This window comes from Haemaphysalis longicornis, unplaced genomic scaffold (genome assembly GCF_048455015.1).
Source record: "Haemaphysalis longicornis isolate Haplotype H1 unplaced genomic scaffold, Haemaphysalis longicornis Haplotype H1 scaffold_1, whole genome shotgun sequence".
Classification (NCBI taxonomy): domain Eukaryota; kingdom Metazoa; phylum Arthropoda; class Arachnida; order Ixodida; family Ixodidae; genus Haemaphysalis; species Haemaphysalis longicornis.
This window is the reverse complement of record NW_027526203.1, coordinates 142,036,528-142,321,340: the sequence shown is the minus strand read 5'-3', so window position 1 is coordinate 142,321,340 and position 284,813 is coordinate 142,036,528. Positions and strand designations below refer to the sequence as shown.

At 47.5% G+C, this 284,813-nt stretch overlaps 1 protein-coding gene across 1 annotated transcript; it reads left to right on the top strand.

Annotated features, from left to right (window-relative positions):
* Positions 1-91,880: 91,880 nt before the first annotated feature.
* Positions 91,881-213,612, top strand: LOC144137241 (nose resistant to fluoxetine protein 6-like). The gene is made up of 15 exons (XM_077669456.1): positions 91,881-93,498; positions 164,228-164,403; positions 169,684-169,792; positions 171,906-172,002; positions 178,390-178,553; positions 183,161-183,337; positions 184,815-184,908; positions 192,270-192,362; positions 193,894-194,062; positions 196,905-196,984; positions 199,263-199,379; positions 200,039-200,171; positions 202,725-202,914; positions 207,723-207,865; positions 210,645-213,612. Exons 1-15 carry the CDS (start codon positions 93,291-93,293, stop codon positions 210,756-210,758), a joined length of 2,064 nt encoding a protein of 687 aa, XP_077525582.1. The 5' UTR covers positions 91,881-93,290; the 3' UTR covers positions 210,759-213,612.
* The last annotated feature ends 71,201 nt before the right edge of the window (positions 213,613-284,813 follow it).

The following is a 284,813-nucleotide window of genomic DNA, read 5'->3' as shown; positions in this document are numbered from 1 at the left end:
CGCAGCCAGCTGCCCGATGAGCTTACGAAATCACGGCGCTTCCGCCGCCAACGATCGGGTCGTTCGTTCTCGAGAGCAGAAGCTCCGCCCTCCGGCCCTCCGATTGGAGCGGCGAGCCGGGCAAGCCGGCGAAAAACGCCGGCAGTGCGGAAGCGGCAACCACAAACTCGTGACGTGTTTGGATGTTGTTTATTTACACAATATCCTCGGGATGTCGATTGCGCGTGGTCCTCTGGTGGTTGCTCGGTTGCGTTTGGCACACTTTAAAATCGATTTTAAATATGTTCTAGGCTGTATTCGCCGCTGATATTTTGCAGATGATGTATATGTGTTCCCACCAATCTATCTCCGAAGTTATCTCGCCTTCAAAATTTTGTGTCAGTGCCCCTTTAAAGCCAAGGGCTTCCGGAAGTTGGATGGCTCCATCACTGAGGACTGGACGGATACTTTCGCACTCCGTTACAATATGTCGCATGGTTTCTGGCTCATTTCCGCAGCCTGCGCATAGTTCTTCCTGTACCGGCTCGCGCATAAGTGTTTTTGTCCGCAAGCAACCCGCCCTGGCTTCAAAAAGCAATGCACTCCCTTTGGTATTATCGAATAATTTTTCCTTTGTGATCTCCTGCTTCCCGATCCTGTAGATATCTACGGACTTCTTCGCATCCATCCTCTTTTTCAAGGTCGTTGTCTCTGTTTCTTTCACTTCATTTTTTATAGCCTTGGTCGTTTCCCCTGCACTTCCAGGTTTCATATACTTTGTCCTAAGCCTTCTGGTTCTTTTCCTCCACTCTGTGTCCACGCTTTTCATGTAAAGATACCGTAACACTTTGGCCGCCCACTCTGAATATCCATATTTCCAAGTCGTTCTTCAAAACATATTTTGCTCTGTGCTTCTCTCACTTCGAAGGATGCCCATCCCATGTCTCCCTGCACTGCCTCATTTGTTGTTTTACTGTGTGCTCCTAATGCCAATCGACCTACGGCCCTCTGATTTGCTTCTAGCCCTGATTGAATCTCTGTATTGACACACACTACTGCGTTTGAAAAGGTGAGTGCTGGTGCTGGTACCACTCCCTTCCAGATTCCTCTCACTACTTCATATCTGTTATATCCCCACAGTGCTTTGTGCTTCATGATAGAGACGTTTCTTCTGCCTTTCGTTCTTAAATGCTCCTCATGAGTTTTTACAAACGCCTGACCTTCGTTTGACCATATGCCCAGATATTTGTATTCCGTTACCCACGGTATTGCTGCTTTTTGAACGAATACCGCCGAAGCGCCATCTGGCACTGGCCCTTGGAAACACGCAACTTTGCTTCCCAGAGCCACTGGCAGGTGGCGACACCATGTCCACCGCGGAGGGCTTTTCTTTCCTCCATGGTTTCGCATCCCTACAGTGGCTAAATTTCATTTGCCATCGCAGCCCCAGAAATGCTAGCCTCTTTAAAACGAAGCAGCGATGTATTTTTAAATAATAAACACTCCAAATATCACTTATGGATTGATGATATGCGTAATGTTTTGTTTGTGCTCAACAATGTTCACAAGTACGAATACAGTCACCAGATCTAGATGTCGGGCAATGCCAAGGCTTGGGCTATAGACCTTTTTTTTTTTTTGTTAACAGGGGTGCAGCTATTTTGCTTATTCGTACCAGTCGCCGCGCTCTCTATGAAGCGAACGCCTCGACCGCAATGCTGGGCTGTGAAGTGTCGCGTTCTTTCCGTGCCTTCGTTTGGTCTCCGTCGTTCTCTAACTAGTCGTTTTCTTACGGTCGCATTGGATGCTTGTGATATTGTGAGCCGGTGAGTGGGAGGATTACAAGCGCTTGGGAAATAAAGGCACCATTTTGCATGCAATCGTTATGCCTTCTCCTCTGTTTGCAGCGGCGCGTTCGCGCTAAACGCATGACGGAGCGTTTTGCGTCATGGCTTGCTAACCGCAGTTCTGGTGCGTGGTAGGTAATGTTTTGGTCATATTAGCGCATTTTAAGCGCGCTCAACCGCAGTATCCTACCTATTTGTACTTCCTCCATCCTCAAACCGATCAGCTCGCTACGCCTTTCTCGCATAACAAGCCTTGCTCGGGTAGCGCCGCCAGGGGAGGAACGCTCCCCCATTAGCTCACGAAAGGGGGAAATCTTCCTCCACTCCTAGTGGGAGAAACGCGCTCCTTCCTCTTAAAGGGACACTGAAGTGATTTGTAAACATTGCGGGATAACTAGCGCAAATTGTAGTCCGCAGTCCATAGGTCATGTTTCGACCACTCTTAGTGCGTTTACGCGATTTTGTTTAGTAGAAAAATCAGTTCCAAAAGGCTGTCCTCCTCTCTGCATCCTCGCCCATTTTCTGTGGCATTTTCGTGTGACCTCAGTAGAAGATGACCTGGCTTGATTGCGCTACTGCACGACTCACCGACCTTTAAACAGAGTCAGTCGACCCAGCGTTTAGTCCGCTGCCCGCCAACGAGTCGTTGCAATTCGTTCACTCAGTTGAAACTGAGCCACGACACGTTTGTGGATGGAAGAATGTGCCTTTCTTTACTATGTTAGTTTGTGCACTGTATCAAGCTCCAAGTCCAGGTCGCTCCACACAAGCGCTGCACAAGCGCACATGCGACGCTTCGCTGACTGGTACGCTTGTAGAAAATCTAAGGCCACTTGAAGGCAGGAGAAGAGTCAGTGAAGTCAATATAGGTACTAAGGAAATAAAATCAACTGAAACTTTTACCGTACAGCGTAAAACTAGGGAGCAGGAAGCACTTTTTTGCGCTGGGTGAACAAGCACAGCGATTAGCAGCACGACCACACATCTGCGAACGCTTTTCCGTCTAAGAAATGCAATTGCTAGACGTGAGATATTGTGGATATTTTGGGGAGGCTTACTGCACGAGCGCTATACAACAAATATTCACCTAAGCTGCTTGAAATGCTAAAACTAAATAAAAGTGTAAACTGGTTATACATTGTATACCTTATATTTTAAATTCTGGCAGCCCTGGCCTGTGGCTGAGTCGTCTCGAGCGCTAGGTATGTTATTTTGCAAGTCACAAGTTCGAATTCCCGAGGGTACATTGTTGTTTTTTTGTTGTTGTTGTATTTTAAAGTTGACTTGTTCTTTTTCTGCCGATGTTTTCTATACTGAGTTCACCATTTTTGGGCCGTAACGATCACTGCTCCACGAACCAGTTTACAGAACGCGCACAGGCTGACACTGACGCACTGGCGAGTTCTCGTTGGCGTGCTCTTGCCATAAGCACCGACTGCTTGCGGGCAGTGGGCACAGGCCAGAATCAACAGACCCTTGGTCTGGTGCGAACATGCTTTTTACGATACAGGCATGACTGAGGCAAGCTCCAAATATGGGGGAAAAGCGCATGTCATTTGAGCGTCTGCGGGCACGCGGAGGGCGTTCATCCACTGCGTAGGTGATTTCTACGATTTCAAGCCGTCCTGGGAGGCTTATCTTAGGCATTTTACAGCCAACAACATGGGAGAAGCGCGGTACGACGATTTCTGAGATATCGAGAATGCCCATCTAATGATGCCATCGGGTGTCAAGCATGTTGTTTTACAGAACCGAAACCGAAACTTCTTTAAATGCTAATGCTGGACATCGTCCAATCACGGTGCATCTCCTCGTGTCGTCGCAGCTTTTAGTTGGTGCGGCCGCCGCAGACCGCGCATGGTAGTTTTTCTTCTTTCGGGCTTTATAAAATAATTACCGACTTATCAACCGGATAAAAGATGAAAAGTGTGTTAATTTGAGCCAGTCTACAGAGTGCAAGCAAAAACTGGAGCTTGACAAGTTCACTTCAGTGTCCCTTTAAAGGGAGAATCTTTGTACCTCTTAGGGGGAAATATATGATACATTCCTGTTTCACCCTTAAACGTTCATCCAAAAGATTGCCTCTTCAGAATCATACTGACACCTCTTTTAACGTAAACTTCGCTCAAATAAGCTACATACAGTCGGACACGGATATATCGAACACGGATATATCGAATTAATGTCTATATCGAACAGTCTGAACATCCCCTTGGAAATCCCATGCAAAAGTGTAGCGCTCTTGTACACGTGTATCGAACTCTCGATCACGGGCATATTCGATATATCGAACGCTGCGCCCCAAGTGCTCCTGCAAGTGCGCTTCTACTGATGAGGTGGATGTGATAATGATGGCGACTTCTCCTGCAGCGCTCGGTTTCTTGCATTTTTTCTGCGTGCTTGAGCGGTTTTCAGTGGTGGATCAGCCAGGGGGACCTACGTGGCGTGTTACGTGTTTTTTTCGTCCACGGCCCACGTTTCGGAGCCATGGTCACGGAAAAATGAGACTTTGGATTTAGAACAGCCTTATCAACATAAGACGTAGAAGAAGAAGCAAGCGAATCTTACATTTTTTCTTATGTAAAGGTGCAGTGATCGTAGCGGTGTGGCTCGAATTTACCGTGCTGTGAGGAACAAATCGGTAAGCTACCGTTTGTAGCGCTTTGAAAAGCTCTCAGTGTTGTGCGGAGTTTTCAGATACGCTTCAGATAGGCATATTTTATATTTCGAATCATCGATATATCGAACTATTTAGTGATCCCCTTGGAGTTCGATATATCCGTGTTCGACTGTAATTAAGAAAAGCGGGAATGGCCATGCGACCCACTAGCTCACTAGCTCATTTCCCGCAACAGAACCTATGTCATACCAGACAGCTCTGCGATTGCCGAAGGGCGGCAAAAGCAAACGCTAACTAGGCAGAGTTTATAAGCTTGCCGAACGAGCTATTTGCGCTTAAATTTACTGCACATTCTTTTTGAAGCCCTAATAATGGTGGGACAAATAGTGTTAGTTACGCTATCACACGTAAACATAGAAATACCGATGCGTATATTGCTGTTGGTACTGTGCGCACTAGCTTGGTTTAGCTGCACAGGACTGCGGGGCTTTGGGGTTGTTTCAGACGGCATTGTCCGATTGACACAAGCGACGATGTCTTACGTGACCTTATTTGTCGAGAGAGCACCATGTTTCACGAAACGATTGTCTCCATGAACAAAACAAGCCAGGTACAAATACGTTCACAAACAAGCCAAAGGCAGAAAACGGCTTGCCGCGGTATTGTGGCGCTACTAGGTTCACTAACGGTAAACAAGGCCCTGTGATGTCATTGAAGATCACGAAAACGCACGATTTAGCGGGAAAATCAAAATTTTAACTCCAATCAATTAATTTACCTCATTCGGCGCATCCGCGGTTCCACCTGCGGCCTCAAACTATCCGACACCTGCAAACTCGTTCAAGCCCTCCTCATCATTCGCCTTACATACAGCTGCCCTTTCGTCAACCTCAAGACAAGGAAGCTAACAAGCTGGACGCTCCGATCAGCAAGACCTACAAAGCAGCGTTAAACCTCCTACGCCTCCAACACACGCCTCCTCCAGCTTGGCCTCCACAACAACCTCACAGAAATCTTTGAAGCCCAACGCACTTCCCACCTGCACCCACTCTCCCTCACACCGGCTGGTCGACGGGTACTTCAGTCATCGGACGCATGGCCCCTGCCACCCCACACGCGCCCCAACGTATTCCTCTCTCCATTCTTCAACGCATCCACGTCCCTCCCGTCCCCAAGAATATGCACGTCTTCTACAACCAAGGCCGCCGCAACGCCCGCGTCCGATTCCTCGAAAAACGCTACGGCACGGAGCCCAACACCCGCTATACCGACATAGCCCAGTCCTCCACCCGCCACAGCACCACCATCGCAGTCCTCATCAACGAGGGCCGCCTCCCCACCGCGGCCTCCTACCGCCACATCCCCACGCTCACCGCCGAGTCCCTCGCCATCGCCCACTCTGCCCTGACCCACTGCCACCAACCCTACCTGACCATAATAACCGACTCGCAGCAAGCATGCCGCCTCTACCAAGCCGGCCTCGCCCCGCCAGCAGCCATTCACCTCCTTCAACTACTCCCTGAAGGCATTGACCTCTCCATTGTCTGGACCCGGGCCACTCCGGCCTGGCAGGGAATGAGGCGGCCCACGCCGCAGCCCACGCACTCATTACCCGGGCACTTCCCTCGCCTAGCCTTGACGAAATAACTCCCCCACCCCCGACCCAGCAGCACTGACAACTCTTAACCCCACGTACAACTCCATCATCTCCCACCATACTAACTCCCGACAGCGATACCCGCGCCCCCCACCTTTCCCTCACCGCCTAGCAGGCCTACATCCTCCGCCGACTACAGACCGAAACTTACTTTAACCACATCATTCTATCCCACATTTCCCCTTCTCTCTTTCCACTCGACTGTCCACATTATCACATCCCTCTCAACACCTACCACCTCCTCTTCTCCTGCCCCTAACACCCACATCCCCAACCCTCCCTTTCCCCTGAGCAGTGGGAATCCGAGCTGACCCGCTCCGCAGCGGAGCGCCAGGTCACCCTAGTGCGGTGCGCACTGGAGGCAGCCAGGACAAGAGGCCTCCTGGACTTAGGAGACTAACCATGCCCTTCTACGCCATCCCTTTGGCTCATTAAACGTTTTGCCACCACCACTCTCAGTGAATAAAACATCGTTTGCATTCGTACAAGCGCTGGGGCCACTGTAAAACTCGAAATCTTTAGAATAACGCGAACTTCTGTTTTGTCTTCATGGCTCCTTTAAGGGAGATATTACCACACCCTCTTTTCTTAGAGTGAATGAACGGTATACGTGGTTTGACGTTAGGTGAGCGGTTGCAGTGCTTGCTTGCTTGCTTGCTTGCTTGCTTGCTTGCTTGCTTGCTTGTGTGTGTGTGTGTGTGTGTGTGTGTGTGGGTGTGTGTGCGTGTGCGTGTGCGTGTGCGTGTGCGTGTGCGTGTGCGTGTGCGTGTGCGTGTGCGTGTGCGTGTGCGTGTGCGTGCGTGCGTGCGTGCGTGCGTGCGTGCGTGCGTGCGTGCGTGCGTGCGTGTGCGTGTGCGTGTGCGTGTGCGTGTGCGTGTGTGTGTGTGTGTGTGTGTGTGTGTGTGTGTGTGTGTGTGTGTGTGTGTGTGTGTGTGTGTGTGTGTGTGTGTGTGTGTGTGTGTGTGTGTGTGTGTGTGTGTGTGTGTGTGTGTGTGTGTGTGTGTGTGTGTGTGTGTGTGTGTGTGTGTGTGTGTGTGTGTGTGTGTGTGTGTGTGTGTGTGTGTGTGTGTGTGTGTGTGTGTGTGTGTGTGTGTGTGTGTGTGTGTGTGTGTGTGTGTGTGTGTGTGTGTGTGTGTGTGTGTGTGTGTGTGTGTGTGTGTGTGTGTGTGTGTGTGTGTGTGTGTGTGTGTGTGTGTGTGTGTGTGTGTGTGTGTGTGTGTGTGTGTGTGTGTGTGTGTGTGTGTGTGTGTGTGTGTGTGTGTGTGTGTGTGTGTGTGTGTGTGTGTGTGTGTGTGTGTGTGTGTGTGTGTGTGTGTGTGTGTGTGTGTGTGTGTGTGTGTGTGTGTGTGTGTGTGTGTGTGTGTGTGTGTGTGTGTGTGTGTGTGTGTGTGTGTGTGTGTGTGTGTGTGTGTGTGTGTGTGTGTGTGTGTGTGTGTGTGTGTGTGTGTGTGTGTGTGTGTGTGTGTGTGTGTGTGTGTGTGTGTGTGTGTGTGTGTGTGTGTGTGTGTGTGTGTGTGTGTGTGTGTGTGTGTGTGTGTGTGTGTGTGTGTGTGTGTGTGTGTGTGTGTGTGTGTGTGTGTGTGTGTGTGTGTGTGTGTGTGTGTGTGTGTGTGTGTGTGTGTGTGTGTGTGTGTGTGTGTGTGTGTGTGTGTGTGTGTGTGTGTGTGTGTGTGTGTGTGTGTGTGTGTGTGTGTGTGTGTGTGTGTGTGTGTGTGTGTGTGTGTGTGTGTGTGTGTGTGTGTGTGTGTGTGTGTGTGTGTGTGTGTGTGTGTGTGTGTGTGTGTGTGTGTGTGTGTGTGTGTGTGTGTGTGTGTGTGTGTGTGTGTGTGTGTGTGTGTGTGTGTGTGTGTGTGTGTGTGTGTGTGTGTGTGTGTGTGTGTGTGTGTGTGTGTGTGTGTGTGTGTGTGTGTGTGTGTGTGTGTGTGTGTGTGTGTGTGTGTGTGTGTGTGTGTGTGTGTGTGTGTGTGTGTGTGTGTGTGTGTGTGTGTGTGTGTGTGTGTGTGTGTGTGTGTGTGTGTGTGTGTGTGTGTGTGTGTGTGTGTGTGTGTGTGTGTGTGTGTGTGTGTGTGTGTGTGTGTGTGTGTGTGTGTGTGTGTGTGTGTGTGTGTGTGTGTGTGTGTGTGTGTGTGTGTGTGTGTGTGTGTGTGTGTGTGTGTGTGTGTGTGTGTGTGTGTGTGTGTGTGTGTGTGTGTGTGTGTGTGTGTGTGTGTGTGTGTGTGTGTGTGTGTGTGTGTGTGTGTGTGTGTGTGTGTGTGTGTGTGTGTGTGTGTGTGTGTGTGTGTGTGTGTGTGTGTGTGTGTGTGTGTGTGTGTGTGTGTGTGTGTGTGTGTGTGTGTGTGTGTGTGTGTGTGTGTGTGTGTGTGTGTGTGTGTGTGTGTGTGTGTGTGTGTGTGTGTGTGTGTGTGTGTGTGTGTGTGTGTGTGTGTGTGTGTGTGTGTGTGTGTGTGTGTGTGTGTGTGTGTGTGTGTGTGTGTGTGTGTGTGTGTGTGTGTGTGTGTGTGTGTGTGTGTGTGTGTGTGTGTGTGTGTGTGTGTGTGTGTGTGTGTGTGTGTGTGTGTGTGTGTGTGTGTGTGTGTGTGTGTGTGTGTGTGTGTGTGTGTGTGTGTGTGTGTGTGTGTGTGTGTGTGTGTGTGTGTGTGTGTGTGTTCTATATATTTTTTGTGCACCTGCGGAAGAACACAACAGCGTATCTTGGGTCCCAACTCTCTGCTAGAGTGGGAGATGCCGACCCCGGCTGTTGCGAGCAGCAGTAGCAGTAGTGGTCGTGTCGGTGGCACTCCGCAGTTACGCGATGCAAACGGTACTCGAACGGCGATGAGTGACAGAAAAATAAATATTGGCGAGTAAATACGTATTTTCAATGCCGCCTTGCATGTTATGGCCACCGCTTAATTATGGGTACGGAAGCGCGGACATCGATTGCGGAGCGAGGACAGTGTTTGTCTCGCCTCACCCGCACCGCGATGGACCTTCGACGAGGCTATTACCGGGCTGTTGACATCCCCATACAATATGACCCTTCTTAACAAGAGTTATGATGGTTGTTGAGGAGAATTAATTAAATTGGCAGAAAAATAACACCACCGCGCTACCACTCAAGCAATTATTCCGAGGTTGTGATAACTTGGTGCAGCGTATGCGCACTGTCGCTCGGAGCCGATATTTGCCGACCCTCTGCTTGAACCATGAATGCTTCAAACGATCACCAATGACTGTATTGTAATTGTGATATTTTAGAATCCGGGACAACGCAGAAGTATGAGAAACGTTTCCTTTAACCACCTTGTGTCCGGATTGAGCTATTTTCCAAAGAAAACGTTCGCATACCTCGAGCTGCGTTACGACACTGTGCTACCTGCTTATAGTGCTATCAACCAGCAGTGTACGATGGCGAAAATTATAGTTTCATATCGCTTGGCAGTGTAATGCGTTCGCCTGAAAAAAAAAGTGAAAAGAAGGTCTGATTTTTAAACGTTTCGGTGTGTGAACAGGGGATTCTTTAATTGCAACCGGCTGTAGTGACCGAACAATGTACGTTATTTTAAATTGATTAAAAGGAAGTAGAAGTAATGGCACTGTGATATTGCGAAAGAATAAAGCTGCGTCTAACTTTAAAAGGGTTTCCGTTGAGCTGCCCTCGTCCCTGCTTTGCGTATGATAAATGGATTTTGCTCCGTCTGCTTGCCGTTCGAAACATGCACCGAGCAGACACGACAGCTGGTCGTTGGTCCTAGGTCTTTTCGATTTCTCAACTAGGTCCATAGACGTCACCGCTCCGTGCCAGCTGGGAAGCGATGCAGCAAAACCATGTCGCAACCGCACGGCATTTTCGTCACGGCGTGTCGTGCACACGTGCTGCCGGCGACTTTTCTCGCTTTTCTCGCTTTCCCTAACCCACCACCGCACAGTGCTGACCAAGCGACTCCTTGAACGGCATCGCAGCATAGGCTAAAAGAGTTGAAATTTCCGCAACAATTGAGCACAGGGTGACAAACACTCTTGTACTATGCAGCGGTGCACACCGAGCCGAGCGATATTAACAGCCAAGCGCTGACAGGCAACGCTGGTACGTTGTGGCCGGAAGCCGCGCGGGCCGCCGAGATGCCTGATTTGCTAATATTTTTCTCCTTTCCCGGTTCCTTGTAGAAAATTGTGTATATAAAGGTCGCGTTCAGCAACTTCTTAAACTTTAGCCCGGTGGCAGAATCGAGGTACACACAGACAGAGAGGCAGACAGACAGACAGACAGACAGACAGACAGACAGACAGACAGACAGACCAAAATTTCTGTGTTGAAGTAACCGAACAAAGACTATCGTCTCTGAAAACGCTCCCTGTGGTTGTAATCGAACCTGGGTTCCTCGCGTCATGAAGCCTACCTCTATCCAATGCGCCATCACGGCACGGTCGAAGGAGTTTGGATTTGAAGAGGTGTGCATGGAAGGGCAAAATTAGAAAAATTATGCACCCCTCCGTCTAAAGATTCATAGTCAAAGATCAACGAGTCCCAGTCCAAATTGGGATAACAACAAAGGAATTCCTCACGAGAAAGCTTCGCGTTCAACCATCGTTGTCATTACGCGGAGGGGCGAATGATATTGGCTGTTTCACCAAATGCGATTTGGTGAAACAGCCGCGTGCTTCTGATGGCAGCTGTAGTCGTTCCTGGGTAATCCACCTGAGTCGGTGTAACGTCGTGCCAATATTCATTTTTGCCCTGTGGTTACTACCTTAATGTTGACCCTCGTTGTGTGCGAAGTAATGTCGAAATCACTGCACATTGAGCTGCATGTACTGGTTGTTCAGGTTTTGTAAGTGAAAACCCACAACGCATTCACGAGGACCACCTTCCCCTTGAACCATAAAACACTCTGGTGTCGGCGATGCTTGCTGGACTCACATTTCACACACTTGTGTATTATTCCTATCCCATCCCAAATTTTCATTTTAAAAAGCGTGCTCTACTATAGATGCCAGGTGATGTTTCGGTGCTCCATAGGTCTTTTAATGCTTTCGCATGATATGTTTTAATACTTTCCCATTAAAACATTAATTATTCTTCAATCTTTTAAGCTTGTCTCACCTCCAAAAATATAGTGACGGAGAGCTGACATTATAAATGGTTAGTGATCGCAGTGTCGTAATTTGTCTGGGGTGATAGATAAAAGTCAATCTGTCATAGAGTGTATGGGGACCTATAAATGTGCATTTATTGATAATCATTCGTCACCCTGCTACCTTCAGTTGTTAAAATTCTGGAACGCATGAAATCCTAAAATTGTTAAGTTGAGTGAAAAGCAGTATAAGTTACACTAATTGTTGTCTTGAAAGGTGTTTTTGCTCCGCCTGCTAGTTTCTACGATTGACTTTCATTTTATGCGTGGTGACCAAAACTGCATATAAAGTTTATTTCAATAGCCAACACGCCCCTCCACCATGCGACTAATTGTGTACTTAGTCAGTGCAGTATGGCATTCTGGGTCAATTTTCCGGCTTGAAACTACTGATTATGCTGAGTGGCAAGTTGAAGGCGATGGACTTGAATGAGTTGTGTTGTGAGTGCCCAAGAGCTCTTGTGAGGGTTTAAAGGTAGACAGTTGAAGGGCCGTTTTGTACGCTAGGTTTTCCATATTAGCATATCAAATTTTCTGAATTTAGGGTGTTCGAGTCGAAAATAAGTTGTCCCGCTGGTGATGCGACTTATCAGCAGGACTTGTTTGAGCTTGTAAGATTTATCCTCTGAGTCCTGCATGTTGGTAGCTTAAACTTTGAGTGAGACGAGTAAGTTGGGAATATACTTTGGTGAGTTGGGGGGTAAGGGCAGCACTCAGGCCGTCATGGTGCAAAGCAACGCCAAAAATTAATAGAGTAGGCACTTGAGGGATATGAATGCCTTGGATCGTCAGCGTAGACTTTGGTGGGGATTCTGGAGGGCTACCTCGTGCGCTAAGCGAAGCATCAATAATACATTCTTTTCGGCTTGGTAGCGTAGCCCTTGTGCTATGAGCTATGTGTTGATAGTATATATAGCTTGCTTTTCCAACTGACCTTAAATTGTCCACATTATGATATCGTCGGTATAGAAAGTGTGGTGAAGGTCTGAGATTTGGTGAAGTCTTGTGAGTGGGTGAAATAATTACCATTGCAAAGGAGAGGTGACATAACGGAGCCTCCAGAATTTTTTCTTTCCCTTTGTAGTTGTAGCAGCCCGTCTTGAGTGAATAGCCTGGTACAAAAGCCAGACATGACGTGGGTATACTCTCCGCTTGTTCAAGGACCGTGGCCATTTCTGTATATACAAAGTGTTCAAACATTTAGCCAACGCAAGAAGCAGAGGAGATAATCCCTAGATGTTTGTGGGTCTACGGTATGAGTGTGATATGTGTTCTTGTCTACTGTGCAGGCAGTTCAAACAGTGCTTGTGCGAGTTCTGCAATTAGATAACGAAGGTGTTTTTCTTTTTAATGAATTTCTTACTTTCTCTTCTATTTTTTTCTTTTGTTATTTTTTACCCTTTCATTCTTTCACGCTCGTCCATTCTCTTTTTGACTCCAATCCTACCCCTAGATGAAATCCTGGTTACGTAACTGGTGGGTGGATGATGTCGCACCAATGATTGTTTTTTGCACACCCCCGCTCACGTGCTTACTCCTTTCTCCTTTGTGCTCCCACACTACTATAAACATCTGGTCCCTATTTCCCGAACACTGCTAGGTGCATTTGTAGAATTCCACTCTTCAAAAGCCGTAACCACTGGTACAAGGTACAGCAGGGAATTGGGCAAATGTGGACATTAAATTTGGGTTTTGTAGATTCTCTCTCGGGGAATTTATTTCGAGCGTACTATTATCCTTCTCTGTCACGGAAGTTTTCTGAAATAGGTTCATTTAGCAATTACCTCAAGATATTTTGCAGCACCAAATTCATTTCAAGAGGATCCCATGGATTGTAGTTTAGATAATTTAGAACTCCAATAGGTCTGTAGGAGGAAAAATGTCTTTATTCAGTCCAAAGGGGAGGCCTATTCAGGCCTGTGGCGTTTCAGACTACGGCCAGATGCCTTGGCTCCTGGCGACGTCTTTGGCCCTCTGGGCATCCCACTGATAGATTTTAGGGTTTTCGCTTTATGGCATGGTCTCCCATTGCTTCTTACTAGTGATGATAAATGTTCCTTTTGGATTGTTGAAGTCACGTCTCTCTATACTGGGGCATCCAATTAGCATCTGACCCAAGCTAGCAAGCGTGGGGCAGTGTTTACACCCAAATGAAAGGGCCAGTACAGCCTTGGGTTAGGATAAGTGTTCGTTTGTAGGCGTCCCCAAGCCACTTCTTGCTTCTTGGTGAGGGAGGGGTCAGCAGCCTGGTAGCTTAGTCTTTCCCAGTTGTAGGAATCAAGCACGTCGCGGTAAGTACAGACGCAATCTTTCGATTTTTTTAAAGAAGAAGAAGAATAAGAAGGTGTTTATTTTTCAGAAATTTTCATATATACATGTGCTGTGATTAGCATCAGGATTCATATCCGAAAGCTCCCAAGTTGTCCGTGGAATGTGCGATGGGGACTCCCGGTTTGTGAGATCTCGAGCAGCGTCGTTGGCCTGTTTGCAGATTTGTAGTGCCCCATGTGCGCGAGTCCATATCAAGGTGGTTCTGGTGTTCTAGCTCGTCTCGTGGTAGGTAACGACCCTGAGCTGTACGCTGGAAATTCTTCCACATGCAAGGTTGTCGATCACTGGCTGGGAATCGCTAATCATTTTCCGCACTTGGGTCGCTGCCATACAGGGCTCGCGCAATGGCCAGTTCTTCGCCCTCCTCCGGCTGTTTGGTTCGGGTGGAGCAGGAGGTGAGAACTGTGCTTGAGCAGTCGGTAGCGCTGAAACCATAGCTCCACAGTGCCGTGTCCGTATAAACAACTTGCGGATTTCCTCGAAGATGTTCCTCAAGTTCCTGGGCTCGCAGCTCTCCCCGCTTCTCGCGTTGTGTTTGCATGTCCCTGAGAAGCGGTGGAACACAGATGCCGTTCCGCCGTTCCGCGGGGGTGGAGACCTACTTGTCGCCGAAGGTGTTCTCATAGAAAATGCATAGGCTGTCTAGTAGGTGTCTGCCCTCTGCCGTATTTGTGAGGCACTCTAGGTGCGCTGTGCGCTGCGGCTCGATCAGTGCACACCAAACGCGTCATATTTCTCGTTTGGAGCCCACATGGGTATTTCTAGGGCTAGGTCCGGTGCTCTCTTGATGAAGCTGTTCGGTTTGGAGTCATTTCAACATATTGAGATAATTGTGGCGATGTCTTAGAGGCTCTTGTGGGGGGAGGCTGGAAGATGTGGGTACTTCTTGGAAGTAACGGGAGAGGGGCGTGGCCATCCAACCGCTCCAGTTACCCGCCGCGGTGGTTCTGTAGCTAAGGCGTTATGCTGCTGAGCACGAAGACGCGGGTTCGATTCCCGGCCGCGGCGGCCGCTTTTCTGATGGAGGCGACAAGCAAAAACGCTGTGTGTGCGAGATTTCGGCGCACGTTAAAGATCCCCAGGTGGTCAAACTTAATCCGGAGCCTTCCACTACAGCGCGCCTAATCGCCTGCGTTGCGTCGACGCATTAAACCCTACAATCCATCACTCAATCAAACAACCGCCCCAGTTGACTGAATGATTCACTATAGTTCGCAAACTGGGGCCGCTTCAAATTTAAGCTCAATGAACTCGCGCAAGCTTTGTTTGGTAGGTAAATTGGAAGTTTAAAGGTATTATGACCTGTGACCTAAATTCCTGCGGAACATAATTAAATGATGGGCGGCCGCAGCGTCCCGGGGTGTTCTACAGCTGCAGATGCGGAAGGGGGGGGGGGTAGCAGTAGGGGGGGGGCGATGCTACGCTATGAAGTAGACGCTTGTAGCTTCAGTGTGCTATCAGATCCGTTCGCCCCTAGTGAGATCTGCGACTTGTTTGATTGTAATAAGTATAGTGGAGTAGCTACCTAGCGATGATATATAAGGGCACCTAAACAAACGGCATAAGCACAAGCAAACCGCGGTATGTATGTACGTGCGTTGCTTGAAACCAGCTGCAGACAGTTTTTACCTACGATTATCTTTGTGCTGTTGCGTGGGCGTGGGCTGCCAGCCTGTTATGTAGCTCTGTGCTTTCCACAAAAATTGACGCCCAGGAGTAATATACGACGTTTCTCGGGCTGGACACACATACGCGACCATTGTCCAGGTCAGGCTAATTTTTTCAGACTGCCGTCACACTACTCAAGTCTATGTACGTCCCGGCCCGACAACGCCGAAGTACACATAAAATGCCTTAAAATCGAGCACGCCTTAATAAAAGCAAAAAAAAAGCAAAAGCTTTGCACGCACGTCATTGGACGAGCGGCTGTGCCAACGCCGCCAATAAGAAGGCTTTAGCGGCGCCGGATTACGCGGTGTGCCGGAGAGACCGTATATACCCCCTTCCGGTAGCCACTGTGCGGACAAGGCTGGCGGAGCGAACTTGCCGGAATGGAACGATCTTGCCGGGGGTAACGCCTAGTTGCCTTTACTGGGAATATTTTGAGCATGACGCTAGTCGTATCAGTAATTTTTCAGACTTAATCTGCTTATAAAAAACTGGAGGGACGACATATAAACTCCGTGACAAAAACAGCAGATGTCACGCATTAAGCGCAATCTCCTATCCAAAGGCGCGCCCTCTCTGAAATTCGAAGCAGTCGCTTTGGTGCAGAGATACACTCCATGAGCTATTGCCGTTGTTGATTTGTACCCGAGTCTACCGCTTATTTACATCAGTATTCCCAACTATGAAGTATTCTTTTACCTGCCTGTTTCACTATAAGCGACGCTCAAGCAAGCAACAGTGGCCATTGAACATTAATGGGAGCACTGCGCTTGTTGGGTTCACCCAACGCCACCGGTGTAGCATTTTAATGGGACAATTGATCGGCTATGTCCATCTGTCGGCATCCTCGTGCCTTCATAAACAATAAAAATTTTAATTTCCGTGTCGTGCATACAGGTCGCACATGTCTTCGTTTGAAATTATTTCCAGTTATGTAAAAATTTATGGTGCGTATATTTTCGACGCTGGAAGCAAAAAAATTTGTTCTGGCTGCCGGTTTTTGGCGCCTAAAGCACGCTTATTATTGCCTAAAAATCTGGCCTTAATTATTGATGATTAAGCACGCGCACGCTGAGTTAAAGACAAAGGTGAACGAGGGGCATCACTTCAACCCATAAAACAAAAAAAGAGATATTCCATGGCTTCCAAACGTAATTTTTGTTTTCACGTTTCACCATGACTGTAATGTTCTGCGCTTGAGACACGCCTAGGCTTTCTGGTGTGCACAAGCCTTATTACCCGCAAAATTATTATTCGCAAAATGCGCCAAGTCGAATCGGCAAACCACCAAATGGAGGAAGTTTCTCTATGCGCATCCTTTTCTTTGTCTAACCGTTCACAGCCAAACCTGCCATCAATGCAAACGGAGCGAGTGCCGTGGATTGTTGTGAAATCGTCAGTATTTTAAGACGGTAGAGAGGCTAAGTTCGCGTTTTTTTCAGCTAGAAATAATAATAGATATAGCAGGGAAAACTGTTAGGGTAAGGTGCGCACTGATTTTTCTTTTCTTTTTTTTCAAAAATTGCATCCCTCGACCTTGCAGGCACTACGTATTTTGTATTGCAAAAAAACAGCATATAGATGATGACACATTCCGAAAGTCAGGCCATTCCCACACTGTCTCATTTGCCCAGCGCTCGTCTTTCTGCTTGTTCTGCAGTTCTCTGCTCTGATTTGTTTTCGGAAGAGCACTTTTACTGACTGCCCAACTCGCTACTCTGCTGCTACTGCTACTCGTTCCGTAGGGGAGTACCGCTGTCGACGAGTTAAAGATAGTCTCCCAAAAAAGTTGAATCACTGCTTCGCGCGTCACATTATCCTTCCAGTTTGCAATCACATAACTTGTTATTAGATTACGCAATGTAGCAGACGGAACCGAACCGGGCGTGAGGTGGAGCGAAGACATATTCATGGTGACGCACGCATCCGTGGTAGCTACCGCAAAATGCGTTCCCGTCATCAGACAAATAATACAATGGCTGAGCTTTCACAAAAGTTTACTTCTAGCAAAATTTTGTCTTACACCCTAGAGAAGGTGACAGCTAACAAATTATTCTAGGTGAGCAAATCATAGAATCCATTTGTAGCATTTGCGTGGCTACTGTATGATTTTTTTCTTGCGCTACAGATGATCAAAAAATCGGCGCAGCGTGCACAACTGCTACAAGGCAGGAGAAACAGCGGAGCTGGGGATCGACCTGGCTTCTTCACCCTTGGGACCCGTTGTTAGTGTGGGGGACTGACTAAAACTAAATTGTAGAATCCGGCTAAACTTGGCCTCACCCCTCAACACTTAGCCTAGCCTACCAGGAACATCGCAAAACCTAATAAAACTTTGCAAAGCCTAGCTAAACCTAGGCGGCTGAGCCCCGCCATCTCTCTTCTTTCGCCAGTCGACCTTCTTTTATGCCGCACGTTCCCTGAGTAGAGTTGAGCCCGGCTTCGAGACTATCTCTAGATGCAGCTGGAAGCAGTGCCCGACTGGAGTTGAGCCCTGCTGGGGGGCTCGTATGTGGTCTCCGCTCTTTGCTGAAGAGCGCTGCTTTCGCGCTGTCCCTCTTCGCCAGTAGGCACCACGTGCCTCTTAATTTTTTTTGCTCACGCCGCCGGTACAAGCTCAAGCTTAAACATCTCCGCTGTCTAAAATGTACACCGCTAGTATTAAATGCTGGTGTTTCAACGCGCCAGTACGCAGGAATGTGTCTAAGGTTTGAAAGTTAGCGTGATGGGCGATTCCATAGCGAGAATTGCGATTTCAACAAAAACGGAAGGGGCAGAAAATATATCCCACAGTAGTATTACTGTGGCCGTGGCTTCACGCAGTCCCTAGCGCAACGTAAGGTCTGGGAGGGAAAGTTGCTGGTAAATCATCACTACTACATGTGTTTTCCTAATACCTAGCCAAATGTTCGAAATTTGCTTAGAAATTTCACCACAGTTCTTAGGAAACAACCGTATTTCGAATTTTTTGTATTTTATTTTTATTCACGTGTTATACTAAACCTTTCTTTATCACTTAGCTGATAATTCAACTCATCGAACCGGCTGGCTAACCGGTTCGGTACGTGATTCAGTCGAAGCGGAACTTCAGCTGAACGAGAAGAATTGGCCCGCACCCGAATCGCAACCGAACCGGCATTTTTTTTAGTTCGACACACTAAAAAAAAAAAAGAAAAAAAATGCCTGACGATGGCGATACTCTCCAATGCGAAATTTGTGCGAAGCGCCCATTGCAGTCTTCTTGGCCAAAGCGCATAGCTGCTGTGTCTCAGAAAGTAATCGCGTGGTCAGCGAACGCACGGTGGTGCGTGTCATTCTGCCGTTACCTCGCAACGCGTCAGCACTGCCGAGCATGGTGTTGAAATCGTGTTTGAATCTCGCGCGCAAATGTCACGTGGTTCGGATGAGCCACACAACGAGGACGTCGGCGAAGGATCTGAAGGACCGACAAACGAGCAGCACGCAGCGTGGGCTGGGCTTCTGTGGTTTTTTGAACTTCAAAGAACAAGACTTTTGATTTCATAGATGCCTGGTTTTGCGCTTCCTTTCTCGGGCGCCCCTGGACTCCGAGGGCAGTTTTTCACACACATTTCTGGCGCCTGCTCTCCAGCTGCTCTCCCCCTCACACTACAGAGTAACGTTTCACACCGCTTCGGCAAACCGCCCTCCCCATCACAATTTCGGGACACTCTCCTCCTCCATTTTATTTAAGCCTTCGGTTTTCTCATCGTTCGCTCGGTTACAACGCCGTTGCCATAGCCGCCGCCAAACCGCAGCAGCTGCCGCCAAAGTGCTGCGCACCAAATGTTTTAGGATGTCACTGCAGAAATCGCTCACCCAAGAATCACCGCTATGGCCCTACTGGGTAGCGCAGAGCGGTTTCCACAATCGCGGACATACAGAAAATGTTTACCGGATCGGGCCACAAAGTAATACGCCTCAATACGGGAACAGCAACAGCGACAGAGGAAATAATAAAACTCGTGCAGGCACTGATTAGGAGCCGGATTTTGTACAGCCTGCCGTACAACAAACTTCCCCTCACCGAGGAAAGCCAAATAAACGTCTTCATCAGGTCACCATACAAGGCAGCACCCAACCTCCCAGTTTTCGCTCTCACCGAAAAGGTCCTCAAATTGGGTCTTATAACACTTTTGAAGATATCAGCCAGCCACTCTTTTTGCGCATAGGAAGCGGATGCTAAAAAAAATCAGGTCGGGCAATCGTATGCAAGATAGGCACCTCCGCCCTGCCCCTGCTGCGGAAAAGACACTGGACGTGTGATGGATATTTCACCGATCCAATGACTCCTCATGAAAACAGTTCCCAAGCGTAATTATGGATTGAAACCTACACAAGGGCAGGTGAGGAGCCAGGGTCAAATTACTTAGATTGAAGACCAACACCATGCAAACACAGTATACGCTGTATTATATCTTGCGCAGCATGCGCCTCGTGTCAAACCCGCCCCCTTTGATACGATAGTGCGGCGAGGGTACGCACCCTTTCCTGTCTCGCTCGGTATATAAACACTGCTACAATAAAGATGCGGCCTTCTTCCCATCGCACCCTTGCGTCATGCGTCGTTCAATCGCGCTAGCGATACATACACCGGCGGAGGAAAGTACAGAAGCACTTTGGCAACAAACGTCGCAGTGGAGTACGCTGGCAATCATTGGGACTCCATGACTGCCCCTCCCCCCCCCCCCCCCCCCCCGCACACGGGGGCGAGAGAAGCTGAATTTGACGCCATCCTCCCGGCAATCCAAGAAGCGAAACTGTTAGGAGCACAAACATCATTACAGACGGAAAACAAACATTTCGGAAAGATTATCCGATCCACACTGAAGAAAGGAAGGAACCAAGGAAGGAAGGAAGGAAGGAAGGAAGCAATGGACCCACGGACACGAGGGTCTGAAACTGATCGAGGCTGCTGAAGAAGCACGCGAACTCACATGCCGCGTTATGTGCAACGGGGGCTGTTACACTCCCCTCCCCGAAAAATATAGAGAACCTCCTTTTTCTATGGCTAGGAACACGATCCTTCGCGTGCCACAAGGTGCTCTCAAGGCTGAGGAATCGCAAACTCTGCGCAGGATACGTTCACAAATCTAGATTGGCGAAGTTGTTTAGTAGGAAACAAGCGACGTTAACTGAAAACTGTGCGAAATTCGAAAAGCCTGCGCCCTCTGGCACGCCACCTAGTCATGTCCAACGTTATGCCCAGAAGAAAACAACTCAAACATTGCATATTCCACTTCTGTGGAGAAATGGAAGGCAGCTTTGACCAGTTCATCACTTAACATTAGCGTGCGCTGAGTGAGAGGGCAAAAAACAAGCTTCTGCTTCCTGTGCTCTGGACTGGGTGCCTCTCCGCCCAAACTCCCACTATTTTATGTACATAAGCATTCTCGTTCTGTCTCTCTCTAAGCGAAACCAAAGCACTGAGACCGGCCACTGCGTGAGGTAATGAGCACATTGAAGCCCTGACAGTGTCGCCGTTTCGCTAATACTGGCGAATACAAAGCATAACCGCCACCTTCCACGCCCACATCTTAAACTACACAAGCGTATGTAGCGTCTGTCTTTCCTGTGCCACGGTGATTTAAAACCATTAAGGCTATTATTGTTGTCTTGGCTGACCTACAGTGCTTGAAAAGCAGAAATTGTAAACTGAGCCACTCCTTTCCAAACCACGCCGTCGGCACCGAAGTAACGCTATCCCGTCGTACATCTTAAGACCTAAACGTAGATGTCAGCGCAACTTTTTTGTAGGAAATGTGACTGCACCAATGATAGGCCAAAAGATTGAACATGCGGTAATCGTGTGCTAAATGGCCCGAGAATAGAGTTATAAAACTAGGGCCAGCACAAAACTATCATGCAACTCCCTTAAAATATTTTTATTAGCCAGAAAAATTGGGGCACCACTACCTAACGTTTGTATTAGCGCTGCATTTTTTTGCTCTTTTCTCTGGCTTGGTAGTTTTGCTTCCGGAAACGTTCCACTGTATTTTCAGTGGCATAAGTAGCCCCTTCTTTTCATGACCACATTGACTGCCTTCATTAGTAATATGCGAAAAGAGTAGTCACGTATGGCGATATAGTAATTATAATGAATAATCAATTTAAAATCTGTCTATTGGTTGAGGTAATAAAAACCAACCATTTGGAATAATAGGCTGTGTGCGCATATTGGATACCATGCTAAAATTTTTACTTCTTTACAGTGTATTGCGAGCATGCTGGTGACCAAGTTTGGGTTAATTATTTTAAGTGAACGAGGTCATGACCGGAAGAAGTTTTGGCGTTATACCCTTGGAGAGCTACACAAGTTGGTGCAGTGTGTCCCTAAATTTAACAATAGATCCCTGCGTCACGTTTTATATCCGTCCGATGACCTGGTACTGCTGGTATGTCAACGTTGGTTTATCAACGTTCGTATGTCAGTGTTGCAGCTCCTCCACAGCAGCTAAGCAGCGGCAAAGAGTGCTAACTGCTGCTCTCGTGTTACCCACTTAATACATTCTGGCTGTGCTCAGTACGCAAGGAAAACCATCCTTACGATGGCACTCAAAAACTAACGTACCCTCAACGCGAGACGCTCTTTTGTCCACGAATGTAGACCATTGAGTTAGGAGGAGGGGGGAGCATGTAGTGCCATTGAATAACATTTTTAAATACAAAATTCTGGAAGTGAAAGGTATGAGCAATACTACAGAAATTATAGAACTGTAGCTTCAGCAAAAGCAAGAACAGGTCTCAAAATTTATTTTATATGCCCAACTTTGATATGATGCAGTTTTGGGGTCAAAGTAAGCATTTTAGCCGCCTAGCTCTTACATCTATCCTATCTTAAGATGGTTGTTTTTCTATCGCAGTTTACCTATAATGATAAGTTCTCCTAATTCTAAAACTTTTCAGCTAATACAATTACACGTGAATCGCACTGCCGATGTCTCAGTGCAACAACATGAGGCGTGTGCAACTGTGTTAACCAAATAATACCCACTGTGTTTCACTCCCAAGCATTATTGTTGTTTGTCCTCAAGACAATTTTTACCTTGGGGTGTCCTTTCCTTATCTAAAGCTGCTACGAATGGCTGCAATAGCCATCTTTCTTATCCTTCTGAAAGGAAGGGCAGAGGTTTTTCGTTGGTCCCATGTGAGCAATCTTAACTGACCACTGTGCCTGACAGTGAATCAGTAATGATATCATCCAACCCTTGCAGGTCCTGAATTTTGTTGTGGAAAGGCCTCCCTTAGTGGCGTACTACATGGTTTGAATTTGAAAGGAGCACTGACTCCACAATTTTTTTCTCTTTTGGTTTCTTTTATATATACTTCATTGCAAAGCAATTTTGAAACAGCGCTTGAAGTACTTCAGCCCCGATAAAAAATAGAACTGCGTGAAAATAGTATCGCTTTTTGTTGCTTTGAGCTTTGAGTGCGCACACTACGGAACCACACCATTACAGCACTGTTTTGAGTGGATGTCAAAACACTGAAAAGGATGGCGGAGGAATTCCAGCCGCCCAACCGCAAAGCTGAGCTGCCTGAAGGCGTTTAGGCCTACATCAAAGTGAATAATTATTAACCGCTTTCGATAAAAGCATGACTGGAGACTTCTGTTACGATTTTACAGCTCTTTTGTTTTTGGTAAAAGTGTCGTTTTGGCAAGTAGTGCCACTAGCAGTTCATGTACGCTGCCAGCGCTTTGTTGCCTGCTCTCTGAGACACACGTGTGAAGTGAATTAAAGTTTCTTCCAAATGTCAGAGACACTCGAATAGTAACAAGGTAGCAAATTGGGCGAGTTGGATAGCATTCATGGTGGTCAGCGCGAACAGAAAACAACACACAAAGAAGTGCCTGTGTCGTCTATTCTCTTCTTTGTGTGTTGTTTTCGTTCGCGCTGACCACCGTGAACACTCGAATAGGTCATCTTCTTTTCTTACACTTGTATCTATTCACTGCACTTTGCATCCCATGCTTTTTGTCACTCAAAAATGAGATAACAAATATCGTCCACGTGTTCCGTGGCGTTCGTATACTTCAGCCAGTAAAGGAAGCGAACTGTGTAATAATCAGGGTGTCGAACCGGAACCAAACCGAACCGAAAACCGGAACTGAACCGGTATTTTTGCCGCAACTGAACCCGAACCCGAATCGTTAGTTTTTGAGCACGCTGAACCCGAACCGGAACTGAACTGAAAAAAAGAAATAACGGTTACCGGTTCATGCCGAAACGGTTCGACCTTCCATTGTTGATATTGCACAGTCAATGCAATTCAGGCCTTTTTTCTTTCACGTACCACCAACTTCGTACCCGCTCGCGCACTTTCCCCGCCAGACAATTGAACGCTATCACGCTCTATGTGACAACACGGGAAATGAATGAGCACCAATGTAGAAATAGTCTGTTGCTCCTGAAAGCGCGAGCGTATTGCAAGCTGACCAAACGAAATGTATTTCTGGGCAGCTTGCAGGGGATATAAAACGACTTTGCCCTTCTCTAGCTGCGGCTTTATTGGAGCAATATTCAGGCTGCAATCAGTGCTCCACTGAGCAACAGCGAAAGCCCACACGCGATGTGTGCAAACTTTTTGCCTTTCGTAATTTGTTTAAAAGGTCCGAAGTCTGCAAATTGTTAATACTTGACAAGTGTGACCGCAGGAGCTCCTCAGTGGCTAAGCCGTTTGCTGCTGATGCAGTTTGTCTCTTTTAGATCTGCTTTTTTCCGAAGGTGAACTTGTACTGACTGCCCAACTCGCTACATTACTTCTACTGCTACTCGTTGCGGAGGGGAGTACTGCTGTGGACGCATGAAAGAGCGTCTACACAGAAAAGTCCCATCTCATGCTCCGCGCGTCAAATCTCCCTTTCATTTTGAAACAGCATAATCTGTTATAGGATTCCGCAAAGTAGCACACGGAACGATGGCCGGGTGTCAGGCGGTACGATGACATACTGATTGTAATGCACACATCCGGTATACCTTTCGCAAAAGGAATTGCAGTGGTCAGAGCAATAATGCAGTGACTGAGCGTTAATTAAAGCTTACTTTTAACAAAAGTGTGGCTAACACATTCGATAAGGTGACATCCAACAAATTATTCAGGGTGACCAAATATTCTTATTCATTGGTAGTATTTATGTGCCTGTTGTAGGATATTTCTGTTTTGTTACAAACATAAAAAATGTGCGCCATAGGTATTAAGCGCTAATATTTGAACGCGCCAGTACGCAGGCCTAAATTTAAGGCTTCAAGGTTAGCGTGATGGGTGATTCCATAGCCGCGATTGCGATTTTAACAAAAAGGAAAGGGCAGAACATATATCCCGCTGTCATATCTCTTAGCCGTGGCTTTATGAATATTCGCTAGGACAACATAAAGTCTGGGCGAGAAAGTAGACGGTAAATCGTCACCACTTCATGTGTTTTTCTAATATATATTGTAATTGTTTAAAGTTTGCTTTGCAATTGCCCCACTGCCCTTAGGGAACAGCAGCATTTTGAATTTTTCTTTGCATTTTAATTTTACTGTAGTTTTAGGCTACTAAGTGTTTTTTTTTCTAATTTCAGTGATATTTCAACTCATCGAACTGGTTCGCGAACCGGTTCAAGCTCCCGAAACGGTTCGCGAACCGGTCCGGTACGTGATTTTGTCGAACCGGAACTGAACCGGAACGAAATGATTTCGCCTGAACCAGAAGCGTAACCGAACCGTTATTTTTTTCGGTTCGACGCACTGGTAATAATATTAATACGGAAATTTGGTGTCAGTACTCCTCTAAGCTGCTCCATATTGTCATGGACCTGTGTTTAGCCTTTTAATTGTTGTGAGAATTGATCAGAGGAGGCAACTATTTTCGCCAACCAAGGTGCCCTTACCTATTCCTCCCTTTTTCGCCTCTTTAAAACTCTTGTTCTTTTAATTTGATTTATTGGGGGCGTTCAGCGCGCCGACGGAACGCAGGTGACGAGGCGCGCCGTAGTGGAGGCCTCCGGATTAATTTTGACCACGTGGGGGTCTTTACCGTGCACCGAAATCTCGTACACACGGGCGTTTTTGCGTTTGGCCTCTATCAGAAAACTCTTATTTCTTCGTCATATTGTGTGGTGGCTGCAGCGATATGTGTCAGGATTGTGGTCAATGATAGAACTTCTTAAAAGGCCAAGATTGGTGATGGCATGCTGTGAATATAGTCTGAAAAAAAAAATAGTTTGAGGAGCGGGACAGTGACAGGTTAGGAATGCCGTGATTGGATGCACCTGGCAGTGCTGCATGGTTTAAGTGGCGTCGATTTCGATAGCCAAATATGTTTGCCATAAACACGCATGGCTGTGGCATATTTCAGTTTTGGTTAGCACGCTTGGTGGAATGGTTTATTTCGTGAAGGACGCAGGCATCTGAAAAAATCCTAGTTTTGTAGTGTTGATGGGCAAGTTGTGTACATGTTAAGAAACGTTTTGGTGATCCTATCCTTTCCCATGGGTCTCTATCATCACCTCCCGCTGTTGCTTATCCAGCTCTTCCAATTTACTGAGGCGCTGCGCAATGGCCCAGTGTCTAAGGCGTTATGCTGCTGAGCCCAAGGACGCTGGTTAGAGTCCCAGCCATGGCATTCGCTTTTCAGATAGCGGTAAAAAGTGAAAAGGCCTGTGTGTCAATATTTCGGAGCCCGCTAAAGATTCCCGGGAACCGTCTACTACGGTACTCTGATAACTCAAATGTAACTTTAGCGCGTTCAACCCGAAAAAAAAATTTCGATATAGCACTATTGTCATTGGCCTATTTCAGCTGTGCATCCTCTGAAAGGACATGCACCAATTTTGTTAGGAATCGTGAAAGGTAACCCTCCCCGCCTTTTTGCTGCCAGGTTATTACATGCCTTCAAAAAAATTTAAATTAGGGGCATTTCAGAAACAATGCTCTAAAGTGTCTGTGTCTGCAGGGGGTGCCTTTTTTCCTCCGATAAATGGTGGTATTCTGCAGTTTCATGCCGACTATAAAATAAATGTTTGTATTTGTTGTATTTCCTACATTTTAGTGCGCAAAATAAACTCTGAAATTCTGGGAGATCTCTAAGCTCTGCCTACCTCTTTTTTTTACAGCCTTTAGGTAACAGCTATCCATGGTTTTACCATATATGGAGTGCTGTAAATCCATGGTTTTACAGCACTCCGCAACATCAGAAAAGAAAAACATAAAATGGGTACTTTACAACCATGTGGCTACGTATGCACCATTTTCAGTAAGCAGCCGGGAAAGGAGGAAAATACTCGCAAACCAGTTCTCTCTTCGGCTCGCACGTCTTCCGCTCCCGGCGGACCAGCGTTGCCTGTGAGCGCTGGACTGTTAACATCGCTCGGCGCGGTGTGCGCCGCTGCATAGTACAAAAGTGTTTGTCACCTTGTGCTTAGTTTTAAGTGCGAATGCACTTTATAAGCGACCCCAAACCATCCACCGCCGGCGGCGGCGGCGGCGGCGTCGGCGTCCGCAGTGCTCCTCTATATTTAAAAAAGAAACAGCATCCGGCGCCAGGTTTCGATCCGAGGACTTCGCGGCCGCAGCGCGACGCTCTACCGACCAAGCCACGGACGCGACGCTGATATCAGTGTTAGTGACGCGTCTTATATCTTTAACGCATTCAAACTACGTCGTCAGCGGCGTGCGTTGGCGACTCAGCGGCGTTATAGCGGCTTGATAACTGCGTGGTGTACACGTGATACTACAAACCCGATGGAAGAGATGGAAGAGAAGGCGGCGAGGCGGTGGGCTGCGGGGGCCGAGCGCAAGCGCCGCAAGCGGGCCGACAACCGTGCATTCGCACTTTCACATTCTCCCCCTCGGGGAAATGCGGGGGAATTTTTTGGAAAGCTTTCAACTGTTTTAGGCAATGCTGCGATGCCGCTAAAGGCGCAAACGGCGCTTGGTCAGCACTCTGCGGGGGTGGGTTAGGGAACAACCAGAGAAAGCGATAAAAAGTCGCCCAAAGCACAGCTCACCACGACAGTGCGTGGCGATAATGCAGTGGGTTAGGGAACAACCAGAGAAAGCGATAAAAAGTCGCCCAAAGCACAGCTCACCACGACAGTGCGTGGCGATAATGCAGTGCGGTTGCCACATGTTTTTGCTGCATCATGTTTTTGCTGCATCGCTTCGCAGCGGACACCGAGTTGAGACATCGGGGGATGCCGTCGATCAACTGTAAAGACTTTGTACGAAGTGCACTTCTCGGGCGGCAAGCAGGCGGAGCAAAATCCATTTATCAAACGCAAAGCTGCGACAGGGGTGACAAAATGGAACCCCCTTATATGTTAGAACTACCTTATTCCTTTACAGTATAACATTATAATTCCTTCTGGTTCCCTGTGATCAATTGAAAATAAGGTATATTCTTCGGTCATTGTAGTCGATTGGCATTAAACCAATTGATCTTCATCCAATCTAACCTTTAAAATCCCGGCGTTTTGTTATTTTTCTTTCAGGCCAACACATTACATAGCCAAACAAAATCAAAGGATAACTTTCTCCCTTGTACTCTGCTGGTCGACAGCAGGGTAAGCAGGCAGCACAATGTGGAAACGCAGCTCGAGAAATGCGAACGCTTCAATTGGAAAGTAGCTCAACCTGTACACAACGCGGTCAAAGGAAAAGTGTCTGAGCCTTTTGCGTTGTCACGGAGTCTAAAATATTAAAACTAGAAACATCCGCTCGCGTAAAGCATTCATGATACAAGCACAGGATCCACAAAGATGGGCTCCGAGCGATAAGGCGCATACGCTGCGCAGAGTTAGGCCAATTATGATCACAACCTTGGAATAGTAATTTGATTACTCGGTTGTGTTATTTCTCCGCCCAGTGCGGCCATGTTATTTTCCTCCAAGTTAATTCACTCTCATCAGTAACCGTCATAAGTCTTGTTCAGAAAGATTATATTGTATAGCATTCTCAACAGCGTCGTAATCGCCTCGTCGAAAGTCCATCGCTAGCGCGGGTCAGCGTGACCCACACGCTGTGCGTGCTCCGCATTCGATGTCGGCGCTTCCGTAGATACGACTAATCGGTGAATGTAACAAGCCTGATGGAATTGAAAATACGTGTGTAATGCCCGATATCCATTTTTGGGTCAGTCGGCGCCATACCGGTAGCGTTTGCTTCGCGGAACTGTGGAGCGCCACTGGCACCACCGCCACTGCTGCTCACAAGAGCCAGAGTCGGAATCTTCCACTCTAGCAGCGAATTAGGACCTAAAATCCGTCCGCAAGTGGTCAAAACAAAATAGAACACACACTAATAAGCACTGTAACCGCTAACTTAACGCTAAACGACGGCGGTTCACGAGTAACACATGGACGCCGAACAGGTGCCCTGAAAGAACGGAGGACTTAACAAAGCCCAGCATGGTGGTTTCAGCATTCGCTTCATTGACGGCGCTAGCGTCTGGTCGTTAAAAGCAAATCGCGGCGCCCACTTCTAGAAGGGAAAATGGTGTATACGGGTGCTGCTGAGCCCAAGGACGCTGATTCGATCGCGACCACGTTGGCTTTTTTTTCAGATGGAGCCAGAAATAAAAAAAAAACAGGATCTGACGGTAGGCCTAACTTTAGGTATAACGCAGAGCAACGCCATTCTCATCTAAGTCGGCCTTTGGGTAACGGCTGTTAATGTTCACCTCACAACATGAAGTTAGGCCTATTTACGTCGCACTGTCGCACACCTGCGTCACATCCTCCCTCTGCTGCACATCAACCTTTAGCGGAGGAGTCGTAACGGAGCTGTTGCCAATTTTCGCAGGGAAGCGTTTTAATTTTGCTACACTTACCCACAATAACCACCATCGTCAGAGAAAGTTGGTTTTCCTGCAGGGCGTATTCGCGTTACAGACGCCATAAGAGAGAACACTGAAGCCTCGCTTTAAAACGCCCGTGTGCCAAAATTTTGTCGCACTTTAAGGATCCCTAGGTGGTCCAAACTAATGCAGAATCCACCATTGCTACGCATTTCATAGCTTAGGCCGCGTTCAGACTGTTGCCCCAACAATCGTAATATCTTTAAATAACGACGTCATTTCACGTCTCAACCAACTGAACTGCGCGAAACGCCGTTTTTTTTTTTTTACGTCCATAGCGCACGATATGGCGGTTACGTCGGCAGTCTGAACATAGCCTTAGGTGTAGCTTCAGCGCGTTAAACCTCATAATACCAAAATAAAAGTGAACTGCAAGCTATTCTTAACAACCCTAATTTCATGTGTTGCCGCACATATGCTCAAGTGGCCATCAGTCCACAGGTAAACTGCAATTGCTTTTTGGTAACCTTCCAAGACACAATTAAAATGAGGTTATGGCATTCACTAATTGAACAATAACAAGCTATTTGTCTCAGTATACATTAGCTGCTTAGTAACTGGAGGTACTAAATGAAGCACTAGTCAGGGTTACTAACTAAAGCAGGCAGTAAGCACCACTACCTTCACTAGTAAAGTCCTAGAGATAACACCGTTCTGAGGTACATGCGTCTACTAACTCGCCATGCATAACCTACTCATAAGAACGACCTCAATCTACTGTGTACTACACTCAGTTAATTTTCTAACCATGCCGTTGCTAGAGCCTACGTACCGCACCGCGGGGTAATAAGGTTGGTAAGGAGTTAGTAAATACGCCTGTTACTATCATTTTAAGTCCTTTTTTATTAAGGGTGCACTTTGCAGGATCCTGCTGCCAACCATGACATTCCAACGTGGCTGCACCCTGAGTGCCACGAGCTATGTGATTGAGTGACGCCAAGCTCAAGGGCAGAAAACTGCTGTGTAGAATAATGGCACCACTCTTAATAAAAAAAAAAGGTCGTAGAAGGGTAGCAACTCTTTACTACCCCGCAGTACGGTACGGAGGCTCTGCCACTAGCAACTGCATGGTTAGGAAATTAACTGAGAGTAGGAAGTAGTACACACTAGATTAAGGTCGTGCTTATGAGTAGGTTATGCATCGCCAGTTAGTACACTCATGTAGCTCAGAAGTGTGTTTTCGCTAGGACTTTGCTAGTCAAGGTAGGGGTGCTTACGGCCTGCGTGCGTTGGTAACCCTGACTAGTGCTACATTTACTAGCTCCAGTTACTAAGTACCTAGTGTATACTGGGGCAAGTAACTTGTTAGTGTTCCGTTAGTGATAGCAGCAACCTTTTTTTAAGAGCGTAGAATACTGTTGGGAAGACGCCGCCGGATGCATAGGTTACGGCCCCAAAATAACAAAAACCATGGTGATGAGCGCGGCCGCGGCCGTGTAGCTGTCAGTGTGGTGGAACAGAACCTGGAAGCAGCAGTAGCATCCCTCTTGCACATGTATTAGTCATTCGATATTACGTTCGGCAAGAAAGCCCACAAGACATTTGAGCTGCTGTGCCTTTTTATTAGTGTTCATTTTGGAGTCACACCAGCCCCACGTATCCATGTATGTTGCTTATAAGGTTCTCGAGTGCTGCTAAAAGAATAGAAGCTTTGTACATCAAATGTTTCTGGTTACTGTTTGTTGAACACATGGTTGATGGCATATATGGCCTTGCCATGTTTATGATTTACCTATATGGGCTCGGATCTACTGGGGTTACACGCATTGGGTTACTTAAGTTAGGCCTATAAGAGAGCAACAGTTACTCCTCTGCAAGCCGTTTCTGGGGCTCAAAATTTAGTCCGTACAGAGAAACAGTTTGCCGCATAGAGTGCATCTGAGGGATCAAAAAAATTGTGCAAGATAATAATACATCATCCCTGAGGGGAGTATTTGATTTAATTTTATTCCATTTCCTTAAAGACACCTGTCGGGGCCTTACATAAGGGGTGGGAACATAAAAAACTGAGCAGAAAACAATCGCTTGCCCTACGGTGAAAGGTGATTAGTGATACTGTTTGTGAAGGTGGAAGTACCAGTAATGGCAGGAATGCCGCCTAAAAGGCCATTCCAGGCAACTGCTGTGCGAGAAAAAAAAATGATGTAGGAAACGTAACGGTGCGTGCACTTGGGCGGGCGATTTGAAGGGAATGACCAGTGCGCTGGGAGAACAAAATAAGGTGGCATGCGCATCGAGCTGTGAAAAAATTACACCATCTCCCCGAAGGGAACTATGTGGTGATGCAAAGCCTGTTGCATCCGGATCTGCTTGGCGACGATGGCGTGCCGAAGCGGCTTCGCTTTCTCGCAGTGTGGGATCCGCTGCTCGGCGCTGGCGTTTCGAAGCGGCTTCACTTACTCGAAGTTTGGCATCCGCTGCTCGACGTCGACGTTTCGAAGCGGCGTCGCGTTTCCGAACGCCATCTGGATCCGCTGCCCGGCGTCTGCGTTTGCGTTCTGCATCTCGAGCTCTCCTCTGCGCAGCCTTGTCTTCAGAGGTGCTCGCGGTTCTGGGAGTGAGCTGGCTGGCACTGGTTGAAGGTGTTCCAGCCAGTTCGCTGACAGAATTGTTGGCGTCCATTCAGTTCATCGGACAAGCAGCAACTGAGGAAGCGGCGCGCGGAAAGGAGGAGAGGAGGAGAGGAGGAGCGGCGCGCGTGCTATCGCACAGCTGGTGGGGAGAGGGGAGAGAAGGAGCAGTGCGCGCGCTATCGCACAGCTGGCGCGGAGAGAGGGAGAGGAGTAGAGCGGCGTTATCGCACAGCTGGTGGGGAGAGGGGGAGAGGTGCGGACGGACGCCGACGGACATAGCCCCGAGCAATAGATGCTTTGCATCTAAAACCTATGAAATAAAGAAAGACTGGCGATACGGCGGAGAAAGGAAAGGAGTGGTATAGTTCAGTCTCTGCCTTCAGGGAAGATACGCTGACGTCATAGGAGTACAAACAATAGATAAACCTAGCGGCATGGTTTTGAAGAGACTCAGGGGCGTCTTGAAGATAGGATTGTTGCGGGATCCAGATTGGGGAAGCATATCGCACCTTAGTCTTACAAGGATTTCGTAGCTAATAATTTTACATTTCTAGTTGCGTTACGTAGAAGACGTCGCAAGAATCCCAGCGTTTTATTTGCCGATGATATGACGTTGGTGATATGCAAACCCCATGAAAGATCATTGCAGAAGGTGATTCCCAGATATTTAAATGAATTAACTGCTTCAACTGGAACGTTACTAATAGCATAAGAAAAAACAACTAGAGAGTGGCGGCAGGTGAAGGACAAGGTTTTGCATTTGTAAGGGTTAAGTTCCATTAGCCAATCTCCGCACCATTGTTTTACATTATTAAGATCACTTTGTAGAGCTAAGTGATCAGAGGGGATCCCAAATCTTCATGAGGGAGTAATAGATAATCCCTGCGGGAGTATGAGGACGGACCAACAGTTCATCTGCTAAGACGAACTGTCAATGGGAGCAACAGCTGGTCACTTGCAGTTAGTCCCCAAAAGCTTTAATGGTTGTGGAAATTCCCGTTTGTTCCCAAGAGGGCGGACTTTTACCCTTTTGGCCTAAGGGTGTGGCATCGGCGGAGGAATTACAATTGATGCTCCGCATTTCTACCTGGCATCTCTTCGTGTATTTATGTTTCCCAAGTCATGGAAACCTATTCCATTTTGTCGCTTCAGTTCTGATGAGGAAGTCAGTCCACGAAATACATGAGAAGTAGCTGAAACATCACCCAAGTACTTCATAATCAAGGTTTACGAAACTACATGCAAATCCAAATGGTCCTCAACCAAATAGGCAGCTCTTGTCCTAAACTTCAGCATAATATCTTTAAGTCACCGGTTTTAGCACTAATATAATAATCACGATATAGTTACGCAAAAATAATTTGTAGTGGACAGCTCTAATCGGAGCCAAAAAATCCACACTAACGTCATTATACGCAAATGTAAGTATGCACAAATTATGCACAGTACGCCATCCGCGGTAACATGAATACTGCAGGTACAGTCGTGAACAAATGAAATGAGAACACGAAAATATGAACAAGGACGCGCAACATTGAATACTGCTAGCGCAGGCCCAATAATGGCACGCTATTGTTATATTTGGAAAGCCAAATGTCCCTGCTTTGTTACTGAGGTTACGCCACGCATCAATTTGACTTGCATGGAAAGAAATCGCGGAATGGTGTGTTTACGTTCATATTTTCGTGTTCACGTCTCATTTCTCCATGACTGTACATATGCTACAGTGAGAAATATTTTAGCGCCTTACTGCGTGAAAAGATTTCGCCTTTTTTTGAAAAGTATTGGAAGAGTTGTGCGCTATTATTGCGTTGGAAGAGGCCGCTTCTATAGAGCCGCGTAGTCGAAAGTGTCTCTATACTAGTACGCAAGCTTAAACACTAAGGTTAAAAAAAAATCTCCGTGAGGTCAAGCCCTTAGATAGGCTTTTTAGTCAATTAAAGAAACTTACACCAATTGGGGCAACCTGTTTATATACAGTTCCCAATACTATAGCTGTAACGCGGTGCGGGTGGTGTCAACTCAAAGAACGTACGTGTATAGCGCGCACAGTATTGGGTCGTAAAGGCCTGGGAACACGGCGAAGACGCGCACGGCTGGGTTAAGTCTTGCATCACCGAGCTAGGGAGCGGAACGTATCATATAATGCGTACAAACGGTTCAGCATGATGCCAAGTACGCTTTAAGCTAGCTTACGTATTCGACGCCACCAAGTCAACATAACTCGACTGTTGACGCTCAGTATATCCCTCATTATCGAAAAACCATACCCATACAAATGATCCGAACCTAACACGTACAGAGCTGGAAGGAAACGAAGAACATGGTGTCTCAGTTCATCTGTCACTAGAAAGTTATAGCAGAGTGGAGAACCGGTCCGGGTGCGGCACCCGGGGCCCCTACGCATGCGCACAACCAGTTTTTGCGCCTCTGTGCACGCGTAGTAGCGCCGATCGCTTGCAGGGTATCGTACGGGGGCCGGTTCTGCGCTCTGCTATACATCTCTATTGATGAACAAGCAGGTACCACATAAACGGTCTACGGAAACTTTTTCCAAGCACAGCCGGCCGCCATTGAACGAAGGCAACGGGGCCGACGAAGCAAGTTTTCGGTGTCTTCGCAGGCTCATGCCACCGGCCACCCAGCCCTCTTAACTGCATTGTGCAATAAAGTTTCTCTCTTTCTCTCGCTGAAGACAAATAACTCAGAATTCAAACACTTACATTTGCGCCACGCTGAAGTCTAGAATACTGCGCTGGAAAACGCTGCCGGGTGCATAGGTGACGGTCCCAAAAGAACAAAAAGTTGCAGACACATCTAGGTTTGTATTCTAAGATGTAAGGCGTGATAGCGATTCTTCGACTCCCATGGAGCGTCTTCGCACGCAGCTGCTGCATTTGCTATCTATGCTTCACGAGCACGAAAGGTTATCAAAAAGCGAAAGAGTAGCAACAAGAGTTTTAAATTGCCGTGTCGCTGGAGAGACAAAGGCTTTCTGCGCTTTCGTGGCTTAAAATGTGAGCGTGAAAGGTTGCAAATTTGGCGTGTTGCTAAGTTTGAGTGAGGAGGAGTCACTTGTCAGTGTTTCAAACTGTTTACTCGGTGATGTCTAGGCGGGGCTGAACAATTTTGCGTTTTTCGGAGAGAGAGAGAAAGACATCTTTGTTCAGGAAGAAATAGTTGTTGTTGAGGAAAATGGGGTAAAGAGATGGCAGGGAGCTCAAAGGTGGAACCTGAGTATACAGCACCAGATGCAGCAGCTCCTTCCCTTTCCCTCTCAATCAACTGGCGCTGATCTTCAGGTAAGGAGCTGGTCAAATCTGCCTCCCATGCCTCGAAGAAATGGAATACGTTATGTTTAAGTTGTTCTCCCCTGGCCATATCCTCGGACATGGCAAGGTTGGGTGCAAGAGGGTGGATGTTTCCCCGATTTCAGCAGAGTTCTAAGTTAATTTCTGATGTTCCCACGGAACAGCTTAATGCACATGCATTTTCAGATAACTGTGTTGGTTTTTCGTCCACAGAGTTTGTGATTCTTCGGTATTGAGACCTCGTCGTAGCAAGGGGAAAGATTGTGTTCCTAGGCATTGGATGAGGATTTGTTCTTAACGTTTTTCGAAGAAGGCAGTGTGTTAGTCGTGGGCACAAGGAGCACGATATGTGAGTTCGTGCGCCTGTCGCATAGTGCGTCGTTCGCTTCCAGACAATTGGATCCGGCTGTCCAGGTTACGTTAACTTTCTGTATTATGGATGGGAATATCTTACCGAAGCGCTGTGTAGTCTGCCCCCAGAAAACTGCATAATGTCCTTTCTGAGCCTGCGATGATGTTGCGCTTCTATATGATACTTCCGCTATTCGGATTGCCAAGAGGATGGTTCTTTGTTCCTGTATGTTGGAGGGTAATGCAGTCACAAAGATTGTCGAGTAGTCAACTACGACAACTGAGGCCTCGTGCTTTCGTACATCCCGGAGTCGGTGTATAGGTGGTATTCATTGAAAAGTTAAGGCTGTCAATTTCTTCGTTTGGCAACACTAAAATAGCCACGGACATGGCCGAAGCGTCACGGACATGGCGCGGCTTGTGCCGCCATGGCTGCACGCCGAAGAAAAATATAACACCGGCGTGCGTCGTCTGCTCCGCTTCAACCCGCTTCTCAACGGTGATGTCAAGAGAGTTATTAATTGCACTCACATTGGACTCGAGGAATTACTTTGCGTTCGGTGGGCTAGAGCTTGGAATGTCCAACCCATATCATGCGCTTAGCACGGACAAGTACCGCCATCCCGCGGAGCCCAACGTAACCAGTGACGGCGCACTCACATGGTTGCCTGCATGCGTGCCTTGCTATTGAATACAGGCTATACTGCGGTCTCAACATCGCAACTTTCCCCGAATGAACTTGAGCCTGCCATACCGCCCTATCTTGTATTGGATTGTACCCATATTGTTCGTAGAGGAGAGTTGCTATGCGGGGTCGCTGGATCGGTACCATGTGTATCATGGCATGCAGTGGTTTTCTTTCAAAAAAGACTAGTGCCTGTCATTTCTTTTCTGTTTGGGGGTGCCTGTTTCTTTTTAAAGAAGGTATGATGGCCCCTCCTAATGTTGTTTTTACATCAGTTTTTTTCTTGCTAGGAGAGTGGTTTCTCCGATTTCTTGAAATGCGTTAGGAAGGCACACGTTGAGGACCTATTCATCGTCATTATAACCAACATCGTATCCAGGACGACTGCAACATGAAGGCCTCTCCCAGTGGCCTTCACCCGCTGTTGTCCTGCGCTTCCCGAGGACATTTTTTGCTCCGAATATTGTTTTTTATCCCTCCATCGTGTAAATGGCCCTCTTCTTCTAGACACGTCTCAGCATTATCATTTTGTAACCCCGAGTGATCCTTCCTTTCTTATTTCGTCTCATGATAAAAATTGCGCTTTTGAGAACTGCCTTATATGCTGCCTCATGATGGTGTTTCTTTCACTTTCTTTGGTGCGGGTAAATTTGTGGTACGGCAGGCTCTGCAATATTCTGGTCATTATGAGTGGTTGCATGAGTCTTATCGTTTCTTTCCTTTTTTTTTTGCTGTTTTCTTGGTTGGCCGTTTTGCTTGTGGGCAAGAATTGGTTAAAGAGTTCCTGTTTTTGGTTATTGTGACTTGGGAACTACCCGCTTGTCTAGAACCCCACCGCGCATTCTTATGTGGCTGTTCTCTGGGAGGATATTTGTACCAATTTTTAGGGTGATTTTTAATTTGGCCGCGTGGCGGCATCTGTCGTTTGCAGCAGAGACATAACGGTGAGAATATTGCAAAGTATTTTGCAAACTCATGTGATTAGACGCTACAGAGTGGGCGTTATTTTAACTATTTTCGGCTTATAACATTTTCCTTGCTTGATTTCTGAGAGACCGGCGTTATTTCTTTGTCCCCTGTTTTCCTTAGGTCACCCACTGTTGGTGCGGGATAATTAAGACCCGGTTTAAAAAACAGGGCGGTGGTTCAATGGGTAAGGCGTTGCGCTGCTGAGCCCAAGGGCGCTGGTTCAATTCCCGTCCGCGGCGGCCGTTTTTCGAATGGAAGCACAAAACAAAAACGCCAGTGTGTCGAGATTTTTACGCACGTTAAAAATTTTGAAGTGATCAAAATTCTTCTGAAAACTTCTACTACGGCATGCTTCGTAGCCAACGAGTAACTTCGGGGCATCAATTACCGGAAGTTTACATTTTTGATCTTCTGGTGGAAACACTTTTTGGTGTGATGGCGTAAGTTGATTGATTGATGATTGATTGATTCTGGGGGTTTAACGCGCCGACGCAACGCAGGCGATGAGGCGCGCCGTAGTGGAGGATTCCGGATTAATTTTGACCACCTGGGGATCTTTAACGAGCGCCGAAATCTCGTACACACGGGCGTTTTTTGCTTTTCGCCTCCATCAGAAAAGCGGCCGCCGCGGCCGGGAATCGAACCCGCGACCTCGTGCTCAGCAGCGCAAAGCCTTAGCCACTGAGCCACCACGGCGGGTGTGATGGCGTAAGTTGCGGGAACGGCTGGAAACCGTGTCTGCCGAGCATGCTACCACCATAGAGTTTCATACCAATATATAGTAGAGGGAAATCGGTCGCTGCAGTCGCGGGCCGCCGTGAGCGCCGCCATTGCCGCTAGCGACGTTCCTCGCCTACTTGGCTTAGCTAGCCGTATGGCTTTTTTTGTCTCGGAGCCAAAATCAACACAAAATGTAACATTTTATTCTTCTTCATCGTACATGAAGCTTCTAAATAATCACGGACAAATTAATCTTTTGGAGGTTCAATTTTATAATAACAAAACAAATTTCATGAACCTTTTACATAATATTGTTGCTTTTTTGCAACCAGAGCGAACTTTCCAGCCTGTTCATGAGCCATGCCAAGGACAAGTGGAACGTGCCTGCCCGGTACATGGCGGAGCGCTCTCGGAAGCGCGGGTCCCCTAGACACTGGCGCCTGATTTCCCTCTAGTATATATTAGTATGAAACTCTATGGCTATCACCGACTGTGCATAGAACAAACTTCACCGCGAAGGCGCGGCACCAGCTGAAAACGCGTGTCCTTTCTTTCGTATCCGACGTTGTATCATTGACCTCTTTTCCAAACTTCTGTATCCGTAGCTCCACATTACAGCATAAGCGGAGCCTTTGAATCTTGCTGCCTAAGTCGTAGCTTCCGGGTGTTAGCGGTGACGTAGTTCCATGGACGCCTGATGGACACGGCTGATAGCGGACGGCTAGGAGCCATGGGAGAATTAAAAAATTACACCATCTTCCCGAGGGGAAAAATGAGGTGATGCGAAGCATCGCAGAGTTCCAATCCAACCCAATCCAATCCAAGCCAAGCCAATCCAATCCAATCCAACCCAATTCCCCTCCCGAGAGAGTGTTCGCTATCGGAGAGGAGAGGGGGTGAGCGGCGGAGAGCGCAGTTGGCGCGGCGAGGAGAATGGGGGAGGGGTGGACGCCGACAACAACGCCGTATGGATGCAGGGACAAGGCGAGTGAATGAGATGCGTCGCATTTAAAACATGAGCCTAATAACGCTATCGCGTTAAAAACTATGGTGATGAGCGCGGCTGCGGTCGTGTATCTGTCAAGGGCTCGATTCGAACGCGCACGCAACCGCTAAGCTGGGAGGCTCCTCCACTTCTTAGTGGCGCTCTAGTGGGGGTAAGAGGAATGCTTTTTAAAAGCAGCGAGGACGCGGTAAACTGTAGAAAGCGTGAGCAAGACATAAAGCAAACAAGGTTGTTGTTCTCCTGTATTGCTTGAAGACGGCCTGATCCACCTAAAATCCCGTTCTGCTTGGGACAAAATCTGTGGAACGACTTTTTAAAGGGAACCATTGTGTCACCAGATTAAGCGGGTGCAGTACTCCACATTCTTCATATCGGCTTAGACGGCAGGAGTAGGATGGTCCGACTGTGCGCACCCTTTTACCATCCCTTTCCCTCTGCGCATATATTTTTCTCTGCGTTGCCACTGCGGGAAGACTTGACTAATCACCTTTTTTATCTCTATTAGCGGAAGCGTGATTTGCTAGTTAAGTAATTGCGACTTCTCTAATTTCGCTGAGAAATTACTACTCCAGGACGCAGTACGTGTCAAACATGTTTCTGAGAGGATGGCCCCAACCCATTTACTATGTTCACTTTTAGTCAGATGGGAAAACCGTGCTCGCCCCGCATACCAGAATATCCAGATTAGTTAGTTACTTTGTTTACGAGAGCTTTCCTGAGAAATGTGGCGTCATTTTCCACATTCATAGCGTTTTAGTAGCGGACCTGTTTGTGGGCACACAATGCCCGTTGATGACTTCCGTCGCGCCAGGCGAAGGTACCCCGCTGGAGCGGCAGATGACGCCTTTGCCTCGACGGCTGTCCAGTGCGCGATCTCATCTCGTGCGGTGGCGCACGCTGCGCAAGTCCACCCTTACTATACATGCACCGATATACTACCAGACCTGGGTCGGTGAGCTTCGAGTACGTACACCCGGCCAATTTTTTGTCAATTTCACGGGAGCGTCGACCATTCCGTTGATCAGCGCCGTATGACGGAGGGACACGGCAAACACGACGAGAGTTGCCGCATGCGCAAAAAGCACTGGCTGCGGCGGGCCGCAGCTCCGTCAAGCTGTCCTTGAGATGGCTTTTTCTGCCGGCCTCCGGCATTGTGTACTATGTACGTGATGTCAATAAAGTTCATTGTTCATTGTTCAAACAGAACGTGGTAATGATTGCTAGGGCACCTACCAGTACATTTTTGCCGTAAACTATGACTTACATAGCTATGTACTGAATAAGCTATATGCCTGAAGAAGAGATCACCGGTATGCATGCTTGCTATTCAAGGAAGTCGCTGCCAGTGTATATTGGTCGCAGTGTTGTCCCATCCAGTGTTAGGTGTTGCTGTAGCAACTGTTTGCATTACTGGAACCCTGGCTGAGCGCTTGGAGACAGGCATATTGAGAAGACACAGACAGAGACGGCGAGTGTAAAGTGTGAATTTATTGTGCCAACAGCAAAGTGCAGAATTCAGTTTCCCTCATCTGTAAAAAAGGCACTCGCCACCGCCATATGCTGTAACACTAATAACATAAGCGCAGCATCGCTTAATACAACAAAAGCAAGAGTGCCAACTTACCTTGTGGAAGTTGTTTCGAACGTTTGAAGGCTGCTGAGCCGCAGGTTTGCACAACGCAATAATAATGAGTAAAGGCCTAAGCAGTCGCAACAATGTATTTATCGTTCCATACAAGAGCGACTCTCAATATATTGGTACCAGGATTTCGTTTGTAGCTACCTACCTGCTTAGCCATTTTCGCAACCAGCATATTGATGTACGCAGGTGGCTTTATGCAGGCACCAACAAAATGGTTACAGCGCTGCTGAGTACGAGGACGTTGGTTTGATTCCCGGCCGCGGCGGCCGCTTTTCTGATGGGGGTGAAAAGCAAAAACGCACGTGTGCGAGATTTCGACACACGTTAAAGATCCCCAGGTGGTCAAAATTAATCTGGAGCCCTCCACTACAGCACGTCTCATCGGCGGCATTGCGTCGGCGCGTTAAACCGTACAGTCAATCAATCAAAACAAAATGGTTACTGTAAGTGGTCAACATATGCGTACGTTAGGCTATGGTAAAAAGATTTCATGAAATGAACTTTGGAAAAACTTATAGCTGTAGAGAAAAAATGTTTCAATCAGCATGCGCCATCACATTAGAAACTGGGCGCCAACCACTCCTGTGCGCCAAGGACGCCAACCACTCGGGTGCGGGCCTCTTCGCGACAGCCGCGAAGAAACCCGCACACGAGTGGTTGGCGTCCGTAACGGTGCTCAACGCGGACCTGCCCGCTCAGCGTTGACACGTGTGGAATGATTCTCAATCAAGAGTCTTCGTGAAAACGATGACATCGCGATCCTGCCATCCGACAAAGGCAATGCTACCGTTCTTCTTGACAGGGCCGACTACGAAAAGAACATCCGTTTTCTGCTTGATGACAGTGACACGTATATCCGCCTCAAGAAGGATCCGACTCTCAAGGTTGAAAGAGAATTTCAAAACCTGCTGGCCGACGTATTCCTCAGCGTTCCTCCGAACCACAAAGCACTCTACTACAAGCTGATCAGCCACAATGGATCCGCGCCTGCACTTTACGGACTGCCAAAGATACACAAGCCAGACGTACCAATGCGCCACATTGTTGATTATACATGTTCCCCTCTGCACAGCCTGCCGACATTCCTGCATTAAGTTCTGGCTCCGCTCGTCGGTCAAGGGACCACTCGCGTTAGTAATTCTTTCGATTTTGTCGAGAAGACTTCGCTTCTGGAATTATGCCTTAACAATACGTACTTAGTTTTTATGGGCCATTTCTACAAGCAAAGTCATGGGACTCCAGTGGGTACCGCTATTTTTGTCACGGCGGCGAACCTGACCATGGAAGCGCTGAAAGCACGGGCACTAGTCGCCTTACCCCTCATCCGTAAGTGTTCCTCCGCTATGTCGACGATTGTTTTTGCGTCGTTCAGAAAGACGCGGCGAACAGCTTGCTGGCCCACCTAAATAGTATACAACGTGCCAATCAGTTCACGTTAGTAGAGGAGGTCGATGGAAAACTTATTTTCCTTGACGTTCTCGTGTCTCGGCAGGGCCAGAGGCTAAGTTTCAGCGTGTACCGTAAGGATACACACACAGGCCGCTACCTGAACTTCAGCTCCGTGCACCCCGCTTCCCACAAGAGGGCTGTTGTTAGCAGGCTACTGCAGCGTGCAAAAAAATTGTGCTCGAAGTCCGAGGATGCGGCGGTAGGCACGGCAAAAGTACGGGACGACCTGGCTAACTGTGGTTACGCGAGGCTCTAAGCGCAACGGAACGCCGACTGTCACGACGGGGACAATGGACCTCTCCCTGTATGTAAACACCGTGATGTCCCGAAGCTCACGTGCGCGACGTGCGCTTCGTGACGTCACGGTGGCGCCTGCTGGCGGCCGAGAAATTCGGCGGCGGTTGGCAGAAAGCGCCTGCGCCGACGGCCCGGCCTGGCCGCGCGGTGCCCGAAAGGAACGATGTGCCATTGGCTAGGACCGTCGCTGGCCGCCTACATTGCTGCGGCCGTTCCACCTCCATATAGCTTTCTGCACACTTTCACTCGTCAACTGTCAAGCGTCACTCGTCAACTGACGAGTGACGCTTTCGGATAATCAGTGCGCGACAGAACAACCTAAACGAGTCATTCTGCAGGTTGGTACTGTTGCGACGCCTTCAAAGATGTTTTTTTAAGATGCTTTGTGTTCAGACACATACCAAGAAAAGCTCATTCATTGCTGTTTTTGAGGTCCGCTTAAGGTGAGCGCGGTGCCTCAGGCAGCGTATACGCTCCCTCTTCCTTGTTCTTTTTGCGTCGCCCCGAGCCTGTGGCGTACCCACGATTTCATGTCGAGAGAAAAAAGGGAAGGTAAAGCATGATACTATACAAAGTAAAACAGGCAGCAATGAACCAAATATATAAAGAGAAAAAGCCAAAAAGTATTCCAATAAAAATATCGCGATGATGTCGTGCTCTGGGTATAGGTGACCGATTGTTTTTGTTATTTTTTCCCCAGTGAAATCGCGAAACGGTTCATCGTCGTTGTGAGAGTAACTAGCAGCCACATATGGTTAGTGCGTACAGATTGCGACAGTGGGGCTGAAATTTTATTTTTTTATTTAGTACATACTGCAGTCCTCTAAGGACCAAGCAGGAGAACAGAAGGGAAAGGTACATGACTCACATGGTAGGGTGAATACATAGCAATTACCATGCTTTGTTCACACACACAAAAAGTATAAATATATAAACAAACACATACACATACATTCATATGTACACACATTTGCCGGTAACAAGTAACGGCAAGATCATATTAAACAAAAACCGTTGCACAATAGAAAACTCATTGTAAATTAAAACGTTACAACGATCACACTATGTTTCTACGTCGAGAGAAACGAAACCTTCGTACAATAGAAGCTCGTACAATAAGATACCACATTAAATGTTTTCACATCAAGAGAAACAACAAGGATCAAGCAAATACGCAAATTTCCAAACAACCAAAAAAACCCACAATAAAACATCCTCAGCCATTCAAGAGCTACACGGAAAACCGAAAGCACAAGCAATCAGAGGGCAAACCTCTGACACAAACATGCTTATTATTCTAGGGCAGGGAACACCTTCGCTGAAAAATCGGCTGCAGTTCGCTCAGAGAAAACCGAACTCGGCAACGCACTCCACTCCGCAATTGTCCGCGGGAAGAAAGAGTATTTGAATAGATTTGTGCGAACTTTGTAAGGAAGAAACTTGTGTGAGTGGCGATGTCTCGACGCATCCTCAACGCATAATATAATTGATCAAGATTTTAGTGTAGCCTAAGCAGGTTAGGCATTCATTGCCTTTTCAATACAGTACTCTACCTCGTCATAACATGACACTGTTTCGCAGCAAGAAAATTTCCCTGTGCCGACCCTTTGCCCCCGGCACTATTTCACTGGACCAAATTTCTGCTGGTGCTGCGTGATAGCAGATGGTTAATAAACAGCATCGTTTCATGGCAATAGTCAGCGCGGACTGCCAATGTAGACGGTATGACTGCGCTGTGAAGAACAGCAGAAGTTCGAGAATGGGAAGAGTTGCTCAGAGTAAGAGCAGACCATGTTGCTGCTTTGGCTGCCAGCCTATTCGGTGCATTGTGCGCATCCACAATACCCGCCGAATTTACCTTTTTGGGGATGCGGAAGAGCCTGATGCCTCTGATTTTGTTTGCACTATTTGCGGAGCGGAGAGCACCGCAGCCCACCGACATTAAAAAAGCCAACACATAAACACAAACTCCACTTTTGCGCGCATCTAATGCAGCCTCACTGCATACGCACCGCGCGCCCTTCCGAATGTTTTGCCAATCACCCTCCCGGCCACACCGAGCACGTGCGCTCGCCGTGACGTCACGGATGCCGCGTGACGTACCCGGGAGAGGTCCATTGGACGCGCCTCCTCCCTCGATGAAGCGAACTCCTGTACCATACATTCCAGGAACAAGCCAATGTCTGGCACGTGTCCTGCGGGTATATGACGTGCTGGTGGCCCACGTTCAAGCCAAAAAGATGCTCCATGAGCTTGTAAGAGTCAAGGACCGCTTGCCCAAAGAGCGTTTCCCCGATGTGGTATACGAGATACCTTGCGCCGACTGCAGCGGTGTTTATATCGGAAAATCGGGGAATTACAAGAATCGTCTGCAGCAGCACGCCCGTGACGTAAAGAATAACAGCGTCCGCAACAATGCTTTAGCCGAGCACGCCATCGTGAATTACCACAAGATTGATTGGGACAACGCAAAAATCGTCGCAACAGAACAAATGACAGCATCACGGCTACATCTGGAATCACTAATCATTCATACCACATCTAACACAGTCAACCGTAACGACGGAAATCTAAACCCGATCTACGCACGCTCCTTGCAGCGATTGCTGGAGCCCACTTAAACAACCCACATCTGGTGATGCATTCATTGTGAACAAGGCTTCCGTGCTGGAAGCCGAAACGTCTGTACATTTTTGTTTGGTCTCGTCGGCGTCTCTTTTTTGTTCCGAATGTACCCTCCCGGCCAGACGGGATTCCGTCATGCTCTCGACTTCAGGGCAACAATATTTGATCAACGAACAAAACAAGGTTCTCAAAACAGCTGGCACTCGGCGCGACAATGTAAAGCCGCAGCGAACGGATACAATCTGCAACTTGATAACAGCTAGAAGTAGGTGAGGCAGTCTTCTAACCCATTGATCAGAATCGGTTGAGCCGTACTACCAGTCCAAAACGGGAGAGGGCAGTTTAACTTTTCTCAATTCATTATTTGCACGGAATCCCAAGTGTAGAAACAAAACACTGTAGCCGCAACGCAGAATGTCACTTTTATTTGACATTCACGGGGTGAAATCCCATCCCCTACGTCCTGCCTTCATGCATTTGTTGTTGGAGGAGGCGGCGGCGTCACAAAAACAGCTTGTGAAAGGTGCACGATCGAACCTGGTTTCAATGTAGACTTAAATGGGCAGTGAGTACGTGCAGCTCGCCCTCGAAGCTGTTGGCATCATGTCCATTCCTCCTCAGCAGAGTCCCCCATGTGAATACTACTTATTGAACGCAGTGGGCGAAAACACCATGCAGAATACTTACTCTTCATTCTGTCTGTTCAATAAACACGTCCCCAAGTCTTCAAATGGATGCATGCTACTAGTAGTTAAAGGGAGTTGGTATCATGCGGTGCCTAGGCTATTGCAAAGTCAATCCACTGCTATGAGTCATATTTATACACACAATGAATGTTCTTGAACAAGTAATTCCGTAGCACCCCAGAAAATTAGTTTTAATCTTGAGTGCCTAACACTCAATATTCAAAGAACATCTTCCATGGTACTGCAAGGCACTCTCCTCACCATGGTTTTTCTCGTTATTGTGCGGCGGAATGTACAGAATTATTTCACTCTTTACACATAGTAGGCTGCAGTCAACCTCTCCCCAAACCCTTTTGCTTTTTCGAGGGTGGTCCTTGCTGGAGTTGCGTTTTTCACAGGCTGGCGGCATGCATGCCTCGACTTCCGCTGCTGATCATCCATCCCATGATCCTGACTTTGCAAATGGTTGCATGCCTGTTGCAGCTTCTTGTCTTGCCTGCTGGTCTTCTCCTTGTATTGTTGACACAGCTGATAGCTGTAGCGAAATGGACACCACTGTTTTAGGCTTTGCAAGGGTTTTGTACAGATGTTTAGAGCACAATTACGTTTTCTTAAGATCCCGTACACTAACAAGCTGATCTAGACAACGGGCTCCAGGAACATAAGATATTCAATGTTCTGGCTTTCTCATAAACAGCACAGTTACGATCAGCTGCTTGTGGCCGGGTTAACGTTGAAGTCTTTGGTTAAACCAAAGAGAAGACACACACATTGCACTCACATGGACCCAACAATGTTTTAAAAGTGTCGTCCTTTAACAAGACATGACTTTAGCACTTGAATTGTTCAAGACTGAACAAGCATCACACAAACAGGGTAAATGTTTTGAACGCATTCCGGAACAACGCATGCATGAAAGCAGCTTATATAGCATTGTAACGGTACCGCAGAAGAACTATATATTTGCTATTTAGGCAAGCACCGTCTGATCAGCAACATTTGCACTGTTTGACACCTTCGCCCGTAGGTTCAAACTATGGTTTCGGAATGCTTGTATGGGTGGCACTGGAAAAAATAGTGAGCCTTCAATTTCACACGCGTACCTGGATACATCTGGGCGTGAGACCTTGTTCGCACTGTCTTTAAGCAGGTGATTATCAGTTATGGCAGGAGAGCAGTGTTGTGGGCGTGTAATGAACACCCACGGTGCTTAGATATATCAGTGCGCGTTATTTGTCATCCAATGGAAACATTCGACACGGGAATTGTCAGAGAATTAAGATCTCCCGTATAATGCAGCCCACTGCTCCAGTTTTAACGATCTGCCTGCCTGCCTCTCTTAACAAGAAGAGACCCTCTTCTGTAAGGTTACCATGAATGAAGTACGAACAATTTCCTGCTTTGCGCCCTGATAAGATACCCTGCTTCGTACGTTTGTCGCTCTCAACATATAAAATTAACATTTGCTCAGAGAAACAGCTCTACAGTGCGTCAGGACATACATACAAAAATACACGAATAGTACAACAAACAAATAAATAAACAAACAAACAAACAAAGAACCCGATTAACTTAACCATCCGGTCAAAAAAGCATCGTTCGCGGCAAACAGCGGTGGCGCCTATGCTCGATTTGGCCGTTATGGCTTGTTTGAGGCACCAATGTAAACGATCAGCTGTTACTCAGCATAAATGAAGCACCCTTTTACGATTTTGTCAGCATGCCGACCGTATGTCGGGTAAGATGACAGCAGTTACCCATATGACTGGAATTGAACAACAATCGTGTATACTTACTTGGGGTTTTATGAAGCGTCGCTCCCCCACTCTTAGTCTTGTAAAACGGAATTAAACCCAGTGCAGCGCCCCTTCCCTAGCCGCATGCCATCGCCGACTCACACGCAAAAAGCAAAAAACCGCTTCGCCGCCTATTCGCCGGCTCCGCTAAACTCAACAGTGTATACCGTTTACAAATCTTTTCCCGTCGTATAAATGAATACTTCTAAACCTCAATTTAAAATTATCATATAGTACAAATTGCTTACACGACTAATAATTTATACACTAATAAACATTAGTTATAGCATTTCTATTAAAAAAGTATTTTGAGTCAAGTCAAGGTGACGGCTGGGTCAAGCCAAGTTCGAAAATACACGTCCTTCAGGCATGGCCGCCTTCATGGGGGTTCAAGCATACAATTGGCGGCTCGCATAGACACTAGCGCCAGAATCCCCTCTAGTGTATATTACAGTGGAACCCCGATGGTACGTCCCCCGGACTTACGACGACCCGCTTGTTACGACGAATCACCGCGGGCCCGGCAAACTCCCCATAGAAACAATGCATTTAAAACCCCGATGATATGACGCTCGGCCCACGCGGTCCGCTTCATACGACGGATCCTGGCGCAGATAAACCGACGTTTTTTTTTCAATATTTTACACCGCTTCGCCGCCTCATCCCGACCTTTCTTTATTCTGAACCCCCGTTTGACGCTGCTTGATGCGCAAAGGCCCGCAGGTGGGCCGGACCACTTGCTGAACGGACGCAAGCAAGCACGCTGGTACTCGTCAGCGGGAATTGCAGGCCCAACGCGGTAGCAGTACGTCAACGCCCCAACCGCGAGAAGTCGAAGTTCAGGTGGCAGACGGACCGTGAATTGAAGGTCCCATCAAGCCGGCAACGAATGCGACATACAACGTAACCCCACGGCGACGACCAAACACGCGCTTTCCCCGCCAGCTCGATCCAAGTTTCTTCCTTTCACGACGCTCTCTCTCCCTATATCCCTGCTCTCTGCTGATCAGTATCTTCCGAAACCGCGTTGTCACTCCGCTACTTTCTGTGGAACGCTGCCTCGATTAACGACCGTCCGTCGCAAGGGTAGAACGGTGGAGACAGGTATACGCTGGCGCCGCCATTTTGGGTCACTCGCTCGTTACCGCAGCAAGACCGCACTATCATTTTCGCCGCAAAGCAGTTTACTCGCGAAGTTTGAATCATCTTATATATTTCGCATTGCTGAGTCTTGTGGAAAACGAAAATAGGTATGTGTTTAACACTCTGACCAATAGCGGCGCCACGGGACCGTTCAAAGGGTGTCTCCACCCTGTACGGGAATGCCACTTTTTGTTTTCAACTCCGCTTTGTACTATCGCTCGCTTCGCTTAGCCTTGGCAGTTTTGCACTCGTTTTTCCCCTGTCAATTTGCTCGACCACTTCGGCCTTACGTTGCTCGCGCAAGGCACTGGGCTGGCGGGCTATCACCGGTCGGCACGGTGGTCACGTAGCACGCGGCTTTTGCATGTAGGGTTAGCTCGGACCCTGTTGAGGAGTAGAAGGCCCAACATAGGCGTTTTATTTTAATTTGTGATTTCAGATAAAGGTTCGCAGATCATGGGAGAACGTGCTAAATATAGTAGCCTAAATAAGTTCTTAGACGACTTGTCCCGTGGGACCGTCTGCTAGGCCGGCATTTACCCACTCCCCGGTCGTACGACACCCCGGTAATACGACGCTTGCTCGCCCTCCCTTGAAAGTCGTATTATCGGGATTCCCCTGTAGTATGAAACTCTAAGGGTGTACAGGCCGCCAGCGTGCCGAAGTTAGCTCAAATTTATTTATTCTTTGACCCGTCCACCAATTTGTGCGTCACCCGTAGCGATTTCGTGCACCAACCATTTGCCGTTTTGTGTGCCATTTATGCTGGATTTTTGACCAGCATTGCTAACCAATGCTTTCGCATTAAAACGAACTACAAGATCTTGCCTCTTGGAGCCCTCGGGGAGTATAGTGGGAAATCGAAGAGGCCAGATTTCTGTACTGAAGAACGCCGGTAAAGGAAGTGAGTTTAAAAACCGTCAGCTGAGCGTAGAGCGGAAATATTTGACTCAGGAATTTCATAACCACTTAATTGTAAAGACTTGGCGGGCATATTGACCATGTTTAAAAAGCCTTTTTGGTGTTGATAACGTTGAATAAAGGTGTTGCAGGGGCCCCTGACCGTAGTGTTTTCCGTCATTTGCCATAATGCGATAAAGCGAGCTGAAGTGCTTCCGAAACCTGTTGTTTTTTGTTACTGGGTCGCTGAGCGGATTTTTTAGTTCGCGATGTTACCTGAGCCAATACTCTGCGCCGACCACTTGGCTACCCCTGAAATCTATAAGCTGCTAAACAGAATTCCCATTTTTCCTGTCTCCTGGCACAACACTTTCGAAATCATTGCGCATAAGGGCGTTCTCCGGTTAGCACGTTTTAGCGCTATACGTGTTTTTAACTGAACAAACATTCCGCGTCGCATTGAACCGGCCCAACTTTTATGTACGTGTGGATTTCTGCACCCGGCATGCTTGTGAAAAAAAAACTACGAGTATGCCGTTACGTCCAACCTACATGCACGTGCAGTTCTCTTCGTGGCCCCCTTTGCAAACGTTGCCCCCGCGGTCGGGAATATATTTTTCAACCTTGTGCCATACTCAGTGCGTCATATGCCAGGGCTTAGACTGGAGTTCATCATCCTGTACAACCTGCCGAGGCCTGCTCTGATTACACCCCATACACAGCTTGCAAGCACGCAGATAGGAAAACATTCGCGACGACTCGTGACCCGCCAGACGTGGTACAAGCTGGGGACAATAATTTTATCCAGACAGCAGTACTAGTTTGCTGGGATGAAAGGGAGATAAAAATAAGTGTCATCTCAGCAATTTTTTTTTTAAAATCCTAGCTTACTTGCTGTGAAAAAGAAACCCTGGCGGTACCTATTTACAATTTGTTTACGACTGCACCCTATTTGCATCCTTTTTTTTGTTTCGTTTATTTGTCTTTTGGCACAAATTACTGCGAGCGGTTTCTTTTCTGATGCACTGTGTATGCGTCTCTGCTTTCGCTTCTTAGTCTTATGCCACGGATTACGTCAGCACCACCGGTTCCTAGAATCCGCGGCGGGCGCAGCTGATAGGCACTAATTCTACTCATGTGCTCTAACGTTCACGTGTCACGCCACACGCATTATTCTACAAATTCCGCGTTTTCAATTTATAATTTAAAATTTTCAGAATTTTTTGTGAAATTTTAGAATTTTTAGAATCCACCAATGGTGTACGCCCAACGAAGAAAGAACAAAAACTACAACTGTTTTTTACGCTGTCAGCGTGTGGAGATACACAGCTGGGAGAACACTGGGCTGCTACTGTGCAAATCCGGGATCGAATGCCATTGTCTGCACACGTTCGTTCTTTCTTATTTATTTTTTGCAGCGGTGGCCATCTCCTTCACCGAACAGGTGCAACAACAATGACTACGCTTATTTTCAGAATGTGTTCCTTACGTTTTCGCCTTAAAAGAAACAGAAAGCTGCGTTCGCATCATCATCAGGGGCATGGGACCACGTTCAGCGAGCGCTGTTTCTTACAGGGACTGTACCACCGTTAAAGCATTGTCCGTTTTTTCTATTGCGCTATCAGGCTTCTCTGCTTCGCGGGGTTCGCGTACTTCATCTCTTGGTGCATCTTCCTAGCTCGTTTAACAAGACAACCCCCCATCCCCCCTCCGCTTTCAACTCGCGTTCTAGCCCACTTCCTCTAGTAAACAACGGGACCATACAGTTTTCCAGATAAACAGATTTTATCCCGTGGTGCAGGCCTCCACTCTCGCACGCCAAATTGTCTTTATCACGGGCCGTAGTTCTTCGTGCGTACCAACACTGGCAGACACCCCGAAATGTGTGCACAGCTGTACATAGGTCTCAACACGCAGGCACAACGGTAGCGCCACCTTATTAGTCTCGCTTGTGCTCGCGTGGCCTGTCCGGAACGGTGCGTTATGTTCCCCCGTTCGCAGCACACGTACTCGTCTGGGGGAAACTCTCATCTGATAAGCATCCCGCTAAGCGATGGTGATCCCCGAACCGCAACTGTCTGCGATTGAGGAGGAGAAGCGCTCCCCCTTCTTCCTGCCAGAACCGTTTTCACGGCTGTGGAAAGCAAAAAAAAAAAATTTTCTTTCACACCTCTCTATGCACTTCCCTTTTGTCGCGTCTTATCTTTCGCAAATCTTTCTGTTTCCCTTGGCGAACAACAACCAATTTTCCCCCGTTTCACTGCAAGTTCCGGAACATCAACGTTTTTTTGCCCTCGTCTGAGACCTGCATGTCTTCAGGTGCGAACGTGCGTGCGGCTGACCGCTTGGCGCCCCTAAAGCCGTACTTCCGGCACCTTGCTTATTTCTTCTTTCTTTAATCCATGCGCCTGTCTTCTACATAATAACGATTCGTCTCACTGGGGAGACGGATAAGCTCCCGAACAAATGCAAGCAGAAGAAAGGAGCAGTAAGCAGCGCGTCCACTGTAGGCGCGGAATGGGGTGCCCCATCTTGTCCGACAGGCGCCCCTCGCTGATCGCTGTCTCTACCGTTGCTTCTTCAACGGGAACTCGCAGCTCGTAGCGGAAAGACAGAAGGGCGGAACAATCGCAAGAAAACCGGCAGAAAAACTCCAGGTATACTGGGGATGTTAAAGAAGAAACACCCGAAAAAAAAAAAAAAAAACGCTGCGCTGACGCCACACGGCTTGCCGCATAGCTATTCCGGCAACAACTCTTGGCAAATTCCGCTACAAGCGGAGTGAGCCTAAAAGCCGAAACCGCTTGTTGTTGTGCGGGTACGCGGACCGTGCGTTGACCGTGAGATCAAAAGCACGGCCTCAATGAGCCACAGTCACTTGATGAATTTCGGAGCATAGCTCAGGGATCCGTGCGGTCCTACGACTGAGCTAAATTTGCAGCGGGAGATCGGTGATCCTGTAAACAGCCTGCTCCTTGACCAGCTGGTCGAATGTAACGTTAATGTAACGACACGTCACAATGTTCGAATTGTAACTGGAGCGTATTCCTGTCTCCATATGGGAACTTGTAACGTGAACTCTTCAAAATTGGGAAGGAACGTGGAACGAGCTTTAGTTCCTATTTTAGAGGAACGTGTACAACACTGGTCGTTACATTACCGTTACACTTAATTTTTTATATTAAAATATAGTGTGAGATAGGGCTGGACGTCGGTTAAAAATTTCAATCCGATTAATCGATAGGCTTTAATCGGTTAATTAATCGGTTAACCGGTTGCGTTAGTTAACGGAGAAAATGATGCATGTAATATTTTATAATAATTACAAAAATATAATTATAAATATTGTCAGTATGCTCCTAGGCCTGTTCGCAGTTTTTTGTAGTGGTTTGAGGGAAGAGAAAGGGAAAGGAATTCCAGTAGGGATATTGTTGAGCTCGGTAAAGGAGCTCACCTGCATACAACCCGGTGGGGGGGAAGAGGAGTAGAGGGGGTCAAGAAAGGATAGAGCAGAAAGAGATAAAAATAACAACAGGGCCAAGTCAGGCTAGCAAATCACATCTTAGATGAGCTGAGCAGATCCTCATCTTAGCGCTGCTGCGGGTGGGACGCTTATCCCCGCATTGTTCACTCGCACTATTTCTAAAATCAGGAACATTGGCCCGCTTCGTAATTGCCAGGGGCTTCGATTAATCGTGCTTTACTTACGCCATTGTTGGTTCATATATGGGTGAAACGGTGGGAATGCCCGCTCGCCGTTTTCTGTACAGTGTATATTTGTATTCAGATAATACATATTCCCGTCTGTCTTAAATATCAGCTTGCAGTTTTATACACTATTATCTCTGAGCATTCTTGTATCGCTTTCTGTCGTGAAGTAAGGCAGGTCATTCGAGAGGGAATATGAACCTCAACATGCTTGCGCACAATTTACCTTGTTTCATTTCGATCACGTGACGTCAAAAAATTACCCGATTAAAAAATAGTCGTAACTAAAGCAGTAATCGATTAATCGGAATGTTAATCGACCAATCGCCCACCCTTAGTGTCACATAATCGTGAGGCGAAGTAACGTGAGCAATCTAACGCTCACATCGAACTGTGTATATTAGTCGAATATAAACACCACGGGCTACAGATTATCTGGATTTTTTTCAGGAATCCACACACGTCTAAGGGCAACTGTGGTGCTCGTCTTTAACAAGTGCAACACATATGGCGCTTTCCACTTAGGTATTTAAATGCGAAGTCAGGATACTGCGTTTCAGATGTTTCAGATGTGCAAAGAAGGTTTGCTCACATGCACCAACATAAATGTCTTGCACATGAAACCGCATCGAAAGGAACAATACACACGTTAATGAATGCTGATTCATATATTATCGTATGAGTGGGGAAAAAATATCCAGAAACATTTTCGCAACTTACAAGAGTCCTTTGTTTGAACTTAGCAAGAGTTGCATCTCAAGGTGATTCTAAGGAATGTTGCGCTGTGATTATAAGGAAAGCTGGCGCAATAACTCCCAGCAAAATTCGAAAACCAATCCTCAAAGTAAACCTTGCACATCACGAACCGTAAGTCGGCTCTGTGCGTGAGAAAGTTTACGGCGGCGCGTTCGAGCGCCATGTCCGTATCGTGGGGCGATGGAACATCCCGGGTCAGATTCGGGTTTCAGCTCTCAGGGTTGGTTCCTGTTGCGCATGAGATCAGATAGCTCCCACCTCGTTTTGAACGACAGCGGCAATATTTAAAGTATCTGAGGCGGAAAACTTCACGCCCTGTTTTTACACGCGGTGAGCGCAACGCTGGCGACCCAGCAAAGAAGTCTCCTACGGCCTCTTCTGATGGCTGGGCTACCTGTACCGTACAGAACACGCGTGCGATAGACACGGTGCAGACACGTCTTCTCCTGCTCAGCTTTCACGTTCCACTCTTATGTACAAAAGAAGAGGTCGCGGCAGAAGACGAATCAAAGGGGCACCGAAGCACCTGTCTTATGCGCATTTTCAGCCGACGTTGCGACATGGCCGTGCGCACCTGGCGCAGCCTGCCCGACAGCCTGCGGCCCACTGCATGCTTATTCTTCTACCTGTGACTTTCGAGGAAGGACGTTCTGGGGAAGGGCGGGCAAATTGGGCAGCTTATAGGAAGATAAACACAGTAGTTGCTAGTGCCTTTTTGTACTAGCTTCAGCCCTAAAGCCTTGGCATCAAAAACAGTCAAACCGTAGTGATGGAACATTTACAGAAGAAACGACGTTCCCTATGCCGTTCCTTCGTAAACGTAACAAGTTATCTCTACAGTTCCACGCACTTTGATGGAATGGTGGCGTTCTTCCGTTCCTCCCAAAAGGAACTAGTACCAGGAACGCCGGTCCGTACAACACTGTGTTTCACAATACTGCCATTTCATTTTGCCCAAGTATGAGACCCAAATTCCTACACTGCACCGTTAAGCCGTTGCTCCCCATTTTAGACTCTGGTGCGTGTAGGTTGCAACAGTCTACAATCACGATTTATGAAACCGAGATAATTCGAGTCCCGTGGAGACACGGGCGGCAAGGGGTGGTGGGCGCACCCTTCTTGGCGGCGGTTTGAATAAGTTTATTTCGGAGTATACTGGCAGCGAGGAACGGTAGAGCGGGAAGCTGAGACAAAGCTATCTATAAAGGCTAAACAGATTGTGTGATATTGCACTTGTACTGTGAAGTACTATTTTGAAGTACTTGTGCGACCTTGAGTATGCGTTCTGTGAATATGAGACCTGATGTTCAGAGCATTGAATACATTGGTTTGATTGTATATCCCCAAAGCTTACATTTACCGCTGTTGCTTCTATTAGACCTGGTTGAGTTCAGTACACAATGACGCAACTTCTCCCTGACACACGAGGGCGAATTTGTGCATAGTTGCATCGGCTACCTGGTGGCTCCGGTAGAAGCCGTGTGCACGTGCGTTCATGTATACAAATGAGTCTGACTTCTCTGACCGAGGTTGAACGTTAGAGCTCACGAAAAATGAAACTATAGCATTAGGGTATCTCGCTTGAGAATTCCGCGCACGTTTTGCCGAAATATTTTATTCCCTCGGGAACATTTGTGTGTTTCAAAACGTCCACAGCTTTCTGAGCCGCCGTTGACCATTTCCAGGAATGGTAATGGCTCATGAAGTAGTAGTAGTAGACATTGTTGTTGCTGCTGTTGTTACGTGCGGAATTTACGAAACTAACACTGAGTTCTCGACAAATGTTACTCCAGCTACCGAAGGGAGAACAATAAACTGTGTACTGCATTATTTCATACAGCCCTTATGCCGAGATATAAAGCCTATCCTTGGGGATCATTTCGACACGATGCTGCTTAAGCAACATTAATGGTCATGCTTGGTCTATTAATACACCTCGCCCTTTTCTCCTTCCTATATGGGTACAATGAAGTATTGTAGTTTCTTCTGTCCGAGAGCGGCGAATTGTACCTTGGGAGCGTCACTTTGTAAGCCATTCGGTGTCTATTCGTGCAAATGGCGTTATTAATAAAGTCGTCTACATTACGATATCCCAACTATAAGCGCGATGTAATTGATACGGATAAAAAAAACTAGAGTAAAAAGAGCACGGTGCAGTGCGGAACTCCGCAGAGAATTTCTTGGGTTTCCGATTTGAAAATATTTTAAAGGACCACTTAATTTGTCATTTAATCCTCGCACAGTTCTCAGCATGCCAAGGAAGAAGGATCGAGCAATACTTAGCCAAACGCTTCATAAAATTCCACGTATGCTACAAGCTATTTTTAAGCTTTACGTTACACAATTGTTATCCTCGTCGTCCAATAGTAGGGTTAGGGATCGCAAATATATTTATGTCTGATCAGGTATCTTCAATTTCAAACGCGCCGCTTTGTTATTTTCTGGAAAAAAAATGTTGTTTTGTCTCGGTGGTTGCACTATTTTTGCAAACTTGGTGCGCACTTATTACAGATATTTTGACACTGTTTACTAATTGTTATTGTTTTCGTAATTTCCGTCAAGGATGGCACCTTGACAGCGTTCAACAGAGCCCGTTGTTAAAGGGACGCGGAAACTAATTAGTCGGCCTCTCACTTTTGACTACATTGCGCAGGTCATTCGTGAAATCGATTAATTCAATATTTAGCGTGCCTGCAGACCCTTACAATTGTCAGCAACTGGCCGTTGGGGAAAATACACCATGCCCCTTTGCGGCCACTGCACGCCGAATGTACGGCAGTGACCTCACATGGTTCGCAGTGCGTTTTTCTTAAATCTCTTAGCCTTCAATTTATTTTCACCCAACCAATATACGAACGTTTTTGTTTCTTCTTGAACAGGTTATACGGGCTATAAACTTTCTGCATTTGGTCACATTTCGCTCTGCGGACTTAGCAATGCAGCCGACGACGGCAAATCAGTTGAGACCACAGAACGAGGGAAAATATGGCCTTTTCAAGCGCACTTTGGACGTCAAAGCGCGCGTAGGTCCGTCACCTCAAAAAAAAAAAAAATCAGAAAATGACTTGCGCATGCTAGACTTCAATCCGATTGAGTGATAACGCCATGTTTCAAATATCACCTATGTGCCAAATATAACCCTCAAATATCACCTGGGCGAACTCGGCCTCATCGAGAAGAATTTTTTCAACGTCCGAGTTGAAACGCACTGATCTTTACAAAAGATATCGTCCTCTGTAGAGTCAAAACTGACAATACGTTTTTTTTTTCACTGTGTTCGTGTGTTGCGCAGTCCAGAAATGGTCGCAGCTTGTACACACTCATGCTTTATGCAGGCACCACCGCAACACTTCTGTTAAACGACGCCCTCTTCCTCCGTAAAAAACAAAACAAAAAACAAAGTTAAAATCGACACCGATTTGAACACGTTGTGTTAAAGATTTCGCCCGGTTCCTCACCCCATCCGTTTTTTTGTGTACTTCCGTCCGACTTGTCCTGGGGAGTGCTCTGAGTCCAAAGCGCACGCTAGTCCTACCATCCACCCTCTTTCTAGTTTTTCTTCTTGTCTGGAACTACGAAGAGCTTACTCTGCCGTAATGACGAATAGTTGCGTAATTCAATTCAATTCAATTCAATTTTTATTCAGTGATGTATACGTATTTACACATTGATTGTAATACAGACGGAGGTCCCAGGGCCGAAGCCGTACGTGGGACCTCCGATGATAATACACAAAATATTACGAGCGACGTTAAAAAAAAAACAATACAGAACTACATATACAAAGACAAACTATAAAACTATACAGAACTATTGAACAATACATAACTGCGTGTACAGAGACAAACTATAAAACTAAATACAACTCCAGATACAGTAAGAACAAGTAGTAGGTTTCAAGCAAAATATAAACAACAAGATACAATCAAAAAATGGAACGACATTAATATGCCACAAGAAATTTAAATGTCAAGCAGGTAGTTCCTAAGTACAGTTTCAACCTTATAGAAATAATTTGTTTTAATATTGCTTGGTAAGGAATTCCAAAAAAGATATCGCTGAAAACTGTATTGAATGTTTACCACAATTAGTTCGAATGTTAGGAAGCAAGAAATTGTTTTGACTCAGAAAACGCCTGTTATTCGTATAAGTAATCATGCAAACTGGGAAAACGTCTAATACGAGTTTATGACTATGAATTTTGAAAAATAGATACTGAGGCTGTAGCGATAAATTTGAGTTAGAGGCAAAACCCGAAGCTGTTGAAATAGTGGAAAGGAAGAAGATCGACGGGGTGGAGAGTTGATGACGCGAATAGCTTGTTTTTGCAATGTAACAAGGGGTGACAAATGGGTGGCGTAAGATCTACCCCAGGATGTTATGCAGCAGGTTAAATCACGGTGAACGAAAGCAAAGTATAAGCCCAGAAGGATTTGAGTGTTAAAATATGAACGCGCCCGAATCATTGCCCTTATACAGAAAGACGCCTTTTTAACAATTTTAACAATGACTGTTTTCTTGCAGGATCTGCGTGATGAGTAACCCTCTGCCTCTGCTTTTCATTTGACCCGTCCGATAGGTAAAAAAAAAACATTTCATCTCTGTCTAGAAACCGGTACGCACTAAAATTTCACTATCCTCTCCCGCATCTCACCCTCGCGTTTAACGCATCACTGCACGGACTGTGAAGCCCCTGAAACCGCTGCCCGCCTCGTCTTCCTAATCCCTCAACACCCCTTTCCTCTCCTCCTCGTTCCCCACCCCCGAGAAGAGGCAATACGCTTTCACCACTTCGAACATGCCGGGGCCCTTCATACAAGCAGTCGAAACGAAGGAGAAAATGTTTCGAGCAAATTTGTAAACAATTATCTCGGGCGAATAAGCGTACGCAAATAATATCCGGAATTCATTAGGTGACGTATAAGGGATAACGTTTACACCTCACCACAAAAGCGTATGTTTTAGCTGTTGAAAATTGTTTTTCTTTTTAGGGCGCGGCTTTTATTCTCAGGTGACGTAGCGGTGAACAAATATCACACCTGAGGCTTAGCTCCTCGTAAACCCTAAGTTGACGTCCCGTAGACCCTAGCCCATTGCGTTCTAATTTGATTGCACTACTCGCAAGGCGCTGGGGTTACTACGCGCCGGAAAAGGTAGTAACGCGTATGTCCAAATACTTGCACCTCGTCGCGCGCCACAGAAAAACCCGAGTTCGATGATCGCTCATAGCCCTTAAATTGCGCGCTCTTTCGGAACCTTTTCAAAGACGAGACAAACAACCACCGCAGATGCGGGGGAAAAAAATAAGTGAGCATTCCAGGCGCAGTCGGGAGCAGCCCGCTGAAGCCCACGCCTACACGTGCACGCGTGCAGCGAGGGTTGCGTCCAAGGTTGTTGATTTGCTCGCACGCGTAAAGTGAAAGAGGTTTCGAAATATGTCCGCCGAGAATGTGAGTTTCCGCCGTGGCGGTTGCGTTGTACCCGCAGCAACTGCCAGCGCTCGGCGTGCAACCAGCAAAACATGCGCGCTAGCGCGGTGCAGCGACCGCGTATTGCAGACGCAGGGGATCGGTGACCGCCGGCGCGCGGTAAATATGTTCCAACGGCCTTTAATTGCGAGTTTATTGACTCCGCGTTACATGAACGTTGACCCTCGAGCGTGAGTTCACTCCCGTGGCTGGCAAAGTGCCACGCAAGAAAAAAAACGCTATGCTTTTCTGAGCACATCTGTACGCCGTTGAACAATTCATTGACCACGTCGCGCTTGCTTGCACCCAACGGTGGCCCTACTTCTTTAAATGGGGATTTTCGTGGTCATATCGCATACAGCTTTATGTTGTTGTTTTTTTCCTCAGAGTGCCTTACATCTCTGCACTCGGGAATTCGGGCATACAACTACGTTGTCATAAACTATCCATCATTCGTCAAAGCGACTAAAAGGCCAATAATTGCGAGACACTAGTGAGTTACGTAAGCACAAAGAATTTTTATCTTTTATGCATTCAGTTTTGCCCTGTATTAAGCTCTTCTTAAAAGCAGTTAAATTGTCATCCACAGCCATTGCTGTAAGGCCAGGACGTTGAGCAGAGATATCATTGATGTAATGTTACGTCCACTCACACATGCTCAGACACTTGGCTTCTCAAGATGCAAGCGGTGATTGCATTTTCTCGCGCGCGTGCTGCTGAAACACTGCTGGTTTGCTCACTGTTGCAAAGCACGACGACGTCAGATGCGCTTCTCCCCCCTTTGTCCTCGGTAAGGGCAGAAACCACCACACACCCATACTTAAGCGCGCCTCTTAACTTACGTGCGACGTATGTCATCAATTTTACTGGGGTCTGATGCGGGGGCACTAAACACCAATAACATTTTCAGAGTTTCTTTCGGGCACAAACGGTGTCTGTGTGATTCTTTGCGGTTACTCGTTTAAGCGTAGTTTTCGCCGTATTATTGAGCAAGGTTTCCTCATCTATCAGCTGCAGAGATCACGCTATCCGAGGTTTGTCCCTTAGGGTGATCTGAAAGAAGGTCGTTCATGTATAATTCCGACTTCTCACACTCTTCAGACGCATCATCTCGAACTCCGTGAAACGTCAGGTGACTTTGTGGGAAGTACCAATAAGCTTAAGAATCAGTATAGGCGGCATGTATCTGGTATTTCTAGTTCTCCTCAGAATGTTCATTAGGCTTACATGCCCAATACAAATAAACATGAGCTTTGGGCTATAATTGAAATGACGCGTATAACGTAATCGCGATGTATAGATAAAATTAGAATAATAGACACTATTAATAACTGAAGTAGAGCGTCATATCGCGTGCGGTAAATGCAAGGCAAAGAACGACCACCGCGAGATTCTACTGTAAACATTGACCCCCAGCAAAGGGGGAAAAAAATTGGCGCAGCTATAGCGGTGCAAGGCTGGAGAAACTGCAGAGCTGGCGGCCCCTCTTCCTTCGTCGGAGACCCGGCTCTTGCACCTCACATGGGTTCCCGAACTTGCCGCTGAAAGTTATCCATGACTGGCAGGCCCGGATCGTTTTGTCCGCACGCTTTCACACCTCTCCCAAAGTGGACCGCGTTAGCACGCGCTGGAACACGCGGCAGCCGGCTTCGCGAACTCGGCATCTGTGCTCCCAACTTCAGGCGCAAACGCATGGGAACTGTCTAGCAGGAGAGCACGTGGGAGATCACGCCATGAACGCTGGGCAGGCTGTTCTCGAGGGTCGAGCTGGCCGACGCCGGGCGCTCCTTGCGAGGCGCATGCTCGCGTGCGTTCGGTATTTTTCTTGCTATTTTTTCCTGGTAACGCTGCACGGCGGAACTAAAAGGTTAAAAAGCTGTGCTGCTAAAAAAAGGCACCGGATCTTCGAGCGGTTAGTACAACGGCCGTTGCTAGAGAAACCATGCGTTTTCGCAATCACGCCTCATTCGCTTTTAACTCTAATGACGCTATTTCTATTACTCACTTTTATAAAGCCCGGACCCACTTTTTCGAACCCAGCTAGTTCGAACGGCTTTACAGCCTAAACTAATTGGCAGACTATCTGAGAGTATGCACTTTACCAGGCTACTAGCCGCTTTCTGGATAACTAAAGCGCTAAGTTGCGCGAGTTGGTTACTAACTGGGGAATCAGTGTTCTGGAAGCATACGACAGCGAATGAGAGAACCGCGTACATTGATCTGTATAGTTTTTGCGAGCTAACCTGGGCACGGCAGCCTTTTTTCCGTCTGGAAGCCCGGTTCCAAGGTGTTTATCCCATTGTTGCTATTTGCTGGCTTGACCACTGCTGTGTGTTTTGCCAACTTATCATTGTTCGCAAACTTACTTACTACTACTATTACTCCTTTTTGCAAGCACTGCGTGTCGGGTGGCATGGCTATATGGTATACGAGGCAAAGATACTGCACAAATCATAGCCACGATCAGTAACACATAAAAAGAAACGAAGCACACATATTCGACACAGAATGGCTAAAGCTTTCAGACAACAAAAGTAGATTCGCAGAAAAAAAAATGCAGTTATGAAGCAAATATTGATGTGCACATGCAAATCATGCAATTTTGGCGTACGTATTTTGTGAGGTCCCTCCACCCCAAACTTCTGCTACATACAATATCTCGGTAGTAGCGCAGTAACTGAAGTCCCAAATCAGACTATTTTATTGGCGAGTTAGGCTTTTCCGCAAGTTTCTGATGATTCCCGCCTGTTGTCGTGATATGTAGTCCTAAGAAAGGGGTATAATATCCCACACACACACACATCGCAGTCGTCGTTCTGATCCATTCCTTCTAAAATAAATTCGTATTCAGTTCTTTTACGTGGGCTTGGTTTTACAGCAAAGATGTATATGACTCACTCCTCGGGATTTCATCTTGTCGTCGTCTGCCAGCAATACACGGTTTGTTGCAAAGCCAGTTTTCGTTCAGTCAAGTCTCAGAACCAATGTATGAGGGATTGTGGGAAGCGAAGATAGATAAAAACGTAACAGATGGCCTGGGAAGCGATAAAGAAGCGGCTAACCCTGCACTTTGGTGGCTCAAAACGACCGATTCGGAAATACATTCAGCCGCAAGAACTATTCTGAACAATGAAAAGTTAAAGACGATCGCGGATATGGTGTAAGACGAAATAAATAAGCACTTAGGCTGAAATTTGAATTACAACGAAATGATTGGCTTCATAAAAACTAGGGTGGATGAAGTCCAGCAACGAAGCCAATGAAAAGGGGGCAGACAACCGAGAAGCTGGTGGTGGAGTAAGGAAATAAAAGAGGCTATTATTGGCCAGCGGAAAAAGGCGTCGAGGGAACATAAACAGGTAAGAAGCGCTTGTATTGGACCAGATGAAGTAAAGGAAAACTGGAACAGCCACAGGGAACAACGAAACTTGAAGTTCAGAAAATGGTGTGCAAGCAAACTTTGAGCAAACAAGCAATCAGGGGATGATATAAATACGTACAGAAGGACAAAGCGCATCCAGGAGCTTTTCGAACCATGTAAAAGCACTAGGCCCAAAAACGATGCCCATCAAAAATTATTAGTGGATGACGACGGCAAGCGAGCATTGGCGCATGTTCAAGTCATTGATGAGAAGGTTAACGAATTAAAAGAAGTTATATCTACGCCGGTGCCTACAGCACCACAGAAGGTTGCGGAAAATGAATTTCAGAAATTGAATTGGGAAACAGCTGGGCAAAAGGTTTCCCCCAAGCAGCAGTTGATCTGTACGGAATACCAATGCAGCTGATAAGCACGCTCGGACCAAAAAGTAAAGCATCATTGACCACGTAACCAGATAATGAGCTACAAAGCAAGCAAATACCGGAGGGTTGGATCCAGAGTAAAATGATTTCTTTATATATATATGCACAGGCGACAAAGTCAGTAATAATTCATGCAGGCCTGTTACAGTAACGTCAGCGGTGTATACAGGGTGTCCCAGCTATCATGCACCAAGATTTAAAAAAAGAGCAATGGCGTTACTCGAAGAAAACTTAGTGCGTAATGTTTCCAGTACTGTGGAGAATCGGACAGTAATTTTTTCGTTAATGATATTTAGATAATTATTTTAATTAATTATCTATCTCGAGAATCACTCCTAATCACTGAATTTTCAATGAGGCACTTGTAGGTACCCACGAGAGGCATCTAACTGCGGTATTTTCAGCGACGAACTAATTGCGTACTCATTTATTCTGACTGATAAAGAAAACCCGCGAAATATGAAAAATACCACGTGACGGCGCTTCCGCGCGCATTGTAAAGCAGCGTCCCCAAATAAGCTGATTGAAAGCAATTGCTTCGCCTGTCACCCGCCCGAAGAGACAGCGCATCACCTTGATAATGGCATACACGGATGGAGCAGCAACAGCAAGTTTCGCAGGGCGCGTGTGCAGAGAAGGCACAAACCCAGTCGCGATTTCTTCTTTCTTTCTTTTGTTTATTTAATTCTGGCTAACTCAGAGGCAGCCTGTGTGAGGGCATTGCTTTACGATGCGCGCTAATGAGGCGGAGGCGCCGTCACGTGGTATTTTTCAGATATCGCAGGTTTTCTTTCAGAATAAATGAGTACGCAATTAGTTCGTCGCTGCAAAAATACCGCAGTTAGGTGCCCCTCGTGAGTACGTACAAGTGCCTCATTGACACTTTAATGATTAGGACAGTACTTCTGGAGTTAGATAACTAATTACCATTAATTAATTAAGTCTCACTAACGAAAAAATGCTGCCCGCTTCTCCACACTACTGCAAACATTATGCACTAGGTTATCTTCGAGTTACGCCATTACTATTTTTTTTAAATCTGGGTGCGTGATAGCTGGGACACCCTGTATATTAGTTTTACAGACGGTGAAACCAGAAATTGACGCAAGGATGGAAGAAAATGAAATCCCACGAGAACTACAGAATGGATTCAGGCAAGAGAGACGCTAATTTGCTTTGGACAACTCAGCGCATTGAAAGTTCTCTAGCTCAGAATAGACAACTATGAGTAGCGTTCCAGGACACGGGGCGGCAACCTTTTTAGGGGGAGTGTCGGGTTGCATGAAGCCGGCACGGCGGAGGGCCGGACGGCAAATCATGTGTGTGTGTGTGAAGGGGGAGGGGGGTGCCCAGAGAAAGAAAATTCAGGGGATTCACAATAATATTTGACAATAACTGACAATAATCTGGCCAAGTGTGAAGCTGGAGGGCAATGCCAACTGGAAGCGACCCAATTCTCTGTTCTTGTCTCCTGTCTAACCCCATTTGAGGTCAAAACTGGCGCGTCGGCCTTCAGATAGGAAGTGACAGGGGGAATGGTGGGGGTTCAGACGACGGGCTGGGGACCGCATAATACTGTCCCGCGGGCCGCATCCGGCCCGCAGGCCGCAGGAAGCCGACCCCTGTTCTAGGATATTAAATGGGCATATGACAACGTAAACAGAGCGCTTCTGCGGAGTGTGCTGAAACTCCAGAATTAGGTGACGAGGTAGTACAGTTTAATAAAGCAATTTATAAAGACAACAAAGTGCACCTTCCACAGGAAGGGCAGAGATGCAGACAGCAGGTCAACAGCTCTCGAATACCGAAACAGAGATGCCATTTGAGACCTACACATTTTATGCTCTGCATGGCAGGGTTACAAAAGTAACTGGAAGACTGTGCGGTAGGGTTCAACTCTATCAGCTCTGTGCCCGCGTCCCTCCTGTGTCTTCTTCCTTCGCGCTGGGCATGAATAAATGTCAAAATACCAACGGGCCCCCCTTCAACACTCGTCTACCGCTGCAGAGCCAAGAGAACTGCGAACACGAAGACGTGAACCGAATTCCTCCGAAAGTGCTACGCAGCGCCGTTCCGGCTGAACGGAACGGCAATTTCTAGCGCCTTCAAAACACTTGTGAATCAACTAATTCAAGCCTCACATCACGCTGACAGCTACAGAGTATGCGCAAAGTGCGTTCCTCACGAGAATGAGGGAGTCGAAAGAAGGTGGCTACCGGCCGTAGCCCTCCCTACGCTGATCCGAGAAAGACAGCCGTGGCCGCCGTGCTTACCGTTCCTTTAGCACATGCGATGCTTCGCAGACTTACGTCAAGTTGCTAAACAAAGCGGGAAAACAGCCGGCGTTTCCTGCCGCGATCAAAATCCGCCGGACTCTCAGGTGTCGTCTGCTATAGTAACATGCGACGTTGTCTTTGTTGTTAGGTTTCTTCGTTTTGTTTAAGTCTGGTTTACCGGTAGGGCGCAAGCATTCGTTTTTATCACGGGCATTTTTAACAACGAAGCTGTTTAGCAAATCTGATTTTTCCTGTCCCCAGTTGAAAGTATTACGAAAATGCCTAGCGCTCATGTCTACGCGCCTCGCGACGACCGCTCAGCGTCCCCGGCACGCGTTTGTCTAGCACTTAGGGAGATTGGCCAAGATCGGCCAAAAAAATTGCACCGTTCGCCATAATCGCGGCAATACTTGGCCTCGCCTCGTGGCAAGGGTTGTCGTGCGACACGCCGTATATTTATTTATTTTTATTTATTTAGTTATTTATTTATTTATTTATTTATTTATTTATTTACTTACTCATTCGGTGTAATACATGAAATAGGGGAGTGGGTTTAGGAAAAAGTCTGAAAACAGGCAGCTGTTTCCACAAACAGCAAAGCTAGCTCAAGTGCTCCACGAGAAAATATAACACATGCCCTCATACATACATACATACATACATACATACATACATACATACATACATACATACATACATACATACATACATACATACATACATACATACATACATACATACATACATACATACCTACATACATACATTTTTTAATTGCGAAAGTTTGCTCTGCAGCATAAAACGGGGGGGGGGCGAGTGAGATTAAAGGAGTACTGACACCAATTTTCGGCGTTAATATTATTGCACAGTTCGCTTTCTTTACTCAACAGAATACCCTGGTTGAAATATGAGTAGCCTGCGACGCGAAGAACCTACTTCAATTGGATCTCATTTATCCAGCCGACGGAGCAGCGCGCGGAGCGGCATTCAGCAAATAGAAATCAGCGTGACATCACTCCGTGAGAGGTAGTAAAAGAAGTTACGCGACAGCACTCGTCAAAAACTCGTGACGTCACTTCACGCCTCTCGGCCCTAGTAATCTTCCCTCTGAAGCTAAGGGTCGCAGCCTTCGCGTGGATGGTTTTGGATATGGGCATGTGATGAAGTACCTTCCGGAGGTCTCGGACGGCTTGCATTGAAGCAGTAAAAATGTTGTGAGGTTGTCATTGGTCTGGCCTCAGCAGCTCTATAGTCGTCAAGGCGTCGGCAATCGTATTGACCTCAGCAAGTGTTGACGGGGGCCTCTGAGGTGCGTAGTAATTGCTGGTTTGGCAAAATTGCAAGGCTGGGTTTACGACGGCTGTGGAAATAAGGCTTCTTGAAATACTGGCGTCGACGTAAAACATATCTTGGCCAGCATTGGACGCAAGTTGCGGCGCAACACGGCTTGACCGACCCATAGGCTTGCAGTCAGTGATTAATATTCGGGTTTAAGGAGGGGGTTCTGGAGAGGGGTCTGGGGCGTGTTAATTTGGAGGCCCATATACCACAATAAAGTAGCCACAGATTTGTACACCTGCGCTTTAGGAGATCGGGCCTGCCGCCGCTGGTGCACCAACTCATCTAACGTGTTAAGGCTAGCTTCTTGCTGTAGGTAGAGATGGACGTTAAGCGAGGAAGGCAGGTAATTGTCCTCATATCTTCTCTATTGATGGCCTCTAGACGATGCCAGCCCGCCCTTGTCATGTACTGAAACTGAGCCTAATACGTGATACGTGGCTGCAGGATTGCACGTAGCAGTGCCAACTTTGTGCTAGTTCCTCTTGGTTTCATGGAAATCCGGCCAACTAGATGTAGCAGTTGAAGGGCGCGGCGGCGAGCTTCCCGGAGCCATGGCGTGGCTGAGCCGGGAGGCCGCAACATCCTCGCCAAGGATGCGGGGACAAGTATCTTCCGTTACTGGCTCGCCATCAAGATTTAGTAAAATGGGGCGGTTTTGCAGTTTTTGTCGAGCACTTCGATTGCCGACGATAAGTAACACGGTAGTTTCTCGGGATAGCATCAGCCCCACGCGTTCGCACCACGTGTCAGCCGTATTTAAAGCACTTTGAAGAGTTAATTCTTGATCCGCAATGTCCGCATATATATAAATGATCTCCCCATAAATCTTACGTCGAACGTCCGTCTTTTCGCTGACGACTGCGTCATTTATCGCCCTATAAGTAGTAGCTGTGACATATCCGCATTACAAGAAGACTTATTTCGCGTGCAGGATTGGTGCAATAACTGGCTGATATCTTTAAATATCCAAAAAACTGTGCACGTTTTTTTCCACCGCCGCCGCAATTTTGTACAAGCTAAGTATACTATTAACAACATTGCTATTGGTTCTGCTGACTAGGTTAAATACTTAGGTGTCCATATATCCCACGACTTAAACTGGTCCTGTCACATTAACCACACAATTAACTCGGCTAGCCGTGCTCTTGGCTACCTGCGCCGTAATCTTGGCCTAACCCCTCCCTCAATAAAATTAATTGCATACGTAACTTTCGTGCGGCCTAAATTAGAATATGCACACGCTATCTTCGATCCTTACCAAACTTATTTGATCAACACCCTCGAATCTGTCCAAAATCGCGCCGCTCGATTTATTCTGTCTTACTCCCACCATTCAAGCGTTTCAGCGTTAAAAGCAGAATTTAACCTTCCTACACTTCAATCTTGCCGCAAAATAGCCCGACTGTGTCTTTACCACAAATTCTTCCACTCTCAACCACTTAGAAATCAGTACATCCGACTAGCCCACCGTATTTCCCGTGCTAGTCACAACAATGCAGTTTATCCGGAACGTGCCCATACTAATACATTCCAACAATCATTTTTCATCCGCAGATCCCGAAACTGGAATGACCTACCTGCTGCAGTTGCTACCATCATTGACCAATCTGGTTTAAAGCACGCCATTGAAGAAGTGCCCCCATAAGTAGTGTACCCATTCTGTTGCTGTCCCTACGTTGTTGTAACCCTCCTTTCCAGTACTGTATCATACCCACCCCTTATACAGAAGTGCCGCCATAATTATTGTACATCGTCTGTTGCCGTTACCATGTTGTTACCCTTCTTTGAAGTGCCGTGTCATGCCCACCCCTCATGTAATGCCCCAATAGGACCTTTGAGGAATCAATAAATCAATAAATCGGTCTGAAGTGTCGACCAGAGTGTGATGTCATACATGCCCTCATACATACATACATACATACATACATACATACATACATACATACATACATACATACATACATACATACATACATACATACATACATACATACATACATACATACATACATACATACATACATGCATGCATGCATGCATACATAGATACATACATACATACATGCATACATACATACACACACACATTCTACCTACGAAATTGGTAGAGGTATATACATTTCTGGAGTAATACACAAATGTACATACATTTCACTGTTCAGTAGTTAAGTTAGCAGAATACAAAATAATTATTAAAGTAACACCACACAATGCAGAACGGAACAAATTAATATCGTTGATTACAGCACTGATGTGTTGTGGAAGATGGTTCCAGTCATTGGATGTACCCGAGATGAATGAATCAAGAAATGGTTTAGTCGCACAACTGATGACGCCGACTTTGCCAGTGTGATTTAGACACGATGACACCTGTGAGGTCTACGTTATTAAACAATCTCGTAAAGTGCTATGAAAAAAAGCTTGCTGAAATAGTCAGAGATATGCGATTTACATGAACTTGGTTGTGGAAGCCCAAATTTTTTTATCATGGTTACGCTCGATCCTGGATGGTAGCTTTAGTATTTTTATTTATTTATTTATTTGTACATACTGCAGGCCGTAACCGGGCCCTTGCAGGAGTGGATACATAGGTAACATGAAACACAATAACGCTCCACTAAAAGAAAAGGAAAAGAAGTATTGATACACATAGGATACTTCGTGATTCACATGCATACATTTTTAGAAAAAATCAACCTCTTCTAGACAGTTGACAAAAGATTCCAGCGTGTCCAGCCAATGAGTGAGCGTTTCTACGGAAGGATTCCATTCAGATGAGGCACCCGCCGCGGTGGCTCAGTGGCTAAGGCGTTGCGCTGCTGAGCACGAGGTCGCGGGTTCGATTCCCGGCCGCGGCGGCCGCTTTTCTGATGGAGGCGAAAAGCAAAAATGCCCGTGTGTACGAGATTTCGGCGCACGTTAAAGATCCCCAGGTGGTCAAAATTAATCCGGAGCCCTCCACTACGGCGCGCCTCATCGCCTGCGTTGCGTCGGCGCGTTAAACCCTACAATCAATCAATCAATCAATCATTCAGATGAGGCAAGTTCTAGTTGCGACGGTATGATGCTCTTGCAAAAGTGAAATCTGACGGAAGACGGGGCGAAATGAAAGCTACGTTTTAAATACACAGGCATGCCGTTATCTTTTTTGCTGATGAATTCAATGTGCATTTTCAATAATAGGTAGTACGTAATATGAAGGCAAAATATTTGAAGATGAAGCACATTGCAATGGGGTGTCGTTTAAGTGATAAGTAAGCGTGTTAGTATCATCATGGCAGATTCGAATTAATTTGCATTTGTGAATGTTTAATATCAGCTGCCACTTACGGCACCAAGAGGAGGTAGCTTTAATGTCATCCTGTAGCGCATGCGCACCACTAATGGTGGTTATTTCGTGGAAAATAATGCAGTCGTCTGCGAATAAATAGACCGGGGAAGAAATACAGTTCCGCCAATCATGAGAAAGGGTAGTGGGCCCTGTACCCTGCCTTTGGGGACACCCGATAACGTCGGCTGACATGAAGAGCTTGTCTCGTTAGCGACAAGAAACTGTCAGCGCTTGGCGAGGAAACTTCGAATCCAAGTTAGCATATTAATGTCAAGGCGCAAATTTCTTAATTTTTAAACTTCGAATCCAAGTTAGCATAATAATGTCAAGGCGCAAATTTCTTAATTTTACTAGTGGTAATCGGTGTACAACTTTAATCGAATGCTTTCGCAGAATCTAAAAAGATGCAATCAGCAAAACAACTACGGTGGAAAATACTATTGAGTTCGTGAGTGCATAGAAGTAGTTGCGTCTCGCATAAAAATGTCTCACGAAAACCATGTTTTCTGAATGACAAAATGATTTAGATTACCGAGAAGTTTGCAATTCTAGAAAAAAGTATGTGCTCAAGGATCTTGCATGAAACAGTAGTGATTGTCACGGGTGGATAGTTGAAGGTTAATGTCTGCCTCCGATTTAAATGGTGCAACCACCTTCCCTATTTTCCAGCCCGGCGATAGTTCACCAACGTCTAATAATTGTTTTAAAGCTTTCGATAAAGTAATAAAACAGCATTCCTTTGGACTTTTAAGAAAATTTAAATTAGTACAATCAATACCAAAAGCGGAGGATGTTTTGATACTATCAATGATTTTAGAAATTACACGAGGATCAATGAGGAAACGGCAATCAAAATTTAATTATAAGAGCGGAATTTTGACGTACGGCATGTTGATCAGCGTGAAAAAGAACTGAAAAAGGCATTGTTTAGTACCCTACACACTCACATTTCGTTATCGGTTCACTGTTTGAATCAATCATCTTTGGTGTTGTTTTATCGTGAGGGTTTATTACGCTCCAAATGTTTCTAGGGTTATTACGCAGAATGTCCAGTGAAATGTTAGTAAGGAAGTTCGTTCTCGCATTTAAAATTGCGGACATGTATTCTACAGCTGCTTAATGTTACTGTGACCAGACTTCTTACATAAGCCATAACAGCGTTTTTTTTTTCCTGTTAAACGCTAAACGCCTGCTATTTCGGATATACCAAGGGGCCTTAGGGTTATGAGAAATTTCTCGAACGGGCATGAAGTGGTTGGTGAGGTGTGTTACTGGATATTTAAAAAGGGTTCATATAGATTCAAAAATACGCTTATCAAAGCCGCTTAAAAATTTACACAAAAATATGTCTAATGCCTACTTCATTCTCGGGAAATCGGCATTGCTGTAATTACTCGGGAGTTTCGTTATGCCATGCCTTCGGCATCGGTAAATTGATTGAAAAATTTTGTAGGACGTTGTCGCCTACGTGCAATTTCAGAACATAGGTCAGGACAAGTAGTGAGCAGTATTCCTACTATTGTAGCAGTCGTAGGTGTTTTCTAGCGGGCTTTAAGACCATTTCTGCTAGATTAAAGTGCAAACGTAGGTCGATAAACTGTTGGTTAATGAACAAATCCTGGCCTGCAAAAGGCACTGGTGGCAACCATTTATTGCTGAATAATTAAAATCTCCCTACAGGAAAACAGCAAATAAAGGATAGCGGGGGATGACAGTATTGATAGCGTCATGAAGATCAGTCGCAATTGTGGCTGGGGCGTTAGGGGGACGATAGCAGGCTCAATATTATTCTACAATGAGACAGTTTTACCGATACCCATACCATTTCCAAGGTTGAAGATATGCTAAGAGCGAATGATTCATGCTGCGGTTGGAAGGCAACTAAAATACCACCACCTTGTCTCGCCTCCCTATCACAAGGGAAAAGATACTACGCTTGGGGTGAGTCAAAAATGTCACTATCACGGATGTTTCTATGGAGCCATATTTCGGCGTAATGATATCAGCTGCGCAGGAGGGAATTGCGGAGAAAATTTCGGTGCGCTTTTTTATTACGCTTCTGATATTTGTGAAAAGAACCTATGCTTGTGTTAAAGAGGACTGATTGCCACTGCCGCACAGTAGGGGTTAGTTAGATGACACGGCAGGCTGGGACGAAAGTCTGGCTATTGAGACAAGATTAGAAGCTGCCGGAGAGCGGAGTTATTCGAGTCCACTACTGATCTGCATTATAAAATGAACACCAGCTCCTAAATTGACTGTGTGTTTCTCGACTCCCCGAAACCATTTGATCGCGTATCCCATTGCCGTGTAATATCACAGTTATCAGATGCTTGCCTAGATTCTTTTACTTATCATGCCTTGGAAACTTCATTACGGCAGGTTCAGACTGTTGTCGCAACTGTTGTAATATCTTTAAATAATGACGTCATTTGGCGTCTCAGCCACCTGAACTGCTTGAAAAACAATTTTTATTAGTCCATAGCTTACTGTGTGGCTGTTACGTCGGTACACTATAGTCTGAACATAGCATTACGCTACGTCCACAGTTCTCAGCTGTCAGAAATTTTTCTTCTACCTTTTCTGACGTGACTTCCGGTGTGCCGCACTGGGCCCTTTACTTTTTTTCATATTCATGAATGACATGGAAACAAATTTAACGTTATTCGTGTGGTTGGTTGCTGATGGCTGCATTATCTATCGCAAAGTAACTTCTAATGACGACCATCTTGCCCTCAAAAACGATCTTAATCTCCTCTCCAGCGGGTATGACGCGTGGCTAATGACACTAAACTCAAACAAATGTAAAGTAATGAGGTTTAGTAGTGAACGTCTTTACTCCTACTTTCCCTACAGCTTCCCGACATACAAATATCTAGGTATCACGCTACCTCCCCATTTGTCTTGGTCTAACCACATCTCTGGAATATGCGTAAAAACATCTCGATCACTTGGTTACATACAACGTAATTTGCGCACGCACCCTCAAATTTGCCCCAACTAGCCTTTCCAATTTTCTATCCCACAACTGGAATGTGCTTCTTCCATTCGGTCGCCACATCAAAAACGATTGAATCAATTAATAATCGAGATGTTCACTTCATAACTCACAATTATAACCGATATCCACCGCGGTGTCTCGGTGGCTAAGGCGTTGTTCTGCTGAGCCCAAGGACGCGGATTCAATTCCCGCCCGCGGTGGCCGCTTTTCTGCAAAAGCAAAAACGCAAGTTTCGAGATTTCGGCGCCCTTTAAAGATCCCCAGGTGGTCAAAACTAATCTGGAGTCCTCCACTACGGCACACCTCATTGCCAGTGTATCGTCGGTGCATTAAATCTCACAATCAATCAATCAATCAATCAATCAATCAATCAATCAATCAATCAATCAATCAATCAATCAATCAATCAATCAATCAATCAATCAATCAATCAATCAATCAATCAATCAATCAATCAATCAATCGATTATAACTGACAATTAAGCCTGACTCAGAATATCCACGAATTCTCTATCCTGCCATTGCCCACACAACGCTCTCTCGCAGTCTTATGCATTTTCCATAAATTATTTACGCCTCGACAATACCACCGTTTGGCCTCGGATGTCCATCTACACGTCACGTCGGCTGTACAACCACTACAGCTTCTCACGCATTTTCGGTGCGACACATACTTATAATTCATCTTCCCTCCCACGTGATTTACGTCATTGGACCGAACTGTCCGATCACATCGCATCTGTATCATGCCATGTAACCTTTCGACGTATGGTATCTGATTATTATGCGCCTTAACCTTTCACAGAAAGTTAGTGTGTATGTAAGATTTTAATCTTTTATTATATATGTACATATGTGGGGTAGTCTAAGGCCGGGTTGAGAGTGTTGCCGCAACTGTCGTAATAACTTTAAAGAATGACGTCATTTCACGTCTCAGGCAATCTAACTGCGTGACATGCCGTTTTTTTTTTTTTTTTGCGTCCACAGACCACGATATGGCTTTTGCGTCGGCAGTCTGAACATAGCCTGATGTTATGTTCAGACTACCGACGCAACAGCCTGAGCTACGGACAGCAACGTGAGCTTTGGACGTAAAAAACCGGCGTTTCACGCAATTCGGTTGGCTGTACACGTAAAATGACGTCATTATTTAAAGATATTACGACAGTTGCGACAACAGTCCGAACCAGGCGTAAGGCCGGGTTCAGACTGTTGCCGCAACTGTCGTAATAACTTTAAAGAAGGACGTCATTTCACGTTTCAGGCAACCGAACTGCGTGACACGCCGTTTTGTTACGTCCATAGAACCACGATATGGCTTTTGCGTCAGTAGTCTGAACATAGCCTAACACAGTTTCTGTAAACTCGACTTGACGTTTCCAGGCTCGGGCGTATGTTCGACTTAATGTGGGTGTTATTGATAAAATTGCTTCCCTATCTGTTGTTTGTTTTTGCCTACACACTGAACTTTTTATACCCTTTATGGCCGAAAAGGGTGTAAAAATTGTGTGCTATGGACGCACTTTGAAAAGGTCTTTTGAATAATAAAGGGTGTAAGGATGAAAAAAGGGTGTGCTTGTGAACACCCAAAAATAAGGGTGTAAGACTGTTGAACACCATAAAGTAAGGGTGTGGGCAATGCAAATACGCGTGGCAATGGGGATCGGCTGAGCGCGCAGCACGACATAGAGACACGTTCAACACGCACAAGTCACACATGGACCCCAAATGAACTGAGCAAGAAAACCAATGGAGACGCGAGTATATACTTACCTTACAACTACAGTTGCTCTTCTGAATGCCCTCTGATAGAGGCGGTGACCTTGACAGAAAAATCAAATATTCTAGGGGTAATTTTGTAATCATGCCATTTAATGTCAGCACATACAAGTCACCATGCGGATATGGAAAACCTTTTTAATCGTGAGCCGCAGTGGGAAAAGTGTTGTAGTTATGTCCATTAGGTCATGGAATTTTATCAAATACCGAACACCTATTCCACACCGTTTCAACACCCCCCAAGAAGGGTGTTAATTGTTCAACACCTTTTTGGCAACATAGGTGTAAAGCTGCAGATTAGGGTGTTAGAATCTAAGGGAAAAAAATGTGAAAGACCTCCAAGTTTGGGGGTCTTTCTACTTTTTTGTAGGGGTGAACTTGAACATTTTCTACGAGAGGGGGAATATTTTTTACTCTCGACGTTTGAAATAATATGAATTGGCATAATTTATTAACAGCGCAGCTGTTTAATTTTCAGCTTGATCCAGTGCCGTTAGCAAAAAAAAAGCCAAGAAAACGACTGCGCCGCCTGTAAAGGCTACACCACCGCAGATAGTGTATTATAACAGTGAAGCCAGCTTTTGTGCTTGCTCGAGTGTGAGCACAAGGGGCATATGCGTACACGCACATTTTACAATACCATTTTTAAAGGTGATAGTGTTTTCTTGGGCTACTAAAACGCAGCAAGTCGGCGCAGCTTGCACTATTGGTGCAAGACTGAGCAAGCAGCGGAGCTGGGGGTCACTTTAGCTTGTTTTGCACAGAGATGGGCTGTCGGTGTGTGCGTGTGTGTGTGGAGTGGAGGGGGGGACCGACCAAAACGGCCTTGTAAAATCCGGCGCAACTTAGCCTCACCCCTCCGCACTTAGCCTATCGCAGCAAGAACATCGCAAAACCTTACAAACCGGAGCCATTCCTATCGAAACCCAGCAAAACCTAGCAAAACCGGTAGAAGCTAGGTCGACCCCCAGCTCCGCTGTTTCTTTTGCAACTGAACACCCATTTCCCGCACTTTCAACACCTTACAGAAAATCGAGGTTCTCCACACACCCCTGCCGGGAGAAGCTTGCGGTTATTGCTTTCCGTCTTTCCGTCACACCTTGAGGGGAGACGGGTTGGTACCTCTGTGAGTAGGTTGTTGGGGGGTTCGCCATCGAGGCCGTCGTTGTGCATACGAGGGCGTGACAGTGCTACGCCCCCCCCCCCCCCCCTGCGATCCATGGGTGAACCTTGCAAGTCTGTTTGGGGTTCCCGCTGATCTATCCCGCCGTGGGAACTTCCGCCTTCTTGTTCAAACCCGTGCGACTGATGGGTTAGGAGAGGATAACCTTCAGGTGTGGACTTTGGGATGCCCGGAGGGTATTCATGGGTCCACTGGGCGGTCCAGTACCCTGTCTTTCCCCCTCAAGGGAAGCCTCTCTTGGTTGCCCACTAGAGGCCGGGGGACGATGTGTAGGCCACCCCTTCTCAATGACGAAACGTGCCCCGTACCGATGAGGTGGATGGTTCACGCTCTTGGTATGTCTGGCGCGGGGAACCTGTGACCATTAGCCAGGGGCCCAACCAGACTCTGCTTTCCCGGTCACTAACCTGGCAGTCGGCACACTACCTGCAAAAAAAGGCCCTTGTGTGGGACTACAACGCTTGGGAAGTTCACCCGGAATGTACGGGAAATCGCCCCTATGGAATGGGGCGGCTGCAAAAAAGCAGGAGCTCTTTTTTTTTGCGGTCTGCAAACAGTCGGCCAACGCCCTTTCTGCCACACCAAAAGCGTGTAGAGTTACAAATTAGGGTGTTGGAACCTACAACAGAGGGCGTAATGACTTCCCAACACCCGTATTTGACCTATACTACAGCTTTTTCAGACGGTAAGGGCGTAAAAAAGTTCAGTGTGTAGCGGTGCCTACATTTTGTGTGTTGCTTCTGTTTATATTATGCGCACCCCTTTACTGTGGCCTCCATGGGTCTGTAACGTGTCTTAAATAAATAAATAAATAAATAAATAAATAAATAAATAAATAAATAAATAAATTAGAATTGTGAATTTAATATATCCTTCCGAATACTACAATATAACAAGCCACTTTAGTGAACTTCGGACCAGTGAAGTGTTGATGTTTTTTTTTCAGAGCATCCCACAGGTGCAAACAATTCAGGGAAGCTTTGCATCCCGTTAACAAAGAAAGCGGCCGGATTCGCTTTTATGGGTGCCCTGAGGTTTTTCTTCTTTTCTCAAAATGACCATCAGTGAAGCCTTTACGGACAACGGCCTTGTTCAGAGAGGATGTTCAGCTCGATAAAAACAACAAGGATGGAGATAGGGACAACAAACAAGCACTGACATCGAAATACCTTTAATGCAAAATCACACACTTAAATCCACATTCAAGCAAAAATGTCAACGTGTGTCGTACTGCCGCAGAGATGAGCAATATACATATGCCTATATGAAATGACCAATCGGCCATCAGGCCGCCACAAAATGCGTGTTGCCTAGAGAATTTCCCATTTTGGTGGAGCTTACATAACCGATTCCCCGTTGCCACCACCAAATCGAGGGGGCACTAATGCACTTCTCACCTTCACTCTCTATCTCATCTGCCTCGATGATTCCGGACGCCAGTATATGCGCATGCCTTTAATGTACTTCGGAGGTTCCTCGTCATTTCTTTGGCCGTTACCGCAGCCGTGGCTTAGCGGTTACAGCGCCCGTTTCTGCTGTGGGAAGTGGTTGGTTCGAATCTCACCGCGGATACCCACTGGTAATAAAGGGGAAAACTGGCCCTCGGCCTGGTGCCTTACTCAAAGGAGTCCGCTCGGGAAAAGCATCGCATGCCCTCCAATGGACTTTGGATGATGATGATGATGATGATTGCTATTGGTTTTCCCTTTGAAGCGGGGTGATGACATGTCATCTTACCAAAAAGGACTAATATAACCATGTTTACACACTCTTGGTTTAAAACTAGCGCTGCTTAGGGCAGGCACTAAAGCTTATTAGGCACGAAATACTTTTTTTTTCCCTGTTACAGGTGGTAACTGTCCTAGGCAATATTCCCCTCTCTGCTTTTCATCCACCAGCATTCTAATCTTCTTTTCGTCCCCTCAACAGCCTTGAAGTTAACTTCCCCTGTGATACCCTTAAATCCTAGGGCTTCTGGAAGCCCAATATTCCCTTCATGTAGATTTGGATGGATACCCTCACATTCTAACACTATGTGCCGCATAGTTTCTGTTTCTTTTCCGCAGACCACGCATACCCCATCATTTTGTGAATGGTTCCCCACAAAACTCTTAGTTCGCAGGCAACCTGCTCTAGCCTCAAAAAGCAAAGCACTGCTGCCCTGGGAATTATCGTAATTTTCCTTTCTGATGTTCAATTTCTCAACCCTGTACATCTCTAACGACGTTTTAGCTTCCATTTTTCCCTCCATTTATTCGTTACAATCTGCCTTGCCTCTTTTTTGGTTACATTGGCTGTTTTGGATTCCCCACTATTCTTTCCGTATTTCATCGTTAGCCTTCTCGTCTTTCTTAACCACTGCGTGTCCACGCTTTTCAAGTATAGGTACCTAAAAACCTTAGCTGCCCACCTTCGTTGATCCATTGCCCTCAACCTCATCTCAAAGCATATTTTACTCTGAGCTTCTCTAACTTCAAACGACGCCCAGCCCATATCTCCCTGAACTGCTTCGTTAGTTGTTTTTCCATGCGCGCCTAAGGCCAAACGTCCTACCGTTCTCTGGTTTACTTCAAGGCCTGATAGAACGTCTGATTTTAAGCAGAGTACAGCATTCGCAAACGTGAGACCCGGAACCATTACTCCTTTCCACATTCCTCTTACTACTTCATATTTGTTATACCCCCACAGAGCTCTATGCTTCATTATAGCTGCGTTTCGCTTTCCCTTCACCTTAAGTTGCTCCTCGTGAGCACTTAAGTAGTTATCCCCTTCGTTTATCCACACCCCCAAATATTTATATATCTTCACTCTAGGTAATTCGCCTTGCTGGATAGACACTACGTCGGTGGTAGCGTCATTGAAAACCATTATTCCCGATTTTTCTGCACTGAAATTTAACCCGAGGTCAGTGGCTTCCTGGCCGCAAATATTTATTAGCCGCTGCATATCGGTTTGGTTATCAGCTAAAAGAACAATGTCGTCTGCGTATAACATTCCCGGAATATGCTGTTGTACCACTTCGCCTTGCAGCATGTGGGTTAGGCTAAACCCTACTTGACTTTCTTCCAGTTTCTTTTCTAACCATGCCATGTAAAGCATGAACAGTATTGGGCTCAAAGGGCATCCCTGTTTCAGTCCCCGATGGATGTTGACCTGCTGGGCGCATTTCTGTCCTTCCCAAGTAAGGTGCACTATATTGTCTTTATAGATTGCTATAACGAACTGTACTAACTCGTCATCTAATCCCTGGAGTTTCAGCATTCTCCACAGCCGTTCTCTGTTTACGTTGTCATATGCCCCTTTAATGTCCAAAAACGTAATCCATAGTGGTCTATTCTGTGCTTTCGCAATTTCAATGCATTGCGTTATCACGAACAGATTGTCATCCAGTCGCCTGTCTTGTCTAAATCCATTCTGCAGTTCCCCAAGTATTTCATTTTCTTCCATCCATGCTTGAATTTCTGATTTTATCGCCTGCATTACGAATCTATGCACCACTTTACCAGGAACACATAATCTTTACCAGGAACACATGGAGGGGGGGCGGTCCCACTGTTCACAGGCGCCTTACCATCGATAATGCGGTTTCGGTGCTTGTTTTGTGGTTTCCTTCTTAGCTTTGTACTCTATACCTTATTAGTCTGACGCAGGCGCTCGGTGTCTTAGGCCTTGGCGCCATGGCGTTTTTGCCCACGGAGATGAAACCGTTGGGGGTGGAGGGTAAAGCTTTGCTGTGAAAAGCAAGGACCTGACGAGTGCTTAGGTACATAGGACTGTAAGAGGTTCCCGGCCCTCTAAAGTCACAAGAGCAGGATCTTGGTTCCGTCAGTAGATATACAAACCTACTACAGAATCTGGCGCCGCAGATCATTTGAAATGTATCTGGCACCGCATGAAATCTTATTCTCAAACCAGTAGGCCCAGAAGGAAATTGTCCCGCTCGGCAGTGTGTCCTAGGGTTGGCGTCCTTCCGTTCGTGTAAAAGTCGACACAATCTGTAAAGAAAGAAAAAGAAAAACCGTAATTACATCTAGTAGGGTTCAGAATAACCACCATTACCCCGATAATTTGCACCGGAGAAGCTGCAAAGGCCATGTCCATGTCTTTGAGTGTTTCTGCGGCCCGTAACACCTCGGCCTTCGTAGAGTCTGAAAGATTATTGCGCTCCATTTGACCTACCTCCTCGTGTCCGCCTTTTCCTTGGTCGCCATCTGCACGCCGTACTCTTTGTGCCGCTCCCGGTGCGTTGCCAGGGGACCAATAAGGGCGCATGCACCTCAAATCGGCTCTGTCCCAAGATATCCGCACAACCGAAAATTCGTCCCAAGTCCTGCAGCCAACCTCCCCATCGAAAGAACTATACGGACGGTACTCGCACGCACCTCCATCAGCGCGGTGAGCCCTCTTCTTTTGGAGTTTCTTGGGTTTCCAAAATTCCCTACGGTGGTGCCCCCGCAAGACTGTGGCCGACCAAAATACCTGCGCTGTCTGATCACGGAAATTTACTAGTAAACGACGGTTCTTTCGGTGCACGCCATGCGGCAAACGTGCCCGCTCAAAATGTATTGCCTGGCCGTGAGAAGAGCTGCAACTCCTGGTGTCCGGTCAGATTCGGTTCACTTGCGCGTGTGAAGAGCAACAAAAGCCTACCGACGATGTCGTCCTGGCCGCCGGGGCCCCTTCGGCTGCCTCGCCTCGGCTTTGAGAATCACCTCGGCGGGATAAGCCCGTTCTACATGGAGCGAATTGGCAGGTAAATTCGCACCATGTAGAAGGGGCTTTACACGAGCTTCTCGTGAAGGCGCTACAGAGGAGGTCTCTCCTCACCGACCAACTGCGTAAGGAGAACGCTCGCCTGAATAGGGAGACCGCCAAGAGCTCCAGTTTGCAGGATGCGGCTATCTTCTCTCTTCAAGGCGAGGTGCGTGCACTGCTATCCGAGGGGGAGGAGAGAAGCCGCAAAGCCCCGTGATGCACCCGTGAAGCATGACAATGTCATCGCCGCTACCGTGACCAGGGCCCTTGACTCCACGGAACAACGCCAGGACAACTGCGCGTCCGAAGGCGCCTCGTCCCCTCTGCTTCCCCCCCAGGGCCCCCGCCCCCAGGCGACACGCGCCGACCTGTTCGTGATGCAGCCTTCGGGGCGAACAACAGCTCAAACATCCTCAGTATCCCCCGGAGACACGCCAGAAATGCCTTGTTTGTGTCGCGCCTGCTCCCTTACCCTTCTGCGCTCAGCATCCTGAAGCTCGTGAAGTCAGTGGTTACCGACAATAGCGACGTGTGCACATGCACAACTTAGACGGACGTTTACCAGACCTACCCTTCCTTTCACATGAGCGTCAGCGCCGATTCTTTCGCTGCCGTGAATGATACTTCTGTCTGGCCAAATGGATGCTTTTTCCGCCTTTTTTGGGGGGTTTTTCAGCGAGAACCTACAATCTTGAAAAAAAAAAGGTCGTGGCACTTACTAACAGAACAGTAACCAGTTACTTGTCCCAGTATAAGCTAAGTACTTAGTGCTTTTACTAACTGCCAAGCTGATAGAGTCGGTGGGCTTGCTCCAAAAATCAAATATTTCAGCAATAATTTTAGAATTACACATTTTAATGTGAGCATATACAAGTCAGCATGTTGATTTCCACAAAACGTTTTAATCGTGATTTGGAGTGGGCAAAGTGCTGTAGTTATTATGTTCAATATTTCAAAAAATTTTGTTACCATCCGTGAACGTTAGTGTCAAACCAGCAGCAGTGACGGACGGTGTAGACTAGTAACGACAGGATTTAGTTTCTGTACTTAGTGGCAGAGCCTACGTACCGTTCGGCGGGGTAGTAAAGTTCGTAAGGAGTTAGTAAATACAGCCGTTACTATCTTTTTACAAGCCTTTTGGTTAATAGTGGAGGGCTAAGCGTTAATAATATCAATACATAATGAGCTTTACACTCTATCAAAATGCTCGTAGATTACGCGCAGAATCTAACCCCTTCGATGACAACGCTATATTGACTAATTACGATGCATACTGCATCAAAGACTTCGTTACCTCACTACATTGTTTCTGCCGACTATTTTACGAATGGGTATACACCGTTTCTCGACCAAATTACGAAGCGAAAAAAGCCAAATGTATGGCAGCGGAACCAAATCACTTTGAGGAAATCTCTGTGCGGCCCGACGCTCAGATATTGAGAATTATAGTGAATTCCTATGGGTTGAGGTGAAAGAAAATAGTGCGAAAAATGTTCTTATTAGCGTGTATTATTTACATCTGGCTCTCGAAAAATCTGCGCTTTCGTCAGGCCTACACAGTTTTTTTCGACAGGCTGAACACTTCTGTTTGGTGACTCTAATGTCCTCTTTTTTATTCCTTTCATACCTTTCATGCCCTGTGGAAATATTGCGGAATAAAAAGAAGACTCTAATGTCCCAGGCTCTTCGCAGGACCCAAGAGAAAATATCAGCGGAGACTCCAAAGCAGCGCACCTGCTTAATTTCTTTTCTTTCAACGGCCTTCAGCACGCTGCTCTGCAACAAAACCCTGAAGGAAATGTCCTTGACATTGTTTTTGCACACCTGAGCTCTGTCTATGTTTATCGATTTCATGAACCCATTTTGGCTGTTGATGCGTGGCACCCATCTTTTGGCATTACGGCTCACGTAACCATGGCGCGTAACCATGGCGTGACTGTTACAAGACGCTACTTTTTTCGCGCTGATTATAAACCACTATACCAATCTCTCGACAACGCCGAATGGACCACTGTGAACAACGCGCCCAGTGTGCACGTGGCCGTCCAAGAGCTAACTAAAATCGTGCAAGGCGCTATGGATCAGCGCATCCCTAAGCGGTGGAGTCGCTCCGCTCAAGAGCTGCGTGCGCGTGGTTTACTCAAGAGCTGCGTGCGCGCTTCGTAGAAAACGTCATTTCCACCGCTTGTTCAAGGCTCGCAATGACCCGACTTCCCTCGCAAGCTTCAAGGAACGTCAATGTTTAGCGAAAAAGCTTCTTGCCCGGAACAAAAAAGGCGTTTACCGAGTACACTGAATCATCTCTTACCCGCTCCCCGCACGAGTTTTGGCGGTATATCAAGTTCCGCACACGTTACTCACGCGAAAGCATAACCCTTCAGGACGGTGATATGTTTGTCTCTGACCCGAGAAGAGAATGTGAACGCTTCGCACGCCATGTTTCTTCGATATTCTCGACGTCTTGCGACAGTGGCCCCGAGCTGGGTTTCCAGTTTCATGGGCCAGCATTGCAAATTACGTAGGATGATGTCGTGTCCGCTTTCCGAAACTCCCCTAAAAAAAGTCGGCATCGTGTGACGGCAATCCTGGCTTCATTATGAAAGGTTGTTGTGATGTTTTTTTTTTTTTTCACAATTTACGCTGCCACATCATTAGTCTGTCACTTGGTGAGCAACATTTTCCAACAAACTGGAAATTAGGCGCTATCTTCCCTCCGCACAAGTACGGAAGGGCCATTATCTCCGGATGCTTTGGGCCAATCTTTCTTTTATCTTCCTTTTCTGGAGTGTTCGACAAAGCCGTACATTAATACCTTTGGCGAAAATCCGTCCATTATTCTATTTTAACCAACATGGTTTTATGCCCGGAAAGTCAGTAGAATCAAACATTGCCTGTTTTCTAAATGACACCGGCCCTTCTGTGCTCTCACTCCAGCGGTTGGCACAGTATATTTTCACTGAAGCAAAGCCTTTGACACTGTTAATCACAAATTACCGCTTCGCAAATTGTCCGCTTGCGGCCTATCCCGTAAGTTTTTCCCAGTGGTTCTGCAGTTATTTAAAAGGCACGACTAAGTATGTTTGTTATGAAGGCGTTACCTCCCGACCTTTCGCGATGATTCAAGGCTCGATGCTCGGCCCTCTTCTCTTAACATTCTTGTTAACGACATCCAGCTCGTTGTTAGGCACTCATCGCTCTCTCAGTACGCCAATGATATCAACATATATATCGCGCGGTTTCTTCACCGGATGATCGCGTCTTGCTGCAAAATGAAATCAACACAATTTCGGTCGGCCTGGTGCGATGGCAACAATCTGAAGCTCAATCTCTCCAAAACTATCGTGGTTTCATGTACCCACAAGACTTCCCCTGTCACTTTCACGTACCATCGGCCCGGTGAACCCGTAAAACGCGCTACTGGAGTCCGTGATTTGGGTGTGTAATGCTGGATGGTATACTTCGCAACTCGCATCTGAACTACCTGGAAAACTCTTGTCTCAATACGCCTGGCGTGATTTTCCGGCGACCAGTGGTTTCACTGAGCAAATATGCATCGTTACACTCTACCGCGCCTAATTTTATCTAAGCTGCATTTTTGCAGCAGGAATCGTTTAACCCTTCGTCCGGTCTTCATATAAAAGATTCAGAAGCGCTTTACAAGAATTGTATTTCGTCGTTACTCATCACTGAGCCATTATCCGCATAGCGAGCTACTGAAGCTTCTCAATCTCGTTGAGCTATCTACGAGGCGCGCCAGGTGTCACCTGAATTTTATTTTCAATCTCGTTCATACAAAATTTATTTATTTATTTATTTATTTAAGAATATCATCTTCCCTCGGGCATTATTACAGAATATACAGAAAAGATACGTGGGTGCACAGGTACAGTGCCAAGATTATTGTAGTAATACAAGTGCACATTCCAACTATGACTAATCATAATAATAAAAGTGAACCTTCAGAGTACGCGTAATGAAACAATACAAACACGAACACGCATGCAAGCAAAACAAAGTTGTCAGGCATTTCACCCATCAATAACTCACACCAATTACGTACAAATAAATACAAACAGCAGTCATGAAGCTACTCAATTTGATACACTTTTTTCAGCAAGTTGCAGAAATTTCTCCATGATTTGCTGTTCAATAATACTAATAGGGCCTAGTGAATTCCATTCTCGAATGCTGCGAGGAAAAAAAAGAATGTCTAAAAGTATTGTTATTCAATGAATACTAATTCCCAAGAATGCCTTTGTCTTGTCGGTCCAGTGTCGCGAATAATCAAAAAGGAGTCAAGTTATGTTCTCAACGAGTTGAGGATTAATGGATAAAGACATTTCAGTGGAAAGAGTTGTATGTGGCATGTAAGGGTAGCTAAACCTGCTCGACGTCATAGCTTAGTTGGTGAGTCAGTACGCCGATATCTGTTCTAGATACAGTGCGCCGCTTTGCGTTGGACCCTCTCCAGAGTGGTAACGCTGGACGCGGTTTGAGGGAGCCAAACAACAGTTGCATATTCCAAGAGAGGCCGTACATACGTGACCTGCGGCAGGAGTTTGATTTCATGGGTAGATCGGAGGAAGTTCTCTCTTGATAAAAATAATGTCATTATTGCTTTCATTGTGACGTGACGGACATGCCCAGTTCAACCGAGATCTGATGACATCGCTACGCCTAATTAGTTATAGTGGTTTGCGCTTTCAATTGTCACATTGTCAAAATTGCACCAGAAATTTAGCTTTTCAGTTTTGTTTGTAATAGACATTCAGACAGTTTTATCCCTATTGACCTTCATTTTCCCGTCGTTGCACCACTGGGTCATCTTTTTTTATAGATTTATTTAGTTTCAACTGGTACTCAGGGTGTTTTACCTGGGTACAGAGAAGGCATTCATCTGCAAAGATTCTTATTTGAACATCTACTTGGTAAGCTAGGTCGTTGATGAAAACGAAAAAACAGCAAATCAGCTAATACAGAGCTTTGGGGTGCTCCTGACAAAACCGGAGACAAGTCACAATGATGGTTGACAAACTGCAAAAATTGGGGGGGGGGATAGGTTAAATAATTGTGTATCCAATAAAGAATTGGCCCATCGCCTAGTTAGTTATTGAGTTTGAAAAGTAATTTAGCATGAGAAACACGGTCGAAAGCCTTAGAAAAATTAATGAAGATTACATCTGTTTGCGAACGCTCATTTATTGCCAGTGCTAGGTCGTGCAATGTTTCAATAATCTGAGTAACTGTTCAAAATTCGGATCTAAACCCATTCAGATTTGGGGTGAAGGATGGGACTTGATTCACTGATTTTTTTAGGAACCTTAGCACAATGTGTTTGAGAATTTCTCATGTCGAAGAAGTGATCGAGATAGGGCGACAATTAGTGGGGTACGATTTATCGTCCCATTTGTTTATTGCAGTAATTTTAGCAGTTTCCTAGTCAAATAAAAGTCAACAACATTTAATTGACTGAGAATCTACAGCACACAAATATCTACTAATTGGTTCGGCGTACCGTTTTAGGAAACCATTAGGAATTCCATCTGCACCGCCGGTTTTCCTTTCATTGATGCTTAGCAGGAGCGAAAGAAAGCACTCCACGCTCCGATATGGTGGACGCGTTTGGTATACCCTCACACCGTCACTGTACTTGGAAGAGCGCGGTTTGACGATTCCATTGTCTATAGTGAAGACTGAATTAAAATAGGCCCCTCACTTCGTCCTCTAGAGCATCTGATGAAACCGATCAGGGGTTTATTGAATTAATACGATAGTTCTCAACCGTGAGTGAGCCGGGGACCCCTTTCGGACATGGAAAAGCTACAGGGGACCCCAGGATCAACATTGTCGGTTTCTGCCTTAATGCCAGGCAATCCGCATTCGCAGCTACGGTCGCTCAGAGAATTGTTCAATGCCCGCCTTTTGTGTTCCATGTTTATGTTTATGGGTGTCATATCGCCAACAGTTATCTCTTGCAGCTGAAACTCACCGTTGTATGTCTGGCTTTTCTGCATAGCTGGCGTGTGGTGCCAAAAAGCCAACTATAAAACATGCGATACGCGGCGAAATTAAGGTACAAATCGTGCATCCAAGCCATCTTTTTGCAATACCAGATTTGGAAAAAAGGGCAAAGAAAGGGGCGCGGGAGAGGGGGGAAATTTCTTCGCGGAACTCCTGGGGTCTGCGCAGCCCAAATGAGAAGCACTGAATTAGTAAATCACCAAATTTATGCGGTATTTTCTGTCATTAACTTCGGTAGCGTATATTTGCAGAAACATTGCTTAGCGGTACGAACTTTCTTCTTGAGAGACTTAGAGCATTTATTTGTGAATGGTAGCCTGAATCAGTCTGATGTTTACTGGTTGGTATAAAGCCGTTTATGTCTACGTTCATTATGAATTATTTCTCGCGTAATCTAAGGGTTGCACTCCTTTGTTGTTTTGCGCCCAGATAGAACAAAGTTTTCCACACGATACGCAACATAAGACTTCAATTTCAACCAAACCTCGTGAATACTCTGCCATTCGAGGATGCCGAAATCCTAAAATTCTGTGTACTGGTGCGTCGTTACAGCAGCATCATTAGCTCTGTTAAATGCGGGTAGTTATTTTACTGAACCGCGTGACCTAAACTGTCTAATCAAAGGCAGTTTGCATATAACCATTTTGGGGTCAGGTAGCTCATTGAGTAAACATATATATTTGTGTCCTTGTTTGGGAGATCATTCCTTACAACGATTAGGTCTAATATTGAGGACGATATGCCTTGCACACGTGTTGGTTCGCGAACGAACTGGTCAAGAATAAATGTAAGCATTAATTTCTATTGGAAAATTTTGGGTTTTACTCTCTGGGCTAAATTTCTTACATCGCAGATACCTTGAAACAATCTTTGCTAACTGAGAACGCAGATCCTTTCATTTTGGGGCAATTTCTCGTGATACTTTTTTTTTTTGTCTCTGGCGTCAAGCAACTTCCTTTCGTAGGACTGGTCTCTGATCACCCCACTGCTTTCGTCGACCACGACGGTGCATCCGTTCGACACGCGATATATTTACGCCAAGCACGTCCTGAACGGTTTCCTTTACGACAGCCCTCTCCAGGATTTCCGCAGACTCTTTATCCCGTTCGTCAACACCGTATACTATTAGATTCGAACGACGACTGCTGTTTTCAGGGTCGTCAAGTTTTTTAGCCGTACTTCCCCGACTGCATTTCAATTCCGCTACTTTAACGCAGTCCATTAATTTTTTTCTTGAGTCCAGTAATTTTTTTCTGTTTTTTTTTATCAATTTACTTGTTTTGCATTGCCCTGTTAGATAACCTTAATATTTTCAGCGAATGTCGTTAGCTATACTGTGCAAGTTCTTCAATTGTCTGTCAGGAGTTACACTCAATGTCGCCACCCAATAGGGGTAAGCACAGCATAGCAACGCTCAGACCGCAAACCGAGTCATACCAAGGCCAAGGGCACGGCAGCAGAAGTAGGCGAACATCGTTAGAGCGGAAACATCTACTGAAGTATTTCCTCACCTGGATGAGGAAGAGAAACCGATTTTTAGCCAGCATTTCGACAATGTCGCCGTGCCCACGGCGGAGCAATCCTTGGAGCCCTTGGGCGATTGCGATGACGCTGGTGATGAAATAGTATCTCCCGGTTGATGTGCCGTGCCGGCACTGGAGCGGCCGTGCTGTATACATTGCCAGGGCGGAAAATGAGGGGTAAAATCGCAGACTGCGCCGTCGTTGTCCAGAACCTTCCTCCCCTGCACAGCGATTGTCGGCGATCGTCACGTTGGTTTCAACAGCAACACCTGCCGGAAGGTCTGGACGAGGAAGAGAAATAGCCGGCATCCGGACACTACTGCCGCGCCCACTGACTGCCCTTGTCTTGTGCGCGCAGTTCATCTGCGAGTGCCACGCAAACCGCTGCGGCGGCATGTCTGCGTTCGTGTACATAGAACACCGAGCGTGGCATCGGCTGTCCGTTGCCAACATGCATGGAACAGCCTGTCCGTACATCCCATCGATATTTTTGTCGTGACACGGCTTTATTTGGGCAATCTTTCAAAAGTTTGATATTCCGAAACGCCGGTTGCAGAGTGGTCGCACTTGCACCTTTTCTGTGTTCTTTTGTGCCCTACTCCAACACGACCGCCTTCTTATGCTTGTCTGTGTTAGCGCATGCACACTCTGCACTGTCGGCACATGAACTCCGAACTATTGTTGCACATAAAACCATATTTGCCCTGTTTGATTACACTTCAACCTTGCATATTCCTATTTATGTTTATACATTTCTTGCTTGCTACCGTTTCTTGCATGTCACCAGTTCGTATGCCTTATATTCCTCCTGTACAGAGTGGATAACACAAGAAGGCGCAGAGCTCTTGGTGATCGCTTACAATAAATAAATAAATAAATAAATAAATAAATAAATAAATAAATAAATACGTCGCATTAGCCCTTTCGTCCAGAATTAGCCATCCATACCCAACAGCGCAGGGCTTTTCCTTCCACCGCACAGTTTTTGTTAACAAGTGACTTGCTTTAATTCAATGAATTTCCAACCTTAACATTAACTTGCCTCTATATTACCTCCAACGGGTGATCCGGAATTTGTCAGATATTTCCGTACCACTGTTCATAATTACGTCAACCGAAGTTTCGTCCTCACCCATTTTTTCTATTCACGCGGTTGGGTGATACCTACCCGGACGTACTGCTTTCATTTTGGAAAAATATCATGCTGCGTCTTTTGAAAGATTAGTGCTCTACAAACTGACGCGGAGGCTCCCAACAGTGAGGCGAGGCTCCGGAAGAGATAGTTCGGCCGCCAACATTCAGCTTGTTTTGTAGCCGCGCTCCACTCAGTCTCGAAGTAGCCTAAGCCATACGGCGTAACCAAAGCTGTGATCCTTTGGCAGAGCTTTTATACAACCGGCACTACTACGTGGTAAATCTGGGACCGTCTTTTTTTACCCCCGCAACCTCCCTAGCGGCCAGAAGTGTGCATAGCGTATACTACGATGGCGCTTGGTAATCCTTTGCAACAAAAAGCTGGGCCTATAGGAAACAAGAAAGGCTGGAGAATAGGTGTAGATGATTGATGTTTTCAACTTGACATTTCGCCTTTGAACACATCTGTGGAAGCTAGGCTTTGTTTAAGGACAACGGCGGCCGCAGCACAATCAATAGAGGTGTTGTAGAAAAAAAACCAGGTCGTCCAAACCAAAATTACTAAAAAGTGAAGAGGATTGCGTAAAGCGTCACATGAAATGCTTCGGTGAAAAGAGCGGAAGAGAGACTGAGGCGGACCACCTTGCGTTTTAGTGAGTAACTGCAGCGTGCAACCCCCAGGCAGCTAAACGCCATGCACATAAAGGACCATGGATTTGAAAACTGGAGGGGGCAATGAACCAGCGCCAAGGGGTGCCGTCTGTATGCCGAAAAGAAGCAAAAAATAAGTGGAATACTTTATAGGAAATAAAAGTGCACTAAGAAAAAATAAACGGAGCATCAGAGGGTGAAATGCTGTCATAGGCTGCGGTTAAAAGGAAGGAGTAGAGCGATAAGGAGATTTGTTATGAATCTTCAACCTGAGCAATAAGCCGAACAAGACGGAAATGTGGTGGTGGTGGTGGTGGTGAAACATTTATTCGAGTAAAAATGTGGAAGCAACCTTTCCCCGTAAGAGGAACTTAATGAGCACGGAGGAACTTGAAAAAACTTACTGCACATTTTGTCGAACAAAGATTCCCGGAGAAGCGCTTGCGAGCAAACCACTTCGCTAACACGGGATGTGATAAAACAGCATGCCATAAAACCACGTTCGAGAAACTGTTCCCAAACCCTCAGTGACAATGTAAGCAGCTACAAACTACATTCTGGCATTCGCAATGACTTGTTTTTAAAATCACAGGGTAATGTTTGTGGGTGGCGATGCCACATTAATGTTCAATCTCAACGATCACAGCGCCGTCAGTGGCGCGCACGTCATTTGCTGTGTTAGTCTTGCAAAAATATGCTGCCACAACGCGTTATATCTGCGACTGCATACTTTAAGACCACGCGAGCGTTTATTTGGAGGCCCTGCGACAAATACAGTTTTTGCATGTGTGTGAGAACGCGCGCAGAGCTGTTACTGCTTAGATCATGTCGCTTTATGCATTCTTAAGTATCTTCTTGTATACTCGTGTGCTCTTTGGGTGCAGCGCGATATTCTGACGTTGTATGCCCTTTTTGTTGTACACAGGAGAGCTCTGATCGTATGACATCGGCTTTGACTCGGCATTCTTTGCCGTTTGCTGGTTTTTGTGGTCTCTAATCTATTCAGTTAGCGCTTTTCAGTAACTACATCAGCTTACATTAAACTACACACAGCGACCCAAGTTTTTCATTTACCTTCTTCACGTGCTCAACTGCGAATATCCCACAAGCTTTGTTTTTATTCAGCGCTTCCAGTATTTACCTCGGTTTTAGTGCCGCTTTGTTTTTGACGATTTCGTTCAATGACTCTGCAACGGGCTCATTTTAGTCGCGCTTTTGCTTCAGCGAGTTTTCCAACTTAATAGTTAACGTACCAGGCTGGTTACCCACACTTGCTAATGCAGTTATCGAAAACGCTTGATGTTTCCCGAGGAAACATGCCATGCCCTTGATGCGCTTGGAAGTTTCGGTGAGAATGCTGGTAAATGGGGGACTTTTTAATTTATTTCAACGGAGATTCATTTTATTCGCCGGTAGCCCGTCTAGTGTACCGTTACATCGCATTAGAAACGCCAGCCCGTCGTGCGTGTTTTAAGCTCAGCGAAGAGCTATTGACGTGGCTCGCGGTAATCAGGCAAAGGGCCGCCGTCGAAGTGCGCGATCGGCCTCGCAGCCGGCGAGATGCGGCGGCTGGCGGAGCGTGACGAAGTCCGTGACGGGGGCTTCCTCAGTGGGTCGTAGCACATTCCCCCGGCGATCGCATTTCGCTACGGTGAACGGAGCAGCTGGCGGGCCTCGTACGCGTACCTATGCGGCTAGGGTCACGTGCTTCCCTTTTGGCGGCGTTGTCTTTCCGGCAAGGACGAGAGAAAACACGCGTGAGAGGAAGCCGCACGCGGCCGCGTAGGGCCGCGTGACGCAGGGCGACGCCAGGCGGTGGGGAGGGCAAAATGAATGCCCGCCGATAGTGAAGCGTCGTAGCGCGAGGGAGGGAGAGCTTATCCTCTCTGGGTGCCCTTCTCCTCGCCGAGCCCATTTCAATACGCCCGCTTCCCCGCTATTATTCGACGCGACAAAACGCCTCCGCGATTTGACGCGTGCGTCCGCGCTTCGCTACGTTTTCTTGTACCCATCAGCCGTTCTCTTGTCTCGCCTCTCTTATCTCTCATCTCTCTCTCCTACTTTTTTCTTCTCCTTCTCCCCTTATACCCCTCCCTTGTCAGCCCGGGCTTAGTAGGATGGCATCTTTTCTGTTTATTTGCGCACGGGAGTCGTGTGGAGCTCGGGAGGGCGGGCGGTTTTCGTGTGGACACTTTGCTGTGGGTGGCGCCTAGTTCCCCCCCCCCTCCCACAGTACGGAAAAACGGCAACGAAAGAAAGCGGCGAAGGGATATTCCCTACTTTTTCCTCTCCCGCGTTCTCCTCTCCCTGGGCAACAAAAGGTTGTGCTTCGCGAGGTTTAAAAAAACGCGGGGTCGCTTCTTGTGCGGTGCCAACACCCTCCGAGCGGGTCTCGTGCAGCCCGCAGTGACTGGCACAGCCTTCCGGGCGTCAAGCAGCGGTGGACAACGGCCCATGTGGAAGGTGTCCAAGAAAGCGCGGCAGCAGCTCTCCACATTTGTTGGCGCTGCCAAGGACGGAGGCACCAGCAGGCGAGTGGACTGACCGGCAGAACTTGGTCTGCGAACGTACGTACTACGGCGACGACCCGAACGTCGGCCGCTAAGAGCGATCTCTTCCCGGCGTCATCGTCATAATAACAGATCGACGCTGGAACCCGCGTGACGTCGCGCTTGCTTGGCACGCTGACAATCGGCGGCTCGTTCGGCGAACCGGGAAAGGAGCCGTTGACGACGACAGTCTGGTGCGCGGCTTCACCTCGCAGGAGTCGGGAGAGAGAAGAGCACATCGCGATTCCTCCGTGCTTTGACCACGCACCTTGTATGTCCAGCGTCGCCGGCCGGTGACCTGCCTCGAGTCAATGCTCGGTCACACGAGCCGACAGGACCTTCCACAAGGACGTATTGCGCCTATATAGCCGCGCAGAAAATCGTCGACGAGAATCTTCTTCCCAAGTCAGTGGCCCGCACGCGATCACCGACCAGAAACAAACGGCGTCCGCCAGACAGTCACCCAAGACGGCGAAAGGCACGTCGCCAAGCTTACGACGCTTCGACAAATCCTAAATCGCGGGCCTTTCGTATCCATATTCTACTGCATGCAGAAATCTTCAGGACATCCCGCCTCAACTTCGACATCAACAGCGACCCGCGCGCGGGCTCGCCGGTATCCGAAGACGTGGGCTACGGCACTCGCGCCTGACCACCTCTGTGAGGCTACTCAGAGACGCCAACGACCGCGATCCCACCAGCAGACAGTGCTTGCTTTTTGAGGCGTTTTCCCGGGCCACAGAAGTTCCGTATACTCTGCCGCGGGTACTACACGACGAGCACCATGAACATGGCGCAGCGCCGCGCGGCAACCCTTCTCTTCATGCTACCGCTGGCGCTGACCGCCGCCCCCGGCTCCAACAACCACGTGCTGCTGGACCGGCTGCAGGAGGTGTTGGACTCACCCACGAGCCACATCGGAGTCCGGTGCCGCAACGACACGCTCTTCTACCTGGACCGCCTCAGAGGAGGAGCGCCCTGGGCACTCAAAAGTAAGTCTTCGGCTTCTCGTTAGCGCGCACATTCAATGCCGCTAACACGAGCACGCGGAGTGTAGGTCAGCCCCGCTGGCCCACACTCCGCGCCGCTACACTGCGGACGTAAGACGAGATGAGGCCGCCGGGCTATTCGAGATGCGCCTGTGCGACGCAGGCGTGCGTGTCACCGAATAAGGGCCCATCGGGTGTTCAGTACAGCCCTCCAGCTGCTCTTACTGGAGTTCCGTGTCGGACGTCATTTTGTGAGTGCTTGGAACGCGGTGCTGTCGCCACGCGTCTACCGAGAGCTCCCCGACGTTAACATCCACGTAAACTGTGCGCCTGTCTGTAAAACTCACCTAAAAGGTCGTTGGCGCGGTTTCTGCGATGCCATGTGTGCGGATGAACACACACAGACACACAAAAAACATAATCTATCTATCTATCTATCTATCTATCTATCTATCTATATATATATATATATATATATATATATATATATATATATATATATATATATATATGGGGGGGGGGAGGAAGGGGCGGTGCTTCCGTTGTGTATCATTCTTGGTCAGTTGGTCTATACTTGTTTTGGATTGCTAAATAGAGGTGACGCTGAGAGTATCCTTTAAAGATAAAAGGCAGATAACGTTGCAGGACTGTTTTAACGTGTTCTTTTGTTGTTGTTGTTTTTGAAATGAGAACAATATACCCCACGGTTTTCTAACTGTCTTGCGAAGAAAATATACCCCCAAGGTAATACGGACGAATAACCGCCAACACTATAATCGCTGCTGCGAGGAGCACGTCGCGGGCTTTTTTTTATTTTCCCCCTCATCATTTCTTCATCCTTAAATTTATCCCGGACGCTGTCAGGAATTTCCTCTAAGTATTTTCTTTTCCTGTTGCCCTCGACAGTCGTCAGTGATGAATAACAGCGACTAAGTCCTCCTTACGTAACATGTCATGCTTTCAACAAAACGTGTTACTAAATAATTTTTCATACTCGAGAATGATGATTAATGTTTTGGTTATAGTGAACCTGGATGATTTCTCAAAGCTTCGCGAGGAGACATTACAGCCTGAAATTCCCAGACACCCGTTTTGAGTGCAATGATCACACTTTAAATGATTTGTTTCCGTTAAGCGGCGCTTTCGCTTACATATATTGCACACCGACACGCGTGTCATTAACTGATATTGGTCTGTAATGTGTTGCCAGAGAAAAACCTTCCTCATTTTATAGGCCTTCGCCGGCGGTACGCGTAGAGCGCGGAGAAAGCCGGCATTTTCGCTGTTGTGTAGTACCGCATTCCCCGCTGTTGTTCTCCTTTCGATGTCGTTATCGTTTTGTTATATCTTACGTTCGTTACGACTCCTGTTTTTCTTCTTTGTTACCGGCGCCAACGCCACGGGATTGTTGCGACGCCTCGCTGCTAGGTAGATCTATATACAACGGGTTGGCGGAGTGTCCGAAAGTAGTACGAACTGAACGCGTCGAACCATTAATGTTACGGTGCTTGCTGACCGCGCGGCCCGATGCGACACGTCACAGAGAAGCCTGCGAGGAGCGCTCAGGTGTCCGAAGTGCCTTGCCTTTGCTGAGGAGAGTCGCCATTAGACGAAACACCCCCATGCACTGCCGCAATAGCCATTTGAGCGGATCTTTTGAAACCGCCTTCTGGGACGCGTTTGTGGCGCCCAACTTAATTAAATGCATACTATACCATGGATTCATCTCGGATGACAAACCTATAACAATCAGTATGCTTATACCTTTCTCCAAAAAGGCTGGTTACAGCCATTTTCCGCAGGCATATTTCTCCCGCAGTACCTAGAGAATAAGCAAACACACCGACTTTCTTTCTTTTTTTTCATTCAGGTCAACTTTGTTGTCCCCTAACTGTATGACACTCAAATGCTTACCTTTACGCTCGAGGTCCACGTCAGGCTCTCGCTTTCCAATTTATTAGCGTAGGGGGTATATGGCCTGCCCTAAACGGTTTTCTTCAAAAAAAAAAAAGAATGAAAGAAAGAAACTCCCGTGGTCAGAACGCTACCAGCGCCGAGCTAAAGTACCGCTGGGAAAAGCTGTGTACGCCTCCGTTATTCGATTACGTTTAGGAACAAGTTGCCAGCTCTTTGTTGCGATTTCAACGCCTGAGAAATGTCACGCAGAACCTTTCGTGGCGACTTGGAGAGCCTGTCATCGCAATGTTTTGGTACCAGCAATGCGCGCGTACTGCAGGCTTTTACGGAGCAGACACCGTAAACACCATGCGGAATGCGTCGTGTGCTAATTCTTCCTTAGTACCGCCGTAAGCACGCAGAAAATGTTCACAGTTGGCTAATTAGCCAACGTGGCTTCTCCCAATATCACTTGTTTGGAAGAACGACCAGCGAATGTTCTTTTTACATTTATGCGGCAAATTCGGCGAATAGTTCTCGAGCCCTGCACTACACAGACGTTCGTTTGCGCAACAATGAATACGTTCCTCACCGCTCCTCGGGCAACGTCACACTCGAGCGACGCCGGCTGCAGCAGCCCCCCGCGCAAATTCCCCATCGGCCGGCTCGTCGAACCATCGCGCTCAAGCCCCTGGCGTCGACGCGCGCAGGAAGAAAAGAGGGGCGCGTCGCCGCCGCCTCGGACGACGTGGCGACCTCGGAAAATAGCGAAAAACCGAACAATGGCGAAAACGGCGCTCGGAAAGGAGGAGCGTGCCGAACAAGGAAACATCTCTCCGTCCTTGACTTACATTACGGAGTTTTAGCATAGCGGCTAGCGGAGGCTCGGGGGTTACAGGGACCCAACTGCGCATGCGCGCGCGGGGAGGGCGAGGAGAGCGCCCCTCAGCGTAACGAATGCGCGAGCATGGCGAGGGCCGGCCCGCGGAACTAATCCACCCTACCTGAAGGAATTCACAAATGCCCAATCGAGTCCCGGTATCCGCCACCGTAGCGTTAGCCGACGCGTAAAACTCTCTAGTAGAGAGTTTTAGCATAGCGGGTAGCGTGCTCCTGCGGGTAGCGCGGATAGCGCGCTCCTGCCCAGGGGACGCTACCCGCTGAGCTAAAACTCTCTAGTAGAGAGTTTTTGCATAGCGGGTAGCGTCCCCTGCGCAGGAGCGCGCTGTTAGCGCTGACCGGCCGTCTTGTGCCGGCCAATGCCGCATAATAGGATGCGCCTCTTCCCGCTAGGAACCGAATGCGTCGTATTTGAAGAAAGGACGTGCGTGAGGGTTACAGCAGAGCGAAGGACCGGTCCCCGTTGGTACGCGGTACGCCTGTGCGTACCGCAGTGGCGCCGCTCTCAGCACCAGTGGCGCAGTGGCGCCGGGACCGCTTCTCCGCTCCGAGCGGCGCCTGGAGGGTTCGAACAATTCCGTTGCAACTTCACTGCACACCTAGTATTATTCTGCGTTGGGTCGTCGAACAGCGGAAAACGTGTTCTGCCGTAGTAAGACACGGGTTCAGAATGGAAGTTGAAAACGGCTGCACGAAGTGTATATGACTAATAATGGCTGGAAAAAAAAAATACCAGGCGGCAGTGTGGGTGTGTACGCCGATACCTGTTTGACAGATGAAAAGGAAGTGCGTGGTGTGTAAGATGAGTGATGGGTTCTTCTTGTCATCGAAGCTGGCCCCCCAAAAAAGGGGCTCTTGATCACCACGGTTGAGCATTTTTCGCACTTTAGAAGGCTGAAAATGTATCTTTAACGAAGGCGACACGTGAACCTCGACGTGTGAACTGGATTACGTTGTGGTTGGGGGCCCTTTCGACCGCGCACCCTCTGCTACTCGCTTACTGCGTGGGGGAGACAAAATTCAAGTTTGTTAGCACCGGCCGCGTTAATCGTTATTAGGACGCTTCCCCCTACACCACGTACATGTTCTTTTTTTTTACGGGGGTGTCTTTTGAGAAGCCAAATTCTCCACCCTCCTTTGCTCGAGGGGCATAGGTTCATGAAATTAACTCTTTATTACCTTCACGCGGCTTACTTGTTCAAGCTACGTGTCACTCAATTACACCCACAACTTAACTAATCGTAAATGTTAAAGCAATAGAAGCTGCTATTTGAAATGTAATCGAGCAGGAGGGGACATATATGTATGTACACGTATCACTTTCATTCCTGAAGATGACTCTATAGCACACAAAACGTCCCCTGTTCACTCTGCTGTTGTATGCGGTCGCTCACCGGTTCTCGCCGGTGAGCGACCGTATCGAAGCATTCGGGCGATTGACGCTTTTGAAAGGTGGCCATCACTAGTGACCACCTTTCGGATGCTTCGAAGTGCCATCACGACCACGTCAGTGCCAGCTGCGGAACCACGCAGCCCGTGGGTGAGTTCGATAAAGGATAACCGCGCCGTCCGAGGAGACTACTGTATCAGTCTTCCAGCCAATGCAATCCGCACATCTTCAGCTTAACACATTTTTAGTTTAGTGGCGGGCTCCATCCTTATGCGTATTTTTCAACCATATCTTAAGGCCGCCAATATGCTTGCTTCATTTGATGTGGTTGATTTTTGTTTTGTTCGTTTCACACCTTCTCATATAACGTTTTCGAGCAGATTCAGACTGTGCACCTGGTTTGCGTCAAGAAGCAGCAGCTACAAATAACTGCCGCGCACGGCGCGAGAGATCGCTGATCGGCAGAGAAGAGGGATGGGCGGAACTTCTACTTCAGCGGTATCAACCTCCACCTGGTTTCGCACACGTTTATACACTGTTCAGGCCCGCTCGGAGATTGGACTGCAGCGTCATCCAGGAAACCGCGCTTGGAAGCTGCCTTTCGTATCACTTCAGTCGGGCCGAGTTCGTTGCACTGGCTTAGGCTTATTGACCTCGTGTGGATGCCCGATACGCGACTGTGATGGCACTGAATGAGCGACTGTACGCGTATCCGGCAAGGCAAAAAATGTACAAGCGATGCTTTTTCTATGGCAGGGGAAAAAACCAACAATGGTTGTCGTATCGCGGCTCGTTGGCCTGTTGTCGAGGCTGTTCCGAGGCCGACAGAATCCCGCGCTAAGGTACCGCGGTGTCAAGCACCTCGGCAACGATGTCGGCCGCCAGCTCCAGCGCTTCATAGGAGTGCAAAAAAAAAAAATCACATCTACCGTAATTTTAACTACCGGCACCGAGTTCCTTCCTCTCGAATGTTTTAAGCCCACACCGAGTATTTGAAGCTACAAACATGAATGTCTAGGTGTAAGGTTTAACGTACTTTCCCCCCATCGAAAGGCTGAGAAAAGCTCTGCGAAAGGTGGACAAAATTGTAATCGAAATTAAGTGTGGAGACAAGCGAAGGGCCGGCGCATTGACCATATAGGAGTATCATACATACTTTGAAATGAAATGTTCTAACAGACTGTACTAACAGCCAATCTCGACCTCCGCCGAGATTTTCCCCTGCTTTTCTCGTTTTTCTTTTCATTTTATAGGCCACTACATCTCCCGTAATGTTACTAGTACTATCATACATGCCTAAATACGTTCATGCATACGTGCTATCGCGCCCAATTTGACTCGCAACAGGCGAGCGGCCACCGCAGCTGTTCCCCGGGAGGCGGTGGCGCCTTGCAGCGAATCATCCGAGAAGTAAAGGAAGAGGGGTCCGCTGTTCCGATACCCATCGGCATCCCCCCTGTGCAGCATTGCTGGCTTCTTTCCTTTGCTGCTGGCATAAATTGTTACCTCAGAAGTTTTCGGGGTGGCTTACCGCATCGCCAGCGATAAGTTTTATCATTGGCTGCAATGCTCTTATGCGCATTTGCGCATGCCTTCCCGTTTAGAAATAATAGTGCGTCGCGAAATATCGATAACATTCAATCTTCTACACAAATAACGATATCTGAAACACTGGCTGACCGCATTTTTTATTTACTGCTTCTGCCTCTAATTCTGACAATGTCTCATGGTGCGAAATGCACTATTATGCTTTCAGCTGCGTCACTGATGGCCACTGCACCGCTATGTTTGCCTTACCACAATTCTGGTGTCGCAAGGCTGCGCCAAGCTGAACTACATCGGGCAGCTTTATGCGCACCGCATTCGGAGCGCGAAAGGCAACAGAGCACTCGGGGGTTGCTAATGATTATCCGAAGAGCGGACCCCTCTCCCTTTACTTCTCGAGTGCTTCGCTGCAAGGCGCCACCGCCTCCCGGGGAGCAGCTGCGGCGACCGCTCGCCTGTTGCGAGTCAAATTGGGCGCGATAGTACATACATACATACATACATCCACGCATACATGCATGTATACATACATTCATACATACACACACATATACATACATACATACATACATACATACATACATGCATGCATGCATACATGCATGCATGCATACATACATACACACATACATACATACATACATACATACACACATGCATGCATGCATGCATACATACATACATACATACATACATACATACATACATACATACATACATACATACATACATACATACATACATACATACATACATACATACATACATTAAGTCAAGAGTCTATAACACTGCTGAAGCCATTGGAAAAGCAGTTCTTGTTTTGTGCGTTAAAATAGAAACTGTTAAATCAGAAGGAAATACGTAGAGTAATACGCGTCCCTGCCGGGACCTGAACTTAAAACCGACGAACAGTTTGTGTGTAGAAATGTGTGGGTATTCAAGCCCAGCGCGCATCAGCTTACACCCGCACTGCACATGCGGTGCTCCGACTGTTCGTATTACCTGTGGGAACGTGGGAATACAATTTTGCGCTGCGCGTTTAATGTCTCACATCTCATTCGAGCGCTCGAACGTTTTAACCGGCTCAAGCAATTTTAGCTGCAATCTCGCTGATCGCAGTAATGTTGTACCAGTGTTGTACACGTACCTCTAAAACAGGTACTAAAGCTCTTTCCTCGTTCCTTCCCAATTTTGAAACGAGTTCCCGTTACAAGTTCTTTTATTGCGAAAGGAACGAGTTCCAGTTCCACTTTTAACATTGGAACGTGTCATTACATTAACGAGAAATTTCATTTTTTTTATTAAAATATGGTGTCGGATAATCCTGAGGTGAATTGAAGTGAGAAATTTAAAACTAACATCGAACTACGTATATTGTACGAATATGAACACCGCCGGCAGCAGCTTATCTGGAGATAAAAAGAATCCAAAGAAACGCCCCTAGACGAATTTTTTCAGGGAGCACTGGACAAACTCCAGACATGCCTAACTGCGATTTTGGTGCTCGTGTATTATAGGTGCAACACATATGGCACTTTCCACTTCGGTCTTACAAATGCGCAGAAAGGTTACTGCGCTTCAGATGTGTAAAGAGAAAGTTACTCACATGCAGGAACATAATTAAATTTCTTGCATAAGAAACCCAATCGAAAGGAACAATACATAGGCCTTTAATGAATGCTGATTCAATATTACAGTTTATTTAAAATACCTTACAGGCCTCTTTGCAGGGAATGGACCTTTTTCCAGTAGCGATCTGCGCATGCGCGGACTGCCGGTCCGCCTTTCTTGGCAGTAGTCCCAGGCGAAATAAGCAAAAGGGCGCCCCCTCCGCTTGCTGCTTGCTCAAGGACAGTTCACAGTGACTTCGTACGTGCACACAAAAAAAGGCTTTTAAAAGAAAGGGGCGAAATTGTTCGAGGCTGACCACTCTGCGAGCACTTGGCTGCCAGTGAGGGAGCAACACCCGCCGCGGTGGCTCGGTGGCTGGTGAAGAGCTTTTCAAAAAAATTTTGTTGGGGGCATCACATTATGGTTTTCTCGACGCTGAATTAAAAAAAGAATGTTAATTTTATGTGTACATACACCCAAATCATCTTTTTTTGTCAAAACAAACGACCCGTGCCCGCGGGCGCGGTGAGAGCCCTGGCTGCCTTTCGAGATTGGCTGGCGGCAGATGATGTCATATTCCGAAGTGCCGGCGCTGTAGTGACCGCGTGGCCTGAAGATCTCATTCTGTTCCCGCTCAGATACGGGCCAGAAGGTCCTCTGGTGAATGGAGGGCTCACACAATCTTTCCTTAGAATAGGAGAGCCTGACGGAAGTGTAAACGCAACAGGTTCGCTCGCTGCCAACTTTAGAAAGGGGTTCTCCCCCGACGACTCATGGCCGACTTGTTTCTCGGGTGCAAGGAAGTTGCGCAGATATTGGTTCGCCGCTTTCACTACCAGCGCTATATAGTCACGATTCCTAGCACAATTTTTCAACCCATCATCATCACAGCAAGCCGGCTATAGTTGGAAACGATTCATGATTGGACTTGCGCAAAACAAACGGGGACGAGGAAGGACGATCGTCCTTCTGTGCGCTCGTCCTTGTGCGCTGTGTAGTGCGCTGTGCGCTGTGTAGTGCGCTCGTCCTTGTCGTCCTTCCTCGTCCCCGTTTGTTTTGCGCAAGTCCAATCACCATCATCATCCCCATCCTCGAATGTGGAACAACTTTGTTTTTACATTTGGACAGGCGGCAACAAGCTCTGTGCGGCGGCCTGCGACGCGCACAGGCAGCGCGGCCGCCGCCGGTCGCCGTGTGGTCAACATTAATCCGGAGCCCTCCACTACGGCGCGCCGCATCGCCTGCGTTGCGTCGGCGCGTTAAACCCTACAATCAATCAATCAATCAATCAATCAATCAATCAATCAATCAATCAATCAATCAATCAAATTAGACGCCCAAAGTATTGCTAGCGGATTTAGCAAAAATCAATGGTTGGTACACTCACCATGGTTCAATATATATATATATATATATATATACATATATATATATATATATATATATATATATATATATATATATATATATATATATATATATATATATATATATATATATATATACATATCAAAGAACCCCCCCCCCTATTTGTTTGTTGGGTAACCAAGCAATGGAAACGTCTTGTACGACAGGTCTAAAAATGCCCCTCAGCCCGCTTTGTTAACAGACGTACTTCGTATACAGTGTATCCCGAAAGCGGTGACTTGACTTCTGCGCAGGTTGCGCCAAATCAAATCCTGCTACATGTCACGTAACCTGCGCCGAAGTTTCGCCATTCCGTTTTTTTTTTTTTTTCAAGTGAAACTAACTGGCTACTTCGAAATAGAGAACGGCATCGTTAATCGCGCGTACCCCCTTTTGCATGTTGGCTGAAACGAAGGACCGCATGTTGGTAAAGATACAGCGATAAAAAAAAAACGAACAGTAAAAACGTGGGCGGTGATCTTGTCTTGTGCTTCTGCTTCTTTTTTTTTTTTTTGCGGGGCTATCCAAGGCACTTCAGCAAACAGTGCCCATTGAAGATGAATACTCCGCCCTGATAGTTTCTACCCGTGGGGTGCCTTTTATCTACAGATCTTTTCGACTCGCTTGCGTTCAACCTCTGAACGCTGTTAGCTCGCATCAGCGGAAAGTAAATAACTCCGAAAATAAAAAAAAAAATCCGCGATTTGATACATGAACGTTTTTTATCGTTGCCAATAGGTATTGAAGCTTTTCAGAGGAGTTGCGCAACTAGTGTGCAGTGGCCGTAGAATGCGTGCAGAAGTTTGTTTCCCTTCCCCGTGCAAACCAAGCCTCAGATTTACGAAGGCGATTGTGACGTTTCTGAAGAAAATAACAATTTATTTCGCACATTACACAAAGCATGCGTTTTTCTTTACTGGACTGTGTGCCCTATTATTATTGATTATAAACCAAAACAAGAAAAATATTTTCCACTGTTTAGTACGAGTTTTGCAGCCGGGGAGAGGAACATTTAATTTCAATAGAGAAAAATACAGCATAAAGTGGAGGGGAGGAGTGGGAGCACATATTTTCCCCAATTTTCTTTCTTTCCCCATAATTTCGAAATTCATATTATCACAACCAACCGAGATCAACTATCCCTCTTATGCTTTAATATATATATATATATAGGAAAGCCCTGAGGAAAGCAAGTTCTCTTTGCTGAAACGTAGGCCACAATCGTGCTTTTACCTTGTTCGAAGTTTTTCTTCTCTTGTATATATATATATATATATATATATATATATATATATATATATATATATACAAGAGAAGAAAAAACTTGACTGCCAATCCTTATTTCTGTGTTATATATATATATATATATATATATATATATATATATATATATATATATAACACAGAAATAAGGATTGGCAGTCAAGAAGACCTCGGAAAGCAAAGGGGAGGTTGTGGTAGGCCATTGAAACAGATCAAGAATTTGGAAAGAAAGAAAGAAAGCGAAGAAAAAATGCCCGCCAGGTGGGATCCGAACCCACGACCTCCAGAATACCGGTCTGGTTATATATATATATATATATATATATATAATATAGCTGACCTATCTTTCTGTATTTCCTCAACGAGCCCCTCATTTCCTTACTATATATATATAAGGGTTGGCAGTCAAGAAAACCTCGGAAAGCAAAGAGGAGGTTGTGGTGGGTCCTCCGGTATTCTGGAGGTTGTGGGTTCGGATCCCACCCGGCAGGCATTTTTTCACCACTTTCTTTCTGACTAAAAAAAATCTTCATCTGTTTCTAGGACCCACCACAACCTCCCCTTTGCTTTCCGAGGTTTTCTTGACTTCCAACCCTTATTTTCTGTCTTATTTCACCGAGCCCCTCATTTCCCATTTTCTGATTCGCTATATATCACCATCAGCCTATCTACGCCCACTGTAGGGCAAAGGCCTCTCCCATTATTCTCCAATTACCTCGGTCCTGTGCCAGCTATGACCAATTTATCCCCGCAAACTTCTTGATCTCATCTGCCCATCTAACTTCCTGCCGCCCCCTGCAACGCTTGCCTTCTCTAGGGATCCAATCGGTTCCAGCGTGCAATGGAGCGGAAAATGATAGGTGTAACATTAAGGGACAAGAAGAGAGCGGAATGGGTCAGGGAACAAACACGTGTTAAGGACATATTAGTAGAGATTAAGAAAAAGAAATGGACGTGGGCAGGGCATGTCATGCGAAGGCAAGATAACCGCTGGTCGCTATATATATATATATATATATATATATATATATATATATATATATATATATATATATATATATATATATATATATATATATAGGCAGTACCAGAAACTTCTCAAAGAGCGAGAAGAAATATTTGAGAGAATGATTGACTCACGAGTAAAACCAAACCAGTATTTAATTGACGTTTCGACTGGAGGACCAGTCTTCATCGAGTAACGTTACTCCGATGAAGACTAGTTTTCCAGTCGATAGTAAAATACTGTTTTTTTAATCGTGAGTAAACCATTTTCTCATATATATATATATATATATATATATATATATATATATATATATATATATATATATATAGCGAATCATAAATGTGAAATGAGGGGCTCAGTGAATTAAGACAGAATAAGGGTTGGCAGTCATGAAAACCTTGGAAAGCAAAGGGGGGCATGCGGTAGGTCATGGAAACAGATGAAGATTTTTTGCGTCAGAAAGAAAGTCGTGAAAAAATGTCCGCGGGTGGGTTCCGAACCCACGACCTCCAGAATACCGGTCTGGTGCAATATATATATATATATATATATATATATATATATATATATATATATATATATATATATATATATATATATATATATATATATATATATATATATATATAGCGAATCAGAATAGGAAATGAGGGGCTCGTTGAAAATAACACAGAAATAAGGGTTGGCAGTCGAGAAAACCTCGGAAAGCAAAGGGGAGGATGTGGTAGTTCATTGAAACAGATTAAGAATTTGGAAAGAAAGAAAGAAAGTGAAGAAAAAATGCCCGCCAGGTGGGATCCGAACCCACGACCTCCAGAATACCGGTCTGGTGCGATATCTGGTCCGGTATTCTGGAGGTCGTGGGTTCGGATCCCACCTGGCGGGCATTTTTTCTTCACTTTCTTTCTTTCTTTCCAAATTCTTAATCTGTTTCAATGAACTACCACATCCTCCCCTTTGCTTTCCGAGGTTTTCTCGACTGCCAACCCTTATTTCTATATATATATATATATATATATATATATATATATATATATATATATATATATATATATATATATAGGGAGTAGTAGAACTTTGAAGATGGTAGAGAACACAAGAGAAGAAAAACTTCGAACAAGGTAAAAGCACGAGTGTGGCCTACGTTTCAGCAAAGAGAACTTGCTTTCCTCAGAGGAAAGCAAGTTATATATATATATATATATATATATATATATATATATATATATATATATATATATATATATATATATATACAGGGTGTTTCACCTAACTTTAGCCAGAGTTTAAAAATATTTTGATGCACTCTAAGATGACGCAACCAAATGCATGTTGCTACCTTTTCTATGTAGTTTCTCACGCTATTTTTTGTATGTTGCCTAATTAGGTAATTAGTCGATTTTAATTAGCCAACTTTCTAACAAACGAAGCTAGGCAAAAAATCCCAATTAGGAAGTTGCAGAGCGGTATTCAAAACCTCAGAATAAACACTTTCTGTCATTATATCCAGTAGGCGTTAGTGTTTTTCAGCGTATTGAAGATGCCCGCGAAATACAAAAAAATACCACGTGACGTGCCGGCGCGCGCGTCTTGATAACAGCGCTTCCAAACGTTGCGCGCACAAACTACCATCGGCGCTCCGCCGTTTAAAAAGTGACAGCGAAGATGACGAGCCTGTTGATTCTGGCAGAACAAGCGATAACCGCGGCGTCTGCTAATCGCTATTGGCGGTCTGTCGCGAGAGAAGCACATCGCTGGCGCAAATGGCACAGCCAACGCCTACGTTGCTGCCCTGCCGTCTTTTAAGCGGAGGCTTGCCTGTGGTAGTTCGTGAGCGCAACGTTTGGAAGCACTGTTATCAAGACACGCGAGCCGGCACGTCACGTGGTCCACCAAACTGAAGCGTGGTTTATTGGACCACTAAGGAGCAGTTAGAGCTGCGGAGAAGCCGAGGTTCTTCGTGCTTAGCAAGCTATGTCCGACGCGATACTCGATCGGCCCGTGCCCAAGCGATGCTTCTGCCTCCTGGTCGTCGGGCGTGCACCAAGCTGAATATCCCCAACGGGGAATTGTCCTTGCATGAATGCCTGTGACAATTACATCAATCGCGTCCATAATCAACGCTACAATATATATATATATATATATATATATATATATATATATATATATATATATATATATATATATATATATATATATATATATATATATATATATATATAAGAGAGAGAGAGAGAGAGGGAAATGAGGGGCTCGTTGAGGCAGAAATATAGAAAAAAAGGGGGCGGCAGTCTACAACGCCAAGGAAGGCTTAGGGGAGTGATTACGATTATTTTATTTTACTATGGTTAGTGAGGTTAATCTTTTGAAATTTACGTAAGAAAGAAAGTACGAAAAATACCTGTCCAGAGTGGGGGCTGATTACCTACGCCTTCCGATTTGATAACGGATGGCTTACCAATTCGGCTATGTGGGAGACTGCGTTCTCCGTCACTTTCTGGGGTGTTTATATTTACCAAAACTGTATCTGAAGCTTCAGGGTGGTAGCCAACGCCACTCTAACAACGCGGAGAGCAGGCGGCCTTCTTTTCAACCCCCGTGGCGTGACTGGAACGTCTACACCCCGTCATGAGCAGTAAACTGGCAGGGAACCCTCTATGCTACCTTTCGGCATCAAGGTGGCCGGAACCAAGGCCCTCCCTAGGCTTTCGCCGAATAATATAGTAATAACAGTGAGGGTCTCGTTGAGGAAATATAGAAAGAAAATGGGGCGGCAGTCTACAACCCCAAGGAAGGAATAGTGTAATGGTTAGCCTTTTTTGCTAGGGCTAGTGAGGTTAACATTTTGAAATTTACGTAAGAAAGAAAGGAAGAAAAACACGTGTCCAGAGTGGGGTCTGAACACCTACGCCGTCCGATTTGATAACAGATGGATTACCAACTCGGCTCTCTGGTAGACTGTTTTCCGCCACTTTCTGGAGTCAGGGGTATGTATATTTACGAGAACTGTATCTGACGCTTGAGGTGGTAACCAGCGCCACTCTGACAACACGGGGATAAGGGAGAAGAATTCTTTTAAATATATATATATATATATATATATATATATATATATATATATATATATATATATATATATATATATATATATATATATATATATATATATATATATATAGAGAGAGAGAGAGAGAGAGAGAGAGAGAGAGAGAGAGAGAGAGAGAGAGTAGGCTGTATGGCTACTGATAGTTACAACATTACTTTACTTCGACCTCTTCGGATGAGGACCGTCCTTGCACGTTTCCGCACTTGCACGGTATTTGACTGCCGAGGTAACTGCCATGGGTTTGAGGGCTTGACTTAAGCATGCTACTGCTAGACACTCCCCTTGTAACATGAGAAAGTGGCAACAGGTGTTAGACAACGCCTCCTTGCAATTAACGCACATAATTCTAAAGCACTGCGACACTATGTCCCATTCCTTCCGTCGGGAAGGGGAAATTCTTAGTCGGAAGCTCAGCGAAAGAGTCAGACCTTCTACGCAGCTACGAATCCATGAAGGCCTCCGCCATATCTCAAACTAAAATCCGCAGGTTTTCCCGAGATCATGTTCCTATCAATGACAACGCGCGCAAAAATAAATTTAGCACCAATATGAAAGTAGAAAAAACTGCGCGTAAAAGACAGGACCGTGACAAGTAGTCCTGTCTTTTACGCGCAGTTTTTTCTACTTTCATAATGCTGCACCAACTAGCCCAACAACATGCTGTACTTAGCACCAATACCAATGACTGTACCTAACCCGCCAAGGCAAATGAGAATAGCACCTTAAAAGCGATAAACGTGTCAAATACTGACCTCCCGCAAGCTCAGGTTGCCGCCGGTATTATTGACTCTCCCCATTATGTCATTGTAAAACAAAATTTCACTGCCCGTCTGTCAACTCTCCCCAGTCTGAAACTAAAACCTTACTGGAAATGTGATGAACCGCTCAAGTGTTATCCTCTCGCCTGCTCAGATAAGCGCCCGGTAAAAAGGTCTGAACTTGTGCCCGGCAACTGGTGGCTTCGACGAATTCCACCTATTTAAAGGACTTGGACAACTTCGCCAGGAATATGAGACTACGCGAGTACTTCCACGACCGTCCTGCAGCCGACGAATCCCGACGCGTATTACCTAACACTAAGCACTGGGCTTCTACGCAGCGTGATAATTACCGCGACATGTATATTAAAGCCGTTCAGCGCGATGTACGAGCAGTATACCAAAAGCGAAAGTCTTTTCGCCCTCACATTACTAACCAGGAAAAGAAAGCCCCAGAGAAATTCGCAAGTTCCCAAGAAATAGTTATAAAACCCGCCGATAAAGGAGGCGCCATTATGATCCTGAACAAAGCCGACTATGTCAACGAGGCTCATAGACAACTATCGGAATAGACCTTCTACAATGTACTCCCCTAGTGAACCCACTGATTGTTATAAGCTAATCGTCGAATATAAACTGACTGAACTCGGTCAAAATAAAGTAATTAACAAAATCACCGGTCGCTCTCTTATCCCTTCAAGCCCAGTAGCCGGTAGATTCTACCTTCTCCATAAGAGTCATAATGATAACAACACAGGTCTCCCCATTGTTTCTGGCATTGGTACTGTCACAGAGAACCTCTCTCGCTATGTCGAATCTCTAATTGGCTATATTGCCCCAGCTTTTCATCCTTTATTAAGGATACAAATGATTTTCCCTAAGATATCATGAAGATTGAAATTCTTAACTGCCTATTTGTTATATTCGATGTTGTGTCACTGCACATTAACTTTCCCCATGCAGATGACATTACCGCTGTATCATTTGCGTATCAGCAGTCGGCGTGCGAAAACCTATAGATTATCTTACCCTTGAAACTTTCCTTCATCTTATCCTTGAACTTAAATTTTGAATTTGATGGTGTCAATTACGCGCAATGCAGTAGAACATCAATGGGTGGGAACTAGAATCGTTACCAACTACACCAATGTTTTTATGGGATGTCTAGAGTCAAACTTTCTTGAAACCAAAAATTTGAAGCTACTGTACTAAACAAGGTATATGAACGGTATATTCATAATAAGGCAGCATGGTGAAGCGGATATTGTAACCTTTATTGAGGCTTCTAACCATGCGCATCCTAGTATCGCACTCTCCCATTCCTACTCTATGCGCAACATAAATTTTCTGGATGTCACAGTCACGATTTCTCAGGGCAGGCTTCATACTAATCTCTATAGTTAACCGACAGATACGGGCCAGTATTTGCACTTCCACAGCAGCAATGTCCGGCACTGCAAGACCGCAATACCTTATAGCCGAACTCACCTTAGGCGAATGTGCACTAACCAAGCTGATCTCGATTCCAATTGCCATGAACTTAAACCGCGCTATTGAATCAAAAGTATCCAGAGCAGGTAATTGACGACGCGATTACGTGAGCTAACCAATTGAACCGCACCGAAATTCTCCGTAAAGAAGCTCCAAACCCTAATCCGCAAACAAACCTTGTTTTGACCCACTGAAGCATCAGCTCCCAAAGTTGCATCCGTACTCGGAAAGCATCACAATATCCTTATTCAAAGTGAGCGCCTAAAAAGAATATTTCCCGAGCCGCCACGCGTTGTTTACAGACAGAGCGAGAATCTGGGCGACTCTCTCACTAAACCCAGCATACGCCGATTGCAAACTACTGGTCTCGTGCCCTGTAGGAAACCACGGTGTAAGAAGGAATGCCCGCCAACGACCACAACACAGCGTGCGCCAACATGGTTTCAAATCGTTATGTTTATATAAAAGAAACTTTAACTGTGACTCCGCAAACGTTGTATACCTTCTGGAATGCACCCTCTATGGCAAACAATACATCGGCCAGACGGAAACACCCTTCCGTTTGAGCTATAATAATCACCGCTAACAGGCAAAAACCTGCCCCTCTTGGCCTCCATCAAGGCATGTGAACACTCCTGGCCATTCTTTTCAACAGCTGAAGGCCACAATTCTCGAAGCTATAGTTCTGAAACCTATCACAATCGCGAGGTCCGAAAGTCCTACCTTTTCTATAAGTTTATATCGGCGTTGTTTGTCATCAGTGAAAGTTATGGCATACTTACGTGTCTTTCCTCCAATTGAAACTTCAGCCCTCCCCACCACCTCCCCATCTCTCCCTGTTATTCATATGCCGGAATTCTGAATCTGTCAGGATAGTGTTATGCCCGTTTATTTCATTCCCTCGATAATCATTTCCCATCATTTGGCGACAACCAGTAGCCAATTTTAGTTTGCGTGCTAGCACAGCGTTTCTCAGCACAGTGGCTTCACTAACCAAATCCGACCAGTCAGTCTAGATGTTATGTTCTCTGTAGGAGGCTGCGGTGCGATTGTTAGGTTTGATATTCTATCTTGTAATCTATTTGAGCACGCCAACACGGTGGCTGCTTTTCTCTCCTTTTCCTTTCTTCTCTTTTTTCTAATATTCATTTCTGACCACCTGGGACTTCCCTGGTGCCGCAGTGTGCCGACCAGATGTGTACCTCCAGGTGCGCGTCATGGAACGCAGGAACTTTTTTTTTTTCTTCTGTTGTCGTCTTCTGTTGTCGTCATTCTCTTCTTGACCTGTTTGCCCCCGGACGCTTCACAGGAGCGCCGAAAACCTTTTTTGAGTTGATAATTGTTTCTTCCTGCCCTTTGTATATGAATGTAGGCTCATTTTCTCTCAAAACACCCTCTCTGACTGCCTTTGTGTGCGCCTCCCTTTCCTGCCACCTCCACAACCCAAGTATAGTGCTCTCTGATGTGGGAATCACCTTATTCTCAATCTGCTGGAACGAATGCGTATGGCCAGATGTGCGCGTTATGCGTGCACTGACCTGTCTTTTGACAATTTCTTGACCCGTATTGCCACGGGACGCTTAAGCTGGCAATTAACTTTCTGAGTTGATTTTTTTCCTCTCCCCCTCTCTCATGTTTGAACCACGTGACTTTGAAAATGTCCCCCTCTCTCTCTCTCTCTCTCTCTCTCTCTCTCTCTCTCTCTCTCTCTCTCTCTCTCTCTCTCTCTCTCTCTCTCTTTCTTCCACTTCTCGCACTTTTTTGCTGCCCTCCAACCATGATCCGATTTTATGAACAGGCTCCCTTCTCTTGCACCGCCCTCTCCCTGCGTACACTTCTTATACATAACACTGTTAAGTCAGCTTGCTGTGTACTCTGAAGAAAGGAAGTCCTCTTTCTGAAACGTCAGTAAACTTCATTTTTTAATGTTTTTTCTCGTGTGTCACTTATATTAGCGCCGGTGTCCCGTCTGTCTGAGCCAACCAGATGTTATTTGTATGAAGTTGGCCGCGATATATCTGCGTCGAAGAAGCCGCCGCTGCCGTACGGGCCGGAGAAGAGAAACATAGAATATGAAAACATAAGCCAAACGTAATAATAAATTTCCTTGATAGGCCTATGCTCAATAACAACAAGAACAACAAAAACAACAACAACAACAAAAATGCCAACCGTTGCTCCACCTCATATTCCGTAGCATGCATGCAGGGAAGATTGCTGTGGTGTATGCTGGCGCTGTTTTTAATCCAGATGAAGTTGGCGTTGCAAATGCGCGTTTCGTCGCCGCGCACTGGCTGTCACAGATCCCCGCCGAAGCTGATAGAGGACGTGCACAGAAACAAGATCCCCGAGCCACAAAACAGCAAAACAAATGTTTATGGCCAGTTAGTCCATCGGCGTTGTTTACATTCCACATCACACTGCGCGGATTCATCGCTGTAGCCTTTCCGCTTCGTTTTAAGGGAACCGAGAGAAATTATTTATTCGGCAGCCTTGTCGATGAATTTTCGGAAACGTTGTGGGAGCCGTAGACGCAGCAGTACCCATTACTAGTCTGTCTTTTTCGCAATGACTGAGGATTCTCTTCCCCGTACCGCTGTTGACCAACATCCGATTATTGCTGGCGCCGCTGCTCGGCGGCGCTGCGGTCGCGCTCGAAACACCAATGTACGGAGCCTATATTTACTGTGGCATTTTTTTTAACCGGTGAGACGGATTATGCAGTTAAGGTGACATAAATGCCAGCTTCATTTCTTAAACACGGTGACCTTCTCTATCCCTTCCTCTATCCCTTTCACACCTGCATGGTTGGACAGAAGACTGATCTGTTTGAACGTTGCTGTTCCTGCTGCTGCGTCAGGCGGTTTCAGCCCAGCGAAATTTAATCTTTCATCTCTTCCCCCGGGCGCCTCGTCCCCTTAAAAGTATTTTCCTATAGCCTCTCTCTCTAGCGATGTCATCCGTCGAGAGCTTGGGAAGAAGGGACGACGCTGACACCGACTTTTTCAGTGTACACGAGTGTTTGCAAAAGGCAAACGCCCAACCATGCGAAAAAAAAAAAAAAAAAAAGCTGACTGAGAGTGCCGGCCGTGGCTGCAGGTTCGTCGGAAAAAAACGCCAAGTACAGGCGGAACGTTCTTTTTTACACCACCGATATGATCAATTATCGCCAGTTTATGGCGCCTTTCTGGCGCTGCCTAAACGGGGAAATTTTTGTTTGCCTTTCTTGCTGTTACTCAATTTAATGACCCGATCAAAAAACGGGTCAAAGAATGTTTGACCACGAAGTATTTGCAGGCAAGACGGTTCCTATAAAAATGGCATTCCACTCACATGTCATCCCCGTTCAGCACGAAGAAAACAAAGCGATTAGTCCTATTTGAGGCAACATATACGCGCAGGACTGAGAGAGAGACCGAGAAACATTTAAAAAAAGCGGGTGTTGAGATTTGTGGGGACATCTAGTATAGTGACACTAGTGACATCCTTCTCGGGCCCGGACTATCTCTCCGGGCTGGAAGAAGGGAATCCCAGAGGCGGAGCTAGCCAGAGCTGCCTCGCATAGCGCGAACGTATTTGTGGTATTACCGAGCGCCAGATCCAATAGGACAGCCACAGGCTGCATGGAATAACTAAAAGGTTTCCCGCACTTAATCGTACTTATGCGTATGTTTCACGGAACATTTTTTTGAAAATGTAGTTTAGTTTGGGTAAGTCTTCGTCTGTATTTGCCTCAATGTTGAGCTCCCGTGCCACAGGGGTTCTTGTCCGCGTTGAGAAATATGGCTCGCTTACTTGTTGAAATCCTGTGCTGTAGAAAGCTGGAACTGTTCGCCGCGCGGTTTGTAAGATGTCGCCGGGCTTGTGCAGCTCCCCGTGTCGTTTTGGGCTGTAGTTTTTTTGCGCGCTGTGTGAATTGTGCCAAGAATGGTATACTGCCTTTTTGGAATCAGCTACGAGTTGAAGGTTTTCGTTTTTATGCTGCCCGTACCGTATTGCCAGGAGTATGACGCCTGTTCTGGCTTCGGCAGCTGTGGTGCGTGTTAGAGTGAGGCAGTCCTTAACGGATCGTTCGTATCCGCCTGTTACCAGGTAGCAATTGTTACCATTGTAGAAAGCAGCGTCAGCCAAAATGCGTTGCTTTTTTCTCGCTTTCTGGCCGTTTTTGTAGAAAAGGCTACTGTTGTTCTCGTCTGGCTATTCTTCCAGCTGGCAGGGTTGATTTCTGTGGTAAAGTTTGTTTTGGGATTACTTTGCGTGAACATCCTAAGGACTTTATATAGTTTGGCATGCATGTCAGTTCTGTAGGTCGTTCATTCCACAGGTTGATTCTGCTTTTCGATTTGTGGTGTGGGGCACACGTGTGACCGGTGTCCGGTGGGCATGTGGCACACATGGTGACTTGGTCTCTAAAGACAGCAGGACATTTCTTGGGTGAAAATTTTTGTCTGCCTGTCTGTCCCTCGATTCCGCCGTCCGACCAAAAGTTGGAGCCACTCTTGGACAACGCATTTATATTGTCAAATCACTTCCGAACCACTAAATGTGGAATCATACTTCATACTCGTCGGCATTGATCCGAAAAAAGAAAACGTATCAGATATTTAGAGTAAAGCATAGATACATAAGCGGTAAATGCAGAGTTTCTTTAACTAAAAATTGACTTGGGTACAATTATTTTGCCAGGGCAAACAGAAAAAAATACGTTCAAAACAAAATTTTAGCTACAAAATACAAAAGTTTTTGTATTTTGTATTTTGTTTGTGCGTGAGCCCTTAAGGGCTCAGGCATGAACCTTGGCCTTGTGGGTCGAGCCCCAGGCGCAACAGAAGAGTTGAAGCTTGAGCCGGTTGGTACATAACTTCTGAGCAGAGGGCAGCGCAATGAACGGGACGAAGCGAAGACGAGACAAAGCGCTTGTGTTTGTCTCGTCTTCGCTTCGTCCCGTTCATTGCGCTGCCCTCTACTTTCAAGCCAGGCACAACATTAAAGAAGCGTTTCAACAAAGAACGCCAGCAGGGGGAGTGCGAAAAAATTGAAATGCATTCATCAAACCTCGATTGCGTTTATCGCGGCAGGACAGGTGCAGTTGCGAAACAGCGTGTGAGGGGGCAGGGATGAAGTTGCGGGGCAGGGGCGGCACGAGGCGCGTGTGTCCATGAAGTTTGGGGCGAAGCGAGCAGATGCGGGGTAACTTTTTTTATGTAGAATTACACCACGCTTGGCACTGTGTTTGCTTCAGAAGTGGTCAGGATCGTCTCCCTTCTGCGGGAACCTTGGTGTCTGGAGTGCGGACACGTAGGGGACGTGTCATGAGCCCGGCCGGGGCGCTGTTTCGAGGAGCGCCGTGTGCTACTCTTCAAACTTCGTCTTCCGAGTAGGCAACGAACCGGACGACTTCGTATCATGCGCCTGTCATCGCCACGCGTGTGATTTCTCGCAAGGCATTAGCTGCTTCTGCGTAATACTCCTGCATAATAACAATAATAATAGTATGCACATTAATATGATCAATCAATCAAGCAAGCAAGCAATGAATTAATAGTTTATTTGCGTCCCTAGAAACCGCCGGGGGTCCTTGTGCTGGCACGCAAAACAAAAACAAACAACGTACGAGCACACACCTAACAAGTAATTTAATTTTTATTTTTTTATTTATTGGTTCCTCAAGGGCCCCGGCTTGGGGCATTACATGAGGGGTGGGCGTACACACGGCATAGGGTGACATCGCAAAACATCATGGGCGTGTTTCAATGGTTCGCCTAAAACACTGGGAATCGATGATAAGGGCTGTTTCGGCAGGCAGGTCATTCCAGTCTCGCGCAGGGCGCGGAAAAAAAGATTGCTGAAAAGTAGTGGTGCGGGCATACTCGGGATACACTGCGTTAGGATGGGTGGTGCGTGAAACGCGGTGCCTCTTCTGATGCGCTGATCATTGATGGGCAAAGAATGGAAAAGTTTGTGATAAAGACGAAGTCGTGCAATTTTGCGGCGGGATACAAGTGTGGAAAGAATAAGTTCGGTTTTAGATGCGGAGCATCTTATAGCGGTGGCCTGTCCCGCGTCGGCGTCAGCGTCGTCGGCGTCCGCACTCACACTGCGCATGCGCAACTCTCAACCTTAGCGGTGCCTGGTTTCGATCCCACGACTCTCTGGCCGCAACGGGAGGTACGCGGTGCTCTTCCCACTACGCTACAAATCCGGGACAGGAGCAAGTGCTACGAACACGCCTTATGACTCATTCAAACTACGTCAAGAAGCTACTGATACAACGAAGGCACGCGAAGCTGAACGTCAACGGAAACGAGGAACTGAAAACTTTAGAGGAGGATGTTGAATTTCCCGTGGGAAAGCTGTGGCGGGAAGCGCCACGCGCCTTGCAGCTCAACCAGCCCCGTCCGCAGCGCCTCTGATGCTGATTGTGGCAGGATGCCCCTAGGGATTGGCCAACCAAAGAATCCATCACGAGATAGGTTCGCGTTCAACCACCGTCGTCATCCTCCCGTAGGGGAACCGCCGAATAAGAAGAAGGAGAAGACAAAGCTGCGAAGAGGAGTGCGTGTACATTGCTCTCAGCCGGTGCACCAATGTCAACAACCTTTACCTCACCAACGCTGACGGAGACTACCGATCCTACCACAGAGACAACATCGACAAGAACATGTTGGACGAGTTTCGGCGCCTCGAGAACCACCGCCTACTCACCGTAACACAACAGTACTTGCGTGCCTTCGCCACCGGTGTGGACCCGGACGCGGAATTCCCTCTTGCGCTAGTAAAAACCAGATCACTCAACATAACGGCAACACAATGGAACCACACGGAACCGCCACTATGCTTCGCATCTTCATCAGGGTTCCCCACGGGAAGATGGTGTAATTTTTTCAGAGCTGAGATACTTGAACCACGGGAGTACTCGGAAAGTATAAATCTTGTTGCGCGATTTTGGACAGATTCCAGAACATTAATGAGGTTAATTTGGTAAGGGTCGAAAATGGCATTACAATATTCAAGCTTGGGTCGGACAAAAGTTTTGTAGGCAAGAAGAACAGCAGGAGATGTGAGGGCAAGATTACGGCGAAGATACCCAAGCAGCCGGTTAGCAGAATTGGCAATGCTGTTGATGTGAGTGGACCAAGTTAAATCAGATGAAATATGCACACCAAGGTATTTTAACGAATCAGAAGTTTGGATACATTGATTGTTAAGGGTGTAATTTGATAAGACGTAATTGCGGCAACGCTGAAAGGATATAAGCTTCGTTTTAGAGACGTTTAGAGACATAAGCCAAGTGTTACACCAATGTTGGATGCGATTAAGGTCGTCTTGAAGAGCAGAGTTGTCAGAGCTGTTAGTTATCGGACGATAAATTACACAATCATCTGCGAAGAGACGAATGCCAGAGGAAATATTAGAAGCCAAATCATTGATATATATTAAAAACAGAAGAGGTCCCAGGACTGTACCTTGTGGTACGCCTGAGAGTACTGGTGTTGATGATGATGAATGAGAATTAACATAGACGAACTGCTGTCGGCATGTTAGAAAACCGTGGATCCAGTTAACAACACACGGGTAAAGGTTTGGGGATGACAATTTTAGTAGCAGGCGAGCATGGGGAACTTTATCAAAGGCTTTCTCAAAATGGATAAAAATTGCGTCAGTAGGTATATTGCGATCTAGACTTGAGTGGATATCATGCAGAAAAAGAGCGAGTTGCGTATCACACGAATGACCTTTACGAAAGCCGTGCTGGTTTGCGTGAAAGAAATCCACAGATGTTAGAAGTGTAGCAATGTGTGAGTATAAAACGTCTTCCATTACCTTGCAGCAAACGCTAGTGATAGAAATTGGGCGGTAATTACGTGGACATGACCGACTTCCGTTTTTATAGACGGGGATGACCTTACCTGCGCGCCAGTCGCGTGGTACGCAGCCGGTGTTTAAAGATTCTTGAAAAATGAGTGACACTAAAAGGCTGCAAGTGTATTTATGGTTTTTAATACCTTGGCGTTAATGCCGTCTAGCTATTCCTGTAGATGACGAATTTTTTAGCGAATCAATTACTTTTACTATTCCGTGAGGTTCGAAAATGATGTTCATTGGCGGGTGCGCAAAAGCCGGTGCATCAGGAAGGTTATTCAAGGGTTCATTCGTAAAATTTTCACTAAAAGTTGCATTCAGGATATCGGGAACTTCGTTGTCGGGAACTGGAAAGCCAGAGCCATGGCAAAGGGATATCAAATTAGATCGATCTGGATTTATAGTTTTCCAGAAGCGCTTAGGGTTGGTTTGGAGCATAGAAGGTAGAGTAGTTGAATAAAAATTGCGTTTCGTCTGTTGCATTAGGGCGTCAAACTCTTGGTCTGCGCCATAGTACTTTTACCATGTGCAACTACGGTTAGTTTTTTGGCTGCTCGAAACAAACGCTTCTCCTTATTATTTAAACGTTTTAGTGATGCAGTAAACCATGGGAGCCCGCTCGCTCCGTTATTGTGATGGTAGGAATGTAAAGTTATACTAAGCGTTGCAACTCTGTCTTAAAAAGCAACCAATTTGATTCAAGAGAGCGTTGTGAAAAGCCAGTGGTGAAGCTATCAAATAATGTTGTTAGCCCCTCGTTTATACTGTTGTAATCACCTTTATCGTATAGTGTGAGAATCTTTTTTGTTTTTTTGCTTTTAATTATGTCGCAAGAAAATGTTGTGTGTACAGCCATGTGATCGCTAAGGCCACGCAGGCAAGTGACAGGGAAAAGTTATCAGCATGGCTGGATAGAACGAGGTCGAGAATGTTGGAAGAATGATCTGTAATGCGGGTTGCTTGAGTCACCAGTTGAGACAAGCCAAATGTAAGGCACACTATCGGTGCTATTTTTTGATAGCGTAGAAGCAGGATCGGACGAGTCAACAGAGGGGAAGTTAAAGTCGCCAAAAAGAAGAATCGGGCTGTTTGGGTATTTCGCTTTTAGTGCGGTTAAGACGTCGCGAAGTAGTGGCGTAAAGGAGCTGTCGCTGTTAGGGGCACGACAACAAACACCAATTAGGACGCGTTGATGAGTAGTATTACAACTGAGCCAAGTCATTCCCAATGGTGACGAAATTTGCACGGGCTAACAACGCCGATTACGGTTCGGGGCGATAAGTACACCGCCACCGCGGGAGCTATCTGGTCTATCTTTGAGAAATATGTCAAAATTGGCTACGGACGGCAAGATTTCACTGTAGTTGACTGACGAATTAGCCACGTTTGGGTTAGTAGAAGAACGTTAGATGAGGTTGAACTTAATAGACTGCACAAAGCATCTCGCTTGGGGACAACGCTGCGGACATTAGCAAGCCAGAACGACAAGGTGCATCGATGGGGTGGAATTATTGCACGCTTCTGTATAACGGAAATGTTAGGAGTTCTGCTCAACTACCTGACTGGTGGAGCGGTGAAATACATAGGTTTTGTTATTTGCGACAATTTTTTCATGCCGTAACTTGAATGTAAGGTTTCGGGCCTTTCCAAACTCAGTGAAGCGTTTGTGGGTGAGGCGCATGTGCGCTGAAAGATCTTGAGCGACGCTGTAGTCCGAGCCTTTAAACTTACTAGCCACGCTCAAGATCTTATCCTTATCTTTGAAGTGCATAAACTTCACAACAATGGCCCTACACGTGTTGGGTTGGAAGGACCCAATGCGATGAGCACGATCAATTTCACGGGGCTGGATGTTTACTTTAAGGATGCGATTACTAATATCAGTTATTGCATTTTCACTCTCCAGCCAGGTTACATTTTGTTGGTCTTTCACTCCATTAAAAACGAGGTTGTTTCGCCGCGATGGGATTTCAGCATCGTTAATCCGGCCGGTCAGCATTTTAAGCTCATCTGCGCTTGCATTGGTAGCCCTCTGAATTTCAATAATTTCGGACTTCATATATTCGATAGACGAATAGGCTGTCTCGATCTTGTCTAGCCGAACTTTTATTTCGGTAAAAGTTTTGTCATGATCAGCCAATGTCATTTTAATAGATTTCAGCTGCTCGAGCACGGCTGTCTGACCGGATTGTAATTCTTTTAGCATGTTTATCATTTCGGTTGGGGCATCGGTTGGGACATTGTCAGGAGGGCCGGGATTGGTTTCAATATCACCGGCTAAGATTAAAAGATCACGTAAAACGCATGCACAGTCGTACACATTGGCACAAATGCAGCCTGGGCTCGGCAGCACGAGAAGACAGCGGTTACTATTTCGTTTTGTAACAAGGCAGTGAGTGTTCTTTACCTGCACGAAAAAGATGCGGGGAACATTAGCTCGGCCCATCTTGGTCGTGCTGCCGAGCCCACTGAAGGCTGCGCTGCTCCGGTCCGGCCTTTTAAGGCGATTCAAAACAGGCGTCTGCGCTTTGGCGGTCCCAGAACTAGGGCAATTCCAGGAGAGCGAAAACGGCTGAAGATAAGGTCTGGGCTGCTGCAGGGGCTCCGCTGACCAGGATGCGCAATCATTCCGAAACGGCTGTAGGCCCACGTGAGTCGATCCAGAGGGCGGCCCAAAAGTTGAGGACAGTCGCTGGGAACGGGCAGGTCAGCGGTAGCAGGGCAATGGACGAACAGTAAAGGGCGATCCATGAGCTGCAGGCACCAGAATCCGAAAAACTGCACGAAAAAGATGCGGGGAGCATTAGAACGGCCCATCTTGCTCGTGCTGCCGAGCCCACTCGAGTAATGCAGTTTGGGATAGCGTTGCTTACATGGAAAAAATTACGCACTGTCGTACACCCCAATATACATTCACCCACACAAAAACCAATTACAGCACCTTGCAGTAAGGGATGAGACTCAGAAACACATATACTATTACAAAAATATGCATAAATTTTAACAATATGTGAAAACAGCGTATATAATGAACATAAATATGGAAAAGACCAGACATTAAATAAAGTGAATTGAAAAATGGAGAAATGTATAATAATAATAATAATAATAATAATAATAATAATAATAATAATAATAATAATAATAATAATAATATCCGGAATGGCCATTATTACATTTGAGCCAGGGTGTGGGCGGACCAAGGAAGAGGTGCAGTGACTGTTCGCTGTGCTCGCATGCTTGGATAAAAGATTTTGTGATTTCGAAGGTCGTTTAGTCCTTTCACAATAGACGGTTTCCAAGTTTGACGGTGGTTTTCATGTCTCCTTTCGGAAGGGGCGTTTAATTTTTTTCAGTGCGGGAAGGGACTCGCTAGCTTCGAAAGTCTTTTAATTAGTTTCCAGGGTTTGAAGGGCTTTCTGCTTCTGTTTTCGTCGCTGTTCCTACGACTATGGGTCCGTGTCCAGCCCGCATCGTCGTAGTCGGACATGATAACGGCATTCCCCGCAGGCCAGCCGGCTACGTCCCCAGCGCCGCCGCAGGAAAAAGTTCCGCAATTGCGCTTTTCCACTTCGTGTTGTCATTGCCGCTGTTCTGAGTTGTGCGCACGGCGCTTTTTTTATATCCGGCTCTTTCCAGAGATAGCAGAGCTTCGTCAGCGCCGCCGGCGCCCCAACTGTGCGGCGGGAAGTGCCCATCGGCGTTCGGTTAGCGTTAGACTCATTGCGGCTTCCGTTCAACGGTACACTTTGGGTGGCTTTAGGAAGTTGAAACAGTTGACAAGCGAAAGTTCCATGGGGGAGATTTTTTCACTGCGCTCATGCGGAACCCGTCTTCTTTATCTTCGCACCTTCACCGAGGGCCCTATTCTCGACTGCACACATTGCCGGCATTTCGCCCATGTTTTTTTGCGTAAGCACGACGTAAGCAATCAGTGATGTGCTGCACCTATAGCTATGACGACACGCAGTGTAATTTGACGAGTCACTCATAAAGATCGCTACCAAGGTATCAAATATTGTGCAAGAAAGATATAAAAACACTTGGCATGTACTATAAAAATTAAGACGGTAGCTGAGGCTGACAAGAAAAACACATTTCTGGAGGTCAAATTTGGCGCCAACACCACAAGGCGATCGAGTAACGTTGATCCAAAAGCGAGCGAAAGGCGGATGTCGAGCTAAAGAACATCACACAATTTTTTTACCGTATCTATTTATTTGTTTCAATCGCTTTTATTAACAGAGCTGGGCTCTCTGCTTCAATGCAAGCTTTGTTGCGTTATCACCTTCCCTGCCGCCACCGCCGCCACGTCTGCTATGTTACACGTCTGCTATGTTACAAGTTTATGGCGTGATCACAGAAAAAGACGGCCGCGACCATCGCTTTTATGACACATAAGAACAGCGAAGCGCTACGCCTGATAACCGCGGAGCGCACCGATGTCGCCGATTGACTCATTCGTCAAGCTCGACTGCAATCAGCGCTGTAATGAACTAAATAGTCACTTTTCATTGTTATTTTTCTCTTGAGTTCGATCATGTGACCCAACAGCTTACAGGACAAATGCCATGCATTGGGTTCTCTTTGTCATGGAGAGGCTTGTACTGCCCTCTTATGTTGCGGTTACGCCAAAGAAATAATTTTTATTTTATTGCCAAACATAAAAGCAAAATACTGCATGTTATTTGTATGTTGCATGATCGCTGACTTGAAAGCAGTTGATACTATAATTTGTTTCGGTAGGAAACATGCTTTAAACAGCCCGCATGCGAAACTGCGCCTGCTGCAAATTGCCGCACATTTCGCAGCGCCGTAAGCCGGGGCAATTCTTGGCCCTATTTTGCTTGTATTTTGCGACAAAAACAGCCGCCATTTTCAAGCTGTTACGTAGCATTACGTCACTTTTACGCAGGCTGAAGTTGCTAATGCATGACGTAATCGTTCCCGCCAACTGTTTAAATTACGTCACGCCTTCTCAGCCAATCACAGAGGGGGTGTGTATCACAAGCAGTATTGTTGTTGAATAGCAAAGACAAGCTTACGTTGTCATGTCCGCTGCATTTAGTCTGGTTTTTCATTGCCGGACAAGAATTATGCGCTTTCAGTAAGGAGAAATAAGGCAAACTTTAGAACTGGTTTCCGTAAACGACATGAACCGTCAAAATGACGACAGCACACACAACCACTTTGTCAACCGGAAGCACGTGACCAAAATTAAAAGCCAATCAGAAAAGACTTCCGGAAAATTGCCTGAATTGCCGGCAATTTGTGCAGTCGAGAATAGGGCCCCGAAGCTACGTTACTGGTAGTACCACCACTCTTTTAATTAAATATACACGCGTGAGGCCGTTATTGTCGTCAAATATCCACTTATGATAGATTTTACAATAGCGAAATAAGAAAAGGATGCGTGTAAAACGTTTCGAAGAGAGGCAAGGTGAAAGCGAACACTAAAAAAAAAAAAACTCCACCCGCATCAAGCTCAAAAGGAAGAAAAGGGGTTCCAACAGATGGCGTGTGAGCAGTGCGAACGCGGGAAAATTGAACTGAATTGTGCAAACCTCCATTGCAGTCACACTGGGAGGAGCGAGGAGGGTGACGAAGAGCGTGACGGGGCAGGGTCGGCGGAAAACTGTTGTCTTTCGAGGACATTTGTAGCGAAGCAAGCAGATAGCGGGAAATGTGTTTGCTACATTTTTGAAAGATTGTCGAAACTGTTCTTGGTGACAGTAGGTAGCTCTTAGAGAAGGGAATCAATGCAACATCGCTGTTTCCGGCAATGCTGGCAATGCAGGAGTTCTGCATTCCTAGGCGTACGGATGTTTCTAGAGCCACTCTGTGTGAAGTTGCCTGTATTACTAGTGGTGAGATCCAATTGTAATCTTGATTCACAGCATGGAGCGACTTTTCTCCAGTCTTTCATAACTTATGGCAGAATTCTGTGTACACCGAACTCACGGAGCAAGATGCTGTCAGTAACGGCCTGGCGAAAATTCTACTGAGGATTTCTAGTCGTTTATCCCGTTCCGCAGTGTGTCCTAATGGGGTCTTCTATCCGCAATATTATATATATATATATATATATATATATATATATATATATATATATATATATATATATATATATATATATATATATATATATATATATGTATATATATATATATATATATATAGTCTGAAAAGATAAAAACTCACACAGAGCGCGAAAAAATAATGTTAGTAGAGACAGAGACAAACGAGAAAGACGTAGAAAATAGAAATAAGTTTACTGACGTTTACTTACTGAATAAGATAAGTTTACTTACTGAAGAAAGGGAGTCCTCGCCCTGAAACGTCAGTAAACTTATTTCTATTTTCTACGTCTTTCTCGTTTGTCGCTGTCTCTACTAACCTTGTATATATATATATATATATACAATTCCCAATGAAACAGAAAGTAGAGCATCAAAAAGTAGAGTACGCACGTCTCAAAAAAAAAAAAAATATATATATATATATATATATATATATATATATATATATATATATATATATATATACATATATATATATATATATATATATATATATATATATATATATATATATATATATATATATATATATATATATATATATATATATATATATATATATATATATATATATATAGATATATATATATATATAGATATATATATATATATGTATATATATATATATGTGTGTGTGTGTGTGTGTGTGTGTGTGTGTGTGTAGCGAATCTATTCTGATTCGCTACATGCATGGCGAGGGCCTCTGTTCTGGCAGTCTTTGTGCCACAGGGAGCCTAAAAGGGCTCAACGCTGGTCTAACACTCTCGACATGTCGTAGACACTCGAGTCACGGCCCGGGGGTTAAAAAGAAGGTCCCCTTTACCCCGAATAGTCCAAGTGGCCCGGGCTACCACCCCGAGGCGCAGGAAACAAAAGTACCTTAACATATCTACCCCAGAAAGGGGAGGGGAAAATAGCCCCGCTGGTAGCGCTGTGGTCATCGCACCAGACCGGTATTCTGGAGGTCGTTGGTTCGGATGCCACCCGGCGGGCATTTTTTCTCCACTTTCTTCCTTTCAGAATTCTTCATCTGTTTCAATGACCTACCACATTCTCCCCTTTGTTTTCCGAGGCATTCTTGACTGCCAAGCCTTATTTCTGTATTCATTCAATGAGCCCCTCATTTCCCATTCTTATTCGCTACTTGCGTAGCGAGGGCCTCTGTTCTGGCAGTCTTGGTGCCATAGGTAGCTTAAGAGGGTTCAACGCTGGTCGACCACTCTCGACATGTCGTAGACACTCGAGTCACGGCCCGGGGGTTAAAAAGAAGGTCCCCTTCACCCCGGGTAGCCCGAGTGGTGCTGGCTACCACCCCCAAGCGCAGGAAACAAAAGTACCCTAACATAAATACCCCAGAAAGTGGAGGGAAAATAGCCCCGCCGGTAGCGTAGTGGTCACCGCACCAGACCGGTATTTTGGAAGTCGTGGGTTCGGATACCACCCGGGGGGCATTTTTTAGATGCGACGCATCTCTTTCACTCGCCTTGTCCCTCCTGCGTCGTCCGGCGTAGTCCGCATCCCTCCTGCATTCTCGCCGCGCCAGCTGCGCGCTAGCGCCGCTCTCACCGCAGCGCCATCTGCGTGTTAGCGCTCGCCGGCGCTCGCTCCGTTGCCGTGCCAGATGTGCGTGGGTGCGGGTTAGCGCGCAGCTTGCGCTCGGTTAACACATGCGCATGCGCTGCTACGCGCTGCTCTCTCTCATTCCGCTACATATAAACGCGGTAATTGCGCCGCTCCGCTCAGTCGTTCCGCCGCCGCTCCGCCGATGACATCATCCGATGACCACCGATGATTTGAATGGAGACTAACAGGCCTGCTATCGCGATGGTCGGCGCAACCGTAAAAAAATTACACCATCTTTCCGCGAGGGGAACCATGGGGTAGATGCGACGCATCGGGGGTGAACATGCTGCGTAAAATATGGAAACACAACAACAATGGACACGCTAACATAACGAAAACGCAACGGAAACCCCCGATGCGTCGCATCTACCCCATTGTTCCCCTCGCGGGAAGATAGTGTAAATTTTCTCCACTTTCTTTCTTCCCAAATTCTTTATCTGTTTCAATGACCTACCCCACCACATCCTCCCCTTTGCTTACCGAGGTTTACCAACCCTTATTCTCTCTCTCTCTCTCTCTCTCTCTCTCTATATATATATATATATATAGATATATATATATATATATATAGATATATATATATATATATATAGATATATATATATATATATATATATATATATATATATATATATATATATATATATATATATATATATATATATATATATAGGTTAGTAGAGACAGAGACAAACGAGAAAGACTTAGAAAATAAAAATAAGTTTACTGACGTTTCAGGGAGAGGACTCCCTTTCTTCAGAGTACAAAATAAGTTCGTTTCAGAGCTATATATACAGAAAATGTAGCAAGCGCGAGGGCAAGGTAAGAGGAGGGAGAGTTTGTACAAATGGATTCATGGTTGGTGGGTAGCAAAAGAATGAAGGGAGAGCGGGAAAATTAATTACAACAAGGATAATAAGAACACACAGTCACGCGGTACGAACTTGGAAAAAAAGAGAGAGAGAAGAACCAAACACAGAGAAAAAAATACATAATTAAAAAATCAATAACAAGGTAATTTTCCTCCCCCGTGGCAACGGGGGTGAAAGAGGGGTCAAAACAAGATAGGCCCATGCCCGTGTTTGACATGGGCAAAAAGATTAGTCACGCGGAAGACGTTCCAAAGAAGATATGCACACAAAGGGCGAACATCTGCCCATTTACACCCGTTCTAGGAATCCAAGTAAGGTCATTGAAACAAGAGATACGTGGCTTCTGTTGGTGGGAGGCGGGGGTCGCGCCCAAAAGCAGTAGGACAGGCAGTTTTGACAGGAAAGAGTGTACATTGGTATACAAAGAGCGAAAAAAATAAATAAATAAAAAATAACCAGGTAATTTTCCCCTCCCTTGTGGCAACGGGGGTGAAAGAGGGGTCAAAACAAGATATGCCCATGCACGTGTTTGACATGGGCAAAAAGATTAGTCACGCGGAACAAGGAAACGAAGATATGCAAATGCACACAAAGGATGAACATCTGCCCATACACACCCGTTCTAAGAATCCTGGTAAGGTAATTGAAACGTGAGACACGTGGCTTCTGTTGGTGGGAGGCGGGGGTCGCGCCCAAAAGCAGTAGGATAGGTAGTTTCGACTCGAAATGAGTTTACATTGATAGGGGAAAAAATACAAGGTCAAACAAGTCATGAAAAAAAAAAAAAAAAAACAGGCAGGAGCACGCGTATGACGCGGCAGCAAGTGGTATTCATCTGCCCGGCGCATGGTGCCAGTTCAGAGAATGCCGAGGCGGTCAGCAACGAATATTAGAAAACAACAATACAAAAAAGAAAGAAAGAGGACACGAAAACAATCACACACGCTCGCGTTCACAAATTAATTGCAAGGTGAGAATATCAAAGCTAAAAATGGTACTGCAGCCTTCTACCCAGAACACAATGTCCAGATTTGTTCATCGAATTTGCTTCAGTGAAGCCATTGTGCTAAAAAACATCGTGCTAGCACGAAACTATACCCAACTACGAGAGCTCGCCAACTAATGGGAGAATATTATTGAGGGAAAGAAATGAACAGGCATAACACTAGCCTGAGAAATGCAGCCGAAATTTTAATCGGAGGAAAGACAGGTTAATTTCCCATAACTTTCATTTATGCCAAACGACGCTGATTTAAACTTATAGATAAGGTAAGACTCACGAACCTCGCGATCGTGATGCGTTTTAAAGCTAGATTCAAGAATTGTGGCCTTCAGTTGTTCAAAAGAATGACCAGGAGTGTTAACATGCTTTGATAGAGGCAAAGAAGGGCAGGTTTTTGCATGGGAGCGGTGATTGTTAAACCTATAACGAAAGGGTGTTTCAGTCTGGCCAATGTATTGTTTGCCGCAGAGGGTGCATTCCAGCAGGTATACGACGTTGGCGGAATCACAGTTAAAGTTCCCTTTTACATTAACATAATAGTTTGAAGCTGTGCTGGCGGCGCGCTGTGTGGTGGTCATTTGTGGGCATACCTTACACCGTGGTTTGTTACAGGGCATGCAACCAGTAGTCTGTGGTCGGCTGATGCTGGATTTAGTGAGAACGTCGCCCAAATTTTTGCTGCGTCTATAAACCACACGTGGTGGCTCGGGGAATATTCTCTTTAGGCGTTCACTTTGAGCGAGGATATTGTGATGTTTCCTTAGTATGGAAGCAACTTTCGGAGAAGAGGCCGAATGGGTCAAAACGAGATTGGTTTGTTGATTGGGTTTTGGAGCTTTTTTTCGGAGAATTTCGGTGCGGTTCAACTGGTTAGCTCGTGTAATCGCGTCATCGATCACCTGCTCTGGGTATTTTTGATTTAAGAGCGCGGTTTTAAGTTCTCTGCAGTTGGAATCGAAATCCGCCTGGCTTGTGCAGATTCGCCTAAAACGGTGAGATTGGCTGTAAGGTATTGCAGTCTTGCAGTGCCTGACATGGCTGCTGTGGAAGTGCAAATACTGGCGCGTGTCCGTAGGTTTCCTGTAGAGATTAGTCTGAAGTCTGCCCTGAGAAACTGTGACAGTAACATCCAGGAAATTTATGCTGTGCGTAGAGTAGGAATGAGAGAGGGAGATGGTAGGATGCGCAAGGTTAAAAGCCTCAATAAACGCAAGAAGTTCCATTTCACCGTGCTGCCAAATCATGAATATATCATCTATATACCTTTTGTAGTACAATGGCTTCATACTTTGGGTTGCGAGGAAGTTTGTCTCTAGACATCCCATAAAGATGTTCGCATAGTTGGGCCCGATTTTCGTTCCCATTGATGTTCCGCTGACTTGCACGTAATTGACACCATCAAACTCAAAATTGTTAAGTTCAAGGATAAGGTGAAGGAAAGTTTCAAGGGTGAGAGAATCGATAGGTTTGTCACCCGCCGACCCCTCATACGCACATGATACAGCGGTGATCCCATCGGCATGCGGAATGTTAGTGTACAGCGACACGACATCTAGGGTAACAAGTAAACAGTTGTTTGGAATTTCCATCTTCATGATATCTGAGAGAAAATCATTTGTATCCTTAATGAAGGATGGAAAGCTGGGGGGAATGTCGCGAATGAGAGAGTCGACATACCGCGAGAGGTTCTCGGTGACAGTACCAATGCCAGAGACAATGGGGCGACCTGGGTTGTTATTTTTATGAATCTTAGGAAGAAGGTAGAATCTACCGGCTACTGGGCTTAAGGGGATAAGAGAACGAGCAGTTGTTTCAGTTATTTCCTGATTTTGAACAAGTTCAGTGAGTTTTTCTTTTACAATTAGCTTATACTCATTAGTGGGATCGCTAGGGAGTACTTTGTAGAACGCAGATTCTGATAGTTGTCTATGAGCCTCGTTGACATAGTCAGCTTTGTCGAGGATCACGATGGCGCCTCCTTTATCGGCCGGTTTGATTACTATTTCGGGGCAACCTGCGAGTTCCTCTAAGGCTTTCTTTTCCTTGTTGGTGATGTTACAGCGGAAAGGGATTTGCTTTTGGTATGCTGCTCGTACATCGCGATGAACGGCTTTAATATACATGTCGAGGCATGTATCGCGCTGCGTGGGAGGGGTCCAGTGCTTATGGCTAGGTAATGCGGTTCGGGCTTCGTCGGTTGGAGGACGGTCATGGAAGTACTCTCTCAGTCTCATATTTCTGGCGAAGTTGTCTAAGTCCTTAAAAAGTTGAAATTCGTTGAAACCGCCAGTTGCCGGGCAAAAATTCAGACCTTTTGACAAGGCGCTCATCTGATCTGGTGACAGGGTAATACTAGAGAGGTTCATCACATTTCCGGTGAGATTTTTGTTAGTTTCAGTAGCCTGGGGGGAGGTTACAGAAGGGGAATAAAAATTTGGGTTTGCGTTGGCAGACTCGCTAGTACTGGCACTAATGAGAGCTTGTGAATGGTTAGTATTTGGCGCGTTTAAGGGGCGATTTTCGCCCCTTAAACCGAAAATCGCCCCTTAAACGCGCCAAATACTAACCATTCACAAGCTCTCATTAGTGCCAGTACTAGCGAGTCTGCCAACGCAAACCCAAATTTTTATTCCCCTTCTGTAACCTCCCCCCAGGCTACTGAAACTAACAAAAATCTCACCGGAAATGTGATGAACCTCTCTAGTATTACCCTGTCACCAGATCAGATGAGCGCCTTGTCAAAAGGTCTGAATTTTTGCCCGGCAACTGGCGGTTTCAACGAATTTCAACTTTTTAAGGACTTAGACAACTTCGCCAGAAATATGAGACTGAGAGAGTACTTCCATGACCGTCCTCCAACCGACGAAGCCCGAACCGCATTACCTAGCCATAAGCACTGGACCCCTCCCACGCAGCGCGATACATGCCTCGACATGTATATTAAAGCCGTTCATCGCGATGTACGAGCAGCATACCAAAAGCAAATCCCTTTCCGCTGTAACATCACCAACAAGGAAAAGAAAGCCTTAGAGGAACTCGCAGGTTGCCCCGAAATAGTAATCAAACCGGCCGATAAAGGAGGCGCCATCGTGATCCTCGACAAAGCTGACTATGTCAACGAGGCTCATAGACAACTATCAGAATCTGCGTTCTACAAAGTACTCCCTAGCGATCCCACTAATGAGTATAAGCTAATTGTAAAAGAAAAACTCACTGAACTTGTTCAAAATCAGGAAATAACTGAAACAACTGCTCGTTCTCTTATCCCCTTAAGCCCAGTAGCCGGTAGATTCTACCTTCTTCCTAAGATTCATAAAAATAACAACCCAGGTCGCCCCATTGTCTCTGGCATTGGTACTGTCACCGAGAACCTCTCGCGGTATGTCGACTCTCTCATTCGCGACATTCCCCCCAGCTTTCCATCCTTCATTAAGGATACAAATGATTTTCTCTCAGATATCATGAAGATGGAAATTCCAAACAACTGTTTACTTGTTACCCTAGATGTCGTGTCGCTGTACACTAACATTCCGCATGCCGATGGGATCACCGCTGTATCATGTGCGTATGAGGGGTCGGCGGGTGACAAACCTATCGATTCTCTCACCCTTGAAACTTTCCTTCACCTTATCCTTGAACTTAACAATTTTGAGTTTGATGGTGTCAATTACGTGCAAGTCAGCGGAACATCAATGGGAACGAAAATCGGGCCCAACTATGCGAACATCTTTATGGGATGTCTAGAGACAAACTTCCTCGCAACCCAAAGTATGAAGCCATTGTACTACAAAAGGTATATAGATGATATATTCATGATTTGGCAGCACGGTGAAATGGAACTTCTTGCGTTTATTGAGGCTTTTAACCTTGCGCATCCTACCATCTCCCTCTCTCATTCCTACTCTACGCACAGCATAAATTTCCTGGATGTTACTGTCACAGTTTCTCAGGGCAGACTTCAGACTAATCTCTACAGGAAACCTACGGACACGCGCCAGTATTTGCACTTCCACAGCAGCCATGTCAGGCACTGCAAGACTGCAATACCTTACAGCCAATCTCACCGTTTTAGGCGAATCTGCACAAGCCAGGCGGATTTCGATTCCAACTGCAGAGAACTTAAAACCGCGCTCTTAAATCAAAAATACCCAGAGCAGGTGATCGATGACGCGATTACACGAGCTAACCAGTTGAACCGCACCGAAATTCTCCGAAAAAAAGCTCCAAAACCCAATCAACAAACCAATCTCGTTTTGACCCATTCGGCCTCTTCTCCGAAAGTTGCTTCCATACTAAGGAAACATCACAATATCCTCGCTCAAAGTGAACGCCTAAAGAGAATATTCCCCGAGCCACCACGTGTGGTTTATAGACGCAGCAAAAATTTGGGCGACGTTCTCACTAAATCCAGCATCAGCCGACCACAGACTACTGGTTGCATGCCCTGTAACAAACCACGGTGTAAGGTATGCCCACAAATGACCACCACACAGCGCGCCGCCAGCACAGCTTCAAACTATTATGTTAATGTAAAAGGGAACTTTAACTGTGATTCCGCCAACGTCGTATACCTGCTGGAATGCACCCTCTGCGGCAAACAATACATTGGCCAGACTGAAACACCCTTTCGTTATAGGTTTAACAATCACCGCTCCCATGCAAAAACCTGCCCTTCTTTGCCTCTATCAAAGCATGTTAACACTCCTGGTCATTCTTTTGAACAACTGAAGGCCACAATTCTTGAATCTAGCTTTAAAACGCATCACGATCGCGAGGTTCGTGAGTCTTACCTTATCTATAAGTTTAAATCAGCGTCGTTTGGCATAAATGAAAGTTATGGGAAATTAACCTGTCTTTCCTCCGATTAAAATTTCGGCTGCATTTCTCAGGCTAGTGTTATGCCTGTTCATTTCTTTCCCTCAATAATATTCTCCCATTAGTTGGCGAGCTCTCGTAGTTGGGTATAGTTTCGTGCTAGCACGATGTTTTTTAGCACAATGGCTTCACTGAAGCAAATTCGATGAACAAATCTGGACATTGTGTTCTGGGTAGAAGGCTGCAGTACCATTTTTAGCTTTGATATTCTCACCTTGCAATTAATTTGTGAACGCGAGCGTGTGTGATTGTTTTCGTGTCCTCTTTCTTTCTTTTTTGTATTGTTGTTTTCTAATATTCGTTGCTGACCGCCTCGGCATTCTCTGAACTGGCACCATGCGCCGGGCAGATGAATACCACTTGCTGCCGCGTCATACGCGTGCTCCTGCCTGTTTTTTTTTTTTTTTTTTTTTTTTTCATGACTTGTTTGACCTTGTATTTTTTCCCCTATCAATGTAAACTCATTTCGAGTCGAAACTACCTATCCTACTGCTTTTGGGCGCGACCCCCGCCTCCCACCAACAGAAGCCACGTGTCTCACGTTTCAATTACCTTACCAGGATTCTTAGAACGGGTGTGTATGGGCAGATGTTCATCCTTTGTGTGCATTTGCATATCTTCGTTTCCTTGTTCCGCGTGACTAATCTTTTTGCCCATGTCAAACACGTGCATGGGCATATCTTGTTTTGACCCCTCTTTCACCCCCGTTGCCACAAGGGAGGGGAAAATTACCTGGTTATTTTTTATTTATTTATTTTTTTCGCTCTTTGTATACCAATGTACACTCTTTCCTGTCAAAACTGCCTGTCCTACTGCTTTTGGGCGCGACCCCCGCCTCCCACCAACAGAAGCCACGTATCTCTTGTTTCAATGACCTTACTTGGATTCCTAGAACGGGTGTAAATGGGCAGATGTTCGCCCTTTGTGTGCATATCTTCTTTGGAACGTCTTCCGCGTGACTAATCTTTTTGCCCATGTCAAACACGGGCATGGGCCTATCTTGTTTTGACCCCTCTTTCACCCCCGTTGCCACGGGGGAGGAAAATTACCTTGTTATTGATTTTTTAATTATGTATTTTTTTCTCTGTGTTTGGTTCTTCTCTCTCTCTTTTTTTCCAAGTTCGTACCGCGTGACTGTGTGTTCTTATTATCCTTGTTGTAATTAATTTTCCAGCTCTCCCTTCATTCTTTTGCTACCCACCAACCATGAATCCATTTGTACAAACTCTCCCTCCTCTTACCTTGCCCTCGCGCTTGCTACATTTTCTGTATATATAGCTCTGAAACGAACTTATTTTGTACTCTGAAGAAAGGGAGTCCTCTCCCTGAAACGTCAGTAAACTTATTTTTATTTTCTAAGTCTTTCTCGTTTGTCTCTGTCTCTACTAACCTTATTTTTTTCGCGCTCTGTGTGAGTTTTTATCTTTTCAGTCTATATATATATATATATATATATAAGATTGATTGATTGATTGATTGTAGGGTTTAACGCGCCGACGCAACGCAGGCGATGAGGCGCGCCGTAGTGGAGGGCTCCGGAATAATTTTCACCACCTGGGGATCTTTAACGTGCGCCGAAATCTCGTACACACGGGCGTTTTTGCTTTTCGCCTCCATCAGAAAAGCGACCGCCGCGGCCGGGAATCGAACCCGCGACCTCGTGCTCAGCAGCGCAACGCCTTAGCCACTGAGCCACCGCGGCGGGTTATATATAAGAAAAGAAAACTTTGAACAAGGTAAAAGCACGATTGCTGCCAACGTTGCCAATATATATATATATATATATATATATATATAGTATGTACATTGCTCAGGCTCAGGTACGCTCGCAAACATTTCATGAAATCATTCATTAATCGTAATAAGTATTATAGTGTACCCATTTTTCTTGCACGCAGAAAGCTCGATCGCGCTCCTTTTGGATCGAGCAGCTTCATCGCCCATCGGGCTGCAGTATGTTGTATATTTATCGCCATCCTCTTTTCCTCGTGGGCATTGTGCGGTACGATAACAAGGCCTTCTGAGTGCCTCGGATTGCATCGATTGACGTCGCTTATGCGCCGAGAGACGTGTTTACCACGCGCGTGTATCGGCACTCTGCGTCGGCTGCCTTTATCGGCGCGTCCCGTCCGTGATCGGCCGCGCGTTCCCTTTCTTCGGCTCCCATTGAATGTGCTGAGCGAGGCCCACCAAGGTCTTCTATTGAGCGACCCCCGCAAGAGCCGGCGTGTCCCCACTGCGGCTTATACAAGACCACGGCTCCATGCAGCCTCAGTGCCGGGCTGAGGGTCCCCATTTAGGATGTTAAAGCGCCCCCGTAACACTTAACTTTTTTACTATTTTAATATATGAAACCATTCTAGCATGGGTTGAATAAGCGCTTCCGGACCTTAAATTAGGCGTTGCACGAAATATCCGAGCCATGTTTTAGGGCTTAGATATGTCGCTTAGACAATCACTGAAAACATTTGGTCTCCCTTTCGTGTGCTTTTATAATTCCGGGAATTCTCTGTGCCCTTATCTGCGCAGGAACGTCGCCGCTGTTGGCGGATTCTTTTCAGGCAGCAGCAATTGAAGCATTCGATAACCGCCCTAAAGAAGATGTGAACAAAAGCAAACGAAAGGTTAAAACGGAATCTGCTGCGGCGAGCGAATAGCGGAGTGTCGGTCTTGTGCTGGCGACACCTATATCTTTCGCGGTGTTTCCAGGAACGAGGGAAAGACAAAGCGTTATATCAGCCTCTGCAGGACCACTTGTGTAGTCCAGATAAACACCCATTGTGTTTAGTAATTTTTTCCACCTGGAGTTCTCAACGTGTATTTAATGGTTGTGCATTCATGCGTCTTCGTAGGTTCGCCCAGATGGCACGCCGTTCCCTTTGTGGCAAAAGGAGAAATATCAGTGCTTCTCTTGTGACCGGCCGGGAGCGATTCAATGGCAAAAGACGATGGAACCTCCCTATTATACGGAATTGCTGTAGGATACCGCTAATGCAGTGCGCTGGAAATGTCAATGAACCGGCGGGCACTTGCGTGCGTCTTCTATGGAGATACGTGAAGAGAAACCGTTGCGAGTGAAGGAAATCCAAAATACGAGTGCAGTGCATACCCAGCGGTGCCAGAGCCTCGCGTTCTTCTTTCGTGCTGTTTTGTAAACGACATGACACCACTACGCGAACACTTTCCGAGCGGGTGGCGCGTCGGGAGGCTGTTCCAACGGCACGACGCCTCTATTGCTACTGTCACGCTCCACGTGGTGCTGGTAAACACCCACGTGAAAAGTGCACGCCAGGTTGGACGCTTGTCAACCTAGTTCACGAGTGGCAGGTCGACTTGGATTGATTTTCCTCTATAACATGCTCATCTGGCCTCCGATCACTCAGGTGTTTCGGCAGCCAATTTCGCTGTGCTTAACATTTCGCAGCTGACCATCTAGCTATACCTACTGGAGGAGTGGATTCGTCCTTTCGCTTGTGTTGAAGCGCACGCACAGGTGGCGGCCCAGCCGGCGCGCTATTCACGGCGAGACTGAGCGACCAAGCGCTGGAAAAGCTGCCCTTAACTCTCGCCCAGTCACGTGGTACCACCGAGGGAAGGCACCCAGCTAGCGCGGCTTGGACGCCTCTCCGCAGCGGGTCACTTGGCATGACGTCACATATGCCCCGCTTGCGCTCCGGTGGCTCAAGGTCATTGCAAAGCAAAGAATGTCCTTGCGAGACATAGCGTAGTAGGGCTTTCGCTATAAAAATCATAAAATAGGTTCTTCGTTCGTGAGTGGGTTGGAAGAGGACGATGTGGAATTTTTTCTGGTGCTGTGAATTGGAACGGAACGTATAAAAATTGACGCAGCTTGCACTAGTGGTGCAAGGCTGGAGGAACAGCACAGCTGGAGGTCGACGTAGCTTACACCTACGTGGACAGCGGATCTCAGGAGAGAGGGAGCGCCCGGAACCCTACAGTGCAAAGCCGCTTTGGGCGGCACTGTAAATCAAAGGCCGTTAAAGTGCGCAGTGTTTTATTCGTCGTCTTCTGACGTCCAGCCACGTATATATTGGCCAACTCCTCTTGTACCGTGCCCTCGCCTCGGTAGGCCTTCACTTCGTCAGCTGGTCCGGTGGTCGTCTCCACCTGTGGATTCTGAAGGGATGTCTTGACATATTGGTCATCATCGTATTTGGCGCTACGGACCCGTGGCGCGCCGGTCGCTCCACAAGTACGACGGCGGGAGCTCCTCATATGGCGTAAGCACACGCGCAAACCTTGATGACGCCGGACAGTCGCCGCGAGGCACGGGCTCGCGTGCGCTCGCGGTTTTCTGCCTACGCCAGATGCATTTGTGTTCCTGCGCATGAGGGAATTACTGGGAACGAAAAGGCACACCAGGCAGCGCGCTGCAGCTCTTTCCGCACCGTTGCCTGGATGCGCTGTCGTTTCCACTTCTTCGGCGATTGCCGATGTTGCACACGCACCGTCGCCTCTAATGGATAAGGCCGAGACATGGCATCGTGCTCAGTGCTATCGCCGCAGCATTCTCCGGCACTTGGCGAACTCCGAGGGAAAATATCGGCGACCACCCAGCACTCTTCGAAGGATAGAGGCGGTAATTCTTCGCCGAGCCCAGACTGGCCAACTTCTGTCCCCAGCGCGGCTACACCTCATCAACCCGCACACATACGTGACCCCATAGTGCCCGTTATGCCCCGCAAGAGGCACGACTGAACATATTTTGCGGCATTGCCCTGCCTTCACCGCGGTTCGGGACACTGCACTTCTGTCTCTCGGCGTACGCCGACCTGGAACCCTCAAGGAGTGGATAGATCCGCCATCGCACGTTGGACCATGGGACGCACTCCGGATCTGGCGGGCTTTTCTTCAATATTTTAAGGACGAGAGAGGACCCGGCCGTTTCTTTGCAGAGCCGACGTCGGGACCACCCCACATCGAAAACGTAGACAGCGCCCCTCCTCCCCCTCCACCATAAATTCCCCCATTTCTGTCGCAAGGTTTATAACCTGTACAAAGCCGAAATAAAGATGTCATAAAAAACAGCTATGCTGTTAAAAAGGCGCGTCTAGCTCACTTGGAAAAACCAGTCTTTAATAACGTGAATAAAAAATTTCTAGGTTATATGAGGAAGTTTGGTATTTTTGTTAAAATGTAGCGTACTTCAAAGACAATTGTGTCTGAAGCAAGAGTTACGAACGAGAATAACTAAATAAAGCAATCGGAAATTGTATCAGTAAGGACCGTTTGCTTTGAAAGCTTCGAATTTAAAAAAGAATAATGTCAAGTGCAATAGGATGTTTTTTTACGAGCGCGAAATACTAGTTTATTACTAGTGTATAGAGTGTGGTCTACCCTGAAACCGCTTTGATGAGGCAACCATGAAGCAATACTGGCGGGAGAGCACTAGAATTTTTGAGTGTCGCGCCCAGAATTCGAAAGTCCAAGTTTGTAGCGGAGGGTGGCAAGCGTTGTGCCTACTAGCATAGTGCACGGCAGTTGCTAGCACAAATTTACAGAGACCTCTAATGATAACGTTGGCGTCTCAGGTTGGACGCCACAGCCACCTGGTTAATGCAGGTGGTATGCAGCTTCGAGCTTGCGCAACCCGCCACAGAAAACATCGGCACCGCATTTTCGTGGCGAAATCCTGGAGTCAGCAGGTGGTCCCACCAAATCAGCCTGTTCAACCTGGTCTTGTTGTACGGTGGCGCTGTGCACTTGTCTACAATAAAGAGTTATACTGCAGCTGGCTGAGCAGTGCCGATGCCAACTCTTCTACAAATGTTGTGGTGGGCCGGCGTAGTGGGCTTAACGGCGCCCAGTAACTCTCTCAAGCTTACTTTGTGTGTACACATGTACACATTATATATATATATATATATATATATATATATATATATATATATATATATATATATATATATATATATATATATATATATATATATATATATATATAATCATAAGCTTGTTTGGGTCCACTGCAGGATGAAATCCTCTACCAAAGATTTCGAGTCACGCCTACGGATGCTAGCCGCGTACATGTTTGCCCAACAAATTTTCGTTCCTCATCTCGCAACGAGTTCTCGGCCAGCCCCTATTGCTTTTGTGGTCTATAGGGAGCCACTCTGTCAAACGGATGGTCTAACTGTTGTTCCTCATTCGAATTACGTGACCTGCCCATGCCCATTTCCTTCGCTTAATTTGAAATAGAATGTCTTCCACCTTGGTCTGTTCCCTAATCCATGCGGCTGTTTTCCTCTCCCTCAGCGTGACCCTTAGCATTCGGTGCTGCATGGCCCGTTTTGCCGATCTAGGTTTCTGTTCAAGTCGTTTGGTAAGGCCCCAAGTTTCTGCCCCGTAAAACATTACTGGAAGAACGGATTGATTAAATACAAGTTTTTTGAGTGACAGGAAGTTTACCAGTAAGGATATCGAAGTTCTTTTCAAACGCAGCTCACTGCAAGCTTATTTTCCGGGTACTTTCTCGTTCATGGCTTGTATCAGCAGCTATCACTTGCCCAAGATATACGTATTCAGGGGCAGTTCCCAAGACCTCATTGCCTACCTGGAAGTGATGTACCTTGGCGTGCTGATTCGACATTACCTTGGATTCTTTCGTGTTCATTCTTAAGCCTGCCATCGTACTTGTCGCGCACAATTGGTGAAGCACGCGCTGCAAATCGTGGCTGCCCCGAATGAACAAGACAATGTCGTCTGCAAACCTTAGATGGCCGAGAAATTCCCAATTGATGCGCACTCCGGTTTTCCTCCAGCTAAGCTTTCTGAACACACCCTCCAGACTGGCTGTAAATAATTGTAGCGATATTGTGTCCACTTGCCGGACCCCCTTTTGTACTGAAAATTTACAAGTTCTGTGGTGGAGCCGTATACTTCCCGTACATCCGTCGTATATATCTTGAACAGCGCAATGTATGCCTCGTCGACGCCGTGATCATGTAACGCGTTTATTACGTACTGCTGCAGTGGGTACTGAGTCAAACGCATTTTCATAATCTATAAATGCCATATGCAGCAGTGATTTATACTCTCAGCGAAAATGCGTTTGGCAATACCCTACACGTCTTGGAAGTTGCTGTTGCAAGTTTCAAGGTGCTTGCGAGTTGCTGTCCAAGCAGGAAATTTCTGCACTTCGAACCGACGAATACCATGGCGATGCGAATAAACCGCAGAGGAAAAATGCTCTTCGCAGAAGCCGATTTCGAAACACGTACACATGTGCTTAACACACTCGTCTGGAACACGACACGGCTTCTCGTCGTCCTTCCACCCTTCTTCCACAGTCCGGGTACATATATATATATATATATATATATATATATATATATATATATATATATATATATATATATATATATATATATATATATATATATATATATATATATATATATATATATACATAGAGAGAGAGAGAGAGAGAGAGAGAGAGAGAGACAGACAGAATAAGGGTTGGCAGTGAAGAAAACCTCGGAAAGCAAAGGGGGGAATGCGGTAGGTCATAGAAACAGATGAAGAATTTTTTGAGTGAGAAAGAAAGTGGTGAAAAAATTCCCGCCGGGTGGGATCCGAATCCACGACCTCCAGAATACCGGCTGGTGCGATGACCACTACGCTACCGGCGGGGCTGTTTCCCCACCACTTTCTCGGGTATTTATGTTAAGCTATTTGTTCTTTCCTGCACTTGGGGGTGGTAGCCATTTTTTTAAATGAGCCAGATCCAGACACCGAAACTACGTCGGATGAAATTGCAGTAACTAGACAAAGTCGTAAACTTTCCGCCAAAGACGGGATGGCAAGAAAGTAGTTGAGATAATACCCCGAAAACGTGTACGCAGATCGTAGTTCGTATCGAAAATGAGCCAAATCCTGCTGTTTCGCGATTCAAAATGAGCCAAATCCATTTGCCGAATAGGAGTTTGCCGTAGGGTTGGCTGTTCAGACTGTTTTGCGGGTGTTTTGGGAAGTTTTTTTTTATTTTTGGAGGTGGCTTATTATGAATTCAGACGACAAGTAGGAGATCGGCAAAAGATCTGTCATCAAATGTCAACGACTAAGTGAACGGAAGAAGAAGTGGACGAAACGAAACTGAGAGATGTGAAACAATGATTTCGTTTCGTCTCACCCGTCCCTACAAAATAACTATGGGTGTGTTTATTTTTTACTTCCATATTTACCATTTTAGTACTTAACTAAATAGCCGCCGCTTACGAGCCCTGGAAGCCTCCTGCCTCTCTCTGAGAGTACGAACGACTTCATTAGGGTGAAGAAGAAGATATGAGCAGCCTTCTTGTGAGGCGTTTTTGCCTTTTCCACCAAATCTCGATCGCACCAGGCTTGAAAGTCAATTTAAATAAAGTTTTCGAAGAATTCCGCTTAAAACTTGAGTGTTTCAATTCAATATGATCCACATCCAAACTTATCACCCAAAGATCGCTCAAATTTACGGCATAATTCTCAATTACTTGCAGCCATAAAATTCCCCTAGCTGACATGTAATATATATCATATAAGAGCTTTGATGGCGTTGCATTTAAGTCCGGTAACAAACTTCCACCTGTTTCTGAAATTCGAGTTAGGTGGATGTGGCTCTTTTCGAAAAAACGCCTCATAGATATAAATATAAATATATATATATATATATATATATATATATATATATATATATATATATATATATATATATATATATATATATAAGCACATGTGTACATGTTTGAAAATAGGCTCCTGCGAAGCGTACTTTTCCTCTGTGGTTTCTTAGCGTCGCTATGGTATTCGTCCGCTAGGAGAGCAGAAATTCCCTGCTTGGACAGCAACTTGCAAGCCCCGTCGCTGCAGCATGCATCCGCATGCTTGCGTATAAGACGTGTAGAGTATTTCAAACCGCATTTTCGCAATTCGTTCCGCATTGAGTCCGTCACAGAAGAAGCATCTAATGCGAAACATTCTTCACAAGTTCGCTACCATTGCGCTGTATTTCTAACCTCTTTCTAAAGCATGCCGTGAAACGAACACCCAGGCTTGGAATTCAACCTTGAAACCGAAGAGAACGAAGGGGGTGGGTGTGAAGGGTATTCAGTCCATCAACAGAAATCTGTCACACAAGTCTCTGTTGTTGCCACCCCACCTCACCCCCCCCCCCGCGCACTTCCCCCCGCAAAAAAAAAAAAAAAAAAAAAAAAAAAAACCGCCCCACCGGAAGAAGCTGCTCGCCCAGACGGAGTTCGACAAGCCCGAACGTATAGGCGCCCCGACGCGTCCCGACGCTGTCACACTGTCGATGCGGGTGATGCTCGCGCTTCCGTACACGAACGAACGCGGTACACGATACGCCGCAAGGACTAGAACCACTAGATCAGGTTTCAGAGTATCGTCGCTCTTTTCTGTCATTGGCGGATGCCGCCGACAGCGGCCGTTGGTCGAACCGTGTCACATGACATTTGTTTACACCGGAATGCCCATGGGCGCTGACATTTTGGTGCCCTTGTTTTGCCGCGTGCGCGCGTTCTTCGAAAAAACGTGATTTTCGCGGTGCATGAGACGTTTAGAGGGAGTTTTTAAGCCCCACACAGAGTAACGATGCCGTATGTGTACTGGGCTGTTTCAATCGGCCGGAAGGTGAAAAGCGCTTCCCGATGGGAAAGAACGACAGTGGCCTAGTGCAACCTACAGCCACTAGAAAAGCGGTGCTTATTTAGGGGCTCTAGCATAACCTAGAGCCACTAAATAAGCTAGGCTAGCGTTACCGAACTTGACCCTGTCGCACGGGCGCGCTGTCTCGAAATCATCGGAAAGTAAACACAGCTGCCATGGTTGCCAGGCGGCGCCAGGACCAATTCCGCCAGTCAAGGTCGGCAGCAATTATTTCCCTGATTATTCACGCGCGTATATAAGGCAGAGTTTATAGCACCGACGTTCTGATTCGCGAGACTGAACCCATTACGCAGCCGTAGGCCGTTGTTCTTAAAATCTCGGGGAGGCCGCTCTGTATAGAAAACACCACTCACATGAGGCTCTGCGCCCCTAGTTTGCCTTCGGCCACTAAAAGGGACGGCAATTGTAGGTCGAATTCGATGCGCACCTCCCAATTTGTGCCGGCCTCACATCTCCGGTAACACCCGCCGCGGTGGCTCAGTGGCTAAGGCGTTCCGCTGCTGAGCACGAGGTCGCGGGTTCGATTCCCGGCCGCGGCGGCCGCTTTTCTGATGGAGGCGAAAAGCAAAAACGCCCGTGTGTACGAGATTTCGGCGCACGATAAAGGTCCCCAGGTGGTCAAAATTAATCCGGAGCCCTCCACTACGGCGCGCCTCATCGCCTGCGTTGCGTCGGCGCGTTAAACCCCACAATCAATCAATCCACATCTCCGGTAACACCGGTCGCTACTCCCTCGGTTTACGACGATACATGGGGGCGTTGTAACGCCACGCGTAACGAGTGCTCTCCGTTGCACGTGTGTGCAGTCATACTATAGCGAGCCTACCAGTTGTCGCGACAGGATCGGCTATGTTCACCTCCAGCGCGATTTCCTCACCTCGCTCCTAATTGGTTCAAGGTGGCAGTTGCCGCAACGACAGAACCAGACCGCACTTATCACGCCGAAGAGAAGACGGCCAATTCTAGTTGACCTCGTGCGTCGTGTTGGCACGCGGGGATCCGCACGGCGAAATTCCGCATGCACGGCGGATGCGCCGATGAAGAGGGAAAAGTGTACGATGAAAAGGGAAACGTGTACAGGTTTAGCGCCAAAGGACACGACGGGACTAATAAAGTGGCGGCGGAAAAGAAGCGTGCCCCCTTCGCGAGTCTTTCGCAACGCACCATAGGAGCTCGTGCCGAGGCGCGCGCATAGACGACGCCTCCCCCGGCTGCGCGTATTGCGGAAAAGGTTCCGCCTGGTGCAAGCACGCGCCGAGCCGAAATATGCCCTCTATTTTGGCACCTGCTAAGACCTGTTCGGTCCGGTGACGTGCCTGTCTCCAGTGCGCCTCTGCATGCACAGTTCTCTCGCTGCACAACCGGCCGACAACCGGCCCGGCGTATGATGTCACTCAAAAAATGTGGTCTGCGCTGGTACATCACGTGGAGCAAGCATGTATTTACTGTGTCATGTCCTCAACCTCAAGATTTTCCGTGATTTCATGCCGTGCGAGGCTCCCCATAAATTATATTACATTCCGCAGAACTAGTAACTATCAGACAGCATAATACTTAAGGCTGTTCAGTTCTCGCGAGCCAAAGTGACGCAAAGTGTCTTCTTTCAAAGCGCCCAATTTCTGTAAAATAGGGTAGGAAAGTAGGAAATGCACCTCGGTTAGCGCTTGGAGCAGCGAAGTCGTAACGACGCAACGCGATTGCGGTCCCACTGGAATAAAACAGCCGGCGGCAAAAAAAAAAAAAAAAAAATGCCGGGGCATGCTAGCACGTGACAAAAAACATCGCCGTGCCATCTGACGTCGAGCTTCTGGTGTCGAGACGTCGCTGTGCGCGTGTGCGTCCTTCTATAATATTCGCGAGTCGCGACGTGGTCGCGACTGTGCCGATTTTTTGCTTCCAGACGGACGGCTGACTAATATGCGGCGTTTGTCGCAAGAGGTTGATTTCTGTACTCCCATGTCACGCGTGCAGTTTGCTGAGCTAGGCTTGAGAGGGCAGTGCTTGCTTTGCCGTGATTATATAGATAACACGCTGCCACGAAGTTTTTCTGTTGTTTTAACATGCCTTTGCTTATCGCTGCTGGCGCGTTAACTTCTGTGTTTCTTCTGCGCGTTAACTTCTGGAATTTTCTTGCTTGTTGGGCGCGAACAAGTTGCTCCGGACAATTGTGATCACTAGAGACCGGATTTTAGGCAAATGCCTATTCTTTTTCTTGCGCTACTACCGCACCACTTTGATATATGAGCATAAATGAGAGGTTAAGTGCTTCTATGAGGTTTTTAGAGTGCTTCAATACCTTTATATTCATATTCTCTAAACCGGGGCCTATATGCACACGATTTAGCTCGAAGTTTTGATTACGAGCGCAGTTTGATGATCGTTATTCATGTTACCGGGCACGGGTTCAACCTAGTCCATTAGTTCAACCAACTACCTGAAAACAACCGCTGGCAGCAGTCGAATGGGACGCCCACTCTCAGTGATAAGAGACGCAATTTTGAATAAGAAAACCTGGAGATGGTGGTAGTTTGCTATCGTTTCCACAATTTTCACAGTGATTCTTAGACTACTATAGCGCGTGCTCTCCAAACATTTTTTTTCAGGCATGAACAGTAGCATCCTCGTTTCTAGAAGCATACTCATATCCAACTCTATTTCCAACGCAACGGTTGAGCATCGAACACGTCATTATTAGCAGATCACTCCTATATTTAAGAGCCAACGGCGAAATAATACCGCGCAGCTGCATTTCCTTGCATCTTAAAATTTACATTCCCGACTGGATCTAAAACATGCTTTTCTATCGAAATTCTGTTCGACTGCTTAAGACCTCTTGAAGAGTGCTCTTCAAATGTGTCGAGGTGTATTTTCCAGTGTTTCGACGTCTTGCCTGAACAATTCGGTTGCTATCATTGTATGTAAGAAAATTTCTAGCGTTGTACAATAGTCCTCTTGTAAGAGCATGGTGATTTCTTGATAACTCGTCGTCTCTCTTGCGTTTGTCATTTTTGCCTGTTTTTGTTGCGTTATAAATAAATCTCACGAGGCAACATAAAGTGGCGCTTTCTTTAATCAATATTTCCTGCTGTCAAGTATTCTTTTTCATGCTTGTTCTACGATATGCGATGCTCGAGCAAGCGAAAGTGGTCAGTGAACATGAAAGTAAGCAGTGCGCTTGTAGAATTGAGCCAATGGATTGCCATTAGTCCAGCACTTTTATGGGACAGTTGAACGGCTATGTTCAACTGCTGGATACTTCGTGCCATCATAAACAATAACATTTTCGGTTTACGGTCGTACATATTTTGGTCTCGCACGGCTGCGTTTGAAATTCTTTGCGTTCAGGTAAGAACATTTGTGGTGCCTTATGTACGACGTTGCAGGGCTAACGGTTATTTTGCCTGCTTTTTTTTTTGACGCCAAAAACGCGCTTTCAAAATCCGGCGTCTAGTGATCACGTCCGACATTTTCGTCCTGCTGCTCTCAATATTGTAACGAAGCCAAAGATGACGCAGTTGTCTTGAAGGATAAACAAGTTTATTGGAGCCAACTTGTGCCCCCCGAACAACTAAAAAAATACACAGGCGGCGAAGCAGCAGTCAACTGGTGACGTGCGCAGGCGAGTGTCGGCGAATCGAATCCCGCGGCATCAGCTCTGCGGGTATTTATCTTTCGGCACGGGTGCTTCGCTAACCGTCGAATTACATGAAGAACAGTGTAGATCAAAGGAGACTATTCTATAGGCTAGTCACGTCATGGTGAAACATCCTCCCTGTCAAATGAGATAATCCGTGCGGCATAAGAAAGAAAGAATAGAACACGCGCTTCGCTTAGGACACTGATAACACAGCCCGGCACAGCTGGGCGGTAAAAAAACAAAACAAAAACAAATTCAATGCATGGTTTGCTCCTTTTGTTCCTTTTTGGCTGCATAACACGAAAAACACACATTAAAGCCGCGATTAAAACAAAAAAATCAATGCGATTTCACTCATGTTAATTGATGACCAGCGGAGCTGTTTGTGGGTTAGTGGCTGGCGACAAACTGCTGCTCAAACCGTGTCGTCGCTCTGGGGAAGCGTTCAGCGAGGTTGAGAAACGTCTTGAATTTCGGCCTCGCGGCATTAGGAGGCCCGACGGGTGCCGCGCTTACGCTTGGCGTCCCCGGCTCGACCGTTGTCGGTGATCTGCTTCCGCCGCGTTAGCGGGAAGTTATAACCGTTGGGCACTAAAGGTAACAGAGTGGATCCCTAGAGAAGGCAAGCGTGGCACAAGGTGGGAGAAGGTTACAAGGGCGGATGAGATCAAGAAGTTTTCGGGGATAAATTGGTCGCAGTTAGTGCAGGACCGGGATAATTGGATATCTATGGGACAGGCATTTGCCCTGCAGTGGGCGTAGACAGACTGATGATGATGATCGATGATGATGATTATATAGCACGACTAAAAAGTTGGACACACGGCAAGAACAATAACACGGACGTTATCGGCAAAGGGACGTCAGAGTAAGGTTTACACCGCATTACTGCCATACACACTTAGATCACACCCTCATATATGCACGTATCTGTGTGTGCGTGCGTGTGTGCGCGCGAATTATTTAACATTGCCGCCAATATGTGCCACTTGACGATATTCGCATGTGCCCTAGCATTCTGAGCGAGGAGGATGGTGTGGAAGGACATGTGGGCGTAGGTCAGCGTACGTGATGTCGCGGTCACTGATTACGCGGACTGCACACAGGGGCTCCATCCCGTCGAGCCCCCGGCGCTAACCAGTTGTAGTCGGCTGCCGCGCTTTGGCCGCAGCGGTAGTGATCATCGCTGGGGCGCTTATTCGACGGCGGCAGTGCACGCGGCGCTCTCGACGCGCTCTGCCCACTCACACAGCCGGGGCAGGTTCAACGGCCGACCTCGATCTGGGACAGCATAGGAGCTCCGGGGCTGCACTGCTTCCGAGAACGGGACGATAAATGCACGGCCTCGCCATCTGTGCGCGAACCGCGAGAGTCGCGTCTCTGTGAGCGGCAGCATCCGCAGAGCCGCCCAACGGAGGCGCCCTAATAAATGCCCGACGTCGATTGATGCGCGCCAGCAATGTGTGTCGCAAGTTCTCGCAACGCGTGAGCGGCATTTTTTCCGCAAGAGTAGCCGAAAGTGCGGACGTCACAGGGTTTCCTGCAAGTAGCTGCTTTAGCCACGTGCGCATTGGCCATCCATTACCTTGTTCATTTGCAGAAGTGATGAGGAGCTGTAGCGTACCGTTACAGGATTAACGCTAACGGATGCCGTTGTAACTTCACGGTTTGCCGCAGCTAAGAAAGAAATCGCGCTGATAAGACTGTGGGATAGTACTGGAGAAGTCAGAGCGATGGAAATGAGATATGTATATGCAGGTCACTAGAGGCAGGAGCAGTACTGCAGGAAAACAATGGCAGCCAACGCTTATCAATAACACCAGGACGTCTTTGTTCAGTACAGCCGAGAAGTTCCTTCAAAAATATGATAATGCCAGCTGCTCGTTTTGAAAACTCCAACGCCGGGTGTCGCCAACACCAATAGGTGCTTTGAGTTTCAGGTTACCTTTCGCTGCATTTGCAGGTGGATGGCAGAAACACGAGTTGTACGCAGTTTTCCTGCGGACGGCTGTAGCGTCATTTTTTATATGGTGCTCACATAAAAATTTTTGCCGCACCCGCAATTATTAGCGATCGCGGAATGATTCTCACAGCAGTGACTATATGGAGCATCTACGAGGGCTGTGTTATTAAGGGATGCACGGGTAAGTCTTTCTGTGAGGCGGTGTGTGACGCGTTTTCCACTAAAATAGTTGTTTACTCGCCGACGCTGCATCGAGCCGATAGCCATGCCGCAGTTAAAACAGTTGCCTAAATTACGATTCGCAGGCTTAATGAGAAACGGCCCGGAATCGGAATCTCGACAGACCATGACGGCAGGTGTTTAGTGTCAAACGACGTGTGGATTATTAGATTCGTCGGTAGAACATGGAAGCTTTCAACGCCTTGTCTGCCGGCGACCTTTACGGCTTCTCGCTAACCCCGTGAGTCGTTTATCTCGCCGCCCCACTCGAGGCGCGCGCGAGTTCTTCGGCGGTGCCGAGCTGTCGGCGACTGCCCGAGGTCGCTGGCGAAATGCGGAAAGAGACGACGCAAGGGCGCGCCGTGCAGTGATACTGCTCTCCCGGCGACTCCTCAAACGCACAACAAACAGGGGGCCCCTGTCAAGCCACAAACGTGCACCCTCGCATGCGTGCGCTTTCTCTCGCTGCGACCGCGGGGGGCAGAGGACGTCGCGATGCGCGGCTATCGCTCTGATGAGACCGTATGTGGGTCAGTTGTGCAGCGCGCGACGCGCCGCGCGGCTGCCGTGTTTACCTACAGTGCGCCCAGTCGTTCGAGCTGCGTGGGCGGCCGTTGGGTGCTGCGAAAAGGACCCTTGCCTCCTCCCCCTCAAGCCATACAAACAATACCAAGGACGGACACAGGGTTAGCAGCATCCAGTTTTCGTAGGTCCAAAATGGTGGCCAGACACGCCAGGGAGCACAAAAGCAAACGTACAAAGCACACAGCGGGGTTATGCGCAGGCCGTTCCACACCAAGGAGGATATAAAAACTTGCTTCATATCCTCCCCGTTCCACAAACGCCTTCTGCCTCCCCAGAATAAAAGCCGAAGGAGGAGGAGGGTAGATGAACACAATATTTGGAGTGATCGTTATTTTTCTTTCGTAGGTTTTTGTGGAACGGTTAGAGTGCACGTTGTCTCGGTGGTTTGTAACCCATGATTTCTGCTTTGTATACACCACTCCTGCGATGGCCCCGCGGGGCTGCAGTGTGTATAAATAAATAAATAAATCAATAAATAAACAAATGATGTACGGGTGAACTTTTTAAAACAACGGCAGTGAACTGGAGATTAGAATTGCGTTCGTGTCGACGAATGAACGGTGCTCCATGTGGTGGCAGTAAGTTGAATTGTCCTCTTCTTTTTATGGCATGAGAACATGAGTCAATGAGCTCCGGTCCGGCATGGCCCAGCGGTTGGGCTCCACTGGTGGTTATTGGAGCTATCTAGACCGGCTACAGGTGGACGAAGTGCGCCGAAGTACTTCGAGAAATATCTTCTCATGGCTTCATATAGCCTACGTGAACGCGCGCTTGACTTGATTTTTTATTTCGCGCCTTTTTTGCACTAAGGGAAGCCCCCTTGCCAGCATAAAAAGAAAGCACCGGAAAAAAAAAAACAAAGCGACGCGTTACCTGCGCAAAACGGAGCTAAAGGTGATGTTTGTAGCCGTCTGAAACAATGCTTATAAAGTCGGGGGGAGAGCAGTAGCTATTTGTAACGCTACAACGGAAGCTGTCGCACAGGTGATTCTATGCGGTCATGGAATACAGTCCATATAACAAATTCCGCCTCCGGGACAATGGATTAAAAAAGGGGACAAAAGGGGGCAGAATACTTATGCCTGCATAAAGAAAACCTTTAAATTTCTACCTTTGAAACTTGTCAATATGCGCCGCAAGAGTAAAAAGTGTCCGTTCATAGGGAGAAAACGTGCAGAGCGCCCAAAGAACGAACTCTGGGAACATTTACTTCGACACACTTGTTTACCGCGCGGCCAGGTGTGCACAGTGGGTGCCTGAGACGTGGCGGGTGCCGAGACAAGTGGGTCAGCCTCGGCCTGGTCGATGCACTGGCGTGCGGAGCAGGTGGACGTATGGACGGCCCTGAGCATCCGGCGCGTGCCAGCTGGCACCAGGGGGCGCCCAGAGCGGCAACCGCGCGTGACAACCTCTGTGGCATCACAACAGGAAACAAGGTGCCAGGCAGATATAAACAAATTTGTGGGGCAAGATAGTGGGGCAAGGTTGTTCAACTCTGCGAGACGTCCAGGGGGTGCATGGCCACGGGAAGAGCGATGACCTCGGCCCAGCTCTCTGCAGCCCGCCCGGCGAAGTGGCCCCGCGCAGGTGCAAACAGCGCCGTCCCATCCGCTCGCCCCAGGAATCCGCGAAAGTAGGTGACACGGAAATGAATTCCATCCCCGGGAAACATCTGTTGTCCTCGGCTGCCCCCGGAATCGGCTCGTGGCAGACAACGCGCAGCAGACGTCAACGGCCGCGGAAACGCACCGGCCCGGCTACAGCGAACCCGGCTGCCGCTATGTCGCCGTAAATAATGGCCACGCTCCGAGTGGTCCCAGCACCTTCCAGACAGCGATCGAGCCTCGGCATGACCTCACTCTAGCGGCACGAACCATAGGCTTGGCAACCTTCATTAAGGGACGACGTTAAGATAAAAAAACGGAACCAACGCCCTGATGCGCATCCCTTGTGGAGGAGGAACGCGGGGTGAGGAGGTGACTGGCGCCCGGCTTTCCAATCACCTACAGGGCGACGGTGGACCACGCGGACACCTTGTTTGTTTCGCTAATTATCAGCTGCGGGTGGGCAGCCGCCGGCGTGCGCTCGGGCGGCTGTCGTTGGCTCCGATCAAGCTGGTCCTCCGGCCGGCGTTTCGCATCCTCCCTTTCTCCCCTGTCTCCTTTCTTGGCTTCGGCGCCGCCCAGGCCTCTGTTGATCTGCCCGGCGGCCAAAAGACCGTCGCTGGCCCACGACATGGGCGTGAATGGACGTTTTTCTTTTAACGATCTGGGTCACAACACCCACGCGGTTTAGGCCCCACCACCTGTTCAAGGTCGGTCGCTGCCTATACCAGGGGCCACCCAAGCCCTCTGGAACGGAAACGTTAGAAAAACAAAGTCTGCGCGCGAATGAATCGCCTGCCGGTTAGGTTTTTATGCGCCTCGTGTACGCGTAGTAATTTATTACCAAAATCGAATTAAGCGCGAGCTCAAACTTACGAAGCTCGAGTTTTCGGCGCTTTGTTCAGTGCGGTAAATTATTTGCATGTTTCAATTGTAGCATGAAACGTGTTTGCCTCATTTTTTAAAGCTATGCCTGCACCGCTTCTGCGGCAAAACAAACTATTTTCATCTTTTAAGTGCTGCGACAAATGCTCAACGCCAAGCGGGAGTCACAGGAGAAGTTCGACTGTTCCAAATATTCAGCAATTTGCCACAGCAACGAGAATATGTTCTTTTGCCGCGCAAACTGCGCCGTAGTTGCGATTTCGCAGGCGAAATTCGCACATCTACTCTCATGTCGTAAGTGCAAGCAGAGTGGCGCGCCAGTAGCTGGTGTCCGCACAGCGTCGGCGGTACGTAAGGCAATCACGTTGCGGTGCCAACACGACTTTGTGTGCTCGACTTTCGACTTTTCCGCGCTGGTCATCGCGTGAGCCGTTCTGCAGAAAACAACATTTGGCGAGTTACATTGACATAGCGCACCTGGGGCAAGGTTCAGACACTGGTGAGCGTCGGGGACGACGAAAGACAGCGAGCAATATTGCGAGACGAGCGGAACACTGGTGGAGCCAGTGATGCTCCACTTTACAAAGCGACGAAAAGGCTCTTCGTTTCGAGGGCTTGTTTGTTATCTGTTTCTGTCTTGAGGTGATTTCTTACAGAAGCTTGTTTGCCGCCCCTCTCCTGTTGCACTCGTCTGTTTGGCGCTGAAAGCGAGGACGAAATTTGGCACGCACCTGAAAAGCAGCCTGCAGGCGACAAAGGAAGTTCGTGCAGCTTTCTCAGAAAACTTGGCAGTTGAAGCTCGTCCAAGGCACAGCAAGCGAGAATTTTTCTTTGCTCGTAACTTGCATGCACTTTAGCCCCTTCCACCAAAACCTCGTCGACCTGCGCTCAAGCTTGCAGCGATGCCGATGGCGTGAGTGACGTCGGCACGAACGGAACATCTTTAAAAATCAGGCACATCTCCGTCTAACGACGACGAGGGTTGAACGCGAAGCTTTCTCGTGACAGATTCTTTGGTTGTCTGAACCAACCGCATAGACTCCGGCTTCATAATGCCAGGGACCCAGGTCGATTCCGGCCGCTGAAGCGTTTTTCTTCTTTCACTTCACCCACGAACATTCATCACCATCGTCGAGGACAGTTGGCTTTCCTGCAGGGTGTTTTCGCGCTACGGACGCCATTAGCGAGAACACTGAAGCTTCGCTTTAAAACATTTATCCTTGCATGCATTGTATACATATAGCGTGCAATAAAAACCAGTCCACACCACCAACAGCAGTGGAGAAAGGAAGGAATTGTGAAGCAAGTAGTGTTTGCTGCGCAAGGTATATATAGATGTATACGTGTTGGGCCTTTTTATTTTATGGGGCGCCTTTTGGCCTTCTACCCAACAGCACGGAGCAAGAACAAGACAGGAGCGAAACCTGTAGCACGGCCAGATAACGTCACAAGCCGTTGGCCTAGGTTAAGGCAGCGGCACCTGCAGTAGCGGGATAACTGCGCGGCCGCTGCGATTGGCCTTTCCCTTCACAGGCCGGAATAAGTTGCGGCCGCTATCGTTTCGCTCAAGTGTGGCCACTCTCTCCTTCGCAGTCGCAGCCACGAAGCTTCGTAGCAAGCGTCAATTTTCATCGTGCCATTAGAGAGTTCTAGCTAACCGTTTTCGGTGGACCGCTCCGGTATCGGCGGCACGCTCAGCGCAACCGGAGGCATTAGAGAGTTTTTGCTGACCGTTTCTGACGGTCCGCTCGGCTCCGCTAGCAAGCGGGAACACCATTTCGCATGCGTGGCGCCCTAGCGCGCTACCGGCGATACCGGAGCGGCGCCCCGCTCCGCTAACCGGGGCCTCTTAGCGGACCGTCGCGGCAGCTTACGTTACCGTGCGGAATTTTAGCATGGCTGCCCCCGCGATGCGAGCGCGCTACGGCGAACTCCGTTTCATCAGTTGAAACACGAGCGACGAAGCCGCGAAAGCGCTTCCGAATAGGCACTGGTGCCACACACCTAAAATAGCTTTAGAACGGAAGCGAAAAAACGTCGACCGAAGCGTGGGGCTGCTTCTATGCAGCGCCGAGAAGGACAGCCTTGGCTATTCCAAAGTTTATCGGCTTCTTTATTGTTATTTAGAAAAATTATATTTATTTATTTATTTATTCATAGAAACCTTACAGGCCCTACTGGAGGCCATGGAGTAAGGGGGGCGTGTGAAAACGCAATAAGAATACAAAGCATAAATTGAAGACAGGAACATCGTAACAACAAAATGTAAATGCATTATACATATTTTGCAAGAACAAGGCGATCACTTTTTCACCGAACATGAACACTTGTGGCCTACAATTTGTGAGAGAAAAAAAACACACATACACAACATACACAAAAATCCTGGTAATGGGTGTTACACAAAATATTTTAACAGCATTAAATTGTGTAATGCAGGAGTAGCTGACGGCGAAATGTTTCGGGGTTAGATATGGTGGCAATGTTATCAGGCAGATCATTCCAAAGGCGGATGACACGAGGCAGTGCGGATGAATTAAATGCATTGGTTTTACCGTATATGCGCATGAAACTGGACTGATCATGTCAGCGACTACATTATACAAAAAAAAAAGTTAAATGAGGCCAAGAAACACGGTATTTTGCTTTGTTGGGGCGACCAAATACAACTTCTTGCGTTTCCTTTAGGGTGAAGTTTTAGTTTACACGCGCACGTGAAACGACCAGTCACGCGAATCATTCCCTGTCGAGGGAGATACGGTTATCGCTTAGCTAAAAGCCTCTCGGCTGCTGACGCTCTGGTTGTGCTGAGCGGGACGTCGGGAGCATAGCGGAGTGTCAAAAACGGTCAGCTGGTCGCTTGCCCGTGCTTGCCGTAATGGGCCGTTCTTGCTCCGTGCCCAATAAGCACCCGGCACATTTTTAACGGGATCCAGCAATAAATGCCAAGGTGCAGGAAGGTCTGGACGCTTAATCACTTGTGTGTACGAATTACTCAGTTCCTGCGGGGGTTCCTTGCGCGGCGCGAGGAAACTACGGATGCCATGCTTCACCCAGCTGCGGTGGCTCAGTGCCAAAGCACAAAGGCGACGATTCTAGAGCCACGAAATAAGCTACGCTTGCGTTAACTTATCTCAATAAAGCTTATCTAATAGCTCTAGGCGGTTCCGTGCTCGGCTGCGGCAGCTGTCTTTCTCGTGAAGGCGGACGATTAGAAGGCGCATTAGGGTTGAATTAAGCTGCACACCCTCCTAAGAAACAAATATGCAAAAATAATTTCCGTCATCTTCGCCTTTTCTCTATCACCCACAGCCAAAACATCGTACACAAATTGCGGTCTTTAGAGTTTGCTTTATGTGTTTCAATATTTTTTCTTTGCGTATTTCGCTTGAGGTGCGTAATAATAGTTGGAAGAACCGATGGTTTCGCATCTCTCATTGCAACTTGTAACTTCTGGTTTATTTTTTTCTATGCCAGCTTTTATTATTTTCTGTCCATTTGCTGTAGGTAAATATTTTTTGGAGGATTTTCCTCTGCTCAGCCTATACGGGGCAGGGAAAAGAGCTGTTAATATAAATATATAAAGGCTAACTTCACCGGATTACAGGTTTGCCAAACAGCTGCCATTGGACGAAGCTGCGAAGGCACTGATAGAAAGAAAGAGTCAAAAGTGTGCCGACTTCGGCCATTGTATTGCACAACCGCGAAGTATGTGCACCTGAATGGAAATTTCGCCGCCGTGATGACCCCTCCCATCCCATCTTCTATCAAAACTCAAATTTAGGCTGCGCCCCGCGGTTGGCTGATTAAACCCCATCAAGGACTTAAAATATAACCGGAGGCCACAACCTGTTCAAGGGGTGCAGCATAACGCTTCAATGCACTTCAGTGTGTATTTTGCGCTCAGGATATAGGCACCCAGACGTCGTACACCCGAGACATCATGCACACCGACGACGGCCATTCTGTGATTTCCTTTCGCTGCAACTTGCAAAAGCGCCGTTTAGGAGGCCGCTGCAGTACCAGCCCCTCGCCGCAGCAGAAGCAATCAGGGACGAAGAAAACCACAGAGGCCGCCAAGGCCACTTCCCGCTCGGTTGGTGCGCGCGTAACGTTCCGTGCTCGTCCCGGCATGCATCTCATGCTCGAATGAGTCTGTCGATAATGGCCCAGTTGCCGGACATGCTTCTTTAAAAAGAAAAGACCGTTCGTTGGGCGTTTTGGCGCGCATGTAAATATTTCCTCGCAGGCTCCGAGCACGCGGAATCCTTCGGACGTCGTTGGTTGCGTGCGGCTGCCCGCCTTGCGCGACTCGTTCGAGCGTTGGTGGACGGCTCTTCCCGGACGCGTGACAAGGGCCGACCATTGGCGCCTCCCCTCCCGCCGCGCAGTCACAATGGTAGGCCGGGAGCCAGGCGTCTGACTGCCTTTCGCCGAAACCCGGCGTAAGCGTCGGGCCCCTGCTCTTACGGGAGGCAGGTTCAAAAGGGGCTGCCGGCAGCCACAAAAAGCCGCATGCCAAGGAGAAGGGGCTGTGTACGATACGCAGACTGCGTGTACGCGCACTCCCCTCCCCTCCCCACACCTTTCAACGGCTCGCAGTCGCTTACCGTTTAGTGACTCCTAGCGCGGGTGTTTCTCAAAGGAGCACGCGCGACAACAAAAGAGCGCGAAGAACGGAGCTGCCTCTCTACGCTGGCTTCGCCACCGCTGCGCAGCGGGACTGCGTTTGCAATCACTCCCTTCCATCCGCCATGTCTTCGCTTGCATCATTACGAGGAGAAGGCGCTGCCACAAACAAGATCCATCTTTCCTGTCGCCGAACACTGATTTGTCGCGGGGAAGGGTACTTTCAGAAGAGCCATCTCGCTGCTGTTCAGCGTTGTCACGACGCAGACGAAACACGCAGGCACGCACGACTTTGCAGATAATTGTTCGACCCACTCACTAATGCGCTTCTGTGCTGTTATGCGACCATAGTGCGACGGCATAGATCTCACAAGCTGGCTGAAATGCATCGCCAAAACCGCCGTTCAGGGTGCGGCTGATGTTCGCGCCTTTTCTGGTTACGTAGTCGCGCATTGAAGGTAACTGGAGGGACGTCGGAGAGTTAAGGGCTGTTGGTATGACGGCTTTATGCGAAGTGCGCCTGCCCGTCACACCGTGCTCGCTGTTACGGCCGCCCTTGCCTGGCTAGGCTACGAGGAGAGCGACGGCGGCCGAATTAGCTGGCCTGTTTTTCTGGAGTGCATACTCTCGTTCCACTGAGTTAAGTGTTTTGAAATTTGGTGTGACCGAATCCTTCAAGCTCGGTTTTTGTTGGGGCCAGAACCGTTACTGCGGTTCACAATAGATAGTGGCCGCAGAGCACCTATGTCGCTAAAGAGCCTGCTGGAGTCTGATAGACTGGTCACTTATGCCACAAGGAACACCTACGCCACCAAAGAGCCCGCTGAGACGATATATTTGCCATCTATGATCCTGGCGCACGTACGTCACCAAAATTCCTGCCGAGATATCAGATATTGACTACAGGTTCCGGCCGGGCGCGCGAACGCTTTACGCCGTGCCACATTCATACGCTTTGACTTTGGCAAGGAAGGCTTCCGCTGCAACCCTCTGCCTTCCACCCGCTTTTGGACCTACTTTCCACCAAACAAAGTGAAGACGGGGGCATGCTTTTCTCTTCTTATTTACGTTCATCCTTAGGCATCTGCTTTCCCTCTGCATGTCCTGGACGATTCGTTGCGTGTCCTCTACGGACTGGCTGACCAAGACGATGTTATCCACAAATCTCAAATGGCAGCGCTCTTTGACCAAGCTTCCCTCGTGCCAATAGCAAGCGCAAACAATGGCTTCCTCGCGGATTGTATATTCCGAATTTACACGCATCTTTTTACAAGTGGTGCGCTCTGCATGAGCAAAAATGCGCTGCATAGAGTGCATTGAGGGTATACATACCTATATGTCCTGTAGGTAAAAAAACGTGTAAATCATTAACACAAAACAGCGAGCACGTGATCATCCCGTACGCATACACTCGCAACACATTATGGGATGGTCGCCGAGAAAGTCGACCACATGCGTTTATGCGTTTATCGCACGCGTGTTGTACACACGAAGCGGATTAAATGATTAGAGTCTGTTCGGCCCAGGGCTCATGTTCGCCGAACACAGTGCGCCTTTATACTGCGCAGAGTACGATGTAGAAACTCACGAGGCCATGTATTTTAAACACGATAGTCTCTCTTGGGCTACTTGGTCTACTGTCTGTCTGTCTGTCTGTCTGTCTGTCTGTCTGTCTGTCTGTCTGTCTGTCTTGGTGCCGGGGAGCTATTGAAGGCTCCACTTACTCATGTCTGTCTGTCTGTCTGTCTGTCTGTCTGTCTGTCTGTCTGTCTGTCTGTCCGTCCGTCCGTCTGTCCGTCTGTATGTATGTCTGTCTGTCTGTCTGTCTGTCTGTCTGTCTGTCTGTCTGTCTGTCTGTCCGTCCGTCCGTCCGTCCGTCCGTCCGTCCGTCTGTCTGTCTGTCTGTGACTCGATTCAGCCACCCGGCCAAAGTAAAACAAGGCCTGCGCAATAGTCTTATTTAGTTCTACCCGTCTATGCTCGGTGTAATGTTCATACTTGTCAACATTGTTGAAGAAGAACAAGACATTACGCAAATGTAAGACAACAAATTAATGCAGAAGTGATATTTGTAGTGTTCCTTTATAAAAAATCATACATGCTTGATTTTTGCGAAATTAAATACTTCATCAACTGCAGAAAAAAAATCACTCCGCCGACGCCTGCTGTCGCCCGTGCCACTATAGCTTCTGGCGCCATTTTAAGAAATCAACCGGCAACAGTTACGAAAGCTTCCACTAGATCAGTTCTACGTTCTGCATGGAACGCACGTGGAGTAGGGCAACGTGGTTCTATCAACGTTGAGGTAGCGCGCCTCGACTCACGCGTGTCTCCGCCGTACGGCAGCGTTGGCATCGAGACACCTGGCCTGGAGCAGTGCCATGGAACGCGGTAAATTTTAAATGATTTAAGCAAACCTTTGGCGTCTTTACCTTTTTCTTCTCCTTCTCGTAGCGTTCTTCTTGTGGCGGATCCTTTGGTTGTCGTCTGAGTTTTCCAGAAAGCTTCGACCATGTCGAAATTGAGCGATCGGATAGACGCCGGCTTCATGACGCGAGGGAGGACCCAGGTTGGATTGCGGCCACGGGGAGCGTTTTTTTTTTTTTTCATTCACCCGCGATCATTCATCATCATCGTCAGAACAATTTGGCTTTCTTGCAGGGCGTATAGGCGTACAAAGGCATCAGTGAGGACAATAAACCTCCGCTTTGAGAAACGCGCCATGCACTAAGTGCAGGTGGTTTAGCAGCGAACTTGTAAGCGCGGCCGGTGTTTTACGTATGACGCGTCACCTACCGATTTCGAAGTTACGTGCGGCCTGATGTTTGCCGTTGCGACGTGGAGGCTGCACCGGCCCTGCCCGCCATTGTCACTTGAGCTGTGTTTTACGCAGAAGTTCGCTTCGCGCGCGCTCTTCTAGAAGAGAGACTCTTTTCGCTCCCTCGGATGCTCCGTTCCCACTTACCGTGTCGGCAGACGCGTTCCACCGTCAGGCTATAGAGCGCAATTGGCGGAGAGACCGAAGGAAGAACCCACGTCCTAAAACTTGACCCTAGGGAAGGGGGATTTCTCCGCGGGCTCTTCACGGTGGGTCAGTGATCGCGATGACGACTTCAGTGTCATGACGTGGCGTACGTATACGGACAAAGTTTTGGTTGACCCAAGAGTAAATATTATTTTATGAAAAAAAAAAAAAAAACCCGTCGGTGAAAAGCGCCATTATCCCCGTGTTGCGATTGATGCACCATTGACAGGGCCTCTGCAAAGACTTCAGCTAATTAGTTGTGGTACTCCACAAGTGGCTCATCGTTCTTTCTATTCGTCAATGCTCATTCGACGAACTCATGAACCTCTGCACCACACGGCGAGTATACTCGGAGCGCGAAAAGTGATGGAGGGATTGGGTGACATATGTGCAAAAATAATTTTGCTATTTTCATGTATAAATAGCATTCTGCCGTGCAATGAGAAGTTACGAAGAACCTAAGCTTTCTCCCATTGAAATCATCGCTGTCAATGAGAATGAATGTTTTTGCAATATATTATTGCTTGCTTGAGTCTGTGTACCCACTCTTTGCCTCAATGGCAGGCGGCGGAGGCACATGATGACACGCGGGTTAAAAAAAAAAAAGAAAACCTCTGCACAATCTGCTGAGGTCCTCACAAGGTGTTTCGGAGTATCTGCGTTAGGGCGCCTTCAGAACTGCCCGCCTCATCGAAGTTCAGATGATTTAAGGGTGGGTCATTTCTGAGCGGGAAATGGTTCACTTCTGTTGGAGAAGACCCTGGAATTGGAGACACGGGACTACGAGAAGCTCGCAGGCATATAAACGGTGACTAGACATGCTAACCTGGACTCCTAAGAGTACTCGCCGGGAGGTCAGGGAAGCCCACATGAGAAAGCGACGTCTCGTCTGTATATACGAGGCATGTTCCTAAGAAAAACAAAAAAAAAACATTGCCTATGCATTAGAAAAAACCATATTCCCAGCCATTAAAACAAGGAAAGTATAGGCACATAAAGTATAGGAATATTGCACCAATGTCCTCGTAGTATAACAGTGGCCCTAAGCGCAATGGTTTTCACCGACACCGCACACGTCTGTATACAGAGTGTGCTTGCGAACCCCAGATAGGCGGAGGTTGCATCCCACTCGCGTAGAAGGAGCGGAAACTTTTCCCGCGTTTATTTGCTCCGGGGTAACCCTGAGCATCGTTTTACCTTTCGACAAGCCTGTTGGAGCAGCATCAAAGCACCCCTATAAGATAGCTGCTTACCATGAGCTGTAGGTGCGTCTTCTGCACCGCGTTGTTTTGCGCTGAATCAACTTCCTGGCCATTCTTTTTTCAACGGATGTGGCGCCTCAGTCGGTGGTGGCACCTGTTTCAAATCATATATTACAGTGTGGCGCTTTAACATAACGCTTATTAACTTGCCGCGGTAGGTCAGAAGGCGATCTCGATTCCCGGCCGCTGAGACAGTTTTTATGACAGTGCCTGAAAAATACTCTTGTGCCGCGATTTCGACATACGTTAGACATCCTCACCATGGAGGACATCAGCTGGATAGACATCAGGTGGCCCAAAATATTTCCGCGGCTTTCCAATACGGCGCGCCAAGCAGCCCAGCTGTTGTTAAGCCCATCAACTCCCTAGTTGAATACAGATTTCCGTCAAACCATACCTTGTTATACCGAACACTGCGCGCACCGTTGTTTCATTTCCTGTTGGGACATTTTTTTTCTCTATCTTTCTGACCAGTTTTGATATTTCCCATTTCATCTCTTTTATCCGCGCATTTCTTTGGCACACTCTGCCCCAGTTGGCCTTGCGCCATTAAGCATCAACCATCCACGCAAGTTCCAGTCGCATCGCGTAGCGTGCCTTACGGCGAACCCTTTTGCCCCCTGGGGAGTATGAGCGAAAAAGGAGATAACAAACACACAAAAAGAGCAATCATCGGTGCATATACTGCGTTGGTATTTACCTGTGGTGCCGTTTGACACCATTCCGCTGAGGCCTGTTCGAGCCTAAGTTCCGGGGACCTTGCTCGAGCCTGCTGACGGGTGCCACCGGCTGGGAGAAGTTAGTTCATTGCTTCCGGTTGCGCCAATGGCGAATAGAGAAGGCCGGTGAGTTTTCCGGATTGACCCGCAAGCCAAATAACGGATCTGAAAGGTTTTTTTCTTATTTGTCCAACAGCGCTTTGATGGCCTGCTATAGCTTCTCCCGTATAACTAGGGATGCAGTTTTTTTCCTCTTGACGAGGAGCCGGCGACACTGGTGAAACTAAAAACCAGCAAGCTGTCAAAGACCACCATGCGCGACATTGCGGTATACCAAAATGTGCCCCATTTCTGCCGAGAATACATAATAAGTGCCACTCCGCGAACCTCTAACAATTTTAGCCTTGTTCGTTGCATGGATTTATGTTTCGCACACTTGCTATAGCATGAATCATGAAACTATATATGAATCATAGCATGAATAGCATAGCATAGCATGCTATAGCATGAATCATAGCATGAAACTATATATGAATCACGCAGATCTATTAACCTGAACTAGTAGTTAGCTAACAGGTTTATGCGACCTTTCGAGGTCTGCTATAGTGGCAGTCCAGACGTAAAGTCGGCCCGTTTTCGGGCTGTGGAAACTTCCTGTAATCAGAGCCCATAGCAAGGGAGGTGTTAACAAAAGCCAGTAGTGTTCAAGGAGCTTCCTGTGCGGTTCTGAACAGATATAAATTTTTGAAGTTCCCGGGGCGGCGGCAAAAGACGAAATGGAATTTGTGCAAGAAACTGCGGCACGTCATATCCTTCCATGCAACTGTCTCAATGTCGCCGGATGTACTATTACGAGCAATATGAAAGGGAACACAGGAACGCAGCGAAAACACCCTCAGACCCAGCTGTAAGTGATACGCAGCGGCCGCCGTCGGAAACAAAGTGGTAAGGGGGATGCTGTTCTAACAACTGTTCCCATTCCCGCCGTTCGTTTTATCAGTTGTCGGACGATACCATATTATCGGCGAAATGACGTAAGCTGCTGCTTTGTAGAAATGCCAGCGTGGTGGGAGTGCCAACAGTTAGTGGAAGAGCACCCTCCTTTCCCCCTTCGGTTTTCACAGCGCCATCCTCGTATCGCTCCGAGTCTGTTTCGAGGCTGTTTACCACGCGCTCCTGTGTTCCCTTTCATATTACTCATAATAGTACATAAGAGGAACACAACACAGGAATGTGTGACACGCTGCAGGATACCAATGCTACACCGTCTTGGTGGCGTGAAGATATGGCAGGTCTTCTGAACATGTACGAAGCCGCTTTGAACTTCGTTATCTGTTCACTTCCGCTCTATCTCAACGTTGCTCGGTCGTTCCATAAGCCGCTGAAAAAAAAAAACTGAACGTTTTAGTTCACTCCGGCTGCCGTTCTACCTCGTCCACCGCTATTCACACCTTGCCCTGAAATCCGACAACGCCCAGGCTGCTGGGACAAACAATCCCGGGAGTAGCGATTCAAGCGCGGCGGTGGAATGCTCGTCACCATTGCCCCTGCGTGCAAAGAAGAGTGTTGAGCAGTACAACAATGGCGGGCTGTCTAGGGCGTCTCGCCACCCCCCCTTTCCTCTCTCTCTTTCTCGCCCACACGGTGCGCGACTCGCAACAAAACGAATGCGGAAGTTTCGTCCGCACCTTGCACTCGTTTTGTTTGCTTCAAATTTCCCCGACATTCCTCCATGGTCCCCTTGCGAGCTTTCTTTGGTGCTTTTCGGGACTACATTTGTTCCTTGAAGATCGGCAACAGCTTGTCTGCGGCCTACATGGGCGATTCCTCGAAGCTGTCCGGCGAGGGACAAGGGGTCGGTCGTGGACCCCCGAGTGACCTACGATGCTATTCATTCAAAGCTCCTCTCGAACTCGGAGGTCTACAGGAGTTCGAATGGGAATGAATGAAAGAGACAGCACGGGAAAGGGAAAAACGAGTGAATGGCGAGGCGGTCAGTTTGAATCCGTCCTTGGTCAGGTCCCTTGCGGTGCCGTGGTGTTGACAGCCAGTGTGAGTAGTCGCGGTGCGCCGCTCCCTTTGTGCACGCGCCCCATACCTGGGGACGGGCGCCCTCCTTTTTTCTCGCTGTTAGCACAAAGAAAACGAAAAAGGAAACTAGGTAAGTAAATAAAAGTAGTTTTCCAGCTCAGTTTTGCCTCGCGTGTTGACGCAGTGTCGCTGAACATTCTAGGACGTGAGAAAAAGAAACGTGAGAATTATGCCGCGGCAATCTATTCCAAATAATACGGATTCGCTTTTCCGAGGTATGCTATTTCGTTTTGTCGTCGGGTGTTATTTAAACATTCTTATGCAAGCTTTTTGAAATATCCGCGCTTTATAAGTTGTCTTACGACATCTTCGCGGGTGTCACAGCTGTAATAAGCGCATGGTAAGGTAATGAATCTTTCTCTGGTAGAGCAAAATTTAGAGGTGTTAAACCTAAATTTGCACAAAATCTTTCTCAAGTGGCAATCAGACAGTTCCAGTTTTAAAACGTTAACCTGTGCCAGTTGCAGTAAAATCGCGACGAAACACTGTCATACAAGTTACGGTTATGCGCCCACTGTGGAGGCTCTCCGCTGAAAGTGGAATAGTAGAAACCATGACAGCGGAAAGCAGACTGTGATTGTTTCGTCGGGAAGTTAAAACCAATTCCTGTAAAACATGTTGTTAACGTGACAAAATTATGCTAAAGTAACTTTTATTTTTGCTTTTTAATGTACAATAGTCTATAAGCGGAAGTCACAACGTTCCAACAATGGCGCTCCGAGCTGGCGGTGCGACATTCAAAGTTGGTCCTAGGGATATATCTCTTATCGCGCAAATTTCTGACACGAGATATACGAGTATGTCTCTCTGCCCCGAAGAGGGGCACGCGTTGTAGGGCTGAAAAATTACCGCAGGTGGGCTTCACCACAACACTCCAGAACAACCAATCATCTTGACCAAATGTGCAAATTTGGCGAATGACAAAGGCCAGCGTGCAATTAAAGCAAAATATATTATCATATGCGCTGTTGTCCAAGCGAAGATAATATATTTTGCTCTAATCGAGTGCTAAGCCTTGTCAATTGCCAAATTTGCACCTTTGGTGAAGATGATTGGTTGTTCTGGAGTGTTGTGGTGAAGCCCACCTGCGGTAATTTTTAAGGGCGTGCTCCGAAATATCCACAAATGATCGTACTCGCTTTCCCCTCCATCAGAAAAGCCACCGCCGCAGCCCGTGAATCGGACCCGTATCCTTGGGCCGAGCAGCGCTATGCCTTAGGTACTAGTCACCATGGTGGTTTTTGTTTCTACAGTTGAATATTGGAGTGGCTCTAATCCGTATTTGTAAATTAGCAATGTCACCATTCCATCTCTGCGGAAATTAGAAAATTTCAGAAGTCAATGCTGATCTTTTCTTGCTCGTGTTTTATTTGTTGCTGAACTTACGTGCATTTAAGATGCGTGCTGATTTTACGTGCATTTTGGGGGCAACCCCGGGACGTGTTTACCGAGGACGCTGTTTACCGTTCCCTGCCCGGGAACGGAGCGGGCGCTCCGGGGTGTGCCGGTGCGCATGCGCCCTCCCCCCTCCCCCGTTTGCAGGGTCACGGGAGCAGAGGCTAGAAAACAGACAATAAAGCTACCTAATAACACTTCGTGGACTGAGTCGCCCGACTGATCGGCATTTACTTATCGTGTTCGAAGTAAATTTCTATTATTGGTAGAACGTGACAGGTGATGTGCGAGCTACGAGCCTGTGAGTATGCGCGTTCTGAGTGCGGCGCCCCTTTACAGTGTTTGACAGCACGGCGAAGCCCGAGAGCGGCGTGTTGACCGGTGGCCTGACCTTCCTGGGCTTCTACTCGGAGTGCATCGCCGCTCGTCCCCGCCAGGCGGCCAACGGGTCGTTCGCGAGCGCCTACTGCCTCGCCACCGTGAGCTTCGCACATGCCAAGGCTCGGCCACCGAAGGTACGCGTGGAACGCATTGTCTCAGTGGTTATGGGGGACAAGGTCTGACTTTATGGTGGCGGCCGCCAATACAAAGGGATGCGCTCTAAACACGCCGCCCCGCACGAGCGCGCCCGTTTAAGAGCGGGCCAGCTTGGCGGGTGCCTGTAATTAAATCACGGCGAGGGGAAATAGAGGTTGCTAAAGTTGTTACGTGCTGTTTTTTGGAAAATAAGTGGTTATACGCTTGTGGCCACGACGGCGAAGGCACATTAAATTCATCGTCTATTCATCCTCACGTCTAGACGGGTAGCTGAGGTGCATGTTGTGGAGGACAGAGAACGGTTTGTTCGCCTTAGGCTGCATTGAACTCAGTGAAGGTATGCGGGATGTACCCGTACATGACAAGAACACTTTACATCCGAAAAAAGTGTACCACTGATAAATTGCGAGTAACTTTACTCGCATCATTAAGCGATGTGGCTCAGTGGCTAAGGCGTTGTGCTGCTAAGCACGAGGGCGCGGGTTCGATTCCCGGTCGCGGCGGCCGCTTTTCCGATGGAGGCGAAAAGCAAAAACGCCCGTGTGTACGAGATTTGCACGCACATTAAAGATCCCCAGGTGGTCAAAATTAATCCGGAGCCGTCCACTAGGGAGCGCCTCATCGTCTGCGTTGCGTCGGCGCGTTAAACCCTACAACCAACCCCCCACCATTAAGCGATCATCTGCCTGTAAATGTGTGGGACCCTCGTGGCGCAGTAGTTGCAGGCCAAGTGTCACTTTGAGGCCGTTTTTCCGGAGTGGGTCAAGCGACACGAAGTATAAGGAGCATTAGAAATGAGGGGGAACAAATGGACATCCTCCGTCTCAAGAATCTGCTCGCTTAAAGTCACCTGTGCTGCGCAAACTGTTGGAGAAGTTTGAAGTTTTTTTGGCATCACACACTTATACAAAAAGCAGTGGTGCGAAGATGTAGGCAAAACGTCGTTTTTGTTTTGCCTAAAAGAAAAACAGCGAGCGGTACCTTATTACACCTTATGCTGGAAACAGCCTAAGATTGAATGAAAAAAAAAACACGAATGCCAGAAAGGGGGCAGTACTAGGGCTAAGGACGGCGTCTGTGAGCCGCATAGAACGACGAAAAACAACGCTCCAAGAACTAAGGGTTGCGTAGTTCCGCACGAAGTAGAACACATGTCCGCACCAGTGATTATTTGGTCGCCTTTCGCACCTTCATCGTTCCTTCAGCACTTTACTGCAGCCCCAGCACGGACCGTAAGGTGAAGCGGGTTTTGGGTGTTTCCGCTATTAACGCGCTACGCATGGAACCAGGGAAGTATTAATCAGATCATTGTTGCGTACAACTAAGGCTACATGCACGACATCTGTGCGTGAGAGATGGATATACGCACGACCGCACATGTTGTCCAGCTTGATTACGACGCCACAGTGCCCGTTTTCCTTCATGGTGTCGGAGTAAGGTCTCAGACTACTGTACAGAAACTCTTGTTTCGTGTTCTAGCACCGCAGCGATTTTATTAACGTTTTTTACCGTGCTTAGCTTTTTATAAAACAATAAATCAATTTGTTACATTCATCGTAACAAATCATTACAATCATTATCAAACAATCATTATCATTATCATTACACAATCATTATCAAATCATTATCAAATCAAACAAATCATTACCATCGAGGGGAGTAGTACAATTTATGTCGCTATCGACACAGCACATCTAAAGCAGTGCTCGAAACTGCGGAAACGGCCTTTTGAAGCAATCACGTTACACGTATGCACAGTATTTTGAGAGACTTCTTTGGGGTGGTGCCTTTTAGGTCGCTGTCGGCGCAGCATGTATAAAAAGCACAATGTATATTTCGGAAAATAACAGCGTCGTGCGTATAGCCATTCTATTTCACGACTTCGTGCGTATAGCCGCAGATATTGCGTAACCCCCTGCACCCGACAACGGCCAATTTTCCCCCGAAACCTCCCAGTCCTTTCGTTCTTCTTATCCCCCAATGGGGTGAAGCGAGGATTCTTGCTATACAGGCATGCATAATGAGCAGCTCTCCGCTCTATTAAACCATCCGCAATGCAGTTCCCAAGGAACCTGCGTACCCCACGCGCAAACCTCTTGTTTGCCCCGTCGGAAAGCTTCCTGGTTCTTAAAACAGGCAAGGGAAATGAAACGGGCCGCTTATTCACATCTCTCCGTATACGACGACCGCTACTTATTACGAGTTTTCCGTAATAACAAAATCTCAATGTTTGTGAAACGCCTCTTTTGGCACAAGCCGCACTCAGCCGAATTATATTATGGCTCTAACGATGCATCATCAAACCTCAAACTACGTACACCAGGAAGAGAGCCATTCCTTTTGCGAAACCAAGTCCGCCCAGGGTGTGGCTGTGCAGTTACGTGGCACAAGCTGGGTTTGACTGCAGCCGCGTTGTCTCACTTAATCCGCTGGCTTCACTAACACCGGAAATGGGATACGAAACTTGCAGCAATCTGGAGCATGCACACAGCAGGGAGAGAACTACTACAAACAACAAGGGGCAGACAACATGACGGAGTGTTGCCTTCTGCCATGCAGTAGTCGTAGCGGTGCAATAGACGAGGGTTGGGTGTGCGTCTTCGCGCTTACGGAAAGACATATTGAGAGCTCTCGGCGGGTCAATGGGAGCTGAGTGCGCAGTATACGCGGGTCGCGTGACTTCAAACGCTTCACTGCTCAGCGCCCATCACGTGACATGCGTGCTTTAACTTCGTGGGATACAGAACGTAAAATAAACGCGGTCAAAAGAGACCTAAAGGATACCAAATCACCATTATTAACAAAAACAACGCTAAGAGCTGATCCGGCGATTTTACAATACACAAATGAAAAAAAAAATTGCCGCGACTTGCACTAGTGCTGCCAGGCTGGAGAAACAGTAGACCCGGCGGCCTCTCACCCTCCGTCGGAGACACGGCTGTTGCACCTCACATTGATTTCGAAACTTGTCGCTGAAAGTTCTCCATCCCTGGCAGGCCCGCATCGTTTTGTCCGCAGCCTTTCACATCTTTCCCAACAAGGGCCGCGTTAGCCCGCGCTAGAACCCGCGGCAACCGGCTTCACGAACTCAGCGTATGCAGCGTGAACTCGGCGTCGGTGCTCCCAACTTCAGGCGCGAACTCACGTGAACTGGCGAGGAGAAGAGCACTGAGAGATCACGCTGGGCAGAGTGTCCTCGGAGGTAGAGCTGGCCGACGCCGGACGTCCCTCACAAGGCGCACGCTCGCGTGCGCTCGACATTTTTTTTTTGTATTTTGCTCTGGTAACGCTCGACGGGGGAAGAAGCTTTGCTGTTAAAAGTGGTTAGTCTCGCTGTGGCTTGAACCCAGGCCGTCAGCGCCAGTACCCAGAACTCCACCTCGAGGCCACAGAGGCCGAACGGCGGGCTCCGTTTAGTAGTTGCTCTGTAGAATAGCGCGCGAACAGACACCAGACACGTCACGCGGGGGCGCTGGGCAGCGAATCGTTTGGAAACACGCCCCCGGGTCAAGAATCCCGCAGTTTACAGTCGTGTCTCACCAAAACGGTCAACGAAGTCCCTCCAGGCATCGTTGTACTGCTACACAACCCGTTGCGCAGCGCATACCGCTTCATTATGCTGACGTAATCGCCTTCTGAGCCACTTCGTCCACAGTTCTTTGCCCAGTCGTCCTTGTTGGGTGAACTTGTACTGATAAAACGTATACAACCAAGGAATGTTGATTTGATTTGATTGATTGATTGTAGGGTTTAACGCGCCGACGCAACGCAGGCGATGAGGCGCGCCGTAGTGGAGGGCTCCGGATTAATTTCGACCACCTGGGGATCTTTAACGTGCGCCGAAATCTCGTACACACGGGCATTTTTGCTTTTCGCCTCCATCAGAAAAGCGACCGCCGCGGCCGGGTATCGAACCCGCGACTTCGTGCTCAGCAGCGCAACGCCTTAGCCACTGAGCCACCGCGGCGGGCGCCCTTAAAAACCTTAGCAAAAATTCCAATAGAAATTTGTATTGGTCCAATAGAAATAATGTATTGGTCCTATAGGTCAGGCTATTGGTTCTATTTGAGTATCTATAGGACCAATACAAAATCTATTGGTCCGATAGAGTAACATGTATTGGTCCAATAGACCAATTCATATTGGTTCTATTGGTTGTATCAGCCTAATAGACCAATAGGGGATATCTATTGGTCAAATACATTGTTCGGTGCTATTGGTTTACAGGCACTAATAAAAAAATCCTCCGTCGCATGCCCCCGCGCGAGGGACACGAGTAAATGCAGAGCATTGGGGGTGGTCACGTGGCGTAGGTTGTGGTAGTTGGCGGTGGTATAGTTGTAGTTGTTGTCGCAGGGGTTGGGTAGTTGGGTTGCAAGACGAGAGAGAGAGAGAGAGAGAGAGAGAGAGAGAGAGAGAGAGAGAGAGAGAGAGAGAGAGAGAGAGAATGTACTCTTATAGCAAACCCCTAATTGCACCCACAGAAGAAAGCACCGCAGAGCACATTAAGCGAGAACATTCTTATACCAGATACTTCCAATGAGACAAGTTCATGCATAAAATTACAAGAACGGAGGAATGGGTACCACGCGTCGTGTGCGGGCGCGCTCTCGAAACAATAAAAAAAAATAGCGAGGTTGGCTTGCGGAGGCTGGTTGCGTGCCTTCATGCCTCCTATTATATTCTTTCATTCATGAAAACAGGGGCGGAAAATTGCTTTAGGCGCCTTATTTAAAGATAGCGCCACCACAAATCCCCAAACGATGGCGACGATGACGTCGAGGCAGATCATAACTGTTGAGGCACATTGGAGTGGCTGCGCATTCAAAATTTCTTCCCATCTCAAAGAACACGTTTCCTGAGTTTGTGTTTGCAGGAGTCGGTGCTACAGTCACATTGTGCGAGTAGCGTGACCAGCGCATTTCCCCATTAAGGAGTAGTAATAAAGTTCAAAAGGACGGAGAATGGGGCTAGTTGGTACTGCTTCATACTGAAAATGCGCTGGATATACTTAGACTGAGCCATCGCTGCAAACAGTTGCATGTATGCCGTTTTATATCGGGCGGAGTCAGAAGGTAACTTTTCCTGGAATTATTTCATCCTCAGGTTGTATACCACTTGTTATTGGAGCAAAAGTATGTTTTCTCTGAATGGCCACCAAACCAGCTTCAAGCTTGTGCCCTGCGTCCATGCTCTGCACCACTGTCCCAAAATGCTGAACTTCGTTTATAAACTGGCATCGTGGCGTACCATTTCAGGGCTTTCCAGAGTACCTGTGGGACGAGCTCCGGGGCAACAGCCTGCGGTTCGGACTATGCGTTCCGTCAACGTGCAGCGAAGCAGACATCACCGAGCTAGCGGCTGAGTGTGAGTGTTCGGGAAGCGCTTAGCATCCGACTAGCTATAATTGGGGTTCTGGCCTGTAGGTGAAAAATTAAAAAAAAAAACGCTTGAAGGTCGTCGTGACACTAGGAATGGCGTTTTCCCCTGCGCAGCCTCGCGCAGAACTAAAAAAAAAGCTATCGTGATGTGTATGGTGGGCTTGGTCGAACTCGTCAGAGGTCACGAATAAAGGCACGAGGCCAACTCGTTTTCTGCACAACTACTCTAGGGGAAAAATAACCGCTGGCAGTCTGCAGAGGGGTCCACTGTCAAAGGGAACAAGCGTGCGTGTGGCCGTCGCGCTAGCCGGGGCCGAGAGGCGGTGAGAATGAAAAACAGCCGGAGCGTGCGCGATGACTGCAGGAGGGTAGGATCAGCCACCTGTCGTGAGCTACGGTTCGCCGCTGCTTCTCAGCTTCCGAGCCCAGGGAAATCTCCTCCTCGAAAGCGCGGGTAAAATAGAAAAAAAAAGTTTGCTTTCACAGAGGAGGCATAAACTTTATTCAGGTGCGGACTACACTAGAATTGTCTCAGTTCTTTGTTTCCGGCCTTGGGAGGGCTCCCTCGTCCTCCCTGCGCTGCGGCGACCAGACGGCTCCTGTTGACAAGCTGAAGCTGGTCTCTTGGGTCCGGGCTGGCCAGCATGCCGGCCCACTGTTCACTTTAGCAGTGGACAGCACTGTACTTGCTAGGCATTCAGCCGTAGGCTAAGGCTAGGCTAAGTGGCTAAGGAAGTGCGCTATAAGGAGAAGGTTGCTGGCTTGATTCCTGGTCACGGCCGCCGCTTTAAGGCCGTTCTACATGGAGCGATTTTCCCTGCGAATTCGCAGATGCGGCGCCGCTCGTGCGGCAAAAGGATCTTTTTTCGTTGCTGCGGCAAAGTGCCAAATGCTAGGAACGATCGAGCATCCCCGGCAAACGCCGCTCGTGTGGCGTGGAGGTGGTAGAGGGGCTGGAACTTGCGGCCAATAGGAACACAGCTAGGTTAACGTCACGGCCACGTCCCGGCATCACCATTTGTACGCTTAGCAACCAGACAGCGTTGCTTGCATACGCGTGGCGTAAGCGCGGGCGCACCAACACAAACATACGCGTGTTCACTACACGATACGCGCGCCGTTTTCAACGAATGCGTAATCGGTGAGCGCGCATGTCGCGGACATCACAGCAGTTCGGAAGAAGTACATAAGAACCGAGGAAGTCCCGTCCGAGGTACACCAAAATGTGCTAGGCACATACAACAAGCGAACGCAGGGTTGCTTGCTGTGTTTGTCTTCTCTGCTATGTGTGCGTATATTGAAAAATAATTGGCGATTGGTAAATGAAACCGCTAATAAACTCATATTTACTACAAAACAATCTGAAACAACTTCCCCAGAAAGTACAATAAAACCTATTTTTAACATCACAACAAGCTTTGTTCGTGGCAGACCTAATTCGGTCTGCAAACAATGTGTTTCTGAAGTGCAAAAATTGCGACGTTTGGAGGATATGTAGACGACATTTCCAGGCATTGCGAACTTCGCAAGTGCGAATGTTCGTTCCACCGAATTCGCAGGCGAAAAACGCACCATGTAGAACGGGCTTTAGGGATGTAGCAGAAACCAAAAGCGTCTTCGTGTTTATATTTCGGTGTACGTAGACATGATGTGCATTGATCCATTCAGTTCCACTATCACGCACCTCGTATCAGAAGTGTACCATGAGCATGGAATAGCCCTACTGCAATTGCAATTGAATGCGCATCAGTTTCAGTATTTCCTTTCAACTTGCAGAGTAGACTACCTGCCATACTGTTCCGACCAGATGCCCTCTATATTTCGTTTCGGTCGCTCCGAGTATTGCTCCTCAGCAAAATATTGCTTCACAAAGGAACGGGGACAAGGGCAAGCGATGACTCTTGAATACTTCCGATAGAACGCGTGGGGAAATGTAAATTGCGCCGGGCGCCTTCAGTTTTCAGGCTGTACAGGCGGCCGTTATAGGTCTACCGTCAGGGTAGGGCAAGGGTTCCACGTGTATTGGAGACCCTCTCTTAGGTCCGGCTGTATAAGAACCAAATATGCATGCGCGATGGCAATCGAAGGCTTGTCTGCAGTTGTGCAGGCATTCGACCGTGGCGTCAATGCGACCTCGACGGCGTGCTCACCTAGTCCAGAGTCCTTCAGCTCAGACGGGCCAGCAGTCACAGTCATGTGAGTACACGTCGGTTCATTCACAGTATTGTGATTTACGGCCAAATTGTATCTCATGCATCCCACACGCCACACATCAGTCAGTGCGAAATACTAGAGATTTCTAGATTGCATGTCACTAAGGCTAATGTTTGGTGTCAGATTTGAATTGCGAGCTGAGTTAAGTTTTTCTCCTGCTGACGTGTTGGATTCTGACCCCAGACTGTTTTATGAATAAAGCTGAAGAGAAAACTCCCTTTCAGGCACTTGGGAACCTTGTTTAATCGAATTAAAAACCTCTTTTAATCGAATTTCATGCTGTTCATTAGCGAGAGTGGGAAATCGTGCACGTGCTGTCATGGACAAATGAAATGCGAACACGAAAATGTGAACTAGAACACGCAAATAGCGCGATTTCTTTCAATGCAGGTCAAAATGACGTACTGCTTAGTTTAAAAAAAAAACCAGTTGGGAAATGTGGCTTTTCAAATATACCAATAGAGCGTCATTATTGCGCCTAGACCAACAATATCTTTCAGCTGTGCGGGCTCTGGTTGATTTTTTCGTGTTCGCATTTAATTTGTCCATGCCTCTACGCTATGCTCAATCACTTTTTTGGCACTACTAAGTCTGCACGGTTTTGCTAGGGCATTAATTGGGGTGGTGTTCTGGCTTCACGAATGACCAACTTCTGTGGAGGTTCCTGGTGTGCACGCTGGAATGGTAAATGTTACAAACTGTAAATGCCATTAACTTTAAGTGATATAAATTGGCTTGAAAGAGTTCAACGATATCAGTCAAGCTTGTTTCGAACGAAAAATAAGGTAATAATTTGTACTGATATAATGAAAAGGCTCCAAGTACGTCAGAATTCTCACGGCGCTTCCCCAAATCACCGAGCTTATGTTTTCCGGCCCCTTTAAGCGATCGTCTCAACTAGCCGCACATCGTCTCACCGCCGCTTCTGCTTTTGCCGTGGCGCAGCGGAATTTTCTTCCTTTTTGTAACTACCTCAACGCGGCTACGGCGACATCGGCAGTTTCTTTATCTCCACCAATCATTAATTAATTATAGTTTATCACATCTTCGCATACCTACATCAGGCTTCTCTGCACACACACCTGTAATGCGGGAAAGTGAGCCCGGCCGAGAATGGTTGGCTGCGTGATCATTTTTTTTTGTTTATTTCAGTCGCTTCTTATCAATTGTAAAGCTACCGACCATCTACATTTAGACTATTATAACGATTCAGTGTGCTGTCTTTGCTAATTATGTATTTTTGTGCGGATACAAGGGGGTACACATTGCGGGCAATTGCCAGATTTTGCTCGGGTACACGTCCTAGAATGCTTTTTGTATGCATTGGAACGAGTACAGGCCATGTCAAGGGCTAACCGGAGATGTACGCACATTAGAAAGAAGATCTGATACAGACTTTTGGAATGCCCATACGTATATATTGATCATGCCGATCGGCAGGGCAACTGTAGCAACAAAAGTCCTACGTGCCACTGCGATACAAAGATTAGAACAGCGTGAATTCTATACATTCTGTATATATATATATATATATATATATATATATATATATATATATATATACGAAGACAGTGCCTTACTTGCTACGTCTGGTGTAAAGATGCTGTTGACTTACTGCACAAAATCATTGAATGCAATTTGTCAGTCTCTGTGTTCTGTTCTTTTGCATTTAGTAGCAGTTTTTTTTGTGACGGTAACGCCGGTGCTGACAGCCTGGAATCGGCAACGTCCGAGTATTTTAACAGAAAACCGATGGAGAAAACCACGGCTCCTAAGTTTTCGCCTTTCTGTATTTGAAAGCCGTACATCGAGTAAAACTCGGGGTATCTACCCGTATCGAAGTCTTAAATGAACGTACAACCAAGAATATGCCTAGCGCTGACGTCATTGCGTGTTTTGTATCCTATATTGTCTTAAGATTTCGGAAAAAAAACTTTTATCCCCTTGATCACGGTGGAGCTATACAACAGGCTAATCTAAAGCAGGCCATTATCGGTAATTCTAGGTCACTGTGTCCTCCACATTCGCACCTTTATATGATGAAAAGAAAATCGGCTGCACTGCCCCCAGTGGAATTTGCAAGAACATCAGCGCGAATCCATCCGCTGAACCTTGACTTATTGCCGCTCTGTTCCACGTGTGGTGTTGAGGGCGACGTCATGGACTGCCGAGGTCGTATACAGTGGAACCTTTATCTCTGTTAGGAGAACTCCAGGGAGAACTGGCCTGCAAGTCGTTTCGGTCGTCCGTTTCTTAAGCCGCAATATCTCGCATCAGTGTCTCGCACCAGTGTCTAAAAGACACCAACTTTGGTAACACTTGATGATGTAGCGCGCGTAGATCTAAAGATCTGCTGCCAAGGCGGAGCCGGTGGGCCTTGCAAGGGCACAGTCGCGTCTGCTTTACTTACACGTGCACACACACTTCCTGTTGCCGCAAACTGACCACTTTTTAGATGCGAAGCAACTTATGGTGGAGCCTGTTCCCTCCGCCGTTGTGTGGGGGCCATTGTGCGGCGTCCGCACCCCCACTGCGCATGCCTGGCCAGGCACCGCTGATGTTGCTTGTGGCAGGATGCCCCTAGGGATTGGCCAACCGAAGAATCCATCACGAGATGGGTTCGCGTTCAACCACCGTCGTCATCTTCCCATAGGGGAACCCTGAGTACCACACGCCCATTGCGCATGCCTGGCCAGGCACCGCTGATGATGATTCTGGCAGGATGCCCCTAGGGATTGGCCAATCAAAGAATCCATCACGAGATGGTTCAACCATCGTCGTCATCTTCCCGTAGGGGAACCCTGAGTAGTATGCGAGGCATTCCTCCTCTCCTCTCCGAAGCTCCTCTCCTTTCCCGGATTGCGCAACGAATGGCAACACCTGCGGCTCCGCGCGCGATAATGCGAAGCAGCTTAGGGTTAAAGACGCGATGGTAGCCGCTGCATACTCCGCTGTGGGCGCCACTGTAGCTCCGCGTATAAATGACGCACGCGCGCGCTCCGCTCCCCTCATTCTCCTCCCGCAACGCCGCGATCGAACTGAAAACTAATGGGAACTTGAGCCGACCCCATGGCTGCTTCGCATACTACTCAGGGTTCCCCTACGGGAAGATGGTGAAATTTTTAAAGCCCTCCCCGACGGCCACTTCGTTCAAACACATCCTGTCTTATAACCTTGAAGTGGGTGTCGTCCATGATAATATCATTGATTCGGTTGCAGTGTTGTACACGTTCCTCTAAAACAGGACGAAAGCTCGTTCCTCGTTCCTTCCAAATTTGGAAACGAGTTCCCGTTACAAGTTCCTTTCTTGCGAAAGGAACGCGTTCCAGTTCCTCTTCGAACGTTGGAACGAGTCGTTACATTAACGTTACATTTCATTTTTTAAATTAAATTACGGTGTCGAATAATCCTGAGGGGAAATAAAGTGAGAAATTAAAAAATCACATCGAACTACGTATTTTATGCGAATATGCACACTGCCGGCAGCAGTCTATCTGAAAATAAAAAGAACATAAAGAAACACCCCGAGATGATTTTTTTCGCAGGGAGCATCGGACAAACTCCAGACATGTCTAGCTGCGATTTTGGTGCTCATATTAGATGTGCAACACATATCGAACTTTCCACTTCGGTCTTACAAATGCGCAGTAAGGTTACTGCACTTTAAATGTGCGAATAGAAAGTTACTCACATGCAGGAACGTAATTAAATGTCTTGCATAAGAAACCGCGTCGAAAGAAACAATACATAGGCCTTTAATGAATGCTTATTCAATATTACAGTTTATTTCCTTATTTTATTTCCTTATTAGTTTATTTCCTGCTTATTTCCTTATTAGTTTATATCCTGCTAATAGTTTATTAGTTTATTCCCTTTATTAGTTTATTTCTTGCAAAGGGCCTGTAGGCCCTTTGCAGGAAATTTTGTAATGGGGTCACAAAAGGGAAGCTTTGCGGATCATACGGCACAAATTTGCGAGTAACAAACCACAGCACAACCAGTAATGACTACGACGTTTGTAATCAAAGTTTCAGCCGGAAGACAAGAAAAAACAGTCAACAGCGTACTCATGCACAAAATCTATGCACAAGAATTACAAAGTATACAGAACACAATCAGGGTAGTAGAAAAAGGAAACAATCAAAGATGGCCAAATATGGGGAATCGACGCACAAATCAGTCGCTGTGGTTAGAAATAAGCATAACGGAAAAGCACAGGAAATAACGCGGACCCTAATCGCGTCCGTGAAAAACATTTACACAATAAAAAATATAGTCGGACACAAAGTGAGACACTAAGAAGTAAAGGAAACAACAACAAATAAGTAAAAAGAAAACACGTGCTGTGGTACAGACGTGACAGATTCTTTGGTTTATCAAGCAGAAAAAAAGTTGTACATAACAAAGTTACCGGATCTGGCAGCAGAAAAAAAAGTAGACTGAATGATAAAACTGGAAAACAATTAGTGAAAAAAAATGCCCGAGTGCACAGTCGCAACTACGTGGAGTCCCTTGTTTGAACTCAGCAAGGGTTGCATCTCGATGTTGGAGTCAGACAGACAAACCCGTTTTTTCGTCGACACTTCGTTCGCAATGTTGAAGAGCCGTTCCACGGAAGCGCTTGACGGTGGTGACGTGTTGTACTTGGGGCAAAATTGGTTCAGTCCGTGGAAGTTCTTCATCTGCGACAGCGGGTAGTCAACTGGTACCAGCAGGTACCACGACAGCTCATCCTGTGTCTCGGCTGGAAGGGTTTGCTGCCCAAAGGGAAAGAAATCCACCGACGCGGACGAGGTGGCCAAATCTGCGCTGGATGGCTTGGTCAGCGCAGCCATCTCTGTCTTTATGTCGTTCGTCGCCTTGTCTCCCATAGCACTGTTTGAAATCCATGATTGCTTAAACCTTCTGATTAAGCAACTGGCGCCAACGAGCTCGCACTTTCCTTTGAGGGCTCTAAACCTACAATCCCGAACAATTCCCGGTGAGCCGGTGACCCTTCAATCCCGGTGGCCCTCCGAATGACCTCACAGCGAGCGCAACTCCCACGACAACAACGCACCCGCGCCTCGTGCGCACTAATGCGGTAGCTACCTCTGACAATATACGGTGGTTTCACAATGTACCTGCAGCGCCGCTCAGACTTAGACAACCTTTCCCCGGCAGAGAACAAGTGTATCGGCCAGACCCGCATCCTGGCCTCCCTAGACAAATGATGAAAGTTGAAACGAATTTGGCGGCTGCGCTATTCACCCGTCGAACGCCGCGTAAGCTCAACCGAAGTGAAAGCAAGCACAAGCTGCGGGCGCGCTGCGTGGTTATTCTGCCGTTGACCTTCGAGGAAGCCCGTCACTTTGAAGGGCGGGTAAATTGGCCAGCTTATAGGAAGAGAAACACAGTGGCGACTTGTGGATTTTTGTACTCGAGCTTTGAGTCAAAAACAGCCAAATCCTAGCGATGTAACGTTTGCACAAGGAACACCGTTCCTGCGGTTCCTTCAAGAACCTAATGAGTTACTGTTAGTTCCACCGACCCTTAATGGAACCGTGGCGTTCCTCCGTTCCTCCAAAAGGGAACTAGTTCCAGGAACGCCGTTCCTTGTAACGCCGTTCCGTACAATTTTTGTCTGGAACTTTTCACCTCGTGTCCCACATACTCTCGTCTTCAGTGGTGGTGCGCTGCTTGATGCGCAATTCTATGGGGCATTGTGGAGCGTATTTATACGAAAGTGCAGGAGCTCGAATTTGCTAACCCACCCAGATTTTTAGAACAAGCTGGGTCACTGCTGAGTCCAGTTTTGCCACGTCGAAGTAAATTGCAAAACTAAAAAAGTGGGAAACTAATAACGTATAGTGAAAGGAAGCAATAGGGTATAGTCTAATGAAGTTAAATTCCGAACATACTCAGCTTTTCATAACAATGACCTCTACTCTTCAAAGTCTAGTGGAACTAGGCAACCACGTTTGACCGTGAACCATAGCTTAGTGGGAAAATTTTATAGAAACTCGGTGTGCTTGACGAAGTAGTTACATGTCGCTGCCCTTAGAGTTGCACCTGGTAGCATTTATTCCTCTGCAATATAGTGCAACGACACTTAAAGATGTCCTTTGCACACACACACAAAAACTCGTAATGCCTGCTGTGGGCGAAGAACTTTCGAGAACTTCATCGCAAAGTTAATGCAATGTGCTGAAAAGCTGGAAACAAATAATCGGTTACTTCTGGGCGAAAGTAATCACAAGCAATGCGTGTCGCGTAGCCAATCAAAATTGCGGAAAACAGTGCCAAATTTTGAAAGTAATACCTGCGCGTGCTCAGTGTCAAGCAGGGGTAGCCGAACCATGTGTGTGGTGTTTGTTTCACCGCTTACAGGTGCATCCTCCTGGCTTTTGTCACCATGGTGGTTGTGGGCACAGCTTACGACCTGACCCGGTCCTACCGCTCGTCTCACAAGAAGCCCTCATCGTCCCGGAGCGTAGACACCACCATGGCCTCCAACGAGGGGCTCGTCAACGGAGGACCCATCGGGGACGGCGGTATGAGGCCTCCGCGCTTTCCGCGCGCTTCCAAAAATCCTCCCAGAAATACTGCGCAGCTGTATTGCTTAGACAACAAGTATTAACAAAGGGTACCGTTGTTAATGATAATTATGTCTTTTTATAACTACAGAGATTTACAGACACGTTTCTTTGATTATAGCCACCTCCAGTAGGGTCTTGCTCCAGAGTGCGTGTCGTGCATTAACAATGTCGATGGCGCACAAGGCGAAATATTCCCACACCTTTCCTGCACTGCGGTGGGAAAGACACCAGCAAGTGTATCGCCTTGCTAGGTGGTTGTGCTGCGGCAATTCTTTGTTTTTAGGCGGCGTTCTGCGAGGGAGCGGTTAAATGGGCAGTAGCGCAGATAAAGACGAACACTAATGGAAGGAACACGCCGAACGCCGGAAAGTACTGCATAAACGGCCAGGGATGGACGCCCGCACAGCCCACATAAGTGCGGATGCGAAAGTCTGCTGTGCCTGAGATTGACAAAGGGCACATTGTTCAGCGTACATTCGTGCGCGATGCAAGCATTTCGTATACTCGCCATGGACGCAGTCATTGCTCGTTGGCAATGCTCGTTATCATAACCCGCAAAAGAGCTGGAATTCAAGCTTCTTTATTTCTGCTGCGCCGAAAAGTTATATTGATTCCATAAAAAATGATAGAAAGGCGAACTTTAAACGTCAAATAAATAAATAAATAAATAAATAAATAAATAAATAAATAAATAAATAAATAAATAAATAAATAAATAAATAAATAAATAAATAAATAAATAAACAAACAAATAAATAAATAAATAAATAAATGAATACAGTCTAGTCCACTTATAACAATATCCAAGTGCCAAGGAAATCCCATCGTTATAACCGATGATTGTTATAGACGGCTTGCTAAATAAAAAGACTCAGCAGAGCTCAAAACATTTTATTTGCAGGCAAGCAAGGTTGTACTGCTACCTATTTGTGGAAAAGAAGCCATACTCGGTCAGCTTTGTTTGCTGCACATGAAGCTGGCGCACATCTTTTTCAAGAGCATTTATAGGTGCTTCACTTAGTCCCTTAGAGACTGTAATGCGTTGGGCCTCCTGCGAAGGTGCTTCCCGAGTAGGCGGTGCAACCGCGTGATCAGAGTCGTCACTGCCACCGCTGTCCGCAGCACGTATCCGCGCAACGATCGCCTCTTCAGTGAGGCACTCGAGACATTTCCAAAACATCGGCCCTGTCATTTGATCCGCGGAAAAACGGAGGTAGTTGAAGAGGCACCCAGTCAATTTCAAAGCAGCAGGCACGGGGACGGGGTCAAAGCGGTGGCATCGGGAGGAGTGTTTGGAAGGAGAAGTGTTCCCCTCCTTCTCTCGAGGGGTGGACGAGATGCGAGGCCCATCGCGGCGCATGGTGTCGGCGTGGTTGGCGTGGAGAGCCGGCGGCAGCTCGCATTTTCGGTGCTTGCTGTAACCCGACTCAATCGTTATATCCGATATCGCGGCACTGGAGCATTGTAATAAGCGGTTTATTTTGCCATAGAAAGCATAATATAGCGGACGGTGCCGTAGCAGTTCATTGCTATATCCGATATATTGTTATAAATGGTATCGTTATAAGTGGACTCGACTGTAAATAAATAAATAAATAAATAAATAAATAAATAAATAAATAAATAAATAAATAAACAATTTTTATGGGCACGAAAATTCCAGAAGGGCCTTTATCGTACGCTAAAAGATTACATTGGTTTCAAAGGAAAACATATTATCGCTAACCCCGGAAAACTGAGCTCTAAGGTGGATACAGTGTAAACATGTCCGAAATATGAATTGATCACCAAGGGTAGTATGTTTGGGGGGAGAAATAAAGGCGCTTGGACAGGGTAGTTTGAAAAATAATTATTCGGGTTGCTTCAACAGGCGCTGTGATTTCAGAGGGTACAGGAAAGAACCATAGGCAAGAGGGAACTGCGCGCTATTCATAGTGTTCCTTTTCTGTCGAGTGTGTGTTGGCGTATATTCAGTATCGGATTAAAGTATACTTTATTGAAGGCCTCGCGATAAAGTATACTTAATTTACAGCGTCAGAATAAAGCGTACTTTTTTATCCTTACGCTAGTATAAGCGAATATGCCACCAGAAAGTACAATGCAGTAGAAAGTGCGCAAGCCGTCAGTAAGTACGTCTCTTTCTTGCGTCATTTCTTGGAAAAATAGTTTTGAAACAATTATCATTCTTTTTTGAGATATCCTGAATGCATTTGCGGTATCTGACTGCGTGCAAATGTAAGGAGTTTAAAAATAGGTTTGTCGTACAGCTCCGGGTAAGTAATAAAAATAATTTACGGGAGAGGAAGTAGCGAACCTCTTGACTACGTGCCAGAGGTGGGAAGTTTAGGATTTGTCTCACTGCTGTGATGCTGGTGGTTAGAATGTACCCCGCGAACATGCAGTGGGCAATCCGTATCTTTTAGTGTGAATGGGCGGCCACTGCGGTTGTCACGAATTAATGCCGGATAGCCAAGTTTGCGTCTGAAAAGTGCAGTGTACACCAGTAGCTTTCTTCATGAAGGTGCCCTCGAAAAATTACGGCAGTGGTTCCTCACCACACGTTGTTTGGTGGCGGCACATACGATGAAGTGTTGTGCGCGAAAGCAGCCGAAAGGTGAGCTCGAAGGTATCTGAAAAAGGAGCGGAATTTTTAAAGAGGTATTAAACTCAACCTAGGTATGGATGTCACAGTTCCTGCACGCCACACGAAGCGCACTGCAAATCCTTCGCACCTGAGAAATCCTGCTCACCTGAGGGGTGTAATTTTTCTTGAGGCATGCTGCAAATGCGGCGAGGTTTCTTGAACAGTAAGCGCGCAGAAATGGGGTAGATGGCCTGAATTGCGGACTTAGCTGAATCAAAGGGGGGGGGGGGGTGGGAGGGGGACTGGTTGACTCGGATGCCCCAAGCTATAGGTGTAAGAGGCAGCAAGAGGTTACCATCCTCCCTTTTGTATGAGAATAAACTGCTTAAGTGAGAAGCATGGGATTTTATAAGTGCGTAATGAGTTCTTTTATGCGAAAACACTACTTCACTAAGCACGACAAAAATCCGCCGCCGTCGTGACCAAGAGACTGAACACAAAATGGCTAACAGAACAAAGAAAAAAGAGGTTAACGAATGCTCGTAATGACGGAAGATTTCTCAGAGACGCTCCTGCACATAAAGTAGATTGATCGCGTTGAAAAGAACATTGAGTATTTCTGGGTCTGGCTTGGAGCGGAACTCGGGGACCCCAGAATGCTCGTAATGACGCAAGATTTCTCAGAGACGCTCCTGCACATAAAGTAGATTGATCGCGTTGAAAAGAACATTGAGTATTTCTGGGTCTGGCTTGGAGCAGAACTCGGGGACCCCGGAATGCTCGTAATGACGAAAGATTTCTCAGAGACGCTGCTGCACATAAAGTAGATTGATCGCGTTGAAAAGAAAATTGAGTATTTCTGGGTCTGGCTTGGAGCAGAACTCGGGGACCCCGGAATGCTCGTAATGACGCACGATTTCTCAGAGACGCTCCTGCACATAAAGTAGATTGATCGCGTAGAAAAGAACATTGAGTATTTCTGGATCTGGCTTGGAGCAGAACTCGGGGACCCCGGAATGCGAGGGGAGTTCCGACGCCAAGTCACCGCAACGGCTCTTTGGGTTTAGCTGACGAAATCGTGGTCTAGTCTATGCGTTGTGTCCTCTCCCTTATAAACGTCTGTGAGATACACGTACTGAGCCCTAGATGAGTAATTTGACCATGAAAGTAATGGGAGTATAAATTAGTCTAGTAGAAAAGTACGGTTCTGCAAAATCCGTTTTCTGCTGGACGAGTAACAGTAGGCGGTCATGCTGCATATACTCTGAAAGCCGCGATCGTACGGCTCTGCACCAACAGCTAGCGTGCGAGCGGTGCGAATGCGGGCACGTACCGGCCTGGTGCTGTGCTTTGAGCTCTACGGTCCTCAACCAATAGCGGAACATATACGTACAGTACGTTTGACGTTGCCTGGCAGCAGGTCCAAATGCTCAGCGTAACGGCTCCGTGAGGTCAAGCCATCATACAGGCCAAACAAGGGCCATTGGTGAAGTATGTCAGTTGTAGCAATGGAGTGAAGACAAAAGACGCAAACGGAAAAGAATGATGATGATAATGAGATGACACGTTAGGCAGTTGCACAATAATGCTCTGGAGCTCAGAAAGTCGTTAGGAGTGCTTACGTGTCCACTGAAGTTTTTGTTTTGCCGGTGCTCAGCAGAAGGCGTTCAGCAGCATCGGGAAAGGGCGGTAATATTCTGTGAGATTTTCACCACAACTTCTGCTGCAGAACTTGAAAGGGCTCGCCCAGCATAGATAAGTTCACCTTTCTACACCACGGTTTTCAATAACGCAAGAACGGAATTTATGCTTCCTTTGTGCAGGAATGCCCACTGTCTGTGGAATTGTTAATAAAGCAGAAAGTCCCCCTTCTCCCCCTCATGGTCACTGTGTAACAGTTCTAAATTTGAATGCGAACACCTTGGATCTGTCGGCAAATTTATTGATTGATTAATCGCCGTGACTTTTTATTTTCCAGGATCCACTTTCGGCCGTGCTGTGCTCTCGTTTTCTATGCTGGCTAATGCCGCAAAGATCTTCAACACAAGTGGAACGAAGGAGTTCATCCAGGTCATCCATGGGCTTCGTTTCTTCAGCATGGCCTGGATCATTCTGGGCCACTCTTTCTCATTTTCCAAGGAGTGGCTTACCTACCGTAAGCATCGTCACCATGTTCTCCGACGCCACGTATTTGTTAGTCCACAAATCTTAGAACCTGCTGACACCAGAAAAAGTGTGCCCCCTCCCCCCCCCACCGTTCTTTAACTCGACGTCGATTTCTACACTACTCTTGAACGTTGACTCAGCTGGCAGTCTAAGTTGGTTAACAAAGGGATTCACCACGTACTTGGAAAATGTTCACATAACACTAACATTCCTCAGCGGTAGCGATGTCAGCGGGTTTTTGTCTGCTTTGTACGCCGTCCTGCTTTCCTGAACCTGCTTTTTGGCAGGGTGCCTGCTATCGCATGCAATTGCATCAATCCCTTTTCACTAGCGACAGGATGTGGACTTCGCACCACGCTCTTACGCCCTATATTAATTTAACGATTTTTATTTGTTGCCCAAACAAGTTCTTTTTGTTGTGTTCCTGCGGTAATATAAAGGAGGACACGCCTACAGTAACCAGCATTAGAGCTCCGGCGTTGGAAAACTTCACTTTTATTAGCCATTTAGAGGCGGAACTCGTACGCAAAGGTGATTGTAGCGGAACGAAGTGGTATTAAATAAACGAGGATTTCTTCCTTTGCAGAAGAAAAGAAATCTTAGTATCGCGCTTGTTTCTACTGCATGACCCTTTCCAATCCCGAGACGAAATAGGGCTTAATATGAAACGCGGCTGTACATAACGCACTGGCGCGCGTACCAGCTGCGCGAAATGCTGTTCTCAATTAAAACGCGGTCGTTAGGGCCCACAGAACTACAAAAAACGGGAGAAAGTAAATATATTTGAAAAGATACCCCATAAAGACTGTTTTCCTAATACCCCTTATCCTGTGCATTCTGAGTCAACCTCTTTTAAAAATAGATCGCTCTTTACGAGCATTGTGTGGATTTTTATATACTCGGCCCTCTGCATTATTATAATTGAGAGAAAATGCAACAGGAATTATTCATTTACTTTGACTGAAATAAGACTACTCCCTATGCAACGCGTCACCCCGAGTGTGTCTGCGCATGACGTACCAATTTTGGGCAACAAATACTGATATATAACTCTTCAAAAACTGATGGTAGTTAGCAATTTTGATCCTGACAGTTTCTGCAAAAGCTCTACGCCGCGTTCTTCTATAGAGTCGAGTAGTTAGTTCATTTTATGCAGTTTCATCCTACGCATTTCTTCGCATCTATGCCTATAGTATTTAGTTCTCTGGGTCATCTGTTGGAGCCTTGTTTGTAGCGTTTTCTACCGGTGTTGGACTGAGCTGCATTTTTCATTACCTGGGTTTGCCGCTGAACATGCAATTTGTAACGTACCAGAGCCCGTTACAACGATCTCTAGCCCTTCCCCTGGTGGATTTTTTATTATGTGTATGCGCGTCCAAAAAATGCGAAGCCTTTGAATACACTGATAGCAGGAACGGCAGGCAAAGCGGTGTCTTCTGCTAATTCTTTCCCGCGCGCCCTTGCAGGAAACACGAACGAAATGGCGGTGATCCACAAGGACATCGTAACACAAGGCATCGCCAATGGAACAGTGACTGTGGATACCTTCTTCTTCATAAGGTGAGCGGATAACTATAAATGAGTGAAGTTACACCTGAAGAATTCGAGGTAGGCGATGCACGTACGGATATTTTTTTTAGTAAGGCAAAAAAAAGTTTTGTGGCGAAAGAAATGAGTAAATTTATGATATCGCCTAAGATGAGACACAATCAAAGCCGAAGTCACAGAATGCCAATAGTATTATATAGATAGTTTGACGCAAACCACACAAGAAAGACTGGGTGCACGGCAAACCACACTTATCTTCGGACCGCATAGCACCGCCCTGTACTCTGTGAACGGGGTTGAGAGGCCTCCACGTGAGCTTCCACTCCATTTTGGGAGACTGCCAATAGATGTGACATAACACGAGTTTTCACAGTATGTCGTGTGCGCCGTTCTGTGAGGCACGACAAAATGTAATAATTAAGGAAGATACACACATGCTGGTGTTTTACTTCTGTACATAGCAGTTCTGAGGGCATGAGGCGCTCAGATCCCGACCGGGCTAAAGTGGCGGAGAGAGAGAGAGAGAGAGAGAGAAACTTTATTTGAGCCCCATGGGGCTAGTCTGGGTGGCGGGTGACCGGCGGTGGTAACCGGCCGGTGACCATTGCAGCTCGCTGGATGACCTTAGCCTGGACCTCACGGTCCGAGCTGCACAACGCCTTCGCCCAGTGCTCTCCGTCTGTGAAGGGGGGGAATGGGTTTTGGGGGCATTGCCACATGCAGTGGTCTTGGGTATCGAGGGACCCGCAGTCGGGGCACAAAGGGGTGGGGTACAAAGAAGGGTAGATAAGGTGAAGTCGATATCGGCAGGGGAGTACGTGTGTCTGGGTGAGTCGCCATAGGCGTTCCTCTTCGTTGGAGAAGGTCGGAGCGGCTGGGGGTAGTTGGCGGCGGGAGAGGCGGTAGTGCGAGGTTATGTCGTTGAAGGTAACAAGTCTGTCGCGGGCTGATAGGGCTCCGTGGAAGGGCTCAAGGCCAGGACCACCTCGGACGGTGAGCTCTCGAGCGGCCCTGTGTGCTGCCTCGTTCCCCCCCACACCCGCATGGGCCGGAGTCCATACCAGCTCGACTGGGGTGGTGGGAGAATTTTGAAGAAGGATTTTGAGGGCCAAAGGCGAGATCATTCCTTTGGCGAAATTTTGAACGGCCGTTTTGGAATCGGAGATTACGATGGAGGGGGGCGGCCTGAGGGTAAAGGCTAGGGCTACTGCCGCCTCTTCCGCGGTCGCCGGGGAGTTAGTGTACAGAGTAAGGGAAGCAAGCGGAGGGGCGTCAGGGCCATTAATGACCGCTACCGCATAAGCTTCACGGCTCCTGTATCTCGCAGCGTCGACGTAGACGGTGGAGGGGGTGATTGGGTACCGCTTGGTTAACGTCCTCGCCCTGTGCTCCCTGCGCGCTCGATGAAACGTCGGGTGCATATTGCGCGGGATGGGTCTAACCGTTATTAGCTCATGAATGTGGCTGGGAAGGGGAATGGGCGCGTCGATAAAGAATGGGCTGTCAAGGCGCAGCCGTCGGAGAAGCATTCTGCCTGAGAGCGTGGCTGTGAGACGAGTGAGCTGACGCAAGAGATGCGCCTCAATCAACTCTTCGGCGGTGTTAAAGACCCCAAGTGATTCAAGGCGGGCAGTGGATGTGCTCTGAGGTACCTGCAGCGCTGTTTTATAAATTTTCCTAATTAGACAATTAATTTTAGCTAATTCGGTGGGCGAAGGTAGCAAGTAGGGAAGAGAGTAAGTGATGCGACTAATAATGAAAGCCTGTATCAGCCGAAGGCGCTCTGCCTCTTTGAGCCCCTGATTTCGGGTAGCTATACGACGTATGAGATTGATAGTTTGATTCACCTGAGAAGTGAGGTGTGCTATGAACGTGGTGTTAGCACGGTTGCTCTGTATGTATAGGCCTAAGATTTTCAGGCATTGCACCTGGGGAACGGGCTGTTCGTGAACTCGGATTGTAATGTCCGGAGGAGAAGTGCCTCTGCTGGCACGTTTAGCAGGAAGGATTAGTAGCTCCGTTTTCTCCGGTGAGCATTCAAGTCCAATGCCACGAGCGTAGGCAGCGACGACATCTGCTCCCTGTTGAAGGGTATCCTCAATGTGCCCATCACTGCCCCCGGTCGTCCACAAGGTGATGTCGTCGGCATAAAGACTGTGATGAAGGGATGGTATGTTATTCAACTGCTGGGGGAGATTAATCATCGCTATATTGAATAACAGTGGTGACAGGACAGCGCCCTGCGGGGTACCTATTGAGGGTAGGTGTATTATGTCAGAGCGCAGGTCGTCGATCTGAAGGACTGCAGTGCGATCGGTGAGGAAATCGCGAATGTAATTGTAAGCACGAGCCCCCGGGGCTAAGGCTGTCAGGTTTTGCAGAATGGCTTTGTGGGAGACTCGGTCGAAAGCCTTTCGCAAATCGAGGGCAAGTATCGCTGCAGAGTCTACACGAGACTGGGGAGTTATAATGTCGTGCTTTAGTTGGAGGTGAACGTCCTGAGTGGAGAGTCCGGCCCGAAAGCCGAACATGGTGTGGGGGAATTGTCCTGTGTGGGTGAGATGCTGAACCAAGCGTGCGTGAATGACATGTTCAAGGACTTTTCCTACACAAGAGGTGAGGGAGATGGGCCGGAGATGCGCGATCGAGGTCGAGAGGCTTGCCGGGTTTAGGAATGAGCGAGACCTTTGCGTGCTTCCATTCGGGGCGGATGGTACCGGCTTCCCAGTGATGGTTGTAATAGCGCGTTAAGATCTCGATGGATTGATCATCCAGGTTGCGAAGGAGCTTGTTGGTAACGCCGTCTTCCCCAGGTGCCGAGCCCGGGCGAATTTTTATTAATGCGGCGCGAACCTCCGAAACCGTGATTGCGCGGTCCATGTCTGAGTTTTCAGAGCCCCCGTAAACAGGGAGGGGCTCCTGAGTACCCTGTGCTAGGTATAGGTCCCGCAGTCTTGATAGAAGTTGCTCGTTAGTTCCGTCAAATTTGTGTATGATTGTAGTTAGACGATTTCGGCTAGTCGTTTTAGAGTGGGTTGGGTCGAGCATGTTCCTTAAAATAGCCCATGTACGACGCATGCCGAGGTTACCTCTCATGCTGTCGCAAAATTGCCCCCACTGAGCTCGGGATAATTCGGCTGTGTAGGTCTCAATCGTTTTATCGAGGCGGGCTAGTTTTAGTCGTAGACGGCGATTGTGTTTTTGTCGGCGCCATCGCGTTTGGAGGCTTGTGTAAGCCTCCCATAGATGTTGCAAACGCGTGTCGACTGTTTCTGAAGGAATGTCTGGGTCCAAAGGGAGGACATAAGTTTTCTTAATATCTATAAGGCTACTAAGCCAACTCTGGACCGACATATCATCGTCGGGTGGCTCCTGCCCCTGACAGGTCTCCCTGAATGCTGGCCAGTCGGTGATGTGGGTCTGCCGTAACCGTGGGGCGAGTGATGTATCGAGTTGGAGAGTGGACTGAATAATAAAATGGTCACTGCCCAAAGTGTGAGAAGTGCAGTGCCATTTCAGTTCTTTGACTCGGTGCGAGAGCGTCAGGTCCGGGGAGGTATCGGTTTGGGCACTGTTACCAATCCGAGTGGGGACGGTGGGATCAGATTCGACTGCGAGCCTTCGCGCCTGCACCACCTCCCAGAGCAGCCTCCCTTTCTTGGTTGTACGCGTGTAACCCCAGGTTGTATGCGGGGCGTTAAAATCTCCTAGTATAATTAGAGGGTGGTGAGCAGCCGCTCGCTTGGTCAGCGTAAGTAAGTTGCTGAAGTTATGCGTGTGTGCTTTGGGGCTGCTATAGACATTGAGGACATATAGCCTAGAGGCAGTGCGCTTTGGCGGATAGAGGACGACTAAATCATGCGGAATAGAGATACTGTCGAAGACGTGATGGTCCGCAGGAATGTTGCGCTGAACAAGCACCGCTGTATACGGGTTGTTGGGAGTATGAAAGGATTGATAGCCTGTTAATTTAATGTGTTTACCAGGTTCTTGGATAGCGATGAGGGCGGGAGGAGTAGCTTCTGTCGAGATTAGTTGTTGAAGGTTGTGTCGCTTGCGGGTGAACCCTCGGCAATTCCACTGCCACACAACCACTGGGCTACGGCATTTAGACATCATCCTCGTCCGCGGGGGGGAGGGGGGTATTGTGAGCTACGGCCTGAGACCCAATAAAGTTGCGGAAATCGAGGCGCATCATCTCAATGGTAGACTGAAGGGCCGTCTGATTTTGTAGGAGGACGTTGTGGAGTTGTAGGTATTCCTCTCTGTGGCTGGCGATTGTTTGTTCCAGAATTTCTAGCTTTTCATCCCGCGTGGAAGCGCAGGGCGAGTCGCCGGTCGAGACAGCCTTGCGTTTGGGCGGGGGAGACGCGGCGGGGTCGGTGGTTTCAGGAGATTGCGAGGGGGGAGACAACTGTATATCCATTTGTATGGGCTCATTCTCAGGAGGAGACGTCGGAGAGGGTTGCTTTTTCGCGAGTTGAAGTTCGCGTTTAAGAGCCGCGTTCTCTTGCCTGAGAGTAGCTACCTCGGCACGAATGGCACGCAGCTCCTTAATAAGGTCTAAGTGAGGGTCGCTGTTGTGGGGGAGGAATGGAGGTTTCGACGGAGCGCTACTGGGCAACGAGCGTGTGCAGCTCACCTGGTGATGTTTCTTGGCAGCGTCTTGCTTCGTGGCGTTGTGTAGGCCAGCAGTCTTGGAGGGGAGCTTGTTCAGGAGAGGCGGAAAGTCCTCCTCCTTGGTGGCGGATGCTGCCTTGGAGTTGGCCGCCTGTGCGTACGTAAGCGGCTGCCGGCGAGGTTGGTAGCGGCGAGGACACTCAGCTGAACCCGTCAGGTGGGGACCGTCGCACACAATACACTTAGGAGTGCACTCGTGGTCGTCGGGTGCACTTGGCGGAGCGCGCGCGTTTGTCAAACGAGCGCGCGCCTCTGCTCCAGCCTGGCCGTGCGCTGATCTAGTCAACTGCCACCTGAACTGTTTGGGGGCGCCCTGTATGTGGTATGTGCTGCGTCAGAAGCTAGGATCGCTTGCTAGTCAAGGACGCTTATTCACGAGCAGGCAAATAAAAACGAATTGCTTGCATGTTGCGGAAAGAAACCGGGAGTCAGGCTACGTATAGTACTATAGAGGAAGGGTATCCCCGTAGTTACAGTAGTGTTGATTAAGGCATATGTGCAGTTTCAGGGAGCTTAGGCCGAATTTTAAAGCAAAAGAAGTTAGTAAGAGGAGGTTAAATGGTTGGTGAAAAAAAGGTAGATAATAAGTGGGACAGAAACCATCACAAGATAAATCAGGGTGTCCCAGAAGTACGAAAAAATTGCGATGAGGGTATGCCTTCGTGTCTAAAGTAGATGGCTCGATAAAAATGGTAAAAAGGGCGGTGTTAAAAACTGCAGTATCGAGAGAATTTGTGGCAGTGACAAACAGAATGATGGAGACTTGCTGCAGTTTGGGAGGAGCAGTAAGGCCATTTACGGGTAGAGAGGGGTGCGTACCTCTTGGGGAGCGTTTCAGAGGAATATACAGCATCGGGCAAAAATTTGATGATGAAAACTTCCTCGGATCTTGGGAGGAGAAGAAGGGACTGTAACAATCCAGAGGGTGAGATGCTGGGTCAGGGTCCTTTTGTAGTTTTTGTCAGGAATAATTTGCATCGATGGTAGTGGTGGTGGAAACAGGCAATCGCTGAAAAAAAGAAGGGAGCGTGAATTTAAAGCGGTATTTGCATGGGGGACCCCTTAAAGGAGCCATGAAGACAAAATACAAGTTGGGTTTATTAGAAAGACTGCTTAGTCCCGATAACAATGATACCAATATCATCGCAATCTTCGAACAAATAACGGAGATATTAAAGAAAACGTGTGAAGCAGTCGCGACCCCCTAGCCAATTTCCCGCAACTTTTCTATGACGTCACGGAACCTTGTTTGTGCGATTGGCGGCTGCCTAACTGACCTGTCGCGATGACACATGACTGGACGTCTGTAATGGGGCCTCTAGTTCCATTTGACCGCATCATTTGAATGCTAACGTGCAGTTAGCGCACTGAAAATTACGTTTTATTGTTGGCCCGTATGACATCATTCTTCCTCATAACACGTCACTTTGGCGCAAAATTTGAAACTTATTAAATACTTCTTGCTTTTTTTTCGTTAAAAACATCTTTTGTGGCTGTAATGGAGCTGAGTGAGATACTGAATCCTAGTTCTTTCAAATTAAACAAAGTTGTATTTTCTCTTCATGGCTCCTTTAAAGGAGTTATATTCGTGACGTCATGCATACAAGAAATGGGGAAGGAAGTTTCACATCATTAATCAGGCTTGTTCAGAGGCATGATGAAGTGGAAGGTGGCTCTTTTAAAGAAAAAGGTGAGGGAATGCAGGTCAGTGTAGTTCGACCAGTCGAGCAGCACTTCTACATACTCCATATATTTGTGCTACTAGAGCGTGGAAACAGGCTAACCCGCACGCACGCTTGTTTTCAGCGCCGGCGCTGGCGCAGTTACAACGAGAATCTTGTGTGGAGGAAAAACCAGACATGATGTGGTGGGGTGCTTGCGAGAAATTGAAGTGCAAACCGGGAGATAATGAAAGCACGGAGGGACACATTTTGGTTAGCAAGGGTAAACTGGCTCCCACCAAAATATTTCAAACACTTAATGAATGGATAAGTATGAAAAAATTATAATGTTGGGACCTCATGCAGTTGGGGGTACTCTATCGACTAACAATCTATCACAAAATTCCCAACCACGCGGGCGTTGCCAAAGCCATGCAGGCCTGACTCTATTGCGCACTGTGATGCCGCGAACAGTCATGGTGGTGTCTTTTGCAACGACTCCGTGCAGCATAAGGATCTCTATTCTGGTTGATGAGAGGTGAAAGAGATGCGGGAAGACGTCGAACACCAGCTCCTAACCACAAGCGGCTGCAGTAGATACAATTCAGAGCAAGGCTGTGTACCTTCGGTGGCCAGGATTTATTGGAGCTTGCGTGCAAATCTGATAGCCAACATATGTCTCAAATCACGGCATCTTCTACGGCATAGCTGCGTCTTCCTATCCCAAGGTCCCTTTTGTGGGGAATCATAACACAGGTTCCTAACGACGAATCAATACATCCCCTCCCTCAGTTAGCCTGTGTTATTATTTTATCTCGGTGTTTCATTTAATTTTGTGTGCTTATTATGAGTGAAAAATACGAATAAAAGAGCTTTAGCTTGACTTGTTCTATTTGCCAGAACACAAAACGAGGCGTACGATGTTTGGCGGAAATTGAAGTTAGCCAATGCGTTGCCACAGTGAAAGCTATGAAAAACTTCAGTTTTGTATTTGAGCTCTTTTCAACCAATTGTTCGCCCGTCCCCATACAGCGGACTTTTAGTTGTCTACGTCACACTGAAGCAGCTGGCAGCCACTGGCGGAGCAAGACAATGGATGCTGTTCTACGTACACAGATATTGGAGGTACGTTCCCTTGGTACTAAAGACGAAGCTAAACATCATATACTCGCCACATTTCACGCTTTCTATATAAGTACTGAGCCCAAACATTGCTGCTGCACACATGTAGCGGGAATTAGTGGAATTTGGGTGGATGTCACTCCCTTCCTTAAAAAAAGTAGGCGTGTAACCCTAAAGCCTCGCAATTTAAAACATGGTCACTCAATTTGCATTTTAAAGGAGCCTTACGGAGCTGAGAAAACGCGCAATCACTTTTGCTCTATACATTTGAACAACAAGGCTAGCAGTTATGGATACGATACAAACGACATAAGCAAAGAAGTGCAAGACAGCATGGGACCCAAAATGAACAGAAAAGATTGAAGCGAAGATATACACGAGGCTTTCCTAAAAATGGGCGGAGGTGATGAGACATACTTAACCACTCATTTTAGCGGCTGTGCTGCAGCAAGTTTTTATCGGTGAAATTTTCTTCCTCGAAGCCATTTTTAATTAGAAAGCATAAAATCGGTGGGTCGAAAAGCGGGCGTTCGTGGTACACAGAAGGTGCACGAAATGGCGTACAGATGGCACGCAAAATGGCAAAAGACAAAAAATAACAAAACAGGGTAACTGGGTTTGAAAAGGAAGTTAGGTAAATTTACGTCCGGGTGGGTTGAACCACCCTCCTACATAATGCGAGACTAGCACGCATCCCAACAGCACCATAGCTCAACAAACCTAGCTTGTGAAGGGGACCTAGTGAATGCGTTGAGGAATTTGGCTTAAAATCATGTGCTAGAGACAGATGCTGGGGTCACGTGTGTGACTATAGAAGCAGCAATTCGGCGAATAGTGAAATAATCGCCTAGCAAGCTCGAGTAGCAAATTACCTTCCCGCTAAATATCCTCTCTTCTTGGCGACGCCAACGCAGTTACGGGCCGAGTCGCAGTAACGGAGAGAATAAGAAAAATACGCAAAGAGAAAATGATCAATCAGAGCAAGTGAATGCGCCGTGGTTTTTTAGTTAGCAACGTGTGGTGGACCCACGTTGTGAGGGAGGCCTACGTGAGTAATCTGAGCCTGTTAATTGCACAAGTGGAAACTTGGGTAGTAGCTAGGTGTGTCCCCACTAAACGCCCCCGTTGCTTAGCAATGCAAACGGGGGTAGCGTAAGAGCAACCAAGAAAAAAAGCGGTTAGGTAAAGGATGCTGACAATGACGGGAGAGCATGTTCGGCAATTGAACACTAACGCTTTCGCAATCAGGACATGTTAAAGAGTGATTAGGAGTCTTTGTAATTATTCCCCGATTCCTTTTATCAGATGCAAGGAAACTGTAGACTTGGTGATGCACGATCCAAACATTGTTGTTAATGTACGGGATATCCTAAGCGACGCCACCATTTTCAGCAGCAATGACAGTGACTTAGGCTGCCGCAGTCAGTTTAAGTCGCTGGCGATGGCATAGCGCGAAAGTGACTCTTCCACGAGTCAACTTCTTCATAGCACTCCTGCGCCTTTTAAAAAACCGGACGCTCCTCCCAATTTGCAGGATGACACCTTTGATGATGGCTGTGATCGCGTTCTGTGCCGTGCTGTTGCCCTACTGCGGTGACGGGCCACGGTGGAAGGAATCCATCGCCACGTATGACCTCACCTGCAAGGCGAACTGGTGGATCAATGCGCTGTACCTTCAGAACTTCATTCATACACCGTCGATGGTACGTCACGTTAATTTTATAGCTTGGTGTACGAAAAAGTGTCGAACGGAGCACTAGCAAAGCTAGTGTAAATTAGCAAACAAAAGAAATATCGGTATATTAGGAGGTGGGGTGCGAATTGAGGAAAATATAGAGCTGAGGCGTTCAATACGAAATATGCACAAGCTGTGCATATTTCATAGAGAAATATTCTCATATTTTACAATTTAATTAAGTGATTTTTCTTTTACACTTAAACTAAAAGAAATTGCATGCAGAACAAATCTGCTTAAAATGTGCTTTTTCCCGAGGTCCATATTGGACTGGACTAATATAACTCATCGCGCGGTGTCTTTTGCGTAGAGCGAAACCTTCGCCGCATGCCTGAAGATGAGGTGATTCATTTCAATATTGTACGCTGTCTTTGTTCGCCGTTGTATAACAGTTCGTGTTACTTTGATTGCTACAGTTTGATTCTGTTTTGTACATACCTGTACTAAGTGTTTTTTTGTGTTTCCCCCCATTGTAATCCCAGCATTGGCGCTATGGGTATCTTGATAAATAAATAAATGTGTGCTTGAGCCTCTAAGGCACGCTATCTGCGCAGGGCACGATGCTCACTATGGCCGAGACTTGCGGCCTGCGGACACGGCGCGGCAAGTTACAGGTGTTAAAAGTAATATAAAAAAATTCCACCGGCAAAACAATTTTTTGCTGAGCAACACACTGCTTTATTCTGGTATAAAGCCTGCTCTTTACAAAAAAAAAAAAAAAACCGGGAATGAGTCATGGCGAACCTTTGTGCAATGCCAGGAACGCCCGCTCTTTTCGGTCCTAGGATGCATGCTTAGCTTAATGGTGGGATTTTGATCGCTGTCTTCGCTCCGACGTTCTTTTGAAGCAGCGTGGGCATTGTTGACGTGGAATTTGGTTTGCACCCCATGTCTTGCGTGCCCTACCGTAAAGCGCAGTGAAAGTAATGGGAAGCTGGCTCGAGTTCAAAACGCGCAATGACTCGTGGGTGCTAAAAAGCTGGTTCCAAATCGATTGTGAAATAAAGGTACCGAACCGACCCTGGGACATGATGGGTATTTTTCACCTGGGCTGAGAAAAAACCACCTGGCCTCGGCCATCCATTAGCTCATGATGGTTGTGTGAACGAGACAAGTCTATTCGTCTCGTTCGCATTGTTCGTCTCGTTCGCCTCGTTTGCACTGGCTTCATCTCGATTTGCAACACCCGTCTTTGAGGGCTCGAACAAAGTAGTTATGCAGTTATATAGGTTGTTAGAACCAGCAGTGAAGGAAACGAAGAGAACTTCGCAAAACCTTGTCCCACATAAGTACTCCTAATGGCCTCGATACACCTTAATAAAATAACACAATGCGATGTTTCTAGCCAAAGAAGATACTAAATCAGTAGACGTTACATTTCAATCATTTTGGTCCCATTGGTCACACGCGCATTATCATCAATAATGCAGTTTCGATGCTTGTTTTGTGGTTTTTAACGACACTGAGCTGTATACTGTATCCAGGATTAGCTTGACGCATGCGCTCAGCGTCTTTGGCGATAACTGCCCGGGTTTTGTGTTTACGGCACGAAATTTTCCACTCAACTAGAGGCTAACAGCTTTGATGTAAAAATTCAAATGACCTCACTGAAACAGGTAGGAGGCAGACGTAATTGAAGCCCGCTGCTGTTTTTTTAGCGTGTGCTTTCTAACGTCCTGCTTACAAATATAGGATGTATGTATAGTAAATATATGAAGGAAGTATATATATCTGGTTGAAAACTTGCAAACTCCATGACGAAACCTTCAAAAAGCGCTACCCTGAAAGATTGAAGACAGACAGATCAAGGGGAGCAGCGCTACTCTCACCTGAAATTTAATCAAGAGAAACGAAGAACGTACAACGTCCCAGTGACCAGATGACGCATGCGTCATAAAAAAAAACAGATAGGGTCAACCCAAATAAACACAATCACAGCTATTATAAAGTGTGCGACTCACTAACTGCCGGTATAGGCAATCTCCTTCGTGTGCAAGAAAATAGAAGCCTGAATAACAGAATTTTCACGTCTCCGGCTTATCTGGAGCGCTTCGGCTATCTCCCTGGCAATTTGGTGCGCATGTTTAAACACAAATTTTGTGTTACCAAATCACGAGGGAGACACAATCATTGCAAAAAAATTCTAAGCTTGGCTTAGAAAATTGACAAAGACTGTACACGCGTAACTACGAATTAGGAGTGCATGCATCACTGCAATACTTGAGTACAATCATCAAGGATCGTAGTGCGAGTATCTGCAATGCTTAAATGAATATAGCTCTGCACCGGGTGAACTGGCACAACGCGACGAGCTTTCGTTAAAAGCGGAAAGGTTCTATTCCTTATGGAGTTTGCTTTAATCCACGAAAAGGGATTTTCTCTATCCTTTCTAACTCATTTTCGCCTCTTCAGGGACAAGAGATGGTTCCACAAGTTGGATTTAGGTCCGAATCCCATGCGTTACCCCCGTAATATTGAGTTGTCAGTACACATGGTAACACATGGTAACACATGACCGAAAGTTACAAGTTGATGCCTTAGTGGTGCCTGTGTCTTGTTAGGAGAACTGCCGTTCTGTTGAAATGAGAGTGTCTCGTCAGCATTGCAGTGCAGTTGAAGAATAAACACGTCATTCATACAGCCACACTGGAGTTTAATTTATTTCGATACGCTTCTACCGATGAGTTTTTAACAGTATGGTGTCTTTATTTCAGTAACGCCTCTAAACTTTGTTAGCAAAAACCGTACGGAATAAGCAACAACACAGAGGGTCCGGTTGCCTAACGTGGTAACTTTTATATTCTTTGCAGTGCTTAAACCACACCTGGTACTCGGCTGTTGACTTCCAGTTTTACATCATATCACCGGTCATTATCTACGCTCTTTACAGGTAAGATGTCCAAATTTGTGCACCCTTGTCTGGGAGGAGTGCATTCGAATAAGTTTTAGCTTTTACAAGCCAGTCTCAACGCGTCGCTCCGCACAACCATTCTCTCCCTAGCGCATACAGACGAGCATGATCTCAACCAGTTTAAGGGACATTGCATAAGTTAAGGCATTTGGCTGCCTGAAAAAATCTGTGTTGTGAAGGTGGTGAGCTGGGCAAAAAGCCTTGAGGCCTCTCAACGACTTCCAAGAGGCACGCGTCATCCTGATGGTTAAATCGGCTCCACAAAATTGTGAACACACCCTTTCGTACTGATAAGCTATTTCGTGAGAGATGTTAAAAATGCCTGTAGGTACTTGATATCACAGCTGCTTCTTGTTTTTTTTTCTCGACTGCATCCATCGAAGAAAGTCGAATTTCAGTACCTGCTGTACTTTGTTTTACTAGGTAGCTCTTAAAAGGAAGCAACCGTGTGTTTTGGAAGCAGCGATTGTCTGTTATAACGGCGTGTGTTTCTCTGAACCACGGACAAAAGTTTGATAACAAAGCCAATTGAGGGAACAGAACATGCAACGTATTACTTGTACGGCGCTTCTTTATGTAAGGTGTGACACAGATGGACAGCGTAGAGGCCCACTAGGCAATGTCGCTTAGCTCCAAGCAGTACAAGTTCGGTGGTGTCAATGCTGCGCCATCAGAATGAGGCGCTCATCCAGGACAACTAGATGCGCGTGCGCTCATGAAAGATGTGTAAATCAAATCTATCTTAGCGGAACAAAAAGTTACAGATGGCTGAGGCACTTTTGTCTGTCTTGGAAATGCTGCACCGCAGATGGAACCACGGCTTTCCTATACTTACATTCGGTATCTGGGACGCCAATATCTGCCTACTTAATTCCCTGAAAATAACTTCTTTACTCCTTAGTAGTTTGGTTATTTAAAACAAACGGTTTCTCTCGTGCAGCTATCCCGCCGAAGTAAAAGTTAGAGCTCGTAGTTGCTGCAAAGTAATGGTGACGCGCGACCGACTTGTCTCCGTCACCGCGCTTTCAAGCTGCGACCAAGCATTTGGAGTATTATTTGGAGTATTTTTGCGTGCCTTTGAATGCTTTTTCTGCTTGAATCTTATATTACAAGCGGTTGCCTTCGTTATTTTTTCAAGGTAGATGAAAATGGTTCGCACGTATGCTTGGTGTTAACTCTGTATCGACGATGGTACCTTGTCGTGAATCTTTCATATGCCAGTTTGTCCCCGTAAATCCACCAGCATGATACACTTTGCCCGCAATCTGGCGACACGGCTTGGACGCACCACTCCATTGTTCCCAGGGGGTCGTCCTGCGAGCGCTGCTTTCTTCTAGATAACTGAGTGAGGGGTTGGGAGGTAAGACGTATACATGGCTCCGCGCGGTCTGTTGCAAAAAGGCGAATGGGGGTAAAGTAGCAGTTCTCACACGTGGATCTGCCATGGACTCCTTGGGCTCTGAAGTAACAGGCGGGAGTACGTCGTCACAGCTGAACGGGAGATAGGAGCAGACACATTTTATTTCTCTCTTATGGGAAAGTTTTCGTCACTCGTGGGTTTTTCCACATGGCTTCGGTATCTGTCTGGATATTTCGCGCACGTACCCGCAGCACCAGGCTCTGAAACGAACATAATGATGCGTGGCAGGAAACGGTTGAAGCGCAGCAGCCTATGCGGCAGAGCCAAGGTTTTGTATTGCTCCAGAAGTGAGGGAAAAATAAAACGCGGGACGGAACAATTCGCACTGTTCTCACATACGCACTATGTATGTACGTGTATGTGCTTTGTGGTGCAAGGACAGCAAACGCCAAAAAGTGCCATTTGGATGATGTCAGGATAAACTTACTGGGCGGTTTTCTGTGTTTCAAATAGTGGGTCTGATATTTTGTTGACTTGTAATTTGTGGGTATGTAACGCCACTAATTAATAGCGTAAAATCGTCAAGGCAGCTGATAATGACGATACTAAATTCTACAAAACAAATATGGATGATCTAAAACAGTGTAAACTAGGATGACAGTGTGAGATAAACAGTCGAGAACGTATTTATGTGCAAACAGTGGTTCGTCTGAAGGGAAGTGTGCTGGGTGCAGTGGTATGTGGTCTGTGTAGAGCTCCGGAAAATGTCTGCGTCCCTTTCACATGCGAGAAGCACTGATGTACAAGATTGACTTTTGTTTCGAATATTCTTCTTCGAAGGCATATGTGAGCGCCATATTTACAGGACGGAGCTTCTGCCGCCTGTTGACTTTGCAGGAAGCCGCTGGTTGGTATTCTTCTCATCTGCCTGCTGTTTCTCGGATCTACGAGCTTCACAGCCTTTTATACAGCCATCAATGACTTCCCAGCGGCGCCTTACATGTCGGACATAACGTACGTATATTTTGAATCAATTTTACACACCAACACCACTGGAATACAAACCACTAGCGGGACCCTTCGAGCGTCCGTACAGAAAGCATTCATTTCCACGCACCTCGCCATAGCGCGTGACAATAGATGTGTCCTGATAGGTGTGAACCATTGGGCGCATGCGATTGTGACATACCTATTGTAGCGCCTAATGGCAAGGTACGCCATGATTTCGCAATAAATACACTTGCATAGCTCGTTTGTTGGCGCCAAAGGTAGAACGGAAACACGGAGTACGCAATTTTTGGTCTACTACAGGAATGTGTGTTCCGGATTAGCATCCTCGCGTATTTGCAGGCTGACCACGAACATGCGTGCCTTTCATGCTTAGGCGTCGATAACGATAACAATAAAACATATAACTTGGCTCTTTACGGTGGTGGGACGGATTGCTTGGTGCTCAAAGCTATGTACTTCCCATGCTATCTAAATTTTTCATTCTTTCGGCTTGAATTTTATGACCACCATACAGTTTAGACAACTATAGACATGAATTGTTACCTGGTGAAACTAAATTCACCACGCTGTGATTTCCCGGTTCCAGACTTACTCTTCAGCGCCCGTGGAACCCCATTAATAATTAGAGACCGCAAGTGTAGCAAGGCTCGTTTCTCTCGCAGGCCCCTGGACAAGCTGAATGACTTCATGGGCAAGGTGTACGTAAAACCGTACTGCCGCATCGGTCCCTTCCTCGTAGGCATGGTGACTGGGTACATTCTTCACCGAACGCAGGGGTCCAGCATCATCCGAAAGGTAAATCCGCCAGCCGGAAGTACTTATGGACTGTCTTTAGCTGGCTGGCCCTAAGAATACTTAAGTCGGTTTGTGTACCCCGGTGAAAGGATGGGAGATGTTATCCAAGCTCTACACGCAACTGTTTTTTAGCAATCATTATGCAATAGAAGCCGCCAACTTTCCTCACAGGCATAACTGGTTTTATGCTTAGACGCGTACCTGTTGCCGCATACCGATGTTAACAGGACGCTGCGTCATGTACTCGCTCCTTTTCAGGCTGCTGACGGTTTGCGCAATGCGTCCAGTATTCCTCCGCCAAAGTGTTGGAAGAAAGATGAAAAGGATATATCACGCGGTACTCTCTCCAGCCGAACTCGCGGTCACACACACACAGCCGACACGAGACGGATACAGAGAATAAACTAATGAAAAGGAGGAAAGGCCGCGTCGACAGCCCTTTCGATCAAGTCGGCCATGGAGAGAGTTTGGGCAAGATTCTTTTAAAGGGGTCCTGAAAGGTGTTTCAAGTACAGCGAAATCGTTAAGTTGGGTGGTCAACGCCATCTGTGCCAAGTATAACATTTTTATGCGCAGCTGAAAGTTCATACTTTCGTTTCAAAGTTTGTTGCCGCGTTCCTACCCTTTCCTGCGTGTTTTTGGGCTCCGCCATCTTCCCGCATGTATGCCATCGATTCTCTCATGTGCGTCCTGAAGCAGTATTCTAGCAATTGGAGGGCTTTGTCTCTCACTTCCGGCGGAGAGAAGCGTAGTCTGCTCAGCGTCGACGGGTCGCGGTGCCGCCTTTGGTTAATTGGTTAATTAGCTCATCCTGCAGCACGCTTAACGCTATCGTGTTCGTCCATATTCATCTTTTTTACTCTATTACCGCCGTTCTTGTTAAGGCGCTACTTAGGCCGACTCGACGACGACACGACGGCGACGCCGACTTCCGATTGGCAGCCCCCGTCGCCACACGACGCCGATGGCGACACGAACACGTCGGCCGATCGAAAGTCCGCGCGGCCGAACGGTCGTGCGGAATCGATCGAGAAGCGAAAACTGCGCCTTGACAACGTTCATGCCGTAATGAATGCGGATTTGTTCTGTTTGTTCTCAGAGTGTAATAAACATAGTATTGTCCACGAAGTAGACACAGCTCAACACTAGCGCTAATGCAACCCGTATTTCGGCTTACGACGCTTCGGCCTGTCGCTTGGCGACAATTCGTATAATTACGTACAATGTGCTGTTGGCCTAGTTAGTGCATATTGCTTCAAGAAAAAGAGTGCTACAAACAACGAAAGAAAAAAACAAAGAACGACGAGACAGATGCGCTTCTGTCTCGTCGTTGTTTGAGTTTTCTGTAATGGTTTTTAGCGCTCTTTTTCTTGAAGACAGTTCGTTTCCAGGAGTTGCGAACTGCGAATTAGTGTGCGACCAGCAGCGCATGTAGAAAATATAAGCCCAGTTAAGAGCAGAAGAGAGACACGGAAGGTTTATCAAGGAATAAGAAATCAATATCGACCAAAGGTTTTAGCGTAAAGCGTAAAACACAAGTATGTATGCACGATTCCCGCAGGGCGAAATCCCAGTCGTAGGCGAAACAGTGCTGTTGCTGGAAATCAGTTATGGTGGGGGCTTTATTTAACCTTGCTGCGCAACTGTCATTCAAAAAATGTTCAGTTAACCTGCCCGCAATCCTTGAAATCGGGTATAAAACATAGATGGGACCAGAGGGTGGGTCTCAATGTAGTATACAGGTTTTCCCGCGCAAGTTCCAGCCTTTTGTAGCGCAGTGGACTAAGGCTTCGCGCACACTAAATTAGAGTCGCAGGTTCAAATTCCGGCTGGCTGTTCCTTTTTCTTTTTTTTCTGCGCGGTCTTTTAAGTGGCACGGTTTGCGAATCGTATCCTCGAATCCAAAACAAAACTTTTTGGTTGAACTATAGAACTACCATATCAAAACGTCAATGAATTGTTAAGTCATAGATAGACATGACTTCTTTAGTTTTACACTCGTCCTTTGTGTACATAAGAAGACAATTGTACTTTCAGTTTATTCATCATCATCAGAAGACGAAATACTGGTGTCTGTATTTTTAAAAAGTTGGCATGTCTTTATATAGGCTAAACATAGTTTCCTCTCGTCCACTTAAAGAAGACACAAGGTAGGCTTGGGGTGGGGGTGGGGATATCGGGCCGCGGCCGGCAGCTAAACCCTCCACGCATCGCAATTGGCCGCACTGAGCACGTAAAAAGATTGAACGAACAGCCTTTACAGAGGAAAGGGGCTCCAGTCTATCAGGAGAAAAAGCGAGGGTGGAATAAGTGTTTTCCACAATCATATGCACAGTCGAACAAAGAGGCAGGCGCACGCGGCCCCAAAACTTACACTACTGTCCCGACACCGCTCGTAATGTCTGTTACGGCGTACTGTTCCGTAATGCCTGTTACGGCGTAATGTCTGTTACTGCCGCGTGCAGATTGCCTGCCCGGGATACCGCTAGCATCTGTGAGCCCTGCTTGGGCAGCCACGTAATCCACAACATTCATGCCTCCTTGTTCTCGCAGCGGTACGTGTACCTGGGCTGGGCGGTGTGTGCACTGCTGATGCTGGGCGTGCTGTACGCCATGTGGCCAGCCAACACGGGCGAGGCCAAACCACCGATCGCCTGGGCGGCTGTGTACGGTGCATTTGCGCGCTCGGTCTGGGCGCTTGGACTGGCCTGGATCATCTTCGCATCGCTGGCCGGATACGGAGGTACGGATCACGCTGCGCTTTCTGCCAAAAGCCGAGAAATTTTCTGTGCCGATTAAAAACGTCTAGAAAATTCTAATCTACATGCTCTTACGCAGATAACGTATGTTGCTTTATATCAGTGCTGGATTTTCAGTATTTCCTTAGACATGATTGGAAACATTTCGACACCCTTATTGCCACAAATTTCAGCGAGCGCGGTTTTCCTTGGCAGTTCATGTTTTCAAGCTCCCGTTGTTGTTCCTGACCATAGAGTGGGCGAAAAACGAGAGCCGCACACGACGCAGTATATTTCAGCCCAAGAATGTCAGGAAGTTCTATGAAACCGAGATCGATTTGACAAGACCCCGCCGCGCGCACACACACAGAATACATCTGGCCGGCTTCAATGCCGCCTGGAATGCCTTACGTTCACCCTCGATGCGTCCATAACAGGTGCAGCAAATGATCAAGGCTTGTGGTGGGATATGGTAGCTCTAAATGTGTGATGGAGCCATATTTTAAAATTTTATTCAAGCGAATAGTCTGGATAGGCTGTCGGAGTCTATGGCTAGGCATCACTCGGCATTTAGAACGTTTATCTGAAAACGGCAGAGAGCTTGGCTCGTTGCGCTTGCGTGTGTTGCTGCAGAATTTCGGCATTTTTTGTCTTCTACCACAACTCAGATACGTACGTACTTCGACTTTTGAATATTGCTTGCTGCTGCGACGAACCCATCAAGTCTTTTAATGAGTGTCACTTTCGGCATAGGAAAAGTTTTTGCATTGAGTAAAGATAAATTTGTAGCGCAAAAGAAAATGGGAGAAAATAGGAGCGACATTTGTAGGAATCTAGGATTTTTGAATAATTAGTCGTGAGTAGCGGCTGTCCGTGTTATGTAAAAATTAAAATTAGTTAAATTGGTGGACAACTCGCCTTTAGGAAGCGCCGTATTCCTTGAGACGCCGAGGATCTTACACATGCTTTTAAAGCGGGAGACACATGCCCGTCCGAGCAATCCGGTTTCCGACCGAGCAATCCGGTTTCCGACGTGGCGCGGCAAAATATCTAGCAGATTGGATGCGTGCCGGAGCGGCCGACGCGGCGGGTCATCCGGCAGCCAAACCGGTTCTCGTGGCGGAGACGCGTGCGGGGATCGAGTGCTTTTCCGGTCATGTGTTCGACCTTTAAATGTCACACACGCAAGTGGTTTTGTACTTTGAGCCTCCGCATCCGGCAATTGCAACCGCGACCTATTGTGCAGCAGTGCGCCAACTTTTAAGGCGCGTTCCCACTTTTTAGATGCAGCGGTGGCGCAGTGCCACGGGCTGTAGTAGAATTGTTCCACGTTCTGTGTGACTCCCGCTCGACCTTTTTCATGTTTGCATAACCATGCTGCCTCTAAAATTCAAGAAAGACACGACGTGCGCGAGAGAGGAACAGGATGAAATTACTGTAAGGGGGATACTAATGATCTGAAGCAGTGCCGGAACCAACGCGGCCGAGGGAGCTGTCATCTAGTGTTCTATGGAAATTGCCACAGTAGGGGAGATTTTCTTTTCTTATCTTGTAGCAGCTCGGCAAGAATGCCTCTCCCATAGGGTGCCGCCTCTGTGCAAGCTCCACTTGGATGGTAATATGCCACGACTACAATTATCTGCTTAGTTAGCGCCAACAGGCTCCATGCTTCTAGTATCGGCTACTACCTGGTAGCTCTGCGCGAAAATTCCTTGTGCTGTCTGTTAGACCGTTAGTTAGACCTTTCTGACGATAAGGCAGAAATCAGAGCTTAAAAATTGGCTGGCGAAGACGATACTCACTAATGCGACATTTGGGCGCAGCAGCAGTGCGCTGAGGCAGCACTCACTCGTGTGTTCTCTCGACGGCAGCGATGATAAGCCTCTGCGTCGGCGCGCGAAGTGCGTCTCAAGAAGGGTACGCGAACTGCGTCTTAAGCGAACCCACATCGTAGTCACGCGCATGCCCCCCTCACATTTACGCCAAGCGTCGCGCTGTCGAGCGCCTCGTGCGGGCACAGCATACTTCCCCTTCCCCTCCGCGGCCACGCAACTGCGGAGAGCGCTGGCTCGCGCCGCCACGGCGAACCGCCCTCCCCTTCCCATTTCGTGACACTCTCCTCCTTTGCTTTCATAAATCGCGCATTTTTAACGCGAAAGTGTTTTATGCCTGGATACACGAAGATTTCACTGACGTCATATCCGTCACGGAAATGACCCCAGTACACCTTTGCCGAAGCGACCCGCCAGCAGGACGTCGTTCGCCAAGCACACCCACAAGACAGCCACCGACCCGCAAATCATTCTCATTTCGCTGCAGATTTCGCTGCACATTTCACTTCGTGTTTTACTTATTCCAATGACAGAGGAATCTAGCACAGTTTTTTCTTTCACTCGTCGGTCGCGCCGTCGTTCACTCGGTTGCACGGACAACGCGGCTCAGCCCAGAGACGGGCGCCAAGGGGCTGTGCCCTAAAAGAAAGTTATTTCTTTTGCAGTGCGCAGCCAGAAGTGTCGAAGACCGGAGATGCCGAGCGGAACGCGTTCCGCTCCCCGCTAGCAGACGACGCTCGCTTTCCTAGCGCAACTCGCAACCGCAGCGCCGCGGTGGCGAGAGTCGCGGCCGGCCGCCTTCTCTCCACGGCAGCGGCGGGGAGATACGGAACTGAAACTAAAGCGTGGCAAACTGTTCGCATGGCGACGCAGTGAAACATCCCCCTCGCGAGGGGCACGATCAAATGCAGAACATTTCCGGGGGCGCACGACGTTAAGTAGTTTGCGTTACGTTAATGTTGTTGCACTTGTGGCAACTGCTGACGAGAGAGCGCTCGTCAGCAGTAAAATTGGCAGCCTCGGCGCACGTTGAGTCCGAGAGAGGGGAGAGAGTGTCCTTGAAACGTGCCTGGGCGCGCTATCGAATGTTGATCGCGCCGATAGCGAAACGTCTGAGCCGGGCATGTCGAGGCGAGCGATGCGGACAACTACGGACGCCAAGAACGGGTGACATCGTGAGTTAAAGAAATGCTCTGCATTTAAAATTCGGTATTTCACATACCAGCGCAAACCTAAGGCCGACCTGAAACGGGTTGAGGGCCGGGCGCACATGAACTAGTGAACGAAGCAAGGGCCTTTGGCGAGGTCTCTCGCTACTGGCTCGATCCCACAGTCGGGGGATTAAATATTAGGCACTTAACCTCACAGTGGTGTTTATGTAGTCCTTTAGTGTTAAGGACTTCCCATTGGGCACTCTTCTCCGGAGTGTCTAAGGCCGTATAGCTGTACCAAGGCAGCGGGAAATCGTATACATGGCTTTCCGGGTTCTCCTGAAGTGCAATTGCCGCAGTGTAAAAGTGCACTAACAGCCGTGTTTAGCTGCATAACATTTTTGAAGGCCTCGGCATTGCTGCCTTGAATATAATATGTACAAACCGCTTGAAATCCTCATCGTTAAGCGTGTTGCGGCACACTGATATACGTGTATACAACATCGTCAAATGCAAATTACAGCCTTTTCCAGTAGGGAAAAATTGGTTCCGTTGACGAGTTTGGCCACAGGGCACACGTATTGGGATAGTAGTGCTAAAGGGCCTCGGCCACTTCTTACTGTGCAAACGCTTGACAAGGTTCAATGAAAGTGGTCTCAGGGAGCGAAGGAAGGCATGTGTGGCCTCTTTGGAGCCAAGTGCGCGATACGAGCTAGAAACGCAAACCGCAAATCTATTGACGCTTCAACTTTCGGGACGCCTGTCTCAAACCGCTAATCAAGATCTAGATATTTCAAGTGGGCTTGCTTCGTTTTTGGATTGCGCCCTACTTCTCAAAATAAACCTGCGCCCTATAGTCATTCAGTAGAAAAGTTAATAAATAGTTTTTGAGAGCGAAAGCAATACTAGTCTACAAAACTAGACTGAACCTTGATATGAAGAACTTTCTGAGCTAGGGAGAAACGCTGGCGCAACTAGGGCCGAACCTGGGTCCTCACGGTTGCAAAGACCGTGCCTTACCGACTATTCCGATCGGGCAAGTTGTTCAACATAAGCAAATTCTTTGGACTTGATATCGCGCTTTGGTAGAGCCGCTGCGACTTCTCTTCGTACGCAATGGTGGGCGCTTGCCTATGGGTAAAATAAATTTGGAAAGCGAAACGGAAACATCGTCTGAAAGGTCTAAAAAATATTCGTGTCGCCAGACGCACTACCAAACACGCGACACATTCCCCAGATTGATCCAACAGGTCATACCGAGTACCTGTAATGGTGTTTGTGCCTAGAGCCATTCTTACATATGCATTTATGGTACACGCTCAGGACCAAACGTTATCTCAACTGCATAGCATTTAAGTAGCAACCGGTAAAACGGGCAAGAGAATGGCTCCTTCCGAAAAAACCTTTCCCCTGATATTCGCTGGTTGGCGCAACCAAGCCGTCTGTGATTTCTTGAATACTTATTGCGTAATGGTGTTCTTTCTCGCGTATGATGATCGTCTGGCATTAAAAACGGTTGGCAGAAATTGCATTACCCTGGCTCTCATAGCTCGTCCCTACACGCAGTACATGGAACAACTTGGCACCTTCTACGTCTTAACGCTATGCGTTGCCTTTTGAGATGGCAGTGTCATTTAATTCCATTCTTTGCTCTTTGCAGCAGTTCCGCGGAGCAAAGATTGATAATAAGGCGAGGAGGACGAGTCGCTGGATGGTGTAGGTCTTGGAAACCAGCAAAAGAAAGAATAGTCTAGCAATCCTACTATACGTTTAATATTGCACATACTCTATCGATAAACAGGGCTTGATCGTTGCCGTTGCCTTTTGCAGGGGTGGTGAGCAAGATACTGTCGTGCAGGGCACTGGTGCCCCTGAGTCGCCTCACCTATAGCGCGTACATCATCCATCCCGTGCTCATGGTCATCTTCTACGGCTCGAGGGAGGAGAGCTTCGACTACTCGCCCTACTTACTGGTGAGTTATTCTCATAGTACCGTCGTGTTCCTTGTAGCAGACTCCCTCACTCATGTTTAACACGACGCCACCTAAAGGTAACTGCAGCTCCTAACCGCCGCGGTGGCTCATTGCCTAAGGCCTTGTGCCGGTGAGCTAAGGACGCACGTTCGATCTCGGCCGTGGCGGTCGTTTAATTGTGGAGAAGTAATACAAAATACCTGAGTATACAGCCTTAGGTGAACGTGACAAATCCACAGGTGGTCTGAAATAATCCGTAACCGTCCGCAACGGCCCGCCTGACACCTCACGTGTAACTTCGGTGCGTAAAACCCCGGGATTAATTATTCATCTTAGTACCCGAATCACGTAAGTTGTTAAGCAGCAAGCCTCTAACTGGACTAAAGCCGAAATTATCATTGTGGTGGGTAGAATAGTCTGGTTTCGAACAAGTCATTTAAATTCTAAAAAATCCAATAAATCCAAGTTGGTCTCTTGGGTAAACAGAAATTTCATTGATTCGCGATTTATGATTACGGACTACACCAGAGCAAGTACTTCGAGAGGTGGAGTGGACGAGGCAATATATGCGCACGCGATAGCGCTTCCCACATGGTGCACCCTCGCGATGGAATGTTAAAAGCTTTGCAAAGTTAAGGCTGTTAAAAAAGCTCTTTTGGTGTTCCCCGCCGCACGCCCCGTCCCCGGCTATACTTTGTTTCATGCTGCGCCATCGCACATTTTCTTTTTCGCGTCATTTTATGAGCGCCTCTGAATAATGCTGCACACTGCTTGCTTATAATCAGGTAGCGTAATGATGGTGTAGGGGAACACATCGAGCAGTGTGACAGCGGCCTTGCTATTATGAGCGTCGCCCTCGAAGAGATTGCTGGGCAATTGCACATTCTAAATGCCTTCAACGGACCTACTTGATTAACAGAATCGACCCAGCCCGCTGAGTTCTCCCCGCGTTCGCAATTCATCACAAATCCCATTTAAAACGGACACGTAACACAGCCAAGACAGACAGAACATTGCGCAACATTGCCGTGGGGCACATTGTGGTCGCGGGGGCGCTTGATGGCATTTGGTGTATTTACGAGAAGCCTCTGGGTTATAAGGATTCCTTAACAGAAGAGGAGGGAGGAAGAATGTCGGACCGAACTGCTTTCCTCAATTTATTACGACAATGTTTTGGGGTTGCCTCGAAGTTCGGTCCTCTCTTTGATATGGCCACAAGGCGTTCGAAAACGCGACAGTAGCCTATTTAACCAATTTAGCGACCCCACATATTCCACAGTATATTCAGAAAGACAACAATAAACTGCTGCTGGATTCGGCCAGCTCGTGCCTTCCAAGTTACGAGATTCTTTGTCGGTATCAAAGCAAGTATGGAGCTTAACTCCCGCAACTTTGAAAAAAATTTCGCTGTGCTACTGCAATGCCAAAATTTTTGTATGTATCTCTCTCGATTTAGCCGTCCTACCATAAGTGAAACGAATCCGTGAGCGAGACGTTAACGCAGGCAAAACATTTCCAAACTACTAAATTTGGTAGCCTACTTCATTCTTATCAACTATGTCCCGCAAACATAAAGCATTAGACGAACTGGAAGCTCAGCAGAAATGCATAACTGATGCTTCTAAATAAATATAGACGTGGGCGTAATTTCGGCAATTGGAAACTAAAAAAAATGCAATAAGAACAATATTTTACCTTCAAAATACAAAAAGAGGTGGCGCGCTATCCTGGAGCTCGTGGCTCGAGCGCCAAGCCAATCAGTGACAAGAGCTGCCAAGAGATTGCGTACCAGCAGTGGGAACGCGGGAACACTGACTTGGACTCAGGAAACCTTGCATTGTGTCTATCACGGGAGGACCGAGACAGGAGGGGAACAGCGTGCGAGGTGGGCCAGGGAGAGACCAAAGGCAGTTACGTGGCAGGGGCTGCAAAATACTCGCGTTTCGACGACACTTGCAGCAAAGCGAGCGAACACGCGCACCATTTTTTTTTTGTTTTTCCCTAAGCAAAATACCAGTAGAAAGTTATAGCACACGGGATAGTCGGTCCTGCAACAATGGTACACGACGCCACGGCTACGTATACCTGTACCCGCCTGCGTAGGCATAGTGTCACCAGTCGGCCACCGCGTGTGCATACGAACCATGAATGGTCCTACGGTTTGCTCCAATTCTTTATTATTACAACGCTTTGTAGAGCACTGCGTCCACACATGGTGTCCGTCGAGGATAGGTGACGCAAAAGAGAGGCAGGAGCTGGGAGCGAAGGCGCGAAGTCCGGAGTCACCGCATTTGTGGCACTGGAGAACCGGACAGACGTCAGTGCCTGGTGCAGGCAAATAGATTTCACAGGGCCTCCTCAGCTAGGCAGGAGCGGAACAGCCCGTGGCTCGCATTCAGTTTCGCCGCCGTTCATTAATGAAACTGCACTCCCACTGCTTGCATGCTGAGGCGCCTCGTCGTCGCCTTCAGGCGGACCACCGTGTCACGAAGGAGCATGCTAGAGGCTATAATCGTTTTAAAACATGATTGGGTCCACTCTCACTACGTGTTTGCGTGTTACCCTGATGTTTCAACAATATGTGACTCCATTGACCTGAATTCGCTTATTCGGGGAGAGGGAATCGCGTGATGCCGTTGGTTGATGACACGCTAACAGTTTTTTGACAAAGAGGCAGCGTTTCCTGTCATGCTTTGTTCATGCACTCCGCAATGTATATTCAACGAGCAAAATATATCTCTCAGAGTATTTAACTTGTTTTACTCTTACTTTTTTCCAGATATATTTCGCCATAGGGAATCTGGTGCTAACATACGGAGCTTCACTAGCCCTCAGCCTCGTCTTTGAGGCACCGATTCTCGCATTAGAGAAAGTGCTTCTCGGTAGAAAGTGAGCCATTCCCCAGAAGAGTGTCAGCCCGTCCGCGCGGCTGCTGCCGCTTCAGCCCTCGTCGGAACCGCCAACCTAGCCGCGCACTGTGATAATCACTGTGCGGATCACCTTGCCAACACACCTACTGACGTCACAGCGGGCGATCCTTCTGAACTATGCTATCACGTGAGCTGGTGTGGTGTGTTCTCTGGTGTGTGGACGGTGCCAGTGCTGCAGTAAAACGGATCCTGAACTCGACGTACCTGCAGCTTCATCGATCAATTATTAGTACAGAAACTTGTGTACTTGCATATTTTAATGCCGAATTGTCTTGGCTTTGCGCGTGCACTCTTTGCGTTACAGTGCACTGCACCTGTATCACTCGGCGTGGCTTGAGTTCCTCTGGCCGGGCTATATAGAGGAACTCAAGGCTTGTCATTCCTACGAGGGGACCTTGCATTTCTTGTACATCTTGAGCGTCACGTGGTTCTGGCATTGCAGAAATCTCAGCGGTACGTTATGTCAAGAGTGCGTCCACTGTTACTTGCTTGTGCGGCATCTTATTTGAACCACAGTATTAACGACAAAGAAATGCGCTCGCTGTGTTTAGCAAATAAAAAAAAGGCAAGTATTTCCACGGAACGAATCACACCTTGCTGGAAATTTGTTTTACGGCCTCCTTTCTCGCTTTTTACAAACGTTCTCGCTCATTTTTGCTTTGCAGCCGACTAAGTTCCTGCCGGCAAATAATCTGGCATGGCACTCATATTGTGTGGCTCCGGAAAGCGTGTTGAATCTTGTTTGCCGCATAGTGTACCAGTTCACGTCTGTTGATGTGAGTGTACAGTGCAGCTTATGAAAAAAATGTTTAGACAGAGATCAGTGTGGAATACTGGTCACATGCTTGAGGCGGCAAAAAGTTTTGCCTTTTCGCGCAGTGTTACGGCAAAGGCAGTGACAATGCACTATGTCTCGTGGATAGCTCTGCAATGGTTTTCAGAGCTACTTGAACACAGCTTCTTTGCATTCAAGATTCAGAGCTTGCCATCGGAGCAAACATAACGTGCAGTGTAAGTGAAATCAAAAGCGACTGATCAAGAGAGAATGGATTATCAGAGAAGGCACGCATTTTAGCTGGCCACTGATTGCACGCACTGCCGTAGTTTGTAAGAGGGCGGGAAGTGCATTTCATCGGCGTTTCAGCATTTTGACACTGAAATATACCAAGCTGTGCAAAAATTCAGTGTTATTTTTATTGTTTTAAATATAAAACGAGCTTTCTAGGGAAAGCTTTATATTTAATACAAGTTTCGCCTCACAGCAACTCTGGGAGATCGTTTTAAAGTGAGGATGTTTTACAAATACCATCGCAGCCATTTCAAACAACTCAACCCAAAATGACTTCCTTTGCCCAAACAATGTAAAATAGGCGCTCCTCACGGCGAACACTTGCGTATAAGTCGCAGGGTAAGGCAACATTTACCCTTTTTGTTCCGAATGTGAGTCTGGGTGGGGCCGGTCCCCCTTGCTTCGAGGCCAGGAGACGAGGCACGTCTTTTATTTAGGCCAATCGAAACACTACGCTCGTACACCAGTGAATGCCAGATATCTCCATGCAGTTCTCGCGAAAATAAACGTCTCGCCAAAGTTAAAGAAAATATTTTGTTTTGCATTAGATTGGATGTGAGCTGTTTGTGACGAAAGTTGTGTCATTTTTCGTTTCCGCAGGGCATTATTAGTATTTATCTGCTTGCGAATCGACTCATTTTGAAGCCTTTGCCTCACCGTGGAAACACGGCCGGACTAGTGGCGTAGACCGAGAAATGGGGAAACCATTTATACCTGTGCATGTTTTCTGCAATGTTTCCTTGAACAATGTAATAGAGAGGTTCTGAGCCTTAAATCAAAATGTTTTAAGAGTTTCATTCAAAGTATTTTACCCAAACATCCCTGACGAGAGAAGTAAGAGTGTTTTTTTAATGCGAAATCAATTCTTAAGACGAATGGCTGGATTTTGTCGGCGCGAGATGAATAGCTACGCTGATTCTAGAAAACCCACAAAGAGAAACCCTGTTACTGTTGCTGAAGTGAAAAAAAAACTGCTCGGTAACCGTTTTACCCACGTTTGCATTTGTTGTTACTGTTGTTGTACCTGTGGTATCATGTACTTAACAATTTCGTTGTGGGTTGGGGCGCCAGGTTTAGGGCTCATAATGAAATACTTGCTTCGATAGAACCAATAAAGTTCTTCTTGCTCTCCGAGCTAATAGGCAGTTCTTAGTAAAAAAGGACAGTGCTACACTGATAAGACGAAGTAATGTTGTGGTCATCGTCGGGAGTAAAAGGAGTATTTCATTTCATTTGATGAAAATGTTAAGAAAAAAGTAAATCACTTAACACACTCCTGATATTTCACTAAACGGAAATGAGAACTTTCGTTAATTTTACGAAATTTTACAGAGGTTTAGTCATAAACAAATGAAATAACTTTGGCGAGATCCACACGGTGACCGCCAACATTCACCTTGTCTCATCTGTGTACAGTGCACCACCTGTTTTAATTATGGTGCACGCTAGGGCACCTCGTGTAAATATTGTAATACGAGACGCATTGACAGTTTTACTAAGGTAATTCATGAATGATCAGACATATACTTTGTTTCACCTAGAGGGTTACAGTGTTTGTTTTGTTGAGCCCCTTCAGATGCACTTTCTGTCGCCGCTATTACCCGTTTTACGGCACAGTTCATGAATCATTCATACTTTGTTGTTCTTGATGCTCGAAAATCACGCAAACGCGTGTATGTTTGTTGGACCAAGGTGCTACAAATGTTAGCACCCTTTCATCAGATTGAAAATAAAGTGTAAGACAGCGACGGCGTGAACGACAGTGATCGCAATCGTCCAAGTTTATGTCATGACTGCGCGCACAAGAAACAGAAGAGGCATTGCGTTTGCTATACCTTTTACCGACGATACCAAGGCTGTTGCAATTTCCTGAGGTGAACCCTGTCGTGACTGCTGATTCACCTGCTAAGTTCAAGAAGAATAACGTGCATGAAGCCAACTCCGGCTGTTTCGCGATGCTCCTCGTCACCTTAATCTGAGTGGTGAGGATATGAGGAGGGATAGCTTGCTTTGATTAATTTAGGGCTTGATAGATAATAGTATCACTTTCATATAAGAATGATGACGTGTGTCATTCCACCAAATAAGCTAATGAATCAATGGTATACAATTAAATTTTTCTGCTCTCAGTCTAAAGCAATGCAGTACCCCCTCCAAGCGGAAGAGACAGCGATCGCGTTCGCCATAGCACATACTCAAGCCAGTGCAATCATCACCGACTCTCAAGTGGCGTGTCGTACGCACATGGCGAAAAGTATCTAAAAAAAGCAATTCAGGTTCCGCCCCGGAATCCCCTTCCCAATTCCTTACTCCGCGGCAGTCAAGCAGCCCATGCATACGCCCAAGGTCTTGAAAACCGGGCACATCTGGAGGACGATGACCAGGAAGATTACCCTCTCACTACTTTCAGCGACATTACGCAACACTGCAGGCTATCCCGATGCACTTCCCCGACAGGAGATTACCCGCTGTTAAAATAACAAGAAGTGACCTTCCGTCAACTCCAAATAAACATGTTCCAACATCCCACGAGACTACACTCCACCCACCCTGCACTCTGTACGCCCGTGCGCAGGCACTGCGATCAAGCGCTACACTCAATCACGTGGCCTGAGAGTTCCAGAATAGCACAGTCTTCAATCCACTTCCCAGTCCTGCGTACGAGCAGTGGGAGAGTGAACTTGCCAGCTCTGACCCGAATAGGCAGCTATGGCTGACCGAACGGGTGAAGACGGCGGGTAGAACATTAGAGCCATGGACTAAGAACCCCGCCTACCTACCAGCTCTTCAGTTTAATAAAGCTTTTTCTTCTCGCTTGTGTCCTTTCCAGCAGGTCAAATAAAATTTTGTTTCTTGCATGAAGCAGCGGTCCTAGGCTGTATTCCCATCTCTGTTTCTCCTCTACCAGCATTCCAATCTTCTTTTAGCCTCCTATACAGCCTTGTATAGTTTACTTGATGTGTGCCCTTAAGCCGTAGGGCTTTGGGTAGGCGAATATTGCCCTCATGTAGACTTGTATACGAACACATTCCAATACAATGTGTGGAATCGTTTCTCTTTCCTTTCCGCAGGTCACACGTCTCGTCATTTTGGCTATACCTCCCCACAAGCTCGTCGTTCTCAAGCCACACGCTCTAGCCTCAGAAGCAAAGCTCCGCCCTTTCATTGAAATTTTATTTAGTAACAGTTATTTTCTCTGCCCCGTACATCCTCTAACGACGTTTTCGATTCCATTTCTTCCTTTAATTTCTTCGTTTCTGTCTGCTTTGCCTGTTTTTCTTGTTATATATTTTGGCTATACAAAAGCCCATAACGCCCGCCCCCCCAGCAACGGGACGGCGTACTCGTCTTGTTCCCACCCTGTCTGTCTTGAAGGGTGCTAAGGTCTGTCAGGAAACCAAGTTGTCGGCGGCTGGATCAACGTGTAGTGGCTTCGCCGTTTGCTGGGTGCGCGTCCTTTATACAAGACACACAGAGTCTACATCCTCTACCGAATTAAGCACGCAAAGTTTGTGTAGTTGTTTAAAGGGACCCTGCAACACTGTCCTACTTTCTTTCGAAATATTAAATGCTTGCCGATCGTAGTGAACCAATACATCCAGTACTTCGATTAGGGGGTCGCAAAGTACCTCACCCAAAAATTACTGCTCTGTGACCATCAGATAACTTTAAAACTTCCTCGAAAGATTTTTCTCTCCTTCCGGGTGTTTCTGTTCTTCGCCCGCTGGAATTACGTCATCAAAGGAATGTAGTGACTACAGGATGGCTCTCCTGCAGATACAGCAATGAACGCATTCTATAGCCACTTAAAGAAGAAAACCACAAAAGCAAAACAGAAATGGAGGGCGTATCTGCTGCGACGAGCAGATCACGAAGTGCTTCCAGACGCGAACGAGAGAGTCAAAGCGGTTATCTAAAGTGTTGCAGAGTCCCTTTAATGGATACTCGGTAGATTGTTCTAGCGCAAAGGACGGGCCGAACGTGTTTTTTTTATTTCTGTGTTCCCTCCTTTCCGCTAGTACAATATAGCCAGCACCCTCCACCTAATTTTAGGTGGCCGGAGTGTAGTGCTGTCACGCCACAAAAACAGGTTTACGATATGCGCCAGCAGAGACCGAGTTGAAAGAATCGGTGCTGAGAGCATCTAGCAAGAATAAACTTTTTTCGCAGAACACACTTCATTGTTGCTCCACTAGGAATGAAGGCCAGGAGACTTACGCGCGGACGTATACCCAGCTAAGCTCCAGAGAGCAGCTCATGGGGCGTGAACAGGTACAGTCGCGTGCGATTTGAAGGTAATCGCGCGAGCTTCGACCGATAAAGACGACAACGCCCCCGCGCGGCAGCTTTCGGCGCGCCTGGGACCTAGTCTATGCATTCTCCTCTCCCTCGCTCGCTATTCCTTCGAGCAGTCATCACTCCCGCTACTAGTAAACCACCCTTTCCGGTTTGTGGCGATTGTGTGTTGTTGTAATCACTTGTGCGTTTTCTTCTTGGTTATCGTGAACAGCGATAGCAGCCATTGTTATAAATACCCAGTATTTGCTGACAATGTGTTTGTGCGCACCTTTTCGAGAACATCTGTGAGATACAAGAGGGACGTCGTCGCTGCGTGCGCAATAAAAAAAGAGGAAGGGGTTACTGGTTTTGCCGTGGTAGTGATGGCTGCTTGATTAAGCAGCGACCGAGGGAGAGAAGAATGCGTAAACTAAGAACCAGGCGCAGTAAAACAAGCCGCGCGGGCGCGGTATCGTAGTGGCTGATCGATGCTCGCGCGATTACCTTCAAATCGCACGCGACTGTATAAACATCATGTACAGCCGGTAAAACGCTTGTCTATAACAACGATTTCAACTTCAACCAGCTACATCCAAAAACTGCCGAAACATACTCGTTCCAAACATGCCGGAGCCAAAAGCGAGGGGCTAAGACTTCAGAATTCCGCAGTAGTTTTATTCAAATCCCGCTCCGGCGGGGCAGGATAGGGCTGAGAGTACGAACGCTGTGTTATAGACAAGCCTTTTACCGGCTGTACGTGTTGTCGGCTTCCTCTGGCGGTTAATTCTTTGGTTTAAGCACTAACAACAAATAAATTTACCCATGCGTTTACCCTTTTGTTCCGTGGATAAATTAACGGCTTCGTTTACGCTTCTACTAGCTTGGCTTTTGCATTGCACCGCTATAAAGACAAAAAACAGTATTAGCTTCAAGGCTGTATATCAGTTATATTGTTTTCGCACTACAGTTGATAATATTGGAAATTATGTTTAAAATAAAAAAGCATATATAAAATAGTGACAGTTTGCTTATTGGCAACACCGGCTGGTTTAATGCGGGCGTAGAAATAGGCCTGCTGTTATTTACAAAGTAGCAGCAGCGTTCCTTATTCGGGTAGTTTAAGTTATCTTTTGTGCATCGGCATTCATATCCACCACGCTCTAATAATTTTGCGCAGAAGTTGTAAAGCAAAATCTCTGTGCAGAGCCAATACGTCAGTGAACGTTCGAACGTGCGCTCTTTGCGTGTTTGTAGTGCGAGGGCTGTGAATGAACAGCGGTAGTTTGTAAAATCTATGAGCTTCTTGTCGTTTGATAATCGCTTGACTTGGTATTTTTCCTCGCGCGCTACAGGACTCCTTGAATCATATTTGCTTTGCCTAAAAATTAAAGTTAATTGATATACCTTGTGTACCTTGCCGGGAGAATATTTAAAAATCTGGATGTTTACTTAACATAACTAAGTACCCAAGCTCTGTGCATCTTCCATAAGTACCGATTATTTCGAAAACATTACAGCGCCTAACCATGAGCAATGCACATTCTAGTTCAAGGAACGTACTTATGCCAGCTCGCTGGACACACGGTGAAACAACATCCCACAACTGCAAATGGCATTTCCAGCCAAGGTAAAAAAAGATGTAGTTGACAACTACGTTCATCTATTAGGATGTACCACGCGATAGGCTTGCTTAGACGCCCAAAGAGCCTTTTCCAACGATGTCGCTGCATTTATGATCTATGCTTCACGAGCACTCAACGTGAGCAAGAAGAGAAAGACTACCAGCAAGGGTTTTAAATCGCCATGGCCCAGGAGAAACAGAGGTCATGTGCGGTGCTCTGGCATGAATGAGCACTGGCACAAAATTTTCGTGCAACGTTTTTTTCGCTGTTCCGGGTGCCTACCAGCCCACTAATCATATAATGGCAGATCAGTCGGTTGGTCGCTGCGTATATAATTATTTACAGCGACGCTAGGCCTACTTGGTAGGCCTAGGAGATGCCGAACAGCCGCCACGTCGGAATTCCTCGCCGCCACGACGAGTGAGCCAGCCAGACTGCCCATGCTGACGCTTACTAGCCCTACTAGCACAATGCAATTCAACCCCAAAGTGGGCGCACCATTCCTACCGAGAATCCCTGGTTCACAATCATCCGAATCTCGCCCGAAGACCCATGCGCCGACGACGTCAAAGCAAGCCATCAGTACTCCTCTGCAAACTCCGACTAAACAGTCCCCTATATTGAAAGAACACCCCCCCCGTAACCCCTCGCCGCGTCTACCAAGCGATCACTATACAATTGTGTACCGCCCACGCTCAGGCCTCAACCTAGCGAACTGGTCACTGAGAGCGCTGGCCGAAGGCATCGCAATAGCCAGTGACATACCTCAACAAGAATTCTGTGATCACGTCGTCGTCCCAGTACAAACTGCCCAGAATCTTATCGTCGCCAGCACCGCACAAGCGGAATAGGCAATAACGCTCAGCACGATTCAAGCCATCCGCCTAGGCACCACAGAACAAGAACTGACGCCCTACATGAAGCCACCACCGGACACGAGCCGAGGGGTCATTCATGGACTTGACCCGGAAACAACCTCCGAAGCACTACAAGCACTACTGCACGCAAACAGGCCTCAACTTCTACATGCTCGCATGATGGGCCGTACCACGTCGGCTCTGCTGACATTTAAGGACCCCACCTGCCGTTTTATGTGAAGGTTGGAAGCCTACTCTACCGATGCCGCCTATTCAGATGCTCTGTGCAGGTGTGCCACCTGTGCGGCGAAGTCTGACACCGCCAGGACGTGTGCCCCAAGCCCGACCACCCCAAATGTCTCGGCTGCGAACTGAAAGACCCTCCACAGGACCACAACTGCACTCCCACGTGCAAACTGTGCACGCTTTCATGCCACTGCAGGAAAGGACTGCCCAAAAAGACTCATACCAACGATCCCCAAAAGACAACTCGACCACTTCCAGGCCCGCAATCTACAAGCTTCAAGTACCCATCACAGGTAAGCTGGTCGGCAATAGCCCAGAGCGCTCCTACTGCTGCACACCCCCCCCCCCTGCGACCGGCATGCGGCTCCCACTTCCCGCCCATTACAGAAGCTCCCTTCGCAACCACCACATTTGAACAGCTTCTTACAGAAATCAAGAAAGAAAACGCTACCATATTCGCCAGAATAGAAGCCCTCGAGAGAGCCAACAGAGCTCCCCTGCCACCCCCCCCACTGTGCCCCTACCCGTTGCATCAACCCCAGCACATGTGACCCCTCCCTTTAACAGCCGAACACGCTGAATTTCTCATCAACAACACAATGACAACCATAATCCCCTCCCCTCACCCAAATCGACCATCAAATTAAGACCACCACGGAGATACTCCACAACATGATCTCAGCCACACCGAAAAGCTGCTACGACTCACCGAGGCACTCACCAGCCGCATAGCCACCCTTGAGCAAACAAGCTGCACGACGTGTCCCCCCAAGCCAAAGAAACACAAAGCATCACCGACCGATGACCACATACCTATAGATGACTGTTGACCCCTCCAACGTCACTATCTACCAGTGGAATAGCCGGTCCTTTAAAAGCAAATAAACCCAACTGTGACACTACATCTTCACGTCACCTCCGGATATTATCGCTTTGCAAGAAAACGATACACCGAAGCCCGAACTACGAGGATACGATACCTACACCCAAGCCTCTACACACAGGACTGCAATTCTAAATGCACGAACACTCACGGCCCAACAACATCACATCTCATCACCCATAGCTCATACATTCGTCGGAGTGATCCCACGAAAACCTAGACAGCCCAGCCTGTTCATATTGAACGTATACAGCCCTCCACAGCACACTCTCCGGGAAAGTGACCCCCTTCTGTGTGAATCCATCAAGATCGCCGGCGCCAATCCACTCATTGTGCTTGGGGACTTCAACGCCCCGCATCATTCCTGGGAATATCCCACTACCTCCAAAAAGGGCACAGCACTGCTTCACGCGACCCAGCATCATCTTTTAAATGCAGAGCATTTCAGTAACTCACGATGTAACCCGCGTTGACGTCCGTAGTCCGCACGGCACCCCTCCCTACTATATAAAAAAATACTATCCGGCGCCCGGTTTCGATCCCTCGACCCTGCGGGCGGAACGCAACGTACATGGTGCTCTACCCACTGCGCCACAAAGCCGACACAGAATGGGACGCTGCGAACGCGCCTTATATCGTTGACTCATTCAAATTACTGCTGACGAGCGCTCTCTCGTCAGCAGTTGCCACAAGTGCAACAACATTAACGTAACGCAAACTACTTAACGCCCCGGAAATGCTCTGCATTTGATCGTGCCCCTCGCGAGGGGGATGTTTCGCACTTGATCGCACTTCCACTGCTCTCTGCACATGCGCCCCGTCGCTATAGCAACGGAGGCGCGTCGTCTGCTTCCAGGACGCCGCGGCGCCAAATTGAAACGGGTGGTTACTGAAATGCAGAGCATTTCAGTAACTCACGATGTCACCCGCGTTGACGTCCGTAGTCCGCACCGCACCCCTCCTTACTATATATATAAAAAAACATTGTTGCGGTCGCTTGCCCCGCACGGGTTTCTTGCGGTACGCGGCCACGGTGCAGCAGAGCGCTCTTTGTAAGACAGCGGATTAGTCATACGTACGCGCATGATCGTGACAGATCCCCCTTGAAGGGCAGGGAGGAAAACGCGGCCATTACCATCGCATCTTGCATGCTGGGCCGTACCAGGTGGACGCATGTCTCTATAAGCATAATGAAAGGTAACAGGCGTACAATTATTTACTCTGTGCAACGACTTGGCGATGCCGACAAGACAGGGAACAAGCGTTACAAGAGACACCATCCAGGACCTCACGTTCGCGCGAGAAGCACCACACTTACAATGGCCACGCCTCCCAGACACATTTGGGAGTGACCACTACATCCTTGCGATTACTCTACCTCAACTCCCTCTTCGCCGTCAAATTGGACAAGCAACACTCATCGATTGGCCTCCCTTTCGAGAAGACCCTACCTCCTTCCCCCCAGCTGATACAGATCTAGACCAATGGACCACGGAGTTCATAGCCCTGGTACAAAAACACAGCAAGACCATAGCTCTTACACCGGAAAACCCATTCGCTGACCCTCACCTAGACCACCTGTGGGCTGCAAACGCGGCTTAGTCAACAGATGGAAGACACGTAAACATAATTGTTCCCTCAGACGACAAATCGCCGAAATCATACAACCAGCCAAGTACGGCAGAACACTTCAAACAGAGAACTGGCACTCATTCTGTGACCAACTAGGAGGCACGCTAACCACAAAGCGCACCTGGCACATACTTCATATTCTCCTAGGCTCCAAACCGACCCAAACAGCTACGCAGCAGCAACTTCGACGGCTTATCCACAACTACAAGCATCCACCGCAACAGCTCTTAGAGGAAGTGCGCGAAAAACCTTTTGGTCCATCTGCCCAGTATCTTCCCCCTGCACCCCCCACATACCTGGTGCTTCCAAATCCGAACCTCGACGCCCCCTTCACAATTCAGGAACTGGAACAAGCGCGCGCCCGTCTGACGAGGAACACAACGCCTGGCAAAGACAAGATTACAAGCAAGATCTTGCTCAACGTCGACAATCAGGCCCTCACCTCTCTCCTCACACTCTACAACAAGCACTGGGAAGCAGGAACCCTTCCGCCCCAGTGGAAGCATTCGAAATAACTTTTATACCGAAGCCACACAAACCGACAACTCCTGACAACCTCCGCCCTATTTCGTTGACGTCGTGCGTTGGTAAGCTTTTAGAGCACATGACAACGACCTGTATCCCCACAGGTCAACGACCTGTATCCCCACACCATGTTTGGTTTCCGCAACCACATATCTACTCAAGACGTCCTTCTCCAAATAAAAGAGCAAGTAATTGATAACCTCAGCAAAACACAGCCCAGCTGCATACTTACGCTTGATGTGCAAGGCGCCTTTGACAACGTTACACATGGAGCCATTCTTCAGGGGCTTCAAGCAACCAACTGTGGACAGGCAATTTACAACTATGTTCGCGCTTTTCTCATAAACCGAACAGCCACCATACGTCTTGGACCAATCCATTCTGACACTTTTCCCACTCCGCAAAAGGAACACCACAAGGATCTGTAATCTCCCCTCTACTATTTTATATCGCCCTTTTTGAACTGCCAGCCAAACTCTTCAACATTCCTGACCGGCACCATGCCTTGTACGCCGATGACCTAACGATATGGACGACAACCGGCTCCTCTGGAAAAGAGCAAGACAACCTCCAACAAGCTATCAACGACACGCTCGAATACTTGGAGCAACGAGGACTCACCTGCGCCCCTAACAAATCCGCTCTTCTCGTACTCCGGGTTAGAACACGCGGTCGACCCCGAAAACCTGCGCCGGACCCAACCGTGACCATCGCCACTGCTGCCGTACCACCAGTCCAAACCCTCCGAATTCTAGTAGTCCCCTTCCACACAGATGGATATTGCGGGCGGCACTTTCACCATAATTACGCCAAACGACCACGCAACTGACTCATCGAATTCGACGCATCTGCACCCAGCGCCATGAGCTAAAGGAACAAAACACGTGCTGTATCGTCCAAGCACTGCTGACCAGCCGCATAGCATACGGGACACTTTATGTTCAGTTGAAATCAAAAGAGCATTCAAAACTTGACGCCCTGATACGTAAGACATAAAATAGCCCTTGGACTTCCGTCCTTCACGCCAACTGAGCACGTCCTCAAACTCTGAGTGCATAATACACTGTCAGAAATACTGGAAGCCCAACCAGCCAACCAACTCACGCGATTGTCTCTAACACCTACAGGCCGCACCCTTATCGCGACACTTGGCCGCCACGTCAGAACTACGACAGAAGCAACCACTCGTATCCCTCCCGACATCCGTGCCAACATTAAAGTAGCCCCAATTCCACGCCATATGCACCCCTTTTACAACAAAGGCCGACGAGCAGCGCGAGTCCACTATCTCCAGAGACGCTATCCGAAGGACCCCGACACCAGATACAGCGATGCAGCTGCATATCATAACCGCCAAGCTCACGCCCTTGTAGCCCTCAACACCCATAATACCCTCCTAACGTCCGCCACGCTATCCTCTACCACCTCCACGACAGCAGAAGAAGGTGCCCTAGCTCTAGCGACATCCACAGCCACGACAGATTACATTGTCATCATCACAGACTCCCAGGAAGCATGCCGCCACTATCAAAAAGGATGTATCTCGCCTCAAGCCCTCCACATACTACGACGCATACACAAGCTGCCCTCCATATACTTCGTGTGGACACCAGGCGAGGCCAACCTTCCAGGGAATGAGGCGGCTCATGCCGCTGCCCGCGAATTAACTACCCGGGCATTCCCTGAAGGCAGAGAAGATCCACCGGAATCCCTCAATCACCTCCCAGTCCCGAGTCGTTACACAGACATCTTGTACCACTACCGGCGAAATCACCTCATCTACCCTCCTCCTCATCCATCTCTCAACACCAACGACGCACGCCTTTGGCAACGACTACAACCCCAGACATACTACAACACAACAATTCTACACAACGTATCACCAACCATGTATCACTACGAACGCCCATCCTGTAAAACCCCCAACACCACATACCACCTTGTCTGGGCTTGCCCCTACCACCCAAATCCCATCCCTTCCCCCTCCCTGGAGCAGTGGGAGTGCGAGCTGACCAGCTGCCTGCTGGAGACGCAGGTTAACCTCGTGTCTCAGGCAAGAGCAGCTGCCACGACTCACGGCTATCCGGACTAGGTAGGCCACCCACAACAGCACTTTCCGCTCCAATAAACGTTTCTCTCCCCCTCCTCCTCCTCCTCCCCCTTTATCCGTGTCAGTTCCGGTTCCAAAACGCGATCACCGCTCTCGTCGCACGACTGACGGTGTAAACACGCGCGCGAGCGCTCGCTCGTGCGCCCACACCGGCCGTGGTCTCCGCCTTCTCCACGAGCCCGCGCAGCATGGCGCCAGTCCTAAAACCGGTGACGTGTACACGCCTTGGAGCAGCACGCGCCAACCTTTTCCGTCAACTACCGAACAAGACGAATGGGAGATCTGTCCGGCCCCTCTCTGCCTACCCAGCTTCATCTGGTGGACACTGCACAGGCGGCGCGGATCGAATATGGGCTACAGTGTAGAAGGAACCACTCCCGTGGGCCGCACTCTGGGCCGTTCAGAAATCTGAATAGAAGTATTTCCTACTCTTTCTCCTCCTGCTTCTCCTACTGCTCCTCCTTCGTCTCTGCCGCCGATCTCGTCGCCTCCGTCTGCGACGGCAGAGACGGAGATGTGAGATCGTCTAACACCGGGTTTGAGCTTTAATTTTATAAAAAAAATTTCCACTCGTGCTGCACCAACACAACTCAGCCAACAACCGTTCATGCATCATGCATTAATTTAACCTTACCAAGAATATCTCTTTGAAGTAATAGAGGGTGTGGTTAAGTGCATTTCCATTCTCTCTGGTTTCACTATTTGTAGAGCGACGTGAGTGAATTTAATTGACGTCGCATGGATAATCGTAGTGGGTGCCGGTTACAGCTTTGCTTTCCAACCACATTCACAGGGTGGATTGGCGCTAATTTTTTTTCTGGAAGGGGAGTGTGGTAGTCGTTGTCACAAGGACATGGTTAGCGAGTTCGCACGTCTTTCGGTCGGGGCCTCGGTGTCTACCAGACCCTTGTGCCCGGGTGTCTTAATGGTGCAGCTAACTTTCCTCATGCTGGATGGCATAATACGGAAGCGTTTAGGTACCCTGCCCACAGCCAACAGCCTAATGCCTTTTGAGAGTTTTTAATGATTTTTACTGTATACTACCACTGGCCGGGTGGCCAAGAGGATGGTTATAAATTCCGTTTCTTCGTTCATGGAGGTAGAAAGGTCATGCAGTCACATAGATAGTAAGAGAAGTTCACTATGACAGTTCATTCCTCGTACTTCCGTACATCCCGCAGTCGGTGTATACTGTACATGTTCTCATGATTTCACAACTTTCCTAGAATGAACTTCATCAATAGTTTTTATGCGGAGTCGCTGGATCGGTGACATGTTCATCATGGCGTCCAGTCGTTTCTTTTCCGGAGGTGCCTCTTTTCCATTGGATGGCCCGTCCCGGTTGTGTTTTCCCAGCCCCGCCCTTTGTGTTATCAGATTAGTTTCTCTGATTGCTTCCAAGGCTTTTTAAAAGCCCACTTTTAACACCTTTCTATCATCATCGTCATCTATAACAGCCTATGTAAGTGCACTGCATGACGAAGGCCTCTCGCATCGACCTTCAGCCGATTTGGTCCTGCGCTGCCCGATGTCATTCCTTGCCCCCAATTTTCTTATTTCTTCCCCCCATTGAGTAATGGTCTTCCCCTTCTGCTAAACCCGTCTCTACGGATCTATTTTGTTATCGTGGAGATCCTGCGGTTGTCAGTTAGTCTCGCCGTAACAACTACGGGTTTAAGGTGCCTTACCGCTGTCCTGATGACGGTGTTTGTTTGGTTTCTTTCGGTGTGGTCAAGTTTGTGGTACGGTAGGGTCTGCGATATCCGGCTCAGGATCAGTGGCTGAATGAGACACCGTTTCTTTCTCCTTCCTGCTCATATAATGGCTAGGCACTTTATAATGTAGGCGATTGGTTAAAGCTTTTCTGTATTTTAGTGATCGTGAGATCGGTTCTGCCGCTTGTCTCTATAGCCATGCCGGGAATTTTTACGTGACTGTTCTGTAAGTGGACATCCCTATCTATGTTTAGAACCATGTTTATCTGAGCCGGTTGTCTGTAGTTTTCAAAACAAAGCCCCAGGTTAAGCCAGAACCGCTGGAATATCGAAAAGTACATCATAAATTTGTGTCATTACACGCTATATAGTGGGCTTTATTTTAGTCCGTTTCGGCTTTAATCTACACGTATCTTTGTTTGGAGACAGCGGCGTTAATCGTTTGCCCCTGTTTTAGCTGGTGGCCTAATGTCGTCCCGGCGGCACCCTTCGAAACGAAAACGAAGGCGCGGTTGCTCAGTGGGTAAGGCGTTGTGCTGCATAGCCGTAGGACGTGGGTTCGATTCCCGGCCACCGCGGTAGTTTCCCTGAATTAGGCAGAAAACAAAAACACTCGGGTGTCAAGATGATGGCGTGCGTTAAGTATCATCAGGTTGTCGAAATTAATCTGAAGCCGTCGACTATGGCGTGCCACATATCCTGTGTGACTTGGGCATGTAAATTAAAGGGAATTTGAAATTTGTAAGTTACGCTGGAGAGGCTCTTTGGTGTGATGCCATCAGTTGGGGGACGGCTGGCGACTGTGTCTGTCGAGCATGATAGTGATGATACCACCGGTAGGGCCTAAAATGGGCGTCACTGCGCAGGCGCGGCACCTGCTGAAAGTGTCTTCACTGCAGTATCATTCTCCTGCTTCGCACATTTCAGTTGCTGCTGCGCTATATATCTGGCTACCCCAGTCGTAGGTCCGGGTGGCAACGATGTCGTATTTTCGTGGGCGCTGGATGAGCACGGCTGATACCGCAGGGTGTCCCTGTTCGCACGTCACGTGGGAAACATTTTTATTTTTAGTTCGCACGCCGCGTGGGAACATTTTTTTAGTTCGCACGCCGCGTGCCAACAAAAACTAAAAATTGTTCGCACGCATTCGAGCCTTCGCCTGCTTCGCGAGTCGCGACCAGCGCTGCTATGACCATGGCGCGGCTTGCGCTGTCCCTTTCGAATCACTCTGCTCTCTGCTGGCATACCCCAAGCTTTTTCAAGCTGTCCGCATAGCTGTTGGCTAATTTATGATAGTAAGTAACTCAGTAGTTTGTTAGTTGCAGGGATAAATTTGATAAACATGTTAACCACCATGTATCCGCGGGGCCACACGTCGAGTTGTTCTTAGTTGAATGCTTGAATTGTGTTTCGGGAAGTTTACTGTTGAAGCTAACTTATCTCCCCCCATTTACTTTTCCTTTTTTGTAATCCCGGTAGGCATTCTGATGTTGCTCCACCGGGAAAAGCTCTACCCCTGTAGTTTTTCTGCGCTGTGTCATATGTATGTTACCGATGAGCAGCCCTCGGAGAACCATCGTGTTCAGCGGTAAAGTGCTGCTCATCGAAATATGCATTTTTCTAGAAATAGATCGCTTGGTACTTTATGTGAGTACAGCAGGAACGTGCAAGATACTGTAGTGAGGAAAAGCCGTGGTACATATTGATTTTACATTCTACGGGTGTTGTTTACTATATGACTTTTAGAGAGAACAGCATGAGCTTCTCAACATTTCAAAGCCACACTTAGGTACGATTGAATAGAAAAAACTTTGGAATGTGAAAGATGGATCAAAATTTTGTGGTTTTGGTGTCAGCTTGCTAAATCCACATATCCATTGTGTTGATGGGAAACATTTTTAGAAATAGAGGTTAGAATTTGGCAGGTTGTTTTCTCCAAGGATGCACCGCTGTCGTCTCCTTGCGCTCAGTATGATAGAACCAACTGGAGCTAACGTACTTATGTACTTTATGCACAGGACCATTAGATTTGTGGGTATCTACAGAGGCATAGGCAACTTGAAAATCAGCAAAAAAGGGGGACCTCTCCTGCACCACATTTTAGTGTAACCAGTACTAACGACAGGGACAATAGATGGTATATTGTCTTCAGCAGCAGAGAGCAAGCAGGTTCGCGATGTGCATTTTGTTGTTTCGTCTTTGTTGACATGTTCGAAATTGAGAGGGGACATCCCTTTGCAGGTAATCACAGGCACACAATTAAGTTTGGTTTATCTAGTGCTCTTACCTAATTTGCATGTATTGCAAGTGCCTGGTGCAGAATTTTGGCGGAATACTGCACTGCAGCGCATAATGTTTTTGCTTGTGCTATGTGCACATTTGTGATTAGATGGTGAGGCAGGAGGGGCTGCAACAAATCCAGTGTAGTTACGACGTTGTACTCCAGTGTTGTAACTGATGCTGCTGGTCGCACACCCTTCCATGTCTCTTCTAGGCGACACCATGGAAGGGCCGTGGCATAGAGTTCAAGCAGCCAGATCTCATTGCGGTAACCTACACATCACAGCTGTCATTAGCAGTTGATCCAACTACCCCGCGCCTATCAAACCAGTCAAGATTTGGCCCTTGCTCAATCATTAAGTTCATGATGATTGTTCCTTTACGATGTTGACCAGCTGTACTGCACTGCCACTACCTCGTCAACCAGGGACAACTGCATCACTCGATGGTGGTGGTGGTGGTGATGTTTATTGACGGGTGGACCTAGCCTTGCGTGATATACCGGCAATTGCTCACCCGATCAACACCTTTTTAACGCTATGCGCGGGAAGTCACAATGACTCGCTGAGGCTTGTGACATGTAAAAATTGCAGGATTAAACGAAAGATGTCCCTCCTTGTGATCCAATGGCCTTCCGGGAAAATTAAATCGTTCAAAGAGGCATGCGGAGCGGCTATCCTTCGCAGTTCTTTAAACAAAGCTAATCGCTCCTCCGCATGCTCTCGGCAGTCCATAATAAAATGACCGATGTCACCTGTAGCACCACACGTTCCACACAGAGGTGAAGAAATAATGTTCAGCTTATGGAGCCACGCCAGTGTCCGCGCTGAGTTGGTCCGGATGCGGAACAGTTAGGTTGCCTCTGTCCTCTTCATTCCTTTGGTGACACAAGGTCGATGTGGTGGTCGCCAAAGAGAGCGGAAATGATCTTGTATGATTGTTTTTAAAATGCGCCGTTCATCTGGGGCCACCTTCAAAAGACGAGTGCACGATGTCGCTTCATGAGCCAACTGGTCCGCAGCCTCGTTTCCAAGCACTTCTACGTGGGAAGGTACCCACTGGAAGCGAACGCTAAATCCGTTTTTCTTTATCTGCTGAAAAAGACGCAGGGAGCGTTGGCAAATTTTATCTGCGGGAAATCCAAGCTGCAAGAGTTGTAGGGATGACTTGGAATCCGTTAGAATTACCGCATGCTGCACCCGAAGCGAATTGATCTTTTTTCAAGGCCGCCTCGATCGCTATGCACTCTGCCGTTGTTGATGACGTCAACTGGTCAATGCGAGCCGTCCAGGAAACGTTCATGCCGGGAATCACAAAGGCCGCTGCGCTGGTATCTGCTTCTCTGTCGACAGATCCGTCCGTGAACACATGAACACAATCTCTGTACGACCGGTCCAAGTGCTCAAGTGCTAACATTCTCGCTTCCGCCCCTGGTGTATACCTCTTCGAGCGGATGCCCGGGATGGTGAGCCGACACTCCAAACTCTCGAAAGACCACGGTGGCTCCAAGCGATGTTGGTTCTTCCGCCGTTGCGGGTAGAGAATGCTGAGAGTGTTGAGCGCCGCGTATATGCGAGATTCCACCCTTAGGCGGAGACGCCTGAGCAAGGCCTTTCCGGCGCCGGACTCTCCCAGCCGGACAAGCTGAAAGAGCAACCGCTGAGACGCCATCAAGCGAAGAGGTGGAAAATGGGACTCTTCCAGTACTTTTTTGTTTGCCGCCGCCTGGAGAACTCCAAGGGATATCTTAAAGCCCTGTAGGTGCAGCGCTTCCAGACGAGCATACTGGGACTCCGAGGGAGACAAAACAGGTACCTGGTAAAGAACCCGATTAAAGATGAGCGCCGAGTGCAGCCTGAGAATAGAAGATGGGTGACTCCCCCAGTTAGATCTAGCAATTCGTCGAAGCACATTTAAGCGGGGAACCATGGACGTGACAAGAGAATCCATGGCCTGCCTCCAGAATAATTTATAGTCAATGGTGACGCCGAGAAACTTCACACGAGTAGCTTGCCGGATTAGCAAGCCACCTAAAGTTAACTTGAGGCGCGCCGCTTTCCGTTTCTTTCCGGGAAACAAAATAAAGCAAGACTTTTCCGCGGAGACTGTTAGTCCCACCGACGAGAGATATGCTTGTACCGTACGAATCACTCCTTGAGCAATCATAGCCAACCGCTTGTGTTGGTAACCTGAGATCCAGATGCATATGTCGTCGTCATATATTGATAAGTGCACTGACTTGCAGTCCTTTTTTACGGCTCGAGGGAGGCCCACCACAGCCACATTGAAAAGTGTAGGAGACAGAACACTTCCCTGTGGCACACCTCGCGATACACTTCTAGTGCTACTTAAAACGTCCCCTAATCGCACCTGCATAGAGCGACCTGTGATGAAAGCGTGCACGAAGCGGAGGAGATTTCCTGTCGCGCCCATTTGTGACAGCTTTGTGATGATGCCGCTTTGTACGACATTGTCGTAGGCTTTGGACTCGTCAAAAAATAGCGCCAGTGTTGACAGTCTATAGGATCGCTGGTGTTCCACATGACTAACAAGATCGAGGACGCTGTCTTGTGCGCATAATCGTTGCCTGAAGCCAGTCATGCATGCCGGAAGCTTTCTCTTACTTTCAAGCCACCACATCAGCCTAGCATTCACCAGCTTTTACATAAGTTTAGCGACACACGACGTGAGTGAAACGGGCCGATAAGAGGCGACGTCTGCTTGGTCTTTGCTGGGCTTTAGAAGCGGTGCTACCCATGCAAGCTTCCACAAAGCGGGAATATTTCCTGTATCCCATACCTTGTTAAAGTGCAGCAGCAAGTCTTTTTTGCGCTCTAAAGGCAAATTGACAAGCATTTGATTGCATATCCTATCAGGGCCCCCTGCGCATCGTCGGCGCAAACTCTGCATGGCGGTCAGTAGCTCCCGCAAGGTGAAGGGAACATCCATGACAGACGAACGCAGAGGAGGCAATGGGCAGGCCGGGCTCTTTGAATTCCCAGAAAAGCTGTCCGCAAAATCCTCAGCCAAGACCTCAAGGGTCGTGTTATCCCGCAGAGCTAGAGCGATGAACGGCTTGCGCGACCGCTGGTTTCCGGAAAGCCCATTGACAACGCTCCAAATGCGTGTTGCCGGGGTGAAGACGCTTAGAGATTCGCAAAATGCAGCCCATTGCGATCTCCATAACTTCTTTGGGTACCGCCTAATGGTCGAATTTAACCTATTGAAACATGTCTTAAGAGAAGCGTCATTTTTGTGTCATATTAGCTGACGTTGAGCCCTCCGCCGAGCGGCACACAAGTTCCTGAGCTTGAGGTCTGGTGCTGGGAAGTGGGCCGGTAACTTGAGCGTAGTAGTTGCTGCTGCCTTGCCAGTGAGCATGGACTGGAAGATATCGCCGCTTGAAGTGCTCACCTTGTCTGTATAGCAGTCCCAGTTGACGACACTGCCGACCCTGCGCTCGTTTGGTTGAAACCCGGCCGCCCCAATAAAAATGGGGAAATGATCGCTGCCCATTCGGTCTGGAGCAGTGTTCCAGGTGATATGTATATCACTAGTATGTAGTGATAAATCTATAGCGCTGGTAGAAGAGGGAGGCCGGAAAAAGGTGAGTGACCCATCGTTTGCAATGCACAACTGCAGTCAGTCGACAGGTTCAACGATGTGCTTCCCACGAATATCTATTTTCTTGTCACCCCACAGCGGATGGGGCGCGTTAAAGTCCCCACAGATGATCCGCGGAGCTGGACAACGGGCACACAACATTTCCAAGAAATACCTCAAATTCACGTGTGATCGTGGGGACACGTACACAGAGCCGATGCTTACTTTCCGGGTGCCCAGCTGGAGTCTCACAGCCACAACGTCGATGGATTCAGTGCACAGGTCGCTCACAGACAATAATACGTGGGAGATTCCGCGCCGAACGTATAAAGCAGCACTCCCGTCTGGAAAAGTTGGAATGCTAACGTTCTTATGACCAACGTATCCGGGTAGCGACCTTTTCATGGGTAATCCTGCTTCTGACAAAGCCAATACCGGTATACTCTTCAAAGCCTTACGTTCTCCTTCACCACAATGGGCGCACCCAATCTCGGAAGGCTTCACCTTTCTATCGATACATGCTTTTTGGGTATATAGCCCAATTACTTTTCTACTCCCGATTCCCAAGTTCGCACCTTGTGTTTTAGCCTCCACATTGTTTCCAGAAAAATATCCAATTCTCAAAACTTCCTCTAATCAATTTTTTTGCATTGTGATTTGAAAAGAGGGGTTTCAGGCTGGAATTAACTCAAAAATGTGTAAAAAAAGCTGCTATGAAGGGCAGATCTTCCTCAATGTCTATTGGACAGCAAGCAAAAAGGGAGCAGTAGGTTTCTATTGATTATGCATAGTCACTCATCAGCATTATTCAGTGCGTCGTCATGATCATTGTTACTCTTTTCAATGCCTGAAGCCATCGTGGAGTCACAGAGAAGGTCAGACTCACCCTCGGAGACAAATTCGAGGTGTTAAGCAGACGTTGCTGTCCGAATTATTGCTAAAAAGCTGCTTTTTTTCTAGAGACAATGCCACCACCATCGTTCCTCACGTGTGACACCAATTTTATGTTATAGGTTTTTTTCTGGTACTAGAATCGATTACTTTCCATATCGCAGCTTTGGTACCGACAAGCACAGCATTGACCTCAACAAGTGTGGCTCGTCATGACTTCACTGGTCCAAGTTCCAATGACGAGTACAGCTCCGGCTGGAGAAGTCATTAAAACAACAAAAGAGTTTGTTTTCATGACTTCTGTTAAAGTTGTTTCATATAAATGCTTGTAGAGGCCATTTCAGAAGCTGCATGTAGCACTGTGGATACTACATTGTTGTCAGCAGTTTTCCCACTGAGGGCATCTAACTCACTGTGAAGGAATGCGACAATATGCGCCGGGGCTTTGTGGTTACACCCGCCAAAAGGGGAGATAGAAGTGTCCTTTCAAGGCACCCTTCACTGTGAATGAGGTGTACTCGGTAGATGGATTGTTGACAACAATGCAGCCTCTACAGTGCTGCTTGCAGCTTGTGAAATGAACTATCGAGACAACTGCAAGATGGCTACCACTTTTCAAGCTCGGGCAATCTTGCTCAAAAACTGTCCATCAGCACTTTTTACTCTTCTGCATTGACTAAAGGCAGCAGAAATGTTTAAAGACTAGCTACTTTTGACATACTTTGAAGAGAAGACTTCCTAGCCAAAATACATTTTTAGTGGAATTACCTATATCAGTGGCATACTGTTTGGTAAACATCTTTTCATGTTGTTAACAAACTGTTTGGTACCTTGCCAGTGTCTGTTACAAAATTCAGACATGAAATGATGCAAAATTTCTTTTTTTGCAATAATCGGAGATATCCTTTTCCCTGTTGTTCGAACTTTGAAATTTTCCTAGCCAAATCAATAACCACTGGATTATTTGACTTCGACTGACCCAGGGAAGTGTCTATAGGTGATCCATAAATGTGTAAGATTGCAGCGAAACATTGGTGCATCCCCGCAGAGGTGCAGGCCGCAATCAGCATTTTCTCTCAAATGTGTTCCGAGCTTGTGCTGTTAAGCATACAGGGCGAGCTATCCAATCCCTATCTGCCAGTCTCCCTTTGCCAAAAGTATGTCTGGATCTACTTCTAGTGCAGAATAAAATCGTGCACATTATCGCAGTTTTGTCTTATGTTTGATAGCTGTGATGAAGTTTAAGGTAATGCTTCAATGCTCAAGACTTCCTAAAAGGTGCTTATTCAGAAAAATATGGGAGCCTGTGCATATTCACAGCAATGTGTGGGATTTATCAGGTTGCCCAGGCGCAAGCTAGTTTACTGGAATTCACCGTTCGAACTCTGAATGACGTAAGTGGTTGATGCTACTTCATTTATTTAGATGCATGAGCTTCAGTGCTTCCGTAACCATGGTTAAGATGTTCCTATCCTGTTTTACAGATACTTGCACTCACCTCGCGTGCACTGCAGGAGTGAACTCTCTAAGGCGCTACTTGGTCTATAGCACACTTTTGGTAAATGGTGCGGTCTGAGTACTGCTCCATTAGGGCGCACACCTGAAACCACGAGGGTTAGGTCACATGTGCTGCCTCACTATGGGCCAGTTGCTTGCGGGTGAGTCGCATGAGGCCCAGACCATGTTGGTTACAGAACAGTGCCTAAGATAAGTAATCCACAGTGCGTCGTGGGTTTTTGCAACTGAGACTGCATTTAATGAGAACTTTATTAGCCCCTGCACATTACACCACCCAGGAAGCTAGCCCTGCACTTCACACAACACCATGTCGCCTACTGGGACCAGTTCTGCAAGCGCCTTGCCATGGTGGAGCTGGTGAAGGAGGTAGAGCTCTTCCAGGATCTAATTCGCAGTGCCAGGTAACTAATGTGGAACTGCACCACTGAAGAGGGGGCTATGATGCCGGACCTGAGGCTACTGCAGCGGAGCGAAGAAGTCTTGTTGCTGAATGGATAGCCTATCGGCGTTGCCTTCAGATGTCCCGTCAACTGGCTTGGCAGGCACGGATGCGCCGAATTGCTCCTTGGCTCAGACGTTTCCCCACACTATGGCAAGTTCTGGTGTATCGACCAAGCTGGCCAGAGGCATCAAAGCAACCGGAACACACTGGTAGTGATGTGATTGGCCCAAGTCATTTTGGACAGTTTGGGAGCAGCAGTGTGTTTGTTTTGGAGAGAAAAAAGGATATTGTAGCAGCCAAAATATTATGTCAAAGATAAAAATGGGTTGTGGAGCGGTAAGAAGCATGCTCTATGGCAAAATGGGCTTTGGCGTAGAAAAACAACCCACATGAATATTCTTTATGCAGTCCAACCCACTTATAATAATATTGGATATAATAATGAACAGTCGTGGCACCATCAACTTCGCTACATTTTGTATGGTAAAATAAAGCGCTTATTAATAACAAAGAATATTTTCTTTATTACTGGTTATAACAATTCAGCCTGATGGTATGAGCCTACATAAAATATAGTATTTCGAGATCTGTGACAGATCATGGGTACATTGAGTGTGTGACCAGGCCGTTGTCATTTTGTCTACCATTTATCAGTTACTATGCTGAATTTCAGCCTACCAAGTCAAGCAATGCTTTCACATTTATAGTGCAGAGCAATGGAACACTAGACATCAAGGGCCGAATTCTCTAAAACAGTAGCTGACATTTTGAAGTGATGTGGCATCAATGTACACGTCGTAATGGTTAGGGATGCCTGTTTACGAGCAGGAGACTGAGTGTGCATTATATTGCCTGTCGCTGAGGTGCACACTGACAAGACGCACTGTGATTCCTACAATCTCCCGCTCCTCTGCAGGACTTCCAATTCAAAGAACACATGCATTTGCGCACCAATACCGGATCACTTCAAAAGGATAACCATCACTTTTAGAAACCTGATGCCAGTTGAGTCACAGTCAAAGGCGGATAGCCGCTCAACATAACTGCACTAATTGAAAAAAAAATCCTATTACGAGCTCAAAGACCAGAAGGCCATGAACTCTTGGGCGACTGCAGCATACACTCAAACGGACTGAGATGGGCACCGGCTGCCTATTATTTCTTCTCCCACATCACTTTCCTTTATCGCTTCAACAAACGTTTACAACAAGACTATGTCTGTGTGTTTAATCTTTGCCCCTGAAAATATATAGCTGCCTGTTATCTCTAAAGTGAACGTGGTCCCAGCAAAAGTGATAGTCATCATGCTGCAATGAGAAACTGAAGCCTGCTTTTTAGCACCTGTGCAGTCCCTCCAGTTGCTTCTAATGCAGACCACACTTTTTCAGGATGCAAGGTTGAGAGGAATGAATGTCCTGAGGGCAGAATACCTCAAAGATATTTTTAAAAGGGTCAGTAGCCTTTTGAGAATGGATGAATTGAGGAGACCGAATTAGCTCTGTGTTTCATAAAACCAGCCACAAAGATTGCCTTCATGCCTCCGCTGAAGAAAACGTCCAGAGGAACAGCCTGCATATGAAGAAAATCCAACCAATGGTGAAGAACAGCAGCCTAAAGAATTTATATCAACGGATATGCATACAAGAAAATGAAGACCTAAAGAGGGTAGAAAAATATGAGCGCATGCGTGCACGGCAATGATGAGAGTATTTTAATGGAAGAAAACAAACAAGTGAGTTTGTGAAAAAGCTCTGGCAAGTCGATTTTTGTGTTGGTTGGGGGTGGAAATTCAAAGCTTTCTAAAGGTACATCAGACACACCCACACATTCCTTAAAGATACTTCGGACGTACCTGCAAAATTTAAGGACATGTCAGACATACACACACACTTTTTTAAGGTATGCCGGCGCACTATGTTGAACTCTGATGGGTTTGAATTTTAAAAAGTTTTTTTTGTGTCCATGGCTAGCGTTTTGTAATAGCTATACTTACTGCCCATTTCACAATTCAAGTGGTGAGAGCAGTCGGTCGTGATTTTTTTCCACTATTGCTCACTGAAGCCAAGGCTGACTTAGCCATCGCTAGAGTTAAGCCCGATCATCTGTATTAATAGTAATTAATAACGGTGACTCAGGCTAGCCAGTGAGCGGAAGCAGTTTGGCCGGCTGGGTAAAATTAAGGCAGACTGCTCTTGCTGGGTATTGTGAAACGGGTGTAGGGTAGCAGCTTGGAGTTCCACACAGATTAAGCTAGAGTTAGTCCAATAATCAGTAATAACGGGGGTTAATAATCAACAGCGACTCTGGCTAGTCAGTGAAAAAATGCATTTTGGGAGTTTGAGCGAATATCAAGAAAGACTGCTCTTGCTGCACGTTGTGAAGCGGGCATGGAGTAGCCACTTGGAGTGCCGTATGGACCAAGCTAGAGTTAGTCCAATCATCTGTACAGTTGAACATCGCTAAAACGAACACTGATATAGCGACTTATCGGCTATAACTAACTAAATACGAACTTTGGTTGGTAGCGCTTCACTTCAGTGGATTTAAAATATTTTTAACACAAAACAGGAACTGCGAGAGCCGCACGATATCGGCTGTAACGAAGGAGAAACTCCCGACGCCCAAACTGTGGAAGTAGAAAAGGCCCTTTCGTGCGTTATCATTGCGGAAACCTTCATCCTCTTCAGTGTTATGGAAAGCCACCGTACAAAGATCACATCCTTCAAATAAATAAGAATGCAGACCTCTTTGGTTAAACGAGCTTTGTATTGTTCAAGCTCTCATATTTCATCCCATTTAGTTTGAAATGCCACAAGGAGACAGGTAAGGATTACCTCATTTATAGTAGGTTCGAAGCCTAGAATAACGTGTTCTTGCATATAGTATTTGTGCGCGAGCCAGGTTGCGGATTTGCAAGAGCCCGAGTTTTACCTCTACTGTTACCATCGCATATCGGTACAACAAACTAATTTACTGCCCCGAAACTATTTTGTTACGACAAGGTTCGACTGTAATTATTACTAGTGAATAAAAATTGCTCCCACCGGGGCCATAGTCAGGAATATTTTTCGGAGGTGGTTATGCGTTATAGGAAGAGCAGATTTGCTAAAAGGATCACTAAGCCTTGCTTGCACACTGCCTGAAAACATTTTTGGCGGAGGTTCGACCCCCCCCCCCCCCCTCCTCACTCTGGCTACATCCCTTGCTCCCACCGGCCATTTGCGTTTCCTCTAGACCGCACTTTACTGACAGCTGCCTGTTCCGTCTGGACAGAACTGTACGAGACGACCTGGTCTGGTGGTGTTAGAACAATTATGACCGGATTGGTGTCTCGGGTGGCTTAAAGTTCCTGGATAAGCTAACTAAGGTGGCACGTTGTTAAGTGAAGAGGTCCAAGTGCAACCAAGTGCACCGACGTACCTCAAAAAAATTTGCCGATACGTCCGGCAATCGCTAAGAAATTTTGTGGGTATGCCTGACATACCAGATGCCGCAAAAATTTAAGGGAGTGTGTATACAGAACGCCAGTGATTACAAGCATGCACGTATTTGCAGATCAGCCCGCACGTGTGGTTTTGAGAGGAGAGGGCAAGCGCGCTCGTCTGGGGTCCCATACAACAAGGATACCCAAAATTCTTCTTTTATACGCAATGATCTACAGTTATAATACTCGCCTCTACTGAGAAATATACAGGGTTTTGCAGCATACAGTTTACTGCTTCAACACCCAGCAACACACACGAAAAGTGCTGCAGCATACGTGTACGAACAAAGTTTTCAACGAAACCACTACTTCCATTATCGCTCAAAATTTGCATGAATGTCACATTTCAGATTTGGTAAACGCAGTGTCTAGAGTGCCGTCCGACGGCACTCTAGCTGGCCGCTGCAGGAATGGCTAGAGTGCCGTCCGATGACATTCGAATATTTAAGACTAGGCTAGCACCGGGCCGAAGCGTTTGTTGTTGTAGTGTAGAGGTTCTTAGGTTCTTGTTCTCAAGGACGGTGGTTCGAGACCTGTTCTTGCCTCGGTTTTTGTTTCATCTTTAAATTGAAGTATAATTTTTAAGTCGTACGTTAGTTCTGCTGCTTTAAATGATTTCTTTGTATGCGTTAGGTTATCTTATGTTATGTTAAGGTTAGGTTGCCTAGCCTTACGTTATCTAAAGCGATGTAGTACCAGACGCGGCAATTTTGTCACAAAACGCCGGTGGACGTCGATATAGTGCACTGCTTATAATACAGTCAGACGGCACTCTAGAAACGGCCTTAGGTTAAAGACAGACCAGGCAACAGGACCTCTTGGTTACTTCTTGGCGGCGAAAGGCACCTTTGAAGTGTAAAAAGGATGACGGCCAGACATCAGTACACCTGAACACTCGAAAGTGGTCATTTTATTTTTATTTTTACTGCCTCAATTTTACATCAACTAGCGAAGAATTAAAACGCCTGGTCGTGGGTGGCGTAGGCAGCCCTTTTGCCAACCGCGTCAAGCTGGCACACATGTAGTACATCCTCACTTGCGGCAACAAGCCCGCGGAGAAAGTGATACTCCCTGGGCGCGTAACACAAGCGCACTTTCCCTCTCATGGGTGCGAATTGTACGGAGCCGTAAAACCTTCGCAGGACAACAAACATATTCGTTGAGAAACGGTACCGTTTCTTTGTCGTCACAAATTCACGCATCCGAACTGAAACACAGAGATTACTGACTCTAAGCACTGCTTGAATGTATCCCCAGTGGCGTTGCAATATAGTCACACATAGTGCCGATTACAATTAACTGATACTCACACGTTGTGGGCCAGCCAACTACAAATAATTCTTGTTTTCCTCCATGTAGCATTCCAAACACGAGGCCTCCAACACAGGCGATGGCTAGACGTGCATTTCTCCTCTCCCTTTCAGTTGCGTGCGAACTAGAAAGAAAAATTGTTCCCACGCAGCGTGCGAACTAAAAATAAAAATTGTTCCCACGTGACGTGCGATTAGGGACACCCTATAGCGCACGGCTAGGAGCCACGGGAAATCGAAAAATGAACCTAATAACGCTATTCCGTTAAAACCAGGACCGAAAACGGTTGGGTACCTCTCTGGCGGAATGTTCGCATTACGACTATGTGATACGGCAGAGGGTGGCATTACGGCTGCAAGGGGCCATGAAGACGAACTAAAACTTTATGTAATGCGATGGCCCCATTCTGCGAAAAAGCTCCGTCGTTGTCGCTGGCCGCATAGGAAAATGGCCTCCGAAGAAATGTCTAAAGAATAAAAACACATGCGTGATCCCATGGGATTCAAATCTGGCCGTGCGGAGTAGCAGTGAAGTGCTCACTCAACTGTGCAATTTCTGCACTTTTTTTCTTTATTACATTGGAAAACAATCCCTCAAGGATATAAAATCACTGCCTATCTACAATAATAGCACATTCATTAACGTACGTGAAGAACAGTAGGTTCACCTGAACATATTTTTAAAGGTCAGGCAAACACACACAGGCCTGGAGGAGGTGCAACCAGTCCAGCTGTTGTGGTTGAGCGCTGTAGACACTATGCACAAGCGCACATTGTTCGCGAAAAATAAACTTCGTGCCCCGAGGTTTTTCCGCATTGCAGTAAATTTTGCTGTAATTGCAGAGGCTGAACATTCGAATCAACACAAAAAGGTCGCACGGCACAGAACAGTTTTTGCTCATTGGAAAGTTTAGAATACTATATGGGGTGATGACAATATCTTTCTTAAGAGCTCGCTGCAGAACGTCCCCCAAAAAACAGTGTCTCGGCACAAAACAAAGCAGTGGTCAATTGTCTCGGCTTGGTTGCACAAGCGGGGAAGCTCACAGACCATGAGGAACCGATACCCATTTACTATTGAGCCACGTTTTGACAGGGAACGTAAATGTATGTTGTTCGTGCAAATCAAAAGTTGTCGTTTTTCCTTCTTTACTTCGTGGTACATACGCACTTCGGAGAGTGACCAGGAATCGGTACTTATGAAAGTTGCCAGCTACACAGCATTTACAAAACTACGAACTTGAAAGGGAAAAAACTGCAGAATAATTCATGCCGCGTGACACCTAAGAGTGATGGCTCGTGAGCACAACCGGTGCAGACCAGCCGCCCAGATGCCTGATTCTACAGAAGCTGTGTCGTTTGCCAAGCCTACCGATTACGCAATTCTCGCCGCAAGACAGAGAAAAGAAAGCGAAGAACTAGACGCATACATGGTGTAGCATAAAAGAAGGGGGTTGAAGTAATTCGCGCAGCAAGGCAAAAAAAAAAAAATGAAAGGAAGAAGTCGATGGTAATGCCTACGTTTAGCCCACTTTTATCCATGGGGTGGGTCATAAAAAACAAACATGAAGAGGAACTTGTCGCGCGCGTTAGGACAGCAGAGTTTGCCGGCCGAGCACAGCGCCAGCCGCAGAAGACTCGCCCAAATCTAGGTCGGCGCAGCCGCGCTGACCGCCTTCAGCGCCCATGAACGGACATTTGAAAAAAACGTGTGTCATAACTTTATTTGCGTGTATATCTGCTACATACTGCAAGAAAGTATGCAGAAATTCTATATAATAGTGTGAAGCCAACGAATGAAACGGGGCGCTGATAGCACGCTGTCGCCTTGTGACGAGCCGTAGATTATCACAACTATAAAAAGCCTGCGTTCAAGGCTCTGCATGCTCTCACGGATTCTTCTACTCCTCTTATTTTTGTAGCGTTTGCAACACTGGCCGAGGTTAAGCAGTTTCGCGTGGCTCCTGGAGAGCCGTGCTGCGCATGCGCAAGAAGCAGTGACGTCTGAAGGCGCGCAGCTGGTGCGCCGGGGCCGCCGCCGGCGCGCCGCCGCGATTGGGTTGGATTGGATTGGATTGGAAATCGTTTTAGCCGCAGTGAACATGATAATCAGCTAATCCTAGAAAGCCAGGAAACCCAAGAATAACCAGCTGAACCTTAGCTCACGCTACGTATATCCTGGCATAGCCAAGCTAAGCCACTGCTAATTTTTTTCATTTGCAGATATGAAGCCGTGGTTACTTCATCCTGAAAAGCCCAAAGTAAGCGAGCGGATTACATGCTGCTCTGATTTACGAGCAGCTTGTTTCCGACTGGCTACACGGTCGGTAAATGTACATAAGTGCACCTTAAATTTATTCACGACGAGGGCCCCCAAACACAGCTATGACAGCGCAGTTTATCACCCAGCGGTTGTACTCTGCTTCACCTGATATTTCATGTGCTTATATCACCGTATTAAATACAAATAACAACATATGGGGTGGTTAACGCGTTAACATAACGAAATGTTTCGTCAGCTATTGGATAGCATAAAATCATCCTCTCTTCTTGCAACAGAAACCATGAAATTGCTCACAAATTCACTGAAAAGCTAGGAAAAATACAGATACGATGTGCAGCAATAAAAGTTGGAAATATATGAACACAGATCGAAATTTCGCGTTCGTGGATAAGGAGGAGGCGGAGAGGGTGGAGGAGGAGGAGGAACAGGAGAAGGAAGAACTTTATTTATTACATTCCTGATGATTGCGGTCACCCCCGACCAGCGAATGGTGTCCTGAGGGAACTAAATTTTTTTCCCATGACTTTTACTGCAAAGGTGTTCACGGTAATAAAAGCGCTGCTATTTCTCGGTAACAGAGCTCTCACGCCGGACCCGTTATCAAAGAGAGAAAAAAAATCACCAAATATGCATATTCTGCAATTTATTCCGATACGCCTATTAGATGTACTGCTTAACCCTAGGCATTTTAGCCCAGCTAATATCGCCAGACTTCATTAAAGATTGCTCTCTCTCTCTCTCTCTCCTTACCCCCTCCACGCCCAATGGAAGTTCTTCGATACCCTTCTCGTGAAAAGTTTCTTTTTTCGGGCCGTGTTTTTGTGCAGCCGGCGTGCTGGGCTACATCTGGATGCCCATAAAGTTTCTTGGCGGAGGGTTGCAACATAGACTGAAAGCTATTCATTTTTTGCTATCCGTAAGGCTGGAAAGGGGTATGTCATGTATATTGCATAGCTCCTGCAGAATCGAACAACGACACATGAAAAGCAGATAACAGGTTTAGCTTGATACATCCTTATAATATTTTGCTGATGTTATATTGCATAATGGATTCAAAATCGGCATTCGATTTCCAGTCCTCCAGACTTCGTACTCGGTCGTACGCTCCACTGATTAAGGCCGGCGCTTTTGCTATACACAAAAAAATGTGAGTTTCGTACTGTTACATGCATGGAGCATCCCATTCGGATCAAAGACCAATATGTAACACCCATTTGGTCTAGCTAGTAGTTCTACAGTTGCAAATGTACTGCGCGGAAATATCACGCAACGTCTGAAATATTTGCAGAGAAATACTCCTCTTTTGTGGATTTGAAAACTATAAATTACATTATCTTTTGAAGTAAAACATGCAGCCCTTGAGAAAATTGTCCCCGTAGGCACGCTGCACAATCATTTCCCTTCTGAGCGTCACGCCTATACGGCCTTTATCTGCCCTTCCATACGCAAGTTCAACCGAATAAATCCTTCTTCATTCACCTGCGCTGTGTGGCAGAATTACTGCAAATTCTCGTACTTCGTTTTAAACCCTAACGGGGCTAGTATGCTTCATCCGCGCGGCAAAAACAGGAGCGCGTGCCAGACACGAACGTGCTGGCGTGTGGGGACCGCCCCAGCGTTGCACATATCTACCGAAGGGGGCGGTGGTTGTCGCGGGCTCCGTGTCGCCCAGTACGTTGCTTATACCTCATCAAAAAAAAAAAAAACTAAGCAGGAAAAAATACTGGCTGCATGGTAAATTTGTATTTGTTCTCTACTCGTTCCGTAGGACGGGCCTCAGGAAAAAAATTTAAAAGAACGCACGCGCACAGAAATTGCGCCCGCAGTTGGTTGACCTTCAGCTTCAGTCGAAGCAGGGTCACCGCAACATGGATATTGATTCTGCGACAAGTACTGCAGCGACTCCAATATCAGTGTTGGAGGCTTCTGTCGATATTTGCAGAAGGCTCTACGACAAACCTAGTCAAAAGAAACGCTTCCGCGCTCTCATCTCATGAGAATTTGCATAGGGATCCTTGCAACGTTTTTGTCTCGCCCTTTCAGTGAGCCCGATGCTATATTGTTGCGTGCACGTGACACAGGTCGGCAGCCGTGCGACAAAGGCAATTTCCTTCCATATGGACCATATCGCTTCTCCGCGCAGGCAGTGGCTCAAAGAGATATCTCGAAGATAACTGCCGGGTCTCATCGCAGGCCCTAACCGGGGTTAACTCTTGTATACCCCGCTTTGCCATTTGTAAGGCTGACAAGCCACTTCAAGAGAACTGTTACAAGAGTGACCAATTTATGTGAAGGAGGCACATTTCCCGAACAGGTGAGCGTCGACTAGCGCTCCCTTCGCTGAAATAATTATTTCTTTTCACGCGAAGATGACCGCGCTACCACGTTCAAAGTAGCCCGGTTGGAGCCGCTTTACACAAATTCACACCTTCCCTGTCATATTTTGCCCGTGTGCATAGGAGCTTTAAGTAAAAAGAAGGCTCCTCAGCGTAAAGCCAAAGTCGGAAAGCTTCCGTATGCTTGTATGAACGGAAATGCTGTAAAATAAATTACGCAAGTGGAGCAGCCAGATAAAATATATACCAGTGTGGTTTAGTGGTGTACGCCCGCTTTCGCATAGCTAGGAAACGGGTCCGGACGGACAAGTTTAGTCTGAGCTGCATACATGCTTACTGGTAATATAGGTACTCATCGGTACGCTCCGTCCTGATTGGTACGACCACAACATTTCATGGCTGCAGTCGCCGGTCTCAAGGGGAGCAAAGCGAAGATGGTGAGGTTGGGGATCAATTTTAGCACCACGTGACAGAGCCCGCCGTCCCTACCCACCATTTTTTGGCACGCTGGCTCCCACTGTCGCCAGCTGCTATGGCTAGGTCGGTATGTGTAAACCCAGTCGTGCTTGAAACGCACGACGACCAACTCGAACATGACAAAAGAACCGATAATACAATAATACATTCTGAACTGTAGCAGTTCCATAAAAGAAAGCAGGCTATTACAATAAAATTGCGCTTTCACTGGTACTAGACATGGACGTAGTTTTCATGAAAAAAAGCAGAAACACAAAAAAAAACATTCAAATTTTACCTTAGGTAACGCCAGCAACGACTTGACAGAGGAAATGTATAGGCAGAACTCTATGTTGTCACTGCAGCTAACTCTTTGTTACCGTTGAACCGGTGCGATCAAGTGGAGCAATATGAATCACTAAACCACCCAGTCGCTTTAATTGGTTGTGGCTTTCGTCGGCGGCCACGAGTCATTAAACTAGTCTTAGAGACGAGATATCGACCGGGCGAGAAAGACCATGGCGAATTCTCGATTGATTATGACGCTTAACGCGCCGACGCAACGCAGGCGATGAGGCGCGCCGTAGTTGAGGGCTCCGGATTAATTTTGACCACCTGGGGATATTTGACGCGCTCCGAAATCTCGAACACACGGGCGTTTTTGCTTGTCCCCTCCATCAGAAAAGCGGCCACCGCGGCCAGGACCGGTGAATGCTCATTATTTTATTTGTATTACCTATTACCCAGCCTCACTTTTTAAAGTTAACATTCAAATTGCATCACATCACTTTTGTCGGGACAAAGCAGTCCTTTCAATGCCCCGAACTTGTCGTTTGTTTTCACGATAGCTTAAAAGAAACATTCTATTTTCACAGCGTCCAATAATTCATCTCAGCGAACCGGTTCGTGAAGCCGCTCCAGTAAGTATTTAGTCGAACCGGAACTGAATTGGAACAAAAGGAAGTCGCCCGAACCGTAATCGAACCGATATTTTTTCATTCCGTCAGACACCCTGACTTAATAGGTATGTGAATATGTTTTTTTAAATGTTTATAGTGAGCGGCAGTTGAGATAGTTGCAAAAACAGTGAAGTCATTCAACCAAAAGGTATTGGTTCAGGGCTACACTAACAGCCGGAAAGGACGAGGCACGAACAAACAAGCAACACGACGTACGGTGTCTCACAACTAAAATTTTGTTGAAAAATCATAAACTAGCTCACAGCGCAGTTCCGTCTGTTTTAGTTAACATACAATGTGCTTTCCAATAAAATGTAAATTAGTGTTAGCGCTCGTCCTGTCACCTCATGCTTCGCCCCATGTCTGTGCGAGCTGTTCGTATAGTGGTGAAGTCATCTCTAAGGGTACCACATCCCTATTAGGGAAATAACGCTCCAATAGGTAACTATGCTCGCATTTCCTAGATTCCTACATGTAGAACTTGACGAAAGCAAAGATGCGCGCTTGCTGCGCCCCCGCGCCTTGTCGTCTTATCGCGAGGGGTTTTGCGGTCCCATAGTTTTAAATTGCGGTCCCATAGTTTTAAATTGCGGCCCCATAGGGTTTGCGGTCCCATAGTTTTAGCTCCCCTCTAGCTCGTGTCTGGGCGCTGCCCAGACACGAGCTAGAGGGGAGCTAATGACAACCTAGCAAATATCTGCAAGTAACGAGCTTGGTAGATGCGGCATACAATAAAGGAAACCTTTTTTTTTCTGCGCGTCTTCCCCCGACCCCGACCCCCTGCCCCGGTGAGCAGACTGTTCATGAGCCATTAAAAAAAAAAAAGACGGGTGCGTTCGATTTGTGTTGTGCGAAAGTGCGACGTGGTTGCGCATTCTTTTTGTGCATTGATAGAATCCAGCAATGAGTGGTGAATAGCGTCGGTATTGTGTTGAAACAATTTTTTTCTCGTTGCATTTTGTTGGTGTGAACATGGCTTCTCGCAAGTGTATGCACGTTAATGGTCGAATGAACGCTGTCTTTCAGAGTATGCGGAAACTGGCCTAAAGGCAGGCCTTAAAGCATACCTGTGCATTTTCGTTTAAATATAGGTTCGAGATTATTGTGTCTCCGAACTGAAAAGAATTTTTAGAACGTCTAAGGAACATTCCTGTCTCGAGGCGTGCCCAAGAAATAAGTATACATTGTGCGGAACTTTCAAGTTGTTTTCTTCTTCAGCCGTGGCGCGCCCGCGAAAAAAAAAGTGTAGTGACTAGAACTTTCGAAGTTCTGTTTTGTAATCAATTATTGCGTACCTAAATGTGTATGTACAAGTTTTTTCCTATTGTGCAATATTCTGTGCCTAAATACGCATGTCATATTTTTGCTTAGAGTGCAATGGTGTGTGCATACAATGTATATTTAATATATCAGTGTAGTAAGTGTGTACATGCGTTCGAATCAAAGACGTTCTCATACGAATTTTGAATAAAAGGAAAGCAAAAATAACGCTTGTGTAACGGTCCAATTAATACCCTGAGAAACAGAACAATTCGACATCACAAAACACACTATTACCTGCATGTGTTCTTCTTTCAAATAATAAACCCTTGATTGCACACATACCTACCAAAGGACGGGCGGCAGCCATTCCGCGACATGGGCCGCCGCTCGCCCAACTTTCGCGCCTGGTGCCATTCCCGAGCGGCCCATGAGGTAGCGACCGGCGGCAGGCGCGAAAGTTGGGCGAGCGTCGGCTGCGGTCATAGAGTTTCATACAATAAGTTATTTGTATGAAACTCTATGGCTGCGGTGGCCGGCGCTCGCGGAAAAATGACGTCAGTAGCGCCCGCGCCGTCACCAACCCCTTCTCCCCTCGCCACTCATTGCCATGACGACCAATGCAACGTTTTTCAGACGCCACGTGCACTAGGGGTGGATTTGGCGCTGTTGGCGCGAATTACGCGGGACCACCGCAGATGCTACAGAGCCCGCACTGTGGTAGCATGCTCGGCAGACACGGTCGCCAGCCCGTGCCAGCAAGGGACGACATCACACCAAAACACCTCTGCATCTTAAGATAAAAAATTGAAATTTTAGGCAATTCACGTGGCGAAGTCCCATCTGGGCTGCGAGGCGCGCAGTATTGGAAGGCTCCCGATTAGTTTCGACCATAGAGTGTCATACTAATATACGCTAGAGGGGACGCTGGCGCTAGTGTCTATGCAAGCCGCCGAACGGCGGCTTTAACCCCTCGGGTATGGTGGCTAGAGGGGGGAAGTGTGACGGGCGACGTATCCGCGCCGTGGAAAGGAGAGGCGCGATATGCGATGAAATTTTCCGGCGCCGCTAGGTGCGCTGAAACACCGCTGGTGTTAAGGTGCCTTAGCTGGTGTGCTCTCCGGCGAGCCCGCCGGCGCGCCCGCCCACTCGCCCGCGTAGTAAACCCCGCCGTGTACGTCGATCGCCGTCACGTCGAAGCTCGGAAGCGTAGCTCATGTGCCACTGCGCCAGAGGTGTGCAGTGCGTGATATTGTGCAATTCATGTGCGATGTAATAGGTAACGTTGCGTGCACTGATGGCGTCGAAAGCGCGAATTGTGTTTTTTTGCCCGGGTGAAGCGGATAGTGTGTGCACGCTACAGTTTGAGAGGGGAGGCCTTTTGTACCCTGGCGATGCGTTGCCACAATTGTAATGGTGTTAGAGGATGCATTTACGTTGTTCTTCTCAACAGAGAAACTTCACGCATTCAGTGTGCACGACTTTATGCAGTTTTTGAGCAGTGTAACACTCCGCCAAGTAGGGGGCGAGCTTCATAGCAAAGAACTTACTGCGAAAGTTGTGGTAGGCTGCATGTATACAAAGTCTTTGAACAAGAACAAGGCTCTTCAAAGGGAGCGCCAGAAGCATTTGAAGTTAAGGAGGGTCAAATAGAGTCCGCTGCTATACCGCTGCTTCTCCTTGTCTGATCTGTAAATATGATGCTATGCTCTCCTTATGATGATGCTCCTGCTATGCTCTCGAATGAGAGTGGCAGTATTGTAAATAAATAACTTGTTACAAATAATTCAGAACAGTTACAAGATTGATACGCATAAATACATATCTTTTAAGTGCGAATGCACTTTATAAGCGACCCTGAATTCCGTTGACCGCCGTCCGTCCACATAGCAACAGCTGCGGGTGCGCGCGCTCCTCGTCTTCCTTGGCAACGAGGGGGGATGGCACATACCCACGTGGGAGATTGGCCAGGAATCTCCTCGTCTTCCTTGGCAACGGGGGGAGATGGGCGCGCGCTGCCTGGCCGCTGACATGGCACATACCGACGTGGGGGATTGGCCAGGAATCGGTCGTGATAAGGGCTAATGCACCCGCTTAAAGGAGTACTGACACGAAATTTCAAAGCTGAGATCCGCTCTAGCAATCAAGAACAACGACAACACAAATAGGTGTCTGTGCATGGCACATACCCACGTGGGGGATTGGCCAGGAATCGGGCGTGAGAAGGGCTACTGCACCCGCTTAAAGGAGTACTGACACGAAATTTGAAAGCTGAGATCCGCTCTAGCAATCAAGTACAACGACAACACAAATAGGTGTCTGTGAATAAATGCATCTTTCTTTCTTTGTAGTTGTGTGTGTGTGTGTGATCTCTCTTTCGCGAACATTACCGAACCGCGCAAATTCAACTCCTGCATTCGCACTTTCACATTCTTCCCCTCGGGGAAATGCGGGGAAATTTTTTCTCAGACCCGCCCTACACGTCACAAACACGACCGCACCATATGGGAATATTCCTGTAGTAACGACACGTTTATGTACTCTTTTTTTCCCATGGCAATACGCGAGTGGAATAAACTGGACTCGGTGATAACAAGCACTGACTCGTTATGTAAGTTCGTCAAAATGCTAGATTATTCAGTGAAGGAATAACACTGATTGTTGCGCGAACCGAACAGCACACGTGTAGCATTTCCAGCTTTCAAATCTGTTCATTTCTTGTGTATTTTGTTGCTGCAGCTTTGTAGTGGCACTATTCTTACCTTTTTGATGGACTTGTTTCTTTGGTTTATTTTTTATTCTTGTTACTACAGCTTGTAATATAGGCGTGTGTATGCGTAAAGTTGTGTAATTATTTGTGTCTTTGAGTGCATATGTTCTTTTTTCTTCTTTCTCATGAAGCAAGCCTGCAGATTCATACGTTTCTTGTACGCACATTATGTACGCCCTCCTGCTGTGCTCTCGAATGAGAGTGGCAGTATTGTAAATAAATAAATAAATGATAGGTGTTCTATGAAATAAAAAGCTCATGTGCGCTCCAGTGAACATTTTGCGTATGGGGATTGCTGTGCTATATGTATTTCCTCTGACCTTGTGATTCCGCGCTGTAAAAACTACTGTATAGGAAAATATTTGCTGCATGTTAGGTTCGCCAAAGCACTAACATGAACACATTCTTTTACAATACTAAAGCTTCTGTTAAAGGTATACCGTGCTGGCGAACGCTGAAGCGATCAGAACGGCAAAGAGTTGCCGCGATTTATTGCGTGGGTCCCCAACGTAGTTTTTTGCTTGTTCGCATGTTTTTAATTTTTTGTGTGTGGCCACCGACCATACGCCGGACGGGTGAAGGACTAAGTTGAAAATCCGTGTTCCGAGTCGTTCGTGTTCGCTTCCTCCATTTGCTTGCGTTAACTTAGCATCATGCCTTTTCGTGAATGCCAGCGCACCCAGCGTCTGAAAATTCCGCTACGCGTCCGGGTGTGAAATACACTCTTCATCAAAGATCGAAAACAGCGCTACGACTGGACAAAGAAAGGCGAGATGAGACCGCACGCTGTTTTCGATATTTAAGTATGCACCAACAAGCCCGCATTAAGACTCTTCCTCCTTTTTTTTTAAATTGTCACATTAAGCTTCTCTTGCCGTTCGCTAGCTAGCGAATCACGCATAGGTTTTTTTTTCTGTCCTCACTAAAATAAGTTTAGTTAATCGTATTTATGCAGCTCTGAGCTGAAAACAGCTCGTGATGTTCGCACCGCGCATCACATGTCCTTCAGCACAAATTAAAAAAAAAATTGTCTCTCAAACACTGTCTTTTTATCGCTCAAACGTTTTCCTCCGTTTCAACGCAAAGTGTGCGCGACGCGCGTGCTAGCGGCTCTGCGCCGCTCTCTTCAGCAGCCGCGACGGCGGCACACCAGCGTCAAGTAGCGCCATCTACAACTCCGCTCCTAATTTCATCGCTCCCCTGAGTACCCCGCCGACTGCCACCCGTCACACTTCCCCCCTCTAGCCACCATACCTCAGGAGGGAGGCGGCCATCCCTTCAGGATGCGTGATTTTCGAACTTGGCTTGAAACGGCTGCATCTTGACTTGACTCAAAGTGCTTTTTTTAAATACAAAACCTGTAACTAATGTTGATTAGTGTATAAATTATTATTCGTGCAAACAAATTCTACTTCTTGTTAATTTTATATGGAGGTTTAGAAGAATTCTACCAGAAGGGAAGATATTTGCAAAGTGTATAAATGGCTGAGCTGAGCGGGCCGACGATTATGTCGATTAGATGGCGAAGAAGTTGTTTTTTCGAGTGCAAGTCGGCGATGGCGCGTGGCTGAATTGTGCGATTGTGCGTGCGCCTTGTTCACGCCAATAATTACAGGCAGCTCACTACCCGTGGAAGAGGGCAGCCTAGCACATGACGGTTGCATTGGCTGAATCGTTGGGTGCATGCGACCTACCATCGCTTGTTTCGCCGCTTTCTGCCGTGATGAGGTGCTGACCACGATCAACTTAGCGGTGAACCACCCGCCGGACGATGCTCCTATGTCGTATGTCGTATACGAGATTCCGTTGTCGTGCTAACGCTCCTATACAGGACAAACAGGCCGGTGCCTGAATGAACGTTTGAGGGAGCACGCCAACAAAGTCAGGTCTCCGACAGGCGGCACGTTGTCAGCGCACTGCGCTTCCTGCGGCTCCTCTCCCCGGTTCGCGGAATGCGCCACACTCACCCCTTACCGTGGGCGAAGGGAGAGGGAGATCTTCGAAGCCTACCAAATCAACAGGAAAGGGAGCGATTGCACCAGCTAACCGTCCTTGTCACTGCTGGTTAAGGAGATCGCTTACCTAACATGACGAGTCTACAAATCGTCACACGGCGGATAAAATTGTTGTTGCCATACTAACTAATCTGTGGCCATCGCCTTTTATGTAAAAAGTATACTTTGTTTTTTTGTTTCTCTTGCTTTTCTTCACTTTGCTTTTCCTGTATTTTTCCTGCGAATTAAAATGCGCAGTTATTCGTCAGCGTTTGTGTCGTCTGATCCATCCTTAGTACCCCCTTCCGCGCTGTTTTTAAACTATTTGATGTACCAACAAGCCCTTCAGTACACCCTTTTGCACCATGGTCAAATTTAAGCGAATCGCTTGCATGTTTCTATTTTGGTCCCGTCTCATTGCTGTTGTCAAGGAGCACCTCACTGCGTTTAATGCACGGCCATCACTGACGCATCACTCCCCACATTTAGTGAATAAAACGGCGTCCACAGATTCCCGTTGCCACAACGTGAAACCGAAATCTGCACACGGTGCGTATAGGCAGAAACCCTTGATCCAAATTGCCATCGGCTTCAACACGCACATGTTCAGCCTTAAAGCCCCCATTTGTTGCTGAACGCAGTAGTCATGGGTTCATGCCCGACTCACTAATTACCTTAAGCAGCGACGTCGACCTACCCAACGACACATTAGCTTACCCAACTGAATGAAAAGTGATGGTCACGCATTCTCGCACCGTCACAGAAAGCTTACGTGGCGGGTAACTTACAACTGCGGAACTGTTTAAGCTTGAGCTCTGTGTCGTTCGAAACGTTAACGGAAAGCTATCATCATCGGCGAAAGGCAGATAGGGAAAAGCTAGGCCAAGTGTGAGGAAAAGTGGCGACGAGGAAAGGAAGCCCACGGGCAGGTGCTGGGAGTGCCCACCTCAAGACAAAAATGTGCTTAGGAAGGTCCCGGGAATCAAACCCGGTACTTTTACACCGTGAAACCAGAAATATAAACCCTGGGTCACCCCAAAGGCCAGAGGCGATGCGTGTTCGCAGCGGCTGGGAACAATAACACGGGCAGCCAATTGGAAAGAAAAAAAGTTGTGTTGGTAGGCAGTGCGCAACACCTACAAGTAAGGAAGGCCATACAGGAATTGAGACCAGCATAAATACAAAGTGGCTTGATTTTGAATGCAACAAGTAAATAAACCCAACAACGAATTTTGGCGCCCATAGCGTGCAAAAGCCATTCCATCTCGCCTACCCAGAGATCTTCATTACGAAACGGGAATACAAATGCATGCGTGGGTTTGGGAGGTTGGAAAGAAATAATAAAACGAAAAAAAGCGACATCCCCCCTCCACTTATATTAAGCCAAACAGAAAAGAAAGGCCGCCGCCGGATAAAACAAGAGAAAAACCAGGGAAAAACGCCTCCCGCCGCTTGACTCGAAGATGACGACCACGCGTTATGGAACCGGCATCCATCGGACTGCGCTATCGGCGCACTCTAGCCGGACAGCATTTCCTTTGGGCTGATAGTGCATGCGTGGCTTTAACTTTGGTTGAGTTGAAGTGAGCTTCGGTTCCGGAATTTGGCTGTTTGGATATAACACAATGAGGGTGGATTGTGGACTTTGATTTAACTCAGTTTGCCTGAAGAAAGCTTCGTTTTTTAAGAATTTTATCTAGGAAAAGGGCGGACCTAACAAAAGCCAAGTTAGAGCAGTGACACCCACCAGATCCGCTGTTTCCTGACTCGTTCGCATCTCAATTGCGAAGGTGGCCGAACTTTCTCTTGAGGCGTTTGTTTAAAGTTGGCTTCTCTGCAGTGCGTTTCGGTGCTCGCTTGACGCCATCAGTGAGGCATAGAAAGCTTTGCATTCATAGTCGTTTCGGCTGGGAATAGAGCCCACAATATTCAGTGGCATAGCTCCTTCAACCGGGCATTCGGTACAGTACGGGTTGTTTTCATTCAAACATGGCAGTGAAGCTTGCGTAGGAAAAAAGCCACGGTCCTTACAAGCTGCTGCACGTTGTTCACCTAGCCTTGTAAGAATACCTGTATTGGTTTTCTCAATATTAAGGGCTAGATATTAAGCTTGTAATCGTCATGTCACCATACCAATGGCATTTCCATCCCATCCCTCACACACCCCAGCGACGCCATTTCCAGGATTCATGCACCTCTCAGACTCACAGGTAGCACTATTGTCTGGCTACGACCTGAAACACCTGAAGGTGTTTATCCACCTGCGCGGTTCATTCGTCTTTGACTTTCTTCTCCCCTTGGGCCTCTTCGCCAAGCTCAAGCCCCGGTAAATCAGCCAGCTAGAGTCGCAATAAACAAAATTTGCCCCTCTCTCCACTCATCATCTGACGCCGACATACCTTTCTACCACGAAGGGCTATCATCTACCGGGGAAGACTACCGTAGAGTAAGAACCGGAATGGCGCCTCGTGCAGCGGTTAGTGTGTCACGGGGAGACGTGTTTAGGCCGCAGCAGTACAGAAGATGCTTGGTCTCAGGGTGGTTTCTGGTAGGTACCCTGAGAGACGCAGATCATACTGCTCCTGAGCACACAGACTCTACGTTCTCCTCGTAACGCTGACAAATGATATGCCTTTGGCCGTAGCTGCTAGCTGCATGCTCAACGATCAGGGTGCCGTAAAAGGATTCGCGCTTTAGTAAAAAAATCCCGCGCAAAAAAATTTGCGCTGTACCCGTGTCATCTCACGAAGATAGGGAGTGCACAACCGTGCTTTCAAGGTAACACGACCACTTCTGCAGAATATACAAGATTGACTTCGCCTGGCGCGTTTTTGTATGGCCGTGCAGCACCAATAAGGCGAACACGCAATTTCAGCTGCTGCAAGCCACAACTTAACGGAGACAGAGTACAAGATTACTTCCTGAGAGAAACCCAGCGTAAGCAAGCTCGAAAAAATATCTGAACCGCAAATTATACCCCGAAAAAAAAAAGCATAAATAGGCTGAGACAAGTCGACTGCGGTATCTGCTTATCGGTTTGACGGCGAAAAACAGCACACCCAATGCCGACCACAATGCCTGTTTCGCAGCAAGATTTAAATGTATTATAAACACATGATAATACTGGATCACGTTGTGCGCTTGCAAATTACGCATCTTCCTGAGCGCCCAGCTGCTGTCGCTAATCCAAAAGTCGATCTTGTCCACTCTGAGGTGCGCTGGGCCCGAGTTTCCCGTGCGACCGCACACGTCGCACAAGTCGCGGCAGAAGAGGATCTCGAACTGCAGGCTACCGCGCTCTGTCAGGTGGCAGTCCACGCTAGAAAGCTAGCGGACGCCGCCTTTCTTCCGGCTTGAGTGGTTGATGCCGTATTTGAAGAGGCAGTAGTCGCAGCGCCGCCGCTGCTGCATTGGAGCCGGCCCGATGTGGTTGTAAGGTGGCCGAGAAGTCCTCGACCGTCTGGAACGAGGTCACCTCCCTCAGGCTCGCCTGCATGGAAGGTATTTTTTGTTGCAATATATTGCGTCGTAGATCGCTATTACAGTGAAAAAACACGTAAGAAAGTGACAGTGAGACCGGAGTAATGCGGAGAACCGGGTGGTTGGACCGAATGTGGTTGCTACCGACCATGTGAGCGAAAATTCCCAATGATTGCCGCGGTGTCTCGCTGCGTGGGAGAGAAAAGATTGTATTTTCTAAATTCCAGTGACTTTCAACACTTCATGTGCTCAAAGTTGATGCGCGGTGAGCCAGCCAATGGGACGTCGAAAAGTAGAGTTCCTTCTGGCAGCCAGTTGGGGCTTGTTTCCGCGTTTGATTGAGTACGTGGCACCATCTCTTAGTGCTACTTCGCAAAGAAGTGGAAGCAACCGAGAATCTTCCTTCTTTCTTTTCTTCGATTGTCACGCCGAGGTTCCCGTTCTATTTCCAAGCGCTAGCTCCCGCACGCGGGCGCAAATTTCAAACCGAATTACAGTTCGTGGCAAAAAGAAACAAAGCGTCCTAGCATCGCCAGCTGGCAACATAGATATGCTGCTCCACCATCCACCATATATACTGCCCCTTCCTGGCATGGCTGTGCGGAGTGCATGTGTGTGTGTGCCGTGGCGTAGACTGAGACTGCATGACCTCACCCGACGCGTCGACCCCGGATTTGCCGCTGGCATGCGCCGCTACCGCAGACGCTGCATGCCCACAGCACAGCAGCATTTTGGCTTGCTGCAAATTTTAAACTGAAGGCAATAACGAAAGACAATCCAAAATGTTATGGATCTTGCGCAGCCTACGAGCTGAACACTTAGCGGACAGCAGATGCCTTTTCAAGCGCACAATCGTCCCCCGAAACTGCCCACACAAGTGCCCTGAAGTGCTTTCTATAAAGAGTAGCCGCAGCGCAGGGAAGCTGCCGCTGCTATAACTCTTAAACACGTGGTGCCCAAAAATCGCAGCAAGTGGGTTTAGCCTTACGCCTATTCCTCAGTTTTCCTTCAACAAGAAGGTATGCAAGTTTTACTGGCAGCAAATTATAGTTTTGCGCACAGCATGCGTGGTGCTGCCTCTTGCGTTGTGCTCTTAAAAGGCAACACTTAGGAGCGAACGCTGAACCAGAAAAACACAACTGGAACGACACACACGCGAGCGAGAAAATTTCATGGGAGCCGGGCCCCAGAATCAGACCAGTCCGAGGGCAGGATTACTTCGGCGAAAATAAGCAGAAAATTGATTCCGCGTCGCAGCCTTTTTGGCGCTGAGGTTTATTTTCCGTGAATTCAACCAGCTCAATGCTCCGTCTTCCATGTTTCGCGAATAGACGACTACGGAGGTCGGCGCAGAATAATCCGTCGTACGCCAGAGCTATGCCGACCACTTCCGCAAGGTGAACGCCGAATTTTCAGCACAGCTCCGCAGACCGCATTCGGCCACAGGCCTTTGAACAGGACTCATGTACAACACAACCACTACACGGAGGAAAGGGTGCGAGTGCCCGAACTGAGGAAAGGCGCCATCTGACTTCGACGCATTCCCACGAAAACGGACAGAGTATACGAAAGCGGCAGACGCGACACCAGGCGAAGGCCCTGCCCGCCCATCGATCAACAAACACGGAGCGTTTTACAGAGACGTCGCCGGCCCTCCACGAGGGGATGGTACACAACCGCGGTGATTCTCGAGGCAATGCAGGATGCAGGCCTCCTGTTTCAGGCGCCTTGCGCAATGCACGACGAGGAATTAGAGATCGAATTCGCAGGTTCGAAAGGTTCGTCTATATATTCATTCTATACGACTCGCGAGGAGCGCGTCAGAATTTCTAGCTGAGTTGAATCACTGCCACCACTCAGCAATACTTCGGAGAGCTTGTCCTGATAAAGACCCCACTTTCACGTATCTCATTTGGGCTCCGGTTCACCAGCGCTTACCAGTGAGTAAGGCTGCCCACTAGGCCGCCCGCGCGCTCATCCACCAGGCACCCGCCGTAATCCTAGAAGACCTAAAGCCAGACAACCATCAACTATTATCATTTAAAGACGCCTCCGCCCATTACAGGACGAACATCGTTGACACCCGAAACATTCAAGACTGTAGGCAAGGCGAACGAGCCAACTCTTCCCCGCTTCAGTTGGAATACGGTACCAGTGCCCTCCCGTCATGAACAATAAGGCACCCTTGCGTTTAACGACGACGAGGGTAGAACGCGAAGCTATCACGTGACGGATCAGCTTCGTATTTACACGGCGGAATGCAGGATTTTTCTGTCACATTTAGCATGTCCATGCACCCCTCTCCAAATCCAAACCGCTTCGACATTGTCGAAATGGAGCAGTCGGGCAGACGCCGGCTTCATTACGCGAGGGACGCAGGTTTGATTACCGCCAGGGGAAGCGGTTTTTTTCTTCACTTCAAAAATTTTTGCGTTACAGACGCCATGAGTGAGAACACGAAAGCTTCGTTTTAACACTTCGATCGTTTTTTTACTGGCCTCCGGGGAGGTGGCTGACACCTACCCCATGGTACGGGAATGCAGACAAATCCTTCCCCTGCCATAATTCCAACCACAAAAGACAGTGCTGGGACGCGGCCCTGCTCGGATACCTGGAACTACCAGTCCAGCAGGCCCTGGCTCAGCGTGCTCGGACAGCGGTCATGGCGATCGGGGTCGGGGAGAGCTGTACCCAGTAGGTACAGCTCTCTCCAAGCTACCCGTCTGTAATATATCGGTAAATATCTGTTCATGAGGATCATCGCCGTCATCTGTAGCAAAGAGTGAAAGCTAGAGAATTAGAACGGACAAGAGAGCCGAGCCGCCCCTTAGTGTCTATATAACAAGACCCCGGCCAACTGGAACGAAACAAATTTATGCTGCGGGCCTCTTCTGTCCGAACTGAGCGGGAAGCGGCAAAGAGTTGCGCCCCACAAACTCACCTGCGGTGGGCAGGTCCGCGGTGGATGGCCTGTTGATGGCTGTGGATCCTGCGGTGGGTAGGTCCCCTGTGCATGGCCGTGCTGGATTCGAGCTTTCTCAATGTGCCGACGACGAGACGCTCAGCCTTCGTGGGCAGGAGCACAGGAACGAACCAACAAAATACACGACCACCGCGCGCAAGCATGACGCACCCCTTCTTCTTCGTCGCCTTTATGCAGGGCCTCATACCCACAGAGGGGGATTGGCAGGGGTTTGAAACAGCTTTGAGTGAAGGAGTGCCATGAGCAGAATAAGAGGCAAATACAGACATAAACATTAGATACTGCTGCTGCTCCTCCTGTTCGTGGTGATAGATGGCGGTGGTGATGATGCCCTGGAAATAAATAACACGCACACATCAATTTGTCTTGCACCAGCAGAAATGAACAAGAAAAAAAGGTGAAATATGCTGGTACCTGCATAGTTACAAAGGTGTTAGCATTTCACGCGACAAAGCAGTGAAGCATGGTCCCGCATGGAGGAACAGATTATCTTTCTATATTATCGAGAGTTCAACTCAAAAGGTAAGAATAAACTAGGGTAACCGTCGTGCAGTTCGTAATTGCACACAAAGTCCGCATACGTGGGCACCATTTCGATGTAATGTTGTCGCACGCCCATACGTCGGCTCTGTAGGGCAATTCTGATAATTAATGTCCTTAGACTTACGATTAAACGGTGAAATTCAGTTAGCGTATATACTGTAGGTGTAAACTGAAGTTGATAATATCTGCTGGCTTCGTCCGGCAAAATCGCAGGCAAACTGCCGACAAAAGCTCTGTATGTTTTCACCCTGCTAAAAGAAGTAAGAAGAAAATACCCACTTGTTTTTTATACTTCTAAAGCATGTTTATACGTTACACCGATACAAACGAATACTCTTTCATTTGCACATTTCCTTGATGCATTTTTACTTCCACGGAATTCTTGCAAGCCCAGCAAGTTGCCTAGTCAAAGTGGAGATGTTACCCATAACGAAACATCGAACTTTCTCATGCGATTGTACGGTTAGTTTTCTCACCCCCATATCTCTGCGAGAACCTCTACGGCAGTGAATGGACCACATTGTTCCTCCTCATGGGAGATATGGGGATTTCTCTCCTCTGTCCGGCGGAGAAAGAGTCGCTGTCCCCCTCGAACAACCACGGTTATATCCGCTGCTCTAAGGGGGCAGAGCTCTGCTGCGCCACCTTCACATACCTCAGTGGCTCGCACGAAGACCGTGTCGTTGGCCCTAGTTCCTTCCCTGAGGTTAGTGAGCAGCGGGACGAGTGCCTTTCCCAACTCGCTATTGCTCATCATTACGCGTCCACACTTTACGGACGACCGGATTACCAGAAGGCCATAGCTGACCACCACTTGCACTTGCGTACTGCGCAATCAAGTTGTGTGAAATTTTCAGGCCAAGGAAGTTTAAGAAAGTATGGGCCGCTCATTACCCCAAGGTGCTAGGACCTGTGGCCAGAGTGTGCGCGTGCTACTACGCGTATACAATGACTCCTCTCCAAGCGGAGTGATTCATGCGGTGCTTCAGGGAATGAGTAAAAATTTGGCATGGGCATATGCCGTCCGTCGAATGTGGTCACTGTCGTGGGGCAGACGATGGTCCAGATGTTGCACGACGGGTGGATCAGCCCTTCTTGACAATGCCCCGCGTGATGAATTTTTATGTGGGTGCTTTGCCTTGGAGTTTGCAGCGGCAACAGCAGCATGCACACCCCTTCCGTTCCTGTTTCCCGTGGTACAGAAAGGTTGGACCGTTGTCGAAAGTTTCTGCTTGATGTTGATGATGATAAAACATGAACGGCCTCAAGAGAACAACGCTTTTCGTAATCGGAATCAAACAGGGGTCGCTCGCGTTGTGAAGCCGACGTCTGTCCGATGTTGCCATTCTGACATGGTCGATGCGGTTGACCTGTAAAGAGTGAGCATCTACTCATAATCTAAGGTACTCGAACTCAAAGAAATCGCTCGCAAATGCCCACTTATTTCGCGCGGAGAAATCTTGGCATTTCAACCCTTTTTTAAGAGCGAAGCTATTTATCAAGTCTTCAGGGTTGGGTGTACACCGTTAAAAAGGCCAACCAATTCCCAAGTGCACGTGAGACGTGCTTCGCGGCCACCCTCCGGCAGTTCGTCAAGACAAGCGTACCCACTTACGGAGATTGGCCAAAATTGCGGTGATCTCCCGGTACACACAACTTGATTGCGCTGTTCGAAAGTGTAAGTCGGGGTCAGCGAGGACCTTCTGATGATCGGCTACTCCCTTACGTGCGGACGCGGGATAATCAGTGGTAGCGGGTTGGGAAAGGCACTCGTCGCGCTGCTGACTTACCTCAGAGAGAGAAAAAAACGGTGGCTAAGGACACGGTCTCCGTGAGAGGCACTGGCGTATACGAAGGTGGTGCAGCAGAGCTGTGTCTCCTTCGAACCGTGGTCATTTGAGGGGGGCAGCGACGCTTTGTCCACCGGAATGACGAGATGAATCACAATTCCACCCATCAAGAAGAGCAATGTGGTCCTTTCACCAGTGTTGAGGTTCTCGCAGAGATATGCTGGGGAGGAAACCAATGGTGCAATCTGAAGCCAAAGTTGTAGATGTCGGAAAAAGAAACATACTCAGGAATTTGCTGGGGTACAAGTTTTCTGTTGGCGTAAAAATGCACCAAGGAAATGTGCAAGCGGAAGTGTTCGTTTGTATCGGTAGAAAGTAAAAACAAGTTCTAGAAATATAAAAATAAAAGTTGGTATTTTCTTGCTACTTTTTCATCTGTTTCAGCAGGGTGAAAACATACACAGCTTTTGTCGGCAATTTATCCGCCGTGGTGGCTCAGTGGCCAAGGCGTTGCGATGCTGAGCACGAGGTCGCGGGTTCGATTCCCGGCCGCGGCGGTCGCTTTTCTGATGGAGGCGAAAAGCAAAAACGCCCGTGTGTACGAGATTTCGGCGCACGTTAGACCCCCAGGTGGTGAAAATAATTCCGGAGCCCCCCACTACGGCGCGCCTTATCGCCTGCGCTGCGTCGGCGCGTTAAAACCCTACAATCAATCAAATTTATTTTGTCGGCAATTTGCCTGCGATTTTGCCGGACGAAGACAGCTGATATTAGAAACTTTACTTTACACCCACAGTACATACGCAAACTGAATTTCAGCTTTAATCGTAAGCCTAAGAAAATTAAGTATCAAAATTGCCCTGCAGAGCCTACGTGTAAAGTGCGCGAAAACATCTACGTCGCAATGGTACCCACCGATGCGTACTTTGTGTACATTACGAACTGCACGGCAGTTAGACTGGTTTATTCTTTTCTTTGGAGTTTAACTCTCGATAATATAAAAAGGAAATTTGTCCCTTCATTCGGGACCCTGTTCCACTTTTATGTCGTGTTGAATGCTATCACATTTGTAATTATGCTCGTACCGGCATCTTTCACTCATTTTTCTTGGTCATTTCGGCTGGTGCTAGACAAATCGGTGGGTGCAGGTTTTTTCTTGGCAGGGAATCATCACCACCGCCATCTATCACCAGGAACAGGAGGAGCAGCAACAGTATCAAGTGTTTCTATCTGTATTTTCCCTGTTATTCTGCTCATTGCATTCCTTAACTCAAAGCCCCTTCAAACACCTGCCAATCCCTGTATGTGTGTGAGAACTACTACACAAAAGCGAAGAAGAAGGGGCGCGTCACGCTTGCCGCTCTGCTCGTGAATTTTGTTGGTTCGTTCGGGTGCCCCGGCCCACGAAAGGTCAGCGTCTCGTTGTCGGCATGTTGAGAGGGCTCGAAACCGGCGCGGCCATCTACAGGGGACCTGCCCACCGCAGGATCCACAGCCATCCACAGGCCATCGGAGGTGCGTTTGTGGGGCGCATTCTCCTCCGCTTCCCGCTCGCTTCGAACAGAAGAGGCCCGCCGCCTAAATTTGCTTTGTTCCAGTTGGCGGGGGTCTTCTTATCCCTAATGGGCACTAAGGGGCGGCTCGGCTGTCTTTCGCGTTCGAATTCCCTAGCTGTCACTTTTTGAGACGGATGACGACGATCATTGTGAATATTTATTTACCGATATATTACACATGGGTAGCTTGGAGAGAGCTGTCCCTAGTGGGAACCTGTTCAGGGACCCCATTGGCCATGACCGCTGTCCGAGCACGCTGAGCCAGGGTTTGCTGAACTGGTAGTTCCAGGTAGCCGAGCAGGGTCTCGTCCAAGGCTTCTCTTTTGTGGTCGGAATCAGGGGGGAGGGAAGGATTAGTCTGGCAAGCCCATAGCATGTGGTAGGTGTCAGCTACCGCCACACAGTAGTGACAGGGGCCAGTGAAAGAAGGATCGAAGTGTTAAAGTAAAGCTTTAGTTTTCTCACTTATGGCGTCTGTAACGCAAAACGGGTGAAGTGAATGAAAAAAAAACCGCTACCTGTGGCGGGAATCAAACCTGAGTTCCTCGTGTTATGAAGCCGGCACCTATCCGATTGCTCCATTTCGGCATGGTGGAAGCGGTTTGGATTGGAGAGGTGTGCATGGACGTTCAAAATTAGACCGAAAAATCCTGCTCCCCACAATGTAAAGACGACGATGATCCATCTCGTGATATCTGTGGGGTTCTACATTTCACACACAACGTATTTCCCACCCCGCAGCCATGCGCTCGGCAAACATGGCTTGCGAACGCCGGCTGGGAACGGGTCCCTTATTTCAGGAGACAGACAAAGGCAGGAGGCGACAAGGGCAGAACATCAATGAAAACATTTATTGTAACGTGCAAATTAAATGTACTTCATACAGACTAATCGTAGTTCATAAAGGTAAGATTGGGAGCGAGGCATTAAACAACGCTAGAGATCGAGATGGTTCGCCTCACCGATGGGATATCGGGGCAACGGGGCGCCGCGCGTGTGTGCGCGGGGGCAGTCTCCGAGCCCGCCCTTGTTGAAGCGTTCCTTTGTGGCAGGTTTCCCAGGTACGGACCAGCGCGCCGAATCGCCCGCGCGGTACCGCATCACCAGGACAAGAGGCTATCCTCTCGTCATGCTACATCTCACCAAACCTTGCAAACGGGGGCGCTAGTGCGGAGGAAGACCTGGTTCTCGGGTAAGGCAGAGGGGAAAAGGGGCGACTACACCCCGGCGACAACAAACCCTCCGGTTGCTGGCGCGCTTCCGTCGAGCCAGTGTGGCGCGCTGTACAACGCCGGCATCGTTGAAAAGCTAGGCAGTAAGAGGTTCGCGTGCAAGTAGCAATCCCCACATAACTTCGCGTTCAACCATTGTCGTCGTTAAATGGAGGGGTGCCTGATTTTTATGACGGCGGGGTACAGGTAGCCTATCACAATTCAAGTGGAGAAGAGTTGGCTCGTTCGCCTTGCCTACCCTCTTGAGTGTGTCGGGTATCGACGATGTTGGTCCCTGTAGTGGGTGGAGGTGTCTTTAAATGATAATAGTGGATAGCAGTGTAGCTTTGGGTCTTCTAGGATAACGGCGGGTGCCTGGTAGATCAGAGCGCGGGCGGCCGAGTTGGCAGCCTCGTTCCCTGGTAAGCCCTAGTCACCCGTAGCCCAAAGGAGATATCGGAAAGTGGGGTCCATGTCCCCACAACCTCTCCACAGTATTGCCTGAGCGGTGGCATTGATCCAACTCAGCTAGAACTTCTGACGCGCTCCTCGAGAGTCGGATAGACTGAATATATAGACGAACCTTTCGAACCTGTGAAATCGGTCTCTAATTCCTCGTCGTGCATTCCGCAAGGCGCCTGAAACAGGAGCCCTACATCCTGCATTCCCTCGAGAATCACCGCGGCTGTGTACCACCCCTCGTGGAGGGCCGGCGACGTCTCCGTAAAACGCTCCGTGCTTGTTGCTCGATGGGCGGGCAGGACCTTCGTCTGGCGTCGCGTCTGCCGCTTTCGTATACTCTGTCCGTTTTCGTGGGAATGCGTCGAAGTCAGATGGCGCCTTTCCGCAGTTCGGGCACTCGCACCCTTTCCTCCGTGTAGTGGTTGTGTTGTACATGAGTCCTGTCCAAAGGCCAATGGCCCGATGCCGTCTGCGGAGCTGCGCTTTCGGCGTTTGCCTTGAGGAAGTAGTCGGCATAGCTCTGGCGTACGACGGATTATAACTGCGCCGACCTTCGTAGGCGTGTATTCGCGAAATATGGAAGACGGAGCATTGCGCTGGTTGAATTCACGGAAAATATACCTCAGCGCCAAAAAGGCTTGGAGGGCGACGGAGGACGCCGGCTGGGAGGATACCGGTAACCCTAGTCGCAGGCTGGTCAGATTATGTGGCTAGGGCTCTCATTGAATTTTCTTCATCGGGCATGTGTCGTTCCCGCTGTCTTTCTCGTTCAGCGTTCGCTCGTCAGGGTTGCCTCTAAAGAGCACAAGGCAAGAGGCTGCACCACGCACGCGGTGCGGAAAACTGTAATTTGCTGCCAGTAAAACTTGCATGCCTTCTTGCTGAAGGAAAACTCAGGAATAGGCGTAAGGCTAAACCCACTTGCTGCGATTTTTGGCCACCGCGTGTTTAGAAGTAATAGCAGCGGCAGCTTCCCTGCGCTGTGGCTACTCCTTATAGAAAGTCCTCCAACAAACTCGTGTGGGTAGTTTTGAGGGAACATTTTCCTACCGGAAAGGCATTTGCTGTCTGCTCAGGCGTCAGTTAATTGCTGCCGCATGATCGATAACATTTTTGTAGCGTATTTCGTTATTGGCTTCGGTTTAAAATTTGCAGCGAGCCAAAATAACTGCTGCAGTATGGGCATGCAGCGTATACGCGGTGATGCCGCTTCCACAGTAGCGGCGCATGCCCGTGGCTATTACGGGGACGACGCTTCTGGCGAGGTCTAGCAGTCTCAGTCTCAGCCACGGCACGCACACACACACAGACACACACTCCGCACAGCCATGCCAGGAAGGGGCGGTGAGGGCCCCCCCCCCCCCCCCCCCCCTTAACTCCCCCTGTCAGTTTTGGTGCCGGGAGAGGAGTCAGGGGGGTCTGCATGTACCGTAATATTTCCAGCACCGCACGGGGGCGACGGCTGCGCGTGTCCACCATCTCGCGCATGGAAAGTATAACGGCGTTTTCTTGGCTTCTCCTACTGACCTCCTTGCACATCTGATTCTTTGGACTTTCTCCCAACAGCTACCAGTGTCGACCTCGTTGCCTGGAAGGTATACCCTACGCTTGGGCTCAGTTATTTAACGGTTGTCGAAACTGCGACCCTGACGATGTTGGAGCAGCATATATAAGTTGGCGGTGGTGATGCTAGGAGGCCTTGTTTCTTATTGCAATGAACTGTAATTCGGTTTGAAATGTAGGTCCGCGTGTGAAGGCTGGCGCTTGGAAAAAGAACGGTACCTCGGCGTGACAATCCAAGGCGATAAAGAAAGAAGATTCTCGGTCGGCATGCCATGTAATTAATGTAAATACGTTTGGCTTTCTTGTTTTTCTTTCGCCTTTGAGATTCTTCAACAGGCCTACCTAGCTTTTTACGAGCTACACGCGGCCAATGTCGCGGTCTAGTCTTCTAGCTTTACCTCTTCGAAAAGCCAGCGGCCATCATTAGACCGCGCTATGTTTCTCCCGCCATCGAGAGACATTCTTACGTCCTTAGGGCGATCTTCGTAGTACCATGGCAAACGTGATAAATGCAACGCTATCATTTTCCACTTTTAGCATTGTCGCCCACTTCCCCATCTTGTTTTCCCCCATCGGTGTTTTCGTGACCCATTGGAGCCGTGCTCTTTGTTGTTGAACTGCTTTGATTTTAAAAACTGCATGGTCATGCATCTGCAGTCGCAAGGGCTCAATGAAGGCGTTAATTTTCACGGTGATGCGACTCGAGACCGTGCTGTTTTCCACTGAGACGTGGAGCAAACACTCATCTGACTTGGAGCAAACACTCATCTGAAATAAATTCATAGCTCCTCGATTATCAGTTACCCGAATGTTTGCGTCTATACACTGGGCCCTGCTGTGGTGTTGTGGCCTTTTAGGGAATTTAGGAAAACGCGTGCCTTTTCTTTGAATACGAAATCATAGAACGAATTCCTTAAGTGTTATCACTTAATTTCCTCAAAGCATTCCTCGCGTTAATCGACAAGTTACAAGGAAATATCCGAGGTCATTTGTTTCCGCGTACGGAAACTTCGAAGTCCTGAAACACTATAGTAGGGCTAGAGAAATAAGCTCTACAGCTTCCTCATCAACTTTGGGGAGAAGCAACATTCCGCGTAGTCCAGTTTTCCGCGGTAGCCACATGGTTCCATTGGAGGTGGATCTCAAACTTTCCTTCGTGAAGCATTCCTGATAGTGCCGCACTACGGACAGCCATTTTCCGAGCGGTATGCGGCTGCCTACACAGCGACAGCGAGCAATCGTCGCAGTGCCACTCCCCCGTACCGCTACTCTTTAAGGAGCACGCATCACGTGACCTCGGAACTCCGTGTTGCTTCTGCTTCCCCTTCTTTGTGAAGTAGCACAACCAGATGGCGCCACGTACTCAATCAAACGCGGAAACAACCCCCAACTGGCGGCCAGAAGGAACTTTTCGACGTCCCTTTGGCTGGCTTACCGCGTATCAGCTTTGAGCACATGAAGTGTTGAAAGTCACTGGAATTTAGAAAATACAATCTTATCTACAATTTTCGCTCACGTGGTCGGTAGCAACCACATCCGGTCGAACCGCCCGGTTCTCCGCAAAAGCGCCGGCTGCGATCGCACATTATTCCTCTGGCACTGTTAGTTTCTTACGCGTTGTTTTATTGTAATAGCGATCGACGACGCAGTATATTGCAACAACAAATACCTTGCATGCAGGCGAGCCTGAGGGAGGTGACCTCGTTCCAGACGGTCGAGGACTTCTCGGCCACCTTACAACCACATCGGGCCGGCTACAATGCAGCAGCGGCGGCGCTGCGACTACTGCCTCTTCAAATACGGCATCAACCACTCAAGCCGGAAGAAAGGCGGCGTCCGCTAGCTTTCTAGCGTGGACTGCCACCTGACAGAGCGCGGTAGCCTGCAGTTCGAGATCCTCTTCTGCCGCTACTTGTGCGACGTGTGCCGTCGCCCGGGAAACTCTGGCCCAGGGCGCCGCAGAGAGGACGAGATCGCCTTCTGGATTAGCTTCAGCAGCGTCGTGCTCAGGAAGATGCATAATTTGCAAACGCGCAACGGGATCCGCTTTTTTTGTGTGTTTATAATGCAGTTAAATCTTGCTGCAAACAGGCATTGTGGTCGATATTTGGTTTGCTGTTTTTCGCCGTGCAGATATCGCAGTCGAGTTGTCTCAGCGTATTTATGATTATTCACGGGCATAATTTAGGGTTCATATATTTTGCGCGCTTGTTAAAACGCTGGGTTTCTTTCAGGAAGTAATTTTGTAGTGTTTCTCCTTTAAGTTGTGGCTTGCAGCATCTGAAATTGCGTGTTCGCGTTATTGGGATCGCACGGCCTTACAAAAACGAGCCAGGCGAAGGCAATCTTGTATATCATGCAGGAATGCTCGCATCACCTGGGACAGCGCTTGTCGCTACTCAATCACATCATGCAGAGCTTGCATAGTGACTGCACCGCCAACACAGGCCCGCAAATTTTACGAGGAAGGTGAGGAGGAGGGCATTCATGTGCACAAGGGGGTGTGATTATGTTCACTGCTTTATATGTGAGAGACAAATCATTTTGTTATTTTATGAGTACACAGGTAGCTAACCTGGAACTGCAGGGCTTTGCACACATGCTTGCAGTTTGTCACGCTTACAAAAAACATGGCTGTGTGCAGTTCTCGAAAATAATCGAAGTGTTAAAGTGTTGAATTCCTTGCTGTGGCTGCCATTTTTGTGCACTGCAGAAAGTTTTCCTTCCTATGGTTGCAGTTGGGGGGGGGGGGAGGAGGTTGTGGCATGCAGTGCAAAAACTGTGCAGTAGCTGCCTTTGTTCCACTTGTTATGATTACTCCTTTTGTTTGCATGTTTCAATCATTGTGTTGGCACCACGGACTGTGCACTATGGTGGCTCTGCAGTTCCAGTATCAATAAGCACTCACTGCCATGGTTTGGTGAATTAATAAATAGAGAAATATAGCAAGTAGGTTCTATCCGATCCAACCAGTTTTGCTTGCTGCCAAAAATCCGTTCAGAATAACTCATGCCTAAAGTTGAAACGAATGTGAAGAAAGATACAGAAACAAGAAGTAGCAGAAACTTTTTTTTTCTTTTTTGATGCTCGTGGAAGCTGCTTTTTATTTTGCTTGAAACTGCTCAATGTCATTTTCAGTGCTATCTTGAGAACTAGACTCATTTTTGTACTTATGCAGCTCTCTGGGGAAAGGTTCTCCGGAACCAGGCAGAAATTTTATCCAAGCTTGGTTCCCACAGGACTGCCTCCCCACTGCCGGTCCAGACAGTTGAGGAGCTGAAGGAACCTAACTCCTACCTCGGCAACTGATAGAAGCTGGAGATGACGGTATTTTTGCGCATGCGCGCACTTTGGGCTTACCGTATTTACTCGAATCTAACGCACCCTCGATTGTAACGTGCACCTGTTTTTCGCGGTCCGAAGAAAAAAACGATTGTTGTCCTCGATTATCCTCGCTTGTAACGCGCACTAGACTTTTATTATTTAATTCAAAAATGCAACTTTTTCGCACTTGGAACAAGCAAGGTTTATTCCAAAGGTGGCACGAAATGAAATGTGCTGGTTATTGCCGACAAGACAGTCACGACGACGACGGTCCGGGGCAGACCCGTCGCTGCCCTGGCAGCTCTGTCGTTACAGGTCTCTAAGCCGCTCGCTACTGCTGCACGTACTCGGCCAGCGGGTCTTCTATTTGGGGGTATCGCCCCCTCTTTGGTCCGCTGAACCCTTTACGTGTCGCCTTGCTTGTGAAAATGTTCTCTTTCTGTTTGTGCCAGTCCCGCACGCAAGTGTCCCGAGCACTGAACGCACGTGACGCGGCTCCATTTTCATCGCTTTCCACGCACAAGTTTACTTTCTTCTTAAGCGCAGCCTCGTGGTGAACCCGCCGTGTCTTCGCAGTGGGAAATTCTACGGTGGAAAGAACAGATGAATGCAAAGATAGAATATGCAGACAACAAAGGCAAACATGCGCCGACTGCGAAGTGCTGGCCACGCGTTCAGTTGTCAAGCAACCATCTTGAAACGCCTATGGCGATACGGCGCCGCAGTTTTGAGTCGTATTTGATTGTAATACGCATGTGATTTTGGGACCTATTTTTCCAAAAAGAGGTGCGTGTTAGATTCGAGTACCTACGGTACATGTTTAAGCACTTGCATATCCGAGAAGGAGGAAGAAGAAGATGAGATGATGATAATGAGGTTTGAATGTTAATGGCGCAAGGCCAACTAGGGCAAAGAGCGCTAAAGAGAAGAGAATTGTAATGGTAGTTTAGTGGTTCGCAAATAGGGGTCCACAGTCCCCAGGGGGACTGCAAAGCCCTACCAGCCAGTCTCCTCTGGCCTCCCTCCTCTCTTTCTCCTTTCTACCAAACCTTGTTGGCAACGCGAAAGGTGCCTCTGTAGGACTTGCACGTTTTATTTTTACATTGGATTTTTCCACAACACGCTAGCAACGCAGAAAAGCCACACACACATAAGGCAGGGTATAAGTGTTCTTGTATCTGCAAGAGGGAATAGTTTGGCATTGCATCACTCACATCATAAAAGTCACACCCAAAAAGCGGGCATTGATATTGAATAAGTATGTGGGCAACTTCGGCCGCAAGGGTATTCTTTGACATTATGACGTGGATGAACATAAATCATTGCGTCGCCCCCGTTGCTTTTGCAAGCCCGAGAGGGCTCCCTCCGGCCACTCATGGTTGAGAATCAGTGTTTTAGATTAAGGGGCATCCTCGATTTACCCGTCATGGATGCTCCACAGACAGTCTGTAACTGATAGTCCAGGATGCCCATTGATGACCGTTACTGTTTGTTGCTAAATGTAAAAGAAGAGTTGTCATAAAAAACAGATGGTAGGTGGCTACTGAGGAAATCGCAGGAATTTTTCTTTGCAAAATTATTGTCACATCCTACTTGGTCGCGAACACTGGGCTATGAAAAAAGTCTTATTGAAGGGTACATGTGGAAACCACATACAGTGAAACCCGGTTATCAAACTCACAAAAAAACACACCGAACAATTCGATATATGGGATCATTCGATACAAGCAAGCTAAGAAATTCAGGATCATAAAAGCAATGTCATTTATAAACACCTTTTATTGATGAAACTGTGATTTTGATGAAACCTTCACATGAAATACTCTTGCATCTTCTGCTCGAAAACCTTCACTGCCTGAGACAGAATGCACTTTTTTTATACTGTTTGAAGAGTCGGGCAGCTGAGGCTGCAACCTTTCACATTCGGAAAGAAGCACTGGACTGGTGCTAGTGCATAAATCACCTCAGACATTGTGAGCAAGGAATCGTAGTTGCTTCCCTCATAGCACCCGCTTTTACTCGCGCTTGGTATGGTACGATGTTGTGAAAGTAAGACTTTACAATCTCTCCCATGGCCACAACACTATCATCCACGGACAGCCTGAACGGGCTGCAGTACGGGTGCCGGGTACGGGTGCCGATTTGCTGTCGTGCTATTTTTCTTCCCAAGACGAAATACGCAATGCCGGCACAGTCGAGGAATGCAGTTTCTTGAAAACGTATTAAGTGCACACCATCCGCTAAAAGTTTACCTGCTATTTCTATTATAACGTGTACCTGTTAAAAACGTGAATTTCTCCGCTCTACCGCCCTGAAAAACGGACTAGTATACAAAGAACCGTGGCACTCACGTGCTTTGCATGATGACACGTTTGCTTGTGAAAGGTCAGACAATGTAAAGAGCGTACATAGCGCAATATCCACCTTTTTGTGTTTTGCTTATTCAGTTTTGCTTATTTTGCGATAAATTATTTAAAAGCACTGGCATTGCCTGTTCTGTTTGTTGGTTTTTCTTGGAAACACAATTCTGAAAAATATTGGCGCATTTCATGCCCCGATGCTACACCTTTGCTCCGAGGCGCAGCCTAGGTTGCGGGGCGGCATAGTAATTTTGCACACTTTTGTATAACGTGCGTATAAATCTCGACACATGGACTGTCTCGTTTTCCGTCTACATCAGAACAACGGATCGTTTTAAAAAATGGCAGCATCTCCACTCCGCGGATGATGGCGAGGGTTGGAGTACGGGGACTCGAAATGACATCCAAGTTGCGCCCGGAGTGACATCAGATTTGCGCCCCGACCGTAATTCGAGTTGAGCCGTGAGTTGCACCTTGATTATTCTCTAAATCGCTTGATGCTGGTGTGCGCAAGGATAGACGCGGACGGACATTGGGAGGTCCTAATGTACTCCGCACCGTTACAGGCGAGGGAGTAAGCCGTTTGACTCTCGGGTACTAACTCACGGTCGTAGCCCAGTGGGTAAGACGACTGAGTGCGCAACAGCGGCACCAACAAAAGCACCAACCCGAGAGGCGCTGGTAACGACCGGCCCTCAGGCGCGGAACGACAGCTACAGCATCAACGAAAAGGGGACGGAGAAGATCCAGGGAACCAGGGCTGAAGTCACGCCAAAACAGCAATGAACCCGCCAGCAGCGGATCACACAAAGGTGAGCAGCTGGGCACGGGTCGCTAGTTCCCCCCTCCTTCGTTGGCAATACAGGCACTTAAAGCCGAAAATATTCAGCTAAAGCGGGAGCTGGAACAGCTTCGCCAAGAAATTCGCACCATCAAAGCCGAACGTAGCCTAGTCACACCAGTCCCTCCACAGGACGGGGATGCTGGAAGTGAAGAGCCTATGATCCAGGCAGCAGATATCCAGAAGACAAGCAGCAGGTACAGAACACACCTCTTGAGAACCAGGGTGTCAGGGGCTCTATTCGAGATGAAAACACACAGTTTGAACTTGCCCTGCTTCAAAAAATAGAGGACATTAAAACCGACCTTGAATCACACATTCAGATCACCATTCAGGACATCCTTCCTGCCATCCTCCAAAATATGATGAAACCTCTAACAGAACCCATAGATGCGCGGCTCAATGCTTGGGAGGTCAAACTTAATCGGCGACTCGGGGAGAGTGGCGAACGCCCGGTCCCATACACAGTTCGTCAGCGGACCTGGAAAACCGAAGACAAATATTTGGGCTTATGGCGAAGGTGTCAAAAAACGCGGGATGCATCCAAATTTTACAATGGAATTGTAGGGGTTTTAACAAAAAGCAGAATGCCCTCTATCAATATTTGGAAACGCTTGAGACGATGCCAGACGTTATTGCGATGCAAGACGTGGGAATACCAGGAAAATTCAGGTCGTACAGCACACACCAGTTAGATCCATCCACCTGTATCCTTGTGCACAAACAATGCACGGCAACCACTATTGACCTCGCCTTAGACCGGGATGTTGAACACACGTTCGTCCAAATATTACCCACAAGACGCCTCCCAGGCGGCGTCTACGTGCTAAACATCTATAGCCGCCCAAGAAACCGGAAAGATACGTTTGTAGAAATCTTCCACAAAGCCATCCGAATTGCAGAAAGGTCACCACTTGTAATTGTAGGATATTTCAATGCTCACAGCTATCAATGGGGGTATCATAAAGAAGACATCAAGGGGCGAAAATTAGCGGCAAACATAGCAGACATGGGTTTTACCCTCCTCACCGACCCTTTTTATCCGACCCGCATAGGCAATAGTGTGGCTAGGGACACGTGTCCTGATCTCTCCCTAGTTCGCAATGCAAAACGCTATGCATGGATCAACACGGAAGAAACCTTAGGCAGCGATCACCGCATCCTCATGGTAACAGTAGAGACGCAAAAATTGAGGCACGCGAAAGGACAGGCGAAACTTACGGACTGGACCAAATTTAGGGAGTCAGACCTTCCGGCGCTTGATCAGGCAACGGGCTACCATGCGTGGGCTTCTGCTCTCATAGAAAGTAGAGATCAACATACCACTACTATACAGACGACTGAGGAAACACCGGCCATCGACACACATCTCATGCATATTTGGGAGTCCCGGCGGTCCCTCACAAAACGCTGGAGCCGGCAAAAGCTTAACAGGAAACTTAAGCTAAGAATAGCACGACTCACACAGCAAGCCGAACAATACTCCATGGTGCTAGCTAGAAATAATTGGATCGCTAAGTGCAACTCACTCAGTGGAGCTCTCAGCTTGAGGAAAACCTGCTGCATATTACGATATCTTATCGAGCCGAGCGGGTGAAAGTGCACGAAACCTCAGGCGCGTCTTTCATTCCTTTCAAGGAACTAACCAAGAACTAGTGCAGGCGCTAGAAAACATATTTTTGCACGGCCATCGATCAAGACGCGCTATCTCTTTCTTACGAAGGGACGGTTAACTCGATGCCCCTTACACTTTTGAGCAAACAAAGGCAGCGCTTGCGAACTTGAGGAGGGATACGGCTTCGGGAGGAGACCGCATCACGGTCGCTCTGCTAGCAAACCTCAGCAAAAAATCTATTCAGGAGCTTACAGACTTCATTAACGCAATCTGGGATGGCGCCCCAATTCCAGACGAGTGAAAACCAATTCCAGACGAGTGGAAAACATCAATCGTGCACTTCATTCCCAAACCCGGTAAAGAGATAAACACGGACAACTTACGGCCTATTTCTCTAACTTCGTGCGTTGGAAAACTCATGGAAAAGATGGTCTGCATGCGTCTCTCGGCTTACATCGAAGAACAGGGTCTCTTCTCCCCGACCATGTTTGGTTTTCGTGCACACCTGTCAACCCAAAATGTTCTCCTCCAGCATAAACGGGAGGTGATCGACCCCCCTCACGGAGAACATGGGGACAGGGCCATTTTAACTCAAGACTTGAAAAGTGCATTCGATAACGTAAAGCACAGCAAAATTCTTAGTAATCTAAATTCCACGAATTGCGGGCACAAAACATTTCGTTATATTCAGGATTTTCTTCAGGGAAGACGGCATACATAAAAATAGATGACACAAATTATGAACCCGTACAGATTGGAACTCGTGGCACACCTCAAGGGGCGGTGCTTTCCCCCCTTCTGTTCAACGTGGCCATGATGAAACTTCCTGAGAGACTCAAAATGGTAGACGGGGTCCGCCACGCTATATACGCGGACGATATTACTTTGTGGGCGACAAGCGGAAGCGTCGGACAAATCGAGGAAAGCCTCCACGCAGCGGCTACTTTAGTGCACACGTACGCTGATGAATGCGGGCTCAAGTGCGCGCCGGCGAAATCCGAGCTGCTTCACATCACCCGGGACTAGGTAGAAGTACCTAAAATTCATATTAGTTTGGGCGGCACTCAGATCTCCGAAGTGGAGACCATCTGCGTGCTGGGCCTGCAAATTAATAACACAGGAAATAACGCCATTGCCCTTAACAAACTTAAAGCTACTTGTGAACAAATCAGCCGCATGATCGGTCGAGTATCAGGCAAACACGGGGGTCTCCACGAACGCGAGCCGCTCCGCATAATGCAGGACTTCGTCATCAGCCGCATAACATATGCAGTGCCCTATCTCAAGCTACGACAAAACGATCTTAAGAAACTTGACATTATGATCAGGTAAGTTGTTGAGAGAGCCCTTGGACTACCTTCTAAAACGTCCACCGAACGTTTAACACAGCTCGGGATGCACAATACGATCAGTGAGCTCATAGAGGCTCAGTACACGAGTCAAAGCATGCGACTGTCAATGAGAACTACTGGCAGGCAGGTCCTTGAGGATCTCCCCATCACTCTACCCCCTACCACTGAAGACAGAGCGGACATCCCTCCCGCTTGGCGCCACAAGCTAACCGTTAAACCTCTGCCCCGTAATATGCACCCTGACCGAAACTCAGGAAGAAGGCAAGCCCGAGCAACAGCCATAACAAAACAATACGGCACCCGTAAAGGCGTGTATTATGTAGACGCAGCGGGGCCCACACCGGAGGGCATCTGTACGGTTGCGGTCCTGCACGATGGAACACAGGTGGATGGACTATCGGTGAAAACGAGTAAAATTGAGTTTGCTGAAGAGGTGGCTATAGCCCTGGCCGCCACTCACTCTGACGCAACGCACATAATGTCTGACTCGCAACAAGCTTGCCGAAATTTCATCAGGGGTCGGATAGCACTCCTAGCTAGAAAAATTCTCACAAATGCTAATCCAGAAATATCCGACAACATAAAACAACTTGTATGGGTACCTGGCCACCAGGGAGTTGAGGGGAACGAGGCTGCGCACACAGGCGCCCGAGCGTCTCTCCCCCGGAGTTCCTCTGACTTCCCAGGCTCTTACCGTACACTCGTACCTTACCCGCTAACCACATTCTCCGAGGTCACAACATACCTGCGCCTCGGTAGGCGGGCGTTCGCGGTGCCCTCCAAGGGCCTGGATAGAACTGAGGAGCGCCATCTTCGCCGGCTGCAGACGGGCTCATTCTACAGCCCCGCAATGCTCAAACACATCAACCCGTCCTTCTCGGGTTCGTGTAACTTCTGCGGTCAGTGGGCGGACACGTATCATATGGTATGGGCCTGCCAGTATAATCCAGGGTTAAAAGACAAAGGGAAGCCAACGAGGGAGGGCTGGGAGGCGGCCCTGTCCGGCTGCTCGGACCTAGAGTCTCAGCAGGCTCTCGCCCAGCGGGCACGGGCGGCGGCCTCGACCAATGGGATCCCGGACTGACGAATACCACCCAGGCAAGAGAGGCCTAACCGTCTCTCCCTCTCTTTAACTCAGTCTTGTACATTAATAAAGTTTTTCCTCGTCCTCCTCCCCTCGTCTACCAGACACAGCTCGTATCCTGCCGGTGCCTGTGGGATTTTTTGCGATTGTAAATGCTATGCGCACGGACGCGGACGGACATTGTGAGGTCCTGAGGTAATCCACACCTAAAAGGCCGGAAGCTTTCACATCTCTCCCAAAGTGCACCGTGTAAGCACGCGGCAGAACCCGCAGCAAGCGGCATTGCGAGCTCGGCGTCTGTAGCGAAGAATCGTCGTCTGTGCCTGTCACTTTAGAGAGAGAGAGAGAGAGAGAGAAAGAGAGAGAGAGAGAGAGAGAGAGAGAGAGAGAGAGAGAGAGAGAGAGAGAGAGAGAAGGAGAGAGAGAGAACTTTATTGGTCATTACGACAACGAAAAATCTGCATAAAACGAGCACACAAAGAGAAGACGACAAGACACACAGGGTGCAGACTAGCACCTGATTTTTTATTTGAGTGAAAAAAATTCCCGCGCCTTCCCGCGAGGGGAACACGAGTAAATGCAGAGCATTGGGGCCTCAGTACTGATTGAAGGCAGTGTTGCTTCCATCGCTTCTTCCGTGATGCTGGAGTAGCAGACACGAGTAAACGTGGGCACGAGCGTCAACCAAGGAAGGAAGGAGCAACGCAGTGACTGAAACACGAGCGACCGCTAGCCGCTATAGACGGCTTCATTGTTTGTAAACAAACATGAATGCGCCGAACGGTTCGCCCCAGAAGACTTCCGGTGCGGCACTTCCGGTAATGGTTTCTAATGGTCGCGGCCGTCGCAGCGGTGTTTGCCTGGTGTGTTTGAGTTTGCTGCTGCATTATTTCTGGCGCATTGTTTACAGCGATGTCTAGCGACTACATGACTACTACTGTGACTACACTATTAACAATGTCGTAATAATGAACACCACTTTTTCACATAAGAAGGGGTGTGTACGGTACGCCACTTCACATAAACGGAACCTACGCTTCATCACACGTATTTTAGGCTGCATAAAACGGGCTAGTGGACACACTCAAACGTTTGACACACATCACGATAAATCGCTTTCTACTGCGCCTGTGTCACAATGGGCAGTTATAGCGATCGGCGCCGATCGGAATCGGTCGCGATCTAACGTGTTCAGTGTGACTGAAATAACAAAACGTACTCATTATGTGATGACGTCAGGTGCGGCTGAGTCACGAGAACAACTATGGTTTACTGACTAGTACACTATTCATGAATCTAACTGTCGAGTTAACCCGCCTACATGTAGTCCGCTCTCACACGGAAAGGTAAATTAGCTGGAGTGCGACGATTTCCATTGGCGGCAACACGACAAACTACGAGTCAGTTGCTCGCACCGATGAAAACCCACTCGCAGGCGTCGCTCTCATAAAAAGTAAATGTAACGGCGTCACTGTAATTAGCAACAAAACGTGGGCAACGCGACGTACACTGTGCGGCGATTCATGCGGAGCGCGGCTACTTTGGTGTCCAGAGTGTTGCTTCGAACAGTACACATCCCTGATAATTAAGCCTCAAACTACAAGAAACACCTTTACAATGTATTTTCGGCGTTAGCATGCAGCTTTACTATCCAACTAAAGCGTCACCGCGGTTACTGTTATGGGTGGAACACGACGGCGTCCGACGTGTTCCTTGTAATTGGGGACCTTAGACTAACGTCTGAGCATCGCCTCTGTGCAATTGAAGCATACATAGGGCTTTACTTCCCTTTGATGAAGTGGGCAGAACAAATCTGCGCGCTCTTTGTGGGAGTCCAGTTTTCCCTTTTGATAGCTGCAAGCCAGGCGCTGCTTCTGCCGTCATTTCTCGGGAAACACAACGTTCTGACTTCCGATAGCAAATTTGTTCCGGAACGCAGACTGCATACCGGCACAACACAGCACTGTCTGAGTCGCTAGCGCTTCATCGGAATAATTTTATCGGTCGACAATATCGAAACACAAGCAGCTGCCGCCACCAACGCAGGCTGAAACCACGGTAAAACAATGTAAACAGGAAGCTTTCTAGGGCACGTTTCCGGTGAACGCACAATGTTGCCAGAGAGCGGCGAGCGCTGGCGAAACCGTGTATATTTGCAGCGCGCGCAGTAGAGGGAGAGCAGTACGGGGGGGGGGGGAGAGCGCGCATGCGCAAGCAGCGCGCGCCCTTCCACGCCCCACCGCGTTGCTATCACGCACCTGTTACGCCGAGACCGCGACGGAGCGAACGGGCTGACTACGACGCATGCGCGCGCCAGCTGCTGTTGAGAGAGAGGAGGGAAGGAGAGGCGCACCTGCTGCGGACGCGGAACTGTTGACACCGTCCGACGCAGGAACAGGCGAGGCTAAGAAATGCTCTGCATTTAAAACGCATCATGAAGGAAACTGCCTAGAAGGAAACGCATGAAGGAAACGATAACCTAGGGCACAAAACGAGGTAAAGAAAAAAAACCACCAAAACCGGAGCCAAAAGATTAAGCGCCACACGGGAAATGGCGGGGGGGGGGGGGGAGGAACTTGACACTAGGCATGCGCAATCGCTTCGTACATAAACAAAACAAGGCGAGGGCCGGGGCAGTCCGACGGCACTAACAATCACCCTCTAGAGTCCTGTCAAGATACGCTATTTCGGTGCATAGTAAAGACACCGACGGTGAACTGACGCAATCCTCGCCTTTTTTGAAGATCGCGCACGCTTCAAAAATTTCCCTCGTGCGCGCACCCCTGCAACGCCTTATCACTTCGCATGCTTCGAGACGTGGCGCACAGCCTTTGCAGTCTGTACAGTGGGTGGCCAGGTTGCTGCAGGTAAAAAAAAACAAAACAACCAAAACCACAGCCAAAAGACTGAGTGAAACGCAGGGGGGCAGGAAACTTGACACTAGGCATGCCCAATTGTTTCGTATATTAACAAAGCAAGGCGAGGGACCGGGCATTCCAAAGGCTTTTTTGGTTCTTTATCTTCGTTCTGTGCCCTAGGTTGTCTTACATGCGTAGATCACAGTTTGCTTCATGATGTGTTCTTCACTAAAAAAAAATCAGTTGCTAGTCTGCGCCCTGTGTGTATATTCGTCTTCTCTCGTGTCCTCTTTTATGCGCACTTTTTGTTTTCGTAATGTACCAACTAGTCCAAGTTTCATTATACTTTATTGGTCATCTTTGCTGAGCGTAACCACCTGAAAGGGACGTTCCGAGTGGGCGCTTCGTCAGGCGACGGCCGGGAGCCCGTGGCCCTTGGCGACATCTCCCGCCAGGTGGACGACCGCTACTTGTACTTTGGAGATAGAGCTGAGCAGCGCGGCCTCCCACTGCTCGGAATTACTGATGTGAAATCCGCGGTTGGCGGGATGTGGTTTAAAGGGGCCATGCAGACACAATGAAAGTTTGCTTTATTCGACAGATATAGGGTTTTATAGTGCCCGCAGCGCTTTTCCGGCAGCAAGTGATGCTTCATTCACTGAGGAATTAAAGAATTTAGGTTAAAATTTTCGCTTTCCCGCCAAATTGTGTGCCTAATGACACCTGCCATGACGTCACATGGACGGGTCATGAAGCGAACTTCCAGTGCGCTGTTCAATCTGCAGCGCACTGCGACACGGCCCGGCCAGAGCGGTACCGCACGCGCGCGCACCTCCGCTCTAGCCGGTCCGTCACTTCACGTTTTCGCTCGTTTTCACATCTTCACCGGTCTTCACGTTATCGCTGTTTCCTACCTAATTAAACAAAAGCTACGAGCAAGAGTGCTATATTCGTGTTCTCGGTGAGCCAGTCCGTCGATGTAGAGCAACTTACATTTTGAGTTCAGTGTCCCCAGAATGGGATAATAAAGGAGGAAACAAGTTGTCCTGAATGAATGTCTTGCGGTGCCAATAATCGTAATACACCGTTCTCGCAATTAGCAGTTATTTAATAAGGCAGAAAATGCAAGAAGCCTGAAAACAGGAGACGACGCGCAGTATGCTTTTTTGGGTACTACGGTTTATTACACCAAACAGGGGGAAGGGCGAGAGCTTATTGCAGAAGCATTTAGAGGTGTTTTCCTGAAATAAACAGTTCCTGAGTGGTCGCGAACGTAAAATAAACGTAAATTAAAGTTTTCCTTTAGCTTATCGTATCTAAACAAACACAGACTACAGCTTTTATACACTGCGAGGCAGGCCGCTTCCCTCACTATTCTTCATTCAGCCATCATGCTTTCAGTTTCGTTTTCGAAAAGCATTACTTTGCAGTTAGCGAAGTCAATAACCTACGGCGGTGAGTGCCCGAGAAATATACCCGGCAGATGAAGCTAAAGACCTTTCATTAGACGCGGAAAAAGGAACAACATGCACTGCAGGTGGTTAAGCGATCCGCCCTACCTTCTAATCTCTCGTTCTCCGCGCGCGGAGTATGAGCAGTTGGAGGATAAGTAACGCATAATCGCCCGTGAAATGAACTTACTGCGAGTGGTTATGACCGATCCGACCTTGTGCTTTCCCGCTCGCCTTGAGCCGCCGTTTATAATCCGTAAAGCATGCGTCGCCCTGCCCTTGTTATATCTGAGCAAGGGGGAGCGCAGCAAACGACGAATACTGTACACGGCTGCCGTGAAGAGTGTTTATTTCACGCTAGGACCGCGCCGCGTGACAGAATCGCCAGATGAAGTGAGATTAAACCACGCTCCTGGAAGGCGCCAGCCGGTAGCACGCGACGCCGCATTTGATATTCGAAACGGCGCTTGTTGCTTCAAAAGCGGCTTCCCCGCAGCCCTCCATGCTGGTTGGAAGGCTGCAGCGGTTCCAAGGAACCCTCCATGCTCGTTGAAGCCCTGCATGCCCTCCTACACTCCACTGAGCCTAAAAAACTCTGTCCTCGCAAAGCAAAAACTTCAACCGTAGAATGAGAACAAATTATCTTCTTGTCATTCCCGTACACCTACGTAACGAAATTTCGCAACTGTGCCACGACAACCCGTCTTCTGGGCATCTCGGCACAGCACGAACTACGGGAAAAATCAAGGCGAAGTACTACTGTTTCCGCCTCACATCCGAAGTCTCGCGCTACCTCTGGAGCTGCCCTGACTTCCAGCGACGGAAAACACCGTCGACGAGAACCGCCGGACTTCTGCAGCCGATCACCGTCCCTCCGAGGCCCTTCCAAAACATCGAAATCGACCTTGTGAGCCCGGTCCCTACGTCACGAGCCGAGAACAAGTGGATTGTCGTAGCGACAGGCTACATGACGCGATACGCAGAGACCACCACTCTGCCGAAGGGGTCTGCACAAGAAGTCGCAAAGTTTTTCATCCATGAAGTTCTGCTGCTACATGGAACCCTTGAAGTTCTAATCCAGACCACGGGATGGCCATCACTGCGAATCTCAGGCAAGGACTCTAACGCTAAAGCAACACGTTCACTGGAGAACGACGGCGTACCACCCGCAAACGAACAAACATATAACGCCTATACAAGACAATCGCGAATATGCTGCCAATGTATGTCGACGTTAAACATAAAACGTTGGACGAAGTCCTCAGTTATGTCGGGTTTGCGTACAACACAGGTATCGAGGAATCTACGCAGATGACACCAATCGAGCTCGTCTGCGGAAGGAGATCGACTAGCGTACCACACACAATGCTACCGCACGTAAAAGACTTTACCGTCGACGTGCAAGCATACCTACAGCGTGCGGAGGAGGCCCGCCAGCTTGCTCAAGTTCGTACAACGGACCAGCAGCCGCTCGACGCAGGACGCTACAACCTCCGACACCATGACGTCGAGTATCACCTATGTGATTTTGTGTGAGTTTGGCCACCAATTAGACGACGTGGAGTCAGTGAGAAGCTCCTGCGACGGTATCCCGCGGCGTGTTGGCCAACTTATCTACGAGATTGTCCCTGACGCCCACAGCGGCGCAACACGACAGCACATGCTGAAAGAAGTCGGCCACGAGGTTCGCGTCAAGCCGCATTTGGCAAGATGACGGTCTTTTTATGTTAGGACTACCGATTTATTTCTAGAATTGAGTCAACGCACTCTTAGTGGGAAGGTAATGCGGCGAACTATAGTCTGTGGTTTGCGTATTGTTGCTTTCTTTCCAGCGTCTGGCTGCGCCCAGCCGTCTTATCCAAGTTAAAAGTGAAGCATGCGTTTCAGCCTTTCCTTTGTATGCCGCAAATGCTATCTAATTTGATAGAGAGGGGGTGTCACGTGTCGTCGCTTGAATAGAATAGTTGTGTTTGATCGCCAATGTTCTAAATGTGATTCGCTGCTTCTCAAAGGATTAACACCGAAGGATAAATACTCGCTAGGAAAACACAGCGGCATCCGACTCGCCGAAACTCGTCCGTGGGCGTCATTTGTTTGAATGCTCATTCGACGCTCGTGTATTTTCGGACTTCTTAGAGGAACACAAGTTCACTCCAATAAACTTTTGTTCCTTGAAGAAAACCTGCGTCGTCCTTGGCTACGTGACAATATCCATTGTTTTGAGGCATTTTGTGTGCAGTGAATGTGAGCTTGCCGTCCCCCTCCCCCCCCCCCTCTCCCCGCAAACTGCAACTAAAATCTTGCGTTCCTTTTGCACAGGAATCAAAACACCTAGGCATGATGTCAGGCTTGCGCCGAATCCCGTGCCTCCGCGAGAACACTATGCAAGTACTTTTTTGGGTTCAGCTTAAAGCCATTCTTGTCTGCTTTGTCAGCAAGTTTCCTGACATTAAGTTGGAATTGCGTTCGTATATTGACATGTTCAATGTTTTAAAGGACATTTGGACATCGTCGACACACAGAGAATAAGATACTAAGGGCGGGAATGGCTTACCAAGTGAGATAATGTTCCCTATGAAAAACGTATTGCTGAGAACCCCGCCTTGTGGCCCTCCATTTTCTGGCAGGCGAACTGTTGAAACAGCTGAACCGACCCTTATTCGAAAATTTCGTTGGGACATGGAGCTATTTAGGATATTTCGGATGTTCCCCGAGGACTTGAAAGGTTTCCGGTCACCAAAGGGGCCGCAAGGCTAAGTGGTATCATAAGCCTTCCCGAGATAAAAAAACAGCATTACGCGAACAGTTTATATACGGACGTATACTTGGTATAGGATGATAAGCACAAAAGTTGATCGTTGGTGCCTGGCAGCTCTCAAGAAGACCTTTGAACTCTAAAAATACAGGTGCCCTGTTAATCATCTCGAAAAACGTGCCAGGCAGCTTGTCGGTGCAATGGTACGAAAACATTCACAAAAGCCACTGCTATGTCCTACCTCCAAGACCCTGGAAGGCGTCCCAAAAGCCATATTTTATTTATTGCATATGCGGAGGAGTGTTTCAGTGTCTTCTTGTAAACGGAGTGGAAACAGAGAGACTTGTTTGGTTTGCTGTTTTCACGTAGGGACTTTATTTCGCAATACATTTTACGTTTCCTCACACCGTTTATGTATTTTTCAGAATTCGATATGCTCTCGAAGTGTTGTGCAAGTGTGTAAACGTCGACTTGATGTGCGTCTCCCGTTATGCGAACTACTAGCAGGCTATGTGTTTGTTGTGTTTTGAGTTTACGTATTCCTGTCTCTAACTTGTGTGTCTGTATGACTTTATGGATGTCAAGAAGTTGCGCCAACTCTCCCCGTCGGCATCACGGCGCACACGCCTTCGCACGTTTAGAATATATGAGGTTATTCGAAGTGGTGTACCGACGACGGGTACACCACTCCTTGCTCTGGGCCTGCAGTGGCGAGCTTACAGTCCTCATTTCACCAGCACCTCCTTGGGTTAGGCAGGGCACCGGAAGCCTGGGGAGTGGACTTTCCGGCGGCGTTGAGGATGTGCACCGTGAAGAGTTGGGTTGTTTCCTCCAAGCACAAATGCATTATGGATATGTCGTGTAGTTTAGATGTCTGTTTGTAATCAAGTTCCCTCTGGCTTCTTTGAACTTTCTATGGGAAGGTGAAGTACCTGTTCGGGCCTTTACCTGTGGACGTTAGTGTGGTTGGGAAGTGGTCAGTACCGTAGTGGTTTGTGCCTGCCTCCCATGCTAGAGATATAAAGAGAACTGCAGAGCCAATAGCTAAGTCTACGAGTAAGTGTTGTGTGATATGTTATGGTATGTAGGCTGTTTCTTGTTAAATATACATGCTCCTGATGATAGCCCCTTTTCAATGAGGCGAACTCACGCATCCCTGCGGGAAAAGCCCCAGTGTACCTTACGTGCATTGAGGTCGCCTATAAGAATTATGGGTAAAGCAGATTATATATCGGCGTCCCGAATTACGAGCTGAGCAAGCGATGGTCTGATGGAATGTAAATACAGCTCAGCGTTGTTAATACTAGGAGAGCCTCAAGGACAGCGCTTAAATTTATGGCATTACAGACTAATAATAATAATTAATAATAATAATCTCAGTGGTTTCCGAATACCTCATAAATATTCAAGAAGTTCGTTTGTTTGCTATTTAAATGTGTTTCTTGGAGACATACCACATTGGCTGGTCGGAATGCAACATCGCATTTATGTCACCGTGATTTTTAAGAAGGGCTTTGCAGTTAGTTCCACTAGGTAATGTTTTCTCTTCCCACTGTTTGCATTGAAGAGCGACTGGAATGTGTGTTTCTGTAGCCTTTCTTGACGGTGGGTATTTGCTTGTATTTTTAGTGCACTTGGACGTCCCACCCCCTTCCTTGCAGTGCGATGCAGGCAGGAATGGTCCAACGCCCATGTTGTCGTCGGATGTCGTCGGAGTTCCTCACGGACCGTGCTCCTTGGATCCTGCAGCCATCTGGGTTCTCTTTGCTGGGGCCACCACTGCCGCGGGCGTCAGAAGCGCCGCGGGTGGCACAGGTGGTTCGGCGGTGCTGAGAGCCGCCGCGGGTCCCTTTGTGTCCATCTCCTCCGTTCCTCCACACGTGCTTGGGGCCCGTAGAGCGTAAATGGTGGTAGACGCATCGCCCCCGGGAGAACATGATGGACAGCACTACCGCTGCCGGCTCGGCAAGCGGTGTGGCGAAGGGTGTTGGTGCCAGAGGCAACCTAGGTGAGGGCGAAGGCAGGACCGGATCAGTTTCGCTGACCTGTGTCGCCGCCGAAACGAGACCCCTCTCTACGCGCCGGCGAGCTTCATCGGCGTACCTCCGAAGGGAGAAAGAGGGCAACCTCTTTCACGCCTGTGGGAAGGTGATGCAGGAGAAGCCTGTTAATTCGAACCCTGAAGCGATGCCGTCTCAGTTCGAATTATTGAAAGTTCCATAAAATGAAAGTGATGATCAACAACCGCACACTGCGTTTGGAAAGC

What these genes read in the sequence shown, in the direction of transcription:
- LOC144137241 (XM_077669456.1), top strand. Translation starts at nt 93,291, where the DNA reads ATGAACATGGCGCAGCGCCGCGCGGCAACCCTTCTCTTCATGCTACCG. An exon ending in AGCGCCCTGGGCACTCAAAA is followed by an intron (nt 93,499 to 164,227) that starts GTAAGTCTTCGG and finishes GCCCCTTTACAG; the next exon opens with TGTTTGACAGCACGGCGAAG. An exon ending in TCATTCATACACCGTCGATG is followed by an intron (nt 194,063 to 196,904) that starts GTACGTCACGTT and finishes TATTCTTTGCAG; the next exon opens with TGCTTAAACCACACCTGGTA.